Here is a 288358-nt window from a genome sequence, read left to right on the forward strand (position 1 = left end):
AGCTGCTCGATGCTCAAGAGCAAGTTTCAGAGTCTTCTCTGACATCTGTCTTGGTCTTTTCTTTCTTTCCTATCTTTTCAGTGACCTCTTGCTTTCATCATGGATGATATCCTTGATGTCATTCCACAACTCGTCTGGTCTTCGGTCACTAGTGTTCAATGCATCAAATCTATTCTTCAGATGGTCTCTAAATTCAGGTGGGATATACTCAAGGGCATATTTTGGCTCTCGTGGACTTGCTCTGATTTTCTTCAGTTTGAGCTTGAACTTGCATATGAGCAATTGATGGTCTGTTTCACAGTTGGCCCCTGGCCTTGTTCTGACTGATGATATTGAGCTTTTCCATCATCTCTTTCCACAGATGTAGTCAACTTGATTTCTTCATGTTTCATCTGGCGAGGTCCATGTGTATAGCTGCGGTTTATGTTGGTGAAAGAAGGTATTTGCAATGAAGAAGTCATTAGTCTTGAAAAATTCTATCATTCGATCTCCGGCATTGTTTCTATCACCAAGGCCATATTTTCCAACTACTGATCCTTCTCCTTTGTTTCCAACTTTCGCATGCCAATCGCCAGTAATTATTAATGCATCTTGATTGCATGTTCGATCAATTTCAGACTGCAGCAGCTGATAAAAATCTTCCATTTCTTCATCTTTGGCCCTAGTGGTTGGTGTGTAAATTTGAATAATAGTTGTATTAACTGGTCTTCCTTGTAGGCGTATGGATATTATCCTATCACTGACAGGGTTGTACTTCAGGATAGATCTTGACATGTTCTTTTTGACGATAAATGCAACACCATCCCTCTTCAAGTTGTCGTTCCCAGCGTAGTAGACTATATAATTGTCCAATTCAAAATGGCCAACACCAGTCCATTTCAGCTCACTAATGCCTAGGATATCGATATTTACACGTTCCATTTCATTTTTGACGATTTCCAATTTTCCTAGATTCATACTTCATACATTCCAGGTTCCGATTGTTAAACTGTGAGAAAATAAATTTCTGTCTGTTAAAGCCACCCACTTGTGGTATTTCTGTTATAGCAGTACTAGATAACTAAGAGAATATGTAGAAACAAGGAGTTAGATTTATTCCTAGAGAAGATTGTATTAATGGTCCTATGTTAGTTTCCTAGTACTGCTTTAACAAGTTATCACAAACTTGGAGAGTTAAAAAAGCACAAATTTATCCTCTTACGGGTCTGGAGGTCAGAAGTCTAAAATTAAGGTGTTGGCAGGGCTACGTCTCTTCTGGAGGATTCAGGGGAGAATCTGTTTCCTTGCCTTTTCCAGCTTTTAGAGGCTGTCTCCATTCCTTGACATGTGGTCCTGCATCACACTGCCTTTGTCCCTCTGCTTCCATCATCTCATTTCCTTCTTCTTACTCTCCCCTGCTGCCCTCTTATAAGGACCTTTATGATTACATTGGGCCCACCCAAATAATCTAGGATAATCTACCCATCTCAAAACCCTTAGCTTAATCTCATCTGCAAAGTCCTTTTTGTCATAGAAGGTAACATTCGCAGGTTCTGGGGAATAGGACATGGATATCTTTGGGGGGTTATTTTTTAGCCTACCATTTATGTCCCAAGTCTTATCACTCCTTGGAACTGTGCCTTTTGTCATCCAATTTTACAGCACGCTTTCTTTGTGGGTGAGGTTTCTTCTCTACCGCTGGGCTCTAGGCTTGGCTCTGTGACTTGGTTTGGCTAATAGAAAGAGGCAAAAGTGATGGCCTCAAAAGGGCTGTCAAGTTTCCTCCTGGTCTCTCGAGTGATTGCCATTGCCATGGGAAGGAATGCTTCCACCAGGGCTAGCCCAGTGGTCCCAAAACATACAAGAGGCATACAGAGCAAAGCCACCTCAACCAAGCTCAGCTTAGAGTGGAATCCCCAGATACTCCACAAACACAACAGAAAGCCTGGTGTCATGAATTGAATTGTGTCAAAATACATGCTGAAGTCCTAGCCCCTCTACCTGTGGGTGTGATCCTGTTCGGAAATAGTGTTTTTCTTTTGTTATCTTCATGAGGTCATACTGGAGTAGGGTGGATTCTAAACCTAATGCCTTCTGAGTGACATCTTATAAAGGGGAGTGCAGACACAGGCATACACAGTGGGAAGACAGACGCCATGGGATGTTGGAGGCGGACACATCTACAAGCTCCAGAACACCAAACTGAAAGAGACAAAGGGGCACTTTCCTTTGCGGTTCCTGTCCTGACGCAGACTTTAGCCTCCTGAGCTGCGAGAAAATAAATTTCTGTTCTTTAAAGCCAACCACTTATGATATTTTGTTTTGGCAGCCCTAGCAAACTAAGACATCCAGCTAGGAGCAGACAGTTCCTTTTGCTAATCCACAACTCTGTGAGAAAGAAATGCTTACTGTTCAATGCCCTTGACTTTGAGGGTGGTTTGTTACGCAGCAGCACAATTCATTTTATTTGTGCAATAGCTATAAGGCCCAAGAGAAAACTGCCAATGCCCATTCAATTGTTCAGAAAGCCTGGAGTCATGGGAATTTTATCACACACACACACACACACACACCCTTCAGTTTATAGTATATCGGACTTAATTTTTTATTGCTTTGTAAAAACTGCTTCCAAATAAAATTGCATCTGGACTGAAGCAAAGAGGAACAACAGAAAAACCAGATGTGGCAGTGATTTAAAACCGAAGGACCACTGTGCTTGGAACATGACCAACAGAAGATTAAATTATGAAGTCAGGTGTTTGCCGAAACAGGCTTTGAGAAGACCTTAAAATTCCATAAAGTAAACCTTCAGGTATTGCCCATCAACTCTTTTCCCTGATTTACAAATGTTGCAATTTGCAAAGGGTTTTCAAAGTGTGCTCTCTGCAACACCAGTTCAGCAATTTCTTCATAGGTGGTGTGTGTGTGTGTGGGCACATGAGTGTGTATGTGTCGGTCCTGTGCTGACAGCCGATTTTCTGCATCTCTTCCCAGCTCCACTCTTGGTGGTTCAGTGACGTCAGATTGGTTAGTAGTGAGGAGCATTTACCTTACGAGTATTTCACTGCAGTTATGGATGTGTGCATTGAGTTATAATGGAAAGTGTATTTCTTACAATTGGGTCATGGTCAAAGGCTCGGAAAGCCGTGACTCTAGCAGTGATTAAGGAAACGTCAACTCCCCCAGCACTAACGAGTTATTTGTGTAAAACCTCCCTGCCCCTGAAAGCAAAGCTTGACACAGTGGCAAAGCAAATGGTGACACTACCCAAATCAATTTGGAAACAAGGCCGTTATTCTGGGCATGTTTCTCCATGGGTGTTTAGGTTTCTCTGTTTCTCTTTGTCCTCTAGCCAGCTAGGGAGAGAAAATATCTCATCCTAGTGTTTCAGGCTACGAATTGAAATTAATGTCAATAATAGGCCAAGAATGGGTATTTTGTTTGCACAACTTCAAAAGATGGTGCTGGTCTGGGCCGCCCAGCTCTCAGGCCACAACAGCTGCCCCAGCAGTGCCATTCTTGAGTAAGGTGGGGGCAGGAACAGCCTTGGAACCATGCCGGTAGCCCTTGTCTGCAGCCAGCAGGCACATGGCAGCTTTATCCTCCAGAATAATCCACCAGCTCAGCTGGACTGGGAACTAGAAGCAAACCAAGTTAGCATTGCTAATGAAGGGTGGAATAATCTCTATGCCAGATAACAGTCCTAAAATCAACTTCTTATGAGGAGGCTGAGATATTGCTCTTTTTTTTGAATTTCCCATATTTCGATGTAACAAGTCCCGTATTTTGACAAACTTAATCAACATTTTACCTTTGCTTTGTGATCTTCCCTGGATTTTAAGCTTCATTTCAGACAGATTTAGGCCCTCAGTGCTTCTTCCCGCCCATTGTACTTGAACTCACTGTGGCAGAAGTTCAAACAGGGGCACTGGGCAGACTCTGATTTGAAAGGAAACTTCCTCGAGCTATATAATGCAAATCATTTCAATAGCCCTTATTCAAGTCTCTACCACTGGCCCTTATTCAAGTCTCTACCACAGCCATTAAAAGAGGCATTGGCAGGAATTTAACCAAACCCCCAACCTCCAAAACCCCGTTCTTTGATTTGCTCAATTGATGGTTTAGTCATTCTTGTTTAAAAAGCTGTACAGATGCAAACTCAAGTCAAGCTGTTGCTCACCTCTCTAAGTTCCAGCCAGACTGCTGCCATTGAGCCACTCCTATACGGAAATATTGGGGGCCCCACCGGTAGCAATGGTCCACTTAGTCAAGAAAAGCATAAACATGTAATAACAATTGAAGCTGTAGTGGTAGTCGTATGTGGTCATGGTAGTAGTCATGTCAGGTGCTGTTCTGAGCATTTGACTTATATCAAATCACAAAAATCCTCTGAAATAGATGCAATTGTCATCATTTTACAACTGAAGAAACTGAAGTTAAGTAACTTGCTCAAGGCCCAAAGTTGGTGAATGGCAAAATGTGGATCCAAACCCAAAGTGTTTGGCCCCAGTGCTCAGGATCTTAGCAAGATAGCATCAAAAGCCTAACGCCAAGCCCTTTGAATCTCCCTCCAGGTTGGGTACGCTTCACCCTGGTCTTGGCAATCTCACTTTTCCTTATCCCCTTCTCACTCCACACTCCTCTCACACTGACTAACTCCCAGTGCCCTGAAGTGCAACGCTGTTTGTAGATGCTGTTGCACAATTTATTCCCTTCCTTATGACCCATCAAGCAAGAAGGAATGTCATTGAATCTGCCTGTGTTATATTTTTCAAAGAAAAATCACAAAACATAATCATTTGACTTTATAGCAAAAAATTTTCCTAAGATGCATATTACAATGGATTACAATAATCATAATGGCTTGATGCCAGAGCCAAAAGACACTGTAATTACAATCATAATCATAGCTCACATTTAGTTGCTGGGTAAGTCCTTGACATTGTTGAACTTTACCTGAGCCTTGTGTTCCAGAAAATCCACACTAGTTAAGAAACCCTCCTACCCTTTTGTTTTCCAAACCTCCCATCCTTTTGTGTTCAGAAAACAACTAACTACAAAGAACCACCTGTTTCCATATGACTTAGACCTGCCTCCATTCTTTCTCATGATCCCCATATTTACCTGCTTTATAAGGTATCCCCACCCCTACCTTTCTATGTCAGTTTTTCATACTTGTGTGTTGCTAGAATGCTAAGGCTATGCCACCATTATCTCAAATACCAGCAGGGTCACCCATGGTAGACAGATTTCAGTGGTGCTTCCAGACTGGGAAAGACTAGGAAGAAAGACCTGGCAATCTACTTCTAAAAATTAGCCAATGAAAACCCTATGGATCACAACAGAATATTTCCAACATAGTGCTAGAAGATGAGCCTCCTAGGTTGGAAGATACCATACAATGGCCACAACAAACTCAAACATGTCAGTGATTATGAAAATGGCACAGGACCCAACTTATAGGTTTGCCTGAGTTGAAACCAACTGAAGGCAACTAACAGCAACATGAAATTCCAGATTTCTTTCTTTTTTTTTTGGAGACGCCTCATTAATGGATGTTCCCCTTACTGAAATAGTCTGAATAAAATCATTTCCTTAATTGTACAGTGCGTTTTTCCTTTGGCAGTTTGGTACATGACTTGGGTTAAGACTGGTCTCAGCCTTTGTTTCCTCATACATTCCACCCAAGCAAGGAGGCCTTTTGGAGTTCTTTGTGCTCTGTTCCTGACCAGCAGTTGGGGGACCCAATGGAGAGTCCTACTCTCCTAGTCGTGTGTTCCAAATTCTTGTCCATTGGTAACACAGTAAGGATTTGATTTTTTTTTCCAATTTTTATTTTTTGAACTTTTTATTGTGGCTTAGGTGAAATTAAACAGAGCAAATTAGTTTCCCATTCAGCAATTTATGTACAGATTTTTTTTCTAACATTGATTGCAATCCCCTCAATGTATCAGCACTCTCACTACTTCCACCCTGGATTCCTCGTTTCCATTTGCCTGCCTTTCCTGCCCCGTCCTGCCTCCTGAGCTTAGTTTTTGAGGAAATGCTACCCTTTTGGTCTCATATATATTGAATGTTCTGAGGAGCATGTTCCTTACTGGTGTTACTGTTCTCTTTACAGGCCTGCATATTGTTTCGCTAAGAGGTAATCTCTGGGAGTGTGTTCAGTTCCAAGTTTGAAGGGTGTCTAAGGGCCGTAGTCTTGGGGGTTCCACCAGTCTCTATTGGACCAGTAAGCCTGGTTGTCATGGATTGAATTACGTCACCCCAAAAATACATGTATCAATTTGCCTGGGCTATGATTGCCAGTATTGTGTGGTTGTCCTCCATTTTGTGATTGTAATTTTTATGTTAAATAGGATTAGGGTGGAATGGTAACACCACACTTACCCAGGTCATAACCCTGATCCAATGTAAAGGGAGTGTCCCTGGGGTATGGCCTGTACCACCTTTTATCTCTCAAGAGATAAAAAGGAAAAAGAAGCAAGCAGAAAATGGGGACCTCGTACCTCCAAGAAAGCAGCTCAGGAAGAAGAGTGCACCCTTTGGACCTGAGGTTCTTACACTGAGATGCTCCCAGACCAAGGGAAGACTGGTGACAAGGACCTTCCTTCTGAGCCGACAAAGAGAGAAAGACTTTCCCTGGAGCTGGCACCCTGAATTCAGATTTCTAGCCTACTGGACTGTGGAGAATAAACTCCTCTTTGTTAAAGCCATTCACTTGTGGTATTTCTGTTATAGCAGCACTAGAAGACTAAGACACTGGTCTTTTATTTATTTATATATTTTCACGGATTTGAATTTTGTTCTATATTTTTTTCCTATTCTGGAACCTTCTATTTGGTCCTGGTCGGAGCAGATGGTAGTGATAGCTAGGCACCATTTAGTTCTTCACGTCTCAGACTAGAGGAGGCTGTAGTCCATGTGGCTCATTAGACCCTTGGACGAATTATTTCCTTGCGTCTTTGGTTTTCTTCGCTCTTCTATGCTATGGACATGGAGAGACCAATAGCTGTATCTTAGATGGCCACTTGCAAGCTCTTAAGACTCAAGTGACTACTCATCAGACTAGGACACAGAACATCATTTTTAGGGACTATGTCAAGCCAATTGACCTAGATGTCTCCCTGCCCCCTCCCAGCCCAAGACTATGGTCTGTAGCCTTCAAGCCCAGTAACTCAGTCCCATGAGGTGTTTGGTTATGGCTAAGTTTTCAGGACTGTGCCCCATGTGTGCACTATTTATATATGTGGATATAGTTGCAACACGTAATAATGTACATGTAGAAATATCCACTGTAAACCTATGTATACATGTGGGTGTACTCCCTTATGCCACCCCGTATCTGTTCAGCTTACATATCTACCTATGTACCTACTCATAAGTTATTGTTTGCTATTACTGTTGTTGCAGGATTGCATATGTAATGTTGTTTACCACTGTTGTCTTTTCATTTGTGTACCTTTCAGTGTCTTCCTTTGCCTTCATCATGTTGCGCTGACTTTCCCTATATTTCCCTTCACTAAAGTTAACATGTGTCTACTATCTAGCTAGTAATTTTCCCTCTCTCCCCCTCCTATTCCTGGTAACCATCAAAGAATGTTTCTTTCTGTGTATAAACCTTTTCGTGACTTTTTATAATAGCGGTCTCATACAATATTTACCCTTTTGTGATTGATTTATTTTACTCAGCATAATATCCTCCAGGTTCATCCGTGTTGTAAGATATGTCTCGGATTCATCGTTGTTCTTTAATGTTATATAGTATTCCATTGGGTGTATGTACCACAGTTTGTTAATCCATTCATCTCTTAATGGGCACTTAGGTTGTTTCCACCTTTTGCGATTATGAATAATACTGTGATGAACATAGGTGTGCATGTAAGAATTTGATCTTTATTCTTTTTTAAATTTTTATTGTGGTGAAATACATATAAAACATTTGACATTTCAACCATTTTTACATGTACAATGCAGTGACGTTAATTATGTTCATCATGTTATACAATTATCACCACTATCCGTTTCATTAAGTACTTCTTTTATTCCTAGTATCAGCTTCTTTAGGTTTTATGGTCTGACCAGTTGATGATCTCTGCAAAGGGTTGGATGGTTTATAGAGATCTTGTCTCTGTTGGGTGAGAGATGACAGACAATCTGGTAGATAATCTTTTGTTTGTGTATTTGTCTATTTTGAGTTCAATTAATTAAGAAACCAAAGCCCCAAGAAGAAAATGTGCTAAAACAAAGATATTTTTATAGAAAGTAACTCAAATGTTTTAATGATTAAGTTCACATAACTTGGGTAAATCTTTGCAAACAAAACTAGTTTAATAGTGCAGGTTTAATAAAAGCAACTGTCTTCTGAGTTATCAGTGTTAAATGTAACGCAGGCGCACATTTTTATTCTGCTTGAGTATGTTCTTAAATTCACTGATAAAAAGAGGCTAGTATTACTTCTACTATATTACTTCTACTAGATCTTTAATATTAGCAAAAATGTAAATCTGTGTTCAACCGAATTGAATCTTTATTCTGAGCGACTATTTCATCAGTTTCCAAGATCTTTAAGTAACTTGGATTTTCTTGGATTATTGGTCTACTCTTTTTTTTTTTTTTGATAACCGCGACCAAGTTTATTTAGGTTTGCAAAACAGTTACAGCATACAAATACTGCTGAGAAACAAATTTAACAGCACTTTATACTGTGTCCTCTGTGGTTGAAAATTCAGCCTTATGTGTGTTAAAATCCATTATTCTTTTTTTTATTATTATTAACTTTTATTGAGCTTCAAGTGAACGTTTACAAATAAGTCAGGCTGTCACGTATAAGTTTATATACATCTTACTCCGTGCTCCCACTTGCTCTCCCCCTAATGAGTCAGCCCTTCTAGTCTCTCCTTTCGTGACAATTTTGCCAGCTTCCCACTCTCTCTATCCTCCCATCCACCCTCCAGACAGGAGATGCCAACACAATCTCAAGTGTCCACCTGATATAATTAGCTCACTCTTCATCAGCATCTCTCACCTACCCACTGTCCAGTCCCTTTTATGTCTGATGAGTTGTCTTCGGGGATGGTTCCTGTCCTGGGCCAACAGAAGGTTTGGGGACCATGACCACCGGGATTCCTCTAGTCTCAGTCAGACCATTAAGTATGGTCTTTTTATGAGAATTTGGGGTCTGCATCCCACTGATCTCCTGCTCCCTCAGGGGTTCTCTGTTGTGCTCCCTGTCAGGGCAGTCATCGATTGTGGCCGGGCACCAACTAGTTTTTCTGGTCTCAGGATGATGTAGGTCTCTGGTTCATGTGGCCCTTTCTGTCTCTTGGGCTCTTAGTTGTCATGTGACCTTGGTGTTCTTCATTCTCCTTTGCTCCAGGTGGGTTGAGACCAACTGATGCATCTTAGATGGCTGCTTGTTAGCATTTAAGACCCCAGACGCCACATTTCAAAGAGGATGCAGAATGTTTTCATAATAGAATTATTTTGCCAATTGACTTAGAAGTCCCCTTAAACCATGTTCCCCAAACCCCCGCCCTTGCTCCGCTGACCTTTGAAGCATTCATTTTATCTCAGAAACTTCTTTGCTTTTGGTCCAGTCCAATTGAGCTGTTATTGGTCTACTCTTGATAGAGTTTTTTCTTTACCAATTATCAGGATAATTTCCTAGGCTTTATGTTGACTAATCATGTCTGATCATTTAAAGAACAAAGTCTTCTCACCTTTGAAAGAGCTAAGGTAAGTTTTGTTTCAATCATGTTACCGCCTATGTTTACTTTTAATCTGTTACTGTCCTCTGGTTAAGTAGGTAGCCAAGTATCGTTCTCAGTAAACCATGGTCCTATCTAAATCTATAGTCAAATCTCCTGCCAACTTTCCACATTTTGTCTTTCCTAAATGATACCTATTAAATCCAAAATTGTCTTTGAAATTTGTCATAGGGCCTCCTATGAAATTAAAAAGATTAGCCCTTTTACCATGTAAAAAAAGAGAGGTACTAGAAATAATTAGGTTTATTCGATAGGTTAGTATTGATGAGTTGCATAGAAAGCGTTGTCAAGTCAGAAAAGATGCTTAGCCTTCCCTATGTTAAATTCGTATGGGCAAAATGTTAACACACATATTTCAGAAATGACGTACTTCATGACATTCAGAAAGATGCGTGCTTTCCTAGAGAACCATCAGGGCCCTCACTGTCCATATGCTTCTATTTGTCAGAGTTCTGGTGCTGCTTTGCCTGATGAGACAACAACAGTACAGTCTAATCAGTCATAATTTCAGTTATTTTTTTTAAATGCTAACTTGGTCACAACTTTACTTCTTTAATTTCAATCTAGCATCTTCTAGGCCAGTAGTTTCCAGGTGAAGGTTTACCTCATTTACTCTGTTTGTTTCCTGGGGTAACAAATTACCACAAACTGGTGGATTAAAACAATAGCAGTTTAGTCTCTCACAGTTCAGGAGACTAAATGGACGAAATCAAAGAGTCAGCAGGACACTTTGCTCTGGAGGCTCTGTGGAGAAGAGCCTGTTCCATTCCTTTCTCCAAGCTTCTGGTGGTTGCCTGCAATCCTTGGCATTCTTTGGCTTGTTTTTGTAATGCTCATTCTCTGCCTTCATCCTTACATGGCCTTCTTTTCTGTGTATTTCTTCACATGGCCTTCTTATAAAGACACTAGTCATTGGATTTAGGACCAATGCTAATCAAATATGACCTCATCTTAAGTAATTACATCTGCAAAGATCCAAATTTCCAAATAAAGTGACATCTGAGGTTCTGGATGGAAGTAAATTTTGCGGGGACACTAACCCAGGACACTTAAAATGGTGTTTTTATTAATACACAGATGTTTAGGACTACTCCAGAATTACTGAATCTCTTGTCAAGGATTTCATTCTACTTGAATCAACTATCAACATCCATGGAAACAGCAGTCAGGAAATCAAACAATGCATTGCATTAGGTGAAAGTGCTGCAAAGACCTCTTTAAAGTGTTAAAAGCAAAGATGTCACTTTGATGACCAAGGTGTGCCTGACCCAAGCCATAGCCTTTTCAAAAGCCTCATATGCATGTGAAAGCTGGACAATGAAAAAGGAGGATCAGAGAAGAATTGACACATTTATATAGCCCCGTTGGCAAAGAATATTGAATATACCGTATATGGACTGCCAGAAGAATGAAAAAATCTGTCTTGAAGAAAGTAGAGCCAGAATGCTGCTTAGAAGAGAGGATGGTGAGACTTTATCTGCTTACTTTGGACAAGTCATTTGGAAAGAACAATCGCTCAGAAAGGACTTCGTGCTTAGTGAAGTAGAGGTTCAGTGAAAAGGAGGGAAGGCCTCCGACAGATGGATTGACACGGTGACTGCAATAATAGCCTTAAATATAGTAAGGATTGTAAGGATGGCACAGGACCAGCCAATATGTCATTCTGTTGTGCGTGAGGTTGATATGAGTCAGAGCCAACTCAACGGCAACTAACAGCAACAACTGTTTTCTATCGGGACCCTGGTTAATACAATTAAATTTTATTTTTACTGTCTCAAGAGACTCTTTACTCTTTGGGAACCCGCTCTCCAAACCCCCTTTGTTGTTGTTCGTTGCCGTTGAGTTGGCTCCCAACCCCTGGCGACCCCATGCACAATGAGATCAGACCATTGTGATCAATAGGGTTTTCACTGGTTGATTTCAGAAGTAGATCACTAGGCCTTTCTTCCTAGTCTGTCTTAGTCTGAATGCTCCTCTGAAACCTGTTCAGCATCATAGCAACACACAAACCTCCCCATGGCAGATGGGTGGTAGCTGCACTGGAGGTGTATTGTCCAGGAATCAAACCCAGGTTTCCTGCCTGGAAGGTGAAAATTCTACCACTGAACTACCACTGCCCTCCCAAATATCCTTAGGAAGTTCAATAGTTTAAATTATTTTTAGAGAACAAGGTCAGCCATGCCCTGATCCCTTTCCCACCTCTGCACCTCTTCTCATTCATCCCATGCCCAGGTCTACTGAAATTATTTGAAATTCCCCAAGCATGGCATATTATTTTACTCCATCATGCTTGGGCCCAGGTTGGGATACCCTTGTTCCCCTCATACACATATATCTGTCAAATCCTTTCACATTTTTCAGTACCCACATCAGGCACTCTTCCCCAGAAATCTCCCCTGATCCTTTTGAGCAGGGAAGCACACTCCTCCAAAGCTCTTGTACACAGCTCCAGCTCTGCGCCTGTCACCCTCTCCTGGAGTGGTTTGTTTCCTTATCTATCTCCCCAGTACACTCCTAGCCCCTTGAGGACAGAAATTGGGTCTAATTGAATTTATGCTAGCAGTTTACATATATGTAGACCCAAGAAACATTGGCTTTGTTAAATTAGCTTACAACTATTTGAATTAAATTGAGAGCCCAATTCATGCTGAGACAATGAAGGAGGCAGAGGGCATTTGAAGGTGAAGGTGTAGGCTATTGGATCTTGACTTTTTGCCTAGGACAGCACCCAAATAGCTTTTACAGGCATAACAAGAAAGGAGAGGAAAGAAAAAGCTTAAGAGTTAATATCTCGGCTGTAAACTGGGTCCCTACTGAAGCTGGGGGTATTTAAATTGGTCTTCTGTCTAGAGAGGTATCTTAGTTATCTAGTGCTGCTATAACAAAAATACCACAAATGAGACAGCTTTAAAAAACAGAAATTTATTTTCTCACACTTTAGGGGGCTAGAAGTCTGAATTCAGGGTGCCAACTCTAGGGAAAGACTTACTATCTTGTCAGCTCTGGGGGAAGGTCCTTGTCTCTTCAGCTTCTGTTTTCCTGATTTTTTGGAGAGCTCCATGTGGCTTGGCATCAATCTTCCCCCACCTCTGCTTTATTTTCTTGTTTAATCTCTTTTATATCTCCAAAGAGGTTGCCTCAAGACACACCCTACACTAATCTTACCTCATTAGCATAACAAAGATAACCCATTTCTAAATGTGATTATAACCATGGGCATAAAGATTAGGATTTACAACACATATTTTGGGGGGATATAATTCAATCCATAACATTACACCCATTAAAAAAAATTTTTTTTACACCCATTGGCCCCCCAAATTCATGTCCCTTCCAAAATCTAAAACACATTCACCCCATCACATCATCGCAAAAGTCTAAAATGAACACCAAGTCCAAAATGCCATCATCTGAAGCATCTAAATCAAATAAGGGTGAGACTTTAGGAATATTCCAACCTGTGGCAAAATTCCTCTTCAGCTGTGAACCTACGAAATCTAGATTACAAGTTATCTGCTTCCAAAGTACAATGGTAGAACAGGCACAAGATAGACAGTTCCACTACCCGAAATCAAAACCAAACCCACTGCAGTTGAGTCAATTCTGACTCACAGCGACACTATAGGACAGAGTGGAGCTGCCCCATAGAGTTTCCAAGGAGCACCTGATGGATTTAAGCTGCTGACCTTTTGGTTAGTAGCTGTAGCTGTTAACTGCCATGCCACCAAGGTTTCCATTTCCATTACAAATGGGAGAAATTGGAGGTAAAGAAGAGATAATGGGCACCAAGCAAGTCCAAAACCTGGCAGAACAAATTCTATTAGCTCTCAACGATTGAAAACAACTGTCTGTTCTCTGGAAACCCTGATGGTGTAGTGGTTAAGTGCTATGGCTGCTAACCAAAAGGTCAGCAGTTCAAATCCACCAGGCGCTCCTTGGAAACTCTATGGTACAGTTCTACTTTGTCCTATAGGGTCACTATGAGTTGGAATCGACTCAATGGCAGTGGTGGGTCTGTTCTCTGAGACCATGTGGGCAATGGCCCTGCCCTTCAGACTCTGGGTATTGGCCATGTCCTCTGGATTCTGGGTAGACGACCCTCAACCCTGGGATTCAGCCCAGCCTTCCAGGCTCATTGGAGTGACAACTCTTCTCCCTCTGCCTTGGGCAGCCCCATTCTCCTAGTCCACATGAGTTGTGACCCTAAACCCTTGGCCCCAGAAGGCCCCATTTTTCTGCCCCTTGAGCATGGCAGCCCTGCTCTCTCAGCTTTGGGCAATGCCCCATCCCCCTGGCACAACTTAATGGCAACTCCATACTCAAGAACTGAGTCAGAGAAGATCTGACTCTTAGGAACTAGGAGGCCATGGCCCTACCCTTTGAGATCCAGGAGACCATAGCCCTCTACTCTTTGAAACCAAGAAGGTCCTGTTTCCTGTGCTCCTTCCAACAGTTCTGCTTATTTCCTAGTTGCTTCAGGGATGGTCATTTTCTTTTCTTAGAGGACAACGGATGTAGCTCCTTTGCTGGTTCCTTGCCTGTAGAATTCCAAAGAGGCTAACAGCATTCTTTATTTGCATTTGTTCTCTGTCCCCTTTAGTCTAAGTTGAAGAATTTTCTGCTGTGGTAGTTGGTTAGATCCATCAGTCACAGACTTAATGTCTTTAAAAAAAGATTGTGCTGCCACATCCTTGGTGAACATTCTAGGACAATTCTAGGACAGGTGTCCTTAAATTGTACAACAGAATTTTCCCAATCTTTAAGTTCTGTTTTCATTTTTCACAGTTCAGTTTGAAGTCCATCTCTTTTCTCTCACATTTTACTCTGAGGCAATGAGAAACAGTGTGCCCTTTAGGATCTTGCTTAGAAATCTCCTCAACCAGATATCCAAGTTCACCACTTACAAGCTCTACCTTCCACCAAACGTTTGAACATAATTCATACAAGTTCTTTGCCATTGCATAAAAACCATCACCCTTCTTCCATTGTCCAATCACATGTTCATAATTTTCTTTTAAACCCTCACAAGAAGAACATTTAACGCCCATATTTCTAGCAAGATCTGTTGCTAGAGCTATATGTATTCTCTAAGACAATGGAGATTTTTTCTATAGCTCTCCTCACTTACTTCTGAGCTCTCACCAAAATTGCCTTTGACATCCATAATTCTACCAACATTCTCGAGGCAATCCAGGCTTTTACTATTAGGCACCTTATAACTCTAACAGCCTCCACCCATTACCCAATTCCAAAACCATTTCCACATTTTAGGTATTTGTTAGAGCAGCCATCCTCGCTTCTAAAGAGCATTCTGGCTGCACTTCTTCTAAGGCAGATCTGTTTGTTCTTCTGGCAGTTCATGTATATTCAATATTCTTCACCAACGCCGTAATTCGAAGGCATCGATTCTTCTTTGGTCTTTCTTCCTTATTCATTGTCCAACTCTGATGACTGAAAATACCATGGCTTGGGTCAGGCACACCTTAGTCCTCAAAGTGACATCTTTGCTTTTTAACACTTGAAGGAGACCTTTTGCAGCAGATTTGCCCAAAGGAATACGTTGTTTGATTTCTTGGCTGCTGTTTCCATGGGCAACGATTGTGGATCCCAAATGGGATTATAACCAGAGGCGTAGAGATTAAGATTTACAACACATATTTTGTGTCTAAAATGAAATCCTTGACAAATTTCAATCTTTTCTCTGTTTATTATGATGTTGTTTACTGATCTAGCTGTGAAAATTTTTGTTTTCTTTATGTTAAAGCACAATCCATACTGATGGCTGTAGTCTTTGATCTTCATCAGTAAGCACTTCAAGTTCTCTTTGCTTTCAGCCAGCAAGGTTGTGTTACCTGCATATCACAGGTTGTTAATGAGTCTTCCTCCAGTCTTCATGCTGTGTTCTTCTTCATACGGTCCAGCATCTCAGATTATTTATTTGCTCAGTATACAGAAGGAATAAATACAATGAAAGGATACAACCTGATGCACAACTTTCCTGACTTTAAACCCTGCAGTATCCCCTTGTTCTGTTAGAATGGCTGCCTCTTGGTCTATGTACAGCTTCCTCCTGAGCACAGTTAAGTGTTCTGGAATTCCCATTCTTCTCAAAGTTATCCGTACTTTGTTTAGACCCACACAGTCAAATGCTTTTGCATAGCCAATAAAACACAGATAAGCATCTTTCTGGTATTCCCTGCTTTCAGCCAAGATCCATCTGACATCAGCAGTGATATACCTCATTCCATGTCCTCTTCTGAATCCAGCTTGAATTTCTGGTAGTTCCCGGTCAACGTACTGCTACAGCCATTTTTGAACTATCTTCAGCAAAATTTTACTTGTGTGTGATATTAATGATATCGTTTGATAATTTCCTCATTCTCTTGGACCACCTTTCTTTGAAATGGGCACATATATGAATCTCTTCCAGTTGGCTGGTCAGGTAACTGTCTTCCAAATCTCTTGGCAGAGACGAATGAGCATTCCAGCATTGCATCCATTTGTTGAAATATCTCAATTGGTATTGTGTCAATTCCTGGAGTCTTGCTTTTTCACAATGCCTTTTCAATGCAGATTGGACTTCTTGGACCACAGGCACAAAGGTTCGGATTTATAACACATGTTTTGGGGGGACATAATTCGATCTATCTATAACAAGAGGCAAACTACATAAACTAATACACTGAACCGTGGTCTGAGGAGCCCAGAGGCTTTAATAAAGAGCTTCACAGGGCAGAACAAGAACATCTAAAAAAAAAAAACCAAACTCATTGCCGTCGAGTGGATTCCGACTCATAGCGACCTGAACAAGAACATAGCACTGCCAAATGCCTTGCAGTCTCAGTTACAATAACACTGTTTCCTGGGCCAGGGCCAGAAAGCAGCTCAGAGGATATTAAAGAACTTTTGTGCTCTCTAAAAATCCCCTTTGATTGAAGAGACAACTTTGGCATCTCCCAAAAGCAAAGTGGACTTCTCTAGTTTGCTCAAGGCTTGTACTTGACTCTGGCTTGAAATGAAAGGCTTTTCCTGGATCCTTTCTCTCTGCGCCGTTCTTGCCTTTGTGGCTTCTTTATTTATTTAGGACAAAATGCCAGCTGGTGTTAAAGGGATAATTCTGCTGATCAAGGGGCATGCTTTTATTAATAAGATCTATTTCATAAAGAAAGAGGGATAATTCCTGGGAAGAATACCTATACCCCACCACAGATTATAAGAATATTTGAATTAGGAGAGACCTTAGAAATTAAAATATCTAAGCTCTTATTTTACATATGAAAAAACAAAGACCAAGAAAGATGATCAAACTTGCTAAAGGTCAGAGAATAGGAGTAAAATTGGTTTAGGATTTCAATCTAGTGCTTTATTCATTCAACACTCTTTGTTCTTTGAAATAGCTCTAATTTTCAGTGTGTTCATCAATCTAAAGTTATGTTTAAGTATCTATCAAGTGCACAATGCCCTTTATTACACTATTATAAATAAAGCTTGATTTTTACAAACCCGCGGTGTGATAGAGACTTCCATGGCTCACCCATATCTGGTTTTCCTTTCTTTCTGGTCACATGGGATGATTAGACTTCTCTACTCCCTTGCAGTTGGGAAGGACCATGTAGCTAGTTCTCATCCATGGCCTGTGAGTGGAAGTGGCTTGTGTCACTTCCGAGCTAAGGCATGAGACACCCAGTGTTAGACGTCCAGCATTCCTTTCTCTGGTTGCAGTGACTAAGCAGGTGACTTGTTGAGTCTCCATCAGCCTGAGTCCTGAGTGGCAACGTGGAGCATAGTCCTCTGCTGACCCATGTGAGATATGTAGTGTGTGTCAGAAGCTTTTATTGGGTTAAATCACAGAGATTTGGGGCTTGTTTGTTACTGCCGCATAAACCTACTCCGTCTGGGATAATATGGCCTCAGAAATAACATACGCTAATTAGTGTGCTTAAAAGGCTGGAGGTTCGAGTCAACTCAGAGGTGCCTAAGGAGAAAGACCTGATGAACCACTTTGGAATCAGCTAGCGAAAACCCTACAGTTCTCCTCGGACACACGTGGCATTGCCGTGAGCCAGGGTTGACTTGCCAGAAACCAGTTACTGGTTAATTCACAATAAGGCTGAAATTATTATAGTAGCTCTTTCTCTGGTCCTAAGTTTTGTTATCAATTTATAGGAATGAATTAGACATAGATCCTTTCTTCCAGAATTTTATAATCTAGTGCTGGAAAGAGAATGTATATAAACAATTATCAGGCAGACTATGAAACTGCCCCTGAATAGTGCAGACAGTGTGTTATGGGAACATGGGGGAGAGAGATGTTCTCCCACTAATGGGGGAACTTACAGAAGATTCAACATTTAATGAACGTCATTTTTGCCCCTTCTATATGCTGGACATTGAAAGAGGGGTCCTTGAAGACCCTGGTGGTGTAGTGGTTAAGAGCTGGGCTGCTCACTGAAAGGTTAGCAGTTCAAATCTACCAGCTGCTCCTTGGAAACCCTATGGTGCAGCTCTACTCTATCCGATAGGGTCACTGTGAGTTGGAATTGACAGCAATGAATTTGGTTTTTTTGAAGGCTATGTTGGATTTAGAACTTCAGAAAAGGGTCAGGAGGTCATTCAGTACCTGAATGGAAAGGAGACAAAATCCATTCTCACCTGTTTTCTTCACAGTCTTTCCCCTGAATTTGTTTGAGATCCAGGAATTTGAACTGGAAACCAATTTGGAATCAAGTCAGAAGCCTCAGGCCTCTACTTTCTTAGAGTTTGGAAGAGGGTGGCATTAGTGTGAGTGTTTGCAAAGAGTCCCCGTCCAGTAGTTGGGCTCTTCAACTCACTGTGTCATTTTGGGCAAGTCATTTAATTTCTCTGACCTCACTTTTAGTGTCTGCAAATAAGAGAGGTGGCACAGATCAATGTTTTCCTAAATATGTACCACAGAATACTAGTTTTCCAAGATACTTATTAGAAAAATGTTTGAAGTTAAATGCCTTTGGGAAATCCTGCATCCTAGATGCATCTTAGATAGTCCCTCTTGGAAGTTCATGGTACATATCAGCTTATTAAAGACTCTGAAAAGTCCTACTACAAAGAAATTTTTTAAGATTAGTTTAACTTAGTGTTTTCCAAATTTATTTGCTTATAAGAATGCTACCCCCTAAAAAACAAAAAACAAAAACAACACAAAAACTTTTTACCATCACCCAGAGAAAATGTTGTTTGAAACTCCTAAAATCTTGGAAAAGGTTTTATGATCTGATCACTAACTTGTATGGTTCTGGGATACAAAGACGTTCCCTTAGTTTTCTAGCTTCTCAGCCTCAGCAAATTTCTCTCTCTCTTAACATTTTCTCCAGCTGTCTTCTGTGAAAGACAATTATAGGTCAAACAATCATAGACTGGTGGCCCCCATTGAAGGCTCATTAAAAACAAATAAGAGCTCGGGAGCCAAGATGGCGGACTAGGCAGATGCTACCTCGGATCCCTCTTACAACAAAGACACGGAAAAACAAGTGAATCGATCACATACATAACAATCTACGAACCCTGAACAACAAACACAGATTTAGAGACGGAGAACGAACTAATACGGGAAAGCAGCGATTGTTTCCAGAGCCTGGAGCCAGCGTACCAGTCAGGTACGGCACAAGCACATAGACCTGCTCCACCCCCCTGAACTAACCCCGGGAGGGGGACCAGCCGGTTCCACAGGCGGCGTGGGACGCAGCTGGTAGGAGAAGTCCCCGGGAGGCAGTGACTGATCTTGGAGCAGAAAGAGTAGCATCTGAGCCGGGGAACCGTCCCGCAGGGATTTGGACTGGACGCAGGTACGCCATAAACACGGAGAGTTGCTCCACCCCCCTGAACTAACCCCGGGAAGGGGACCAGCCGGGTCGCGCGGGCGGCGTGGGACGCAGCCGGTAGAAGTCCCCGGGAGGCAGCAACTGGTATTGGAGCGGGGAGAACAGCGTCCCAGCCGGGACACTCGGTCACGGCACAAGCACGGGGACCTGCTCCACCCATCTGAACTAACCCCGGGAGGAGGCCCAATTGGTTCTCGGAGGCGGCACGGCCACGTGGCTGGAGGGACGAGAAGTCTCCGGGAGGCAGCGACTGATTTTGGAGTCGAGAGTGCACCATCCCAGTAGGGGAGCCTTGACGCTGGGCGTGGGGCTGGAAGCGGAGGATCTGACCGTGACTCCAGCGGGCCAGACCCCCCGGGGGCAATCTCCACACAGCCAGCACACATAGGCGCCTGCGGGAATCTCAGATATAATAGTCATTCCAAGCAAGACAAGCAACTCTGGCTATATTCTGAGGTGCTACTCTCCTATCTCTCTGTTCCCTCCCCCACCCTCCCCAGGCGGCTCATTAACATCTGAATAGCCTGAGCCAGAGGGAGAACTCTGATAGGGATCTGACTGCAGTTTTTTTTTAGCGGATTTTCTGGAAAAACTAGTTTCCCAGTGATGGCTCCGAGACAACAATCCCTATCAAACCACTTAAAGAAGCAGACCGTGACAGCTTCTCCAACCGCCCAAACAAAAGAATCAAAATCTTTCCCAGATGAAGATACAATCTTGGAATTATCAGATACAGAATATAAAAAACTAATTTCCAGAATGCTTAATGATATCACAAATGAAATTAGGATATCTGCAGAAAAAGCCAAGGAACACACTGATAAAACTGTTGAAGAACTCAAAAAGATTATTCAAGAACATAGTGGAAAAATTAACAAGTTGCAAGAATCCATAGAGAGACAACATGTAAAAATCCAAAAGATTAACAATAAAATAACAGAATTAGACAACACACTAGGAAGTCAGAGGAGCAGACTCGAGCAATTAGAATGCAGACTGGGACATCTGGAGGACCAGGGAATCAACACCAACATAGCTGAAAAAAAATCAGATAAAAGAATTAAAAAAAATGAAGAAACCCTAAGAATTATGTGGGACTCTATCAAGAAGGATAACCTGCGGGTGATTGGAGTCCCAGAACAGGGAGGGGGGACAGAAAACACAGAGAAAATAGTTGAAGATCTGCTGACAGAAAACTTCCCTGACATCATGAAAGACGAAAGGATAGCTATCCAAGATGCTCATCGAACCCCATTTAAGATTGATACAAAAAGAAAAACACCAAGACATATTATCATCAAACTCACCAAAACCAAAGATAAACAGAAAATTTTAAAAGCAGCCAGGGAGAAAAGAAAGGTTTCCTTCAAGGGAGAATCAATAAGAATATGTTCTGACTACTCAGCAGAAACCATGCAGGCAAGAAGGGAATGGGACGACATATACAGAACACTGAAGGAGAAAAACTGCCAACCAAGGATCATATATCCAGCAAAACTGTCTCTGAAATATGAAGGCGAAATTAAGATATTTACAGACAAACACAAGTTTAGAGAATTTGCAAAAACCAAACCAAAGCTACAAGAAATACTAAAGGATATTGTTTGGACAGAAAACCAATAATATCAGATATCAGCACAACACAAGGTCACAAAACAGATCGTCCTGATATCAACTCAAATAGGGAAATCACAAAAACAAACAAATTAAGATTAATTAAAAAAAAATATATATACATAACAGGGAATCATGGAAGTCAATAGGTAAAAGATCACAATAATCAAAAAGAGGGACTAAATACAGGAGGCATTGAACTGCCATATGGAGAGTGCTACAAGGCGATATAGAACAATACAAGTTAGGTTTTTACTTAGAAAAATAGGGGTAAATAATAAGGTAACCACAAAAAGGTATAACAACTCTATAACTCAAGATAAAAACCAAGAAAAATGTAACGACTCAACTAACATAAAGTCAAGCACTATGAAAATGAGGATCTCACAATTTACTAAGAAAAACGCCTCAGCACAAAAAAGTATGTGGAAAAATGAAATTGTCAACAACACACATAAAAAGGCATCAAAATGACAGCACTAAAAACTTATTTATCTATAATTACGCTGAATGTAAATGGACTAAATGCACCAATAAAGAGACAGAGAGTCACGGACTGGATAAAGAAACACGATCCATCTATATGCTGCCTACAAGAGACACACCTTAGACGTAGAGACACAAACAAACTAAAACTCAAAGGATGGAAAAAAATATATCAAGCAAACAATAAGCAAAAAAGAAGAGGGGTAACAATATTAATTTCTGACAAAATAGACTTTAGACTTAAATCCGCCACAAAGGATAAAGAAGGACACTATATAATGATAAAAGGGACAATTGATCAGGAAGACATAACCATATTAAATATTTACGCACCTAATGACAGGGCTGCAAGATACATAAATCAAATTTTAACAGAATTGAAAAGTGAGATAGACACCTCCACATTTATAGTAGGAGACTTCAACACACCACTTTCGGAGAAGGACAGGACATCCAGTAAGAAGCTCAATAGAGACACGGAAGACCTACTTACAACAATTAACCAACTTGACCTCATTGACTTATACAGAACTCTCCACCCAACTGCTGCAAAATATACTTTTTTTTCTAGTGCACATGGAACATTCTCTAGAATAGACCACATATTAGGTCATAAAACAAATCTTTGCAGAATCCAAAACATCAAAATATTACAAAGCATCTTCTCAGACCACAAGACAATGAAGCTAGAAATCAATAACAGAAAAACGAGGGAAAAGAAATCAAATACTTGGAAAATGAACAATACCCTCCTGAAAAAAGACTGGGTTATAGAAGACATCAAGGAGGGAATAAGGAAATTCATAGAAAGCAACGAGAATGAAAATACTTCCTATCAAAACCTCTGGGACACAGCAAAAGCAGTGCTCAGAGGCCAATTTATATTGATAAATGCACACATACAAAAAGAAGAAAGAGACAAAATCAGAGAACTGTCCCTACAACTTGAACAAATAGAAAGCGAGCAACAAAAGAATCCATCAGGCACCAGAAGAAAACAAATAATAAAAATTAGAGCTGAACTAAATGAATTAGAGAACAGAAAAACAATCGAAAGAATTAACAAAGCCAAAAGCTGGTTCTTTGAAAAAATTAACAAAATTGATAAACCATTGGCTAGACTGACTAAAGAAATACAGAAAAGGAAACAAATAACCTGAATAAGAAACGAGAAGGACCTCATCAGAACAGAACCAAATGAAATTAAAAGAATCATTTCAGATTATTATGAAAAATTGTACTCTAATAAATTTGAAAACCTAGAAGAAATGGATGAATTCCTGGAAAAACACTACCTACCTAAACTAACACATTCAGAAGTAGAACAATTAAATAGACCCATAACAAAAAAAGAGATTGAAACGGTAATCAAAAAACTCCCAAAAAAAAAAAGCCCTGGCCCGGACGGCTTCACTGCAGAGTTCTACCAAACTTTCAGAGAAGAGTTAACACCACTACTACTAAAGGTATTCCAAAGCATAGAAAATGACAGAATACTACCCAACTCATTCTATGAAGCCACCATCTCCCTGATACCAAAACCAGGTAAAGACATTACAAAAAAAGAAAATTATAGACCTATAACCCTCATGAACATTGATGCAAAAATCCTCAACAAAATTCTAGCCAATAGAATCCAACAACACATCAAAAAAATAATTCACCCTGATCAAGTGGGATTTATACCAGGTATGCAAGGCTGGTTTAATATCAGAAAAACCATTAATGTAATCCATCACATAAATAAAACAAAAGACAAAAACCACATGATCTTATCAATTGATGCAGAAAAGGCATTTGACAAAGTCCAACACCCATTCATGATAAAAACTCTTACCAAAATAGGAATTGAAGGAGAATTCCTCAACATAATAAAGGGCATCTATGCAAAGCCAACAGCCAATATCACTCTAAATGGAGAGAACCTGAAAGCATTTCCCTTGAGAACGGGAAACAGACAAGGATGCCCTTTATCACCGCTCTTATTCAACACCGTGTTGGAAGTCTTAGCCAGGGCAATTAGGCTAGACAAAGAAATAAAAGGTATCTGGATTGGCAAGGAAGAAGTAAAGTTATCACTATTTGCAGATGACATGATTATATACACAGAAAACCCTAAGGAATCCTCCAGAAAACTACTGAAACTAATAGAAGAGTTTGGCAGAGTCTCAGGTTATAAAATAAACATACAAAAATCACTTGGATTCCTCTACATCAACAAAAAGAACACCGAAGAGGAAATAACCAAATCAATACCATTCACAGTAGCCCCCAAGAAGATAAGATACTTAGGAATAAATCTTACCAAGGATGTAAAAGACCTATACAAAGAAAACTACAAAGCTCTACTACAAGAAATTCAAAAGGACATACTTAAGTGGAAAAACATACCTTGCTCATGGATAGGAAGACTTAACATAGTAAAAATGTCTATTCTACCAAAAGCCATCTATACATTTAACGCACTTCCGATCCAAATTCCAATGTCATATTTTAAGGGGATAGAGAAACAAATCACCAATTTCATATGGAAGGGAAAGAAGCCCCGGATAAGCAAAGCACTACTGAAAAAGAAGAAGAAAGTGGGAGGCCTCACCTTACCTGACTTTAGAACCTATTATACAGCCACAGTAGTCAAAACAGCCTGGTATTGGTACAACAACAGACACATAGACCAATGGAACAGAATTGAGAACCCAGACATAGATCCATTCACGTATGAGCAGCTGATATTTGACAAAGGACCAGTGTCAATTAACTGGGGAAAAGATAGCCTTTTTAACAAATGGTGCTGGCATAACTGGTTATCCATTTGCAAAAAAATGAAACAGGACCCATACCTCACACCATGCACAAAAACTAACTCCAAGTGGATCAAAGACCTAAACATAAAGACTAAAACGATAAAGATCATGGAAGAAAAAATTGGGACAACCCTAGGAGCCCTAATAGAAGGTATAAACAGAATACAAAACATTACCAAAAATGATGAAGAGAAACCCGATAACTGGGAGCTCCTAAAAATCAAACACGTATGCTCATCTAAAGACTTCACCAAAAGAGTAAAAAGACCACCTACAGATTGGGAAAGAATTTTCAGCTATGACATCTCCGACCAGCGCCTGATCTCTAAAATCTACATGATTCTGTCAAAACTCAACCACAAAAAGACAAACAACCCAATCAAGAAGTGGGCAAAGGATATGAACACACATTTCTCTAAAGAAGATATTCAGGCAGCCAACAGATACATGAGAAAATGCTCTCGATCAGTAGCCATTAGAGAAATGCAAATTAAAACTACGATGAGATTCCATCTCACACCAGCAAGGCTGGCATTAATCCAAAAAACACAAAATAATAAATGTTGGAGAGGCTGCGGAGAGATTGGAACTCTCATACACTGCTGGTGGGAATGTAAAATGGTACAACCACTTTGGAAATCTATCTGGCGTTATCTTAAACAGTTAGAAATAGAACTACCATACAACCCAGAAATCCCACTCCTAGGAATATACCCTAGAGATACAAGAGCCTTCATACAAACAGATATATGCACACCCATGTTTATTGCAGCTCTGTTTACAATAGCAAAAAGTTGGAAGCAACCAAGGTGTCCATCAACGGATGAATGGGTAAATAAATTGTGGTATATTCACACAATGGAATACTACGCATCGATAAAGAACAGTGACGAATCTCTGAAACATTTCATAACATGGAGGAACCTGGAAGGCATTATGCTGAGCGAAATGAGTCAGAGGCAAAAGGACAAATATTGTATAAGACCACTATTATAAGATCTTGAGAAATAGTAAACCTGAGAAGAACACATACTTTTGTGGTTACGAGGGGGGGAGGGAGGGAGGCGGGGAGAGGGTTTTTTATTGGTTAATCAGTAGATAAGAACTGCTTTAGGTGAAGGGAAAGACAACACTCAATACATGGAAGGTCAGCTCAATTGGACTGGACCAAAGCAAAGAAGTTTCCGGGATAAAATGAATGCTTCAAAGGTCAGCGGAGCAAGCGCGGGGGTCTGGGGAACATGGTTTGCGGGGACTTCTAAGTCAATTGGCAAAATAATTCTATTATGAAATCATTCTGCATCCCACTTTGAAATGTGGCGTCTGGGGTCTTAAATGCTAACAAGCGGCCATCTAAGATGCAGCAATTGGTCTTAACCCACCTGGAGCAAAGGAAAATGAAGAACACCAAGCCCACACGGCAACTAAGAGCCCAAGAGACAGAAAGGGCCACATGAACCAGAGACCTACATCATCCTGAGACCAGAAGAACTAGTTGGTGCCCGGCCACAATCGATGACTGCCCTGACAGGGAGCAAAGCAGAGGACCCCTGAGGGAGCAGGAGATCAGTGGGATGCAGACCCCAAATTCTCATAAAAAGACCAAACTTAATGGTCTGACTGAGACTGGAGGAATCCCGGCGGCCATGCTCTCCAGACCTTCTGTTGACACAGGACAGGAACCATCCCCGAAGACAACTCATCAGAAATGAAAGGGACTGGTCAGCAGGTGGGAGAGAGACGCTGATGAAGAGTGAGCTAATTATATCAGGTGGACACTTGAGATTGTGTTGGCAACTCTTGTCTGGAGGGGGGATGGGAGGACAGAGAGAGAGGGAAGCCGGCAAAATTGTCAAGAAAGGAGAGACTGAAAGGGCTGACTCAAGAGGGGGAGAGTAAGTGGGAGTAGGGAGTGAGATGTATGTAAACTTATATGTGACAGACTGATTGGATTTGTAAACGTTCACTTGAAGCTTAATAAAAGTTATTAAAAAAAAAATAAGAATGGGTTGGAAAGATAAATCTTTTCTCTTAGATGATGGATCTATACTTGCCATAAATTTATTCTCCTGCGATGACTTCCCAACATTTAGGTGACAGAGGAGGGTGATAGATAGTACTGTCCTTGTTTGCTGTGCAAAGCCTCAAAGAGATTGGCCGGAATTCAGGTTCTTCCAACTGTTAATTCTGTGCTCCATGCACTGTATCGTGCTACCAGAGATCAAGGGTGTGGACAATAATGAGGCACATAAAGCGCTTGATAAACATTTATTGAATGAATAAATGGAGCCAGGAACACAGAAAGGAAGAAAGGGAGGGAGGAAGTGAGGGAGGAAAGGAGAAAGGGAGGTGGAAAGAAAAGAAGAAAGGAAATAGGTCAGTCTGTCATGGCTTCTGCCCTCAGGGAGTCCACTAGTCTAGTTTACACTTGTCCAGTGGCTATTGTGCACTAAGGGGGCATAGAAATCGTTGACATCACTATCCTTAAGGAGATCACTATCTTATTTACTTGTGAAGCAAATAGACAAATAAATAGTAATAACAGTAATAATAACAGTCAACACTATTAAACTGCATATTAATTTCCAAGCCTGTATATAGACTCCTCTAATCCTTACAACAACCTAATGAGGTAGATGCCCTATCAATCCCATTTTATAGATAAGGAAACTGAGGTGCATACAAGTTAATTATATTATCCAGTGTCACACAGTTAGTAAACATCAAAGCTGGGATTCGAATCCTGGAATTTAAGCTCCAGAGTCTTTAGCACTACACCATCTTGCCCCTCCAGTATGCTAAGTTAAATGTTAGGATAGATGATTGCAGATGTAAGCACAGGGCATTATGGGACCGAAATTTGAAGCACCTAACTCAGCAGGTGAGGCGGGTTGGAGAATGGTCCTTGAAGGAGGTGGCGCTTGAACTGAATCTTAAAGGATGAAAAACAATTAGCCAGGCAGAGACGAAGAAAGGGCTTTCTAGATTGAGCAAACAGATTATATGATTGGAGATGAGAAAGAAGCCAACATCTTTGAGAAATTGTCAGGAGCTTTGCAGGGGAGAAGCATGGAGTGTGGGGAGGGTTTGTGGGGCAGATGAGACTGGTGAGGCCAAGTAGGAGTCAGTTCATAGAGGCCTCGTGTGTTCCGAGGATCTGGGGTCTTCTCATAGAGGCACTGGTGAGATGGAGGGGAACTGATGGCTTTTAACAACGGCAGTTGCATATTCAAAGAAACCATATTGATTTGGGAGAGATGACCTTGTTGTCAGGAAGTCCATTTAAGAAGCTCTTGCAGTAAGTAATCCATATGGGAGGTGATGAAGTCTGAAATAAGGGGCAATGAAGAGATGAAGAGAGATGAGACATATATAGGAGATGGAAGTGTAGGGTCAAGGGGATGTACTGGATAAGAGTGGAGAGAGGAATAATTAGAGACCAGCCAACCAAGGAGAGTTTTTAGAGCACGGTTTATCAATCCATTACATTTTTGGCCTGAAAAGTCTTTGTTGTGAGGGGGGTTGTCCCATGCATTTAGGATATTTAGCAGCATCATTAGATTCTAACAGCATCCCTCTTCCAAATTGTGACAACTAAAAATGTCTCCAGACATTGCCAAATGTTCTAGTGGGAGGGGAGGCAGAAATGGGCAAAATCACCCCTGCCCTTCTCAATGTGTGGTCCCTAACTAGAAGCACCAGCATCAGCGGGAACTTGTTAGGATGCCAATTCTAGAGCCTTCCTCCAGGCCTACTAAGTCCAAAACTTAGAGATGGAGTCCAACAATCTGTTCTTTCATGCTCACTAAAGTTTGAAAGAGGGCACTGACAGTTCACCTTCTTGCCTTCCATGCAGGATACCAGGTTCAGTTCCCAGCCAAGGCACCTCACGTGCATCCACTACTGGTCTGTCAGTGGAGGCTTGCGTGTTGCTATGATGCTGGACAGGTGTCACTGGAGCTTCCAGACTAAGATAAACTAGGAAGAAAAAATCTGCTTTTGAAAATCAGCCAATGATAGCGTTATGGATCACAACATTTTGAACCTCCAGTGAGTGCTGCATGACCGGGTAGCATTTTGTTTCATTGTGGATGGGGTCACCATGAGTTGGGGGCCAACTCAGTGGCACCTAACAACCACAACAAAGGTTGAGAACCATTGGTTCCCCAGAAGAAGACAGAATCATTGAAGTCAGATGCTATGAACAAGGTCAGGCAGGTCAGGACTAAAGTAAGCATGTTATAAATAGATATTAGGAGATTCCTGATAGCCCTGGTAAAAGCATGATTGAGGATGCGCTGGGGGCAGAAGCTGTTTCGTCTCAGGTTGAAGAGTGAAGATGGGGAGGTTGAATAAATGCAACTCCATACAGACCACTGCTTCCTGAAGCTTGGTGTAAAGGATGGAGAGACAACTAGATGAGCAGGCAGCATCCAAGGAAAGTGATTTATTTTTTGGACAAGGCTTGAATACGTGTGTCAGTTTAGGCAAAAGAGCCAGTTGGGACAGGGTTCAACAGCTGCAAAACAGAAGAAGTTCCAAGAGAGAGTAGTAGTTCAGACAAAAATGAAATTCATGAATAAAAAATCTAAAATATCAAAGAACCCAGTGGCAGAGACCATCACGTGGTTGTGAAGTATGGAAAAATTCATTCTTCAGGTTTGAAATCAGCCATGATGGCCTGGCTCCCAGGAAGGTCTCATTGAAGATTCAGGCCTGGCCTATACACATGGAAAATACTTGCCGATGTGGACCAAGGACAAAGCACTTAGTCCTCAATTATTTGGACATACCAATTAAAAGAGTTTTCCTTTGTTTAATGAGTTTCATTGCTCACATTAAGAAGTTCTCTTTTTCCACCTTATTGATTCATTTATCTTGCACAGAGAGAGGCTGCTTCAGTGGCCTGGAAACTTTAAATTCATAAATCACTGTGGAATCCTAGATTCTTGGTATGAAAATGTATCTTAGATATGAATTGGTCCAAGCCCCTTTCTTTAGACAAGTAAGGCAGAGAGATATCAGCCTATCTTCCCAGGCAATTCAGCTGAGCACCTGAGAGGGAAAGCAACTTATTCAAGGAAACAGAGAGAGGTGCCTTGTTGTTTTATGTTAATGATGAGCTTGATACAATGGCTACAAGACTGATGTCTGAGGATTATCAGACCATAAAACATAACAGACAACTTCAGGAAGATAAATTAAGAATCCTGCAATAAAGCAATCACTGTTGTGTTGAGAAAATGGCTCACTAATGCTACACAACTGTAGAGGCCCTGTGGGCTACAGAAGCAAATTCTCAGGGTGTTTGCTACAGTCACGTCCCCCTTATGAGGACTTCCTTCCAGGGCACCATCAGCTTGTGCCATCTGAGCCTCTTCTCCTCTAACCACCGCTGATTGAACCAGAAGCAGACCCCTGACCAAGCGTAGCCAGGCTACATCCCTACTTCAAAATCTCTGCCCAAACAAGGACTTCGCTAATTAGCTGGACCTATCAAATTCCCTCTTTGGACTTTAAATGGGATCTAAGAGGAGAAAGATTATTGATAACGGGAGCACAGTAGAGAGGGGCTTGGAAAGAGGAGGAAGAAACCCTATCATACTAACAATAGAGTCCTGGGGTGAGGTTCACTATGACCTGGTGAACTAGAAAAAAAAAAAAAAAGAACTAGCTGCTTTGAATTTGAAGCAAGCTATGAGCTCCTGAGTGGAGTTCTGGGCTTTGGGAAGCCCAGCTGCGCCAGGATTCTGTTCCTCTGGGGAAGCCTGGTGCTGATGCTATTCCCAGACTAGCCTAAGACCTGGCTGTGATTTCTCATATTTTATTTCAAAGCAACAAAGCCCAAATAAACCAAAACAAAAAATCAGTCTTTCCTTCCTTTGGAAATCTCTGTTGCTTGCAACCAGATGCTCATGGCACCCACTCTTGACCCCCATCCCTGGTGCAACCCCAGCATATTTACTTCCTGAAATGAGGACAGAGAATCCCAAGCAATAGCCAAGACCTAGTCTATAAATAGCCTTCTGTCAAAAGGATACTTTCACAGGGTGAAGGCCACTGGCTCCATGGCTGGTCTCTGTACTTTCCTTACAGATAATGCAGCTGAGGTGAGGGTAAGAGGCAGCACAGGGCTAACAGAATCCTAGAAAAAGCTTCCAGTAGCACACTTATCCCTTTTCCTTCAATAGACCAATGCCGGGTGCAAAGAGATGGGCAAGACCCATTACCTGCCCTCAGGAAGCTCACAGTCTAGTGGAGAACATAAACGTGCAAACAAATAAAGCAATATATTGTGGTAAGTGCTATTATAGGTACAAATATGGGCAGTATGGGAACATACATTGAGTAGGAGACAGATAGGAGAAGGCCATTCCCAACAGAAGAGGCTGCGTGACGTCCTCGAGGGGAGAAAGCCGGCAAGTTTGCAAACAGCCCCCACTACACTATGGAAAGGCATAGAATGAGGAGGTGGTGGGGTGTTAGAGTTGGATGCGTGAAAGAAAACTAATAATTTCTATTGGTAACAATCACAATTACTTACTAATAGGATGCGTGTACCTGTTGAGTATCGCACAACTTATCAAAACCTTGGAATTAGATTAGACATGACCATCCTAATTTTCTGTTTCACACAGATTTGGGGATGATATTCCTTTTTATCACAACAACCATTGAAAGCCCAGCTCTACAATGATACAATGCCATCAAAAGGAAAGTTATGGGGTTTAATGCTGACCTGTGAACCCCTCGAGCTAGCACTTTCTGCAGTAGCACACTGATGCCTTTTCCTCCAATTAGCCAATGCTGGGTACACACAGGTGTGCAAGACCTGTTCCCTGCCCTCAGGAAATGCACATTCTAGTGGATAAAACAAATGGGCAAGCAAATAATGTATGTGTCTGTCGAGTATTGTTGTGTTTCCCTCAAAATTTTAAAACACCTCAGGCCCCGTGTGTTTGCTATAGTGCTCTGAGCATCACAGTGCAGGTGGGAGCCCCGGGACCACAATGTAGTTCATGGTCTCTAAAAGGGATACAGCCATGCAACCACAAAACTCAAACTCAGAGTTAATAACTGGGGATACAAAACAATTATTTTCAGTTTTAGCGAAAGGCAGGGAAAATCCTTAAAGCAGATTAAAAAAAAAAAAGGAAACACTCAAAAGTAAAGATAACAAATGAGATATTGTGTGTTTAAGGGATTAGTTATTATTTACCCTTTGGTTACCTACTAAATAACCCTCAATGTGAATGTGAGGAGTCATCTCTGGGGTGAGGAAGGATATAGAGTTGACTCCCTGATCTCTGCTCCCAAGCCTGTCAATGTTGAGGCTGACTGTGGCGTCTCAGTTTCCTCAGGCTGCCATAACAAAATACCACGACGTGGGTGGCTTAAAGAACAGAAATTTATTCTCTCACGGTTCCAGAGGGTAAAAGTCCAAATTCAGGGTATCAGGAGGGCCACGCTCTCTGTCTACTCTAGGGAAAGATGCTTCTTTGTCTCCTCCAGGTTCTGGTAGCCTTGGCTGATTCTTGGCTTATAGATGAATCCTCACATGGTATCTTCTCCCTATGTATGTGATTTTCTCTCCAGGTCTGTTCTCTCCTTTTATAAGACACCGCTCAGAAGGGTGGTGCAATTGGTAATTAAGCTCGGCTGCTAACCAAAAGGTTGAAGGTTTGAGTCCACCCAAAAGCACCTTGGAAAAAAGCCCTGGCGATCTACTTCTGAGAAAGCAACCATTGAAAACTCTATGGAGAACAGTTCTACTCTGACACACATGGGGCCACTATGATTTGGAACGGACTCAACTGGTAACTGAAGAAGGGATTAGTATTCATCCCTGCCCCAGTATGACTTATCTGACAAATATCTTCAGAGAAAGACCCTATTTCCCTAAACAAGGTCACATTCACAGGCACAGGGATTAGGACTTCAACATGATTTTGGAGGGGACACAATTCAACCCATAAAACTTGGTTAGCCATTCTGCTCACCCTTTTTGTTGTTTTGCTAGTGGTGTGCTGGCTCTTTGTGTGTGCTTCTCCCAATTACTCTGAGATAATTGCTGTGGACTCTAGCACTCTTACACTCCAATCCCCAGCTTTTAGTAAATTGTGAGTGAAATTCCAGGATTTCCAAAGGACTGTAGCAGCAACAAATATCAAAGAAGACAGAGGAAATTAAACAAAAAGAGAAAAAGTCAGCAGGCAGCAAAAGCATAACTTGCCCGGAATGGAAAGCCCACCTCAGTGGAGGAGATAAAGGAGAGAGTGACTGACCTTTATTCATGGGTGATGAGATATAGTAAAAGGAACTGATGCCATGAAAAGAAAGGGTAACAAGAGCCCAGGAGAGAGTGGAGCATTTTCCTGTCACTTAGACGGTAGTGACACTATTGATTCCCAGCCCGTGTTGCCTCTGACAGGAATTGTCTCTCTGGGTTGCCTGATGACTGGATAGAGACATTCACACGAAGAACAGCCAGGTGACTGCATGGCATGATTAGAAAGTCACATCAACACCTCAGCCCTGAACCAAAAATAACCTCCCTACAGGCCTGCCAGCAGGCTTGAAGTGCTCACCATTGTCACAGGGCTTTTGAATCGGGCAGAGTCTCCAGGGTTCTTCTGTTAAAATATAAAGGCGGTATTTTGGAAGGATAAAGCATTAACCCATCAGTGTTTGTCCAAATGTTGGCTCATGTTGGCTTATTGTTAGCCAATAAAATCTAGTGTATTGTTATCTAATAATGTATTCTACTTTATCTAATGTTATTGATTGCTGCTAACACATTACTTCAAAGCTTGGTGGCTTAAAATAATAAACATTTATTATCTCACAGTCTCTGTTGGTCAGAAATTTGGGAGCAGCATAGCTGGTAATGATACTGAGTATCTCCATTGTCTCTTTCCATGGTTGTAATTGCTTTGATTCCTGTGTATCCATCTGGTGAGGTCTACGTGAAAAGTTGCCACTTATGTTGTTTGAAAACGTATTTGCAATGAAGAAGTCTTTGGTCTTGCAAAATTCTATCATGCAATCTCTGGCATTGTTTCTATCACCAAGACCATATTTTCCAACTTTTTCTTGGTTTCCAACTTTCACATTCCAATCACCAGTAATTATCAATGCATCTTGATTGCATGTTTGATCAATTTCAGACTGCAGAAGTTGGTAAAAACTTCAATTTCTTCATCTTTGGCCTTAGTGGTTGGTGCATAAATTTGAGTAATGGTTGTATTAACTGGTCTTCCTTGTAAGCGTATGGACAGTATCCTATCACTGACAGTGCTGTACTTCAGGAGAGATCTTGAAATGTTCTTTTTGACAATGAATGTGATGCCATTCCTCTTCAACTTGTCATTCCTGGCACAGTAGACCATATGATCGTCTGATTCAAAATGGCCAATACCAATCCATTTCAGCTCACAAATGCCTAGGATATCGATCTTAATATGTTACATTTCATTTTTTATCGCTTCCAGTTTTCCTAGATTCATACTTTGTACATTCCAGGTTCTGATTATTAATGGATGCTTGCAGCTGTTTCTTCTCCTTTTGAGTCAAATCACATCAGCAAATGAAAATCCCAAAAGCTTTACTCCATCCACGACTATAAGATTGACTCTACTTTGAGGAAGCAGCTCTTTTCCCGTCATATTCTGAGAGCCTTGCAACCAGAGGGGCTCATCTTTGGGCAATGAGACAATGTTCCACTACTATTCATAAGGTTTTCACTGGCCAATTTTTTTCAGAAGTTGACTGTCAGGTCCTTCTTCCTAGTCTTGGTCTGGAAGCTCTGCTGAAACCTGTCCATCAAGGGTGACTCTGCTGGTATTTGAAATACCAGTGGCAAATCTTCCAGTATGACAGCAACATGTAAGCCACCACAGTATGAAAAACTGACAGATGCTTGGTGTCAAATCAACTACGTCTGTGGAAAAAGACAACGGAGAAGATCAATATCATCAGTCAGAACAAGGCCAGGGGCTGACTGTGGAATTGACCATCAGTTACTCATATGCAAATTGAAGTTGAAGCTAAAGAAAATTAAAGCAAGTCTGCGAGAGCCCAAATGTGACCTTGAGTATATCCCACGTGAATTTAGAGAATATCTCAGGAATAGATCTGATGCGTTGAACACTAATGACCAAAGACCAGATGAGTTGTGGAATATCAAGAACATCATACTTGAAGAAAGCAAGAGGTCATTAAAAAGTCAGGAAAGAAAGAAAAGACCAAAATGGATGTCAGAAGAGACTCCGAAACTTGCTGTTGAACATCGAGTAGCTAAAGCAAAAGAAAGAAATGATGAAGTAAAAAAGCTGAATGAAAAATTTCAAAGGGCAGCCTGAGAAGCCAAAGTAAAGTATTATAACTAAATGTGCGAAGACCTGGAAATAGAAAACCAAAAAGGAAGAACATACTCAACATTTCTCAAGCAGAAAGAATTGAAGAAAAATCTAAGTCTCGAGTTGCAACACTGAAGGATTCTATGGGGAATATATTAATTGATGCAGGGGGCATCAAAAGAAGATGGAAAGAATACACAGAGTCACTATACCAAAAAGAATTAGTTGACAGTCAATCATTTCAGGAGGTAGCATATGACCAGGAACCTGTAGTACTGAAGGAAGAAGTCCAAGCTGCACTGAAGGCGTTGGTGAAAAACAAGGCTCTGGGAATTGATGGAGTATCAACTGAGATGTTTCAGTGAACGGATGGAGCATTGAAAGTGCTCACTCGTCTATGCCAAGAAATTTGGAGGACAGCTCTCTGGCCAACCGCCTGGAAAAGATACATATTTGTGCCCGTTCCAAAAAAAAGGTATACAACAGAATGGGAAATCATTGAACAATATCATTAAAATCATATGCCAGTAAAATTTTGCTGAAGATCATTCAAAAGTGGCTGCAGCAGTACCTCAACAGGGAACTGCCAGAAATCCAAGCCAGATTCAGAAGAGGACATGGAAGGAGAGATATCATTGCTGATGTCAAATGGATTCTGGCTGGAAGCAAACAATACCAGAAAGATGTTTACCTGTGTTTTACTGACTATGCAAAGGCCTTTGACTGTGTGGATCATAACAAATTATGGATAACACCAAGAAGAATGGAAATTCTAGAACACTTAATTGTGCTTATGGGGAACCTGTACCTAGATCAAGAGGCAGTCATTCAAACAGAACAAGGGGATACTGCACAGTTTAACATCAGGAAAGGTGTGCATCAGGGTTGTATCTATCACCATACTTATTCAATCTTTATGCTCTGCAAATAATCCGAGAAGCTGGACTATATGAAGAAGAACAGGGCATCAGGGTTGGAAGAAGACTCATTAACAACCTGTGATATGCAGATGACACAACCTTGCTTGCTGAAAGTGAAGAGGACTTGAAGCACTTCCTAATGAAGATCAAAGACCACAGCCTTCAGTATGGATTACACCTCAACAAAAAGAAAACGAAAATCCTCACAACTGGACCAATAAGCAACACCACGATAAATGGAGAAAAGATTGAAGTTGTCAAGGATTCCATTTTACTTGCATCCATAATCAACACCCATGAAAACAGCAGTCAAGAAATCAAAAGAGACATTGCATTGGACGAATCTGCTGTAAAAGACCTCTTTAAAGTGTTGAAAAGCAAAGATGTCACCTTGAAGACTGAGGTGTGCCTGAACCAAGCCACTGTGTTTTCAATCACCTCGTATACATGCAAAAACTGGACAATAAATAAGGAAGACCAAAGAAAAATTGATGCCTTTGGATTGTGGTGTTGGAGAAGAATATTGAATATACCGGGGAACGCCAAAAGAATGAACAAATCTGTCTTAGAAAAAGTACAATCAGAATGCTCATTAGAAACAAGGATGGTGAGACTACATCTCACATTCTTTGGACGTATTATCAGCAGGGACCAGTCCCTAGAGAAGGATGTCAAGTATGTAGACAGTCAGCAAAAAAGAGGAAGACCCTCAACAAGATGGATTGATACTGTGGCTGAAACAATGGGCTCAAGCAAGACAATGACTGTGGGGATGGCACAGGACCGGGCAGTGTTTTGTTCTGTTGTATATAGGGTCACTACGAATTGGAACCGACTTGACAGCACCTAAAACAACACCAATATAGCTGGTGGTTCTGGCTAAGGGTCTCTCATGAGGTTGTGGTTAAGATGTAGGCTGGGGCTGCAGTCTTCCGAAGGCTTGAATGCGGTTGGAAGGTTTGCTTCCAAGATGGCTAATTTACAAGGCTCTTGGCAGAAGGCCTCAGTTCCTCACCACATATGCCTCTCCATGGAACTATCTGAGTATCCTCCCAACATGGCTGCTGCCTTCCTGCAAGAGTGAGTGACTCAACAGAGAGAGGCAAGGGAGAATCTGCAATGCCATTTATGAGCTGGTCTTGGAAGTTATATTCCATCTCTTCTGCCATATGCCACTTGTTGGGAGCAAGTCACTAAGTTCAGCCCACACTCAATGGGAGGGAAATTAAACTTCATTTCCTGAGGGGAGCAGAGGACAATCAAATAATTTGTAGGCATATTTAAAACCCAACACAGCCAGTTACCCCACCACCATGAAGAGATGAGAAATGGGACAGGCAAGTTTTTTTTTTTTTTTCCTTAACAACTTTACTGAGTTATAATTGACATACTGTACAATTCACCAATTTAAAGTATATAATTCCATGGTTTTTAGTACATTCACAGAATTTTTCGACCATTACCACTATCTAATTCCAGAACACTTTCACCACCCCAAAAAGAAACCCTGTATCCATTAATAGTTACTCCCATCCCCCTTGCTCCACTATCTCCAGTCAACCACTAATCTACTTTCAAGATAAGTAGGTTTTAATAGAAGATTAGTGAGGAGGAATAGGTTTCTACCCTGGTCTTCTATCTTGCTAAGACTGACCAATGGAGGGTGGGCAGAAGGCAGGAACCCAAGTGAGACAGCAATAGAGATGCCACAAAGTGGCAGCCTAAGGTTAATCAGGACTGTCTTCCCATCAGTCACTAGAACACAGGCAGTGCTTACGAAACCAGGTCTGTCTGCTGTCTTTAGTGAGGTCCCTGCGAACCAGATCGGAAGCCTGAGGATTCTGGTGCTTTGTGGGGGAAAGCAGGGGCCCAATGGAGTGCTAGCGGTTCAGGGATGCTGGATTTGGAGTCAGACCTCTTTTGGAATTCCAGCCCTGCTACTGGCTAGCTGGTGTCTTTGGTCAAGATATATCACTTTATTTAAATCCAGGCTCCCTCAGAGGATGATAGAGATTTTCCTTTGGACTTTTACTCTCTTCCCACCAGTACCTAAGACCCTCCTTGAGCAGACCAACTTCGAAGTGTTATTGTGAGAATACACTTAGCCTGACAGCTTTGTAGATAGTATGTTTTCAACAGAAAATGGTTATTACTACTGTTGTTCCCTGAGTGGTACAAAAGGTTAACATGCTCAGCTGCTAACTAAAAGTTTGGAGGTTAGAGTCCACCTCAGAAGAAACGCCTGGTGACCTACTTCTGAAAAAGCAGGCATTGAAAACCCTGTAGAACACAGTTTTTCTCGAACACACATAGGATCACCATTAGCCTGGGTTGCCGTGAGTCTGGGTCTCCATGAGTTGGAATTGACTTGATGACAACTGGTTATTGCTATTATTCACAAGGTTGCTTGGGAATAACTTCGATTTAGGCAGAGGGCTTCTGAGTAACCTCGGGCATTTTGTGATAAGAGACCTGTGAGCCTCCCCTGGATTCACACCAGGCCCTCTCCTGCCTCCCCAGGGGCTGCTTGGCTTCCTTCTGAATGAAAGATGGTTCTGAGAAGCCGTTTTGCTCTCACTGAATTCAGGAGTACAGTGAAAACTGAAAAGTATTACTATACACATTTGTACATTTCATATGAAAGCTGATTTCCTCCATTTGAAATGCAGACACTCTTTCACACACACATATACAAATCTGTTGCTGAGCAGTGTTAGCAGGAAAAAAACGTACTTTACCAACACAGCAAACAAACACTTGGCCCACCTAAGACAGGGAGCAAAGGCCCTGAGATCGGAGGGCGCCTGTTTGAGAAATAGCGAAGAGACTGGTGTGGTTACAGGAGAGGCAAGTAAAAGAAAAATAGGCTATACTATAAAGAAAAAAGGGAGGTAAATAGGGGGTTGAGTGTGGAACCTAGAGACAGCAAGACAGAGAACAGAGAGGCCCCCAAATCTGCAAACAAAGCAACAAGAAATGGGCCAGGGCACAGAAACAAAGCCATTCCCCAGAACAATGGGGTGGGGTATCTAAAAATAGCCTGCAAACTTCTTTAAAGTTGCCTTCCAGAAACAGCTGGGGAAAACCAGGCCCAGGGACATGCACAGAACATCCACCTGTGACCACCGTGTGACCTTCCGCCAGGGGCTTTGAGGGGCTGCAGCCCCAGCTGGGGAATTGAACCTGGGAGCAAGAGACTGCGCAGGCGCGACACCCCATAATAAGTCCTGCTACGAATCCCAGAGGCCTCCCGGACAGGAGCCATCTTGGAAAGCTGCTGCGCGTGCACCTTAGTTAACATATCCCCACCTGTGTCTATGAATAAACATGAATCTTTTCCTGCCCAAGAACTTTTAAAAACTCAGGCCAGTGTTTTGTTCTGAGATGAGTGTAAGCGTTGCTCTAGACCCTCCTGTCTCTGCTTGCAAGCCTCTTCAATAAAGCTTTGCTTGTGTGGAAAACTACATGCCTTACCTGCTATTCTTGACCAGTGAGAGGCAAGAACCTTATTCCAGTAACATGCCCGCAGAGGCAGTGTGGAAGGAAGGGCTGCCCGGCTGTCTCCAGGCCCTCTGCCCTCCTTCAGGCTACTATTCCAGGTCAGTTTACAGAAGAGAGTAGCATTTCAGGGGCCACAGCCTCCGCTGTTCTGCTTGCTGCCACCAAACCCAGAGAGGCCTCACAGCAATTAAAGACCAGGGAGGAGGAGCTTCAGTTTGAAAAAGGAGAAAATGACCCGTCCTTCTCCCAGTCTTCTTCCCCAAGGTTGGCATTCCCTCGGCACTAGGTGGACATGAAGGATTTAAACACAGCTTCAGCAGCTCCTTCACTGCTGTGTCTAAGTTCCCTAGTGCTGCTGTAATAGAAATACAAGTGGGTGGCTGTCAAAAAGGACAGACATTTGTTTTCTCAAAGTTCTGGAGGCTACTTGTCCAAATCTGGGTCTCGATCATGTCGAGTCCTTCCTTGTGGGCAGTCCCTGCTGTTCCTTGATGCTTCGGCTTGTAGGCAACCCTCACATGGCATCTGTCCCCTTATTCCACCCCCCTCCAAGGGTGAATAGCTCTGTGTCTAATCTGCTCTTTTAATAACTCAGAAGTGATTAGATTTAGATTAGATATCCTACTCAAGTTATAATCTAATTAACAGAAAGATGAAAACCCTATTTATGAACAGGATTATATCCACAGGTATAGGGTTAGGATTCCAACACATTTTGTGTGTGGGGTGGGGGAGGAGGGGCACAATTTAATCCATCACATGTTCTTTTAAAAATCTGAACCATGTGACTATGTCATCTATTCAAAAATAAAATAGCTCACTGATAGAAACCATGACCATGGCACCTGTATTGGCTAACTTCTAACGATGTCAGTGAATTTGCGACAGCCAGCTTGGATCTCACCTGTCTTTCCACTAAAAAGGACAGGGCAGCAGCATCCACGCAGGGGACTAAGGGTCAGCTCCTGGGTCAGCATTTATGCTCAGACACACTCAGACAAGATGTCAGTCGCTGCAGGAAGTGTGGCTCCTGACACAGGAAGAGGCTTTGCCTTTTGGAGACCCCCCAGGCCATGTGTTCCAGACCCCGGAAGTAGAAGTGCCCCCAGGGCAGGCTTTGGGGGAGAAGTTGCTTCCCCAAGCGTGTTCTCTAAAAGTGAAGCCTTTTCAATTTCCCCCCCAGGTAATTTGTTGATAAGGTGGTTGTTAAGATGAAAAAAAGTCTTAACGAGACCACGTGATACCAGACAAGGTTGACAAAAGGAGTTGCTGGGTTTTTAAATTTTTTTTTTTTAGCGTGTTTATTCTCCCACCAACAGTGAAGGAAACGCCCTGGCTGCAACCCCTCTATCCCCACCCCTTTCTGTCCCTCATGTTAGAACCTGCGCATTCCTCTGCCGGGCTCCCATCACCAGCATTTCTTTTTTTCTCTTTGAAGGAAAACTGGTGAGAACTGTCCACACTCAATTTGTTATTGCTGTTGTTAGTTGCCATGGAGTTAATGCTGACTCATGGTGACCCCATGGTTTACCATGTAGAAATGCTCTGTATGGTTTTCTTGGCAATAAGCTTAATGGAAGCAGATCACCAGACCTTTTATTTTTCGGTACCACTGGGCAGGATGGAACCTCTGACATTAACATTAGTGATCAAGTGCAAACTATTGACACTACCTAGGGAGTCACATTCTCAATTTAAGAACCCCTTTTCCCCTCCTAGCCTCTACTTTTTTCTCTAGACAACTAGCAAACCGGACCAGATCACGGACTGAGTTTTTAGGTGTAGATCACCAAGCCTTTCTTCAGAGGTGCCTCTGGGTGGACTTGAACCCCCAACCTTTTCATTAGCAGCCAAAAACTTTAACTGTCTGCACCACCCAGGGGCTCCATACAACTAGCAATTCTTTCGTGTTGTCTTGGATTATAAAACCCAAGCAGCTTGCACAAGGCTTACTGAATTTACGGTAAGACAATTTCCTGTAACTCTTCCTGGTGTTGAAGTAAAAGCATACTCATGACCTCACTACCACTCAAGGACCCCGAACATCCCCCTGAAATTAACCAGTCAACACCATATCCGCTTGAGTGGCCACTAAGTGCAGCATCCTTTCTCAGGCACTGGTGCGGCAGGGAATAAAAATCAAAAGGAAAAAATATGTACCATTCTCTGGGGAAGTCTTGATTCAAACAAGGGAGGCATGCATCATACTTTAAAAAAAAAAAAAAACATAATAACATAGTGCAATAGCAAGAGAAGTGCAAGTGTGCCACTAATTACACATAGGGAAGCAGGTGGCCTCATCCTTGTGGAATATATGAGGAAAGCCCTCACAGAGCAAAGTTAAGTGATGGCTCTGATAGGCCTGTGGCAGATGGGAGAGAGGCAGGCTTTATCTCCTGTCTCATCTGTCCTCCCCACTCTTTCAAGGCTGGTGAAGTCCTCTCTCATTAGCATGTCAGAGCCACAGCCATAAACAAAGGGGAAGTCCCCCACCGTTTTGGCAACTTGAAATACTGGGAGGATAAAAGACGTTGAGTTGGGGAAACGAAATGCTTCTTTACGGTGTTTCCTCTTCTCTTTCTGTTTGGAAGCATTCCACCAGTGGCTCTCTCTGGCTGTGTCTGTAGTAATGAACAAGCTTGAAAATGTTCGTTTTGCATATCTCCTTCACGTTGATTCTGTGGTGGGCAGAATAATGGCCACCCCGAAGATATCCAGAACCTGTGAATATGTTATGTTACATGGCAAAGGGGAATTAAGATCACAGATGGAAATAAGTTTACCGCTCGGCTGACATTAACACAGGCAGACTATCCTGGCTTATCTACGTGTGCCCAATGTCATCACAAAAAACAGTTGCCATCTAGTTGACCCTCGACTCATGGTGACCCCATGTGTCAGAGTAGAACTGTGCTCCGTCTGGTTTTCAGTGGCTGATTTTTGGGAAGTAGACTGCCAGGCCTTTTTTCCAAGGCACTGCTGGGTGGACTTGAACTTCCAACCTTTTGGTTAACAGCTGAGCGTGTTAACTATAATCATGAGGGTCCTTTAAATGTAGAAGAGAGAGGCACAAGAGTTAGTGTCAGAGTGATGTGATGTGAAAAAGAGTCAGTCTCTACTGGCTTTGAAGATGGAAGTGGGCACAAGCCAAGGAATGCAGGCAGTCTCCAGAAGCTGGAAAAGGCGAGAAGAGGAATTCTCCCCTACAGTCTACAGAAAGCCTTAATGAAACTTGATTTTAGCCAAATGAGACCTATTTTGAACTTCTGACCTCCAGCACTGTAAGCTAATAAATGTGTGCTTTGTTTAGTCACTAAGTTTCTGGTAATTTGTTACAGGTACAATCAGAAACGAATGGAATAGAAAATTGGGTCCTGCCCGCCTATAAAACCTTCCTGGTGGGGGTCAGCTCCATCAGCATTATTATAAACAAATGAAGATGGAATCCCACCCAGAGGCTCTGAGCTAGGGTAGCAGAGAGCTCTGATGTGGAATCTGACCTTTGACTTTCAATATTTTGGGGAGAGATGAATTGGCGACCTACAGGCCTAAGAGGGGATAAGAAAAGGATCTGCTTGTAGGTCCAGGCAGGAAGTGCTCCACCTGGTCTGGGTGAGAAAGAACTCCGTGCACCGAGGTGGCGGAAGCAGCGCAGGCTGCAGCCTGAAGGTGGGAAGGATGTGGGGAGCTGGGCTCCCAAGGGGCCTGCTGCACCGCAAGTGGTCACCGGAGGCTGGAGAGCTCTAGAGGGTAGGTGCTGAGTAAACTCTGCCGGCTCATTGAAAGGACAGCCTCCATCCTCCACCCAAGGGACTCTCTGTCTAACTCACAGAAAAAAAAGTCACTCTCAAAACTCTGAGTTTCTTGCAAATTACAAAACTAAACCCTGTGGATTCAAGAAGGGTGACCACGAAATGGTGTATGACAAGTATAACTTTTAAAAATTCAGCAGAAACTCATTACGAATTCATTCCTAGAATCAGCTTTTTAATGCAGTGGTTAAGAGCTCGGCTGCTAACCAAAAGGTTGGCACTTGGAATTCACCAGCCCGCTCTTCGGAAACCCTATGGGGCCGTTCTATTCTGTCCTACAGGGTCGCTGTGAGTCCGAATCAACTTGATGGCAGTGGTTTTTATCCCATTTTTTATTATTAGTTTTTATCTTCAGTGCTCATGAGGTACAATATTGGGCTTCGCAAGCTGCCCTCCCCCCCCCCCCCCCCCCCGCCACCTTTTCCTCCAAAGAGAAGGCAACACACATTGAGTCCAAGTTTCCCTTCTTGGGCCTCCTCAGGCTGACTCCATCTTCATTCCCAGGAAAACAGTGGGGAGTATGGGGAGGAGTGAAAAAGCCAGCACTGACTGAAGCCTAGAAAAGCATTTCTTGTCCATTACACTCAGTGGAGGTCACCCATGCTTACCCATCTGTGAAGCCTAAGCCCCAAAGAGGGAGCGGGGAAAGGGGGCACATGTCACAACTCCAGCAATTCTACAGAATCCAGTCCTTAGGTTTGGAACTTCTAGAAGCAGAGATCACACCTCTTACATTTTTTTACCCCCCCCAACCACCCATCCCAAATGCCAAGTAGAGTGCTGGCACCCCTTCCCCCACCCCCACCAGAAAGACATTCCATAAAACCCTTGCTGAATTGCATGGGATTAAAAGTACAGCCAAAGCTCTCTCTCCCTCCCAGCAGCTGTGACTAAAGATCCCTCTTTCAGCAAATTTCCAGACCTTTGTGTGTACCGGGTCACAGGAGTTTCAATGAGACCATGTAGCATTTATACCCGTTGCCGTCGAGTCAATTCTGACTCTTGGTGACCCTATAGGACAGAGTAGAACTGCTCCATATGGTTTCCAAGGAGCACCTTTTGGTTAGCAGCCACAGCTCTTAACCACTGCATCCCCAGGGCTCTTTGTAGCATTAGTAGAGATTGGAAAATATACCCTTAAATGACTGATTCCAATTTAAAGGCTATTGGACAGCTATTACTAGCCTTCTGGGTATAATCCAGCTCCTTAGAAAAGCATACTTATGATGATTAACGCTTCCGCTGTCCCCAACCACCACCCACCAGTTTGGTCCCCCCTCCTCCCCACCTACTCAGCAGATTCCCAGGTGGTTCTTTCCTGCTATTCTCCTGCCCAGAGTGCCCTTCCTGCACCCCCATTCCCACCTACCTGGCAAACTCCCGTTTGTTTTCTCAGACTGCTCATGTGTCATCTCCACCAGAAGGACTTTCCTGATGCTCCAGGCTGAGCTAGGTACATTGTCCCCATGCAACCCGGTGACCTTTACCTGTTTCAAGCCTAGTTAGTACCGGTCACCTCCAGGGACTGTGCCATTTAGCTTTGTGTCATGTTTGTATCTAGGAACTGTGCCATTTATCTTTGTATATTTGTAACAAAATGCATAATAAAATAAAATTTAAAAAATCTATCTGTCTTTGTATATTTGTAACGAAATGCGTAGTATGTAACAAATTCTTGAAAGGTTTGTTGAAGGAATGACCCAATAAGAATAGCTACTGTTTTTTGAGCACATTTCACTATGCGCAAGGAACTGTGTAACTTCTAAACATATACTGCCTCACTTAGTCATACCAATGGTCCTATAGATTCTTTCCTTCCATTTTATGGACGCATTTTTTTTTTGAATGTGTTTTTGCAGTGAAGTATGTTTTTCTGTCCCATTGAAGGTGGACTTGGCTAAGTGATTTGGTTTGGCCTATGGAATGTTAATGGATGTGAAGCAAGCGTTGACTTTAAATGTGTCAGTAGGATTAGGCTTGTTCTTTTGTGTTTTTGCTTTTCTCCTTGAGAAGAACATGACTCAGGAAGCTACTGGTCTGGGGAGAGCGAGAGACAAGTGGAGTACACCTAGTCCCAGCCCAGAGCTTAACGCCAGCCTAGTTGAGCTCAACCTAGATTAGTCGAGTCCCAACTGGCCCACAAATCTCTGAACAAAAAATGAATACTTTTTGTTATGCCGCTGAATTTTGGGTTCATTTCTCATGCAGCATATTTTTGGCAATAGCTGACTAATACAGTTACGACAGTAACTTTAGAGACATAAGATACAATCACGCTAAGAACAAAATCTCCTTCCCAATGGAGTCTCTGAGTGGTGCGAACAGTCAATGAGCTAGGCTGCTAACCCAAAGGGTGTAAATTCAAGCCCATCCAGAAGCACCGCAGAAGAAAGACCTGGTGATCTGCTTCCAAAAAGTCAGCCACTGAAAACCCTGTGGAGCACAGTTCTACTCTTGATACACACGGGGTTGCCGTTAGTTGAAATTAGCTGGTAATGAGAACTGAGGAAGACCTCTAACTTATAGTTACACAAGAAGAAAAATTTATTGATGGTAATTGTGCTGCCTGAGATTGGTTAATTGGGGAACACTGGAAAATCTTTTTTCCTGGATAGCTTGATGAGGAGTCATATTTCTGGGATAATTTCCTGCAGAGACTCAGATGTGGTAAGAGAATAAGCTAGGGGATCTTTAGAAATCCCTTAAAACTCTGCAGATTTTGCTGGCATGTGTTGGTTTAGAAAAGGAATTTAAAACTCGTTGAAGTCACAAATACTTAATTTTTAAAATTTAAATTGGCAAAATTTTGACCAAGTGGCAAAATTGTACTATTTACTCTCTGGCACGGCCGCTCTTAGGAACAACTGTACCCCTCCATGGTTAAGGTAGGCTTATACGTTAGAGCCAAAGGAAAGAGAAGGATTTGGATTCAGGATCAATATGCACACACAGGCTTAGAACATGAAAGCTTTCTTTAAACTCACACCACTTACACACACCTTCATCAAATTCTCTGCCTTCTAGCAAGTTTCTGCTGAATCTTCAGTTTGAAAAACTCTTCCCTGGGCTTTCTGGGGAAGTCGTGGGGTGGCACAAACGGTTAACCGCTCAATGACCAACTGTAAAGGTTGATGATTCCAACCCACCCAGAGGCACCTCAGGAGAAAGGCCTGGCTATTTGCTTCCAAAAAGACAGAGCCTTGAAAACTCAATGGAGGGCAGTTCTATTCTGTAACACACGAGGTTGCTCTGAGCTGGAATCGACTCAAGGGCAACTGGTTTGCTTTGGGGTCTTTTGGGGCTTTCTGGGGAGGGATGGCAGGCACAGAGTGGCAGAGGTTCATGCCAGGTTCCTCTTGGAGCTTGGTCTTGGCCGCTCTTCAGAGCTGTGTCAGCCGCCTCCTCAAACACCAGGAGGGAGCATGAATGTTTGTGGTCAACCATGGCAGGCTACTGAAGAATCCATTGTTTAGTAATTGTCTCACCACCAGTAACTCTTTTCATAATAATATTAATGTTGAGGAACTCATTTGGGATGGAAATGGAGATTGTCTCCACTTCAGGAGATTTTCTTTTTCTACTGCAATTTTTTCTTTAATTAATTGGACCAGTTTCCTTCCCTCTAAGCCCCTAAGCACAGCCATTGAGAGAATTAAAGAGAATTGTTGAGATTTATAGCAAGAGTATTTGACCTACTTTGGAGCAAGCACTTTCTGGGGAGAAAAAGAGCCCAGATTTCAACGATCTGTTTTCTTTGTGTCTAAGTCCTTCCTTCTTTTCCTTAAGAAGGGCCAAAGACAGACATTGTTTCCTTGAGACTTACAGAGTTTCCTTTTCTGTGTGGATGGTTGATTAATAAGCTTGATTCCTGCGTGGGTGAGGGCCGTTACATAAAGGAAGATCCTTTGTAGTTGGGTCAGAAAAGTAGTGTTAATTGAAGCTTCATCAAAAAATCAAAACACAGGGCAAAAACCTTAGTACTTGCTGAAACAGACCAAATTGGAAGGATAAATGTTTAAGTTCTTCTGAAAGTCTTAAAAACAGAAAGGAAGGGTACAGAACTTCACATGAATAAATATTACTTGACAGTGTTACTTGAGGTCTTCAAGAACCTTCTCTTAAAAAAATAACTATTCAAATAAAATTCAGACACAGTGATTAAAAAAAAGAAAAAAAAGTCCCAGACCCAGGTGATTAGTCAAGTATCTGTGAAGAACTTTACCCACATCCAGGATATTTTAAATGATCAAAATCATTTAATGATCAAAGAGACCAAAAAAAAAAAAAAAAAAAAGACCCAGACTTAATAATCCCTTTCCAATCAGTAGGAGTTCCTGGGTGGTGTAGACGGTTAAGTGCTTGACTACTAACTGAATGGTTGTTGGTTCGAACTCACCCGGATGTGCATCAGAGGAAAGGCCTGGTGATCTGCTTCCAGAAGGTCAGAACCTCGAAAACCCTTGGAGCATAGTTTTACTCTGAAACACATGGGGTCACCCTGAGTTGGAATGGACTTAAGGGCAGTTGGTATATACTCAGACACTCAATAAGTGTGAGTGTATAAGTCCACCTCCTCCACAGGCTTCACACCTTCCTTGGGAGAGGAGTTTGGGAACTGATCATGGGGTAAAGGTGGGGGCACAGTTTCCCCTAGAGTTCCTTTCCCTGTTCCCCCTTTTAGCCAGGGCTTTTTTTTCCTACATGTATCTTCTCCTGCCACATTTGTTCTGGGTCGGCCACATCCATTCCTCTTCCTCGCTCTTTCCTTTCTACCCTCTCCATGATGCTGTGATACAAATTTAGTTACAATGGGACTGTACAGAGTGGTATATGAGTGGAATGCATGCATATTTGGGTAGCTAATTATCACAGGCCAGTTTAGTGGACAAAGCACCGAAACTCTCAGGAGACCTGCTTGACAATATTCATTGCTGCACTGCTGTAATCATGACAAAAGTCCTGCATGTCCATGATTTTGAGATTAGATATATTATGAGATATTCATAATATGGGGTCCTATAGGTACATAAAAATATACATATTATAGAGAGAGAGAGCCAAAAGAAAATTGCAGATGGGTCCTACAGTATGACAGCATCTATACAAAGTTTAAAACATGTAAAACAATACTATCTAATATATACATATATAGTTGATGTTGTGTGCCATCGAGTCATTCCGACTCCTAGCGACCCTAGATGACAGAGTAGAAGTGCCCCATAGGGTTTCCAAGGCTGTAATCATTATGGGAGCAGATCACCACGTCCTTTTTCCTGTGGAGCCGCTGGTAGTTTCAAACCGCCAACCTTTCTGTTAGCAGCCAAGGGTCTAACCATTTCGCCACCAGGACTTCTCACATATGTAGCAAAGATAAAAAAAATCTGTATGGTTATGAAGAACAACAAATTCCAGGCAATGATCACCACTTGGGGATGAGGTGGGAAGGAAGGACAGGAAATGGGGAGAGAACACAGGACGCTCAATTTTATTTTTATTGTTTCATTGTACTTTAGATGAAGATTTACAGGGCAAACTAGTTTCTCATTAAAAAGTTAATACATATATTGTTTTGTGACATTGGTTGCCAACCCCACTACAATGACATGTCACCACTCTCCCCTTCTCCCCCTTGGGTTCCCCGTTACCAACTTTCCTGTCTTCTTCTTCCTTCTTGTCCTTGCCCCTGGGCTGCTGTGCCCATTTAATCTTGTTTTGTTTTATGGGCCTGTCTAATCTTTGGCTGAAGGGCGGACCTTAGGAGTGATTTCCTTACTGAGCTGTAAGTGTGTGCAGGAGCCATACTTGGGGTGTCTACAGTCTATATTTTTATTTTTTAGAGTAGCAATGTCTTTTTTTTTTTTTAATTTTATTGTGTTTTAGGTGAAAGCTTACAGCACAGATTAGTTTTTCATTAAAAAATTTATACACAAATTGTTTTGTGACATTGGTGGCAATCCCCACAATTTGTCAGCACTTTCCCCCTTTCCCTTTCCATCCTGGGTTCTCCACGTCCATTCATCCAGTTTTCCTGTTCTCTTCCTGCCTTCGTGTATTTGCTTTTGGGCAGGAGTTGCCCATTTGGTCTCATATATTTGATTGAACTGAGAAGCACATTCCTTATGTGTGTTATTGTTTGTTTTATAGGAATGTCTAAATCTTTGTCTGAAAGGTGGGCTTTGGGAGTGCCTTCAGTTCTGAGTTAGCAGAGTGTCCGGCGGCCATAGTCTCAGGGGTTCCTCCAGTCTCTGTTAGAACAGTAAGTCTAGTCTTTTTTGTGAATTTGAATTTTGTTTTACGATTTGTCTCCTACTCTGTCCATGACCCTTTTTGTGATCCCTGTCAGAGGGGTCAGTGGTGTCAGCTGGGCACCATCTAGATCTTCTGGGCTCAGGCTGGTGGAGGTTGTGGTTCATGTGATCCATTAGTCCTTTAGACCAATATTTTGCTTGTGTCTTTGTTTTTTTTTCATTTTCCTTTGCTCAGGATGGGATGGGACCAATAGATGTATCTTAGATGGCTGCTTACAAACTTTTAAGACCCCAGACGCTACTCACCAAGGTGGGATGTAGAACTTCTTCTTTATGAACTATATTATGCCAGTTGATCTAGCTGTCTCCCGAGTCCGTTTATATTTTTAATTCTTAAATGGGTTGTGAGCACATGGTAATTGTTTTTGTTCACTATACTTTTTTTCTCATATAATTTTTAATTGAAATATGACTCACATACCATAATATTCACCTAGTTAACGTGCATAATTCATTGGTTTTTAGTATATTCACAAAGTTATGCAACTAGAACATTTTTATCTCCCCAAAAGAAACTTTGTACTAGCAATCACACCCCCAGCTTGTGCACCAGCCCCTAACAACTACTAATGTGTCTTCTCTTTCTATATATTAACAAAAAAACCATTGCCATAGAGACAATTCCAACTCATAGTAACCCTATAGGACAGAATAGAACTGCCCCATAGGGTTTCCAAAGAGCAGCTGGCAGATTTAAACTGCTAACCTTTTGGTTAGCTGCTGTGCTCTTAACCGCTGAGCCACCAGGGCTCCTACAGGTTTGCCTACTGTGAACATTTCGTATGAATAGAATTGCTGTATTTTTATATGCCTGAAAAATATCAATTATAGTAAAAAATCAGCTACAGTAAAAAATAGTAAGCATCAGGGGGCAGGGCCTGAGTTCTCACGTCATCATTGAGCCTCAGGAGTTCACTTATCCTCAGCTGTCTAGGCCTCTGTTTCCGCTACTTTGAGGTGAAAGAGTTGAACCCAACAGTTTAGGATTTTAGACGTCAACTTCAGGAAAGTGACAAGTGTACCTGGCTGCTTATCAGCATCCTTCCAAGGCTGTGTCTGGACAATAGGATGAGGAAAAGAGTGACAAAGTAAATTGAATAACACTGCAAATGACATATTGCATTGGGCAAATCTGCAGCAGAAGACCTCTTTCAAGTATTTAAAAGCAAAGATGTCACTTTGAGGACTAAGGTGCACCTACCTGACCCAAGCCATGCTATTTTCAGCCACCTCATATGCATGCCAAAGTTGCACAGTAAATAAGGAAGCCTGAAGAAGAATTGATGCCTTTGAATTATGGTGAAGAATATTGAATATGCCATGGACTACCAGAAAAATGCTATGTGTCAGAATCAACTCAATGGCAGTGGGTTTGGGTTTGGTTTTACCAGAAGAATGAACAAGCCTGTCTTGAAAGAAGTACAGACAGAGTGACCCTTGGAAGTGAGGATGGCAAGACTTTGTCTCATGTACTTTGGACGTGTTATCAGGAGGGGCCAGTCCCTGGAGAAGGACATCATGCTTGGTAAGGCAGAAGGTCAGAAAAAAAGAGGAAGACCCTTGATGAGATGGATTGACACAGTGGCTGCACCAGTGAGCTCAAAGGTAGCAATGATTGTGAGGATGGTGCAGGACCAAGCAGTGTTTCATAATGTTGTGTACTGGGTCACTATGAGTCAGAACTGACTTCTGGGCACCTAGTAATAACAACAACATACAAATGATTGGTGTGCCTGGTTTTTTAAAATTGCGATGACCCACTATTTTTCAACACTAGTGGGAACCACCCCAGCTGGATGCAATGCTTTTGTTCTCAAATTCTAGAGAATAAAGATTCTACAGTTTGTATCAGTAGCACATCTAAGTATCTGGCTGCTACTCTTTTTTTTTTTTAAACAATATTTTATCCTGTTTTTGGTTAAAGTTTACACAGCAGATTAGGTTCCCATTTACCAATTTCTATGCATATTGTTCAGTGATATTGGCTACATTTTTTACAGTGTATCACCATTCTCATTATTTCCATTCTGGTTGTTCTGTTTCCATAAACCTAGCTTTCTGCCCCCACCCCTTTACCTTTTCATCTTTGCTATAGGGTAAATGTTGACCGTTGGGTCTCATATAGTTTATTTATTTATTTTTTAAAATTTTTATTATGCTTTAAGTGAAAGTTTACAAATCAAGTTGTTCTCTCATACAAACATTTGTATACTCCTAGTTGCTCTCCCTCTAATGAGACAGCACACTCCTCTCCACCCTCTATTTCTGTGTCCATTCAGCCAGCTTACATCCCCCTCTGCCTTCTCATCTCCCCTCCAGACAGAAGCTGCCCACATAGTCTTATGTGCCTACTTGAGCCAAGAAGTTCACTCCTCACTAGTATCATTTTCTATCCCATAGCCCAGTCTAATCCCTGTCTGAAGAGTTGGCTTTGGGAATGGTTCCTGTCTTGGGCTAACAGAAGGTCTGGGGAACATGACCTTCGGGGTCCCTCTAGTCTCAGTCAGACCATTAAGTCTGGTCTTTTTACGAGAATTTGAGGTCTGCATTCCACTGCTCTCCTGCTCCCTCAGGGGTTCTCTGTTGTGTTCCCTGTCAGGGCAGTTATCGGTTGTAGCCAGGTACCACCTAGTTCTTCTGGTCTCAGGCTGATGTAGTCTCTTTTTTATGTGGCCCTTTCTGTCTCTTGGACTCATAATTACCTTGTATATTTGGTGTTCTTCATTCTCTTTTGCTGCAGGTGGGTTGAGACCAATTGATGCATCTTACGTGGCCACTTGCTAGTGTTTAAAACCCCAGACGTCACTCTCCGAAATGGGATGCAGAATGGTTTCTGATTTTTTTTTTTTTAAGAGCACATTACTCAAGGGTGATGTTGTTTATTTTATGAGCTAATGTGTTAATTAACTGAAGGGTGACCTTTGGGAATGGTTTCAGTTCTAGGTTTAAAGGGTGCCTCAGAGTAACATAACAGTCTCAGGGGTTCATCTAGTCTCTATTGACCCAGTATGTCTGGCCTTTTTTAAGAAATTTGAGTTCTACATTTTTCTCTCTTTCTGTCTGGGACCTTTTATTGTGTTGCTGGTCCAGAATTGTCAGTGGTAGTAGCTGGGCACCATCTAGTTCTGGTCTTAGGGTAAATGAGGCCATTGGTCTTGTGGGCTATTAGTCCTATAGTGTAGTTTCTTTTATGAGTCTTTGGTATTACATTTGCCATCACCAAAAATAACAAGTGTCTACTATCTAGAAAGTGACTCTCCCTCCTTTCTTTTCCCATTCCTGCTAACCGCCAAAGAAAATTCTTTTCTGTATGTTTACCTATTATTTTCTTTTTATAAAAGTGAGTTCATACAATATTTATCCTTTTGTGATTGACTTATTTCACTCAGCATAATATACTCCAGATTCATCCATGTTATGCTTCGAGGACTCATCGTTATTCTTTATAACTGCATAATATTCCGGTGGATATATGTACTACAATTCACTTATCCGGTCATCTGTTAATAGGTACTTAGATTGTTTCCGTCTTTTTGCTATTGTGAATAATGCTGCAATGAATATAGGTGTGCATATGTCACTACTATTAGATGTCTAGGGTATATACCTAGGAGTGGAATTGGTAGAACACAAGGTATTTCTAGTTCTAGCTTTTTGAGGAAGCACTTTGCCGTTTTCCATAGTGGTTGTACCATTTGCAATCCCACCAGCAGCGTATTAAGTTTCCAATCTCGCCACAGCCTCACCAGCATTTGTTGTTTTGTGTTTTTTTCATCAGTGCCATTTTTGCAGGGGTGAGATGGTATCTCATTGTAGTTTTGATTTGCATCTCTCTAATTCAGAGCATACATTCACATGTTTGTTAACCCCTTGAATGTCCTCATAGGTGCAGGGTCTGTTCATGTCCTTTGCCCATTTTTTAATTGGATCGTTTATATTGAAATTTTCTATATATTTAGAGATTAGACAATGCTACTCTTGAAAAAGGAAATCCCATTTATTTGGCAGAGGCTGGATGGTACAGTGGCTATGGAATGAGCCTGGAATTGGGATTGGTCCCTGACAGATACCTACTGTTGTGTTAAGTCCAGCACTGAGTTGTGACTGTAACTGGGCAATGGAGATAGCTTACTATCCTAGTGTTAGAATCATGGCAGGCTTCAAACGACAACTTAACCCGCAGCAGTCCAGTGCCTGAGCACATAGCAGGCTCTCAGAACAATATTTCTTGAATACATGAATGAATGAAATGGCCAGATATGATTTCAATCATGGCAGTGTTTTCATCATCATCATTGTCAATAATAATAATAACAATAATATTGTTGTTGTTGGTTGACATCAAGTCAATTCCAATTCATAGTGACCCCATGTGACAGAGTAGAACTGTCCCATAGGGTTTCCAAGGCTGTAATCTTTACGGAAGCAGATCACCAGGTCTTTCTCCTATGGAGCAGCCGGGTGGATTTGATCTGCCAGCCTTTTTGTTAGTAGCCTAGCACTTAACTGCTGCGCCACAGGGCTCTTTAATAATGATGATAGCAGATTTTAATTGAGCATTTACTATGTGGCCAGATTTTTTTAAAGTACTTTTGCAAAGGAAAATCATCCCTGAAATAACTTTTGAAATGAAATGAAACTAAATCTCCATAGAGGTCATTGATCCCACCGAGGAGCCTTGGGCTTTGACCTGAGGTATCTCAGAGGGTTTGGGCCAGGTAGCTAGGAGGGAGATGAAGGCCCCAAAGCAGGGGATTGGTTCCTGCTTCAATCCCCAGAGGTATCTCAGAGGGTTTGGGCACAGGTAGCTAGGAGGGAGATGAAGGCCCCAAAGCAGGGGATTGGTTCCTGCTTCAATTAAAGGAGCATTATTTTTTCTTTTATATAGCTAGTGCCAAAAAAGTTATCAGAAAGAGGTTTCCATTACTAAAATGTGAATATCACTGCTTCATCAGGTGCTCTTGCTGAGAGAATTGAGTTAACGGAGTAAGGAAGGGGCTTAGCAAACGTCACACGGGTGGTAAGTGGTAGAACTGAGCTAGAAACTAAGTGTTCAAAATAGTGCTCTTTAGGAAGCTGTTCAGTTTTCCAGGAGAGAGATGCCAGTGGTCTGTCCAAGCAAGGACAGAGGCGCCCAGACAATATTTGTAGCCAATCTACATACCCTGAACACTGGGCATTTTCAGTAATGAAAAATAATTTCTAGTAACCCTTAAGGTTGTTGTTGTTATCCCTTAAGCTCTCAAGAAACTCTGTAGTGTTGACTGGGTATAAAGATAGTCGAAGGCTTGTGGTGTGTGCATGCCTGATTAAAGATCTCAAGCTAACTAATTCCTGTTCCTGGGGATGATGGAGGGCAAAAATAAACATACATACTTACCACTTTGTCGATGCTGAAGAATTTGAAACTAAATTGTGCTGCTGATAGCAAATTGAGTTGGAAGAAATCATTATCCCCCAGGATCCTCAGTCTACACGAGGAAACAAGATGAACAAAAACATGCTACACTTTTTGTGGTCAGATGAGGTAGTGTATAGTGTATGATGAAGGATATAAGTGTATGATATGATGAAGTATATGCTGTATGATGTAAGGCTATAAGAGTCAGGGAATGGTAAAATCGGCTGAAGAAGTCTTGGTGGTGCAGTGCTTAAAGCACTCACCTGTTAACCCAAAGGTCAGTGGTTCAAACCCACCAGCCACTTTGTGGGAGAAAGATGTGGCAGTCTGCTTTCATAGTGATTTATAACCTTGGAAAAGCCTACGGGGCAGTTTTACTCTGTTCTGTAGGGTCACTCTGAGTCTGAATCAACTCGATGGCAACAGGTATTGGTAAAATGGGCTGGGTCAGAAATAGACTTAGCCTTTCATTTATGCAGAAAATATTTGTTTAGCAGCTACTGTATGCCAGGCTCACCCCCGTCTGTGAGTTTGTTATACTGTGGTGGGTTGTTGCTGGAAGCTATGTCACCAGTATTTCAAATATCAGCAGAGTCATCCATGGTGAACAAGTTTCAGCAGAGCTTCCAGATTAAGGAAGACTAGGAAGAAAGGTCTGGTGATCTATTTCTGAAAATTAGCCAGTGAAAACCCTCTGGGTTACAACAGAATATTGTCTGATATAGTGCTAGAAGATGAACCCTCTAGGTTTTAAGGCACTGAAAATACACAGTGGCTGCAACAATGGATACAAGCACACCAACAATTGTGAAGATGGTGCAGGACCAGGCAATGTTGGAGCCAACCTGATGGTGACTAACAACAAGAACAACAGGTATCAGGCATTGTGGGGGTACATCAGTGAACAAAAGAGACAAAAACATCTCTGCCCGTGGGCAGGAAGCTTACGTTCTTGAAGATAATTCTTGAAGAAGGTGGAGCTTGAGCTGGATCCTGAAGAAGGAGACACTTGATTGGCAGAGAGAAAACAACATCGGAGGAGGAACAAGTATGAAATACAGACACAGGAAATGCTTGCGGTGGGAAATAATGAGAGGAGACTTGGGGAGTCCTTACTCGGGGGCAACAGGAAATCAAATTAGAAGGAAAGTTGGGGCTGGGTTTGAAACCCTGGCAGGGGAGACTGACTTTTAACCTGTGTACATCACAGAGTGCTGGAGGGGTGGGGGGGCGGAGGATGCAAGCTTCGAGTTGAAAGAAGGAGGCAGCAAAGACAGCAGAGCGGATGATGGGCCAGGGAAACCTGTGGGCGCTTCAGAAATTATTTCTCTCTTGCTCTATGCCTTGCCTGTTTCTCTACCCTCTGAGTCCTTAAAGATATCTAAAATGTTATAATTATGTCTGAATGCATACAAAGAGTAGAATCTGGTGGAAACAGCATTCAGGTCGACTGAAATTATCACGTAAATGACTTAGCAGTCCAGATCTGGTTTCTAAAGTGAACGCCTAACCGTTCTTCTATCAGCTGTTTAAGTGTATCGTGAACTTAAGGATAAATCCAGGAGATTGATGATGTGCTTGTGTGGAGCGGGTCCCTGGGCAGGGTCTTCTGGACTTAGTTCCTCCACTAGACGCCCCTCGTGGCCATTGTAATTTTAAATAGATTGTATAATAAAGCAGAGAATTAAATTTAAATGGGAGGATGGATAAAAAAAATCTCAAAATTCTTTTTTTTTTCTCTCTTCTTCATTCCACACACTTCTTCAAGTAATCTTTTAGTGTCTGACACTTGCCATTTATATTCCTAGTGTCCTCTCCTGCCAGATATTATTTTACTGTTGAGGGGAAATAAAGTTGCTTATGTAGTTCGCTAGCTTGCTCTGAAAATGTAGAACCCCTGTGATGATTTCAATAGTTCAAAGGCTCTTTAATCCCTCTGAGCAAAGATGTGCATCATCTTTACCTTGAGAAGGAACGCGAGAGCCTTCCCTGTTTAACCCAGAAGTCCCCAAGCTGCAACAGTCGGATGGGACAAAATTGTGGGGCAGTCGTGGGAACGAAATGCTATGCAAAGTCTCCCCCAGTGCTTTTGGGGAGACTCCAGAGATGCCTCATCTGGACTCAGGGACAGACCTGCTCACGCCCTGCCTCTGCTTCTGGTGCCTTCTGTGAGAATGTGCTCTGCTTGGCATGACATTCCTGAACCCCCGGGGTGCCTGGGTCCTCGGATGACAAGGCTGCAGTGTCATCTATGGTGAGCTGTTGCATCGTATCATCTAGACCCTGACGCATCCCTACTTGTATCCAGTCTCACACTCAGTGGACCCTTGGATGGTGATGCTGACAGCCAGAGAAGGAATTTCATGTTTCGAGTAGGTATCAATTCTTAAAAGAACAAATTGATGCCCCCCACCAAGATGAAGACATCTGAAGAAATCAACTTGCCACCACGTGGCTGCCAGGTCATCTTGAGTGATGCTACCAGACTGAGAGCTTGGCTGTGGTTTTTTCCTGCTGGAAGTGTGTGCATTCATCAGTGGCGGTGGGTAGATCACTCCTGATAAGAAGAAGCTGGTGCTTTTGGGCCCTTGTACATAGTCTTGATCCCTGCCACTGTGACATTCAGGGACCCATTGCACAAGCCCTGGGGTGAACAAGGAGAGATTGACCTTATGATTTTCAGCCTCTAACTTCTCTCTCCATAGAGCTCAACACTTGGCCATCAGGAATATGCATAAGGATGCATGTTGCAGAATTGTTTTGGTTTTTAAGAATTGGAAATAGATTTCCCATCAAAAGAATTGTCTGAATTAATTGTAATACAGCTGTCCCATGGGATAACGTGTAGACATTAGAAAGAATGAACTAGAACTATTTCATGTGACTTGGAGGGATTTGAGTTACAAATGAAAGATGTAGAAATCGAATCCCTTGTACGTTTTAGTATATGTCTATATGTAAAGGTAGAGTTTAATATGTTCTTTATAAGATGATTTGAGTAAAAAGAAACAAAATGGAAGAACACAGTTTAAGTTGCTAAAAAGTTATCAGATACCTCTTTTAATTCGTCTCACATCCTTTCAGCCCACCTTTTATGCCTACCTTTGCCCTGGAGACTCAGTGGTTAAGAGCTCAGCTGCTAACCAAAAGGTCAGCAGTTTGAATCCACTAGCTGCTCCTTGGAAATCCTATGGGGCATTTCTACTCTGCCTTACAGAGTGGCTATGAGCCAGAATCGACTTGATGGCAATGGGTTGCCGCAGTTCCTGGCTTCAGGCAGGTGTCACCTGACAGCCCCTCCCACCAGCTGCAGCACTTACTCTCACCTGTGGCTTCTGATGTCACTGTGTGCAATACCTGCAGAACCCCAGCTCACATGCACCCATGCAGACACAATGTGGAAGTTCAAGGTAGCTAATAGAGCTAATAGTCATATGGCAGCCCTTGACCAATGGGGTTCAGGAGCTGGTGGTTGAATGCTCTCTCTTCTATCCTTTAGGTGAGCAATTCTGAGGTGCCTTCCACACAACTCTTCAGGCTGTTCCTGGTGCAATCTAGGCACAATTGCCAGTGGGAGTGGCCAGCTCCGTAACTGAAGGACTGGCTTTTCTTCATTCCCTATTTCACTCTTCTCAGCCCTCCACTCCTGTTCCCTGGAATCGTTTCCCAAGCCCCAGTCTCAGGATCTGCGTTCTGGGGAAAACTTTGGCTAAGACAGTTGGTTTTAGAAGTGACCTTGTAAAGCAGAACTTTGAAAGAAATGGTAGATTTTGGGTTGCACGTGAACAGGTCTCCCTGAATCCTGTGCTGCCTGCCTCTGCTGTACCGTTGCAGGATCTGCGTTCTGGGGAAAACTTAGGCTAAGACAGTTGGTTTTAGAAGTGACCTTGTAAAGCAGAACTTTGAAAGAAATGGTAGATTTTGGGTTGCACGTGAACAGGTCTCCCTGAATCCTGTGCTGCCTGCCTCTGCTGTACCGTTGCCTTTCCCTCAGCTTACACCTGTGGTCTCAAGGGGACTTTCTTAGGACCAACTGACATAGGAGGAAGGAACTTGGTACGTTGCTCACAGATGGGTAGGCTCAATATGTTGGGCTGAATGAAAATGGACCCCTTTACACTGTAGCCCTGGAGGACAGTGAGGAAGGAACTCCTCTTTGTGGACAGAGGTGTAACTAGTGCACTTAATGGGTATGGAGGCAGAGGTGACCTGAGATGTGGATATACATAGACTCCTGGCAGCGGTAAGTGGATTATCTGAGTGGTCAGGGGTGTGGAACAAGTTTGAAAGGGAAAAGTCAAGGACATTAGGGGATGAGGCAGTGGGTAGGCCTATGGGAGTGGGCATAATGTGTAGGGATGGTTGGGTCTCATGTTAATGTTCACCAGAGAGCATCTACCACAGAGGAGGTCCCGTGAGTGGACTTTGGCCAGCCTCTCTCCTTGTCCACCCCAGGGCTGTGCAATGGGCCTTTGAACGTCACAGTGGCAGGGATCAAGGCTATGTACCTGGGCCCAAAGCACAAACTTCTTCTTACCAAGGCTGATCTATTCACTGCAACTAATGAATGCTCACACTTCCAGCAGAAAAAGTATGGCCAAGCTCTCAATATGGGAACAACACTCAAGAAGACCTGACAGTCACTTGGTGGCAGGTTGATTTCTTCAGATGCCTTTATCCTGGTGGGGACATCAATTTGTTCTTATAAGAATTGATACCTTCTGAAGATGTGAAATTTCCTTCTCTGGCTGTCAGCATCACCATCCAAGGGCCTACTGGATGTGTGACTTACCAATATAGATCTTACATAACATAGTCTCAGACAAAAGGAGCCATTTTATAATGAGAGGTGTGCCATTGAATGCCTGAATATAGGAATCACCAGTTCACCATCTAGCACATTACTTGGAAGTTGACAACCTAATAGAAACATGGAAAGACCTCTTAAAGCTCCCTTTAAGATGTGATCTTGATGACAATCCTGTGTGTTATATGCATGGAACTAATAGCCAATATATGGTCTATGTTCCCAATAGCTAGAATGCATGAATTCTGGAATCAAGGGGTGAAAGTAGGATTAGCTACTCTTGCTATTACTCCCAGTGACCTACTTGAGGAATTTATACTTCCATCTCCTGGATTAGAGGCTCTGGTTACCAAATGGGAGCATGCTTGTACTAGAAGATACAGCAAGGGCTCAGCTGAACTTGATAACTACTTCCTAGTTATTTTAGGGTCCTTATGGCAATGGAGAAAACCCTGGTGGCATAGTGATTAAATGCTATGACTGCTAACCAAAAGGTTAGCAGTTTAAATCTTCCAGCTGCTCTTTGGAAACCCTATGGGGCAGTTCTACTCTGTCCTATAGGGTTGCTATGAGTTGGAATCGACTCAATGGCAATGGATTTTTTTGTTGGTTTGCTTTTTATGGTAATGGAACATAGAGGCTTATATTGGTGGGGCTATTTGACTTTGATTATTATAAGCAGCTAGGGTCGTTGCTCTCCAACAGGGTAAGGAAAGAGCTTATCTGGAAGTCAGGGGACACCGTTGTCTTGTGCCAACTGAGAACTGCAAATGGACCTTCACAGCAATCATAACCCAACAGGGGTAAGAGAGTGAAGGCTCCAATTCTGCAGGGATAGAGAATGAAGATTTGGTTGAAGGTGAGAGAATTCTGGAATGGGTGCAGTGGAAAGAGATAACAACAGTATTGGGACCATGAGCAGTGGGGAGGACTGTATCTCGGTTCACTAACTCTCCATTAAGTCTTTTGTAGAGATTGACACTGGCTGCTATATTAAAGACTCCTGTGACTGATTGGACTCTAGGGAGGGCATAAGCAGACCTGAGTGGCATAAGGAGCAGACTATTGGATATCTGTCATGGCACATGTCTTACATCCTTTCACCTCCCCTTTTACTGAGGCTACTGTTGCTGCTGCCGGCAGAACGAGTCAGCCCCTTCTGTCAGCTGCACCTTAATTGTCACTTCTGCTCTGGGCCTCTCTGACTCCAAAAGTGTGAGATGACTGCTAAACCAGTCTGGCACTGGCTCACTCATGCACAATCTAGAAACCAGAGGGAATGAACACCCTGTATGGAAGTCTTTGACCAATGGGAGATAGGAGCCGGTAATTAAAGTGCTTCCTTTTTCCTTCCCACAGGTGGAAAATTCTGAGGTGCATTCCACACAGCTCCCTAGAGGGCTCCAGGGAGATTGGGCCCCAGTTGCCCACAGCAATGACCCATTGAATAAAGCACCTTTGTATTGGCTTTTCTTCCTGCACAATTTTGCTCTTTCCATTCCCTCACTGCTATTCCTTGGTCATTTCCCTAAATAAACTACCTGCTGGCAAACTCTTTTTTCAGGTTCTGCTTTCTGGCTCAGACACATAGCTTGTCTGTGGAAAATAGAGATGGGTGTGGAGCGCTGACATGGGAGAGAACAGGAAGATAGGAAGGATGTCCACAGGAAAAAATATGTTTATATTAGGTCCTACTTTCATAAAATTACACAGATGTGAGCATGTAAGCGGAGCCCTGGTGGCACAGTGGTTAAGAGCTATGGCTGCTAACCAAAAGGTTGGCAGTTCAAATCCACCAGCTGTTCTTTGGAAACTTTATGGGGCTGTTCTACTCTGTCCTATAGGGTCGCTGTGAGTCGGAATTGACTCAATGGCAATGGTTTTTTTTTTTTTTTTAATGGGTGCGTGTAGGCATAAAGAGATACATGCAAAAATGGTCACCACAATATGAATGATGATTACCTTATGATGGTGAGATATTTTTTATTATATTTTCAAAAGTATTTACTGTATTTTTTATAAGTTATTTGAATTATTTGCAGGGAACACATGATATTTATATATAATGAAACCTGTGAGAGCCAGAACTTGATGGGACTGTCTTGTTTTTCTGGGCCTCCCAAGATTTCCACCTTTGACAGGATGCAGTCCTACCACTTTTCTATTGCTTGTTTTAGTGGAAAATATTTGCGTTTTCCTTCTCTGACAGGTTTCCACCTTACACAGGTTCTGGCTTTCACGGCTTTCACTGTATTATAGTCAGAAAAACACTATGAGGAGGTATTTATAAATGATGGGAAGAAAAGTGGACTTTCAGGCCAAGGTAGAATTATTTTCCCAGGCACCTGGACATGAAATGCTTCCTTCTTCCTGAAGCCAGAAAACAAATCCTCGTCTGTATATTGGCTCGTGTAGATAGAAATTCCAAGAGTCAACTCAGCTAGTTCCACTGCAGGAACCAGACTTCAATGTGGACTCAACTGGGATCCCTTGCTATACACACACAATACAAAGTCTTCCAACCTGTTGACATCAGATGAATCAAATGCCACCTTGTAGTAAAGAAAAAGAATGCCGTGTTCATGGGATTTAGTATTTCCTCAAAATGTTCACTTAGGACAGACAGTAAGGGAAGATAAATAAACTCACAGATTACAAAGAAAAACACCTTCTATTCATTATCATCTTTCCCCCACTGGGCAAGGGTCACTACATGGGGTATTGTTGTTAGGTGTTTGTTGTCATTCAGTTGACTCCAGCTCATGGCAACCCCATATGCAACAGAGCAAAACATTTCCTGGTTCTGCACCATTTTCACAATCGCTGGTGTGTTGGAGTCCATTGTTGCAGCTGCTGTGTATTTTGAGTGACTTCCAAATTAGCAGGCTCATCTTCCAGCAGTGTATTGGGCAATAGTCTGTTATGATCCATAGGGCTTTCACTGGCTAATTTTCAGAAGTAGATCACCAGGCCTTTCTTCCTAATCTGTCTTAATCCGGAAGCTCCACTGAAACCTGCCCCACCATGGGTGATCATGCTGGCATTTTACATAATTGTGGAATAGCTTCTAACATCATAGCAACACATAAGTCACCACAGTATGACAAACTGAGAGATGGGTGGTAGACATGGGTATTAACCCCATTCTATTTCAGGGAGCAAGGGGCCCCGATGGCACAGTGGTTGGGCACTTGATTGCTAACCGAAAGGTTGGCAGTTCAAACCCACCAGCAACTCCTTGGGAGAAAGATGTGGCAGTCTGCTTCCATAAAGATTTCTGCCATGGAAACCCTATGGGGCAGTTCTACTCTGCTATGTGGTCACTATGAGTCAGAATTGACTTGATGGCAATGGGTTTTACTTCAGGTGGTGCATGACTTTCTACATCCCATATGATTCTAAAGGCCTCAATCCAGTTACAGTTTCAGGTGTCTTATTTAAAATTGTCCTTTATGCAGCTTGGCCCAGTTCATCTACTTACCAACCCTCAGGTGAAGTAGTGGGAAGGACCTGAGACTGTGCTCTTGGGGGTGGAGGGAAGCTATCAGACTCCTTCTTGACCTAGGATTTGAATTTTGGAAAATATAGGTAAATTTCTAATCTGGAGAGTATGGAGTCATGCCCCTTCTAGAGGTCACCTTCCAGGTAGAAGATAGTAAGTATAAAGGATTTTAAAATGTGTTCTAGGACCACAAAGTTACGTGCAGCCAGATCCAAAATTCTGGGTTGACATCAGCTTCAAGTGTTATTAAATCCTGACTTTGGATTTACGACAATGACCAAACAACAAAACAAAACAAAACAAAACAAAACAAAACAAAACAAAACAAAACAAAAAAGAGTAGCTGCAGAGCTGGCTGCAGGTACAACCAAATACCTTATGGGATTTGGTTCCTTGGTTTAGAGGTTTAGGGTCATGGTTTCATGGGACATCCCAGTTAACTGGCCTCATAACATGTTTAGTGCTTTTGTTCTACCTCCTAGTTTATTGCATAGTTCCTGGGGTCTTGAAAACTTACAAATGGCCATCTAAGGCACAACAATTGGTCTCTGTTGACCTGGAGCAACTGAGGAAGGAGAGTCAGGAGTAGAAGGAGGGTATGTAATGTGAGGCTAATTGCCTCCATGAGCAACTGCCTCCTTTCCCATGAGACCAGAAGAACTGGATGGTGCCTTGCTGCCACTACTGAACATTTTGATCAAAGACTACATAGAAGAACCCTGATCAAAAGGGGGAAAATGCAGAACAGAATTCCAATTTCTTATGGACCCTAGACTTTCTGGAGCTATGGATGGTAGATGAACCCCTGAAACTATTGCCCTGAGATAATCTTTAAGCCTTAAACCAAGAATGTCCTGTGAATTCATCTTAAAACTGAACAATAGTTTAGCTTATCTATAAAATAGAAAATAAGGTCTACCTTGAGCATTATGCTCTCTTAAGAACTGTCTATATGGGATCAAATTGACAACAGCAACTCAAAACATAGATAGGAACTTTAGGAGGCAGTAGGTTGATGTTAATGAGGGAGGAACAACTCAGAAAAAGATGGTGAGAACAGTTGTACAACTTGAAGAATGTGATCAATGTCATTAAATTGTACATGTAGAAACTGTTGAATCAATGTGTGTTTTGCTGTGTACACTCTCAATAACAAAATAAATAAAATTCAGTAGGGGAAAAAAAAAAACTACTTTGGAGTTGAAAAAAATTTCCCACTGGAAAAAGCTTGAATGAAAGCTGATACTTGGTGCTTTGCTAGACAACCAAGAAGAGAGAAAAGGCAGCTGTCTGCAAATATCATTTAGGGATTTAAAAGCTCTAGGAGTAAAAATTTTTTTTTTAGGAGTATCTCTTTTCAGTTTTAAGATCAATGTTACCACTACTCAGTGGCTATTAAATAAGCTTATAAACATTATTTTTTATTGAAAACAGTAATTTACAAGTCAAACCGGTTACCTTTCCCCTGCTGCCCCTCCGGGTTTTCCTTAAACCTTACTTTCATTGCCATCCTCACCCAACCCTTTTTCTTTGCTTTAAGTCTTCTATTACCTTGTCAAGAAAAGGTTCTCAAGGGCATGAGCCTGCTTTGAGAAGATAGGGTCTAAGTTAGGGAGATCTGGAAAAGTGTGCCTGAATAGCTCCCACCGGCCTTCAGGATAAGTTTTCCTCCCTTCTCAACTGGCTACCTAGCAGGCTGTCCCAGGTTTGGGATGAGCTGACCTTTCAGGCTGGGGAGGTTGGATGTTGCAATTTGCATAATATTTCAATATTATTTAAATATTTCTGCCCTCAGTGAACTTTCTACCAGAGCCTTGGTGGTGCAGTGGTTAAGAGATCTGTTGCTAACCAAAAGATGGGCAGTTCAAATCCACCAGCCTTTCTTTAGAAACCCTGTGGGGCAGTTCTACTCTGTCCTCTAGGGTCACTATGAGTTGGAACCGGCTCCACAGCACCTAACAACAACAACAACAACATGAACCTTCAGGGACCTGGGTGGTGGTAGTGGTTGTTAGCTACCAAGTCAGCTCTGACTCATGGTGACCTTATATATAACAGAACAGAATGCTGCCCAGTCCTGAGCCATCTTCGTGATCCTTGGTGTGTTTTAGTTCATTGTTGTGTCTGTGTCTATTGTGTCAATCCATCTCAGTGAGGGTTTCGGTGACCTTCCACTTTACCAGCCATCATGTCCTTCCCTAGCAATCGGTCTTTCCTGAGGACATGTCCAAAGTAAGCAAGTTGAAGTTTCGCCATCCTCATTTCTATGGAGCATTCTGGTTGTATTTCTTTTAAGGCTGCTTGTTCATTCTCCTGGCTGTCCATGGTGTAGTCAATGCTCTTCTCCAAGAGTGTATATAATATAAAAAAATTTATCAGTTTTGCATACTTGGTTGTTACAAGGTATACTACAATAAAAAGTGATTAAACATATATATGCTTTCAAAATGTCCAAGTGCCATGGATATAAACCCCAAACCGTCTTCTTTGTGACTTTGGAGTAGGAAATGTAAAATAGAGGCTATTGCTATCTTACTGCACGTTAAACACCACTAAGATAACATACATTTTGAATCAACAGCAGTTTTGGTTGGCACTCACATCTTGTAACCGCAAAAATGTTCACTTTTCCTCAGAGAAGGTTAGAACATAAGTGGATGTTTTATTGCGAGATGTGATAGGAGGCAGCTGTCTTGATATAGTTGATGAGTTTCTTTTGCTTTCTTTTTAAGGTGACATTTGACTTACAGTCAGCAGTGCCCTGGAACGCAGTTTAGTTTCAAAACTGATAATGCTCAGTTCTCGAGTGGTTTGTGGAGGGCTCTTGATGGCAGGGTCCTGTCTGAATGTGTTACTTTCTAGGAGACCACCCTGGACCGGAGGACTGTGGTGGGTGTGTTCTCTTTGGAAGACAGCAGGCTAGAGGGGAGCCGTCATTCCAGCTGACTGGAGTTCTGGGGAACTCCAGGGCAGGCTTCCTGGCGGCTAGGAGCTTCTGCTGCCTTCCCCACAGGGCTCCTGAAATAGGGCGCTCAGCAGACCCTTGGCCACGTGGAACTGTCACTTGGAATTGTCTGTTTTTATTCCATCAGCCACTCTCTCGTCAACCCGGACAAGTCTCTTCACCTCTCGGGGCTTCAATTTTTTGAGCCTGTAAAATGAGGGGATTGGTGAAACCCAATGGATTAAAGCCCTGACTCAGGTGAGACTCACCTGGGGAGATTTAACTTGAGCAGGGAAGTAGGTGCCACAGCAGTCAGTTTTCAGAGCTTTGGCTGAAAGAATGTCAGTCCTTAGGTTTTTTTAGTCACAGAGGACATAGTTTTTTTTTGTGTTCCCTTTTAACCATTTTGAAATGTACATACAATCCAGTGACATTAATTACTTTCATCATGTTGGTTGCCATCACCGCTATTCATTGCCAAATGTGCTACATCACCCCAAAGAGAAAATCAATACCCCTTCAGCAATAACTTGCTTCCTCCCAGCCCCCCAGGCCGTGGTAACCACTAGGAAACTTCTGTGTCTATGAATTTGCCTATTCTAGGGAGGGTGTGTTTGTAAAACAGAGCATCTGGTGCAACGCACTTCTTCACCCTTCGTCTCACTGAAGGAAATGTGGAGTACGCTAGCCTTCCAATTGTTGTTGTTGTTGTTAGGTGTCGTCAAGTCAGTTCTGACTCATAGCGACCCTATGCACAACAGAACGAAACACTGCCCGGTCCTGAGCCATCCTTAAAATTGTTGTTATGCTTGAGCTCATTGTTGCAGCCACTGTGTCAATCCATCTCGTTGAGGGTCTTCCTCTTTTCTGCTGACCTTGTACTCTGCCAAGCATGATGTCCTTATCCAGAGACTGATCCCTCCTGACAACATGTCCAAAGTATGTAAGATGCAGTCTCGCCATCCTTGCTTCTAAGGGGCATTCTGGTTGTACTTCCTCCAAGACAGATTTGTTCATTCTTCCTGCAGTTCTTGGTATATTCTTCACCAACACTATAATTCAAAGGCATCAATTCATCTTCGGTCTTTCTTAATTATTGTCCAGCTTTCACATGCATATGATGCGACTGAAAATACCATGGCTTGAGTCAGGCGCACCTTAGTCTTCAAGGTGACATCTTTGCTCTTCAACACTTTGAAGAGGTCCTTTGCAGCAGATTTACCCAATGCAATGCGTCTTTTGATTTCTTGACTGCTGCTTCCATGGCTGTTGATTGTGGATCCAAGTAAAATGAAATCCTGGACAACTTCAATCTTTTCTCTGTTTATCATGATGTTGCTCATTGGTCCAGTTGTGAGGATTTTTGTTTTCTTTATGTAGAGGTGCAATCCATACTGAAGGCTGTGGTCTTTGGTCTTCATTAGTAAGTGCTTCAAGTCCTCTTCACTTTCAGAAAGCAAGGTTGTGTCATCTGCATAGTGCAGATTGTTCATGAGTCTTCCTCCAATCCTGATGCCCTGTTCTTCTTCATATGACCCCAGTGACCCAGTGCCATCGAGTCGATTCTGATATAGTGCCTTGCAATTAGGTACTTAAATATGTCCTGTAACCTGCCCATTCCTTTTTCTTCACCCCATTTAAGGTCATCCATTCCCTTTAGAATAAATGAAATCATCACTCGCTATTATTATTTTAAAACTTTTTCTATTAATATCATTTTAGATCAAGAAATGACAAAAACAATAGAATTGCCAAGAGTACCCTTCACACAAGCTTCCCCCGATGATAACATTGTACATGACCATCTTTGGTTATTATTTAACAACATGATTAACCTCCTCTCCATTCTCAACTGAAGCCCCTAAGCATCAGTCTTGGACTCTGAAAGAGCCCAATATCAAAAAGCAGCGTATTTGCAATGTGAGAGTGAGGAACTGAGACTGAAACTTAAGCTTCCTGTCTCCTAATTCAGAGCTGGATGTGCCCTTATATGAGGTGGTCTCACTGGGAGGTTAAAAAAATCCCCAAGTGAAAACCAATGGTTTGTTTATTTAAAGCAGAGGCAGAGAATAATCCACGAATGTATGTGTTTGCTTATTGCTCTTCCTTGTGGTGGAGATAGGTAGATGAGTCAATTCCTCTTTCTGCCTACACTTCTTTCTCTACCATGCAAGAAAAATGAGATAAGTGGGGAACGCAGTGAGGTATGGTGGAAAGAGGCCATGACAAAGACTTGGGAAACTGAAGACTTCGTACTAGTTGTCAACTGAGTGAACTTTGCCTTCATTTCCTCATTTGTAAAATGGAGTTTGGAGGATAGAGGGGCAGTAAAACAAACAAACAAACAAACAAACAAACAAACAAACAAACAAACAAACAAGCAAACGAACAAACCCCAGTTATTGTTGAGTTGATTCCGACTCATGGTGTCCCCCATGTGTATCAGAGTAGAACTGTGCTGTGCTCCATAGGGTTTTCAATGCCTGATTTTCAGATGTAGATTGCCAGGTCTTTTTTTCAAGGTGCCTCTGGGTGGATTCCAACCTATAACCTTTTGATTAGCAGCCCAATGAGTTTAATTATTTGCCCCAAGGCGGGGGTGGGGGGGGCGCAGTTTGAAGCTCAAAATCGTATCCAACCGTGGAAATAGGCATGGCAGGGTAGGCTCCCTAGGAAGTTGTTTGTGAAAAGGGGTTAACATGCAAAAAAACATGCAGGGTGCTTTTTAATGAGTGACTTTGGGAGCATCATGGTGGAAGGAAGTGGCTGAAGCAGGATTGGGCAGAGGGAGAAGTTGAGGTCTAGCAAGAGCCTCGACCAGTCCTATGGAGAGCGCTAGTGCTCTAGCCCTTCACAGTAGTGCTAAGTAGGGGTGAAAGGGCCAGGCATTTACACCCCACATCATCAGTGTGGGTTGTCCTGGGCCAGGCCGGGACCCTGGCGAAGCAGCTTGCTGCAGCTGAGGCAATTTCTCCTAACAGCATTCTCAACTGCTGAACAACAAGGTTTTCATGGAAGGGGCATCTGGGTGGCCCATCTCTGTGTCCACCACAATGTGAAGCATAAGGTTGCTGTTAAATAATTAAAAGTATAATAGGATACTAGCACTCAGAGGGATATTGAAAATGTAGTTCAAGCTCTTCATTGAACAGAGGAGGAAGGTAAGACCAAGGGGTCCAGTGACTTGCCCAAGGCCACACAGCAAAGTAATGGTAGACCCAGTCCTTGTCCTTGTCTCTATTCTTTCCACAACAGGACAGCTCACATGCGATGCCCCTGCTGGACATACTCCTCTTGACAGCAGCATAGAGAGAGTAGGCAGGCCACAGGTTGTCCTGAGAGTACCTGTGATGGTTCATTTTATGTGTCAACTTGGCTAGCTGGAATGCTCAGCTGTTTGGACAAACACTAGTCAAGATGCAATTATGAAATAGTTACATGTGATCAAATTAGTTGGCCTTAAGTAAAGCAGATACCTTCCATAATGTGTGGGCCTTAACCGTTTAGTTGAAGGCCTTAAGAAGAAAAGGGAGTTTCCCTATGGATAGACATTTTGGTGGAACTCCTAGACTCTTCATTCTTCTCCTTGCCTGGTCTTTGGATGTTGTGACAGAAGATTTCAGGAATCTTCAGCCTGTTGGCTGTTGTTGTTGTGCACCATTGAGTTGATTCTGACTCGTAGCAATTGTGTAGGAGAGAGTAGTACTGCCCCATAGGGTTTCCAATGAACAGCTGGTGCATTTGAACTCCCAACCTTTTGGTTAGCAGCCTGAGCTCTTGACAGCTTCAGCACCAGGGCTCCACCTGTTGCCTGATCTTAGACTTGCCAGCCCCAACAATTGCGTGAGCCGATTCCTTAAAATCAGTCTTTCCCTAATTCATGTATGTATGCGAGCTATACATAAAAGATCTATGTATTATCTATCTTACTGATTCTATTTCACCAGAGACCCCTAAGACAGTGCCTCAACGTGGCCTTAGCCACAGGGGCTCGGAGCCCAAGTTGGAAGCTTCTAACAATTCTATTCCCAGTGCCTTCAGCCTTTGAAGTTAAGTGGCACTCATCCTTCTGGTTTCCTGTGAGCCTATCCATGGAGTTTTTTCAACGCGCCAATCTTTTCTCCTTGGCTCCTGGTTAAAAGCGGAGGGGGGGAGTAAAAAATTCATTAGGATTATACCTAGTGGTGCCTCAGGGCCTCTGGCCTCATGGGAAATTCATTGATTTGTCATCCAAAGCTGGATTGACAGAGCACAGAGCCAAGCCTGGGAGGATCTGGAAGTGGCGTTTTCCCTTGGTTTGCACAATTTATCGGCAAGGGTCCCTGGGGCCTGGGTTTGAGATCCTCACGGGCTGAGTAATGAATCTTGGGTGTTGCACTGTAGCTGGCCTCTGTACCTAGCAGCACTTTTGGGGGAAAGGAATCAAGAAGAAAGTGTGCCAGAAAGAGTTACATTTTGTAAGAAATGAGGCTTATCTTGTTCCATTCATAGACGGAAAGAAAATACCAGCTCGGGAGCCAAACCTGTTTCTCCGGGTAATCCATCTTTGTATAGCTGTTCCTTGCAAATCTCTCTGGCATTATATTTCCCAGGCTTCAGGCGAGCACGCTACGTGCCTCTTATATTTCATGCTTCCGTGTCTTTTATAATTCATGTTTCTGCGTCTTATCTCAACATAATGCATTAATGTGGAAATTAATTTAGTGCTCATCAGATAGCAGAGTAAATTGTCAAGGTATGGGTTTCTTTTAGCATTGTTGCAAAGTCTTCCCACCCCCCTCTCTGGCAGCTGAATATTTAATATTATTCAAACAGGGAAAAATTAACTTGCTGCCCATATACGGGAGCTGATTTAGAGGGGATTCCTCAGCTTTTCCAGCAGGTATCTGACCTGGCCCTACCTGCTCTGTCTCTTTTCCCATGACTCCCACCTGTGCCCCACCTGTGCCCCACCTGTGTATTCTAACTGACCCCTAGAAGTTTACTTGAGTGCTTCACACTTTCCCAAGCCTCTGCCCTTTTGTATATGTTGGTCCCTTTGCCTGGACCCCTCTTTTTTTCCTTCTTCACGTGAGAAATACCTACTTCACTTCTTGAGAGTTGCTAAAACATCACTTCCTGGAAGGCTTGGGGTTGCGGCTCTCTTTGGGTGCTCCATGTAGGACGACATGCTAGGTGCTTACACTGGCTGGGGGTGGGCAGACTCCTGCAGGTGGGAATGTCAGAAACCCCTCAGGAGCTTTTCCCAACTGCACAAGCGAGATTCTGACTCACTACTTCTTCCTTAGCTTAGCAGATTGCTTCTGGGGGGAATGGCTATGCTTATGAGGGGCTGCCCTCTGCCAAGGCTGTGTTCAGAATGTTGGCTTTTATTCTGCTCCTACTTCATAGATTGTCTGCTCTTCCCAAGCAGAGTCCAGGTCTGTTGGTTTGTGGTTGGTTTCTAACAGTTGGTATAGGCCTCGCATAGGGGCAACTAGAAAGAGTCTTCCTCAGTGAATACAGGAATGAGTGAACAAATGAAGTGTGAACTGAAAGTACATTTATGACAAAATGTGTTGACAAATAATTTTGTCTTCTTAATTAAGAGAGTATAGATTCTTTTTTTTTTTTTTAATGTTTTTCTCTTTAAAAGAGAAAAAAGTAAAAGATTTTCCCAGTCAGAAGCAGACAGAATTTTTCATAGCTTTGAAAATGCGAAAACAGTAAGTTCACTCCCCTTGTCTCCAAAAGGCATGTACAACCTAAGTGTTTGCCTCTCCTTTTAAGGGTCTTTTCGTCTAGACGATTTGGGAAGGAAGAAGCTTGTCTCAAATTTGGTACCTTAAGGTGTGCCTGTGTGAAGTAAAATCCCTCCTCTTTTCTCCTCCCAGCACCACTGAGGGCTTCTTCCCTAACAGCGTGTCAGCTCTGGTAACACCTCAACTTCTGTCCCCTGCTGCCATTTCCTCTACCATAAAGGCATGAACATGGGGAAGGCACCCTTCTTGGTATTACCTCATCTCTCCGTTTCTCTCAACAACCTCTTCTAAGGCTGTCTGGGAGAGTCTCACTTCACTGAAGGGTGAGGAAGGGCAACAAAAGGGAATGACAACATAAACCAAACCATTTGCTGTTAAACTCATTCTAGCTCATGGTGACCCCATGTGTGACAGGGTAGGACTGTGCTCCACAGGGTTCTCAATAGCTGATTTTTCAGAAGTAGATCTCCAAGCCTTTTTTCCAAGGCATCTCTAAGTGGACTTGAACTGCCAACCTTTTGGTTAACAGTCAAGAAGTGCCCTGCACATAGGAAACATGCAATGCTAACTCATTACTATTACACATGACGGCAATGGGTATACATGCCTTACTTATATTGGCCATTTATCCAGATACACCACCTATTCACAGTAGAGAAAAAAAACAAAACCACCAAGCAACTCCCAAAGGCTATAGAGTTACTGACACAGATGGAATAGGCCATAGTCTATTGAATAATAAATAGTAAAATCATAAGAGCAGAGATAATAATAACAACTAACATTTATAGGGTATCCAAGGGTGCTACTGAACACTTTATATACACAATTTCATCTAATGTATAGTTTTAATCAGAACATAATTATAGCAAGAACGTTAGGGCATAGTCATTCAAACCAATGACCTGGGAACATGTAGATTTTTGTGAAGGAGACCCCTGCCTCCAACCGAAGCACATTGATGAGTAAGAAGAGAGTTAGTCAGGTAGAGAGAAGGCTCTTTAAATCCAGGCAGGCTAGGGTTCCTGTGGAGCAACAACTGAGGTGAACCTCTGCTACCATGGCTGTCCAAGGCTGCAGAAAGCCCTTCAGAGTCAACATCGGACCCCTCACTCTGACAGCTGACCCAACATGTTCCTGCCTCTGAGTCTGATTCTACCATTTGTAGAAACCCTGGGCTATAAATGTTGAGCTGCCTGTTTCCCAACCTAGGAAGCTCTACCAGCTCCATCACTGATGGTAGTAACCTCCTGACTAAGTTTGAGGATTGCTAAGTTTGCCATCTTTGTCCTGCACATTCATCTAAATGAGGGCAAACTGAAGACCTTTCACAAAAGCTTTCACCCTTTACTCAAACAACTGCCTCTCAGGCACTAAATCAGAGCCTGATTTTTTATCAGCCCAAATAGTTAACTCTCTAGCAGATTAGATAGATAGATAGGTAGGTAGATAAATGGGTAGATGGATGAATAGGTAGACAGATGGATAGATAGATTGGTAGATGGATAGATAGATTTGTAGATAGATAGAAAGGTGCTGTTGAGTCAGCTCTGACTCATGATGACCTTACGTACAACGGAACAAAGCATTGCCCAGTCCTGTGCCATCTTCACAATCGCCAGTATGTTCAAGCCCATTGTTGCAGCTCTTTGCCAATCCTTCTCATCAAGGGCTTCCCTCCACCCTCATTGCCCTCTACTTCACCAAATACAATATTCTCCTCTAGTGATCAATCTCCCCTGATAAGGTATCCAAGAAAACTAGTGGAACAGTGTTCTGCTGTAATCCATAAGGTTTTTATTGGCTAATTTTTGGAAGTAGATCACCAGGCTTTTCTTCCTAGTTTGTCTTGGACTAGAAGCTCTGCTGAAATCTGTCCACCATGGGTGACCCTGCTGGTGTTTGAAATGGCAATGGCATAGCTTCCAGCATCATAGCAACGTACAAGCCACCGGAGTACAACAAACTGATGGGTATTGGTGTTTGTGTGGGGTGGGATGAGGCTGCTAAAGATGAGCATGTTGACTGCAAGGCTGTGAGGGAAGAAGAAACTGACACATGAAACATAATAGATGCATCCATAATAGATGCATCAGGGTTGCTTTCTCTCACCATACCTATTCAATCTGTACGCTGAGCAAATAATACAAGAAGCTGGACTATGTGAAGAAGAAGGGGGCATCAGGATTGGAGGAAGACTCACTGACAACCTGCGTTATGCAGATGACACAACCTTGCTTGCTGAAATTGAAGAGGACTTGAAGCACTTACTGATGAAAATCAAAGACCACAGCCTTCAGTATGGATTGCACCTCAACATAAAGAAAACAAAAATCTTCACAACCGCACCAATGAGCAACATCATGATAAATGGAGAAAAGATTGAAGTTGTTAAGGATTTCATTTTACTTGGATCCACAATCAACAGCCATGGAAGCAGCAGTCAAGAAATCAAAAGACGCATTGCATTGGGTAAATCTGCTGCAAAGGACCTCTTCAAAGTGTTGAAGAGCAAAGATGTCACCTTGAAGACTAAGGTGCGCCTGACCCAAGCCATGGTATTTTCAATTGCATCATATGCATGTGAAAGCTGGACAATGAAAAAGGAAGGCAGAAGAATTGACGCCTTTGAATTGTTGTGTTGACGAAGAATACTGAATATACCATGGACTGCCAAAAGAACGAACAAATCTGTCTTAGAAGAAGTACAGCCAGAATGTTCCTTAGAGGCAAGGATGGCGAAACTGCATCTTACATACTTTGGACATGTTGTCAGGAGGGATCAGTCCCTGGAGAAGGACATCATGCTTGGCAGAGTACAGGGTCAGTGGAAAAGAGGAAGACCCTCAATGAGGTGGATTGACGCAATGGCTGCAACAATGAGCTCAAGCATAGCAACAATTGTAAGGATGGCTCAGGACCGGGCAGTGTTTCGTTCTGTTCTGCATAGGGTCGCTATGAGTCGGAACCGACTCGACAGCACCTAACAACAACGACAACTTAGAAGACATGGCCCAGGCACCGTTTGGGGGCATAACTGCCCTCCATGGCTTTGTAGCCCACTGTACCCTGCATACGGTAGCTGGACAGAAAACGAGAGGATGACTCAGAGGACCTGGGGGTCAGCCCCGATTTCACCATTTACCAGCTGTGTGACCTTTAGCAAGTCACCTTGCCTCTCAGAGTTCCAGTTTCACATTTGTCAGTTGGGGGTGAGGTGAGCCATAATAATAGAACACCGCTGCCGAGTTCCTGTGAAGACAAGAATATAGATAGAAAGTCCTCTGGGAGTTTAAAAGCACTAAACAAATGTTTGAGTTTAATTATTCATCTCAGTGTTTAAGGAGAAAGGAATGTGTGCAGTAAGGCTTAAAAATAGTTCTCTCCAAAATCGGAGAAAAAGAGTTTTGGAATGGGAAGGGACACCGTTCAGTTCTTTAATAATTCACTTACGTGAAGTTATGTTTTATAGATAGATAGACAGAGAGATACACGAACAGGGAGAGAATGAGAGGTGCAATGACAGCATGAGTTTCTAGAGTCAAGTATGTTTGTATACATTTATTCATTCATTCGTTTGCTGAGTATCTACCATGGAGTGGGCACCAGGCTAGGAGCTGGGGATACGGTGGTAAGGAGAGACCAATATGGTCTATGTCCCTTTTGGTGTTTTTTCAAATCTAATGGGGGAATTATGAGTCAGAACTGACTCGACAGCACTGGGTTTGGTTTTTTTTTTTTTTTGGTTTAATAGGGGAATTAGTGAAATAACCTCCCTGATGAACACATAGTTACACACTGCAAAAGTATGCTTAGCAGAGCTAGTTTGTCAGGGTTCAAATCCAGTTTGCTGACTGGGTGACATCAGGTGTGTTACTTAACTCCTCCAAGACTCAGTTTCCTCATCTGTTAGATGGAGAATAAAAATGATACTCACTTGTAGGCTTGTTGTGAGGATTTAATGAGATAATAAATATATCTAGAGCTGGGATTTAGAACTTTAGCACGATTTTTTTTTTCCTTCTTTTTTTTTTTTTGTGAGATGCTGTCCTGTGCATGTAGAATGTTTAATTGCATTCCTGGCCTCTACCCACTAGTTGCCAGTAACACTCCCTTCCTCATATGTGACAACCAAAAATGTCTCCAGACATTCCCAAATGTCCGCTGAGGGGCAAAATCATGAGAACCACTGGTTTCTAGCACTTAGAGCAGTGCATGGCACTTGTTGAATACTCAGGAAAACATAGTAAAACCTGAACCCATTGCTGTTGAGTAGATTCTGACTCATAGTGACCCTCTAGACAGAGTAGAACTGCCCCATAGAGTTTCCAAGGAGCACCTGGTGGATTTAAACTGCTGACCTTTCGGTTAGCAGCTGTAGCTCTTAACCACTACATCACCAGGGGTTCTAGATAACAAAGTAAGCACTTAACAAATGTTAGTTCTCCTTCTTCCATTCTGTTCTTCAGTGTATGGGCATCACGGAGGGGCATAGAGAGACAGATACCTTCTCCTTTCTTCATCAGCAAGAGGGACTGAACTGAAAACAATAGAGTGTGGTCATGAAGAATGGTAGAAGAACAGAGTGGCTTTGCCCACTATTTGCCTGTCATGGATTTTCTAACAAGGAATCCACCCTAGCTGAAATCATGGAAGCATGGACTTGGATCTGAGTCCTGGGTGCTCTCTCATAGGACTGGTTAGTAGTCCTGGGTCTTCTGTTAACTCATTGTTAATAGGCCCACATTTTTGAGGCTTATAATTAAAAAAAACTATGTCAGGGAAATAACCCAGTTCACTTTAATTAAGTGCTGCTGGAGACCAAAGGAGAGCTACCTAGAGAAGAGAGGAAACATAAGCATGACCTTGGAGGAGAACCTGGTTCTAAAAAAGGCAAGAAATGTGGTCCCAGTGTAGTCAGGGACAAAAAAACAGAAAACACTATAGTTCCTGGTTAAAGGCTGGTGAAGACAATGCCAGAAGCTGAGCCTTACAGAGTAGGCTTACAGAGCAGGCAGCTGGGTGTCTTTGGCACTGGATTTTCTGGAAGGCTCTGGGGTGGGAGGTGAGGCATGTGGTGAGAGAGAATGGTACAAACCTGATGAGAAAGTTGAGTCCTAAGAAAGAAGAACTTCATGTCATGTAGACCACGATGAAGACTTCACTTAGCCCTTCCCTGCCAGATGTGGCTTCGAGGTCCCCCTCCCATGATCCCCATCCCTCTCTCTCCCTCTGTCCTGTGTCACCAAGCCCCTGACCACAGAGAAAACGTTTCCTGGAAAAAGACTTCTGACAGAATGGTCAAGTTATTAATCTAGTTCCACGTAAGTGTATCTAAAATAACTTTTAAGGGATTGGCAAACAGTGGCTCATGGGCCAATTCTAGCTCACTAACCCTTTTTGTATGGCACACAAGTTAAAAAATAACTTTTACATTTTAAAATGGCTGAAAAAAATCAAAAGTGGAATATTTCATGACATGTGAAAGTTGTCTGAATTCTAATTGTAGCGTGCATAAATAAAGTTTTATTGGAACACAGCCTGCTCATTCCATGGCAGCTGTCCTACTATGACAGCCGAGTTGGGTAGTTGTGGTAGTGACTATGTGGCTTATAGAGTCTGAAATATTTACCACTTGACCTTTTAGAGAGAAAGGTTACAGACTCCTGCTTTAAGTATTAATGAGCCTGGGAAGATGAGCTACTCTTTTCTGGGTAGTATGTGCTTTCTTCTTCTTTTGCATGCTTGCTGATTTTAGTGAATGGCAGAATTTAAAATGTAAGTCACTGGTTTTTTCTCCATCAGTTTGACATAGTCAGCAGGATTTGTAGCCACATGGACCCTGAGGACAGTGACAAGGACTGCAGAATGAGGATCAATGGTCACAGTGAGGCCTCCTATTTTCTAACTTTCAATTCCCTTTTTTGGGGGTGTTCCCTTGGTGTCTGGGGTCAGCACAGCCGTCTTTGGACCTGAACAGTTTCAGAAGACTTTGTCGTTTCAAATTGAGGTCATAAACTGAATCTGTCCTTGTCTCTCTACTCTCTGTGTGCCTCTTTCCACTTATGATATCTTTTCTAATAAGACCCTAAAAAATCTCGAGTGTCCTGTTTCCACCCCTAGTAGAAATCATTGACAATGGGATACTTCCCAGACCAAGGGCTAAAAACGATTCTCACCACTGCTTAGTTCTTGCAAAACCATTAGACTGCCTGGTCTGTAAAGTTTATTAGAATGTGGAACATGAATAAGAGAAGGATTGGAAATTATACTTCCCTTGTGATGGGCTATATGTAGGGACAACCTGAGGCATACGGAGTGACAGTGTAAGAGGGAAGATGAAGCTCATATGAGGTCCTGTGTCCTTGAGTGCCCCCCACACAAACACCCTAGAAAGTGTGAAGTTTCAGTCACAACTCAAGAGGAAGCCTTCTCCGGTACTGAAAAAACCCTCCAGAATGTTCACTCCTCATAGCCCCACCAGAGCATGGCCCCAGGACTGTTTCCTGGACTCTGTGTCTTGACGAGGGTTAGAGAACTTTTGAGTATTACCCCCAGGATTCCTAAGGGGATAATACATAGATAAAGTCCAAAATACCTGGGCTTTCCCCACTAGGCAGCCCTATATTCCCCTACTGGAAAAATGGGTAGAAGATTCCTCCCTGTGTGAATAGTACACAGATGTAGAGGCCTCTACTGAACAAACTTTGTTTAGTGATAATTCTGTAGATTAAATTATACACCAAGCCTTCTTTGTCAAAACTCATCTATCAACCCAGTAGGTCCTGTCCTTCAGGATCCTGTTTCTCCTGGGCTAGGTCTGAAGTAGTAGTTGCCATGGTTCAAATGCTCCCGAAACTTAGAGGAACTGGGAAGATTCACAACAAAGCTTGAAAGCATTTTTGATGTAGCAAATCTTTTTTTGTTTTAATTAATTAATTAATTTTTTATTGTACCTTAGATGAAGGTTATGTAAAACCCCAGTTATGTAGCAAATCTTAATTATGAAGATGTTAAAGAGCTTCTGGGAGTAGCTTTGAGCCTCAACAAGAGTGAGCTTTGATTCTTTTTGAGGCTGACCAGCCATACCATTGCCCCCAAACTGAAGATCTTTTAAATCCTTAAAAACCCCTCAGCTCTGTGGTAGGTCAGCTTGGAATAGAAAAGAATTAATATATGACATAAAGCCCATTAGTTTCATATTAGAACTGATTATCCACAGTTAATGGATTATAAACAGGAATCAGATGAATGCTTTCAAGACTCAGATAATCACTTCTGGGAATTCCATAGGCAATTTTCTGTGGTAGAGAATCTTGAAGGCTGTCAGTGGGGAGTGGAATTCTACAAATTTTTTTCTTTGGACAGGTGTTGAGGTTTTTGAAGGAATCCAAAATGCAGCCCTCGAATGAGAAGCCAAGGTTGAATAATGAGTTCATCCAAGCAGCCACCCATGGGCACAATAAGATTCAAAACCTAAGAAAGGATAGGAAGCCATTCTTATTTCCCTCCAAGATAAATATTTACAAGAGTGACAGAATCTCACCCTTTACAGTTTGTGGATGTAGTCAGGGATAAAAGAGCTCTGTTGCTCCTGGTTAGAGACCAGAAAATTGCCATGATTATAAAACCCATTGGAAAAACCAATGGTCTAGAAAACCTCAGCCATATACTGCTCTTGAGTTAAATGATATAGGATGTCCCGACAGCCTTCTTCAACCACTCCAAGCAACACTTTCCCCGCCAGTCCTACATTCTGTAACAGACATGCACACAGTTTTTTAACACTTGGGCTACCTATTCAATGTCGTTGTTTATTTACTCTGTCTGTTACCTGATTGGTTGATTATTGCTGCAAGAACTGAGGAAAAATAATCAGTCATCATCTTACTAAATGACTTCAAGCCATCCCTGAGCCCTTCAGAAAGGAATATACCTCCCACTTTGGCCCATGTGTGTCTTGAATTAAAATTTACTTGCAAATTAAATACAGTGATGTATTACAGGTTGAACATGGTATATATGGACCAGACCACGTTGTCTGGACTGTCTTATGTAGAGAACTAACAATGACTAGCCTACAAAAACCAACCAGTTTAGATTTGACCCTTGCAGAAGTGTTATCTCTCTGTGGGCAGCTACCCCAATGAGACAGAGTATCAGTTTGGAGCATTTCCTACTAAACCCAGTCAAATTGGATAAGTGGCCACTTTGATGCCCTAATACCTGTGTTGAAAATAAGCAGAATAGGGTATCAGATCTTCATTAACAAGCTCCTTAAACAGGGCATCTTAGTTTTAGCCCAGAGTCCATGTACCTCCAAGTCCCTAGTAAACAGGTTGGGAAATGTTAACTCTGATGGCAGACAAGTCTACTGCTTTGCTGAGAACTTATGCCGCGTGGACGCATATGTCAACCCTGTTCATCCAATAGTTCCTAATTTTAATACCTTCCTCTCAAGAATACCAACTGGAGTCTTTGTTGTTTACCTGGGGAATGGATTATTGTTCCTCTACAGTATGTCCCAATTCCTAGTTACTTTTGTTTTTTTCTACCTTGACCAATAGCCCCATCAATTGTACAGATGAGGTTAGTCAGGGAATTGCTTGAGCTGATAGCAGCCACTAAAGCTGCTTCTCTCAATGACCATCTTTCCTCTTGCCACTCACCAACCATAAAACAGCTATCTGGTTTAAAGAATGATGGCCCCTGATTAAAAAGAGGCCATCAGGACAGCAGCAGTTTGCCTCTACCACCTAGTTTACAACCTGTTTATACCCATACAGGCATCCCATGACCCCTGATTCCCTTCTACCAGGCAATATATCAGCTGAAGGCCATAGCTGGGAAACTGAGGGGACAGAACAAACCAGAACTGCCTTGTGTGTGTCTGGATTATCCAATACAGCAGCTTGTTATTGTGTGTTCTCTCTTACTTGCAGTGTTTATAATGCAAGGAAGCTGGTCTGGGAACCTAAAAGACAGGACCCCCTGGCAAAATAAATTTACTGACCTTCTGTCAAGGAGTACCCCATGTCCTAGTTAGAATATGCTTATTTTCTGGAGCACCCAAAGCATTTCCCTAGATCTGCTGTTTTCAAACTTTAGTATGAATCTATTGGGATCACTTGGAGGACTTGTTACAACATAGATTTCTGGGCCTCACTCTCAGTTTCTCATTCAGTTAGGTCTGGGGTGAGGCCTTAGAATCTACATTTCTAACAAGTTCCCAGGTGATGCTGATGCTGACCTCTCAGGATCACACTTTGAGAACCATTGCCCTAGGGGAAAGCAGACATGATTGCTTTGCCAAAAACATTGCTCCAAAAATACATTCCTCAAGATAGACTCAGATTAAGTTTCTAATTTTATGAGACAACTTTTCCAACTTTTATGTAAAGGCTTAAACATTGAATTCTAACCACAGAACACATAAGCCCCCAAAGCTTTGGCAAGATAGAAGGCAAAATTTTAATATTAAGCAAGAATTAAGTAGACTTTTCAATGAAGATCTCATATGGCCTGAGGTCTCCCCAGTTACAATGATCATAGGCTTTTCCAGCCAGAGAGCACAGCCGATATGAAATTGTATGGGGATGGCCCAGGAGGGCTCTAGCTAATGTTCTGGCTGTTTTCTTACAACACCTAGGGCAGGAGTTGGCTAGTCTGATCTGCAGAATGTTTTTTTTTCCCACATTAAATTTTTTTTTTTTACATTTTTAGATCATTGAGGAAAAAAATGGTTCATGACATAGGAAAATAATATGAAATTCAAATTTCATTATCCATAAGTAATGCTTTACTGCAACACAGCCATGTCAATCATTTTTATATTGTCTGGGGCAGAGTTGGAAACCCTGGTAATGTAGTGGTTAAGAGCTACAGCTGCTAAGCAGAAGGTCGACAGTTCAAATCCACCAGGCACTCCTTGGAAACTCTATGGGGCAGTTCTACTCTGTCCTTTAGGGTCGCTATGAGTCAGAATTGACTCCACGGCAATGAGTAATGGGTGAGTGACAGAGCTGAGTAGTTGCAACAGAGATCATATGACCCATAGGCGTAAAATATTTCCTATCTGGCCCTTTATAGAAAATGTTTCACAACCCCTGGTCTAGAGGCAAAAGGGATGACACCCACTGGACTGAGTGAAGACCATGTGAAACCTTCAAAGAAGTCTCCAAGAACTTCTTGGAGATGCAGGCCAAATGGCCTTAGGACTTGTGGCATGGACTGGAAAATGCTGGGTTTCAGTATTCCTACAGGATTGTTAACATCTTGACTTTACTTACCGCTGGAGTTGGGTATGTCTATCAGCAAGACCTTTGTTCCTGGCCTCTTGCCATGTCTCTTGTTCCCCAGCGTCTGAGATCTCACTCACTTGTACCATCCTTGCCCAACACCCCAGTAAATGGTTTGATAACCAGTTCCCTGAACATTGGTTTCTCTATATTTATCTGCTCTTGTTTTCTTATAAAAGTATGTGTCTTAGTCATCTAGTGCTTCCATAACAGAAATACCACAAGTGGATGGCATTAACAAAGAGAAATTTATTTTTTCACAGTCAGTAGGTTACAAGTCCAAATCCAGAGTGTTGGCTTCCAGAGGAAGTCTTTCTCTCTCTGTCGGCTCTGGAGGAAGGTCTTTGTCCTCAATCTTCCCCTGGTCAAGGAGCTTCTCAGGTGCAGAGACCCTGTGTCCAAAGGATGCACTCTGCTCCTGGTGCTGCTTTCTTGGTGGTATGAGGCCCCCAGCTCTCTGCTTGCTTCCCTTTCCTTTTATCTCTTGAGGGATGAAAGGTGGTACAGGCCACACCGCAGGGAAACTCCCTTTTTCTGGGATCAGGGAGGTGACCTGAGTAAGGGTGGTATTACAATCCCACCCTAATCCTTTTTAACATAAAATTATAATCACAAAATGGAGGACAAACACAGAATACTGGGAATCATGGCCCAGCCAAATTGATACATATTTTGGGGGGACACAATTCAATCCACTACAATTGTCATCAACTAGGTAAGTGGAAAATGGTATCTCAGTATTTATTTGCATTTCTCATATTATGAATGAGGCTGATGGTCTTCTCAGATGGTTAATAGCCATTTACATTTCTTTTCTTCCATGAGTGCTTCTCTCATGTCCTTTGCCCATTTTTCTAATGAGAGTGTTTGTGACAGTTCTAGAAGTTCTTTATTCATTAGGGCTATTAGTCCTCTGTGATGAGTTACAAATATTTTTTTCTCAGTTTGTCACCTGTTTTTGCAAAATGCTTGTGATTTTTGCTTTTCCATGCAGAACATTTTTATGTGGCTGAATTGATCAACTTTTTCTTTTATATCGCAGGGCTTTGACTTTATAACTCCAAGTTCATGAACTAATATCTCATGTTTTCTTCTAGTACCTTTATGGTTTTGTTTTTTACATTTACATTTTTGATGTATTTGGAGTTTATCATGGTGAACGATGTGAGACATGGTTCCAATTCTATTTTTTTCCCCAAATGGCTGTGTAATATTTATTTCGCCCTCCCTCTCCTAATGTCAGATGTTGTCTTTATAATTTACTCAATTTCAGAATGTATTTGTGTCCATTTCTGGACTATCTATTCCTTTATTTGGTTTATCTTCTTATTCATGTGCTGATAAGACATTATTTTAATTACTAATGTGTTAATATGTGGTAGGACTCTTCCCCCTTTAATTGCCCTTATTACTTTTACTGTTTATTTAGTTTACCATACAAACTTTCCATTCGGCTTGTCCAGCCTCCCCACCTACCCTACCTAGCTCTCGTAGAAAGCTGTTTCTATTTTATTGAGATCACATTAACTTAGGAAGAATGATTTCTTTATGATGTTAAATCTTTCTAGTCAAAAACCTGGTATCTCTTTCTATTTGTTTAAGTCATGCCCTTCAGGAATGACATATAGTCTTCCTCTATAGGGTTTGTTTTTTTTTTAAATAATATTTTATTGTGCTTAAGGTGAAAGTTTACACAGCAAATCAGGTTCCCATTTAACAATTTCTATACAAATTATTCAGAAACATTGGTTACATTTTTCACAACATGTAATCACTTTCATTCATTTCTTTCTAGTTGTACCATTTCCAGTGCTCTAGTTTCCCTGCCCCCTTACCTTCTCATCTTTAGTTTAGAGTAGTTTTTGACCATTTGGTCTCCTATAAATGGTTTTTTAAAGAAGCTCATTACTCATGGGTGATGTCATGAGTTGATTGTGTTCCCCCAAAATGTGTGTCAACTTGGCTACGCCATGATTCCCAGTATTTGTGTGGCTGTCCACCATTTTGTGTTCTGATGTGATTACCCTATGTGTTGTAAATCCAGCCTCTATGAAGTTAATGAGGAAAGATTGGAGGCAGTTATATTAATGAGGCAGGGCTCAATCTACAGGATTAGATTGTATTTTGAGTCAATCTTTTTTGAGATATGAAAGAGAGAGCTGAGCAGAGAAGAAAGGGACCTCCTATCACCAACAAAGAAGCACCAGGAGCAGAATGCATCCTTTGGACCTGGGGTTCCTGCACTGAGTAGCTCCTAGGCAAGGGGAAGATTGAGGACAAGGACCTTCCTGCAGAGCTGACAGTGAGAGAAAGCCTTCCCCTGGAGCTGGCATCCTGAATTTGGACTTCTAGCCTCCTAGACTGTGAGAGAATAAATCTGTTTGTCAAAACCATACACTTGTGGTATTTCTGTTACAGTAACACTAGATAACTAAGACAGGTGATATTCTTTATTTTATGAGACAATTTGTTATTTAGCTAAAAAAAGGTAACCTCAAGGGATAATTTTGGTTTAAGGTTTAAAGAGTATCTCAGAGAGGTAGTCTCTGGGAGTCCTCTAGACTCAACTGGGCCAGTAAGTTTGGACTTTTTAAGAATTTGAATTCTGTACCACATCTTTTGTCCTGTTTTATCAGGATCTATTTATTATGGCCCTGACCAGAAGGGTCAATAGTGGTAGCCAGGCTCCATTTAGTTCTTCTGGTCTCGGGGTAGATGAGGCTGTGGTTCATGTAGACTATTAGTCCTGTGAACTACTTTCTTCTCTGAGTCTTTTGTTTCCTCCATTCTCTTTTGTTCTAGGTGAGTAGAAACCCATAGTTGTATCTTAGATGGCCACTCACAAACTTTTAAGACCTCAGACACTACTCATTGTATTGGGATGTAGAACCTACACTTTATGAACTGTATTATACCAATTAACTGAGTTGTCCCACAAGACGATGGTCCTAAGCTTCCAAACCCAGAAAACCAATCTCATGAGGTGTTTGGGTATGTCTAAGAAGTATCTGTAACTGTGTTTCCTATATGGTTTATTATATACATATAGATATACCTGCATGCACACACAGACTTGTATTTATATATGCCTACAGATACTTATATCTGTGCACACATGTGTACCCACATATTCATACTAATATACATATATGCCTGTATACATATTTGTGTAACCACACACATATATTTTGATTGTTATTGGTGCTGTTGCAAAATTATATTTGTCATATCCTTTACCAAAAACATCTTTTTCTTCAGTATATTTCTTAGTGCCCACATTTATCTTGGCCAACCTATGTACCTCACCCACATTAAATATCAAGTGTCTAATATCTCCAGAGTGCTTCCCCCTTTCCACCTCCCACCCATCTCTGGAAACCACTAATGAGCGTTGGTCTCGGCATGTATATCTATTTTGTATTCTTACAAAAATACAATCATATAATATTTGTCCTTTTGTGATGGACTTATTTAATTCAGCATAATGTCCTGTAGATTTGTGCATGCTACGTTTCTAGGACTCATCATTATTCTTTTTAGCTGCATAGTATTCCACTATACGTACCTGCCACATTTTATCTATTCATCTGTGATGAACTCCTAGGTTGTTTCCATCTTTTTGCTATTGTAAATAATGCTGCAATGAACATAGGTATGCAAATATCTGTTCATGTCACTGATATTATATCTCTAGAGTCTGTACCTAGGAGTGAGATTGCTGGATCATGGGATTTTTCTATCCCTATAACAATGAATAAGGAAGACCAAAGAAGAGTTGGTGCCTTTGAATTGTGGTGTTGGTGAGGAATATTGAATATACCATGGACTGCCAAAAGAACAAACCAATCTGTCTTAGAAGAAGTACAACCAGAATGCTTCTTAGAAGCAAGGATGGCGAGACTGCATCTTACGTACTTTGGACATGTTGTCAGGAGGGATCAGTCCCTGGAGAAGGACATCATGCTTGGCAGAGTACAGGGTCAGCGGAAAAGAGGAAGACCCTCAATGAGGTGGATTGACACAGTGGCTGCAACAATGAGCTCAAGCATAGCAACGGTTGTAAGGATGGCTCAGGACTGGACACTGTTTCGTTCTGTTGTGCATAGGTCGCTATGAGTCGGAACCGAATCGACGGCACCTGACAACAACAACAACATAACATAGGGTATTTCTATTCTATTATTTCTATTCCATAGTGGTTGTACCATTTTATATCCCCACCAACAGTGGATAAGGGTTCTAATCTCCCCACATCCTTACCAGCATTTGTTGTTTTCTATTTTTATCACCAGTGTCATTTTTGCCAGGGTGAGATGATAACTCATTATAGCTTTTGATTTGCCGTCTCTCTAATGGCTAATGAGCTCTAGCATCTTTTCATGTATTTGTAGGCTGCTTGAATGTTCTCTTTGGTGAAGTGTCTACTTACATCCTTTTCCCATTTTTTAAATGGATTATTTGTCTTTTTGTTCTTGAATTGTTGAGGTTTTATATATATTTTAGAGATTGCACTCTTACGAGTTATGTCATTCGCAAAGACTTTTTCCCAGTCTGTAGGCTGTCTTTTTATTCATTTGACAAAGTCTTTTGATGAGCATAAATATTTAATTTTTAGGAGGCCCCAGTTATCTAATTTGTCTATGCATTTGTAGTTGTATTTGATAATCTATTTCTGAAAAAAATTAGGTCCCATATTTTTGTCCCTATGTTGTCTTCTAGGAACTTTATAGTTTTAGTTTTAACATTTAGGTCTTTGACCCATTTAGAGTTACTTTTTGTGTATAGGTGTGAAGTATGGATCCTGTTTCATTTTTCTGCAAATGGATATCCAGTTTTGCCAACACCATTTGTTAAAGACGCTGTTTCTTCCCAACTAAATGGACATTGACCTCTTGTTGAAAATCAGATGCCCTTAGACGGATGGGTTTGTTTCTGGATTCTCAATTCTGTTCTGTTGGTCTATATGTCTGTCACTGAACCGGTACTAGGCCATTTTGATTACTGTGGCTATATAGTATGATTTGAGATCAAGAAGTGTGAGGCCTCCTACTTTGTTCTTTTTCTTCAATATTGCTTTGGCTATTTTGGGCCTCTTTTTCTTCCTTTTAAAGTTGGTGATAAGTTTCTATGTTTCAGCAAAGAATGTTGTTGGAATTTGGATTGTGATTGCATTATATCTACAGGTCCCTTGTGGAGTATTGACATTTTCACAATGTTAAGTCTTCAAATCCATGAGCATGGAATGTTCTTCAATTTGTGTAGGCCTCTTTTAGCTTCTTGCAGTAGTGTTTTATAGTTTTCATTTTGTAGTTCTTTCACATCCCTGGTTAGATTTATTCCTAGGTATTTTGTCATTTTGGGGGCTATTGTAAATGGTATTGTTTTCTTGATTTCCTTTTCAGAGTTCTCCTTCTTAGCGTAAAGGAACCCGACTGATTTCTATGTGTTAATCTTGTACCCTGCCACTTTGATGAAATCTTTTATTAGATTCAGTAGCTTTCTGGTGGAATCTCTGGGATTTTCTACGGATAGGATCATGTCATCTGTGAATAGAGATAGTTTTACTCCTTCCTTTCCAGTTTAAATACCTTTATTTGCCTTTTTTGCCTTATTGCTCTGGCTGGGACTCCAGTACAATATTGAATAAGAGTGGTGATAGTGGGCATCCTTGTCTCATTACCCTTCTCAAGGGGAAGGCGCTTAGACTTTCTCCACTGAGAATAATGTTGGCTGTTGGTTTTGCATTAAAAAAAAAAAATCAGTACCGTCGAGTCGATTCCAACTCATAGTGATTCTAAAGGACAGAGTAGAACTGCCCCATAGGGTTTCCAAGGCTGCAAATCTTTACAGAAGCAGACTGTCGTATCTTTCTAATGAGGAGCAGCTGGCGGATTTAAACCACTGATCTTTTGGTTAGTACCTGAGTGCTTCTATTCCTATTTTGTGCAAAATATGGTGTTGAATTTTATCAAATGGTTGTTGGATTTTATCAAATGCTTTTCTGTATCAATAGAGATGATCATGTGGTTCTTTACCTTGGTTTTATTTACGTGGTAAATTATATTGCCTGATTTTTTAAAGTTGAAACACCTTTGCATTGCTGGTATGAATTCCACTTGATCCTATAATATTCTCAATATGTTGTTGAATTCTGTTTGCTAGAATTTTGTTGAGAATTTTTCTGTCAATATTCGTAAGAGATATTTGTCTGTAATTTTCTTTTTGTTAACTTTTTTTTTTCGTTTTTGATGTCTTTACCCGGCTTTTGTATCAGGGTGATGCTGGCTTCATAGAACGAGGTAGGGAGTATTTCTTCCTTTTTTATGGTGTGGATGAGTTTGAGTAGAACTGGTGTGTCAGCTCTTCTCTGAATGTTTGATAAAATTCCCCAGTGAAGTCATCTGGGCTGGGGCTTTTTTTTGTTGTTGTTGTTGGGAGTTTTTTGATGACATCTTCAATCTTTTCTTTTGTTATGAGCCTATTTAGATTGTCTACCTCTATCTGTGTTAGCTTATGTAGGTAGTATGTTTCTAGGAATTTGTCCATTTCTTTAGGTTTTCAAATTTGTTGGAGTACTTTTTCATAGTATTCTGTTATGATCCTCTTTATCTCAGTTAAATATATTGCAATGTTTCTAATTTCACTTCTTATTTTGGTTGTTTGCCTCTTCTTTTGTCAGCCTAGCCAGTGATTTGTTTATTTTATTGATTCTTTCAAAGAACCAACTTCTGGTCTTGCTGATTCTTTCTATTGTTTTTTGTTTTCTATTTCATTTATTTTTGCTCTGATCTTTATCATTTCCTTTCTTCTAGTAGCTTTGCTCTTCTTTTGCTATTCCTTTTCTATTTGTTCAAGTTGTTGGGTTAGGTTATTGATTTTAGATCTTCTTTTTTAATGTATGCATTTATTGCTATGATTTTTCCACTGAGCACTGCTTTTGCTGTGACCCAAAGGTTTTGGTATATTGTGTTTTCATTCTCATTTGATTCTAAGTATTTTTTAATTTCACATTTGATTTCTTCTGTGACTTAGTAGTTTTTTAGTAATGTGTTATTTTGTTTTCATGTATTTATTTTCCTTATTCTTCCTGTTATTGATTTCCTGTTTCATACTGTTATGGTCAGAGAAAATGCTTTGTATAATTTCAACCTTTTTAAATTTATTCAGGCTTGTTTTATGGCCTAAAATATGGCCTATTCAGGAGAGTATCCCAAGTGCTTCGGAGAATAATGTGTTTTGTGTTGCTGTTGGATGCTGTCTTCCATATATGTTTGTGAGGTACAGTTGGTTAGTAGTGTTATTCATATCTTCTGTATATTTATTGATTTTGCTTTCTAGTTGTTCTGTCTATCTTTGAAAGTGGTGTGTTAAATCTCCTACTATTATTGTAGATCTCTTTATTTCTCTCTTCGATTCTACTAAAGTTTGTTTTATAAATTTTGTGGCTTTAGCATTGGGTGCATAGTATTTATACATATATTTTTTTCTTGGTGAATTGACACTTTAATCATTATAGAATGTCCTTCTTTGTCTCTTATAATGTCGTTTGACTTAGAGTCTATTTTGTTAGATATTAATATTGCCACACCTGCTCTATTTTGGTTACTGTTTTTTTCCATCCTTTGATTTTTAACCTATTTATGTCTTAATGTCTAAGGTGTGTCTCTTGTAGACAACATATTGGTGGGTCATGTTTTTTAATCCATTCTCCCACTCTCTGCCCCTTGACTGGTACATTTAATCCATTCACATTCAGGGTGATTATTTATAGGTAAGACTTTATTGCTGCCATGTTGTTATTCTTTTTTGTGTTGTTAATGGTTTCTTTGTTCTTTACTTCTTGTGCTGAGTTTTCTTTTTTTTTTGTTTTGGTTTAATTTTATTGTGCTTAGGTGAAAGTTTACAGCACAAATTAGTTTCTCATTCAAAAATTTATACACAAATTGTTTTGTGACATTGGTTGCAATCCCTGAAATGTGACAACACTCTCCCCCTTTCTACCCCGGGTTCCCCATGTCCCTTCATCCAGTTTTCCTGTCCCTTCTTGCCTTCTAGTCTTGTTTTTGGGCAGGAGTTGCCCATTTGGTATTGTATATTTGATTGAACTAAGAAGCACATTCTTCATGCATGGTATTGTTTGTTTTATATAAAAAAAAAATTGTTTTATAGGCCTGTCTAATCTTTCTCTGGAAAGTGGACTTCAGGAGTGACTTCAGTTTTGAGTTAGCAGGGTGTCCAGGAGCTATAGTCTCAGGGATTCTTCCAGTCTTTGTCAGACTGTGATTTTTTTTGTTGTTTTGTGCATTTGTATTTTGTTCTACATTTTTCTCCCATTCTGTCTGGGACTGTTTATTGTGATCCCTGTCAGAGCGAATGGCAGTAGTAGCTGGGCACCATGTAGTTCTTCTCGGCTCAGGATGGTGGAAGCTGTGGTTTATGTGGTCCATTAGTCTTTTGGACTAATATTTTCCTTGTGTCTTTGGTTTTCTTCATTTTCATTTGCTCAGGATGGGATGGGACCAGTAGATGTATCTTAGATGGCTGCTTGCAAGCTTTTAAGCCCCCAGGTGCTACTCACCAAAGTAGAATGTAGAACATTTTCTTTATGAACTATGTTATGCCAATTGACCTAAATGTTCCTTGAGTCCATGATCCCCAGCCCTCAGCCCCAGTAACTTAGTCCTTCAAGGTGTTTGGATGTGTCTAGGTAGCTTCTATGACTTTGTCTTGGTCAAGTTGTGCTGACTTCCCCTATATTGTGGGTTGTCTTTCCATTCACCAAAATTAACACTTACCTGCTATCTAGTTAGCGATTTCTCTTTCCCATCCCTCTCCTCCCTTGTAACCATTAAAGATTTTTGTGTGTGTAAACTTTTTCTTGAATTTTTATAATAGTGGTATCATGCAATATTTGTCCTTTTGTGATTGACTTATTTCACTCAGCATATTGCCCTCCAGATTCATCCATGCTGTGAGATGCTTCATGGATTCCTAATTGTTCTTTATCATTATATAGTATTCCATTGTGTGTATGTGCCATAATTTGTTTATCCATTCACCTGTTTATGGGCACTTAGGTTGTTTCTATCTTTTTGCTATTGCAAATAATGCTGCAATGAACATTGGTGTGTGCTAAGTTCTTTTTGTATATTAATTTTCTCCTTTAATTTGTTATTGTTTTTGTGTTTACTAAGTCTTTGATTTTCTTTATTTTGGTGAGTAGATTTGTTAATTTTCTTTGTGATTCCCCTGAAGTTTACATTTATCATTCTACATTTTAAACAGCCTGTTATATCTTATAATTGCCTTGACTTCCTCTCCATGACAGTTCTATAACTATGCCATTCATTCTCTCTTTTGTTTTGAAGTTATTATTGATTACAACTTTATATCTCTGGTTCCCTGTTATCAATTCTGTAGATTTATTTTACTTTTGTGTAATCAACCATCCGTTTGCTGTTCAGGGATCCAGGATCATTGTTTGTATCCATTTCACTCAGTTTCTCAAATCTTTGTTGTAGGGGGACATTAACTTGTGTTTATCTAAGCCGCCGTCTTAGCCAGAAGCCTCCTTTATAGGTTTTGTACATTTCCTGTTAAGAAACTGGTTTTTGTTTATGTATATTGCTATTTGTCTTGTTCTGAGTAAAATTTGAAGGTATAATATCTTTCTAATTTTTCTAATACCATTTGTTGAATACTGTATTTTATCTGGATATACTGTGGCTATATTTCATAATATTCTTTATTTGCCTTTAGAAGTTTGAATTCATATGACATTAGGATAATTAACATTGTATTTATATGAAGGCCTCTCAAAAGTTACATATGAGGATGTTCTTTAACTAAAAGTAAGATTTCTAATAGCATATGCACTATATGAAGTAATGCTTTTAGGCATAATCATAATAACTTATGTTTGCATGTATCCTTCAGTGGTAATCACACGGAATTCGAAGATACTAGGGATTCTCTTCAAAATGCCCTGAAGGAAAATTAAAGACTTTAACTGGTGCTGGCCCAAAATAACACTAATTGTGAGAATGATTTGGATTTATGTAATGTAAACTTGGAATAACAATGCATGACCTTTTTTTTTTTTTAATTTAAGGGACTATTTACTGATCATTATGAGAGGAAGAAAAAAACGTCAAAAAAATTATAAAGATAACATAAAAAGCTCCAACATCAGATCAGAATTTTGAAAAGTAAAAACTTAATTGAATATATAATATATAGGTATGAAAATTATGAGAAATTGAACGAGAAGGCATTAACTGATTTGCCTATCTAGAGCTTATATTTACAAATTTTTCATGCATTGAAATTATTGAAGATGACCCAGAGATGCTAAAAACAAACAAAAAATCCAGACCCACTGCTGTGGAGTCGATTCCGGCTAATAGCAACCCCATAGGATTTCAAAGGCTTTAAATCTTTATGGAAGCAGACTGCCAATTCTTCCTTCTGTGGAGCTGCTGGTGGTTTTGAACCGTAGACCTTTTGGTTAGCAGTCAAGTACTCTAAGAGGCAGTAAATAAATCTCTTATACAGGACTCTCCACACGTCTTAACATGATGTGAGAGAGCTAACTTCTACTCTACTCCACAAGCTGAATGTTGCCACCACAAAATGCTAGTAGCCAAAGCAGTATCTCCCTTTTTAAGAACTTACTACTATTATCTGTTAGAATCTCAACACCTTCTAACTGAAAAATAAACCTAAAGAATGAAGCTCAACCAAAACAGCAGATAAGCATTTACAAAAACACTCAGAATGAAGAGTGATGTGTGACTTTAAAATTCATTCATTCAAAAACACTTATTGAGTGAGGCCTCTGTATTAGGCACTAATACATACAGTGCTGGTGATGCATCAATAATAATAATAATAAAATCCCTGTCCTTTAGAGTGTATATTGCAATTAATTAGAACAAATTAATTAGACTGCTTATTTTTAGTGAGGTGCACCCTAAAGGTAAAAAACCCAGTGCCAAGGTAAAAAGAACAGAAAATACTGCCTTGAACTTCATTGAGCAGAATTACTGTTGGTATTAATATTGGTATTGGAATTCATTTATTGCAAAAAGTTTAATACAAACTGTTAATAAAGAAGAGAAAGTGTAGGATGTAGTAAATGCTAAATGTATATGTTAGAAGGCATTACTTTACTTTCCACGGGTAGAATGACATCATATATTGTAACTTTAAGTCAGACAAAGCTGTGTGAAATGTCCACAATTCAATTGGATATAATTTTAAGGATCAGTAAGAATTGTAAGATCCTGGGATATGAAAGAATACAAGATTCCATCAAGTTTAAAAGTCTTTAGCACTATATAGAAAAGATATTTACATTTTGTAGGATACGTTTTCTAACAAGCAAGTAAAGCCTTAATCATTAAATTCCAACCACGGACATCAGTTTCTGGGGATAGGGTGGACTAAGAGTACAGAACAACCATATAAATGAAAACTACTGGAAATTGTGGGTAAAATATATTTTAAAAGTCTTTTTAAAAGCATTAGAGAGCTGATAAGAGAATAAGTAATTTTCAGGCCAAAATCTAAGTAAAAGGAAAATATGAACGCAGATGGGAAGACAGGGAGGTATAAATATAAAAAAGCAATGAAGAGATATGGTGGGTGGAGTAAGAAGGTCTAAGATACATGTAACTGAAGTTCCAGAAGTAGAGAGATAGATAATGGGATAGAGGTGATATTACAAGGGATAACTCCTGGGAATATTGCAGCACTGATGAAAGACCCCTGTCCACAGACTCAACAAGTACAATGAATCCCAAGGAAAATTAAAAAGAAAAGAAATAAATCTGTATCTATTGAGAACTAATCGTGATAATGTTAAAGAGAATATTTTAAAAGCAAACCAAGAACTTACCACCAAAAGAGTTGACTTCCCTATGGCAAACATGGAAGCCAGAAAACAATACCATCAATGTTTTGGAAGAAAACAGCTGCCAAATTAGCATTCTATACCCAGTGAAAATATCTTTCAAACAAAAGGGCAAAATCAAGAGGTATTGCTTTCTGGGGAGTCTCGGAGATATGTAGAGAGATAAAGTCCAAATATTTCATGTTATGGACCGAATGGCCACTGAGTTTCAATATGGCCCATATTATTCTCAACAATCTTTGCTTGCTTTTGTAGCTTGGTATTGTTTTTTAAGTGCCGTTGAGTCGGCTCTGATTTACAGTGACCCATCTATAACAAATCATTGCCTAGTCCTGGACCATCTTCAAAATACCATGTTTGATTGTATTCTTGCAGCCACCGGTCAATCCATCTCTTTGAAGGTCTTCCTCTTTATCGCTGACCCTCTGCTTTTCCAAGCATAACATCTTTCTCCAGGGATTGGTCCCTTGTAGTAATGTGTCCAAAATAAGTGAGATGAAGCCTTGCCATACACACTTCTAATACTTCCTCCAAGACAGATTTGTTGGTTCTTCTGGAAGTCCTTGGTATATTCACTATTCTTCATCAACATCATCAGTCAAATGCATCAATTCTTCTTTGGTCTTCCTTTTTCATTGCCCACATTTTGCAGCATATAAGGTGACTGAAAATACATTGGCTTTTTTAGTTCAGGTGCAACTTATTCATCAAAGTGACATCTTTGCTTTTTAAGATTTGAAAGAGGTCTCTTACAGCAGATTTGCCCAATGCAATGCGTCTTTTTACTTCTTGGCTGCTGCTTCCATGGTTGTTGATTGTGGATCCAAGTAAAATGAAATCCTTGACAACTTCAATATTTTCTCTATTTATCATGATGTTGCTTACTGGTCAAGTTGTGAGAATTTTTATTTTCTTTAAGTTGAGGTGTAATCCATACTGAAGGCTGTAGTCTTTGATCTTCATCAGTAAGTGCTTCAAGCCCTCTTCACTTTCAACAAGCAATGTTGTGTCATCTGCACATCAGAGATTGTTAATGAGTCTTCCTCCAGTCCTGATGCCACGTTCTTCATACAGCCCATGTTCTTGGGTTATTTACCCAGCAAACAGATTGAATAAGTATGATGAAAGAATATAGCCCTGACACGCACCTTTTCCAATTTTAGACCAATTTTGAACAACTGCCTCTTGATCTATGTATAGGTTTCACATAAGCACAATTAAGAGTTCTGGAATTCCCATTCTTGGCAATGTTGTTTCTTGCCAGGAAAAACTGTTACCTCACTACCCTGTAATTTCCTGACCTGATAAATAATTGCCATGTAACATTTCCCTTGTGTCATTCATAGAGACCACCATATACTTGGTATTGTAAGATGGAGAGACATTTTGCAGAAGAAATCTGCCTCCCCTCATTTACTGAAAATAGAGCTGTATGTCTGCTATAGATTGAATTATGTCTCCCAAAAACATGTACTGTAAACCCTAACCTCGATGCCTGTGGTTATAATTCCATTTGGGAATGGTTATCTTTGTTATATTAATGAGGGAAGATTAGTGTAGAGTGTATCTTGAGTCAATCTCTTTCAAGTTATAAAATAGATTAAAGTTAAGCTAGCAAGCAGAGAAGAGGGAAGAGAGATACCAAGTCACATGAAGATTACCGAGGAGCAGAAGCTCAGAAGAGAAAAGGACCTTCCTCCAGAGCCAACAGAGAGAGAAAGCCTTCCCCTAGAGCTGATATCCTGAATTCAGACTTCTGGCCTCCTAAACTGTGAGAATAAATTTCTGTTTGTTAAAGCCACCCACTTGTGGTATTTCTGTTATAACAGCACTAGATAACTAAGACAGAATTTGGTTCCAGGAGTGGAGTGCTGCTCTAACAGATACCTAAAATGTGGAAGTGGTTTTGGAATTGGGTAATGGGTAGCGGCTGGAAGAGTTTTAAGGTGCCCAATAGTAAAAGGCTAGATGTACCTGAGGAGGCTGTTGGTAGAATTATGGACGGCAAAGGCAATTCTGGGGAGGGCTTGGAAGGAAGTAAGGAGCCCTACAGAGAAAGTCTTTATCATCTTGGAGAATACATATGGTGCCAAGAACACAGTGGTGCTGGAAATGTGGACATTAAATGTTCTCCTGGTGAGGCTTTAAAAGAAAATGATGTACATGTGATTGGACAATAGAGGAAGGGTGATACTTTTTATTCAGTGGCAAAGAACTTGCCTGAATAATGTTCAAAAATTTGGTGGACGGTAGAAGTTGTAAGTGATGAACTTGGATATGTGGCTGATGAGATTTCTAAGCAAGATCTTAAAGGGGCTATATGGGTTCTCTTTCTCTCATAGTAAAACGTGTGAGGAAAGAGATGGACATAAAAATGAACTGTGCAAATGAAAACATAACTTAAAGATTAGGAAAATTCTGTTGTATAAACTAAGGACACATATCCTAGAATGTTCACCAATGACGTGGCTACACAATCTTTTGTTAAAGGCATTAAGCCTCTACTGGTAGCTCTAACCAACTGTTACAGTAGAAAACCCGTCAGCTTAGACTGAAGGGGACAGAGATAGAATGAAAAATACTCTTTGCCTCTTGAAACTCTATAGGCAGGAAACAGACCAAAGAAGGTACATCTATCTGTTGTCCTCCAAGAAAAGAAAAAGAAGAAAAAGCCGATCCCTGGAGCGGTTCAAAGATCATCAGAACTGTTGGAAGGAGCACAGGAAGCAGGGCCTTCTTGAGTTCAAAGGGTGGGGCCACAGTCTCCTAGATCTCAAAGAGTGGGCCCACAACCTCCTAGGTTTCAAAAATTTGTATCTTCACCAACTTGTTTCCGGAGTGTGGGGCTGCCAGGAGATGTGACCGCTGCCTAAAGCTGAGGGGGCAGGGCTGCCATGCTCAAGAGGCAGAAGAATGGGGCCTACTGGGGCTGAGGGTGTTGTGTTGTAACTCAGATGGACTAGGAAAATGGGGTTCCCCAAAGCAGAGGAAGAAGAGTTGCCAACCCAGGGGCCCTGGAAGGTGGAGCTGAAGCCCAGAGCCAAGGGGCCTCCATCCAGAATCCAGAGAGCATGACCAACACACAGAGTCTGGAGGGCAGACCCTTGACCAGATGATCTCAGAGAACTGAGAATCATTTTCAAGCCTTGATAGCTCATGTAAATTGTGCTGGGTTTTGGGTTTGCTTTGTGCCCACTATCCCTTCTTTCCCTCCAGTTTCCCCCATTTGTAATGGAAGTGTCTACCTCTTGCCTGTCCCATCATTGTACTTCAGAAATAGATAACTTGTAATCTAGACTTCACAGGTTCACAGATGAAGAGGAATTTTGCCCCAGAATGGAATACACCTCAAGTCTCACTCATGTTTGTTTGAGATGATTTAGAAGATGAGATTTTGGACTTGGAGTTGATAAGATTCGGGATGATGTGATGGGGTGAATGTGTTTTGCATGTGGCAAGGACATGAATTTTGGGGGGCCAAAGGGTGGAATACAATGGATTGACTTGTGTCCTTCAAAAATATGCATTGTAAATCCTAACCTCTATGGCTATGGTTATAATCCCATTTGGGAATGGGTTGTCTTTGCTATGTTAATGAGACAGGATTAGTGTAGGGTGTGCTGGGTTGATCTCTTTTGAGATATATGAGATTAGAGATTCAAGAAGCATGTAAAAAGCAGAGATGGGGTAGAGAGATACTGAGCCACATGAAGACTTCCCAGGAGCGGAAGCTCAGGAGAGATAAGGATCTTCCTTCAGAGCAGAGAAAGCCTTCCGCTAGTGCTAGCACCCCTGAGTTCTGACTTCTAGCCTCTTAAATTGTGAGAAATAAATTTCTGTTTGTTAATGCTACCCACCTGTGGTGTTTCTGTTATAGCAGCACTAGATAACTAAAGACAAGTTGCAGAGATTTCTTATGAAGACTTTGGAAAACAAATAAGAACCTTATGTTTTACTTTTGAACAAATATTGTGATTCCTTTTGAAAATCTGTTATACGTACACTCTACAAATGGCTCTTACAAATTGCTACAGTAGGCTCCATTTTAAAGAAACTCACAGAATATTTTGCCATGTTGGAATATTTTGCTAACATCAGCTTTCTTCTTAATTTACTGTACCTAAAATAAGACACTGTTTCTTTTGTAGATTTAAACTGTTTGCCTAGGAAGGCCAGTCAAAGAACTGGGTGTGAAAGTTGTAGAATCTTTGTGTTGTGTATGCTTACCTCACTCCTTCCTGTGAGAGGCTTTTTCGTAAACAACAAAGTCTTCCTCTGAGTCTGAGGTCTTATTTTCCACAGGAATTCATCAAAATTCCCTTCGAGCAGAACAGTTTAATAAACCTGTGATGTAGCAGTAAGCTCCAAGGTCTTGCTCAAGGGAAAAAACATCATCTGTAAACTGCCTTTAAAAGGAGAGTGAGTTCAGTAAATGGAGAGACCTGAGCACCCTGACAGGATTGCTGAGATGAATTGCTCTGTGTAGTTGAGTGATGTGAGGAATTTAAAGTTGGGGTGAGTGCGTATGAGAATCTGGGAGTGAGGAGAGAAGAACTAGGGAGGGTGAAGAGAATCAGAAACAAAAATAAAAACAAATTCGCCTTTTGAGAAGATGCCTGTTACTCTAGGGTGAGGGTTCTTAACTTTTTATGTGCCATATACCCTGTTGACAGCCTGCGGAAGCCTATACCCACTCCCACTGTTGTTGAGTCAATTCTGGCTCATAGCGACCCCATAGGGTTTCTAAGGCTGTAAATCCCTATGGAAGCAGGCTGCCACATCTTTCTTCCGGGGAGCTGCTTGTGGTTCCGAATCACCGATCTTTTGGTTAGCAGTTGATCGCTTTAACCATTGCACCACTAGGGCTCCTTGGAGAAGCCTATTAAAAAAAAAAAATCCATTGCTCTCGAGTCGATTCTGACTCATGGAGACCATATAGGACAGAGTAGAACTGCCCCATAGAGTTTCCAAGGAGTGTCTGGTGGGCTTGAACTGCTGACCTTTTGGTTAGCAGCTGTAGCACTTAACCACTATGCCACCACGGTTTCTAGTGAAGCCTATAGAGTCCTTCAAATGTATATATAAAAAAAATACATCAGATTACAAAGGAAACTGTTGAAATATAGTATCAAGAATATGTAAAAAATCTGAGATATAGCAATATACATTATTATGAATTAAATTGTGGTGCCAAGAAGATATGTCCTAACCCCTAAACGACAACAACAACAAAACCAAACCCATTGCCACAGAGTCAATTCTGACTCATAGCTACCCTATAGGGTAGAGTAGAACTGTCCTATAGGGTTTCCAAGGCTGTGAATCTTTATGGAAGCAGACTGTCACATCTTTCTCCTGCTAAGTGGCTGGTGGGTTTAAACTGTGGACCCTTTGGTTATCAGCTGAGCACTTTAACCACTGTGCCACCAGGACTCCCTTCCTAACCCCCAGTACCTGTGAATGTGAACTTGTTTTGAAATAGGGTCTTTGAAGATGTTATCAGTTAACACATGGTCCTATTGGGTAGAAAAACCAAAAAAAACAAACCTGTTGCCGTTGAGTTGATTCTGACTCATAGTGACCCTATAGGACAGAGTAGAACTGTCCCACAGGGTTTTCAAGGAGTAGCTGGTAGATTCGAACTGCTGAACTTTATGGTTAGCAGCCGGGGTAGGGTGGGTCCTAAATCAATATGGAAGGTATCCTTATAAAAAGAGGAAAGGATACACAGAAGCAGAGAGGCAAAGAGGGAAGACAATCGTGTGAAGACGGATGCAGAGTTTGGAATGATTCATTTCGAAGTCAAAGAATGCCACGTATTGCCTGCCCTCGCCAGAAGCTAGGGCAGAGGCGTGGAATATATTTTCCCCCAGGCCCCTCAGTAGGAATCAATATGGCCAACACCCTGATTTTGGACTTTCACCCTTCAGAAGTGTGAGAGAACAAATTTTTGTTGTTTTAAGCCACCTAAATTGTGGTACTTTGTTATAGCAGCTCTGGGAAATCTATACATAGGTGCTTTGTGATTAACACATTAAATAAAATCTAACAGTGGGTTTGATAACCATAAATTTTGAAGCAATGATGAGCATAAATTATTTATTTTCCACTATAGTGATATGATACTATCGCGTGGTATGAAAGTATCTGTGATTTTTGTTAAAGAGACAGTCACAGGTCCTGCTAACAACTGTTGCCTATGTTTATAATGGATGCAAATGCTTAACTTCAGTATTTTTCTCCAGAACCTCTGCTCTTGGCTGTAATGTAAATTTTCACCTGCCCTAGGTTGCTGTTGTTAGCTGACATCTAGTCAGCCCTCTGACTCATGGTGACCGATGTACAATGAAAGAAAACACTGCCCAGTGTTACAGATAGGGTTGTTGTGATCTACAGGGTTTTCGTTGGCTGATTTTTGCCAGGCCTTTCTTTCTAGTCTGTCTTAGTCTGGGAGACTAAGATGTTCAGCATCACAGCAGCCTGCAAACCTCCACTGACAGGTGAGTGATGTCTGTTCATTAGGTGCATTGGCTGAGAATTGGACCCAGGTCTCCTGCATGGAAGGTGAGAATTCTACCAACGAGCTACGACTGTGGTTTCTAGTAGTTTCTAGTAAAGATTAGTTTCTTTACTAGGTAGATCCTAGTAAAGTTTACCAGGTAGTTTCTAGTAAAGATTACCTCGTAATTCAATGCTTTTATCGAGTGGATTCTCTTGAGAGATGTGATGGTTAAGATTGTGTGTCAACTTGGCTGGGCCGTGATTCTCAGTGGTTTGGCAGTTATGATGTAGTCCGGCAGTCTTACAATGCTGCGATCACTTCCATGTTGAGATTTGATGTAGTGTGATCACCCCATGATGGGATCTGCTATGAGTAGTCAATCAAATGAAAGTGAGTTTCCTTGGGCATGTGGCCTGCATAGAGTATAAGTGGGCATCCTGGCAAGGCTTTTGCTCACTCCGGATCCTGCACCTGGCTCCTGTTCATCTGACCTCCAGTTCTTGGGACTTAAGCTAGCAGCTTACCTGCAGTCTTGCCTGGTGATCTTGGGATTCATCGATCTTCACAGCCTGCGAGCAACAGCCCTGCTCTCTGACCTGCTGATCTTGGGTTTGTCAGCCCCTGTGGCTACATGAATCAAGAGAAGCCTCCAGGCTGACCCATGGACTTGGGACGTTTCAGTCTTTACAACTGCATGAGCCATTTCCTTTATATAAATCTCTCTGGTGGCACAGCGGTTAAAGTGATTGACTGCTAACTGATGAACGTTTCAAAACCACCAGCAGCTCCACAGGAGAAAGCTGTGGCAGTGTGCTTCCATAGAGATTTACAGCCTTGGAAACCCTATGGGGTCGCTGTGAGTCAGTAGTGACTTGATGGCAGTGGGTTTATATATATTCATACACTTTACTGGTCTAGCTTCTCAGGAGAACCCAGCCTAAGATAGGAGGCTTCAAGACAAGGAAGAAGGGGGCTCAGTCTCCAGTCAACTCTGAAGCCTAAGGCACTTATCAAGGTCTCAGTGACACATGAGACCGGCCCGCATGAGTGTTTGCACATAATGCAGGTGGCTAGAAAGAACACACAGTGAATGTCTACTTCTAAGAGAAATGCACTTACAATCCAGGAAACAAGTAGATGAAATATTTCCCTAAGGTACATTAACAACCTTTATTAGGAAGGCTGGGAGGTTTTGTGTTTCCTTCCACTTCCTCGTATCTGCGCAGCACTTTTAACTTCTCAAGGCATTTTCCATCCATTATCTAATTTGTTTTTCACAACCACCCTGGGGTTGGCAGTACAGCTATTATTCCTTTGCTGCTTCTTCTAAAAATATATATTTAAAACACAGAATTACCAGGATTGGAGCAAAAATTCAAGTTGAAATAAGCAGTGATATTTCTGAGAAGAACACAACTATGCCATACTCAGAGGGAAAATTTAAATGAAATATTTAACATATAAATAATCTTACTTTGCTACTGAAGAAGAATAAAAGTGCTGCTAAGGGCTTATTAAGGTGAACACGATTTTACGTCAAATTTCCCCCCAAAATATGTGCTTGTAAAAAATTCAAACAATATTGTTTGAAGAAAAAAAAAAAACTATTGTTTGAAGAGAGTACTTAAATTTTTTTCGTCCACCTAACAAAAAAAAAAAAATTTTTTTTTTAACATGAAAGCATCAGTGAATTTGTATTAGTTAGAATCTTTTTTTTTTTTTTTTTAGAATCCAGTTAGTAGACAGAAATTATAACAGTTATTTGAAAAGAAAATATACAGAATTTTTAACTAGGTATGAAGTCGTTAACTAGGGAAATGAAAGGGCAAAAGGAGAACACTAGGGCAGGAGTTTGCAACCTACAACCTTTAGGCCAAATCTGGCCTGCTGCCTGTTTTTGTCAATAAAGTTTTATTGGAATACAGGCAGGCCAATTTATTTTTATACTGTTTATGGCTGCTTTCATGCTGTAACAGCAGAGTTAAGTAGTCTCAACAGAGTCCATATGGCCCACAAAACCTAGAATATTTACGATCTGGTCCTTTGCAGAAAAATTTTCTGGCCTCTGCTCAGTATCAAGGTGTCAAGGAGGATTGTAGTAAGCAGCTTCTACTTCTGGAACTGGGAGAACAAAGAGAAGAGGTGGGAATTATTAAAACTTAGAGGAGCCAAAACTCAAACCTTTGAGAAGGGATGCTGTCTGGCTGATGCTGGTGTCTCTCAGGGAAGGGGCACCATGAGGCTGGTTCTACATGTGTTAGAAAAATTATAACCTCCATCCTTTTGAAGGAGCCCTGGTGGTACAATGGTTAAGTGCTAGGCTGCTAACCGACAGGTTGGCAGTTCGAGCCCATCACTGATTCTGCAGGGGAAAAGGCTTGGCAATCTGCTGCCATAAAGCTTATAGCCTAGGAAACTGTATGGGGCAATTCCACTGTTATATAGGGTTCCTATGAGTCAGAATTGACTCAATGGCATACAACTCCCACTTGAGAGAAGAAATGAGGCTCAAAAGGGTTAAGAGACTTGATTAACACCTCACAACCTAAACAGCAGAACTAGAAGTTCCTTGAATAAATGTGGTTTCAGAACTGGCTTAAAAAGAAGGGATGGAAAGAGCCTGGCAGGGTGAGGCCAAAGAAAGGACATTCTTGCTTAGGAAACAGTTCATGCAGGAAAACACAGGTATAATAATTGGAAGAGAAGAAGAAAAGACCACTAGATCCCCATGTCCAAGTCATGCCCCAGACAGGTTAAATCAGGATCTCTGGGGATGACCCTTAGACACCATTTTTTTTTTTAAGTGCGTAACAAATAGTTTGCCTTTTCAACATTCTTTACATGTACAATTTGGTGACATTAAACCAAAAATAAAAAACATTAAACCCACTGCCATCGAGTCAATTCTGACTCATAACGACCCTATAGGACACAGAGTAGAACTGCCCCATAGAGTTTCCAAGGAGCGCCTGGAGGATTTGAACTGCCAACCTTTTGGTTAGCAGCCATAGCTATTAACCACTATGCCACCAGGGTTTCATCATCACGTTTATCTTGTTCAACCAAATTTTCCCAGAACCCTTAACAGAAGCTCAGTGTTCCCTTTTTCCTTCCCTCCCACCCACCCTTGGTAACCACTAATGAACTTTGGTCTCTATACGCTTGCCTATTGTAAATATTTCCCATAAGTGAAATCATACAACATTTGTCCCTTTGTGACTGACTTTTTTCACTTAACAGAATACATGTTACAGCCATGTTGTAGCATGTATCAGAACTTTATTTCTCCTTATGGCTGAATAATAATCTATTGTATGTATGTAGCACATTTTGTTTATCCATACATCTGTCAGTGGCCATTTAGGCTGTTTGCACCTTTTGGCTATTGTGAATAGTGCTGCAATGAACATCAGTGTACAGGTTTCTCTTTGCCTTCCTGCTTTCAATTCTTTTGGGTATATACCTAGGATTGGGATTGCTGGGTCATATGGTAGTTCTATATTTAACGTTTTGAGGAAACACCAAACTGATTTCCGCAATGGCTGTACCATTTCGCACTTCCTCCGGCATCTCATTGTGGTTTTGATTTGCATTTCTTTAGGGATGAATGACATTGCGCATCTTTTCATTTGCTTGTCAGCCATTTGTATTTCTTCTTTGGTGAAATGTCTGTTAAAGCCCTTCATCCATTTTTTGATTGCGTTGTCTTTTTTTAAGTTGTGTTTTAGTATATTTTGGATATTAAACCCTTATCAGGTATGTGGTTCCAAGTAGTTTTGAAAGCCCGCCCAGTGATTTCAATGTGCAACCAAGGTTGAAAACCAGGGCTCAAAGCCTGACATACCTACACTCCCATTCACAGATGCTCTCTCTTCCTGTCCCACTCATGGAATCTTTCTACTTTGGAAGAAGTCCATTGTTTTTTGGGTGGAAGGGGCTACTCTCACGCTGGGTGGGGAGATGGCAACCGGGGGCAGAGAAACAGCGACCTTTGTCCCTTCAGAAACCTGCAGTTAAGACCACAGTGGTGAGCAGCTTTTCCCCAGACTATTTGCTAAGAGCAGCTTGGCTCTATCTGCTGTGTTTCCTGGTGCAGCCAAACCCCTGATAAGGCTCCTTTCACTGAGCGAGGTCATTTCAGAGCAGCCCCAGCAGTGCGTAATGAAGGTAAAACAAACTCTCCTGAGGGAAGAAAACTCCCACAGATGAGGAGGCTGGGACAGGAATGTCACAACCCTCCAGAAAGCTCTGACATGGGGCCTCCTGTGGAATGGGGCACCTGAGGGAACCCAGAGAGATGGATTTGCTGAGAAGCACAGCCTGTGGCTTGCTCAGCAGCAGCTGCAGAGCAGGGCCGCTGTCAGGCTTACTGATGCTTTTCCCATGGGAGGATATACTGAAAAATGAACTGAAAAAGCAAGCCTGGTTATTCTTTAAAAATTTTTTTCAACCACAAAATTAGCACATGTTCATTGTGAAATAAAATTTGAAAAATACTGAGAAGCACGAAGTAGAAAATGGTAATTCCTGTCACTCCACTACCCAGATGTGACTATAGGTAGAATTTTAGGGGGAATCAGGCTGTGCATTCAATATGTGCATAAAATATAATATTTACCAGTTCTTATCGAGTCAACTCCGACTTGTGGCAACCCCATGTGTGTCTGAGTAGAACCGTGCTCCATAGGGATTTTGATGGCTGATTTTTTGGAAATAGATCACCAGGCTTTCTTTCTACATGCCTCTGGGTAGACTCAAACCTCCAATCCAAGCTTTCAGTTAGCAGCTGAGCACGTTAACCATTTACATCATTCAGGGACTCAAAAATATGTTATAAACTCCAAACTAAACCCATTGTCATCAAGATGATTCCAACTCATAGCAACCAAATATGGGCCATATTGATTATATGCCGTTACATTTTTAAAAAACTTAACAATATACCTTGAACATTTTCATCTACAGCATTGTTTTAATGGCTTGTTGGATTCCATCGCATAGATAACATGTTGTTGTGTGTTATTGAGTCAATTCCGACTCATATCAAGCCTATATGACAGAGTAGAACTGCTCCATAGGGTTTCCTAGGCTGTAATCTTTTTTTTAAAATTGTACTTTAGATGAAGGTTTACAGAACAAACTAGTTTCTCATTTAATAGTACACATATTGTTTTATGACATAGGTTAACATTCCCACAATATGTCAGCACTCTCCCTTCTCAACCTTGGGTTCCCTATTACTGGCTGTCCTGTTCCCTTCTGCCTTTGTGTCCTAGTCCCTGGGTTGGTGTGTCCCTTTAGTCTCTTTTTGTTTTATAGACCTATCCAGGCTTTGGCTGAAGGGTGAATCTCAGGAGTGACTTCATTACTGAGCTGATAGGGTGCCCAGGGCCATATTCTCAGGGTTTCTCCAGTCTCTGTCAGGCCAGCAAGTCTGGTCTTTATTTTTGAGTTAGAATTTTGTTCTACATTTTTCTTCAGCTCTATCCGGGACCCTCTACTGTGACCCCTGTCAGAGCAGTCAGTGGTGGTAGCTGGGCACCATCTAGTTGTACTGGACTCAGTCCAGTTGAGGCTGTGGTAGATATGGTCCATTAGTCCTTTGGCCTAATCTTTTTCCTGTGTCTTTAGTTTTCTTCATTCTTCCTTGCTCCCGAAGGGGTGAGACCAGTGGAGTATCCTAGATGGTCACTCACAGGCTTTTAAGATCCCCAGATGGTACTCACCAAAGTAGAGCGTAGAACATTTTCTTTATAAATTATGTTATGCCAATTTAGCTAGATGTTCCCTGAAACCATGGTCCCCACAGCCCTCAAAGCTATAATCTTTCGAGAAACAAATTGCCAGATCTTTTCTATAATGGAGCGGCTGGTAGGTTCTAACTGCTGACCTTTCAGTTAGTAGCCAAGCACTTAACCATTGCATCACGAGGGCTACTTATGGATAGCATAGCTTATTTAATAAATCCCTGTTATCAGATGCTTCATCCTTATAAATTGTACCACAATGACCATCCTTTTAAATGAGTCTTGATCCATATAGTTGACTATTTTTCATTTACTCTTAAGTTCCAAGCTCCAGGTTTTTATACCATCTGCTTGGAACACTTATCTCTCTTCTTACTCTTTACTTAGTTAACTATATTATAACAAAATAGGTATAGGCATGGTTAACTACTACTTAGTCTTTAAGATCTGAGCTTAAAAAAAATCCGTTCTTCCAGGGAGCCTTCCCAAACCCAGGGCTAGGTTAGATCTTCCCGCACCTTTCTTTTACAGTAGTAGCACATTCACTTCTGTTCTATTCTCTACATGGGCCGTGTAAGCAGTAATGTTTTGTGTCAACTTGGCTGAGCCATTATTCTCAGTGGTTTGGCAGTTATGATATAATTTGGCAGTTGCATGATGATGTGATCACCTCCATGATGAGATTTGATATAATGTAATGATCTCCAAGATGGGATCTACTATTGGTAGCCAGTCAGTTGAAGGGGAAGTTCTTTGGGGATATGGACTGTCTTCAACATAGGTGGACTTTTTAGCAAGTCTCGTGGGCTTTTGCTCGGTCTGGATCCTGCAGCTGGCTCCTATTCATCTGACCTCTTGTTCTTGGGACTTGAGCTAGCAGCTTACCTGTGGTCTTGCCTGCTGATCTTGGGATGCGATGGTCTTCATGGCCTGTGAACCAGAGCTCTGTTCTTTGATCTGCCCATCTTGAGTTTAACAGCCCTGCAGCTACGTGAATCAGGAGAAACCTCCACCCTAATCCACGAACTTGGGATGTTCCAGCCTTTAAAACCATGTGAGCTATTTCCTGGGTATAAATCTCTCTCTCTATACATATATTTATATGTTTTACTGGTTTTGGTTCTCTAGAGAACCCAGCCTAAGACAGGACCCAAAACTTTGACTAATGTGTGGCCCACAGTAGGTATGCAAAGATCTGATGTGTGAATTCATGCATACATCAATCCATCTAAGCTCTGTGGTCAAGAACCTTTTCATTCTCAAAATGAATCAAAGACCTAAATATAAAATCCAAAACAATAAAGATCATGGAAGAAAAAATAGGGACAATGTTAGGAGCCTGAATACATGGCATAAACAGTATACAAAACATTACTAACAATGCAGAAGAAAAAGTAGATAACTGGGAGCTCCTAAAAGTCAAACGCCTATGCTCATCCAAAAAAAAAACTAAAGACTTCACCAAAACAGTAAAAAGATTACCTACAGACTGGGAAAAAATTTTTAGGTATGACATTTCCAATCAGTGCCTGATCTCTAAAATCTACATGATACTGCAAAAACTCAAGTACAAAAAGACAAATAACCAGTTAAAAAATGGGCAGAAGATATGAACAGACACATCACTAAAGAAGACATTCAGGTAGCTAACAGATACATGAGGAAATGCTCACGATCATTAGCCCTTAGAGAAATACAAATCAAAACTACAAGATTCCATCTCACTCCAACTAGGCTGGCATTAATCCAAAAAACACAAAAGAATAAATGTTGGAGAGGCTGTGGAGAGATTGGAACACTTATACACACTGCTGGTGGGAATGTCAAATGGTACAACCACTTTGGAAATTGATTTGGTGCTTCCTTAAAAAGCTAGAAATAGAACTACCAACTATTCAGCAATTCCACTCCTTGGAATGTACCCTAGAGAAATAAGTGCCTTTACATGAATAGTTATATGCACACCCATGTTCATTGCAGCACTGTTTACAATAAAAAAAAGAAGGAAGCAACCAAGGTGCCCATCAATGGATGAATGGATAAATAAATTATGGTATATTCACACAATGATTAAGAGCAATGATGAATCCGTGAAACATTTCATAACATGGAGGAATCTAGAAGGCACTATGCTGAGTGAAATTAGTCAGTTGCAAAAGGACCAATATTATATAAGACCACTATTGTAAGAATTGGAGAAATAGTTTAAACAGAGAAGAAAATATTCTTTGATGGTTACGAGAGGGGGGAGGGAGGGAGGGTGGGAGGGGGTATTCATTAATTAGATAGTAGATAAGAACTACTTTAGGTGAAGGGAAAGACAACACAATACAGGAGAGGTCAGCACAACTGGACAAAACCAAAAGCAAAGAAGTTTCCTGAATAAACTGAATGCTTCGAAGGCCAGCAGAGCAGGGGCAGGGGTTTGGGGACCATGGTTTCAGAGAACATCTAAGTCAATTGGCATAATAAAATCTATTAAGAAAACATTCTACACCCCACTCTGGAGAGTGTCGACTGGGGTCTTAAACACTAGCAAGCAGACATCTAAGATCCATCAATTGGTCTCAACCCACTTGGATCAAAGGAGAATGAAGAACACCAAGGACACAAGGCACTTAGGAGCACAAGAGACAGAAAGAGCCACATAAACAAGAGACTACATCAGCCTGAGACCAGAAGAACTAGATGGTGCCTGGCTACAACCGATGACTGCCCTGACAGGGAACACAACAGAACCCCTGAGGGAGCAGGAGAACAGTGGGATGCAGACACCAAATTCTCAGAAAAAGACCAGACTTAATGGTCTGACTGAGACTAGAAGGACCCCAGTGGTCATGGTCCCCAGACCTTCTGTTGGCCCAGGACAGAAACCATTCCCAAAGCCTGCCAACTCTTCAGACAGGGATTGGACTGGACAATGGGATGGAGAGGGATGCTGGTGAGGAGTGAGCTTCTTGGATCAAGTGGACGCTTGAGACTACGTTGGCATCTCCTATCTGGAGGGGAGATGAGAGGGTAGAGGGGGTTAGAAGCTGGTGGAATGGAGACAAAAAGAGAGAGTGGAGGGAGGGAGTGCGCTGTCTCGTTAGGGGGAGAGCAATTGGGAGTATGTAGTGAGGTGTATATAAGTTTTTGTGTGAGAAACTGACTTGATTTGTAAACTTTCACTTAAAGCACAATAAAAATTAAAAAAAAAAAACTTTTTCTTCTTTCTGAGCGGGAAAGTTGTAGAACACTGATTTAGTCTGCAGTTTACTCACAGTCCTAAGCTTTGAATGTACATGTTACAGGTAATGAAGACAAGTTAGGGCCTGATCATCCCAAGTGCTAATTAACTGTTTTTACTGATATCCCCGGAGCACAAGTTTATGTTTACTAGCAGAAAACCTACATTGCATATCCATCTGTCCATCCATCCATCCACCTATCCATCCAGTGTGTAGACTGGGCATATATACTATTCCTTAACAAATATTTGTTGAGTGTCTACCATGTGCCAGGCATTGTTCAAGGTAGAAAACAACACATTAAATCTCTTTCCTCTTGGAGTTTATAGTCCACCTGTTATGTGGGTAGCACTGTGTTATCAACAACATCATGAAAACAGAAAATATTTAAGTTGTAAAGGATTTCATTTTACTTGGGTCTACAATCAACGCCCATGGAAGCAACAATGAAGAAATCAAACATGCATTGCCTTGAGCAAATCTGCAGCAAAAGACCTCTTTAAAAGTGCCAAAAAGCAAAGATGTCACTTTAAGGACAAAGGTGTATCTGACCCAAGCCGTGGTGTTTTCAATCGCCTCATGTGCATGTAAAAGCTGGACAGTGGATAAAGAAGACCAAAGAAGAGTGCCTTTGAATTACGGTGTTGGAGAAGAGTATTGAATTCACCATGGGCTGCCAGAAGAAGGAACAAATCTGTCTTGGAAGAAGTACAGCCAGAATGCTCCTTAGAAGCAAGGATGACGAGACTTTGTCTCACATACTTTGGACTTGTTATCAGTAGGTTCCAGTCCCTGAAGAAGGACATCATGCGTGGTAAAGTAGAGGATCAGCAAAAAAGAGGAAGATCCTCAACTGGATGGATTGACCCAGTAGCTGCAACAATATCCTCAAACACAGCAACGATTGTGAGGATGGCACAGGACCAGGCAGTGTTTCATTCTGTTGTACATACGGTCCCTATGAATCGGAACCAGCTCGATGGCACCTAGCAACAACAACTGTGTTATTAATTTAGAGAATATTCATAGAGAAAAGGATTCTGTTCCTGCCTCCAAAGAATTTACAGTCTACCGAGGAACTATTGTAAGCGCACAAGTAATGATAATACTAGTAGAAGATAATATGAGAGCTAGAAACCAATAATTATGGAAGAGTATAACATTGCCTTCTTCCATGGTTCCTGAAGGAGCCGCATGTCCTTACACAACTTCAGCTCTTGGTCTAATGGTGGAAATATCTCTCATGCTAATTCATACGTCCTGGCCATAGTTAGTTGGTCTAGGGAAAGAACTTGACCAAGCTTGGCCCATCTGCTTCCTTCCCTTAGATAACCTCCCTAAAATATTTTCCAGATAATATTTAAAAGTATGAAAATTTCAAACAGTACGGAAAAATTTAAAGTTTATCCTTTACCTTCACATAATCCCACCCTCCAGAAATTTGTTAAGCTGGGATTATCATCCAACGTACAGTATAAGCCTGTTGCCATCGAGTTGATTCTGACTCCTATCGACCCTATAGTACAGAAGAGGTATAATCTGTTCTTTGCTCATGGGCATCTTTTAAAGTGTTTTTATTAAAAGAAAACTTTTTTACTTGAAATAATTTCAAATTTACAAAAATTTGTAAAGTTAAAAATAGTGCCAAATAAACCCTACACCTGGATTTCCTTATTTCCTTTATCATTCTCTTCCTCTTTCCCTTCAAATCATTTGAAGACAAACTATATATATCATGACCTTTTACCTCTAAATACTTCTAAGTATCTTTTTTAAGAACAGGAATATTCTCCTATGTAGCTATAATGAAGTTGTCATCTTCATAAATTTATACTGATACAATATTTTTATCTAATCTGTTGTCTATATTCCAGGTTTTTTAGTTGACCTAATGATGTCTTTTATGGCACTCTTTCCTTCTAGTATAGGATTCATTCTAGGGTCAGATGTTGCGTTTAGTTGTCGTGTATGCATAGCCTTCCTTAATCTGGAATTATTCCGCAGACTCTCTTTGTATTTTATGACATTGAGTTTTTAAAATTGTAATTTAAATAGAAAATTCCTTGTTTTATGTTCATCTGGTATTTCCTTGTTATTAGATTGAGGTTATGTGTTCTCTGCCAGAAAACTGCATAGGCGATGCTGTATTCTTTTCAGGGTTTCATATCTGGAAGAAATGCGTGGAAAATGTATGAATCATAAGTGTAAAACTTGATGACTTTTTGCATATGTATCTATCCATATGCAAGGAGATCAAGATCTAAATATTTCTATCAGCTCAAAATTGTCATGTGCCTCTTCTGAGGCAATGCCCACTACAACTCCCCACCCTGAAGTAACTGCTGTATATTAATGCCTGCTTACTATCACCGTATATTCATGTTTCATGTTCATGCATTTCATATAAATGGAATCATAAAGTTGGTGCTCTTTTATGTCTGATCCCTTTCACTTAACTGAATGATTTTGAGATTCTATGTTGTTTGTCTTAGTAGTTATTTTTCATTGTTGTATGAACATGTTAGATGAATGCACCACAATTTGTCTATCATTCTCCTGTTGAATGTTTTCAGTTTTTGGCTATTATGAATACAATTTTTATGAATATTCTTATATAAATCTTTTATGGACATCTATTTTTACATATATATTTTTATATATTTTGAGTAATTAGCTTGGTGTAGAATTGCTAGGCCGTACAGGAAACTCACGTTTACATTTATTAGAAACTGCCAAATAGGTTTCCAAAGTGTTATCACAATTTTACACTCATACCAGCTATTTATGAGAATTCCAACTGTTCCATGTCCTCAGCAATGCTTGCAGCTGTCAGTCTTTTTTTTAATTTTGGTCCATTCTGGTGACTGTGTACTAGTGTCTATTTATGGCCTTCAGTTGAATTTCTCTGATGACTATTTCAAGCACATTTTCATTTGGATATCTTTTGTGAAATGCTTTTCCCACATCTTTTGCCCATTTTTTAATTGGGTGGTGCCTTAGTCATCTACTGCTGCTGTAACAGAAATACCATAAGTGGATGGCTTTAACAAAGAAAAGTTTATTCTCTCACAGTTTAGTAGTCCAAATTCAGGGTGACAGCTCCAGTGGAAGGCTTTCTCTCTCTGTTGGCTCTGGAGCAAGGACTTCTGGTCAATCTTCCCCTGGAGTAGGAGCTTCTTTGTGCAGGAACCTCAGGTCGAAAGGATGAGCTCTGCTCCTGGTGCTTCTTTCTTGGTGTTATGAGGTTCCCACTCTCTGCTCGCTTCCATTTCCTCTTATCTCTTGTAAGATAAAAGGTGGTGCAGGCCACATGCCAGGGAAACTCCCTTTATATTGGATTAGGGATGTGACCTTAGTAAGGGTGTTACAATCCCACCCTGTCTTAGTCATCTAGTGCTGTTATAACAGAAATACCAAAAGTGGATGGCTTTAACAAAGAAAAACTTATTCTCTCACTGTCTAGTAGGCTACAAGTCCAAATTCAGGGCGTCAGCTCAGGGGAAGGCTTTCTCTGTTTGTCAGCTCTGGAGGAAGGTCCTTGTCATCAATCTTCCCTTGGTCTGGGAGCATCTGAGCATAGGAACCTCAGGTCCAAAGGATGTGCTCTGCTCCCAGTGCTGCTTGCTTGGTGGTATGAGGTTCCTAACTCTCTGCTTGTTTCCCTCTCCTTTTAATGCTTAAGAGATAAAAGGTCATGCAGGCCACATCCCAGAGAACTCCCTTTACATTGGATCAGAAGTGTGACCTGGTAAGGGTGTTACAATCCCACCCTAGTCCTCTCTAACATAAAGTTGTAATCACAAAATGGAAGACAACCACAGAATACTGGGAATCATGGCCTAACCAAGTTGATACACTTTTGCTTTTGGTAGAATAGACATTTTTACAACATTGAGTCTTCCTATCCATGAGCAAGGTATTTTTTTCCACTTATGTAGGTCTCGTTTGGTTTCTTGCAATAGTAGTTTTCTTTGTATAGGTCTTTTACATCTCTGGTTAGATTTATTCGTAAATATTTTATCTTCTTGGGGGCTACTGTAAATGGTTTTGGTTAGGCGATTTCCTCTTTGATGTTCTCGTTGTTGGTATAGAGTAATCCAATTGATTTTTGTATGTTTGTCTTGTATCCTGATACTCTGCTGAACTCTTCTATTAGTTTCAGTAGTTTTCTTGAGGATTCTTTAGGTTTTTCTGTGTATAAGATCATGTCATCTGCAAATAGAGATGCTTTTACCTCTTCCTTACCAATCTGGATGCCCTTTATTTCTTTTTCTAGCCTAATTGCTCTGGCTAGGACCTTCAGTGCAATGTTGAATAAAAGTGGTGATAAATGGCATCCTTGTCTGGTTCCTGTTCTCAAGGGGAATGCTTTTAGACTCTTTCCATTTAGGATGATATTGGCTGTTGTTTTTGTGTAAAAAAAAAACCAACCAAACCTGTTTCCATCGAGTCGATTCTGACTCACAGTGACCCTATAGGACAGAGTAGAACTGCCCCATAGAGTTTCCAAGGAGCGCCTGGTGGATTTGAACCACCAACCTTTCGGTTAGCAGCCATAGTTCTTAACCACTACACCACCAGTGTTTCCTGTTTTTGTATAGATGCCCTTTATTATGTAGAGGAATTTTCCTTCTATTACTATTTTGCTGAGAGTTTTTATTATGAATGGGTGTGGAAGTTTGTCAAATGCCTTTTCTGCATCAATTAATAAGATCACGTGGTTCCACCCTAGTCTTCTTTAACCACAGATGGAGATTATGATTTATAACACAGAAGAAAATCACAAAATAGAGGACAACCACACATGGCCTAATCAAGTTGACACATATTTTGGGGGGACACAATTCAATCCATTACACACTCTAATCCTCTTTAGCATAAAATTACAATCACAAAATGGAGGACTACCACACAATATTAGGAATCACGGCCTAACCAAGTTGACACATATTTTTGGGGGACACAATTCAGTCCATGACAGGTGTTTTGTCTTTTCATATTAATTTTTAGAAATTCATTACATATTCTGGATACAAGTTATGTCAGGGATATATATATAGAGAGAGAGAGGAATGATATAGATAATTTTTTAGCTTTTCCTAGTTGCTACAGTGGGATTGATGACCCATTGCAATTTATATATTTATATAAAGAATATTTTCTTTCAGTCTGTGGCTTATCTTCCAATGCTCTTTAATGGTGTACTTCCGTGAATAAAAATCTTTCATTTTGACAAGGTCCAATTTATCAATTTTTAAAAATTCTTTCAGCTTTCATATTTCACATAATTGTCTCAAATTGGAGTCCCTGGATGTTGAAATGATTAATGTGCTCAACTGCTAACCAGAAAGTTGGAGATTTGAGTCCACTCAGAGCCACCTTGAAAGAAAGGTCTAGTGATCTACTTCTGAAAAATTCAGCCATTGAACACCGTATGGATGACAGTTCTACCCTGATGCACATGGGTTTTCCACGAGCCAGAATTGACTGGTCGGCAACTGTTTTTTTTCTCAAACTAATTTTTTCATATGGCAAGTAATAAGGGTCAAGGTGCTGTCCTCTGTATGCATTTACTGGTCTTAGCCTCTAGCAGGGCTTTGGAATCTGAGCACCACATGATTATGGAGGTCTCTGTCTCTTGTAGCTCTCTCTCCCTGCTATGATTGCACACCCAGGAAGAGTTACGTGGGGACAATTGTAGGACACAGAGAAATAGTTCTGTGTTTAAAGGTCTTACAAATTACAATATTTCTTGCCAGCCCACAAGGCTGATCAAAGCTCCAAAGGTTTCTCCTTAACCCTACAAAGTCCTTTTAACTCTGGCAGGCTAGATTCTCCACGTACTTTTGTCCCAAGACCCAGCAGACACCTCCAGGGAAGAAAGACACCATCAGCCCCTCACCCCCTCTCACAAGGGAAGTGTTATCTTTCATGGGACTTTGCTCTTTTAGGCTTCTTTCCTTCCACAATGCTCTGGTGTCTTTTGAAAATACACATTTTTTTTTTTTTTTCTTTTTCTAGTTGCCATGGTGGGAGTGATGACCCATCACGATTGTCTACATTATAACTAAAAGCTAGAAATCTAGTTCTATGACTTTCAACTACTCTCTATATGTTATAACTCTCAAATCTTTATTTTGCGTCAAGCCTTCACTAATGAATCCCAGACTTTTATCTTGAGTTATCCTGATGTTCCACAATCCTCCTAAATTTATATATCCTAAATGGAACTCATCGTCTTTGCCCATAAACCAGCTCCCACCTGGATTTTCTTCTCTTGGGGAACACTATTCCCACCCACTCTGTTGCCCAATTCCTGGACTTACTGTTGACTTCTCATCTCACCACTCACATCAATGGGTTCATCACACATCCCCTTCCCTGGACTCCCTCTGCTCTGCTCAAGGCCTTTCTAATCCTTGACCAAAACTATTGCTTCCTAGCTGAATTCCAGTCTCTCTCTTTGGCCCCAAATTATCTTTCTGGCTACTTAAGAACTATCTTTTAAAATAAGTGTCTTTTTGAATATTCAAATATGATAGAGTCACTCCAGACTTAAAAGTTCCCGATAGCTCTCTTATTTTCCACAGAATAAAGTACACATTCTTTAGAATTCAAAGCCCCTTATCACCTAGCCCAAGCTCACCTTTCTAACCGTATGTCTAGCCATTCACACTTAGGTACTTTGGGGCCACCATTCAAGGGGTACGGCAAGTAGTATTTTTGTATAGATGGTATTACTTGGCATGTGTCTTAGTTATCTAATGCTGCTATAACAGAAATACCACAAGCGGATGACTTTAACAAACAGAAGTTTATTCTCTCACAATATAGTAGGGTACAAGTCCAAATTCAGGGCGTCAGCTCCAGGCGAAGGCTTTCTCTCTCTGTCAGCTCTGGAGGGAGGTCCTTATCATCTATCTTCCCCCGGTCGAGGAGCTTCTCAGGAGCAGGGACCCCAGGTCCAAAGGATGTGCTCTGCTCCCAGGCTACTTTCTTGGTGGTATGAGGTCCCCTCTTCTCTGCTTGCTTCTCTCTTTAATGTCTCAAAAAAGATTGGCTTAAGAAACGATCTAATGTTGTACTTCTCATCAACACAACTGCTGCTAATCCATCTCATTAACATCGTAGTGATAGGATTTATAATATATAGGAAAATTGCATCAGATGACAAAACGGTGGACAATCACACAATACTGGGAATCACGGCCTATCCAACTTGATACACATGTTTGCGGGGGATACAATTCAATTCATGACAGCATGCAATGCCAATAAATGCCAGTGGAGTTTTGCAGTAAAGCGGTCCTGTTATTCTCTGGCAACTCTGGAGCACCCTCTGTTCCCTGAAAGAAATGCTCATTCACACCTTTGAACACTTTCCTCATTCTAGCTAGAACACCTTTCCAGTTAAACTGGCCAACTTCCTATTTATACTCCATGACTCCGCTCAGATGACTCCTAGTCATCTTGGGTTTTTCTAACTGTACCTTCACCTAAAAAAAAATTATTCCATCATTTGGGTTCCCATTGTAATTGCCACTCCACATTGTGTTATCGGAATTTGCTTATCTATCTTTAGATAGGAAACCCTGGTGGCATAGGGGTTAAGTGCTATGGCTGCTAATCAAAAGGTTGGCAGTTCGAATCCACCAGGAGCTCCTTGGGAATTCTATGGGGCAGTTCTACTCTCTTCTATAGGGTCTCTGTGAGTCGGAATCGACTCTACGGCAATGGGTTTGGGTTTTTTTTTTTTTTTAATCTGCAGGTAGGTATACCTATCTCCTCTACTATGCAGTCAGATTTTAGGGGGAAGTTATGCATTTTAGTATCCATATGTATTTAACTGAGTAAGTCTTTGCTAATTAGAGTTGGTAACAATTTAGGCGGTTGGGGTGTGATCTGATTATTGAAAGCTTTGAATACCAGCTTGAGGAATTTGTAGTTTACCCTGTAGGCAGTGGGGAAGCATTAGAATTGGGGCTGTGTGGGCAGTAGGTGATGAAATGAACTCTGCCATGCTTAACAAAAATGTGGCAGCATTAAACAAAAGAACAGTCTAGGTACTTGTGGAGAAGGGAAGGACAGCTGGGTTGCTTGTCCAACCCACATCCCTAGATAATAATCTACCTCCAACATCAAGAATAATCATGTGAAAGTGTTCTTCCTGCAAATAGAAACAAGTAGCCCATTTCTGAATTGTCCCCACGTTAGCTTTTCAATTTTAATGTCACATTTCAATGTGGCAAATGTTGGTTTCTTTATATCATCCAGTTAGCACATTCTTAGATGTTTCTTGATGGCATTAGCTGGCTGGATTTGGGTGTAATTATGACACGGTTTCTTTATTTATGACATGGCTGCATGTTCTATGTGGGGGAAATAGGCACTTAGCTCAAAGGCAGGCATAGGTCTGGTCTCTGCTCTATTCCCTTGTTGTTGTTTTGTTAGCTGCTGTCCTGTTGGCTGTGGACTCATGGCGAAAGCAAGCACAATGGAACAAAACGCTGCCTGGTCTTGTGTCATCCCCATGATTAAAGAATGAATCTCGTGCAGCCGCCACCTGTCTATCATGGGATGCTGAACAGGTTTCAGTGGCGCTGCCAGATTAAGACAGACTTTTAGGAAGGCCTGCAGATCTACTTCCAAAATCAGCCGATTAAAACTACCCCCTTGTAGGGCTACTGTTTCCCCAGGTGGAACCTTTTGACCTTCCCACCAGGTCCCAGGGCCCATCCTGTTTGGACATGGCCGGGATATAAAACAAGTCCAGCAACTCATTTCATGACAGAGAACCAGTATATCCTTGCAACTCATGTACCCTTCCCCACTTCCTTATTGGCTGTCTTTGTTTTCTCTTGGTCTTGATTTTCTGTTTCATTAACCTCATTGTATGTTTCTGTTGTTAAAAGTCACCTCAAATACATTTTGGAGAAAGGTAGGCCATAAATAAAATCAAGGAAAAAAAAAAATCAATCAATACCATGCCCTTCTTTCTTTTTTTTAAAGCAGTGCATGTTTATTATAGAAATTTTGTGCAACTTAGACAGGTTTAAAGAAGAAAGTGAGAGTGTTCAGTGGATGTCTATGAGAGCATCTCTTGACTATATCTTTAGGATATCCTAGTATATTCTTTTTTTTTTTTTTTTAGTATATTCTTAGTAACGAATGGGTTGAGCCTGGTGGTGCAGTGCTTAAAGCATTCTGCTGCTAACCAAAAGGTCAGTGGTTCGAACCCATCAGCCACTCCTCAGGAGAAAAGATGTGGCCGTCTGCTTCTATAAAGATTTACAACCTTGGTAGCTATGAGTCAGAATCGACTTGAAGGCAGTGGGTTTGGTTTTTTTTTCAATGTAATGACTTGGGTCATAGGATATACGCATTTTCAACTGTACAGGAGAATGCCAAAATGTTTTCCAAAGTGGTTGTTCCTGTCCCATTGTCAGAGGGAGTGTACCTGCCCATTAATAATAGAAGGGGAATCCTGTTGACCCGCATCCTTACCAAAGCTTAATACTGACTGGTTTTTGCAGTTTTCCCAATCCGGAGATTGTGAGAAGTTATCTCGTTGTGGTTTTAATTCTCATTTCTTTCTTTGCTAATGATGTTGAGTATCTTATATGTTTATGGGGCATTTATATCTTTGTTTCTGTTTGTAACTTATGGATTTTGCCCATTTTCCTACTAGGTTGTTTTTCTTTTCCATATTGCTTTGTACAATATCTGGATTTCAATTCTTTGTTGAAAATATGTATTGCAAGTATCTTTTCCCAGTCTGTGGCTTGAATTTGAACTCTGTTTTCTATCTCTCTCTTTTTTTTTTTTAAAGTTATTGTGCTTTAGGTGAAAGTTTACAGTGTAAATTAGTTTCTCATTCAAAAAGTTATACACAAATTGTGATATTGGTTGCAGTCCCCGCAATGTATCAGCATTCTCTGCCTTTCAACCCCAGGTTCCCCATGTCCATTTGTCCAGTTTTCCTGTCCATTCCTGCATTCTTGTCTTTGCTTTTGGGCCAGTGTTGCTCATTTGGTCTATTATACTTGATTGAACTAAGAAGCATGTTCTTTACTTGCATCATTGTTTGTTTTATAGGCCTGTCTAATCTGTGGCTGTGAAAGGTGGGTTTTGGGAGTGGCTTCAGTTCATAGTTAGCAGAGTGTCCTGGGGCTATAACCTCGGTGTTTCTCCAGTCTCTGTCAGTCCAGTAAGTCTGGTCTTTTGTTCTACATTTTTCTCCCATGCTGTCCGGGACCCTGTATTGTGGTTTGATCCCTGTCAGATCCCTCTTGGTGGTGGTAGCTGGGCACCATCTAGTTCTACTGGGCTCAGGCCGGTGGAAGCTGTGGTTCATTCATGTGGTCCATTAGTCCTTTGGGCTAATATTTTCCTTGTGTCTTTGGTATTCTTCATTCTCCTTTGCGCTGGTTGGAATGAAACCAGTAAATAGATGTATCTTAGACAGCCTCTTGAAAGCCTTCAAGATCTCAGATGCTACTCACAAAGTAGGATGTAAAACATTTTCTTTATGATAAACTATGTTTTGCCAATTGACCTAGATGTCCCCTGAGACCATGATCCCCCCATCCTCAGCCCCAGTAACTCGGTCCCTCAAAGTGTTTGGTTGTGTCTAGGAAGCTCCTTTGACTTTGCCTTGGTCAAATTGTGCTGACTTCTCCTATATTGTGTGCTGTCTTTCCCTTCACCAAAGTTAACACTTGTCTACTGTCTAGTTTGTGATTTCCCATCTCCACCTCTCCCCTCCCAAGTAACCATCAAAGATAGTTTTTTTTCTGTGCATAAACCTTTTCTTGGGTTTTTATGGTGGTGGTCTCATACAATATTTGTCCTTTTGTGATTGACTTATTTTACTCAGCATATTGCCTCCAGATTCAGCCATATTGTGAGATGTTTCATGGATTCATCATTGTTTTTGTCATTGCGTAGTATTCCATTTTGTGTATATACTATAATTTGCTTATCCATTCATTTATTGATGGACACTTAGGTTATTTCTGTCTTTTTGCTATTGTGAATAATGCTGCAATAAACATGGGTGTGCATATGTCTATTTGGGTGATGGCTCTTATTTTTCTAGGATATATTCCTAGGAGCAGGATTGCTGGATAGTATGGTATTTCTATTTCTAGCTTTTTAAGGAGGTGCCATGTCATTTTCCACAGTGGTTATGCCATTTTATATTCCCACCAGCAGTGCATAAGAGTTCCAATTCTCCCACAACCTCTCCTATATTTGTTATTTTTGTTTTTTCTTTTTCATTAGTGGCAGTAATGTTGGGGTGAGATGGTAGCTCATTATAGTTTTGATTTGCATTTCTGTGATGGCTAATGATGGTGAGCTTTTCCTCATGTGTCTGTTAGCCTTCTGAATGTCTTCTTTGGTGAAGTGTCCATACTCTTTGCCCATTTTTAATTGGATTATTTGTCTTTTTGTTGTTGAGGAGTTGAAGCATTCTACGGATTTTAGAGATTAGACCCTTGTAGGATATGTTGTAGCCACAGAATTTTTTCCCAGTCTTTTTTTACTTTCCCAGTTCTTTTTTTACTGTTTAGGTGAAGTCTTTTGGTGAGCATAAGTGTTTAATTTTTAGGAGCTCCCAGTTATCTACTTTATCTTCTGGTGTTTGTACATTGTTAGTTATGATTTCTATTGTAATTATGCCATGTATTAGAGCCCATAGCGTTGTCCCTGTTTTTTTTTTCCATGATCTTTATCCTTTTAGATTTTCTCTTTAGGTCTCTGATTCATTTCTAGTCAGTTTTTGTGTAAGGTGTGAGGTATGAGTCTTATTTCATTTTTTTATAGATAGACAACCAGTTTTGCCAGCACCATTTGTTAAAAAGACTCTATGTTTTCTTGATAAACAGGTGTATCCAATTTCAGTGTAGTTGAATTTATTAATTCCTGTCTGTAAAATTCACACTTTTTGCTCCTTCCTTGAGAAATCCTTCCCAGTCTGAGGTTATAAAGATATATTTCAGATAGAATTTTAGAATTTTTGCTTTTACCTTTGGGTCTTTATTCAACATGAAATTGATTTTTGTGCATACATGTGGTAAAGGTTCATTGTCATTTTTTCCTATAGAGGTAATTCATGACCCTACAGCATTTATTGAAAAGGGCATTATTTCCTACCAATTTTCAAAGACAGCTCTTCCATAAATCAAGTTTCCATAATTACGTGGTCTGTTTCTGAGTGTTTGTTCTCTTACATCTGTTTGTATCAATACTGCACAGTCTTAATTAAAATAGTTTTATGATCATTTTTGATGAGCAAATTCCTCTCTCTTCTTCTTCAAGAGTGTTTTTGCTATATTTGGCTCTTTTCCATATTAACTTTACAATTGTATCTTTCTCATACACACACACACACACACACACACCTCTCATTGGAATTTTGATTGGAAATATGCTGAATCCCAAGATCAAACTGAAGGGATTGACATCTTAACTGTAATGAGTTTTTCAATCCATAAAGTCGGCTATATCTCTTTGTTTACACAGGCCTTCTTTAAAGGGTTTTAAAAAGTTTTATAATTTTCTCTATAAAAGTTGATACATATTTTCTGGATGTATTTGTAAATAGTTCACTTTTATGCTATTTTAAATGGTATCTCTTTTAAAATACATTTTTGATCTTTTTGTTCCTGTTGTATAGAAATGCAGTTAATTTCACACTTACTATTTGACCTACAGCAAAGCTGCTATACTGTCTTAATAATTCTAATTAAAAAAAAATTCTAATACTTGTGTATTATTTGGGTTTTTATGTTAGACAATTTTATCGTCTGCAAATAATGACAGTTTTGTTTTTTATTCAATTATTAAAAAGGATGTTGTCAAACTTTACATTAAATTGATGTTTGTTGTAGGAGTTTGGTAGATACTCTTTATTAGCTTTAGAAATTCCCTTTCAATGCTGAGTTTTCTAAGAGTAGTTATCTACAAATGGATGTTAAATTTTATTGAATATTTTTTTCTGCATGGATTGTGATAATTATATAAATTTTCTTCTTTATTCAGCTTGGAGAAATATTTTAAGTGATTTTCAAATGTTCCATCTAGCTTTCAGGAATAACTCTAATAGATCATGATGTACTATCTTTTCTATATATTGATAGATTTCTTTTTTTTTTTTTTTTTAAATATTTAGTTTAGGACTTCTGCATTTATGTTCAAGAGTGAGGTTGGACTGAAATGTTTCTTTCTCATACTAACATGGGTTGGAGATTATCCTTTATTTCACAATCCCCCAATAGTTTACATAAGATTGAATTAATTGAATTAATTTTCCTTAAATATTTGGAGCTCTGGTGGTGCAGTGGTTAAGGGCTTGGCTGCTAAACAAAAGGTCCAAAGTTCAAATCTGCCCTACAGCAGTTCTACTCTGTCCTATAGGGTTGCTATGAGTCAGAATTGACTCGACGACAATGGGAAGGGGAAATATTTGGTAGAAATTGCCTGAATAAATGTCTAAGGGAAGAGTCTTCTTTCTGTGAAGAATGTTACAACTATTACAATTTCCCTGGTGGTTACAGGACTCTTCAAGTTCTCTCTTTCTTTCTCCCTTTTTAACTTAATTTTGTTATTTTATTTTTCTAGAAATTTTTCCATTTGTTCTAAATTTTCAAATTTATCAACACAAACTTGTTCACTATCCTTTTATTATGTTTTTAATGTCCATGGCATCTTTAGTTATGGGTCTGTCTTAGTCATCTAGTGCTGCTATAACAGAAATATCACAAGTGCCTGGCTTAACAAAGAGAAACTTATTTTCTCACAGTCTAGTAGGTTACAAGCCCAAATTCAGGGTGTCAGCTCCAGGGGATTGCTTTTTTTCTCTGTCGGCTCTGGAGGAAGATTCCTTGTCATCAGTCTTCTCCTGGTTGAGGAGCTTCCCAGGTGTAGGGACCCTGGGTCCAGAGGGCACGCTCTGCTCCTGGTGCTGCTTTCTTGGTGGTATGAGATCCCCAACTCTCTGCTTGCTTCCCTTTCCTTTTTATCTCTTGAGAGATAAAAGGTGGTACAGGCCAAACCCCAGGAAAACTGCCTCTACATTGGCCCAGAAATGTGACCTGGGTAAGGGTATTACAATCCTGCCCTAACCCCCTTTAACATAAAATTACAATCACAAAATGGAGGACAACTACAGAATACTGGGAATCATGGCCTAACCAAGTTAATACACACATTTTTGGGGGGACATAATTCAATCCATGACAGGGCCCATTTTTACTTTTCCTACCAGTTAATTTGCTTTCTGTAATTTCACGTGCACCTGTGTGTGTGTGTGTATGTATGTATGTGATACATGGTCAGTCTTGCCAAAGAACCAACTTTAGCCTTGTCAATCTTCTCCATTCCATGCATGCTTTGTATGTCATTAATTTCTATTCTTATCTTTATTATTTTATTCCTTCTACTTTCTTTGGGCTTAATTTGCTGTTCCTTTTCTAATTTTCTGGAACTGATATTTGGCTCATTCATTGTCAGCCTCTCTTATTTTTAATATAGGTACTTAAGGCTGTAATTTTCATTTAAGTACTATTTTATATGTATCTCACAAATTTTGAAATGAAGTGCTTTTAATATCATTTAATTGTAAATATTTTATAATTTCGATTATGATTTCTTTTTTGACTTTTGAATTATTTGGAAATTTCTTAGCTGAGATAATTTCTTGCTTCCATATTTTATATGACAAATTATTACAATTAATCTTCTAATGTTAATTCAAATTTACATTCTACAACTTGGCCATGGTGTATTATCTATTACATATATTGCTGGGTTCGGAAAGTTAATATTTAGTTTAGGTTCTTTGCATTTATGCTAATAAGTGAGATTGAGATGAATTGTTAATTTCTCATAACGTACTTGCCATGTTTTTGGATCAAGGTCAAGTTCGTCTCATAATATGAGCTGGACAGTATTTTATTATTGTTATTATTTTATAAACTTTCAGTAGTTTGATTAGGATTGGAATGAATTTTCTTTAAATGTTAAATATGTAACACACATTTTTAGCTGTCAATTTCTATATTACTAACCGAATAGTAAGAAAAATTGTGTGTGATATTAATGATATTGTTCGATAATTTCTGCATTCTGTTGAATCTCCTTTCTTTGGAATGGGCACAAATATGGATCTCTTTCAGTTGGTTGGCCAAGTAGCTGTCTTCCAAATTTCTTGGCATAGATGAGTGATCACCTCCAGTGCAGCATTCATTTGTTGAAACATCTCAGTTGGTATTCCATGAATTCCTGGTGCCTTGTTTATTGCTAATACCTTCAGTGCAGCTTGGACTTTTCCCTTCAAGATCACATACAAGTAAAATTTTGCTGAAGATAATCCAGAAGCGGTTGCATCCCTGCATCTACAGGGAACTGTCAGGAATATAAGCCAGATTCAGAAGAGGATGTGAAACTAGGGGTAACATTGCTGATGTCATTTGGATCTTGGCTGAAAGCAGAGAATGCTAGAAAGATATTTACCTGTGTTTTATTGACTATGCAAAGACATTTGACTGTGTGGATCATAACACAACATTGTGAAGAATGGAAATTTCGGAAAATTTAATTGTACTCATAAGAAACCCGTACCTAGACCAAGAGGTAGTCATTTGGGCAGAACAAGGGGTACTGCGTGGTTTAAAATTAGGAAATGTGTGTTTCAAGGTTATATCCTTTCACCATACTTATTCAATCTGTATGCTGAGCAGATAATCTGAGAAACTGGACTATACAAAGGAGAACTTAGCAGCAGGATTAGAAGAAGACTCATTCATTATCAACCTGCGTTCTGCAGATGACACGACCTTGCTTGCTGAAAGTGAAGAGGACTTGAAGCATTTACTGACGAAGATCTAAGACTGTAGCCTTCAGTATGGATTACACCTCAATGTAAAGAAAACAAAAATCCTCACAACTGGACCAATAAGCAACATCATGATAAATGGAGCAAAGATTGACATTGTCAAGGATTTCGTTTTACTTGGACCCACAATCAATGCGCATGGAAGCAGCAATCAAGAAATCAAGCAATGCATTGCATTGGGCAAATCTGCTGCAAAAGTCTGCTTAAAATGTTTAAAAGCAAAGATGTTACTTTGAAGACTAAGTTGCACCTGACCTAAGCCGTGGTATTTTTAATTGTCTCATATGCATGTGAAAGCTGAACAGTGAATAAGGAAGACTGAAGAATTGATGACTTTGAATTATGGTGTTGGTGAAGAACACTGAATATACCATGGGCTGCCAGAAGAATGAACAAATCTGTCTTAAAAGTACAGCCAGAATGTTCCTTAGAAGTGAGGATGATAAGCCTTCATCTCGCATACCTTGGACATGTTGTCAGGAGGGACCAGTCCCTGGAGAAGTACATCATGTTTGGTAAAGTAGAGGGTCAGCTAAAAAGAGGAAGACTCTGAATGAGATGGATTGACACAGTGGCTGCAACAATGGGCTCAAGCATAACAATGATTATGAAGATGGCACAGGACCGGTCAGTGTTTTGTTCTGTTGCATATAGGGTCACAGTGAGTCGGAAGGGAATTGATGGCACCTAACAACAATGACAACAAGTAAGAAAACATAGGCTGATGTTATCATTCCTTTAAAATTTATCGAGACTTATTTTATTGTCTAATACAAAATCAATTTTTGTAAATGTTTTGTGTGTGCTTCATCCATTTTCTATTATTGGCTCCAGAGTTCTCTATATGGCCTTTTGGTCAAGATTCTTTTTTATGTTGTTCAAATCTTGTATGTCCTTATTTATTTATTTTCTCCTTGAAACCACCGATTTTTGAGAGATAAGTTAAAATCTCTCACTATAGTTGTGAGGTATGTCTCCTGGTAGTTCTGCCAAAGTTTACATTATATACTTTGAGATTATGTTAGTCCATGAATTATTATTTAAGCTATATTTTAAACTTTAAAACTTTATTTCAAGAAAACCTTTATGCTTTAACATTAATTTTGTTTGGTATTATATAGCTTCACTAGCTTTACTTTGGAAACCCTGGTGGCATAGTAGTTAAGAGCTATGTCTGCTAACCAAAGGGTTGGCAATTTGAATTCACCAGGCACTCCTTGGAAACTCTATGGGGCCATTGTACTCTGTCCTGTAGGGTCGCTATGAGTTTGAATTGACTTGATGGCAATGAGTTTGGGTTTGGTTTTGTTTGGTTTAGCTTTATTTTGCTTAATATTTGCCATATAGCTTTTTCCATTTTTTTTTTTCAAACTTTCTGTATCCTGGTTTTATTTACATGCTCTTGTAAAAAGCATATAACCAGATATTTAAAAAATTCTAATAATCTTTGTTTAGTAATGAACATTCAAACCATTTATATTTGCTATTTTTACTGGTATATTTTTTATTTTATTTCCACCATTTTTTTTTTAAATAATTTTTATTGTGCTTAAAGTGAAAGTTTACAAATCAAGTCAGTATGTCACATATAAGCTTATATATACCTTACTACATACTCCCATTTACTCTCCCCCTAATGAGTCAGCCTGCTCCCTTCTTCCAGTCTCTCCTTTCATGACCGTTTTGCCAGTTTCTAACCCTCTCTACCCTCCCATGACAATACAGTCTCAAGTGTCCACCTGATACAAGTAGCTCACTCTTCATCAGCATCTCTCTCCAACCTACTGTCCAGTCCCTTCCATGTCTGATGAGTAGTCTTCAGGAATGGTTCCTGTCCTGGGCCAACAGAAGGTTTCGGGACCATGACCACCAGGATTCTTCTAGTCTCAGTCAGACCATTAAGTCTGGTCTTTTTATGAGAATTTGGAGTCTGCATCCCACTGTTCTCCTGCTCCCTCAGGAGTTCTCTGTTGTGCTCCCTGTGAGGGCAGTCATCGGTTGTAGCCAGGCACCATCTAGTTCTTCTGGTCTCAGGATGATGTAAGTCTCTAGTTCACGTGGCCCTTTCTGTATCAGGCTCATAGTTATCGTGTGACCTTGGTGTTCTTCATTCTCCTTTGATCCAGGTGGGTTGAGACCAATTGATGCATCTTAGATGGCCGCTTGCTAGCATTTAAGACCCCAGATGCCACAGTTCAAAGTGGGATGCAGAATGTTTTCATAATAGAGTTTATTATGTCAATTGACTTGGAAGTCCCCTTAAGCCATAGTCCCCAAACCCCCGCCCTTGCTCCGCTGACCTTCGAAGCATTCAGTTTATCCCAGAAACTTCTTTGCTTTTGGTCCAGTACAGTTGAGCTGACCTTCCCTGTATTGAGTATTGTCCTTCCCTTCACCTAAAGTAGTTCTTATCTACTAACTAATCAGTAAGTAACCCTCTCCTACCCTCCCTCCCTCCCCCTTCTTGTAACCACAAAAGAATGTGTTCTTCTCAGTTTATACTATTTCTCAAGAACCTATAATAGTGGTCTTATACAGTATTTGTCCTTGTGCATCTGATTAATTTCACTCAGCATAATGCCTTCCAGGTTCCTCCATGTTATGAAATGTTTCACAGATTCATCACTGTTCTTTATTGGTGCGTGGTATTCCATTGTGTGAATATACCATAATTTAACCATTCGTCTGTTGATGGACACCTTGGTTCCTTCCAGCTTTTTGCTATTGTAAACAGTGCTGCAATAAACATGGGTGTGCATATATCTGTTCGTGTAAAAGCTCTTATTTCTCTAGGGTATATTCCGAGGAGTGGGATTTCTGGGTTGTATGGTAGTTCTATTTCTAACTTTTTAAGAAAACGCCAGATAGATTTCCAAAGTGGTTGTACCACTTTACATTCCCACCAGCAGTGTATAAAAGTTCTAATCTCTCTGCAGCCCCTCCAACATTTATTATTTTGTGTTTTTTGGATTAATGCCAGCCTTGTTGGAGTGAGATGAAATCTCATCGTGGTTTTAATTTGATTTCTCTAATGGCTAATGATCGAGAGCATTTTCTCATGTATCTGTTAGCTGCCTGAATATCTTCTTTAGTGAAGTGTGTGTTCATATCCTTTGCCCACTTCTTGATTGGATTGTTTGTCTTTGTGGTTGAGTTTTAACAGAATCATATAGATTTTAGAGATCAGGCGCTGGTCAGAGATGTCATAGCTGAAATTTTTTTCCCAATCTGTAGGTGGTCTTTTTACTCTTTTGGTGAAGTCTTTAGATGAGCATAGGTGTTTGATTTTTAGGAGCTCCCAGTTATCTGGTTTCTCTTAGTCATTCTTAGTAATGTTTTGTATTCTGTTTATGCCTTGTATTAGGGCTCCTAACATTGTCCCTATTTTTTCTTCCATGATCTTTATTGTTTTAGTCTTTATGTTTAGGTCTTTGATCCACTTGGAGTTAGTTTTTGTGCATGGTGTGAGGTATGGGTCCTGTTTCATTTTTTTTGCAAATGGATATCCAGTTATGCCAGCACCATTTATTAAAAAGACTATCTTTTCCCCAGTTAACTGACACTGGGCCTTTGTCAAATATCAGCTGCTCATATGTGGATGGATTTATACCTGGGTTCTCAATTCTGTTCCATTGGTCTATGTGGCTGTTGTTGTACCAATACCAGGCTGTTTTGACTACTGTGGCTGTATAATATGTTCTAAAATCAGGCAGAGTGAGGCCTCCCACTTTCTTCTTCTTTTTCAGTAATGCTTTACTTACCCGGGGCTTCTTTCCCTTCCATATGAAGTTGGTGATTTGTTTCTCCATTACTTTAAAACATGTCATTGGAATTTGGATCGGAAGTGCATTGTATGTATAGATGGCTTTTGGTAGCATAGACATTTTTACTATGTTAAGTCTTCCTATCCATGAGCAAGGTATGTTTTTCCACTTATGTAGGTTCCACCATTTTTTGTTGTGCTTTCTATTTGTTGTACCTTTACCATCCCTACCCCCCACCCCATTCGCTCTTTCCTTGTACTCTTTTGGACAGATTAAGTATTTTTTGTTACTTCACATTTTTTCCTCTATGGATTCAGAAGTTACCCAACCATATCTATTCTTTTAGTGATTAGCCTAGGAATTATAACATGAATTTTTTTTAACTTATTCGATTCCAAAATTAACCAATATCTTTACTCACCATCCCCAAAAGATAAAAGACCTTGAAACTACTTAATGCCCATCACCCACTTCTTTTTGTATAAGCTATTATTTTCAGGTATTTTTATCCCAATCTTGTTTTGCTTTCTCCCCATGTGGCATTATTATTGTTTGATGTTTATTTATTTGTTTTTTTAATAACATAGTCCCATAGCTCAACAATATAAAAGGAAAAATTTCAATAAAAAATTCTTTCTCCCACCACTGACTACAATGCACTTGCCAGAAAACAGTTCACCATTTTGATTAGATTATTGTAATCTTCTGGTGTTTCTTAATATTCACACAAATTAATATGAATATAAACTCTTATTTTTCTACCTTCTTATACAATAGTCAGCATACTGTTGTATGCTTTGATTTTTTAATTTAGCAATATATCCTAGAGATCTTTTCATATCAATACAGAATCTCACCATTCTTTTTTATATAGCTGCACAATATTCTATTGTATGATGTACCATAATTTATTTAATGAGCCCTTTATTGCTGGAAACTTGGGTTGTCTCCAATCATTTGCTAATACAGGCAAAGTTGCAGTGACTACTCTCTATCATAATGAGCACTTGTCATTTTATATGAGGTCAGTTAAATCTGTAGAATAAATTCCCAGAAGTGTGATTGCTAGGTCAATGGGTAAATGCATTTCTAATTGAACAAATTTTGCCAAAATAGTGGATTTTCTTTGTTAATATTTTAATTAAGAGTTTTGCATCTATGTTCATGAGTGAGATTGAATCATAATTTTCCCTTCTTGTAATGTTTTTGCCAGGTCATGGTGTTAGGATTATGTTTGCCTCAAAAAATTAAGCATTTGTATGAGACTGGCTTAAGTTTTTCTTTAAATAGTTGGTAGAATTTTCTAGCGAAGACATCTGGGCCTGGAGTTTTCTTTGTGGGAAGGTTTTTAGTTACAGATTAAAATTTTGAATCAAATTATGTAGCCTTCCGTTACCAGAAGGAGACTATCTGTGACCTCATTATAGAAAGGCAGTCTCACTGGCTAAAAATTCCAGGTTTGCAGTCATTTCTCTTAATACAGGGATGCAATAGAATGTAGTAGTCAAGAATATAGTCTCTGATATCAGGATGACTTGATTTAAATTCTGACACTTCTATTTACTACTTGTGTGATTGTGGCCAAAGTATTTAAGCTCCCTGTTTTAGTTTTCTTACGTGTAAAATAAGCATATTAACAGTGCCTACCTCACTATGACCTTGAAGATTAAATGGGTTAATACAAATAATACCCTCAGAACATTTTCAGTTGTATTATAGACACTATGTAATTTCTATTGTTGACCATATCATCCCAGTATATTCTTGTTTCTATTGAGAAGGCACTTATAATTGAATTTTTGTCCCTTTGAAATTAAAATTTTTTTTTCTGGCTGCTTTTATGATTGGCTCTTTGTTTTCGGTATTTTTCAGTTTGATTATGTGTCTCAGGATATGTTTTTCTTTATCTATCCTCTTTATTCTTTTTAAATCTTTGAATAAGAGTAATTTATCAATTCTGGAATATGCTTAGCTCTTATTTCTTCAGTGAGCCTCTACTTCATTCTCCTCCTTTCCTTCTGGAATTCTAATGATACATATATTGGACCTTCCTATTCAATCTTTTATGCCTTTTAGTTTTATATTTATTATCTCTGTGTTTCATTTTGGATAATTACTTCAGTTCCTTCTTTCAGTTCACTATGTCTCTCAAATTAATCTCTGTGATTAATTTTTTTGACAAAAAATTGTATTTACTTAAAAACATTCAGAATATCAACAAAACAGCTGCAACTTTTTTTGTAATTACAGAATGGTATTCAGTTAACAGAACAATTATTTCATATAAGCTGTGTCAGAGACAAGTGAGGATAAAAAACCTACCATCTCCACATGTAACTAATTTGTTCTGTGCACCAACAAGAATCTGCTTTAAATTTCCATGCCAATTTACAATCCTCATACTGTACCAGGCAAGGTTAGTGGCTATTGAAAATGCCACCAGGATAGGGCTATCTAAGGATACATTCAGTAGTGTGTTAACTATACAAAAAAAGACAACCCTACGTGGCAGTTCTACCCTGTCCTGTAGGGTGGATATGAGTCGGAACTGATTCAATGGCACCTAACAACAACACAACTGCAGTTTAAAAACAAATCTTAAACAGCCTTACATTTCAATTGTTTTTTTCTTAAAAGGTCTATTAGTCATCTAGTGTTGCTTTAACAGAAATAACCACAAGTGGATGGCTTTAACAAAGAGAGATTTATTTCCCCACAGTAAAGTAGGCTAAAAGTCCAAATTCAGGATGTCAGCTCTAGGGGAAGGCTTTCTCTGTCTGTCAGCTCTGGGGGAAGGTCCTTGTCCTCAATCTTTTCCTGGTTGGGGAGCTTCTCAGGTGCAGGGACGATGGGTCCAGAGGGCACGCTCTGCTCCTGGGGCTGCTTTCTTGATGGTATGAGGTCCCCAACTGTCTGCTTCCCTTTCCTTTTATCTCTTGAGAGATAGAAGGTGGTACAGGCCACATCCCAGGGAAACTCCCCTTACATTGGATCAGAAATGTGACCTGGTAAGGGTGTTACAATCCCACTCTAGTCCTCTCTAACATAAAGTTATAATCACAAAATGGAGGACAACCACAGAATACTGGGAATCATGGCCTAACCAAGTTGATACACATATTTTGGGGGGGACATAATTCAATCCACGACAAAAGGAGTGAGTTGTGTACCCACACTAGGGTTAAATGCTTTATAGACAAGAAAAAAAAAAAAACAAACTACACTAGAACCAATGTATTCATCATCATCATCTTCTTCATCTTCCTTTTTCTTGCTTTCTTCAGCCTTGACCACCCCCCTTTTGGCTGCATCAGGCTTTCTTTACCCTGGTATGCAGCAATATCCTTTTAATATTTCTCCTTCACCTTAGTGACCTTCCTCTCGTAAGACTGCTTGTCACTGGCAGCAGTATTATTCCACATCTCTCCAAGTTTCTTTGCAATGTCACCAATGGATAGGCCTAAATGCTCGCCTTTGATTTTTGAGTGATACTCAGAACAAAACATGAAAAAGGCCAAAGGAATCCTCTTGGGTGCATTGAGATCCTTGAATTTCTTTTTGTTTCCACTTTAGGAGGGATATAGGCATTCATTTCTCTTACGTAATGGGCCTTGTCCACCTTTGCCATGTCTTCAAAACTTTCCTTTTCTCTTTAGCAGACATGGACTTTTAGTTCTCTGAGCACTTCTTAGAAAACTCTGAGTTGACAAGCATCTGGGTGCTTCTTCTTGTGCTCCTCCTCGCAAGTTTGCACAAAAAAAATGCATATGATCACATTTTGCCTCTTGGCTTCTTAGGAGCTTCTTTGCCATGTTTAGTTATTTTTGGTCCGCAAAGCAGAGTTGTCCAGTGCCATCCGGCTCTACGTGGCCCGACCCTGTCTCTATGGAGCTCAATGTACTGCACTGGCTGTGAGAGTGGGAGCCAAAGGCAGCCTCCTCACTCTCTTAGCTCTGTAACATTTCTCTGTGATTAATTTGCTGTTAGCCAGTCATTGAGGTTTTAATTTCAATTATTAGTTTTTTTTTTTTTTTTTCCATTTCTGAATATTCTGCTTGGTTCTTCAAATCTGGTCACTCTTCATAGTTTCTAGTTACCTGCTCATTTTCAAGTATTCCTTCTATTTCCTTCACTTTATTAAACGTAATTTCACATTATGTATCTGGTAATTCTAATATCTGAAATATTTTGTGGTGTTTCAGCCGTCTTTTGTTTTGGCTTATTCTCAAACATGGCACCTTGTTTTCTTGTGTGTTTTGTGATACTAAACTCCAAGCAGCTCATTTATCTTGGAACTTGAGCTGTAGGAATCCTTGGAGGCCTAGGATGAAGGTGGTAGCCTCCAGAGAGGAAAGGCATTTATTTCTGTTCTGTGGTTTAAGGCAATATCACAGTCCGGGATGATGTGAAACCATATTTTTGGCTGGAGGTTTTTTCAGACCACCGGGAAATATAAATTTGTGCTCTAAACATGTGGGAGGTTTAGCTTGTGGTTATGGATTCTTGAGAGATTTTTAAATTTTCTTCCATTCAGCAGTAAGTTTTAAGACAATTTTTTTCTGTCTTCAAACGGTCAGGAAAAGAGACAGAAATTAGTGCCGCCACGTTCTTAGGAAATTGCGAACACATTGCTTCTCAGAAAAATAAAATACGTTAAAATAAAAGTAGAAAGGAATAAATATAAATAAATTATTTTAAAAAGTAAAAATAGTGTTGTGAAAGAATACTCGATTAATATTAGAAATAATTTCTGGAAAGATGACAAAAATCAGGCATGTACCATGCAGCAAATGAGTAGCAGTATCCTAAGCCCAAAGTAAGGTATACCTTGAGAGTGGAATTTGCATAGGTAACAAATAGCAATAGATCAGAATGAATTATAATTTTAATTTACATCATTTAACATTATTTATTTTTTTCTCCGAAAAAATGACAAGTTTATTCTATCATGAAACCTGAGGGGAAGATTTAATAATAAATGCTAAACTCAGAAGTTTGGTACCTGAAATACTGCATTTTACGACATTTTATTGCTCCTTGCATAATAAGAGATGAAAACCTAAAATTAACTCTTCAGTTAAGGTTCTATTCTTATTTTAACTTTAAAACTTTAAAATAATAATTCCTTAACCAAAATCTTTTATTTTTTTAAATTGTTGTACTTTAGATGAAGGTTTACAGAACAAACTAGTTTCTCATTAAAAAATACACATATTGTTTTATGACATTGGTTAACAACCCCACAACATGTGAACACTCACCCTTCTCAAACTTGAGTTCCCTATTATCAGTTTTCCTGTTCCCTCTTCCTTTCTAGTCCGTGCTCCTGGGCTGGTGTGCCCCTTTAGTCTCGTTTTGTTTTATGGGCCTGTTCAATCTTTGGCTGAAGGGTGAACCTCAGGAGTGACTTCATTACTGAGCTGAAAATGTGTCCTGGGGCTGTACTCTCAGGGTTTCTCCAGTCTCTGTCAGGCCAGCAAGTCTGGTCTTTCTTTCTGAGTTAGAATTTTGTTCTACATTTTTCTCGAGTTCTGCCTTAACCAAAATCTTAACCAAATCCTGCCCACTGCTTTAGGGAAAGAATTAACATGACAAATGAGTCTCAATTTCTTCCTTTGTCACATTAATATTAATGAAGAGAACATTTTGTGAAAAATATCGATTTTGAGATTTTATTTTAAAATACCAGAATTTAGTTTTGTGGAACACTCCAACTCCCTGATGGCATAAGTATTATATGACCACACACACACACACACACACACACAAAATTGTAACAGATCTTCTCAGGCCTGCAAGAGCTGAAGGAATATAGTCACAACAGCCTTTGTTAGGGGTGGGAGAGCAAAACTTACTAGTAAACTCAGCAAATGAAGGAAGATGGATCAAAATCAAGACCCCTGGATAGAGAAGCTTTGATACAAGGGCTGGTCATAAGCACTGAGTCCATTTAAAATTAGAAAGAAGACAACCATGAGAACTTGCTTACAGAATAGAATACAGATGTTTAAAACACATCAACATAAAAAGAACCACATGGCTACAAGAATGAAGCTACAATTGGAAGTGGGAGAAATGGCACTGGTGCTAATTTTCTCATCTTTCATAGCAAGGAGTTGATTGGTGCTTTCTAGAATGAAGACCATTGCCTAAAAAACCACAGTTCAACCCTCTCAATATTTTTTATAATCTTTTTTTTTTTTCCCATAAGCTTAGAGGATTCTTTGGGAATTAGTCTCTTGTGGTGGATCCCTTATCTGGAGTTCAGCAATTCCTTCAACATGTCTTCAGATTTTTTCCCTGTCAAATTCAAAATTAATTTAATATTTTAAAATAACATTCATAATGTGATTCCATTTTAGTAAATTACCTGCCTGTCTGTTTGAGTTTCCTTCTGTGAGTCCCTCCGTCTACTTATCTGTGTTTCACTCTGTATATGAGCTTAGAGGATTGTTTGAAATAAAGTTTATTTGACAGTAACAAGACTTATTCCTAGGTAATGCAATTTAAGGAGCTTTATTCTTTGTCCTTTGTTCTATTTTGTATTGCTTAAATTTATTTTTGAATGACCATGTATTTTTTTTCCAAAGTAATGAAGTCTTTACTTTTAAAACAAAACAAACGTACAAACACTTTGCTGTAATATGACAATAAATACCTTCCCTGGTCCTCCCCTTGATCTGTAGTTCTATAACCGGATCCCCGCCTTGTGCCTAAGGCCTTGTTAGTAACCGGGGATTGGTGTCCAGTCACTGGTTTTAATCCAGTGTTGCCTGCTTCACTACTTGCTGACAGGTTTCTACCAGGCCCAGCTCAGTTTTCAAATCTGGCCCACATGAAGAGTCCTTTTGCCAGGGCCTGTTGTCCAGCAGGTCACTCTTGTCAGGTCCTTGGTGCCAACAGCTGTCTTGGAGTTGCGCCAGGTCCCTTTCAACTCCTCCAGATGGTGTGTTCTGCTGGCTCGACTTCAGTCCTCCCAGCACCTTCCACTGGATGGGGCTCCCCTTTGGTCAAGGCTACTTGCAGGGGTCAGCCAGTCTCTCCCTTCTTCTTTTCATCCCCCCCTTCCCCCATTTCAGCTCTCCTCACCCCTCCCTCCCCATCCTAAACTTCTCTGTATTCTGTCCTATTCCTCTCTCCCTCCCCTCCCTTCTTTTCTCTCCTCTCCCTTTGCTCCCTCCCCTTCCCTCCTTTCATCTTTCTTCCGTCTTTTCCTTTTCCTTCCCCATTCACCCCCATTCATGTCTTATCTGTAAAACAATTTCCTAGGAGGATTAAATGGAATCACAAATGGAAATCACCTAGCATATTGTTGGATACATAGCAAATGCTCTTTCTATGGGAGACACTACAATTATTGTTAAGTGTTTATTGAACTATTTATTCATTTGTTAATTCATTCAACAAACATTAAGTAACGTACAATGCACCAAGCACGGTGCTAGGCATTTGTAATTACCGTGATGATCCACATATGACTCCTGTCCTAAAGGAGCTCACAGCCAAGTAGGGAGAATGACAAGGGAAGAGATCATTGTCCTACAGTTGGCTGGGCCACCTGTGCCGTGGGCACAATGGTATGTGTCGCCTTGTATACACAGGCCATCATGGTCAGTCCTGGATGGAATTCAAGAGAACTACTCAGCAGCTTGTTAATGCTGACCACTGAAGGAATTTATTCCTGAGCTGGGAGTGGAATAACATCAACAGAGTGTTACAGCCAAAAGAGATGGATTTCAATGCCTCTGAATAAATGGATCATCTTGGCTTCGAGGTGTAAATCTGCCTGCTTAGTCTCTAAGGCTGTGACACCCCTGAAGCAGAGTTTAAGAAATCTACATGTAAGTCATTTGTATAAATGAGGCAGATAGGAAACAAAGGGGGTGGCAGTGCTTGCAGGAGACAAGCTGGGTCTCTGTAAGAACTAAGGCTGCCTTTTAAAGAGAATTGCCTCCTGTGATTTTAATTATGAGCCAGATTTGGACCTCTCGCACCACTTCTTGTCCAGAAAATTTTGCTTTTGGAAAAATAAGATGTCCTGAGACATTCAAAGCACAATTTTCCACAAGGAGTTGAATTGCTTTTAAAACTTAATTGTGTGTGAAATGTACTATTTCCACCTGTATTGGCCATTTGGCCTTCCCAGCTAGCTCCCTGCCAAGGCCCTATGCAGATTAGCTGCTGTGCTGAGGTGGCAGGGCTGGCACCAGCTGGGAGCTGCAGTACATCCCAGGCACCCTGGCGTCTCAGGCTTAATGTGAGTTATACAGCCTGCTTTAGCTCCCTCTCTGCAGGACTCCTTTCCAGGACTGATCCCTGGGTACCCGCAGCTGTCCACTGCTTCCTCCAGGCTGGGAGGTGTGCCCTGGAACTTTTGGTACTGAACCTTACATTAAAACCTATTATCTGAGATACAACTATTGGTCTCTACTCGTTAGGAGCAAAAGAGAAAGGAGGAAACCAAAGTCTCAGAGAAGAGACTAGTCTACAGGGCTAATAGCCTACATGAGCCACAGCCTCACCTACCCTCAAACCAGAAGAACTAGATGGTGCCCAACTACCACTACTGACTGTTCTAATCAAGGCCTTAATAGATGAACCCTGATAGAATGGGACAAAAACTTGGAACAGTAGTCAAATTCTTAAAAAGTCCAGGCTTACTGGACCATTAGAGGCTAGAGGACTCCCTGAGACTATCCTCCTGAGATATTCTTTAAGCCTTGAACTGAAGCTATCCCCTGAGGTCAAATTTTAGTGAAATGACAAATTGGGACACAAAATAAAGAATATTATCCATAAGTGTGATGCTCCATTAAAAACCCGTCAATACAAGGCCAAAAGGTCAACAATTACCCTAAAGCGAAGATGAGAAAATAAGGGGGCAGGGAAATTAGAGTACTGGAAACAGAACAACCAGAACACAGTTAAAGAAAATGGTGACACATCATGAAAAATACAACCAATGACACCAAACAATTTGTGTAGAAACTGTCAGATGGGAACCTAATTTGCCGTGCAAACTTTCACTGAAAATACAATAAAATATTATTAAAAAAAAAAAATCTGTTGTTTGTCCTAACCTCTTAAACTGTTGTCTCCTAAGAAGTGGTATCCCTAGGTCAATCCAGGTGTTGTACTACATTGTAGCCTCTGGTTGGATGGGTAACTGTGATTCCTACCAGGTAACACTGAGGCCGAAATCAGTGATGATGTACATCTTTAGAAGGTCTTTAAGGGGTTAGTCTATTGAACAATTTCTGATATAGTAGGTGGGTGAAGGAGATATTTAAAGGCCTGTGGGATTTTCTTTATCCCTTATATCACACCTATTTGGTGTCTGGGTTCTTTGCTATAAAAAGGACTGGACTTCCTTGTAAAGAATCTACTCCAAGAAGTTCCAGGAAAGGCAGGATCAGCCCAGTCCTTGAAGAAAGAGTATGTGTGTGTGTATGTGTATATATATATATATACACACACACAGAGAGATAATACATATATGTATGTATACACATATATATGTATATATATATTCATACATATATTCAGATTTCAGAAGTGCTATGTGCACATTTTAGGTAATTAGAAAAGTTTAGAATGCACACAGTAAAGAATACAAATCATCCATAATCCTACGACGTAATTAGAATCATGACTGCCACTGGTATATGCGTTCTATTTCTGGTGATAGATAGATAGATAGACAGACGGGTAGGTGGGTGTGGGTGGGTGGCTGGGTGGTGGGTGGATGGATGGATAGATGGATGGATGGATGGTTGGATGGATGGATGGATGGATGGATGGATGGATGGATGGATGGATGGATGGATGGATGGATGGTTGGATGGATGGATGGATGGATGGATGGATGGATGGATGGATGGATGGATGGATGGATGGATGGATGGATGGATGGATGGATAGGTGGATATCTAGATAGGTAGATAGATAGATGGGGAAGCCTCAACATTACTGCATTTAGATGTACCGAGAAAATGGAGTTCCTTAATTCTCCAGAACAGGGGCTCTCAGTGTGTCATCCCTGGACTGGCAACATAGAAATCCTTTGGGAACTTGTTAGAAATGCAAATTTTTCACAGTGATGTCTGACCAGGGCCCCTGGCCTCTGCTATGGAGGTGACGGCCAGTCCCGGTGTCTGAGTGATTCTCAGGGCTCAGCAAAAGGGACCAAGCTACCAGAGAACCTGAAGACAAGAGGAAACACTCTCAAATATGAACTAATTTTCTACTTCATCTTTATTGGCCGAATAGCTGCCAAGAACAAAGGCTGTATCTCTAGATACCTGGCAAACAAATGCAGTATTGCCTCAAGAATTGATTGTCTCTCTGAGGTGCCCAGCAGTGTATATGGGTAAAAGCTTCAAGAGCAAGTCGAAGAGTGGCTGTCCTTCTATGAGACTGGAGAGATTCCATGGAAGAATCTAGATGTCATGAGGAAGGCTATGGTTCAGAAAGAGAAAGTGGCTGTCAAGATTGTTAAGAAGCTGGAGAAACAGGAGAAGAAACGCTTGAAGAAGGAAAAGCAACGACTGGCTGCGATTGTGCTCATGGCTTCAGAAAATAGCAGTAGTACTCCTGAGGAGTGTGAGGAGAAGGCTGAAAGACTGAAAAAAAAACAAGAAAAAGCAAAGGCCCCAAGGAGGCTGCACAGGAAAATGGAATGGAAGACCCATCTAGCTCTGTTCTCCCCAAACCCAAGAAAAACAAATCTTTTTCCAAGGAGGAGTTGGTTAGTAGTGATCTTGAAGAGATGGCTGTCAGCACATGTTTCCCCAAGAGGAAGGAATCTTTCCCCAAAGAAGAACCAGCTAGTGACCCTGAAGAGCCAGGCGACAGCAGGAGTGTCCCAAAGGAAAAGAAGAAAGTGTCTTCCAAGGGGGAGCCAGTCAGCAGTGGACCTGAAGAGGCTGCTAGCAGCAAGAGCAACAGCTCCAAGAAAAAGAAAAAATTAAAAAAAGAAAATCCCAGGAAGATTAGAATGGACAGTTAGAATACCCATCGTGACTTCCCTACCCATCTCCCAATAAACACAAAAATTTACCAAAAAAAGAAAAGAAATACAAATTTCCTGGACCTACCCCAAACCTCCTAGAAGTCAGAGGCTCTGAGGGTGGGGCCCTGTGATCTGTGATTTAACATGCCACTCGTCTGTCAGTTTTTTGTACTGTGGTAGCTTGTGTGTTGCCGTGATGTTGGAAGCTATGCCACCAGTGTTTCAAATTCCAACAGAGTCACACATAGTGGACAGGTTTCAGTGGAGCTTTCAGACTAAGGCAAACTAGGAAGAAAGGCCTGGAGATCTACTTCCAAAAATTAGCCAATGAAAACCCTGTGGACCATAACACAATATTGTACGATATAGTACTAGAAAATGAGCCCCCTTGGACTCAGAATACACAGTGGCCAGAACAATAGACTTGAGCTTACCAATGATCTTGAAGATGGCGCAGAGCCAGGCAACATTTTGTTCTGATGTAAATATGTATTGTATTTTTGGTGACAGATAGATAGATAGATAGGTGGGTGTGGGAGGGTGGGTAGATGGATGGATGGATTGGTGGATAGGTGGGGTTACGATGAGATGGAGCTGACTGTACGGCAACTAGCAACAACAACAACCAGGTACTTCTGATGCATACCAAAGACAGAACTCCTGATCTATAATTAACCTGATCCTCTGCACCAGCTCTGTACCCCATCTCCTACTCTGGGTTGCTGGAAAAGACTCTAAATTTGGCTTGAGTTTAAACTTAGTCCAAGCCAATAAAGTAGAGAGTCTCTTTAGGTTTAACTTAGTCTTCTTAGAAGAATTGCTCAGGCTTTAAGATTATTTTCCTGCCCACCCTCCCCACGATGCTCTTAGAATGGCATTTGGGAATATGGAGGATGATCTTGCCTGTTCACATGGCCGGAGAGACCCCAGCCTCCTGCTGGTCTTTTCTCGTGTGCTAGATCTCGGCGCTGAGATGTGGCTAGCCTGGTCTTGTCTTGGACATTCTGCTGGGATTTGCAGTGAATGCTGATAGGTGTCCTAGTCTTGCTCGGTATTGTTCAGGGTCCGGAGCCTTCCTCTGCAAATGAGGTCATTTGTAGCTCCTGCTGGTGCTATAAACCCCTTGAATTTCTGCCTTATCTTCGATTTACCCTTAACCCCCTTTGGTCTACTCATGCTCTTCAGTTGTCTACTTCTTAACTCAGAGTTCATGCCCCGTGAGGACACGCATGCTCTCAGCCACGTCTCTCTGCCATGCTGGGGTCAAGCTATGTGTCTTAGTGTCCTAGTGCTGCTGTAACACAAATACCACAAGTGCGTGGCTTTAGAGTCCAGGAATTTTCTCATAGTTCCGGAGGCTAAAAGTCCGAATGCGTGGTATGGCTCTGGAGGGAGGACCTTCTCTGTCTATTTCAGCTTCTTGTAGCTATCGACCTTTGGACTTCCTGGCCTTGTAGATTCATCTGCTTTTGTCGTCATCAGATAGTCTGGCTTCCCCCTGTGTCTGCGTGTATCTATAAAAAATTAGTTGCTGTTCAAGTGGGTTCCAATTCATGGTGGCCCCATGCGTGCAGAGTAGAGCTACACTCCATAGAGTTTTCCAGGCTGAGTGCCAGGCCTTCCTTCTGATGAGCCGCGGGGTGGATTTGAACCTCCAACCTTTTGGCTGACAGCCAAGGGCTTAACCTTTTATGCTACCTAGTGACTCTGTATCTCTATACTGCTCTTTCTATAACTCAGAAGTGATTAGGTTTGGGATCTACCTTACAATGGTATGACCTCAACCAATTGATTGATTGCATTAGATTACATTGTGGGAGACGATTGCATTGCATTAGATTAGATTATATCCACAGGCATAGGGGTTAGAATTTCAACACATATTTTGGGGGGAAACAATTGAACCCCTAACACTGTGTTTCATGGGCTTCTTTGCACAGGGGTCTTCTTCTAAGGCCAAGTAGAAACTAGGGAGAGGTAGGTAGGGTCTGCCCTCTGTGTTCTCCAGAGCTCATGGGACACATCTTCTTCTCCCTCAATACCTACCCCACTCTGTCTCCATTTCTCTTCCCTCTAATCCCTCAGGCATAGTCACTGATACGGCGAATGGCCTTCCTTTAACACTGCCTAGCTTTCAAGCCCACCTCATGTGTAAAACCTTATTTTGAATGTCAAACACTAAACAGCAACTCTTTCTATTGGCATCTGTAATAAAGCCTTGCCCTGAGGCAGATGGATGTAGGAAGGCAAAATAGAAAAATGCAACAATATGTTTCAAAAATTTACCCTTTTTTCCCCTCTGTTCATAATCAAATATATACACAATTTTCATATAATTTGGATTCTACTGCACGTACTTTTTGATAGTTGTTTTTGTCACTTAACCATATGCCATGAACACTGTTTCCATGTCATTAAATACTTTTCTACAACATGACTTTTAATGGTGCTGAAGAATTCAATTAAATGTGCGGCGGGAGGGAAAATAAATTGCTATTTTAAAAGCGATTGGCAGTTTGTGTTGGATTCTCTCGGGTGTGGTAGCAAAATTCATTTGAGAAAGAAATTGCCTTTTATTGGGATATAGGAAAAACTTCAGTGGGCTTTTGGTTATGCAAAGGCGAGAGCCAATGCCTTCCCTGGACTGAAGTTGGAAATGAAACCAGTTGCTGTCGCGTCGACTCTAACTCCTGGGCCCCTGTATGTGTCAGAGTAGAACTGTGCTCCATAGGGTTTTCAATGACTGATTTTTTTTGGAAGTAGATCATAAGGTCTTTCTTTCAAGGCACTTCTAGGTAGACTTGAACCCCCAACCTTTCTGATAACAGCTGATTTGTTAACCTTTTGTAGCACCCAGGGGCTCTGAAGTTTGAGACGAGGAGGAGAAGAGGGAGGTAATGGCAGTGAAAAAAGTCACCTCATTGACTTGTTCTGATGATTGCAGATTTTCGTTTTCCCTTGGGGGCCTGGAGTTAAGGGCTGCAGGCCAGGGACAAAGGAAAATGAGAAGAACTTGGACAGAAGTAAGAGTGACCTCTAGCAGGGGAAGGCAGGCCAGGCAAAGAGGTAAGATGGTCAGCGGACAGTGTTCTTGCACTGAAACATGAAGGATGGATTTAGGAATGTTGATGTCTGATTTTGAGATTTAAGTTTTATTTTCTGATGATGTATTCTTCTTATGATCTCCTTGGTAAAGACTCTTACATAAACAGTTATAGATTCCAGAGATGACTTAAGAAATCAAGGAAGGGGGCTGTTTCCATATCTGGGGTTGAGTGGACTAGACAGAGGATAAAAATATGGCCCAAAGATATTAGAAGCCAAGAACAGCATGAGCCAAGAGGTGACAGCTACCATCAGGCGATCACTTCCCATGAATTGTCAGAAACATTCAGGAATCCTCAAGGTGATAGAGAACGGGAAGTCCAGTTATTCTACATGGGTGTTAATCCACAGGGTAACTACATAAGGAGGAAAACTTGGGGACATTAAACTATAAGTCTTCTTCCCTTCGCCTTATTCTATTTCTTTCTATTATTGTGGTTATATGTGTGTGTGTGTACACACACATATACATACCAAAGTATTTGCCATTTCAACCTTTTTTATGTGCACAATTCAGTGACATTCATTATGTTCATTGTGTTGTGTGACCGTCACCTCTATCCATTTCCATTTTTTTTTAATCACCCTTAACAGTGTCTCAGTGCCCTGTGAGCAATAACTCCCTACCTCCCAGCCCCTGGTAACCACTAAAAACTTTGATCTCTATGTATTTGTCTGTTTTAGATATTTCATAGAAGTGGGATCCTAAAACAATCATCCTTTTGTGTCTGACTTATTTCACTCGGCATCATGTTTTCAAGGTTCATCCGTGTCATGGCAGGTATCAGAACTTCATTTCTCTTCATGGCTGAAAACTATCCCATTGTATGAATATACTACATTTTGTTATCATAATTTAACTATCCCCTATTTGGGGCATTTCATTTTTTTTTCTTTCATTTCCCACTATTATTCATTACACTGCTATGAACAGCCTTATACATTTTCAGTTAATTTATTGATTGCTTTCTTGGGTCAAATTCCTATAAGCGGAATTGCTTGGCTGATGAAGGGTCCGTTTTAAAGGCTTGTGATATAGAGCAATCTTGTTTTAAGCCTTTGAATTCCCCAGGAGAAACATTAACCTGTGAGGTTATGGATCTCTTAGAACTGGTAATTTCCACATAATCTGTGAGCCAGGTGGAGAATCACAACGTTTGATGGAAAGACTATGTCCTGGGTTCAAATGCTGGTACCGTATTTGGCAGGTCAGATATGTCTCAAAGAGTTTTCTAGTTTCTAAAACCAGGGTAATTCACTCTCTACGTTGTCAGTTTGATTTCATGGAAGTTACATTCAGAAAGAGCATGGAATAGAGTATGTAAAAAAAAATCCATAGATAATAATACTGAATTCTCTGCTATTTACTTTTTCAGGGCGAGAGGGTCTTGAAGATTCCAGTGCCTTAGCTTCCAAAACTCCAGAAAGGAACAAAAAATAACCACGTAGAACCTGCTCACTACAGTCTCTGCTGCCAGCCTTAGCCACAATAATTTGATTCAAGGATATTTATGACCTACTTTCTGAATCTCCATAGCCCAGGCTATGCTATTTCTTATGTTCTCTTGCTGAGAAACAAACATACAAGCAGAGACTTTTTTTTTCTGTGTTGGGGTAGGGAAAAAAAAAAGAAGGGGGTAGGTAGGCTCCTCTAAAAATTCTGGAAACCTTTCCAAGATTGTGGCACAAATTATGCCTGTGGTAGGGAAGGGCTGATTTGTGATCTTAGGACTGTTTTGCGAGGATTCCACACAGGGCTGGAGCCTTGGGAGTATTCTTCTTGTCTTCATTGGTGTTTATGCTGCCTCGGAGGCTCACTGGCAGTAATTAGATCTCATCTGGCACGGAGCTTGGGCGCCACCTCACCCCTCAAGACTTTCATTCATTAAGAACGGAATCATCTTGGTGTGGACAGCTGATGCAAGAGGAGAAGGAAGTAGTTTTAACAGTGCTTGTTTACAAGTCCTTTGTGATCAAATTGATGCAGAGTGGACCACAAAGATCTACACCCTGACTCCTGGGAGGTTAAACCCCAGGAACAAACTGATGGTTCCTCATGAATCATGGGTCCCTGGATGGCGCAAACAGTTTGTCCTTGTCTATTAATCAAAAGGTTGGAGGTTTGATCCCACCCAGCAGCGCCAGGAAAGAAAGTCCTAGTGATCTGCTTCCACGAAGATTGCAGCCAAGAAAACCTCACGGAACACAGTTCTATTCTGTAACACATCGGGTTGCCAGGAGTTGGAATCAACTTGACAGCAATAGGTTTGGTGTGGTTTCTAGGAAAGCACGGACAGAGCAAAGTGATAGAAGAAACCTATTAACCCCATAAAGATATGGATGGGAAAGGGAAAGCAAGGAATGTTTATCCTCTCTTTCTAGCTACCAGATGCTTTTTTAGAGGTTGCTTTTACCTCACCAGGCTGGGGCTAGGGTGAAGCAAGGGAGGTGTGTTGGAGCCTGTCTATATTAAAAATTTTGTGCAGCATGGACTTTTTGCATTAATTTTGATTAAAAAAAAAAACTATTGCATTAACATATTATTTATGTTGATTATTGAGTTTTTGGTGTTACCTTGAAATTTTGTGCCCAGGGCAAGTACCTTGCTCTCCTCATTTGAGTCTTGGCTTTGTACTGTCATTTCTCTACTGTAAAAACTCAGTAGGAGTCTCTGAGCAGTGCAAACAGTTAAGTGCTTGGCTGCTAATGAAAGGTTGACAGTTTGAATTTACCCAGATGTGCCTAGGACAAAAGGCCTGGCAATTTGCTTGTGAAAGATCACAGCCATTGAAAACCTTACAGAGCACAGTTCTGCTCTGACACACATGGGGTTGCCAGGAGTCAGATTTGACTCAACGGCCAGTGTTTTTTCTTTCTTTATTTTACCAACCCAAAGAGGGGACATTATTTCCTTTTACAGATTTGAAAACTAACACTTAAAGAAGTTAACTCATCTTTCCATGCTCATGAATATGTATTTTTCAAAATCTAGTCAATGAGAGAAAAACTATCAGAAGTCTTTTTTTCTGTTTTTATTTTTAAATTTTATTTATTTTCTTTTTGTTGTTGAGACTGTACACAGCAAAACATACACCAATCCAATAGTTTCTCCATGTACAATCCAGTGACATTGATTACACTCTTCAGGTTATGTGAGCATTCTCATCACCCTTTTCTGAGTCGTTCCTCCCCCATTAACATAAACTCACTGCCCCCTGAGGTTCCTATCTAATCTTTCAAGTTGCTGTTGTCAATTTGATCCCACAGAGTTCTTAAAAGAGCATAATGCTCAAGGCAGATGTTTTTTACTAATTAAGCTAAACCATTGTTTGCTTTTAAGAAGAATTCAGGGATATTTTTGGTTTAAGGTTTAAAGATAATCTCAAGGCAATTTTGTCAGGGGTTCATTCACCCTCCATGGCTCCAGAAAGTTTAGATTCTATAAGAAATTGGAATTCTGTTCTGCATTTTCTCCTTTTTGATTAGGGTTCTTCTATAGAGTCTTTGATCAAAATATTTAGTAATGGTAGCTTGGTACCATCCAGTTCTTCTGGTCTCATGGCAAAGGAGGCAGTTGTTCATGGAGGCAATTAGCCACACATTCCATTTCCTCCTCCTATTTCTGACTCTCTTTCTTCCTCTGTTGCTCCAGAAGAAGAGAGCGATTGTTGTGCTTTGGATGGCTGCCTGGAACCCTTTAAGACTCCTGGAGCTATGCAACAAACTAGGACGTAGAACAGAAGCACTAAACGTGTTATTAGGCCAATTAACTGGGATGTCCCATGAAACCATGCCCCTAAACCTTCAAACCAAGGAACCAAATCCCAAGAGGTATTTGTGCCTCAGCAGACACTTTTTTTTGGTCATTGTTGTAAATATACCTATCACACAACTTTTGCCGATTCAACTTTTTACAGGTATACAACTTATTGACAACACTTATAATAATTGGTTGAGCAACTCTACCTTTAATTAATACATTTTTTTCCGTTGCTATAAACTGAAACCCATTACTTCATAGCAATGACCCTCCTATAAACAATGGCATGGCAGAGGTGTCTGACCTCCTCGTCTAACTTCACAAGGCGGGGAGGAGAATCATTACCAGCATCATCAGCTCAAGGCTGATTGTTATGATGTGGAGGTCAGTCATACCTCTTCTCCCCAATCTTTCTACCACTTCTGACACCAGCTGTCCCTCCCACAGCACTGTCTACTTTCTCTGCTGCATTTGATACTTCATCTCGGTGGCCACACAGAACTCAAAAACTGTACTCTTAGTTCTAAGGTATGTTAGGGAAGTAACGGGTTACAATTCAGGATGCAGTTCTTCGATCAGGAAGGCCTCTTCTCACAGCTGTGCTGCAGGCAAGTCTTTTGGGTAGAATTTCTGGGTCATATGGTTTTTGAGGACCCGCTATATTCCACAACGGTTGTATCATTTTGCATTCCCACCAGCAATGGATAAGGGTTCCAATTTCCCCACATCCTTGCCAACATTTGTTATTTTATGTGTTTTTTTCTTTAAATCTTAGCCATCCTTGTGGGAGTGAAATGGTATCTCACTGCAACAGAAGCCTTTTGAAAGTATTTTGTCACTGTGTATCAAGGGTCTTCAAGTGCTCATATCTTTTGTTCCAATAATTCCATCTCTGGTTCTCTATTTATTTGGATAGCGTGGTTGACTCTTGCTTTGCACATCAGAGAGGAATACATTCAGCTTCAAGTAACAGTGAACAAATTATAGTAGCTTAAGCAAATTGGGGTTTAATTTCTTCACCTAATCAGAAGTCTGGAGGTAGGCAGTGAGGGTATTGGTTCAGTGGCCCTCAGGATTGGAGCCCTTAGCGTCTCTGCAATTGGCCTTTCCCTTAGGGTAGCAAAATGTTTACTGCTGCTCCAAGTCTAGCTTTCATACCTGCTTCCAAGATAATGAAGAAAGGAAAGAATCAACAGGAAAAAGGCTTACTTTTCATGAGGTTTTGTCTTTTAATTTATTCAGGAACTGGAGACCTGATCTCTGAACAAATCATGTTCCCATAGGTGAGAGGAACAGGAAATGGCTCTTGGATAGGCAACAGACATGTCTCTCACACACTGTATTTTTGCAACTGAACCATGCTGGTTTAGGTGCTCCCTCGCTGGTATGCTACAATGTTGACTGTGGGAGCTCCAGGTGTGACAGAACAGAGAACTGCGCAATGTTAGGTGGACCACTGGCCAGTGCTCAGAAACTGAATCCCATTATATTGGGCTATATATAGATGAAGGAGGACAAGATGCAGCTGAGTTCTGAGATAAATTTTTAGAAGTGTGTGGTTGTTATTCAGGTCTATTTGTGGGGAAAGGGCACTCCTTTTATCTTACTACTGGGACTGGGAATAGGAGTAAGTTGACTTTTAACAAGTGGCCACTGAGGGGACTCTATGGGCATTCATACAAAGTGCACAAGGAAGCCTTTTGGACTCTTGGTGTACACTTTGGGATGGGTACATACCACTGCTGAGATGTCATCTGGGGTTAACTTCGAATGGCCATGAGTGAAAAGAACACAAGAGATATAGCATATAAGAAACCATTTAGCTATATAGTGTAAAACTGTAATTAGAGGGACCAGTGAAGTGGGGAAATAGCAGGAAGTGCTAGAACAGTGAGTCAAAGATGTAGGTCAGTGCTACCTAGGGGCTCACAAGAGACTGTTTCCTACTGTAGCATAAGGGCCTGGTGAAGAGAACAACACTCTTTAAAAAAGGGATTGGAAGAGTTGATGTTTTCATACCTTCCTATGGGATACTGAATAACCAAGTCATAGGAGGGAAGAAAGAAAATCAGCTAGACAGAGGCACAGAAGGAAATTGTCAGTTGACTCCCTCTTAAAATGTTATAAAAAATTTAGAAAATATGTCATTGCTGTTTTTGTTAGGTGTCATCATGTCAGTTTCGGCTCTTAGTGAGCATATGTACGACAGAATGAAACACTGCCGGGTCCTTTGCCATCCTCACCATCGTTATGCTTGAGCCCATTGTTACAACTACTGTGTCAGTCCATCTCATTGAGGGTCTTCCTCTTTTTTGCTGACCCTCTACATTACCAAGCACGATGTCCTTCTCCAGAGACTGATCCCTCCTGATGTTCAAAGTATGTGAGACAGTCCCCTCATCCTTGCTCCTAGGGAGCATTCTGGTTATACTTCCTCCAAGACAGAGGCACAGAGGAAAATTGTCAATGGATTCCTTTTTATAATGTTATTAAAAATTTAGAAAATATGTCATAGAGGAAAATTAAGGAGGTAGTATGAATCAAAGGGGTAGTAGGCCTGGGAGTTAACCTAAAAGACAACTTCTCGCACAGAGGTGTTAACTGCAGCATTATTTAGAAGAGTAAAACCTGGGAACAACTAAGTGTCCAACCATAAAAGAAGGCTAAGTAAATTATGATAGATGTAATCGATGGACTATTATGCAGCCATTAAAGATAGAGTTTATAAAAATATGTGAGAGTTTACAAAGTGTTTTAGATATTGAGCTAATTAAAACTAATATAGAAAAGTTTTATACTGTAATTACAACTATGCTGAAAGATAAAACAGAACTAAAAAAAAAAAAAAAGTTAAATTTCCTGCATCTAGCAGTGGTTGTTGGTGATGGTGATATAGGTGAATTCTTTACTTATCCCTAAATTCTTATTTCTTAATTTTTAAGTGAACACATATATTATTTTTCTATTGCTCTGTAACAGATTATCATAAACTTAGTGCCTTAGAACAACACCCATTCATTTTCTCACATCTCTATGGGGCAGAAGTGGCACGGCTGGGTTCTCTGCTCAGGGTCTCCCCACTCTGAAATCAAGGTGTCTGCTAGGTTGCCATCTCATCTGGAGCTCAGGTCCTCTTCCAGTCTGATTGAGGTTGTTGCAGAATTCAGTTCTTTGCAGTTGTAGGAAGATGCTTCTGTTTTCTTACAGGTTGTAGACCAGGGATCCTTCTCAGCTCCTAGAGGCGGCCTGCAGGTTCTGGCCTCATGGCCCTCTCACAATGTGGCAGCTTTCTTCTTCAGGAGAGTCTTATGTAATGTAATGTAATCAAGGGAGCGATGATCCCATCTTATTCACAGGTCCTAGCTACACTCAGGGCAAGGGATCATACAGGACATATACACCAGGGGTGTGAATCCCGGAGCCACCTTACCACATTACCACAGCATGGATTGTTTTTAGAATAAAGAAGCAACGGGGGCCTCAGAGCCCACAGCGCTGAGGCCATGGCTGCAGCATGTGCTTGGCCAGGTGGCTGCCTCATTCGCTCTGGTAGGTTCCATGGGAAGAGCATGAGGCAGTGCTCCAAGGACGTGATACAATTTTCTCTTCAAACCAATCCTGTCTTAAGCTGTTTTCCTTGCCTCCCTGCATAGTTATCCTTCCCTTTTGTGCCCAAGACAGAATCCATACGTTCATTCTATTCACTCTAGCCATGGCAAGCATTCATTGAAGTAACAAAAAGGAAACCTAAATTCTGCATATCCTGATGGGTGGCAGGTGCTACAATGACTGCCTTAGATAAATTGTCTTTTTTTCAGTCTTCGCAATAGCCCCCAGATGGGAAAGGAAAGACTCAGAGAGATTGAGTAACTCTCCCTGCTACTATGCAGCCACTAAGCTGTGAAGGCAAGTGCTCGAGTCCAGGGTTTTTGCATCTACAGCCCATGTTCCTTTCACTGCTCCAACGTTCATTCATTCTACAGAATCTGTGGAATCACTCCGTACATGTACAAGTGCAAATGCAACGCTAGGGCTGTGGCAGTGAAGGAAAAGTCCTGGCCTCTCTCATGAAGGAGCCTACAGTCTAGCAAGGAGAACAGACATTAGACAGATGGCTTCAAAAACATTTCAGGTTGACCTGGGGGCCTCTGGAGCAGCTGGGGCACTGTGGGAGGTGGAATAATCACCCTTGACCTGGTCAGCAGCAAGATCAGAATGGCTTCCAGGAGGCATAACGGGGAACTAGAAGTTGGCTGTGCAGAGATGGCAAGGCAGAGAGCACGCTGGGCCAAGGAACAGGGTGTGTAAGGCCTACTGGGAGGAAGCACCTTGGAACATTCCCAGAACTCACAGAAGGCCTGGGGCCTGAGTCAGCTTGAGGGAAGAGTGGTGTGAGACGCGCTGGGGATGCCGAAAAAGGGGCTGAAAACAGGCTTTTTAGCTTTCTCCAAAGAGTGACAGGAGGACTACGCAGCTCACCCAGAGGTTAGACCAGGCGCATAAGAGGGTTTGTTTCTGCACTATGTACTTTTAGTCATCTGTTTAAAGCAATTGATTGTGACCAAAAGCGCACATTAGGATCATTTTGGGAGTTAGGAAAACAAAACCAATATCCGTTCCTAAAAAACCCAGTTGCCGTTGAGTCAGCTGGGACTCACGGCAACCTCACGTGTGTCAGAGCAGAACTGCGTTCCACAGGGCTTTCAGTGAGGAATTTTTTTGAAAGTAGATCATCAGGCCTTTCTTCCAAAGCACTTCTGAGTGGACTCAAACCTCAAAGCTTTGGGTCAGCAGCTGAGTGCATTAACCGGTTGCACGGTTCAGAGAACCCCTTGTTTTTGTTGTTGTTAGTTGACGCCGAGTTGATTCTGACCCCATGTGTGCAGGGTAGAACTTTGCTCCATAGCATTTTCAAGGTTGTGAACTTTCAGAAGCAAATTGCCACACCTATCCTCCAAGGTGCCTCTGGGTGAGTTTGAATCACCAACCTTTTGGCTTTTTTTTTTTTTTTTTTTTAACCATTTATGCTACCCAGGGACTCCCTCGACCACTTAGTTCAGAATTTGGAGGTATAGCGCTGGAATTAGCATTGATTTGAAGCTCCCCAGAGGCCTCTCATGTTCAGGCAGAACCACTGATTTGGCAGTTATAAATTGACGCTCACTCTGGGTCCCTATGGGCCGGCTGCTGGCACGATGTTGGAGAACATCTACACCACCCTTGCCCTTTGGCTTTACTTTCTTGGGCGTGTCACAGCACGAGCTCGTTTGGTCCTGGGTTCATTTGTCCACTAATTCAACATCTGCTGTGTTCCTGGAAGGTCCCTGCCTGGCTCTTGGTGATAGATCTAGTCAAAGAGTTTCCACAGGCACTGTTCAGCCTGAGCCTGTGCTCAATAATAAGTAACAGTCAGAGGCGGAGAAAGAGGAGGCCAGCACACAGACACGAAGTCAGTCAGACCTCGGGCACCATGCCTCAGTTTCCTATTGCTGCTGTGACAGAAATACCACACACATGTGGTAGCTTTAAAAAATAGAAACCTATTTTCTCACAGTTCCAGAGGCTAGAAGTTCAAATCAGGGTCTTGGCTGTGTCAACTCCTTCCGTGGGCCTCTCTGCTAGCTTCTTGTGTCTAGCAGAGGTCCTTGGCTTTCCTTTCCTTTTAGATGATCCTCACACATCCGCTGTCTTCCCCTGTGTGTGTCTCAGTCTCTATTCTGTACTTTTTATAAGACAGCACTCAGAAGAGATTAGGTTTAGGACCCACCCTACTCTGGTATGATCTTATTAATATAATGAAAGAAAACCCCCAAGGCTAAGTTTGTTGTAATTGGTTACTTAGCAGTAGAAAAATCAATACACGCCCCTGAGAGAGAATTAATCCTAAAGGAAGAAAGATTTAGGTGCATTTTGTAACCGAAGAGAGAGGATAGTGTGTTGAATCTGCTGTCCTGCCCTGCCACTGGATTCTTCTTGATTCATTAAAAGCTATAATGTTTCGGGAGTCCCAGCAATGCTGCTGTGGAAACCCCTGACCCCAAACTGAATGAATCGCAGAGCGAGAGTCACAAGAGATTTCTTGGCTGTCATCGTGCAATATAAGGGGATGGTACTGCCAGCAAGGGAGAAAGAATGAGCAGCATCTAACCTCAGAGTCTGGCGCACGTATCCTTGTCTAGAAGCTCTGGTAATGCCAGCAATGCATCTTCAGCTCAAACAGCTACACGGTGATGACGTCTCCATGTGAGAGCCAAGGGTAGGCCGAGCCTCATGGCAGAGAGGTGGTGGCAAAATTAGCAACAATCCAATCACAGCTGAGCCAATGCGCAATGACTTGGGCTGGTATGTGGGGCATTGAAGACAATCTTTGACAGATCCCCAGGAATTCTTCTGATGACAGGGAAGCCTTCTGCAAAAAAAAAAAAAAAAAAAAAAAATATAATAACTGCGACTAAAACCAAAATATCAAACTCCTTGCCATCAAGTTGATTCCAACTCATAGCGCCCCTAAAGGACAGGGTAGAGCTGCCTCATAGAGTTCCCAAGGAGCAGGTGGTGGATTTGAACTGCTGACGTTTTGGGTTAGCAGCCAAGCTATTAACCACTGTGCCACCAGGGCTACAACTGTGATTAGGAAGAGGGTATTTGAACCCTTTATTTGAACCCCACCTTGGTGAGGTCTGAACATATCCAGGCTATAGAAGTACCTAGTGCTATTTGTTCGTTGAACAAGTACTTACTAGGCATCTGCAATGGCAGACACCGTGCTTTGTGACAACAGTAAAATATCCTGCCCCTGCCTTTAAGGAATTCACAATACAGAAAGGAAGAAAAGAGATATACACAAGGACCAGAGAAGAAGGCAGTACATGAGTAGGGGTCATACTCCCAGAGGTTTTGGTCTTCTCTTGAATAATTACAAGCCTGTTATGGATTAAATTGTGTCCCCCAAAATATGTGTTGGAAGGCTAAACCGTATAGCCACGAATGTAATCCTGTTCAGAAATAAGGTTTTCTTTGTTATGTTAACTAGATCTTACCCAAGTAGAGTGGTGTCATTGATTGAATCGTGTCCCCCAAAAATGTATGTCAACTTGGCTAGGCCATGATTCCCAGCATTGTGTGATCGTCTACCATTTTGTCATCTGATGTGATTTTCCTGTGTCTTGTAATTCCTATCTCTGTGATGTCAATGAGATGGGATAGCGGCAGTTATGTTAATGATGCTGGAGGCTATGCCACTGGTATTCAAATACCAGGAGGGTAACCCATGGCAGACAGGTTTCAGCTGAGCTTCCAGACTAAGACAGACTAGGAAGAAGAACCTGGCTGTCTACTCCTGAAAAGAATTAGCCAGTGAAAACGTTATGAATAGCAGTGGAACATTGTCTGATATAGTGCCAGAAGGTGAGCTCCTCAGGTTGGAAGGCACTCAAATGACAACTGAGGAAGAACTGCCTCTTCAAAGTAGAGCTGACCTTAATGATGTGGATGGAGTCAAGCTTTTGGGACCTTCATTTGCTGAAGTGGCATGACTCAAAATGAGAGGAAACAGCTGCAAACATCCATTAATAATCGGAACTTGGAATGTAAGAACTATGAATCTAGGAAAATTGGAAATCAGCAAAAATGAAATGGAACACATAAACATCAATATTCTAGGGATTAGTGAGCTGAAACGAACTGGTATAGGCCATTTTGAATTGGACATATGGTCTACTACGCCAGGAATGACAACTTGAAGAGGAATGATGTTTCATTCATGACAAGAATACGTCTCACATACTTTGGACAAGTTATCAGGAGGGATTAGTCCCTGGAGAAGGACAGCATGCTTGGTAAAGAAGAGGGTAAGCAAAAAAGAGGAAGACCCTCAATGAAATGGATTGATAAAGTGGCTGCAACAATGGGCTCAAGCATAACAATGATTGTGAGGATGGTGTGGGCCTGGGCAGTGTCGCTATGAGTCCGAAACAACTGGAAGGCACCCAACAACGATAACAACCTAATCTTGCAGGACTCAATCTACAAGATTAGGTTGTGTCTTAAGCCAATCTCTTTTAAGATATAAAAGAGAGAAGCAAGCAGAAAGACAGGGGGACCTCATAAGCCAGCAGAGAGACTGGGGGACCTTATCCCACCAAGAAAGTAGTGCCAGGAGAAAAGCGTGCCTTTTGGACCTGGGGCCCCTCTGCTGAGAAGCTCCTCTACTGGAGAAGATTGATGACAAGGACCTTCCCCCAGAGCTGGCAGAGAGAGGAAGCCTTCCCCTGAAGTTGGCACCCTGAATTCGGACTTCTAGCCTCCTAGACTGTGAGAGAACAAATTCCTCTTCATTAAAGTCATCCACTTATTGTGTTTCTATTACAGCAACACTAGATAACTAAGACAGGTGGGTTCCAAATCTAATCACTTCTGAGTTATAAAAAGAGCAGATCAGACACAGGGGAAGACAGATACCATGTGAGGATCACCAAAGAGCCAAGCAACACTTGGGGCTACAGGCAAGGAAGCAATCTACATGGCTGAGAATGATTTGGACTTTCAGCCCCTGTAACTGTGAGAAAATAAATTTCTTTAACGTCATCACTTGTTATATTTCTATTATAGCAGTACTGGGTAACAAAGACAAAGCCATTTGTAAGAAATCCTCTAGACCCCGTCCTCCTGGCTTCTCAGTAGGTGTGGTCCTTCTGAGTGTCCTGGCAACACCACCTCCCTTGGCAAAGGTTGTGAGCGAAGAGGTCAGGCCTGTGATGATATCATATGGAGTCCGGAGCCAGAAGGCCCACACCAGGGTTTAGAAGGAGCGTTGTCAAAATAAAACCAGGAAAACACATTTTCTTTGGGAACGGTGCGGTAAGGATAGGGACTCTGGGTGTGGCTCAGGGTTATCATTTATTATGGTAACAGTAAATCAGATCTCAGCCGGTTGGGAGAAACAGCTGGAGGGAAAAAGAAGAAGGACGAAACAGGAGGATGGTCCCATTAGCCTGGGGCTTGTAGGTGATGCCATCTTGGAGGAAGACATGGGAGAGACTAGAGATGGGCGGTGCTTCCGGTATGTGCTTTTCCCAGCTGGCGACAACGCCGCTCTCTCAGAACAAGCTGTGCATAGAATCATTTGCCTTCGCGATGCAGGTTAAAAATAGTGGTAATTGCCAGCTCCCTGAGTGTGACCAATTATTACCATTATTACAATTGGACTGGAAATTAACCCGTTGTGTATAGAATCCACAACGTATCCAAACTTGTTTCAGGCCAGCTGGTTTGTGCAACGCTGGCGCGCAAGTGGTTGGTGTGTTCTGGGGAAGAACTAAAAGCAGAGTGGCGGGTGGTACCAGCAGCAGCCCTTTCTTTTCCCAGGCCAGCTATGGAGGCTCTGAAATCCAAACTGATGAGATCTTGAAGCCAACCTCTTGCCAGGGGGCTGATTTGCTTTGCCCTTCCCGTTGAAGTGGCTTCCAGCCTGACTATCTGGATATGGCAGCCTGCTCTCTGGGTGACATGAGGACATGGCAGAGAGGGTGTGGTCTGTGTGTCTATGGGGTCTGAAGGCAAAGGTGTAGCAAGGGGGGAGTAGGGAGGGGCACTTGCCCTCAGGTGCAAGTCCAGAGGGGCACCAGAGGAGGTATGGAATGACATTCTGAGGCACCACAAATAAGAAAGGTGCCTGACTGAGGCAGCTGGACAAGGGTGGGGGGGGGAGGTATTTCTGCTGATGTATTACTGCTATGAACATCTATTTATCTTGAATTGGGGGGGTACAACTTGGAGATTGCCTTGGGCACTTGTTACCCTTGCTGTGCCCCTGTCTGAAGGCCCCAAAGCAGAAGCTCGAGGGCCTGAAGACCCCTAAATGGATCTAAACCCTGTGGCCACTGTTATGGATTGAATTGTGTCTGCCCGAAAGTGATGCTGAAGTCCTAACCCCTGTATCTATGAATGTGACCTTGTTTGGGAATAGGAGGTTTCTTTTATTTTGCTAATGAGTCCCTGGATGGTGAAACCCGTTAAGTGATTGACTGCTCCCTGAAAGGCTGATAGTTCTAACCCCACCCAGAAGCACCTGAGAAGTTAGGCCTGACGATCTGCTTCTGACAGGTCACAGCCTTGAAAACTCTGTGGAGCAGTTCTACTCTACACACATAGGTGACTCGATGGGCCTGAATCTACTCGACAGAAACTAACAACAACAACAATGAAGTCATACCAGAGTAGGGTGGGTCCCAAACCTAATCATTTCTCAATGGTGTCTTATAGAAAAGTAGGACAGATGAAGAGACAGACACACAAGGGGAAGACAGGTGCATCTACAAGCCCAAGAACTCCAAAGACCACCGGCACCTACTAGAAGCTTAAAGAGACAAAGAAGGAGGGACCCAACAAGGCAGAGGCCTGAGGGCCTGGAGATGCCTGAGTGGATCTGAACACTGCAGTCACTCTTATTGATGGAATTGTGTCCCCCCTGCACCCTGGCATGGTTGTGAAACTAAGCTCTCTATCTTGAAATGGAAGTAGAAATACATGTTTTAAAGTGTATGCTTAGTTCGTTGTAGCACTTTTCCCAATAGCCAAAAAGTGGAAGCGACTGAAATGTCCATCAACAGATGAATGAATAAACAAGTTGTGGCCCATACACACAATGGAATACTACTTAGCCATAAAGAGACATGAAGTCCTGATGCATGGCAGCCACTACATGGATGGAGCTTGAAAATATCACGCCAAGCAAAATGTGTAAGTTGCAGGATGAATACTACATGATCTCATATACATGAAATAAGCAAGTATATAGGAACCAAGGAACCCTGGTGGCACAGTGGTTAAGAGCTCAGACTGCTAACCGAAGTTCGGCAGTTCAAATCCATCAACTGTTCCTTGGAAATCCTATGGGGCAGCTCTACTTTGTCCTACACACTTGCTATGAGTCGGAGTCAACTCAATGGCAATCAGATTGGTTTGGTATGGGAACCAAAGATTATTAGTGATTACCAGAGGCGGAAGGGGTGGGGGAAGGGAGAGCTTTTGCTTAGGGTACACTGAGTTTATGCTGATGGTGATGGAATGATTTAGAAAAAGGATGGTGAGAATGGTTGCTCAACATGAAGGATATAATCAATGTCACTGAATTATACATGTAGGAATTGTTGAGATGATGTATGTTGTGTGTATTTTCATCACACACACACACACACACAAATGTTGCTTACAAGGAGCTAATTAAACTGGGAGACCAAAAAATCTAAACCGCTGCCTTTGAGTCAATTCCTGCTCATAGTGATCCTATAGGACAGAATAGAACTGGCACATAGGGTTTCCAAGGCTATATAATCATTACAGAAGCAAACTGCCACATCTTTCTCCCATTGAGAGGCTGGTGGGTTTGAAGCACCTACCTTTCAGTTAGCTGCCAAGAGCTTAACCACTATAGGCCTCCTTTTTCGCCATTTGGCTTTTCTCCACTTTCCAGCCTGCAGTTTGAAAGTGATGCCTGGGGCCCCAGGCCACATCTTGGATCAGTAGGTGACCTTGAGGATGGAAGCCATGTGCTAGGAAGAGGGAGCAACAAGATCAAAATCGAGGTCTCTGAGGACACTGGGGAGCTGCTGATGTTGCTGTCATTAGATCTCATAACAGCATGTGAGACAGGCCTTCCTTTATAGATAAAGAGTCTTAACTCAGAGATGCAGTAACCAGCTTATCATCCTCTTCCTGAGAAGGGCAGAGCAGGACCTGAGACTCAAGACTGTCCGATTTCATACCTGTGCTCTTAGCTGTTGTCCTGAACTGCCGTGAATCAAGGCTGCTTAATGAAGGTTCACCTCTGGGAAACAAGCTAGCCAGGTGCCATGTTGGGAAGAGAGCTGAAAAACTCAGCTCCTTCTCTGATTCTGCTGAAAGAGTTTCTGTCAAAGCCCCTGAACAGCTTGTGCTCTCTCAACCTGAAGCCTGATCAATAGCTCTGCTGTCTCGTCCAACCTCTGCACCTGGGCCTAGGAACATCAGCCTCTTTCCTGGGCCTTCAAGCTGTCAGCTTCCAGTTCACCACCTGCATTGTGCTGGTCCTTCCTGCCTTCCCAGCCAGGCAGGAAACATCTTCCGGGTCTTTCTTTTCAAACCTTCACATGCTCAGCTAGATTCAGTTTCCATGAAATATTTACACTTCTTCCTAAGGCCTTGGAAGGCCTGTGTCTGTCCAGATCAACTAGGCTGACTGACAAAGGGCATGGCCTTCCTGGAATAATCTGAGGCCCCCAGTTGTATCCCACTGTTCCTAATTTCCCTGCTTCTTTGTTCCTAGATACTCAGGACACTGCTGACAATCAGGGATTCATTCCTCTTGTCCTGGAATCTTAGGGATTTTCAGCAGATGACCCAGCCTGGGTTTAAATTTTGAACTGTGTTTATCTGAGGATTCAGGCTTCTCTGATTAAGTGGAGGACTGCTAGGGAGCTGGGGGAGAGGGAAGCAGGGGCCTACCAGAGGATCTATTTATATGAAAAATAAAGGAGTTTGGGGAGAAAGAAGGGGCCCTGGTGGCACAGTGGTTAAGTGCTCATCTGCTTACCGAAAGGTCAGTGATTCAAACCAGCCAGGCTCTCCCCTGGAAAAAGACGTGGCAGCCTGCTTCCATAAAGATTACAGCCTCAGAAATCTCTGGGGCAGCTCTGTTTTATAGGGTTGCTATGAACTGCAATTGACTTGACAACAATAGTTTATTCTTTCTTTCTTTTTTTGGTTTTGGGGAGAAAGAGCTCATGTTAAGGGAAGAGAATGTTAAAGTACATAAGTTTGGTTCAAAGGGTGGGCCCAAGGTGGGGAAGGGGTTGAGGGTGAGGTGGGGAAATGTTGCATGCCATCAGTCAGGAAGAGGCATCTGCAATGAATTATTTGGTGAAAAATACACTACCCATTTCTCCGTTTGTCATACTGTGGTGACTTACATATTGCTGATACTGGAAGCTATGCCACTGATATTTCAAATACCAGCAGGGTCATCTATGGTAGACAGGTCTCAACGGAGCTTCTAGACTAAGACAGACTAGGAAGAAAGGCCTGGCAATCTACTTCTGAAAATACACCAACTAAAACCTTATGGATAACAACAGAATATCGTCCAGTGTAGTGCTGGAAGATGAGCCCCCTAGGTTGGAAGACCTTCAAAATACACAGTGGCTGCAACAGTGGACTCAAGCATACCAATGACCTTGAAAATGGCGTAGAACCAGGCAACGTTTTGTTCTGTTGTACATGGGGTCGCCATGAGTCAGAGCTGACTTGGTGGCAGCTAACAACAGCAACATGAGTTATGTTCTTATCTTCTTTGTGGACTCCTCAGGCTGCACTGCGCCAGCCCTACAGGTTCCAGCAGCTCTGTGTGAATGTACGGCGATGGATGACGGTACTGGTGGGCTCTGTGTACCCTCAGTGCAGACCATAGGGGAACCAGCGATGGCGACAGTGCTTGGTGACACCTGCTCCAGCAGAGCTCAGCTGGATACCAGCACCACCTCTGCCCCTGGCACCGTCCAGAGACATCACACAGTGACCCAAGTTAAAGGGGACAGGGCAACTGTCATGGGGTAGCCAAGGGCTGTCTGAGGAACATCTTATAGATTAAGTCACTGTTTTTAGGAGGGTTTTCTCATATGGCAGAAAAAGCATCCTAACTGACTTAAGTCTTGGCTGGATCTCCTCAGGCCACCTCAAAATGTTATACATAAGGACCACAGAGGCTTGGCCTATTTTGGAGATACTTAAGGTTTTGCAATGTACTCCCCTTCCACGTAAGGTAGGCCCATCCACAGATGGTAGGGAACGGTGTAGCACCTCTCTCTCTGCATTAGGATTCTGTTGGATTTGAGCACAGTGTTAACACAAGGCGGTTTGGTTATCTGATTTTAATGCTTTGATGTACAGTGAAGGTGACCTGAGAAAATTTTACCTGTAGGCAACAGTGGGAGAGAGTGCAGGTGAGCAAACAGTCAACAATTAGGGGTGTAATTATGGCTTTGCTGGGGAGTGGGGCCAAGGTCCTGTTTTCCTGATCCCCACCCATCTTGTAGTTTTTCTGCATTTGGCTTGGCTCCCCAAATAATCTGATTTTCACATTCTGTCTCTGTGTTTTCTTTAACTATTTTTAGATCCTTTGATTCAGCTCTGTTGGCAGCTGCTCTCCCCCGAAATACTTGAAGAACTTCCAATTCCGCACAGTCACAGACACTGGCGGCTGAGAGGAGCTCTCTTTCCCACCGTGGCCTCCCTGCCTTGCCTGGGGATCGAGTGGCCTTAGACTCAACACGGCATCCACGTACCCGAGCACCAGGGGAACCATCCAGGTTAGGCTTCCTCACATGGACACTGGGGCTCAAGTAGCTGTCTGTGAATACAATGCACGGCAATGTTGGAGGGTCTTTCCTTCAAAGAGGAGTCCCTGGGTGGTGCAAACAGTTAATGTGCTCAGCGGCTAACAGAAAGGTTGGAGGTCCGGAGATCACCCAGAGGTGCCTTGGAAGAAAGGCCTCTCGAACTCCTTATGACAAATCGGCCCCTGAAAGCCCTGTGGAATACAGCTCTACTCTGACACACGTGGGACCACTGTGAGTTGAAGTTGACTTGATGGCAACTGGTTTGGTTCCTTCAAAGAACATATTTCTTCTAAGTCCTGGGTATAAAAACAGGACTTCTAATTGACTCCACAGCAAATATATGATTTTTAAACTTAGCGGAGCTTTCAGTGCTGCCTTATGATCTTCCAGTCACTCCTGGTGTGTTCCTCCGCTAAATCCCATCGTTGGTTGGTGACTGCCTGGGTTCAAATCCTGGCTTTGCCACTTACAGTCTGTGTGACCATGACCTCTTTGTGCCTCAGTTTCCTTTTCTGTAAAATGGGTATGATCACGATAGCATGTGCCCCCAGTGGTGTTGTGAGGATTAAATGAGTCAATATATGTAAAACACTTGGAACAGTCCCTGACACGTAGTATATTCTGCTGGGGTGTTAATGGTTGTCCCAAGATTTTGTGCCTCTCCTCAAACTCCTGTGTCTGGGGAGAACATAATGTTGCTGTCTTCGTTACTGAGAAAATAGGTGCCTCTAAGTATAAATGATCTCAAGTCCTGTCCACTTCAAAAATTTATATTTTGTGAATTTTAATCTCCCTTTTCCCATCTTAAAGAAAAAATGGCCTCTCTTTGCCAATGCAACCTTTCTGCTTGTGTGCTTGATCCCTGCTCTTCTGGTCTGTTACAAAAAATCCACCATAGTCTGAGTCTCCAGGGGTGTTCCCATCCGGTGTTGCCTCTTCCTTTAACGGCCGGACTTCCTAACTGCAAAGGAATTGGTGAGTGCAATACATTCATGGGGGAAAAATACAAATAAATGAAAATTAAAAAGTCCCCCAGAATCTTACCTAACTAGCCTCCTGTCCAATCCATTCTTTCCACCAATGACAGAAATGCACTTTCTATTTGTCAGTTTCATCATACCCTTCCTCTGATTCCGAGGGTCTCCACCTTCTACAGGGTAAAGTTTACCTTCCTCAGTCTGGCATTCGGGCTTCTTCAAAATCCACCCCCTCTGCATCCCAACAGCCCTTCGTGCCCCGGGCCTTGGCTCCTATGCTTTTCTCTACCTGCAAAAGTCTACTCATTATTCAAGCTGTAGATTCAATACTATCTGTTCAGTAAAGCCTTCTTTTAACTATCTCCAGCCAGCAGTGATTGCTTCTTATATGCTCTGTGGCATTTTGTTCAAATCTCTCATATAGCACTTATCACACCCTAGCACCTGTGCGGGCTCCTGTTTACAGGTTTCTTTGTAATCAGGGAATTTGGCAGCTGCTGGACGGTTTCCTCTTGCTCAGCACTCCTGGGAATGGTAGAAATACAGATAAACGAGTTTGGCCACAGAGTTGTTTGAATAGGCATTTAACTAGCATATCACAAACAGCTCCACACTCCAATGTGTAACGGGTACAAGGCATTTCCCTGGCTTATCTTGTAAGAGCCTCCATCAGGGGCACCATTTCTGGTCTTTCCAGGAGACACAGGTGACTCATCTTTGCCAGGCATCCTGCTGTGTTTTTACCTTCCTGAGTTATTTAGAATCTGCCACTTACTGACCTCTAGGCCTTCTATCTTCTGGAGGCATCAGAGGTATGAGGGGGTGGGGAGGAGGACAGGGTGATGGAGAGGAGAAAGAGGACAGCTTGCTTAAAAGCACTGTATGGATTGGATTGTTCCCCCACTCCCGCCTCCCAATTTATGTTTGAATTCCTGGCCCTCATACCTGGGGATGTGATCCTGTTTGGAAATAGGATTTTCTTTTGTTGTTTAATGAGGTCATACCAGTGTAGGATGGATTCTAAACCTTCTGAGTTATAAAAAGACCAGCATAAGCACAAAGACACATTTAAGAGGGAAGACAGACACCCCGTATCATCCATAAGCCAAGGAATGCCAAGAAACCAAGGAATGCCTGGGGCTACTGACAAAGAAGGAATCAGCATGACCAAGACCCTGATTTGGAGTTTTAGCTTCTAGAACTTTGTGAGAAGATAATTTTTTTTTGTTGTTGTTCCTTAAAGCCACACACGTGTGGCATTTGTGTTATGGCAGCACTAGGGAACAAAGACAAACAGATTGCTGCTCCCTACCTCCAGTTTCTGATGCCCAGTAGGTCTGGGTTGGGGCCCAAGAATGTGCATTTCTAACAGGGTCCTAGGAGATGCTGATGGTGCTGGTTTGGGACCACATTTTGAAAACTACTGCTTAGGACAAGCTTAGGCCCCATTTTCCTGTATTGCCACTATCTTACATCTTTTCCACCCCTCATCCATGTTCTCTCTATCTCTATGGAGACTGTGATGGCCTTTCCTTTGCCCATTAGGATCACTTCTGGTGAGTCCCATTAGTTCTAAACCCATTTATTTTTCCTCCCTGGCCCCCTGTTCCTTCCCCAACCTGGCTATTATGAGGACCCAAAGGACATGGGAGCCCCTGGGTTGTGTAAATTTAATACACATGGCTGCCAACTGAAAGGATGGTGGTTCGAGTCCACCCAGACGCACTTTGGAAGTAAGACCTGGTGAACTACTTTCAAAAAAAGCAGCCAGTGAATAAACAATTGAACAGTTCTACTCTGACACTCATGGAGTCATCATGAATGGGAATCAACTTTACAGCATCGGGTTTAAAGGACAAGGATCACGTCAGTGTGGTTTTTACATCCTTAGTGGCAACACAGCACACACTACGAATTTGAATAAATGTGAGAGTAATTTTGTTGAATGGCTAGTTCAGGCCCTGCCATTGCATTGGTTTTTTTGGCAGTGAATTAAATACTCTCTACTCAATTTTAATTGTTGGTAAAATGAAGTGTATGGTGTTTGACAGCAGATATGAATTATAGAGCTGGGTAGGAAGAAAGCCAAACTAGGAAGGAAAAAAAAAAACCAAACCCAGTGCTGTCGAGTCGATTGCGACTCATAGCGACCCCATAGGCCATAGTATAAATGCCCCATAGAGTTTCCAAGGAGTGCCTGGTGGATTTGAACTGCCTACCCGTTGGTTAGCAGCCATAGCAAAAGAGGGTTCGTTAATTGCCAGTCCTAATCAGCGGGAGGCAGTGGCTGACACTGATGCTGGCAGCAGCTGATCCTGCTCCACACCAGGGCCCCAGGGAGCTTACAGAGCTGGATTCCAGGGCGGGAGCATTCCAAGCTCTGTTTCTTAACTTTCGCCACAGGAACCCAGCCATTGCAGCATCTGTGAGAAAATTCACTCAAAAGAATCTTCAATTGGGGAAAAAATATAAGGGAAATATGAGCTCTACACAGCTGCCCTAGTCTGGCCCTTCACAGGATGTTAATAGAAAGGCTGACTATACAAAACCATCACGTTTATTCTTCTGATTTAACATTTTAATTTACATTTTAGACACTCTGAGAATACAAAATATTCTGAAGGACGTAAGTTACCTATAATCTTTACACCCAGAAAATACCAGCATTTGCATGCTGAGTATTTTTTTCTATTCCAGTCTCTTTCTCTCCCTCTTTTTTGTAACGTTTTATGGGGTTTTAACCTTTGTATATGAGGATAAGTCAAAAAGTCTTGCTACTAAGTTTCCAGTTCTTACAGGCACGAGTTTATTCCAAACAAAAAGTGTGTAAACATGTCTCTGAGGTCTGTGGATGGCTGCAGGCAAGTTCTCTCAGTAGTACACTTGTCTTATTCTCCTTAGGGTGTCTTCGAAAAAAAAAAAAAAGATAATTTTTGTGCCACGGAAAAATATGACTTTGAGGTCAGGGCTAATATCAAATTGTTAACAAAACTCAAGTGAACATCTTCCCAAATCACTGAAGCTTTGCAACTGGTTTATGGGAATGCTGCCCCATATCAAACAACAGTTTTAGATGGATCGAGCATTTTAAGGAAGGTTGGGAAGACATCAAAAATGAGCCAAGAGAGGGAAGACCACTCAGAAGGTTATGGCAACTGTTTTTTGGAATTCCAAAACGGGCAATCTTGACAGATTTTCTCGTAAGACACAGGACAATCACAGGCGCTTATTATAAAGAAGCTTTAAGAAAATTGAAAACTGCACTGGTGAAAAAAAGTTGTACTGAGGAATTTTTTTTTCCATCACTGCAATGCACCTGCTCATTCTATGAGGGTAGGAAAGGGTGTCCTATGAGAAGTTTGTTGGGAAACCTTACCCCATCCACACTACAGCCCTGATCTTGCCTCTTCAGACTTCTTTTTGTTCCCAAAACTCAAAGACCATTTAAAAGGAACAAGATTTGAGTCCCTCAAGGATGCTAAAAGTGCCGTTTCCATGTGGTGTCAACCAAAGAGCGGGGAAGTCTTCGAGGAAGGGTTAGAGAGATGGAAACACTACCTTCAGAAGTGTACAGACCTAGACAGAGGATATGTTGAGAAACGATTGCTTCACATTTTGATATTTTTGTTTAATAAATGTTTCTATGATTCTCTTGCAAGACTTTTTGACTTTTCCTCATATTCTGTTTTTAAAAGAATTAACCTTGTGAACATTTTCCTGTCACTTGCTAGTATTCAAACCATGATTTTTAATTATGAGAAGAATACTTAATTATGGTAAATAAACTTAACGATTCAGAAGTGTGTAAAGTAGAAAGAGAAGTTTTCCCCAAATTCACTCCCCTGAAGAAATCTGCCAATAATTTGAAGTTTTTTTTTTTTTTTTTCCTGGGCAGGGTAAAGCATTTCAATTTTTATATCAAATAAATGAATGGGCTCACACTGTTCTGCCACCCACGACTAAAAATGATTTAACATTTTGTGTGCATTTTGTCACTTTTACTAAAAATAGTCAAAACACGATTTTTAAGAGCTACTAATTATTCTACTGTTCATAAGGTTTTCATTGGCTAATTCTTTTCAGAAGTAGACTGCTGGGTCCTTCTTTCTAGTCTTAGTCTGGAAGCTCAGCTGAAACCTGTCTGCCATGGATGACCCTGCTGGTATTTGAATACTGGCATAGCGTCCAGCATCACAGCAATGCATAAGCTCCTACAGTTCGACAATCCGACAGACAAGTGGGGGGAACTTCTGAAGATGGAAGGAATACAGAGTCACTATACCAAAAAGAATCGGTTGACGTTCAACAATTTCAGAAAGTAACGCACTCTCAGGAACCTCTGGTACTAAAGGAAGAAGTCCAAGCTGCACTGAGGGCACTGTCGAAAAACAAGGCTCCGGGAATTGACGGAATACCAACTGAGATATTTGAACAATTGGATGCAGAGCTGGAAATGCTTATTCGTCTATGCCAAGAAATTTGGAAGACAGCTACCTGGTCAACCCACTGGAAGAGATCCGTATTTATGCCTATTCCCAAGAAAGGTGATCCAACCGAATGCAGAAATTACTGAACAGTATTGTTAATATCACATGCAAGAGTAGAATTGTTCCATAGGATTTTGTTGGCTGTAATCTTTAGGGAGTTCTACTCTGTCCTATAGGGTCGCTATGAGTCGGAATTGACTCGACGGCAGTGGGTTTGGTTTTTTGGTTTTTTGATCTTTAGGGAAGCAGACCACCAGACTTTTCGTGCGTGGTGCTACTAGGTGGGTTTGAACTGCCAACCTTTCGGTGAGTAGCAGACAGCAAACTTTGCACCACCCAGGAACCAGGGTTGCGGAAATGACCTGGAGAGAGTTTCTACCATTCTCCACTGTGAAGACCCAGTGGAACAAATGTGTCCTGCTTCCCCCTGCTCTGCTCCTGCCACACTAGAACAAAAGACTTGGGGATAGGAGCATGTTAAGTTATCCAGATGATTAAAGATGGGCAACCACATTATCGGTTCAAACCGCTCAGGTTCCAAGAGAATGGCAGTGAAAACAATAGGTCTACATTTAAGCATTCAGGACCGGAGATCACAGAACTTTCTTGGATGTGAGGAGGGACATGTGCAATTTCACATGACAGCAAAAACTGCTTCTTTGTGAAAGGCTAGAGGAGGTCCATGGTTCACTGAGAATGAGCAGGAAATCACATTCTCCCAAGATGCTCAGAGATAAGGGTGGAATCATGGAATCATGTGCTTGGGGAGCACAGCTGATGTGAGATGACTTAAGGCCTGGGACACAGGTCAAGGGTCTCCACGGCCATTTTTCTTTTCCTCTAGCAATTCTTGCTCTGGGATCATCCGTACCATAAACCCTTCTCTGAGACAGTGCAATGGGGAAAAGGATCAGTTTAGAAGGAAAAGAAGAAATCGTGAAAGCGTGAAGGCTTTTCCTTCAGACGTGGAGCTGGGAGTTTTGCAACAGCAGTGCCCGGGACGTGGGCACAAATCTCTAACCCTCTGGCCTAGACCTGTGTGTAAGTCAGAATTCAATCAGAGAAGGAGGCCCCCAGGAAATACACACACACACACACACATTTGTTGTTGCTGTTAAATTTTAAAATCTGAATTTAACTTTGAACTTACCACTTGTGGGAACCAGTTAAAGCAGTCTCTGTAAGGCTGTTGTCTTTGCCAGAGCTTACAGTTCCTGGGTGGTACAAATGGTTAGTGCATTTGGCTGCTAAACTGAAAGAGTGTGTCTCAGGCTGGGTTCTCTGGAGAAGCAAAACCGGTACAGTGTGTAAATACACATACAGAGGGAGGAATTTATATAAAAGAAATGGCTCACACAGTTGTGGAGGCTGGAAAGTCCCAAGTTTATGGGTCAGGCTGGAGGCTTCTCCTGACTCATGTGGCCCACAGGTGCTGGCAAGTCCAAGATCAGAAGGTCAGATAGCAAGCCTCTGACTCACAGGCTGTGGAGGCTGACGGATCCCAAGAATGGCAAGTAAGGTGGCAGGTAAGCTGCTAGCTCAAGTCCCAAGAACCAGAGGTCAGCTGAACAGGAGCCAGCTGCAGGATCCAGAGCGAGCAAAAGTCCGTGAGCTTTGCCAAAAAGTCCACCTGTATTAGATGCAGGCCACACCCCACAGGAAACTCTGTTTCAACTGATTGGCTGCTCACAACGGATCCCATCATGGAAGTGATCACATTATATCAGATCTCATTATGGCGGTGATTACATCATTAGAAAGCTCCCAAACTACATCATAACTGCCAAACCACTGAGGATCATGGCCCAGCCAAATTGACACACAACCTTAACCGTCATGGATTGGAAGCCTGAGTTCACCCAGAGGTGCGTTGCAAGAAAGGCCTAGCGTTCTACTTCCCTTTGAAAACCCTATAGAGCACAGTTTTAATTTGACACACCTGGTTTTTGGGGTCATCATGCATCGGTGTTAACTGCAAGTGGTATAAGGAAGTAGGCAGTTCAGGCAGTAGGGAAGGTGTCATGGATTGAATTATGTCCCCCCAAAAATGTGTGTATCAATTTGGCTGCGCCATGATTCCCAGTATCGTGTGATTTTCCTATATGTTGTAAATTCTGCCTCTGTGATTTTAATGAGGGAGGATGGGCAGCAGTTGTGTTAGTGAGGCAGGACTCAATCTACAAGATCGGATTGTGTCTTGAGGCAATCTCTTGAGATATAAAAGAAAGAAACAAGCAGAGAATGGGGACCTCATACCACCAAGAAAGAAGCACCGGGCCAGAATGTATCCTTTAGCCCCAGTGTTTCTGCCCAGAGAAGCTTCTAGTCCAGGGGAAGATTAACAAGAAAGACCTTCATCCAGAGCCAACAGAGACAGAAAGGCATCCCCTGGAGCTGAAGCCCTGAATTTGGACTTCTCGCCTACTAGACTGTGAGAAAATAAACTTCTCTTTGATAAAGGCATCCACTTGTGGTATTTCTGTTAAAGCGGCACTAGGTGACTAAGACAGAAGGAAAGATGGATGTAAAGTATAAGAGGGCAAGAACAAGCTGGAACCCATAGCATGAGCTGGAGCCCACAAGGATGAACTGAAATCTATGTCAAGTCTCATTGCGTCTGGCCTTGGTCACGTGAGCATCCTGCAGACGAGGAGGCCCTGCATCAAAGATCTGGACACACACCTGGCCCAGGAATCATAGAAGCTGAAGGGGGACCCGGAGGAAGGTGGAGCAGTTTTCACTTGTGACCATTCCCTCCCACTGTTGAGGAGAGCCAGCAGGGAAGTGACCAGGTGTGAGCTACCAAAGCCTACTGCTTCACTCCTGCCTTCCAAATCTCCCATAAGAACGTCTTTATGGTCCACTTTCGCTGGAAACATACAGGAAAGGGAATTCTAGGAAACGTAGTTTAACCAAACCAAGTTGATGCATCACCAAGCCACTACAGTCCACTTCTTGGCTACCTGGCACCCATCCGCATCTTTTTAAACCATATCCAATCTCTAAATAGAGATAATAACATATCTTTTTTTAATAGCAAAGTCATGCTACATGATAGAACTATTCAATGTACGACTATAAACATGATAATTCTTTCCCCAGAAGGGGATATAAAGTCCCTGTGGTGTGATTGATTGCTTTTGTGTGTGTGACCATGCTTTTCTAGCCATGGTCTTGTAACTCCCACCCAAGTGATTGTGTGATAGGATAATCGTGGCCTACCAAGCAGATTGGTCAGTTTTGCCTTAAAAGAGAGCCAGTTTCAGAGCAGAGGGGAGGAGTCTACTACTACCGAGGAAGGAGAGACCAGCAGGAGATACCGCAGTGGGCTTCCCAGCCCATGGAGAGAGGAAGCTGAGTGCCTTCGGGCAGAGACTGAGGGCTAGGGAGAGGTGTGCCTGTGAGCATGGCTGGGAAGAGGCTGTCCCGATGAAAGAACTGTATCCTGAGTGTTCCTGAGCGTGAAATGTAACTGTTATTTCCCTTGTAATAAACCCCATAGTCATGAGTATGGTCTTTGAGTTCTGTGTGGCCATTACAATGAATTATCAAATCCAGTAGAGAGTGCTGTGGGAAGGACGGTTGGTGTCAGAAATGGTAAAGATGGTGGAGAGAGGAGGCTTGTCTGGCCTCCACCTCATGGCAATAAGCCTTGTGCTGTTGACCTTTGCTCTCCTTTGCCCTTGTGGGGTTGGAGGAGGTCAGACATTGCCCCCAAGCCGTTTTTACAGTCCCTATTGTCTTTGGGTAATGTTCATTCTTCTCCTAGGAGTTTCATACTCCCCCTTTTATAATCTGGAGCTTGAATACTGAGATACGAAGTTAAGGTCTATTAACACATCCTATGTTAGTGGTGCAAATGGTTAATGAACTCAAGTCCATCTAGAGACACGTAGGAAGAAAGTCCTGGTGATCTTCTTCTGCAAAATCAGCAATTGCAAACTGTGGGGCTCAGTTCTACTCTGACACACCTGGGGCCGCCATGAGTTGGAGTCAACTTGACGACTGCTGGTTTTATGTTAGATAAGAGAGAGAGGAAAAAACCAAAAATATTTGGTTGCTACATACGTAAATATTAGTGTCAAAATGAGAAAAAATTTATAACGATTACAGCCCTCAGTTAGGCACCTGATCACAGAGTCATAGCTGACATTTCTAACCACCCAATTCCACTACCCATTCTGTAATCCCTTTGCTCCAGCAAGCACCTCAGCTGGATATGGTTGCTTGCTGAGTGGGTGACCCAATCCTTTACTACTTTTCTAGGTGGAGACATTTCTAGTGGCTTCCACTTGGCTTTTCCTACCATAACAGCCCTCATTCTACAGATTAAGGAGCCAATGTGGGAATTCTGCTGAGTATGTTTATTCCAACTCTGCATTCTGGAACTGGGGGAATAAACACATGATGGATTCAAGGACCCACTGGGCCCACTGTGAGATGGAAATGAACCAGATCTTCATTGATCGTAAGTCTCTACTCTGACTGGCAGACCATACTAATATTTTAGGTTTTCAGGAATTAGTGCCAATTCAGACCCAGTGTCCAGTAATCTCCCCAAAGTCTGATTATTTACTCTTCCTTAATGCACAGAACTGCAAAAGACTTCTTTAAAGTTTTAAAAAGCAAAGATGTCACTTTGATGATTAATGTGTGTTTGACCCAAGCCGTGGTCTTTTTAATCACCTCATATGCATATGAAGGTGGATGAAGATAGAAGAATTTATGCATTCAAAATGTGGTGTTGGCAAAGAATATTGAATATACAGTGAACTGTCAGAAGAATGAAGAAATCAGTCTTAGAAGAAATACAACCAGAATGCTCCTTAGAAGTAAAGATAGAGAGACTTTGATTTGCTTGCTTTGGGCACATCACCAAGAAAGACCAATCACTAGAAAAGAACATCATGTTTGGTAAAGTAGAGGGACAGCGAAAATGAGAGAAATACTCGATTAAATTAATTGACTCAATAGCCACAACAATGGACTCAAACATACCAACAATCATGAAGATGGCGCAGGACTCGGCAGCTTTTTATTCTTTTGTATGTAAGGTTGCCATGGGTTGGAGCTACCTCAGTGACAGCTGACAACAACAGTGTGCAGTAACCTTAAAAAGTGGCCGCATGTCCTTTTGGGGAAGGCTGAAAGGAGGATTAAAAGTATAAATATTTTAACAAATTGCAGGGTCCTTCCTCAAGGACCCACTGACTCTGGGTCAATGGAGTGGTTCAAGTCTGGGAACTGATTGAGAAGCTGTGACTCCCTCTTTTAGTAATTCAAGTCAGACTTACAGCTTTTCTGTATATATAAATAAAGTATGACATTAATAGACAACATATCTATTTTCAGTTCTAGGCAGAGTATGATCAACTAGCCAATGCCAAAGATCTCTGTGAGTCAGACTATTCAGTTACTGCTTTGGCTTTGCTGTCACCACCACTTGGCCAGGATCTTGTCATCCCCATTACATTTAAGAATCACAGCTTGATCTTAGTTCATACTGTAATTTCTGACCTACCAAGAAGAGCCACTACAGAGCTCTTCAAAGATGATGTGTGCGTGCACAGGCGTGCAATGGGGTGGGGGGGAATTATTCCCCCAATGAATTTATTTATCACAGCCTTGGTGAAGGGTATGTCCTCTGGACTCTTCCAGAATGGATAAGCAGGTCTTACCTGATAAGCCCACTCTAGCATTCCCACCTCCTTAGGCCTTCAAATACCTTCGCTTTACAGTATACCAAGAAAGTCATGGCATTCCAACTTCATTTACTATAGAGCACCTTTGGAAACATATTTCAGTTAACCAGCCAAGTCAAATGTTGGAGCTATTCTTATCCCCTTGAACTAAATCACTGAATATGGAATCTTTGCTCAATGAGCCCATATTAATAAATTTGGCCTGATCCAAATTTCTCTTTCTTTCGCTTGAACTGAGGCAGAAGCAAGAGGATCTGAAGTGGAAGGGAGTAGAGAAGAAAGTTAGGATAGAGAATCAACAAGATTTATTGACCTCATTGATGACCATTTACATCATGATATACATTCTGCAGGGGTCCCAAGAGACATGCCTCCTACTAGCAAGGCAGCTCATTTTCCTTTAGTTAGCTGATCCTCACACTGTCAGCTCATTCTTGATTTTCTGTGTTGAGGTGCACAGAGAACAGAATTGGGAAAGGATGCCATCTTCACTTGGATTCCCTTTCTGCTCCGACCTCTTTGTAGGACAAGTACTTTGATCTCCAGCTTTCTCTTCTTTGAATGGGGTACTGCCCTATGAAAGTCGTGAGGATTAGAGAGATTCTTTTCATTCAACCTAACTATGGGAGTAAAACCCATTCTTACCCTTTTTTGCCTGGAATATGTTTGAGAGATTTTTTTGCTTTCGTTGCATCATTAGTTGCTGTTGAGTTGGCTCCAACTCATGGCAACCCCAAGTAAAACAGAATGAAATGTTGCCTGGCCCTGTGCCTGTGCTTGAGTTCCTTGTAACGGCCGGTGTGTATCTTGAGTGCCTTTCAACTTAGAGGGCTCACCTGCTAGCATACTGGACAATATTCTGTTGTGATCCATAGAGTTTTCATTGGCTACTATTCAGAAATAGATTGCCAGACCTTTTTTCCTAGTTTGTCTTAGCCTGGATGTTCCACTAAAACCTGTCCATTATAAGTGACCGTGATGGTATTTGAAATGTCAGTGGCATAGATTCCAGCATCATAGCAACATGCAAGTCACTACAGTATGACAAACTGACAGATGGCTGGTGGTTTTCCCTTGACTTAGTTAATCTCCCGCCCACACATCCTGAATTTGATGTAGTCAGCAAATTATACCTTTCAGGTCAATATGCAATTCCTTCCCATAACAGCCTAAAAGCTCTGAAATCATAGAGAAAATCAGAATGTGCTGTTCCCTGAGTATCAGAGCTTATCCAGGACCAGTTACTTCCTGCGCAAACATTTGTACAAGTGCTGTCTGACCAGTGAGTGATTTGCATATATGCTGACTTTGCTGTTGGTCTTTACAATTTGTTCCCTATGTTTGGAAAAACAGTTTTCAAAAGTCATCCAATGAAATAAGAAGTGTGGGTGCGGGGAAGGAGGGTAACTACAAGTAACTGAGAGCTGGGCTCTGCACATGCTACTTTCTTGTCTAATGAAAAAAAATTTTTTTTAAACAGTATAGTGCCTAAAAGCATGGGTTTTAGAGCCAGACTGTCTGGGTTTGAATCCTGGCTCTTTTACTCATTAGCTTTGTGATCTTGGACAATTTATCTAATCTCTCTCTGCCTTGGCAGTTCGAATCCGCCAGGCGCTCCTTGGAAACTATGGGGCAGTTCTACTTTGTCCTACAGGGTCTCTATGAGTCGGAATCGACTTGACGGCAGTGGATTTGGTTTTGGTTTTGGGTTCTCTCTGCCTTGGTTTCCCCAGCTGTAAAATGGGGCTACAGTGCCTAGCCCCAAAGGTTGGCTATGAAGGAAGATTAAAAGAGCTAATGCATGTAAAGCACCTAGAACAGGTACACTTGTACGTGACTACCCTGTCCAGGCTCTCCCATGGTGTCTTCAATAATCCCATTTTTACAGAATGGGACCCTCGCTACTCATCTGTGTTTCAGGTGGGATTGCTTCTATCTGGTCCAACCCACCAGCTGCTCTGCAGGAGAAAGTTGTGGCAGTCTGCCTCTGTAAAGATTTACAGCCTAGGAAAACCTGTGGGGCAGTTTTACTCTGTCCTATAGGGTCGCTATGAGTCAGAATGGGCTCGACCGGCAATGGGTTTGGGGTTGGGGGTGGGTTAAGAACATCAGTCTTGGTGACTAATGGTCAGCTTTGCCAGCAGATGGACCAGTTCCTAAAGCTCACATGCTTGCTGAACACCCAGCTCAGCGTTGAATCCTCACATCTTCTCTCAGTGAGCTCAGCCTTGCGTTGACTTTTAGCTGACTTTTGTGAAAGTGCATTTAGGGCTACTAGCATTTGAATTCCAACTTCGTTTTTCCCTTTTGGCGTTTTTCCTATTTTTTAATTCTCTCTCTCTCTCTCTTTTTTTTTTTTAATATTTCGTGTGTCATCGTAAGCCATCTGCCATCCTTTCTGGAATGAAATGGCATATAAATGCATGTGTGTGTATATATATATATACTGATATTTGAGAAATGTGTATCAAACACAAATGCATCCCTCTAAGTCACTGGTATTCAAGAAGGTGAGGGGAGAGAAAGGGGAAGAGAGACGTATTAGAGACTTTTCAAAATATATGAGCCAGTATTCTTTCTAACCCACCCTGCTCAGGGACCCAGCTGATATTAAATTGTGAGAGTGGGGGATTTTCTGTTTTGAAAATTCCTGCAGATGCTTCTGCTCCAACTCCACCCCCTGCCCATGGCTCTGAGCCACATCTCCAGTTTTCTCAGCTCTATTTCTGGGTTTGGTCAGAAAGCAGCCCACTCTGCCAGATTAGCTCATCTCTCCATGGAAATGCCATCCCGGAGTTACGATGTAGTGTTACGCCCTTGGCTTTTAGAGAAGGATAATGTAAGAAGCAGACAGTTGAAGGGTATTACTGAATCTTTTGGAAAGCCTGAGATGAGGCTATTGTCCATTATGTGACCAAATGTCAACCAAATAAAGATCTTTCTTTACAATGTCTCCCAATATTCAGTGCTAGAGAAAAATTCAGCTCTCCAGGAGAGCCTGGATTCTTCTTTTTTATAGATGAGGAGAGTTGCAATGCCCATCAGGCTGTCATTTTTTATATTTTTTCCCTTGTCACCCAGGAGATTCAGTTCAATCCAGTATATACTGAGTTCCAGGGACCATGTTACATACTGGGTTGTAAAGATCAGTAGGGCTAATACTGGGCTCTGAGTACTTAGGATCTAGAGGAGGCAGAGTGATGAAAAAGGTGTTCCATTACAGCCATGCTTTCCTTAGATTTTCCTTATAATTCTCTCTCCCTTCTTTCTCTGCAGTTTCTGGAAAGCTTTGTTCTTTGAATTTTTGAATGCCCCGTTGTTTATATGTTAATATGTTTTATGTGTTGTTGATGTGTTTTTTTCCAGGGGAAGATAAACTTTTCGAAGGGATTTCTATTTTGTTTTTTTGGCTGGTTTTTGTGTGATATTTTCTTCCCCTTTTCTAAGCACCGTCTCCTTCTGATTCTTATGCACTATCTAATCTGTTTCACTGGCCACAACTGATTGGCATGGGAGTGAACGGCTCATCCAAGCTGGGTCATTGTGGTTTTTCATTCTAGGAATTTGGGATGGGAACCTTGGTAAAATGTCAGGTGGTTTTGAGGGCCGAGGCTACCATTTTAGGGTGACTATGATTTTTTTTATGATAGACTTCATGGTAGGGGGAAAGTGAGATGGAAATGATGATCTTCAGAGGGAAAAGACTGAATTAAACACCAGAGAAAAGATGACATAAAAGACTATGTAGAGCGGAGGAGAAAGTGAGTAAGAGCATGAAAGAGTGAGAAAAGCAGGGAGCACCTCCCTGAAATGATCTGTATCTGGACTCTGGTGGTGTCTACATGAACGTATACCCAAACCAAAACCAGACCCAGTGCCGTCAAGTTGATCCCGACTCATAGTGACCCTATAGGACAGAGTAGAATTGCCCCATAGAGTTTCCACGGAGCATCTGGCGGATTCGAATTGCCGACCCTTTGGTTAGCAGCTGTAACACTTAACCACTACGCCGCCAGGGTTTCCTGAACCTATATAGACATGATAAAATTGCATAGAATAAAACACACACACATACAAACATACACATGAGTACAATTAAAACTGGGGAAATCTGAATAGATAGGTAGACTTTATCAGTGTCAATATCAGAGTTGCCATATTGTGTTATCGTTTTATGTGATGTTACCATTGGGAGAAGCAGGTAAAAGGTACACAGGGTGTCTCTGTATTATTTCTTACAGCTACATGGAGCCAACAACCATTTCAAAATAAAAATGTAAGTAAAAAAATGTATTCCCAGTTAACAGAACGATTCAGAACTTAGTGACCAGCATAATCAGGGATTTTGCATGGTGGCAATTTGTTGGCAGTAGCCATGTTATTGTTGTATATTTGGATGTGGCAAGGCTAGGCCTGTTTTAGTTCAGTAAAAAGGCTGGGACCTAAGCAGGAGGGTGGGTGGAAAGGGAGTAGGATGGAAGTGACCTAGGAGCAGAGGCCAAGGATGAGCAATGCAAATATGTGCCAGGAGTGGTTACAGGGGAAGGAACAGTAAGTCCAAAAGTCAAGGGGGAGGGCATTCTTTTTTTCAATTTTTTTTATTTTTTTAAGTGAAAGCTTACAAATCAAGTCAGTCTCTCATACAAAAACTTATACACACATTGCTATGTACTCCTAGCTCTTCTCCCCCTAATGAGACAGCACACTCCTCTCCATCCTATATTCCCCATGTCCATTCAACCAGCTCCTGTCCGCCTCTGCCTTCTCATCTCCCCTCCAGACAGGAGCTGCCCACATAGTCTCATGTGTCTACTTGAGCCAAGAAGCTGGCTCCTCACCAGTATCATTTTCTGTATTATAGTCCAGTGTAATCCCTGTCTGAAGAATTGGCTTCGGGACTAGTTCCAGTCTTGGGCTAACAGAGGGTCTGGGGACCATGACCTCCAGGATCCCTCTAGTCTCAGTCAGACCATTAAGTCTGGTCTTTTTATGAGAATATGAGATCTGCATCAGGGATTGTTGTGTTCCCTGTCAGAGCAGTCATTGGTGGTAGCCAGGCACCATCTAGTTCTTCCAGTCTCGGGTTGATATAGTTTCTGGTTTCTGTGGCCCTTTCTGTCTCTTGGGCTCAACTGTACCTCATGTCTTTGGTGTTCTTCATTCTCCTTTGCTCCAGGTGGGTTGATACCAAGTGATGCATCTTAGATGGCCGCTTGCTAACATTGAAGACCCCAGACACCACTCACCCAAGTTGGATGCAGAACGTTTTCTTAATACATTTTGTTATTCCAATTGACCTAGGTGTCATCTGAAACCATGGTCCCCAGGCCCCCGTCCCTGCTACTCTGGCCTTTGAAATGTTAGAGCGTATTTAGGAAACTGCTTTTGCTTTAGTCCAGTTGTGCTGACCTCTCTTGTATTGTGTGTTGTCTTTCCCTTCACCGAAAATAGTTCTTGTCTACTATCTAATTAGTGAATACCCTTCTCCCTCCCTCCCCACCCTTGTAACCATCAAAGAATATTTTCTTCTGTGTTTAAACTTTTTCTTGAGTTTTTGCAATAGTGGTCTCATAGAATATTTGTCCTTTTGCAACTGACTAATTTGACTTAGCATAATGCCTTCCAGATTCCTCCATGTTATAAAATGTTTCACAGATTCATCATTGTTCTTAAGCATTGTGTAGTAGTCCATTATGTGAATATACCATAATTTATCCATTCATCTATTGATGGGCACCTTGGTTGATTCTATCTTTTTGCTATCATAAATAGTGATGCAATGAACATGGATGTGCATATATCTGTTCTTGTGAAGGCTCTTCTCTGGGATATATTACAATGAGCGGGATTGCTGGATCTTATGGTAGTTCTATTTCTAGCTTTCTAAGGAAGTGCCAAATTGGTTTCCAAAGTGGTTGTACCATTTTACATTCTCACCAGCAATGTATAAGTGTTCTAGTCTCTCTATAACCTCTTCAACATTTATTATTTTGTGTTTTTTGGATTAATGCCAGCCTTGTTCGGGTGAGATGATATCACATTGTAGTCTTGATTTGCATTTCTCTAATGGTTAATGAATGTGAGCATTTCCTCATGTATCTGTGAGCCACCTGAATGTCTTCTTTGGTGAAGTGTCTGTTCATATCCTTTGCCCATTTTTTAACTGGGTTATTTGTCTTTTTGTTGTTGAGTTTTTTCAGTATCATATAGATTTTAGAGATCAGACACTAATCGGAATTTTCATAGCCAAAGACTTTTTCCCAGTCTGTAGGTAATCTTTTTACTATTTTGGTGAAGTCTTTGGATAAACTTAAGTGTTTGATTTTTAAGAGCTCCCAGTTATCTAGTTTCTCTTCTAGTGTTTGTGCATTGTTAGTAACGTTCTGTATACTGTTTGTGCCATGTATTAAGGCTCCTAGCATTGTCTCTAGTTTTTTTTCCATGATCTTTATCATTTTTGTTTTTATATTTAGGTCTTTGATCCATTTTGAGGTTAGTTTTTGTGCATGGTGTGAGGTATGGGTCTTGTTTCATTTTTTTTGCAGATGGATATCCAGTTATGCCAGCACCATTTGTTAAAGAGACTGTCTTTTCTGGGGGGCATTCTCAATGTGTTCAAAGAACAACAAGGATACCACTGTGGCTTGAGTAGAGTGAGAAAGTAACAAGGGAGTAAGTAATAGCCTTATATAATCATTGCCTCACCACATTTCTCACTGACAATTGCCCATTGGATTTGGCTGTGGCAGTCACTGGTGGCCTTGAGAAGAGCTGTTTCAGTGGAGAGGTAACGTTAAGTCCAACTGGAGGGGGTTCAAAGGCGAATGGGAGGAGGGAAATGGAGATCTCAAGTATCACGCTTGGAAGAGTTTTGCTCAGAGATCTTAAGAAATGGGATGGTAGCTGGAGGGGGATGTGGAATCAAGGGAGCCTTTTTTTTTGAATGAGGCATATGACAGCATATCTCTATGCTGATGAGGATGTTCCAGTAGAAAGAAAAAAAAAAAAAAAAAGCTGATACAGGAGGGAGACAGTACAATTGCAGAATTAAAGACCTTGAGGAAAAGCAGGAGATACAATCTAGGGTACAAATAGACGGGTTGGCCTTCTTCCATGGCCGAGGAAGGCAGAGTCATGAATACAGATGTGGTAATGGGTAGATTTAGTGATGCGAGTATATGAAAGTTCTCTTCTGATTGTTTCTATTATCTTAGTGAAATAAAAGGCAAGGTCTTCAGCTGGGAGTAGGAATGGGAAGAGGGTGGGCAACTCAAGAAGAGTGAAGAAAGTGTGAATTACTCATCGCGGAGTGGGAGAGTGAGCTAAGAAAAGGCCGTAGGAATGACAAACATGCTACGGGCCCACAGTTGAACTGAGACAAATCAGCCCAATTACATACTTTTCTCTAGACACTTTCGGATGTACGGATGTGGAACAGGCAGAAAGTTGGATTTAACTGGGGTTAGGTTTTCTGCCAGGTGTATGATGGGGGAAAAGAAGAGTAAAGGAGTTGATTGTGTCTGTGAAGGAATGGTTATAATTATGAACCATGGAATCTAATGACGGAGATTAGGATATGAGTGCTGGACAGAGAAATGATGTCAGAGTTCAGGTCCTGATGAGGTCTAAGAATCACTGATATTTCAGTACAGAGGTAGTGAGCTAGAGAGATAGAAGATGGTGGTTGGAGAATAGGGTATTTGAAGCATCCATTCAACTGGAGGTAAGCAGTAAATGGCAGTGACAAAGAATAAGGTTTAACTAAGAAGATGAATGGGACATCAGGATTAGAGGGAGACTCATTAACAACCTGCGTTATGCAGATGATACAACCTTGCTTGCTGAAAGTGAAGAGGACTTGAAGCACTTACTAATGAAGATCAAAGACCACAGCCTTCAGTATGGATTGTACCTCAACATAAAGAAAACAAAAATCCTCACAACTGGACCAATGAGCAACATCATGATAAATGGAGAAAAGATTGAAGTTGTCAAGGATTTCATTTTACTTGGATCTACAATCAACAGCCATGGAAGCAGCAGCCAAGAAATCAAAAGATGCATTGCATTGGGCAAATCTGCTGCAAAGGACCTCTTCAAAGTGTTGAAGAGCAAAGATGTCACCCTGAAGACTAAGGTGTGTCTGACCCAAGCCATGGTATTTTCAATCACATCATATGCATGTGAAAGCTGGACAATGAATAAAGAAGACTGAAGAAGAATTGACACCTTTCAATTGTGGTGTTGGCAAAGAATATTGAATATACCATGGACTGCCAAAAGAAAGAACAAATCTGTCTTAGAAGAGGTACAGCCAGAATGCTCCTTAGAGGAAAGGATGGCGAGACTGCGTCTTACATACTTTGGACATGTTGTCAGGAGGGATCAGTCCCTGGAGAAGGACATCATGCTTGGCAAAGCAGAGGGTCAGCAGAAAAGAGGAAGACCCTCAACGAGGTGGATTGACACAGTGGCTGCAACGATGAGTCAAATATAACAACGATTGTAAGGATGGCTCAGGACCAGGCAGTGTTTCGTTCTGTCGCGCATGGGGTCGCTATGAGTCGGAACCGACTCGATGGCACCTAACAACTAACAACAACATAGGTGTAGGAGAACAGAAGTAGGGTGGGGAAGATAAGAAAAACAAGAAACTGAGAGGTAAATGTCCTTCAAGTGTCTTCTATGTGAATACTGAACTCGTCAACTGTTATAAAAATAATAGTATTAGAGGAAGAGAGAGGGAAATGAGGAAGAGTAACCCAAAGACCTAAAAATGACTTCAACAAGGAGCAGCAATGTATAGTATATGTTTCAAAGGAGCTGTGTGTGTGTGTATGTGTGCGTGTGTGTGTGTGAGCTCATGTGTGTGTTTTAAAATGGAGAGATGAAGATCTAAAAGTGGGGAGTAAGGAGGACACCTTTCCTACTTACAGGCTCAGGGGTATGAGAGGGGTGAGATAAAATAAATACATGACTTGAAAGGGCTTCAGGGGGCCAAGTGTCCTTGGGAGAGGGCCTGGCTTTAGTCAGAGCAAGAAGAAGGAAACATTCGGAGAAGAGTTGAAGTCAGAGAGAATTATTGATGATGGGCCATGGAGCACAGTGAAAACGTTTGAAGAGGTGGGAAATTGGGTTAGATCAAGGGACATTCAGAGCTTTATGGTGTGGAGAGTCCAGGTGAAGAGGAAAAACCTGGAGGTTGTGGACATCTTGTGGTGACAGGGAATGTAGGACCAGATGGGAGTGGCACTGATGGCCTCCTACCAGAGGCGGATAATCAATTGTAAGTGTAGCCCCTGTTTTGGAACTAGATTCTTAGGCAGGAAATATTGGGGGAGGATGCTCCTGATGATGAAGGCAAGGCTGGGGAGTGGGAGCAGGACTAGGCAGAGACACATGACACATGCTGCAGTCAGAGATGGTCCCTATCACTGGGAACCAGTGGTCCAGGCTTCTAGGTATTGCTCTCTATACCTCTACTACAAGTCCATAATGCTTTATCCATCATTCTGAAACCCCCAATCCCTGAAAAACAAAATATTTTTCATTATGCATTTCGCAGCAAAACCTGACCTGATCTGAGCTAGTGAGTGGTCTCTATAAACCTCATTTATCCTAAAAAGTGTGAAGATTCATACATTTTACCACAAAAATAAATAAATAAATTACTGTGTTTGACCATAAGGCATTATCCCAGATCCCACTAGGAGTGATACATGCTGTTGTTATTAGCTGCCCTTGAGTCGACCCCCAACTTATGTCGACCCCATGTGCTACAGAGTAGAATTACTCCATTGGGTTTCCTTGGCTATAAACTTTACAGAAGCAGTTCGCCAGGCCTTTCTTCCATGAAGCCAGTGGGTGGGTTTGAACTGCCAGCTTTTAGGTTAGCAGCTGATCTGAAACCACTTACACTGCCTAGACTCCAGGAGCAATTATATATCAACAGTATATACTCTATATTATGTTTCTAAAATCTGAAAAGTTCTAAAACACATCTGACTTCAAAGGTTTTTTTTTTTTTTTATGATTCCATTTATATGAAATGTCCATAATGGGCATATCCATAGAGGTAGAAAGTAAATTAGTTCCTTCTCTCAGCCCCTGAGAGAAGGGACAGATGGGGAGTGACTGCTAAAGAGTATATAATTTCCTTTCGAGGTATTGAAAATATTTTGGAATTAAATATTGGTGATAGCACAATTTTGTGAATCTACTAAAAACCAATGAATTGTACATTTTCAGAGGGTGAGTTTTATGTGTTTGAATTGTATCTCAAGTACAATTTATTTTATAAAATAATAAAAATAAATTATAAATTATAAAAATTTAAAATAAAATTTAAAAATAGAAGGAAATTTGAAAAAACAAAGGGTGTTATTCTTAATATGTACACAAATCAAGATGACAATGCAAAGACACAAGCAATTCACGACTATTTTAAAGGAATTCAGAGCAAGTTTCTGGTTTTGAAAACTGGGTGCGATTTAATGAGATACTAGGCCCTAGTTTTTTTTTTTAGAGGAGGGGAAGGATTCCGCAGGGGATTGAGTTTGAGGTACCGGTGGGCCAGCCAGGCGGAGCGAGCAGAAGTTAAGCCTAGGGCTCTGGGAGTGAGGTGTTGGGCTGGAGGAAACACATCTTTCTCAATCAGCTGATACAAAAAAGGCATTTTAACTCCAATTTCACATGCACAGACCTAGCCGATTCCCCTGTATTGCCACTAGGAAACTGCACAACTAGATTGTTACCCTAATCTTTTTATTTTAATTATTTACTATCATGACTATTATCAGAGAGAATTCCCTATTATTTTGACAACCCAATATTTAAAAATCTGTTCTCTTTGCAAATGCTCTTTTAGAAAATTCAAGTCTCACCCTGAGAACTGATTATCAAAATAGGTTTTCATAATATTTTAAAAAATTTCTTTATTGCCTAATTAAGTCAAAGTTTACAGAGCAAATTAGTTTTCCATTCAATAGTTTGCACATGAAGTATTCCATAACACTGATTTCGTTCCCCACAATGTGTCAGCTCTCTCCCCATTTCTGTCCTAGCTTCCCTGTTGCCTTTCATCCTAATTTTCTGTCTCTTCCTGCCTTCTAATCTTTGCTTTTGGGCAAATGTCGCCCTTTTGATCTCCTATAATTTGTCATTGTAAGGAGCATGTTCCTCTCCAGTATTATTGCTTATTTTATGAGCCTGTCTATGGTTTGGCAGAAAGGTGATCTCAGGGAATGGCTCCAGTTCCAGTTCAGAAGTGTGTCTTAGGGCCATAGTCTTGGGGGTTCCTCTAGTCTCTGTCAGACCAGTAAAGTCTGGTCTTTTTTTTATGAATTTGATTTTTTTGTTCTATAATTTTTCTCCTGCCCTGTTGGGGACCCTCCTGTTGTGATCCCAGTCAGAGCAGTCAGTAGTAGTAGCTGGGCACCATGTAGTTCTTCTGATCTTGGGGACGTCTAGGCTGTGGATCATGTAGTCTGTTAGTCCTTTGGACTAATTGCTCCCTTTAGTCGTTGGTTTTCTTCACTCTCCTTTGCTCTGGATTTTTAGATACCAATAGATATATCTTACGTGGCCGCTTGCAAGCTTTTAAGACTCCGGATGCTACTTATCAAAGCAGGCTGCAGAACTTTATGAACTATGTTGTGCCAATTGATATAAATCATCCCCAGGTCTATGGTCCTTCACCTTCGAGCCTAGAAACTTGGTCCTGCAAGGTGTTTGGCTATGTCTAAAAAGTTGTTCAGACCGTGGCCCTCTTGTGCCCTATTGTCTATATTAGTATACGAGCACCTACAGCTATGTATGTAGAAATATCCACCACCAAACCTATATCTGCAGGTGGATGTGTTCCCTTACACCCTTCCACACCTCTTGGTGTACCTATCTGCCTAAGTGTCCATTCATAAATTAGTGTTTGTTAATACTGTTGTTGCAGAATTGTCCGTGCTATAGTAATTACTCTTGTTGCCCTTTGTTCTTGGATTCCTCTTAGGGTCCTCCCATACCTTAGGCCTGTTTTGCTGACTTCCCCCTATATAGTCTACTGCCTTTCCTTTCATCATCATTAACATGTGTCTTCTATCTATTTGGTAATTTTCCCTCCCTCTGCCTCTCATCCCTGGTAACCATCAAAGAATTTTTCCTGTGTGTAAACCTTTTCTTGTTTCTTTATACTAGTGGTCTCATACAATATTTGTCCTGTTGTGATTGACTTATTTACTCAGCATAATGTCTTCCAAATTCATCCATGTCATGAGATGTTTCGAGGATTCATTATTATTCTTTATCATTGCATATTGTTCCATTGCGTATATGTACTACAGTTTGTTAATCCATTCAACTGCTGATGGGCATTTAGGTTGTTTCCATCTTTTTGCTATTGTGAATAATGCTGCAACGAACATGAGTGTACATAGGTCTTTTCATATCACAGCTCTTATTTCTTTAGTGTATATTATACAGAGGAGTGGGATTGCTAGATCATATGGTATTTCTCTTTCTAATTTTTTCTTTTTTATTGTACTTTAGATGAACGTTTATAGAACAAACTAATTTCTCATTAAACAGTTATTACACATACTGTTTTATGACATTGGTTGACAACCCCACGACATGTCAACACTCCCCCTTCTCAACCTTGGGTTCTGTATTACCAGATTTGCTGTTCCCTCCTGCCTTCTAGTCCTTGCACTTGGGCTAGTGTGCCCCTTTAGTCTCGTTTTGTTTTCTGGGCCTATCCAATCTTTAGCTGAAGGGTGAACCTCAGGAGTGACTTCATAACTGAGCTGAAATGGTGTCCGGGGGTCATACTCTCAGGATTTCTCCAGTCTCTGTCAGGCCAGCAAGTCTGGCCTTTCTTTTTGAGTTAGAATTTTGTTCTACATTTTTCTTCAGCTCTGTCCGGGACCTCTTTCTAACTTTTTAAGGAAGCATCAATAATTTTCCGTAGTGGTTGTACCATTTTACATTTCCTACCAGCAGCGTATAAGAGTTTCAATCTCCCCACAAACTCTCCAACATTTGTTATTTTCTGTTTTTTTTTTTTTTTGAATAGTGCCAGTAATGTTGGGGTGAGATGGTATCTCATTGCAGTTTTAATTTGCATCTCTCTAATGGCTAGTGGGAGCCCTGGTGCACAGTGGTTAAGAGCTTGGCTGCTAACCAAAAGGTCAGCAGTTCAAATCCACCAGCAGCTCCTTGGAAACCCTATAGGACAGTTTTACTCTGTCCTATAGGGTTGCTAGGAGTTGGAATAGACTCGATAACAACAGGTTAATGGCTAATGATCTCGAGCATTTCTTCATGTGTTTGTTAGCCATCCAGAAGTCCTCTTTGGTGAAGTGTCTGTTCTTATCTTTTGTACATTGTTTATATTGGATTGTTTGTCTTTTTGTTGTTGAGGTGTTAAAGTTTTCTATAAATTTTAGAGATTAGACCCTAGTTGGATATGTCATAGCCAATTTTTTTTTTCCCAGTCTGGGTTCTCTTTTTACACTTTTGGAGAAGTCTTTTGATAAGCATAAGCATTTAGTTTTTAGGACGTCCCATTTATCTAGTTCATCATTTGCTGTTTGCACATTTTTAGTTATGTTTGGCATTCTATTTATGCCATTTATTAGGGCCCCTAGCAATGTCCCTATTTTTTCTTCTGTGATCTTTATACTTTAGGTTTTATATTTAGGTCTTTGATCCATTGTGAGTCAGGTTTTGTGTATGAAGTGAGGTACGGGTCCTGTTCCATTTTTTTACAAATGGACATCCAGTTTTGCCAGCACCACTTATTAAAGAGACTGTCTTTTCTCCATTTAATGAAGCTTGGTCCTGCATCAAAGATTGGCTGTCCATAGGTAGGTGGATTTATATCTGGGTTCTCAATTTTGTTCCATTGGTCTATGTGTCTGTTGTTGTACTAGTACCAGGCTGTTTTGATTACCATGGCTGTAGAGTAGGTTCTGAGATCAGGTAGTGTGAGGCCTCCTACTTTGTTCTCCTTCAATAATGTTTTGCTTATCTGGGGCACCTTTCCTTTTCATATAAATTTGGTGATTAGTTTTTCCATCCGGTTAAAGAATGTTGTTGGTATTTGGATTGGGATTGCCTTATATCTGTAGATCGCTTTGAGTAGTATTCACATTTTCACAATGTTGTGTCTCCCTATTGGTGAGCATAGTATCTTTTTCTATTTATGTAGGTCTCTTGATTTCCTGCAGTAGTGTTTTGTAGTTTTCTTTGTATAGGTCTTTCATGTTCTGGTTAGGTTTATTCCTAATTATTTTATCTTTTGGGGGGCTTTTGTAAATGGTATTGTATACCGGATTTCCTTTTCAAAGTTCTTGTTGTTGGTGTAGAGCAATCCAACTGATTTTTGTGTTTTGATCTTGTATCTTTGCCGAATGCTTCTATTTGTTTCAGTAGCTTTCTAGTAGAATTTTCTGGGTTTTCCATGTGTGGTATGACATCATCTGTGAATAGGGATAGTTTTACTTCTTCCTTACCAATTTGGATGCCCTTTATTTCCTTTTCTTGCCTTATTGCTCTAGCTAGGACTTCTAGTACAATGTTGAATAAGAGTGGTTATAAAAGGAATCCTTGTCTGGTTCCTGTTCTCCAGGGAGAATGCTTTCAGTCTCTCTCTGTTGAGAATAATGTTGGCTGTCGGTTTTGTATGAATGCCTTTTTTTATGTAAAGGAATTTCCTTTTTATTCCTATTTTGCTGAGAGTTTTATCAGGAATGGGTGTTGGGCTTTGTCAAATGTCCTTTCTATGTCAATTGAGATGATCATGTGATTCTTGTCTCTTGTTTTCCTTATGTGGTGTATTACATTGATTGATTTTCTAATGCTGAACCATCCTTGCATACCTGGTATGAATTTCACTCGGTTATGATGCATTATTTTTTTGATATGCTGTTGAATTCTATTGGCTAGAATTTTGTTGAGCATTTTTGCATCTATATTCATGAGGGATGTTGGTCTGTAATTTTCTTTTTTGGTGGTGTCTCTGCCTGGCTTTGGTATCAGGGAAATGGTGGCTTCATAGAAGGAATTTGGGAGTATTCCTTCTTTTTTCTATACTTGGAAATAGTTTCAGTAGTATTGGTATGAGCTCTCCTCCAAAAGTTTGGTATAATTTTCCAGTGAAGCCATTTGGGCCAGGCTTTTTTTTGGGTGGAGGGAGGATTTTTTTTTTTTTTCACCTCTTCAATCTGTTTTTTTGTTATGGGGTCTATTCAGTTTTTCTACCTCAGTTTGTGTCAGTCTAGGTAGGTAATGTGTTTCTGGAAATTTGCACATTTCCTCTAGGTTTTCAAATCTGCTTGAGTATAATTTTTATAGTATTCTGGTATGATTCTTTTAATTTCAGTTGGTTCTCTTGTATTGTCACCCATCTCATTGCTTATTTGGATTATTCAGTCCCTCTCCTGCTTTTCTTTTGCCAAGTAGGCCAATGGTTTGTCAATTTTGTTGATCCTTTCAGAGAACCAACTTCTGGTCTTGCTGAGTCTGTCTAGTTTTTGTCTATTCTCTATTTCATTTATTTCTGCTCTAATATTTATTATTTTCTTTCTTCTGGTGATTTTGGGCTTCTTTTGCTGCTCTCTCCCTATTTGTTTGAATTGTAGCATTAATATTTTAATGTTGGCCCATTGTTTTTTGATGTGTGCATTTGTTGCTATAAATTGACCTCTGAGTACTGCTTTTGCTGTGTCCCAAATGTTTTGGTCTGATGTGTTTTCACTTTCATTTGATTCTAGGATTTTTTTTTTTTTAATTCAATCTTTGCTTTCTTCTATTGCTCAGTGATTTTTAAGCAAGGTGTTACTCAGTTTCCATGTATTTGATTTTTTTTTTCCCCCTTCCTATTCCTGTTATTGATTTCTACTTTTATGGTGTAGTGTTCAGAGAAAATGCTTTGTATTATTTTGATGTTTTGGATTTTGTTAAAGCTTGCTTTGTGGTCTATTCTGAAGAATGTTCCAAGTGTGTTGGAAAAGAATGTATACTTTGCTGCTCTTGGGTGGAATGTTCTGTATATGTCTGTGAGGTTGAGTTGGTTGTTTGTGGCATTTAGGTCTTCTGTATCTTTGTTGAGTTTCTTTCCAGATGCTCATCCTTCACCGAAAGTGATGTGTTGAAGTCTCCTGCTATTATTGTGGAACTCTCTATTTCTCTTCTTAATGGTGTTAGAGTTTGTTTCATGTATTTTGTAGCCCTGTCATTGGGTGCATATATATTTCTTATGGCTATGTCCTCCTGGTGGATTGACTCTTTAATCATTGTATAATGTCCTTCCTTATCTTTTATGGAGGATTTTTGTCTTAAAATCTGTTTTATTAGATATTAATATTGCCACTCCTGTTCTTTTTTGGTTATTGTTTGCTTTATATATATATATTTTCATCCTTTGAGTTTTAGTTTATTTATATCTTTGTGTCTAAGGTGTGTCTCTTGTAGATACCATATTGATGGGTTTTTTTTTTTTTTTTTAAATCCATTCTGCCATTTTCTGTCTTTTTGCTGGTTCATTTAAGCCATTTACATTCAGTGTAATTATTGATAGGTATGAGCTCATTACTGTCATTTTGTTGTACTTTTTTTGGTTGTGTTGATGGTTCTTTTGTTTCATGTAATTTTCTGTGTTGCGTTCTTTCTCTTTTTGGATTTTCTTTTCATTTCTTTTGTTGTTGATTTTGTGTTTACTGAGTCTATGTTTTTCTTCTTTTTTATTTTGATGAGTAGGCTTGTTAATTTTCTTTGTGGTTACCTTGAAATTTACCTTATCTTCCTAAATTTAAACCAGTCTTTTATTTCTTGATATCATCTTGACTTACTCTCCATATGAAACTTCTATAACTATACTCTTTATTCCCTTTTTTTTTTGTTTTCATGTTGGTGTCATTTATAGATTGATGTCTCTAATTCCATATTTTTAGTCTTTTGGCTTTACTTTATTTTTGAGAATTCTTTATTTGGATTGGTATCTGGCTGACTCTGTTCTGTTTCCTAATCTCAGGTTGTTGTTTGATGTTGTTGCTTTTCTATCTGAAGAGCTCCCCTTAGTATTTCTTGTTTGGTCTAATTTTTACAAATTCTCTTATTTATGTTTATCTGGAAATGTCCTATTTTCACCATCATATTAGAGACAAATTTGCTGGATATATAATTGTTGGTTGGCAATTTTTTTCTTTCAGGTTTTATATATGTTATCGCATTGCCTTCTTGCCTGCATGGTTTCTGCTGGGGAACCAGAACTTAGCCTTATTGGTTTCCCTTTGTACGTGATTTTTGTTTTTTCTGAGCTGCTCTCAGGATTCTTTCTTTTTCTTTGGTTTTGGCAAGTTTGATTATGACATGTCTTGGTGGCTGTCTTTTGGGGGTCTACCCTGTAAGGAGTTTGTTTTGCTTCTTGGAAGGATATCTTCTCATCTTTCATGATGTTAGGCAAGTTTTCTGCCCATCAAATCTTCGACAATTCTTTGTGTTTTCCATTGCTTCCCTCTGTTCTGGAATTTGATCGCACAAATTTTTCATCTTGATAGCTTCCCACATAATTCTTAGGCTTTCTTCATTTTTTTTCCTGATTTTTCCTCAAACAAATTGGTGTCAAGGAATTTGTCTTCAATTTTTCTGATTCTGCCTTCCATTTTTTCAATTCTGCTCCTATATCCTTCCACTGAATTGTCTATTTATGAAATTTTATTGTTAATCTTTTGGATTTCTAGTTGCTGTTTTTGTATAGTTTCTAATTGGCTATTTACTTTGTTGTTTTGTTCTTGTATTATTTTCCTGAATTTTTCTATTTCTTTGTCCATATTTTCCTTGATTTTGTCTGTTTTCCTTGGTTATATCTGAGTTTTCCTTGATCTTGTGGAGTCCTGTGTTATTAGTCTTTTGTATTCCCTATCAGGTAGTTTCATTGCCATTTCTTCCTCTGGAAGGTTTTCTGGTTCTTTATTTTGGTCACTTGTTGGAGCTATCTTGTCCTGCTTCTTTATGTGATTTGATATTGTCTGTTGTTTCTGAGGCATCAAAAAGTTATTGTATTTATTTATTAATTGTATGTTTGTTTGTTGCTTCCTGAATTTTTGTTTTGTTTTGATATATCCAAACAGGCTGGGTGTGTGTGTGCTACCCTGGCTACCTTGAAGTTCTCACCAGCTTTCTCCAGTTGGGTGGGGCAGTGGCTGGGTGTGTGAATGCAGGTCTCTGTTCACTGGCCTTGCAGGGCTGCTGAAGATGTAGCTAGTGTTTCTGGTAAGATGATGTACCTGTCCAGTTGGTCACCTGCCTGTGGGTTCTCCTAGGTTGCTGAGTTGGGTGTTGCCGATTGCTGGGTGGTTGGGGCGGGGATGCCTGGGTTATTGGTCACTACCTTCCCAGGTGGGTAGGGTGGGTAGGGATGTTCAGAGTGAGCACAAGCCTCCAGTTGTGGGGGTAACGCAGGAGGTGGTGCAGGGGTTATGTCACCTGTCCACGGGTACCTGGTTGGAGGATATGCCCTTGTCTGCTAGAGTGCATAGTGGGGAGGTTGTGCAGCTGGTCCTTGGACCCTTCATGTGAGTAGCTTGAGGGAGTGGGAGGTACTCTAGCACTGTAGGAGACACTGCAGACTGTGGGCCCTGGCGCAAGTGGCTGGAGGAAGTGAGAGGCTCCACAGGTGTTGAAGGAGGCACTGCAGGACTTTGTGCCCCCAGTTCAGGATGATGGGCCCCTAGCACAAGTGTCTAGAGGGGGTGAGAGGCTCTGCCAGTACTGTAGGAAGTACTGTAGGACTGTGGGCCTCCAGTGCAAGTGGTTGAGTGAAGGGGTAGGCACCTGCAGCAGGGAGGCTCTTGGCCTAGGAGGCGGGGCATTTGTAGCTACCACCAGGCTACGATTGTATGATTGGAAGGGCAAGGAGGGTGGGGAGGGCCCCAGGTCCGAGGACCTCTGGAATGGGGGACTGGGGTGGGCATGGTGGATGGGCTGTGTGCACTTAACTTTTGCAGGGCAAGAAGCAATCCTGCCTGGCTCTGAACATGAATGCATAGTCACTCCTGCTTGTTTGCACCAGGTGATGGAGGTTTCGGCTGGGAAATCTCCTTGCTTTGTCTCAATATGGCTGTGCTGTGGATGTTCAGCTAGTAGGATGATGGTGATCCGTAATTCTTCATGTCTGCTATTTTTATACTGTCTCTCCTTCCACTTGGCACTTGGTCCAATTCTTCAGCCTTGCCTTTGATGCTCAGAGTTCCAAAGTTGTCATCTATATCCAGTTCACGTGTTTTCTTGGGTCTTTATTGTAAAAGGGAAGTTATGAAGCATCTGACTACTCTGCCATCTTGGACTGCCTCCTGACTTCAGGGGTCTTGTGTTAGGGGTTTTGGATTTATACATCCAACCAAGTGTCTAACAGCCTTTCCCAGGTGGGACATCTTCAAGGGACTTGTGTCCACCTGGGAACTCTGTGAAGAACACCCTGGGGCTCCATGGACTTGTTTGCCGAGGACTCTGGAGCCCAGTAAACTTGGCCTTCTTATTCTTCTCCCCTGTGCTTTCAGTCTCCCTTCTTCTCTACAAGTCAAAACAGCGTAGGAAAAGAAAGCAAAAATAAATGCTTTGCAAGAAGCTACAAACATGTCTTTATTCTCTTTTTTTTGCTAAATAGCTTTGGCATAAAATCATCTGCTTTGGTAGAAAGTTAAGAAATTTTAATTTGGGTATTAAAATTCTACTGAAAATTTTCCCCAATGGCAGAAGCCATGGCCATCAGCAGCCCTGGAATCTCTTTTTTTTTTTCTTAAAAAAAAAAAAAGAGATTCCAGGGCTGCTGATGGCCATGGCTTCTGCCATTGGGGAAAATTTTCAGTAGAATGAAAAGGCGAAGCCAACATGTAAAGATAGCAGAGGTGGACACAGGCATGGAAAACAGGTCCTGACTATGTTCTGGTCTCTTCATTCATTATTTCTGAGGCCAGTTCTACCTTACCGTGGTTAGATTATGTGAACCCATAAATTCCTATTTTCTGTTTAGACTGGTTAGAAGAGTGCTATTCATACATGAAGCAACGAGGGTGTTCCTTCCAGGCAGACAGCAAAGTGACCGGAATTCCAAGAACTGAAGATATTAAGCATCTTAGAAGACAGGTTGCTGTTAGTATTGGGGAAGTTTATCAGCCAATAGTAAAGTTTCCACTTTTGGTCTCGGCTTCAGGATAGGAATCAAGTCTTTCAGAGGGAGGAAGAGTAGCTGACAGTCCTAGAGGAGCTGCTGTCCTAAATGAGTTACAAGTCAAAGACTCAGAGCCATGAGCCAAATGTAGATATCTGAGAGCTACCCTCAGCCAAGCAGGATCTAATGTGCTGGACCCAGAAGACCAGATGGAGTAGGAGTAGGTATCACTTACAGGTAATCTCTGAAGCATGGAACTAAAATATAGCATTTGGGTAAAAGCCAGACAGGTTGTCCTGAGTAATAATTGCCATTTGGAAGAAGCTGGGCGGAGAGGGTGAATATAGTAACATGCATAGATGGAAAGGAAGATAAGCAGATCAAAGAGAAGAGCTTCAAAGAGAAGTGAAGGAAGTAGAGCCTGGATAAATTCCTGAGTAGAAGAGAAGATAGATACAGTTGCTTTTTATAGGTTGTCTAATTATGGTCTATGTTGTGAGTAGAAAGTTGCTAAGGTAGTAGTTTACTGGAAACAGCAGAAGTACAACGATCAAAACAGGGGCACAAAATCAGGGCCAGAAAAGCATCAAGGAGGAGCCAGGTCATTGGTGCAGTAGATGGTTACATTTAAGGCCCCAGTGAGCCAAGTCTGTTGGTATTCACACCCTGTGTAGTCCCTCCCATAATGACTCTGGTCTTGGCTGTGTATCTTGCTTTGACCAATGAGATACCACTAAATGTGATAGTAGAGATTTGATAGGCACTTGCACATTGGGCCTGTGCTCTTGGAATGCTCCCTCTTTGAACGCTGAGATCATTGTGTTATGAGGAAGCCTCAGTTAACTACATCGACCTTAGCATGGAGGATATTCAAAGGAACTCAGCCAACAACCAAAACCTAGGCCCCAGACATATGGCTTCAATTAGGCAGTCCCAGCTAGCACCCAGTTGAGGCCCCAGTTATTATGGAGCAGAGCCTTCTAAGTTGAGTCCACTCAAATTCCTGACTCTCAGCAGTGTAAGCAAATGAAATGATCATTGCTTTTTTTTTTTTTTAGGTCATTAAGTTTTGAGGTGGCTTGTGCAGCACAGGGCTTTGATCCAATTCATTCTGGTTCAAACACCTGCTGAGAATTTGCATTTCTAAAAACTTCCCAGGTGATGCTAATGCTGCTGGTTAGGGACCAGTTCTGAGAACCACTAGTAGAGCAGTGGGTCTCAAAATTTATTATACATAAGAATCACCTGGGGATCTTGTTAAACTGTAGATTCTGATTCGATATATCTGGGGTGGAAATGCAAGTTCTTGGTAGGGGTTTGAACCAGAACGAACTTGTTCAAAGCCTCTGTGCAGCAATAGAAAAGTGAAATAGGTAGACTTCTACATACAGAGTTCCTGCTTCAGGTCAGAACTGGTCCAAGAGCTGGTGGGAGGGCAATGGTGGGGAACAGTTGAGACTGTAGGTGGATCAAATAGCTCCGGCTATGGGAGTACAGAAGCTGGAGTGAGTCAGGCCTGACAAAACGATCTCTGGGTCTGTAGTGGGTGGTGTTGATGTCTGTTATTTTTTCTTCCTCTTCCTTCCTAAGAGATTTCTATTCAGGTATTTTAGAAGTATCATTAGGTGATTTGTAGAAAGACAACCCTAGCCCCCAGGGATAGATTCTGATCATTTTAAACTAGTTACCTGACCTAGAAAGGGGCATGAAATTCAGTTCTGGCCTACGAAACATGAGGGTGATCCCACATGAGGGCGTCTATAGTCTCTTGATCCTAAAAGGATCAAAGAAAGATAGTCCTTCCTTTTGGCACTGTCACTCCTGGACACGATGTCTTGAACAGCTATAATCATCTTCTCATAAGCCTGTGGATGAAGCCAGCACAGAAAGGGTGGAAGGAACTAGAGAATTGCAGAGATATGGAGCTGGAATTCTAACACAACATGTCTGGTCCCCTCCCAACCCCTGGTTTCCTTGTTATGTGATCTAATAAATTTACTTATTGTTTAAGCTCCTTAGCATCAGAGTATTGAGTTAGTTGCAACTAAAAATGTCCTAATGACACAGTTTTTGTTTTGGTAACCTATAGATTCTATACGTAAAGATATTTGCAAACCACTTCAAATCTTCAACGTGGATATTATCCATGTGTCCATACTTTCTTCCTGCCTAATCCTCCAATACCAACTTTTTAAATGCCTGTCATTGGGATGGGGCAAGGGGACAGGCTGGTAATTTTAGAGCACTACAACCATGCAAAATTGTTGGGTTAGGTGTGTGCTTACCTTGGACTAGGATAGACTTTTTGATTTCAATGATCAGCTTGTCAACCAAGTGGACAATATCCATTTACCCTTGCTGCCAAGTGGATTTTAGCAGGGTACAAATCTAGATACAGATACTTCACATGTCCCTTCCTGCTTAACACCTAACAATCCTGCTGACTTTTCTCTCTGGTGCATGAGATTTAAAAAAGATAATAAAAGACAATATATTGAATAACTATATTCTCCAAATCTCATGCTCTTCTTTTTTCTAGACATAATAAACATGTAAATTAGCTTTATACAAAAAATAGAAGCACATCTTATAACACCATTTCTACCTGACATATTCTGTTATGTAGCTATAGATGACTCTATAATACATTTCCTACATTATGCCTTCCCAGTGTATTCTCCACTTGAGTATCAAACAAGTGTAATATGATGATATGGAAATGAGAATGGTAGCTCTTTGTCTGTATTTGTCTTCAGCTTCAATTGTGTCTACAATAAGGTACTATACTTACGTCATGGAGCTCTAAATAGGTCAGAGAATGTGAAGGACTCTCACCCGTCCCCACTGTTGGAAGACAGCTCAAAACTAGCGCTTATTGCTCACTCTGCGAAGCCTTCCCAAAGAAAGAACAGCGAGGCGGTGCTATCTGGGGAGAGCCCAGACCTGTGAATGCAGAGGAAAAGAAATGATCAATGGAGCTTCCCCATCATTCATCACTGGGAAAACCTAGAGAGGGAAAACACGCCCTATTTTCTCTCACTGCCCTTAGTGGAGCTCAAATCTCATCGTTCCGTCTCGTCTTATACTGTGTTGGAGCAAATTGTTTTGGGACATGTATGATTTGAAGCAACCTCATTAAACTCAGGATGGCAAATGTTGTAATGCTATTTGTCTCCCCAGTTTGGAGAATTTGGATAAACATTTCAGGTGGGGTTCTTAGGGAAAGACTGTAATAGAGTCTTAACTAGGTTTAGAACAATACATCAAGGTCTGTTCTCAGAAGAGAACTGCAGACTGTTTCCACTTGATGCGATAGTTACTTTAGATATTGCTGGGTCTGCACTTAGGTTGTAGCTCTAGGCAGGGTAGTTCTCGGCATATCTAGGTCAGAGCTCTTTCCTCTGACCACTGCTGCCACTCCAGGAACACTCTAGCTGAGGCAACTTAAGTTCCAGGTTTTAAACTTCGCTCTATCCTGTATCCATCCACACCTTTTCAATCAGAAGTCCAGCTGTCTGCAGATTGCAGGATTTCTTCCATAGCCAACCGGAGAGAAGTTGGTCACTACAGTCCCAGGGATGAGAAATGCTAGCACCTCCCTTCTCCCATGGGCAGAGATGGTACAAAGGCATTCCTGTACAGTTCCAGTAAACATATATTGAGCATCCCCTATTGGCTAGGCCCTAGGAGATATAGAGAGGGATAAAAGCATGGCTTCTGACTCACAGAGCTCACTGTGTAGAGGTTGGTAAACTACATTCGTGGGCTGAAACCCACTGCCTGATTTTATAATTAATGTTTTATTGGAATACGTCCACACCAGTTCATTTACATATCATCTGTGGCTGCTTTTGTGCTACAATGGTAGAACTGAGTAATTGCAGCAGAGTCTGTATGACCCATAAAGCCTAAAATGTTTATTATCTGTCTCTATGGAAAAAGTTTACCAACTCCTGGTCTGTGGGCTGTCTTTGCTCTTTCTTGAAGGTATCCTTTGAGGCAAAAAGTTTTTTTGTTTTAATTTTGATAAAGTCCTTTTTATCTATTTTTTACTATAGTTTCTTGTGTTTCTGGTGTCATATCTAAGAAACTATTACTTAACCCATGACCATGAAGATTTATTCCTAAGTTTTCTTCTAACAGTTTTAGAGTTTTAGCTCTTAAATTTAGGCTGATGATCCATTTTTTAGCTAATTTTTACATATGGTGTGAAGTACGGGTCCATCTTCATTCTTTTGCTTGTGGTTATCAGTTGTCCCAGTACCACTTGTTGAAAAGACATTTCTTTCCTTCACTAAATTGTTTTTGCACTCTTGTGGAAAATCAATTAACTGTAAACTGACTGCAAGGGTTTATTTCTTGATTCTCTCAATTCTATTTCATTGATCTATGTATCTATCCTTATTCTAATACCGCCCTGTAGGCTTGTAGTAGATTTTGTAATCAGGAAATTTGACTATTCCTACTTTTTGTTGTCATTGTTTTGTTGTTTTTTAAAGATTGTTGCTTTGGCTATTCTGGATCCATTACGTTTTCATTTAAATTTTAAGATCATCTTGTCAATTACTGCAAAAAACCAGCTAGGATTTTGATAGAGATTGTGTTGAACCTGTAGATCAGATTGTGAAGCTTCCAGGATCCATTTTAAACCTTTTGCTTCTACTTTACTTGTGAGCTTGGGTCATTTGGATAACTTGTATTAATGATTCTCAATATTTTTGTGCATCAAGATCCTTTAATGATGTAAAACATTATTGTTGACATCTCGCAGGATAAAAATTTTACTTTTCTGTTAATAGTATCCTTTTATTGCCTTAGTTGTTGTTGTGTGCCATTGAGTTGATTCTGACTCATCAAGAATGATTTTAAGTGAATTTTTATTTTATTAATTCATAATAATAAAAAAAAAAAAAACAGAAAAACAAGCCTGTTGCCTTTGACTCGATTCTGACTCACAGCGACCTTATAGGACAGAGTAGATATGATCCATAGGGTTTCCAAGGAGCAGTTGGTTAGCAGTTGTAGCTCGCTGTAGCTCTTAACCACTGCGTCGCCAGGGCTCCAATTCATAATGGCATCTATATATAACTGAGAAATCATACAGCATGATATTTGGAAATGTTTAATACTCCAATTTCAGCCAATGCAATTGTAATTAGAGTCATGTACTCTCTGCAAAAAATGTCATTGACTCCCACTTTGAAAACCTCGGGTCAGCATAAAACAAATTTTTATGTAGCATCTTTCTGCATATTTTATCTTTCTGTATACAATGCTTGAGCCACGGAAGAGAACAGGACAAGTCCCAGTGAATGACAATGTCAATTAGCCCACATTCAACACAGTACTTGTCACAAGTTGATTTTCTTGTAGGAGAAGGAAATCACATGCTGAGCACTTCCCTTTTGTCTAAAGCTGATGGAGCTGATTACCTCACCTGGTATTGGAAATCTTGGTCTCAGGATGCTCCAACAATTCAGCTAATTGGCAGTATGTTCAGCTGAACAAATTCAGTCACAAAAATACCTTTAAAATTTTTTATTTGGCACTTCCAATTAAAGATCTTTTATAAAAAAGAAAACAAGCAAATGAGCCCCATGGCAACATTTTAATCTTCCCTGCCGCTACCACCTTTCTTTATATTTGGAACAATGCATAGAAATGAAAAATTGTTTTTTCAGCCAAGAAGCTCAATTGAAGAAAAGAATGAAGTAGATTGTTAAAAAAAAAAAAAAATTTTTTTTTTTACACCAGTCCAAAATGTCATCCAGCTCTTTATTTCCTTTCACTTGAAGAGATCCATTTTGAGTTTTTTTTAATGAAAAAAAATCTTAGCATCAGAGTAACTGCACTCATGTCACAAATTCCTGTCTTGCTGGTAGCAGTTTCTTTATCAGTTAAACATCGTTGTTGTTAGTCGCTGAGGAGTCGATTCTGACTCATGCCGACCCCAACTGCTCCACAGGGTTTTCAAGGCTGTGACCTTTCGGAAGCAGATTGCCAGGCCTGTCTTCTGAAGTACCTTTGGATGTGTTCGGACGGCCAACCTTTTGGCAAGTAGTTGAGTGCTTAATCTTTTTCTACCAGTAATAACTAACTTGTGGGTGAAATCCCTGGGCGGTATAAACAGTTAACACACTCAGCTACTAACCAAAGGGGTGACGGTTTGAGTCCACCCCAGAGGGATCTTGGAAGACAGGCCTTGTGATATACTGCCAAAAAATCAGCCATTGAAAACCCTTGGAGCACCATTCTACTCTGACACGCATAGGGTCACCACAAGCCAGAGTCGATGCGTTTTTAACTTAAGGGTGCAAAAACTAAGGAGAAACTTGAAAACAGTACGTTAGTTTAATAATTTAAATATTGTTTTTATTAGTGCTCCATTCCAGTGTTGAAGATAACGTTCTCTGCTATCTCATGAGATTATCAGCCTCCTTGTAGATTTTGATCACATCAGCCAGATGATCGCCCTTTGCTAGAGAGGTCAGGGGTCCCAGGTGGGCTTCCCTTTGTACTGGAACAGGGAGCTGTGCCCCTGACTTGTGGACACCTGTGCTCAGGAACCCTCAGACCCCAGTAGCTACTTTCTGATGGCAGGAGTTGGCCAAAGCAGCAGGCCAGAGGCCAATGTAAAGTGGGTCCAAGAAAGCTGAGAGAGAGAAGGGAGAAGACACGCCATCTGACAGTAAAACTGATATCGCATTCATCTTCAAGTGTGTGCCCTTTGATCCCCATGTCTTCTACTTTCCTTTTCAGAGTGTCAACTAACATTTTCTAGGTGTTTGACTCGGTGCGAAGTATTTGCCTTTGTGGGAAATACTATTTTTGGAAGCTTCACCATTAAAAAAAAGAAAACAAAAACAAAACAAAAAACCTCATTCTAATTCCCCCTTTCCCTCCTCTCTTCCCCTCCTCCCTGTTCAAGCAGTACTCCCATTCTGGGTTCATTGCTTTGGGTAGGGGTTTGACAAGGCAGAATAGTCTGTCAATCATAGCTTTGTGATTCTGAAACCTGACCCATTAGGGAGGCTGGTGAGAGGCTGTGGGGTGGGTGTGGAGGGAATGATAAAAAAGCAAGAAGATAGATGAAGTACAAGTGCCTGAGGGAAAATGCTCAAAGTCAACACAGGAGGGATTGTGTTCTTTCCCCTCCTGCCCCCAGACTAAAGTTCCTCTGGTCTAAGGGTCAGGTTCAGAGTGAAGAGAAAAAGAGATGGAGAGACACCCCTGAGAACAGAAACGTGTGCAGGTCTGAGAGGGCCCTTGTGCACTCGTCTTCAGAGGTAGAGCCCTGGAAGGACACAGAACTACTGAGAGTTCACAGCAGGGTGGAGAGGAGAGGGGTTCTGCTATCTTTCTCTTAGGCCAGAGTCCTAAGAGGCTACAGGAGCCTGAATAGGTTATGCCTAATCAGATTATCTTGCAAAATGGCCACAGAGAGCCTGGCTGAGTCTCTTGTCCCATTGTGGTCCAGTGACCTTACAACGGATCCCGTACCCTCAAATAAGGCTCTGAAGTAGCAAAGAGGTGTGGTCTGAAGGGCCACGTGGACAATACCACCTCAGTACATAGATAGGTGACTGGGGAGCAGATGGCCTGAGGTATGTCTCTGCCAATGCCCAGTACTCAATGACCAGGCAATGCCCAACCCCCGTTGTCTCAGTACTAATCTTTCTGGAATTGAAAAACTCCCCTGGACAAAGGGGAGATGGATTCACATTGACTGAGATTATGTCTTTGCCATTCTGACAGGATGAGGGCTTAGATTAAAATTAGGTTAATGGAAAATTTTTATTTCTTGCACACTTGAGTTGGTAGAATGAAATTTATACCCACCACACCATTCTTGGTTGGTTTCTTGTATGTGTTCGCCTCTACTTGGTGTGAACTGCAGTACATAATGCCTTTGGACTGGATTAAATGTAAAAAAAAAGAGCAACAAGAATTTGTTGAGCCTACCATTTACCTGGCACTGTACAAGGTGCTGGGCACACTCACATGATTGAGTTGTGGGCTGTGGTAGGTAACCTCAGTAAGCCCCACCTCCTAGTATTTGTGGCCTTGTGTGATCCGCCCTCTTGAGCATAGGCTGGACCTGGTGACTTACTTTTAGCAAATAGAATATGGCAAGCGTGATGGATTGCCACTTCAACATCAGGTTACACTAACACCGACTTCCATCCTGCTCACTCTCTCTTACCCTCTGTTCTGGCTCATTCTGAGGGAAGCCAGCTGCAATGTTGTGAGTTTCTGGATAAATACGCTCATGCAGCAAAGAAGAGAGGTCTTTGACCAACAGCCAGCAAGGATCTGAGTCCCACCAATAGCCATGTAGGTGAACTTGGCGTCTTCCCCGGTCAAACTTTGAGATGACTTCATCTCCGTCAACGCCTTGATTGTAGTATTGGGAGAGACCCTGAGCCAGAGACACCCAGCTGAGCCTCCTGGTCTTGACCCTCAGAAACTACAGATAATAAATGTTTGCTGCTTAAGCTGCTGCGTTTGGGGTTTTTAGTTATGCAGCAATAGATCACTAACACATGATGCTTGCTCTCAAGGAACTCTCACTCTAGGATGAGAACTTCTTTAGAAAGAGGATCTGTGATAATGATTAGAGAAGTTGGGCACGACAACATGGGTTCTGTTCATCAAGCTTCACGTGGTAAGCAGAGAAGAAAAGGAGACTCGAAATGCTGAACAGGAAATAATAGCTTTTGAGGCCTGTGATGGGCTTCCGCTAGCCAAAACATTCTCTTTAATTACAAAGTTCATTTTCTTGAATTGACAATGTTTGCATTTTCACATTGCCGGTTGGCAGAAGTAGGAGAAACAGCTGCATGTGGTAAAGATGAGAGAGAAGAGATGTCCTGCTATTGTATTCAGCACAAATCAACAAATCTTTGGTGGGTGCCTGCTCTGTCCTCATACGTGCCCTTCCACATGTCCTGCCCCAGCCTCTACTGAATGACTTTTTATTGAGGACATCTTTGTTTGAAGGAGTGGTGCCTCAGGGTGACTTCATTAGTACTCATTCTTTCTGTGAGGTGGGGGTTCTAGAAGACAGTCATTCTCATCTGTTGCCATTGTTACAGTCATAACAAATTTATAGATAGATAGACTGATAGCTGCTGTTGAGTTGACTCTGACTCATGGTGACCCTATGTACAACAGAATGAAATGTTACCCCGTTCTGCATCATCCTTGTGGTCATTGGCATGTTTAAGTCCATCATTACAGTTACTGTGCCAGTCCATCTCATTGAGGGACTTCCTCAGCCTAGTTTGCCCTCTACTTTTCCAAACGTGATGTCCTCTTCCAGCAATTGATCCCTTCTGATGACATGTCCAGAGCAAGAGTCAGTGTTCTGTTGTGACCCATAAGCTTTTCATTGGCTAATTTTTTTCCTTCTTCCTAGCCTGCCTTAGTCTAGAAGCTCTACTGAAACCTGTCTACCTTGGGTGACCCCGCTAGTATTTGAAATGCCAGTGGCATAGCTTCCAGTAGTATAGCAATATGCAAGCCACCACAGTATGACAAACTGTCAGATGGGTGGTGGGTAACAAATTTAGGGGCAACTTTATTGAAAATGGAAAGGGGTGGTGACGGCAACTGTGAGGAAGGAAAGGGACAACTTTCATTTCTCCTGAAAAAATCTCTGCCTTAGCCCAGACATTGGGAGTGATGGAGTTTTTTTGGGTGTACCACCTCTAGCCCAGAATCTACAAGCTACTGTAAGAGTAAGCTCCCTTCTCTTCCAAAATATAGTGTTCTAACAATAACAACACTGGGCTCCTTTGTAATTTCCCTGTGAATTGATTTCTCCCTTGGGTGTGATTATATTGGAACATTACTCCTGGTTCTTGACTGTAGGAGAGTTCAGAAAAAAAGATGCATCAGACTGAAGGAGGACACTGAAATCAATTACAAACCAATTAACTTGGAACAGTTTCCTTGTTCTTTTTCCTTTTCTTCCTTTCTGTATTGGAAAATCCCCATGCACACTGCAATTGGGTGCAGTCAAGCTGCTACAGCCTTCTGATGACTGACTCAACTGTCACAGTCTCAGGGAGCCCCAGCAGTCTGCCACCTTTTCTGTGGAAATGCCGCTGAGATTTGTGGAATTTTGTGAATCTTATTGGAACAGCTCACGTTTCATCTTGTCAGACCAGCTGGCTTACTGCGATGGTTATACGTGCTGCGTTAGAGAAAATCTGCCCCTAGCACACTGTTTATTTTGTCTGCTGAGCATCCACTGTCCTTTCTTCTGTTAATAAAACTAAAAAAAACCAAACTCATGGCCGTTGAGTCGATTTCGACTCATAGCCACCATATAGTACAGAGTTTCCAAGGAGCACCTAGGGGATTTGAACTGCCAACCTTTTGGTTAGCACCCGTAACTCTTAATCACTATGCCATCAGGGTTTCCTCTTCTGTTAATAGCAGTCTGATTTTCTTGGAGGGGAAAATCTCACTCTCAGTGTACATGATTTGGGTGGGACTGATCCCATCCCATCCTAAGGTGTCTGGGTATTACAAACCGTTTGTTCTCAACTAGAAACCTAATGGTTGACAGGTTGAGCCCATCTAGCCAAGCCATGAGAGAAAGCCTGACATTCCAAACCCAGTGCTGTCTAGTTGATTCCGACTCATAGTGACCCTAGAGGACAGAATAGAACTGCCCCATAGGGTTTCCAAGGAGCGGCTGGTAGATTCCAACTGCCAACACTTTGGTAGCAGCCAGGCTCTTAGCCACTGTGCCACCAGGGATCCACATAAAGATTACAGCTAAGAAAACCCTACGGAGCAGTTCTACTCTGTAACACACGGTGTTGCCATGAGTTGGAATCCATGGCAATGGTTTTTTGGGTTGTGTTTTTTTTTGGTCGTTGATCTCAGTCATGGCTCCAGAAGGGGGCATGTGACTCAGGTTTGGGCAACCAGAGCACTGTATCCCCTTGTCTCAGTGATTGGTTTAGAATGGACATATGACCCAGTCCAGGCCAAACTTAGCCAGAGACTTGATTCCAGGACTTCCATTGGAAGGATTGGAAAAAGGCATGCTCTGTTCCTCTGGGGTTGGTGGTACAGGCACCCCTTTTGGGATCATAAGGGGAGTGCTGGCCAGTGAATGGAGACAACATAGAGGAAAGCAGATAAGAGAGGAAGGAGAAGGAGGAGAGGGAGAGGGCGAGGGAGAGAGAGGTGTCCTGTTAGCCAATAAATCCTTCTCTATTTTATCCCTTCTATTTTGTTTTGCTTAAATAAGTGTAAGCTGGATTTCTGTAATTTGTAGCTGAGAGTTTTGACTATATGTTGGAAGAACAATCTGCCATAACATTCTTGCTGGCTATGCCAAGAATACAAGGCCCTGACTATTCTTTTCTTGAGACATTTCTCGGGGTTGTGTTTGCACCAAGCAACCAAAAAGGATGAGGTCACCTCTCTCACCAGATGAAGAGCAGGCTTGCTTCCATTTGCTGTAAAAGTGGTGAAACTCCCAAGCTCCATGTTTCCTTCCTGCAGTGCAGCCATCTGTGTGCAGGCATTCATCTAGGCCTACCTGCGTGGCCTTGTGGGACTTGGGGGGCCTGAGGGACAGACGCAGACCAATCACGTGCTCATGCTTGTTGCAGGGCCAGGGCTATTAAAGGCCTTTGTCTCTGACCCAGGGGTCTCACATCTTTTGCCGACATCCATGAAACAGTAACTGGATAGTTTATAAACTTAAAAAGTAAGTAAAATCCCAGACCCTTAACACTCCTTGATGCTATATAGCTCCTTTGGGCTTTCCTAGGCTTTTGAATGTTGTGTATCAGCTTGGTTAAGAGCACATGCTTGATAGGAAGACAGATTGGTGTTGAACCCTGGCTCTGCAACTGACTATCCATATGACTTGGAGCAATTTACTTAACCTCTCTGACCCTCTGGTTCTTCCTCTGTGGAGGAGGGATAAGCCTGCCAATTACATAGACTTTTCACGAGGATTGAATAAGAAAATGTTTCTAAAGCACTTGGCATAGAATCTGGCAAAGAATACCTCAGTAATATTTAGCAATTATTAACTACTTGGTAGTAACATTTAGCACATTATGCTACCAATAAAATTTTAAAATATTTTTCTCATTTCAAAAGTAAAAAAATAATTCATCGTTAAAACATGGAAAATGATATCAGAGAAACAAAGAAAGTTTTTTTAAAAAATTGTAATTCTACAACATATCATAACCATTATTATCATTTTGTTCTATATTTATCCAGAATTTTATTTTATTGACGTCTGTGAGTGAGTTCACACATGCTCTTAAGCAGTGTACATGTGTGAGGAAAGGGATGTATATGTGTATGTTTTAAAGTAATGCAGGATCATACTGTACATCCTATTTGGTAACTCATTTTTTTCTTACTTAATATGTCATGACTTTCTTTCTATTTTTTTTTCCTGTAGCTTTCCTTGAGAAATTATTATGAAATAGTTAACATGTGGTGCATTGGTTAGGAGCTACAGTGAGAACAGCTGCTAACCAAAAGGACAGCAGTTAGAATCCACCAGCTGCTCCTTTGAAACTCTATGGGGCATTTCTACCCTGTCCTCTAGGGTCGCTATGGGTAGGAATTGACTTGATGGCAGTGGGTCTTTTTTTTTAGTTAACATGTATGTCATGGATTGAATTGTGTCCCCCAAAATATCAGTCAACTTGGCTAGGCCATGATTCCCAGTATTGTGTGTTTGTCTACCATTTTGTCATCTGATGTGATTTTCCTATGTGTAATAAATCCTATCTTTAGGATGTCGACGAGGTGGGCTTAGTGGTAGTTATGTTCATGAGGCAGGGCTCAATCTACAAGATTAGGTTGTGTCATAAGTCAACCTCTTTTGAGATATGAAAGAGAGAAGTGAGCAGAGAGGCATGGGGATCTGATAGTACCAAGAAAGCAGTGCCAGCAGCAGATTGTGTCCTTTGGACCTAGGATCCCTGTGCTGAGAAGCTCCTAGTCCAGAGGAAGATTGAAGACATGGACCTTCCTCCAGAGCTGACAGAGAAAGCCTATCCCTGGAGCTGATGCCCTGAATTTGGACTTCTAGCTTACTAGACCGTGAGAATAAATATTTTGATAAAGCCATCCATTTGTGGTATTTCTGTTATAGCAGCACTAGATAACTAAGACAGTATACAAAAGGATATGAGTAGTAGAAAATGAACACCCAGGAAGCCACCAAACAACTGAAGCAGCAGGACACTGCCTATCCATTGAGGCTCCTTTGAGCCCCTCCCTGCAGTGGCATCACTAGGGGGGTGTGGACTGCGCCAGGTAATACTGTCAGAGGAGGTGACACCAAAATAACTGTCTATAAAATTTTTGTACAGTGTTTCAGCAGAAATTTATTATTTTTTACAAAAATATCCCTATAGTTAGCTATAACAACAAAATTTTTTTCATAAGCCCAGCTTACATTTATCAATATACCTACAAGGGTAAAACTCTATGCTGATTTACTTTTTGAACCTAATGCAGTCTGGTCCGGTCAGAGCTGTGACATTTCGAAGCATGTGGTTTCATCTGTGTGTGCTACAAGCACACACTATTGTTTTCATTGCTGCTAGTGTTTTTATAGTCACTAATTTTGTCTAATTTTCTGATGTTTTAGCTACAATATTGTGGTAATTAGCATGGGGGCTGACACCATGAGTAACCACACTGGGTGACGCCAACCCTAATGATGCCACTACCTCCCTGCTAGATTGCCCTGCCTCCACTCCCTGCACCCAGGATACCATGATGCTGCATTTTACGTTCTTCATCTCTGTACTGTTTGAGTAGCTTTGTCATGCATGTATATATTCAAAAACACTAAATCATTTGGTTTGCTCATTTTAAAGCTTGATAGATATGGTATCATGCTACATGTATTTTCCATGTTGATGCATGCGTGCAGCTGTAGTTCATTCTTCATTGCTGTAGCGTATCTCCTCATGTGAACATGCCATGACTTAGACAGTAGCATCTGGCTAAATTTCCAGGGAAAATTAGTTGATGAAGGATGTTATTCTGCCCTTGGCAGGTGCCTCAGTCTCTGGGTGGGGGTTGGGAGTCCCACTCTGACCTAAGCCTTTTGCTCTGAGGCCAGTTAGTGGCTTCCCAGCCTCAAGCAGGCTGACCCAGACAATGCCATCCCAGGGGGTATGGCAGAGGAGATCCTCACAAGCCCCGAAAAGGAAAAAAGGGGACTGGGGATTGGGATTCTGGGATAGAACAAAACCTGGTGCCACAGGTAGATGCAGCCTTCTTAGCAAAGATTGCAAAGATTTCACTGGGGGAAATTGTAGCAGAGACAAAAATATTCTTTCATCAGGATATATGGTTGGAGATTCGAAATTGAAGAAACTGAGATAACTCTGCCAAGAAAGAGCACGGAAAAGACCAGAAAGTTCAAAAAACCTGTGTGGACCCAGTATGGGAAAACTGACACTCTCTTATATTACCGGTGGGAATATAAATTGGCACAACCTACACGGAGGGCAATTTGGAAAAAACTACAATAATTAAAGCTACACCTATGCTTTGATCCAATGATTACATTTATTTTATTTTACAGATATGTAAAATCACATACTCAAAGTAAAGGATTATAATGAAATGTGCAGAGATCTGGAGTTAGAAAACCAAAAGGGAAGAACATGTTTGGCACTTCTCAAACTGAAAGAAATAAAAATTTGAAGCCTCAAGTTGCAATACTGAAGGATTCTATGGGCAAAAAAAAAACAAAAAACAATTGAATGACGCAGGAAGCATAAAAAGAAGATGGAGGGAATACACAGAGTCACTGTACAAAAAGGAATTGGTCAATGTTCAACAATTTCAAGAGATAGCATATGATCAGGAACCAATGGTACTGAAGGAAAAAATTCAAGGTGCACTAAAGGCATTGGTGAAAAACAAGGCTCTAGGAATTGATGGAATACCAATTGAAATGTTCCAAAAAACAAGGCAATGTTGGAAGTGCTCACTGGTCTACACCAAGAAACTTTAAAGTCAGCTACCTGGGTAAGTGACTGGAAGAGATCCATACGTGTTCATTCCAAAGAAAGGTTATTGACAGTATGTGGAAATTATCGCACAATATCGTTAATATAATACGCAAGTAAAATTTTGCTGAAGATAATTAAAAAAATGGTTGCGGCAAGTCATCGACAGGAAACTGCCAGTTTCGGAAGAGGGCTTGGAACCAGGGATATCATTGCTGATGTAGGATGGATCCTGGCTGAAAGCAGAGAATACCAGAAGGGTGTTTACCTGTGTTTTATTGACTATGCTAAGGCATTTGACTGTGTGGATCATAACAAATTATGGATAACATTGGGAAGAATGGGAATTCTAGAACACTTAACTGTGCTCATGAGGAACCCGTACATAGACCAATAGGTAGTTGTTCAAACAGAACACAGGGATACTGCATGGCTTAAAATCAAAAAAGGTGTGCATAGAGGTTGTATCCTTTCATCATACTTATTCAATCTGTATGCTGAGCAAATAATCCAAGAAACTGGACTACATGAAGAAGAATGTGGCATCAGGATTGGAGGAAGACTCATTAACAACTTGTGATATGCAGATAAAACAACCTTATTTTCTATAAGTGAAGAGGACTTGAAGCACTCACTGATGAAGATAAACAGACTACAGTTTTCATTATGGATTACAACTCGACATAAAGAAAACAAAAATTCTCATAACTAGATCAATAAGGAACATCATGAAAAACAGGGAAAAGATTGAAGTTGTCAAGGATTTCATTTTACAATCAACGTTCATGGGAGCTGCAGTCAAGAAATCAAAAGATGTATTGCATTGGGCAAATCTGCTGCAAAAGACCTCTTTAAAGTGTTAAAAAGCAAAGATGTCACTTTATGGACTAAGGTACACCTGCCCCAACCCATGGTATTTCCAATCACTTCGTATCCATGTGAAAGCTGGGCAATGAATAAGGAAGACCAAAGAAGAATTGATGCCTTTGAATTACAGTGTTGGTAAAGAATATTGAATATACCATGGACTTCCAGAAGAATGAAGAAATCTGTCTTGGAAGAAGTACAGCCAGAATGCTCCTTAGAAACGAGGATGGCAAGACTTTGTCTTGCATACTTTGGACATATTATCAGGAGGGACCAGTCCCTGGAGAAGGACGTCATGCTTGGTAAAGCAGAGGATCAGTGAAAGAGATGAGGACCCTCAATGAGATGGATTGATATAGGGGCTTCAGCAATGGGCTCAAACATAGCAATGATTGTAAGGGTGGTCCAGGACTGGGCTGCATTTAGTTCTGTTGTACATAGGGTTGCTATGAGTCAGAACCAACTCAATAACACCTGACAGCAACAACACACATACAGTATACATACAGGGTAAGAAACCCCACTGCTGTCAAGTCAATTCCAACTCATAGTGACCCTATATGGTTTCCAAGGCTGTAAATCTTTGTGGAAGAAGGCTCCCACATCTTTATCCTTCGGAGTCACTGCTGGTTTTGAACCACCAACCTTTTGGTTATCAGTCAATTCCTTTAACCGCTGCACCAGCAGGGCTCCATATATTATAAAAGTAAGTCACATGAAAATAGAAGAGAGGTAGAGGCAGGAGCCCAAGAGCAGGAAGAAGAGGAATCTTGCTGGTACGTGCTGGTACGTGAGGAGAGGCAGAGGGATTTGTCCTGATTGGGGGATTATGGGGAGACATACTGGTGAAGAGGATTTTTGAAAAGTTTTACAGACTATTGGAGTGGTATATGGCCCTTTACCGGAATCTCCTTTCTCCAAGGACACATTTATTCTTCAATGCCATTTTTGGAATTGTATCCTTTTTCTTTTGTTGTGTGGGTCACACTGCTAAGAGAGGACTAGGGACCCTGGAAGGTAAGCCTTTTTCAAGTAATAGTAATAATAACAGTAATAATAATTATTATTAGTAGTAATAGTAATAATGATAATTATAGCAAAATAATGATAAAAATAATGATAAAATAATGAAGAATGGCTATTTTTTGGGTACTTATGACGTGCCAGAAATTGACTATGCACATTCCAAACATTATCTCATTTAATTTCCACATCAGCTGCATGCGGTTGATGACATTATTATTCCCACTTTACAGGTGAGAAAACAGAGAAAAGATTGAAGTTGTCAAGGATTTCATTTTACTTGGATCCACAATCAACAGCCATGGAAGCAGCAGTCAAGAAATCAAAAGACGCATTGCACTGGGCAAATCTGCTGCAAAGTGTTGAAGAGCAAAGATGTCACCCTGAAGACTAAGGTGCGCCTGACCCAAGCCATGGTATTTTCAATCACATCACATGCGTGTGAAAGCTGGACAATAAATAAGGAAGGCCGAAGAAGAATTGACGCCTTTGAATTGTGGTGTTGGCAAAGAATATTGAATACACCATGGACTGCCAAAAGAACGAACTAATCCGTCTTGGAAGAAGTGTGGCCAGAATGCTCCTTAGAGGCAAGGATGGCGAGACTGTGTCTTACATACTTTGGACAGGTTGTCAGGAGGGATCAGTCCCTGGAGAAGGACATCACGCTTGGCAGAGTACAGCATCAGTGGAAAAGAGGAAGACCCTCAATGAGGTGGATTGACACAGTGGCTGCAACGATGAGCTCAAGCATAACAATGATTGTAAGGATGGTGCAGGACCAGGCAGTGTTTCGTTCTGTTGTGCTTAGGGTCACTATGAGTTGGAACCGACTCGACGGCACCTAACAACAACAACAACAACAAGATGAGAAAACTGAGGTACAAAGAGATTAAGTTACACATGTTTAAGTTTACATAGTTAGTGACAGCATTGAAATTTGAACTCAGTATGTTTTGCTTTCAGAGGCTGTGCTTTTAATCGCTTCTCTAAATTTCTTTTCTAATAAATGAGGAAATTTTTAGAAAAGTTTAGTAGCATGAACACACACACACACACATCACACCTAACCTTGGGTGTTAGCTGTGTACAAGAATCTATGGGCCATTTGTCAGGTGGAGCTGAGATAAGAATGTGGAATAGGTGTTATAATATTGTTCATCCGAGAAAAATCTCAAGACATTAAGACAATAGGCAGAATAACCATTGGGGGAATATTAAGAAGAAAGATGCCGACAAACCGACAGCCAAGCAGGTGTTTTTGCCATTCCTATTAGACCTGTGGGAATTCCCAGAATGTGAAGCTGAGGAGGAAATCAAATAAATAGTTTGCTGACTCCTCTAACTTGCAAAAGTATTTCCAAAACTCCAAGCAGATTATTCACTCCGCAGCCACTCTTGGACTCTGTGTGATATTTCAGAGATAATGTGTTAACCCAAAAGCCCTTACAAATTACCCCAGAGCTAAAATGAGCCAAGCTGCTTCAGCTCACACTGGGCAGGAAGGAGTCAGTATTTCCAATGGAAGACTATTTCTTTCTTCTTTTCCCTTATGTTCCAACAAAGCTGAGTCCAGTGAGTTTGTGAGAACAACTCAAAGCTTATTTTCTCAGCCTTATTTTCCAGAGGGAGTTGAAGTAACGTCAGTGCCTGCATTACCACAGAGGGAGAAAGATTATTTCTATATTGTTCCTATCAAACTTTGATTTGCACAGTTCCTTGTATCTCCACTAACATCAACATTTTTCAACTATGATTTAAAAAGAAATGATACTCTAGGCCTTTGCTGTGAAATACCGCAGTCATTGGTCCGTGTGGCTATCGAGCACTTGAAAGGTGGCTAGTCTGAATCGAGATGTCCCAGAAGTGAGATATACACATTATATTTTGAAGAGTTAGTATGAAAAAAGAATATAACATATCTCATAAAATTTATATTGGTTGTATGTTGAAATGACAAGACAAGCAACACTTGCTTCGCGTAGTATACAGGATCATAAAAATTACCGTGCAAACCGAAACTGTGCAAAGTGATCTTAAGAATCAGTGGGGGAAAATTACAATTGTTCTGTGTGACCTTTAAAAATTTTTGTCAAAACACTAAAAACTCTTTTACTGTCACTTACACATGTATAAACCAAAACCCATTGCCATCAAGTCCATTCTATGAGTATACATGTATAAATATAGTAAAACTAATACTGAGTATACTATAATTTAAGATGTTAGAAACCTTGAGAATTAAAGTGTTCTATTTCTTTGTAATAACTTATCAAGAGTTGTTTGAACAGCGCTTACCTTCTTCTCATCCTATAACTTACGACACAGAGCAAATTGCCTTGACAAATTGTCATACCCTGTTCTAAGGTCAGCTCTCAGCATTTTAGCCTTTGTACTTCCAATGTTGTGAAGTGTCTTCAAGAGTTTCTTTAGTCTGAAGTTCTTTGCCAGTGTCACTCATCTGGCACATCTTCATCCCTTTTGTCACAAACACTTTCCACATTTATATCCATAAATTCACCTTTACTGAATTCCTCTGTCTGCATAACCAGAGTCTCTTGGACTGAGGTAATGTCAACATCCCCAAGGTCGTCCATCTTTAATCACAACTTTTTTCACTTCCAGCAATATTAATTTTTATTTCCTTGCTACACTTTCATCTTTGTTGACCAATTCCCTGTTTTGACTATCCATTTTTTAAAAATGTTACATGGGTTTGTCACTGGGAGATAAGGAGGCAACGTAACAACACACGTTGCTGTCTGCGTATAAACTGAATAACACATTTGTAGGGACCAATCACTGACAGACTTTGAAAGAAATGACACGATGGCTCACTGATCATGATGCACATTTATAGAGTGATTTGTGGACTGAAATGCCAGCAGCAAAGTTTGTACTTTATGTGATTACTCACACTTGCCAAGGACTGCCTGGTAGATTTGAACTGTTGACTTTTGGTTAGTAGCCTATCTCTTAACCACTGCGTCACCAGGGCTCCAAAATACTATGGTAACTGAAATTTTAAGCATGTTCCTGGAGAACTAATGCTAGTTAACTAAACTGAAATTCATACATATAGGAACTATGCATCACAAAGGGGGCCTCTGCATTTTGGATTTTGGATTAAAGTATATTATTAAAATTAATTGTACTGTTATTCATTACTGGGAAAGGTAAAAAATTGCACAGCTACTTTGGAAGACAGTCTGACAATTTCTGACAAAGCTAAATATAGTCTTACCATATGGATCAAGTAATTGCACTCCATGATATTTACACAAATAAGTTGAAACCTGTGTCCACACAAAAACCTGCATGTGAGTGTTTGTTGCAGTTTTGTTCATAACTGGCAAAATTTGGAAGCAACCAAGATATCTTTTAGTAGGTGAATGGATAAACAAACTGTGGTACATCCATACAATGTAATATTATTCAGTGACAAAAAGAGATGAGCTATGAAGCCACAAAAAAGACATGGAAAAACCTTGAATACATATTGTTGAATTAAAAAAGACAGTCTGAAAAAGCTACATACTATATAATTCCAATCATGTGAAACCCTGGAAAAGGTAAGCTATGGGAACAGTAAAAAATCAGTGGGTGCCAGGTATTTCAGGCGATGTGAGGGAGGGATGAATAGACGGAGCACAGAGTATTTTGGGGGCAGTGAAACTATTCTGTATGTTACCGTAATGGTGAACACTTGACATTGCCAAAAGCCATAGGCCTGTACAACACAAACAGTGAACTCTAACGTAAACTAGGGACTTTAGTTAATAATAACATATCGATATTGGTTCATCAATTGTAACACATGTACCACACTAATGCAAGATGCTATTAATAGGGGAAACTGTGCATGGGGGATGGGAGTAGGAAGAGGGGGTATATAGGAACTACCTGTATTTTCTGCACAATTTTTCTGTAAACCAACTATTCTAAAAAAGAAAGTTTATTAATTGAAAAACTGATTACACTTGTGTATATATACTTTTTTAATGTGGCTATTAGAAAACTTTAAATTACACATGTGGCTCATGGTATATTCCTATTGGACAATGCTGCTCTATACCATAAAACCCATCGCCATCAAGTGGGTTCCAACCCATAGCGACCCTATAGGACAGAGCAGAACTGCCCCATAGGGTTTCTAAGGTAAGCCTTTACAGAAGCAGACTGTCATATCTTTCTCGCGTGGAGCAACTGGTGGGTTCGAACCACCGACCTTTTGGTTAGTAACTGAGCACTTAACCACTGTGTCACCAGGGCTCCTGTCTATACCATACAATAAGAAAAGCTTTAGGAGGAAAAATATAGAGAGAGAGAGTTGGGAAAGATTCAATTATTGTCATATATTCAAACACTGAAATAACAGGAGTAGTCACAAACAAAGGAATAGATTGAAATCTACAACAAATTGAACATGACTGTGTGATGAAAAACAGCAAAACTAAAACTAAAAAGATAATAAGTTGAGAAAATATTTGTATCAATATGTAAGCCAAGGACTAACCGCTGATATTATAAAATTACTCATTCAAATTTATTCTGAAAGTATCAAAATCACAGTAGTTTGTAAAACACATGAATAGGCAAATTATATGAGAGAAAATTGAAATAGGAAATGAACACCTAGGAAAATATTCATCTTGTCTAGTTATCAAAAACATGAAAATCACTGTCAACTTTGAATTACAATTTAGTATCCATTTTATTAACAGAACAATTACAATACTCAACACTGTGGGGAATTTGGTGATTTCATCTACCATAACTGATACAAATAGATGCAACGTTTTTAGTAAGCTTTATTATGTAAATAGTAAGAGCCAATAATACCTTTCCTGAGTATTTGCTCTAAGGAATTATTCAACAGAAACAAAAAAGTTATATATACAGTAAGATGTACATTGCATCATGACTTAACAACAGCAAAAATGTGGAGAAATCCTAAATGTCTAATATAGAACACCACATGGAACAATGACAGAATACACACTCCTTTTCAAATACACATAGAACATTTACTAGGATTTACTGTGTGCTGTGTCATTAAGTAAGCTACAATAAATTTCAAAGTGTTGAAATAATTTGGAGTTCTCTAAGCATAGTGGAATTACTATAGAAATCCATACAAAAGCTAAGGGGAAAATCACCAACTGCTTTAAAACTAAGTAACAAAATTTCAAGTAACTCATGAATCAGAGAAGAAAGCACAATGGAAGTTAGAAAATATTTTTACTAAATAATAGTAAAGATATGGCATATCGGAATTTGTGAAAAGCATCCAAATAGTACTCAGGGAAATAACTGACAACTTAGAATTCTATAATCATCAAAAATGTCCTTCATATGTAAAGGTGAAATAAATATATCTTCAGATTAAGGAAAACTGAGGGAATTCATGTAGTGCCTGGAGGAAAATTTATATCCTTAAATGTATATATTAGAAAAAAGAAAAAAGGCTTTACATCAATGATTTACGTTTCCATCTCAAGAAAAACAAATTAGTCAAAAGAAAGCAGAAGGAAATAGTAAAAGTAAAAAAGAAACAAAAGAAATAGAAAACAAAATACAATAAATCAACAAAATTAAAAGGTGATTTTTTTAAAAAAAAGATGGATCAAATTGATAAAACCCTGGCAAGACTAACAGAATAAATAGAGAAAACAAATTACCAATGTCAGTAATGAAAAAAAGAGACATTAGTATAGATCTTACAGACATTTCAAAGGAAAGAAGACATTATAAATAACTTTACACCAATTTAGATGAAATAAATTTCTGAAAAATATAACTTACCAAAGTTGACACAATAAGAAATAGAAATCAGACTATCTATTAAAGAAATTAAGTATTTTATTTAAAACACCCCATAAAGTATACTCCTGGCCAAGATGTGTTTTTTTTTTTTTTTTTTTTGGTGAATTCTAGCAAATATTAAAGGCATTAATAACTCTAGCTTTATATGCCCTCTTCCAGAAAATAAAAAAAGAAGGTACACTTCTGAGTCTTTCTACAGGGTCAGTATAACCTTGATAGCCATCCTATTTTTCTATTTTCTGGAAGAGGGTCTATAAAACCTGAGTAGTTAAAGAAACTATAAGAAAGGAAAACTACAGATCAATACGTAGCATGGACATAGATGTAAAAATTCTAAATAAAATATGAGCAAGTAGAATTCAGTGATACATAAAATGAATAATACATCACAACCAAGTGAAGTTTATTCCAACAATGCTAATGATAGTTTACCATTAGTAATCAATATAATTCACCACATTTATAGAAAAATGGAGATAAATAAAACTATCTTAATAACTAAAGAAAAAACTTTTGCGAAAGCACAATACTGAGTTATGATGAAAATTCTTAGCAAATCAGGGAAAGAAATCAATTTAATGATGAATTGTTGAAAACTTTTTTTTCTGAGATGGATACCTGTTATCACCACTTTTATTGAAAGAATCTAACCAGTGTAAAAAGGGAATATCAAGAAAAAGGCATAAGGCTTGGAAAGGATGAAATAAAACTTATTATTCACAGATAGCATGATTGTGTTCATAGAAAAAAAAAATAGAGACAAACTATAATTAACAAGTGAATTTATCCAGTTGCTGGATCCAAGGTTATTATATAAAATCAATCACCTTTTTATATACCAGCAACAAAAAATTTGCAAATGAAATTAAAATTAAAAAAATATGATTTACATTAGCATAAAAGTTCAAAACTAGGGTTATATCAAATGATAGATGTTCAAGACCTCTGCATTAAAAACTATAAAATTTTGCAAAGAGAAGATTAAAAATCCTAAATAAATAGAGATGCTTTTTCATTTTCATGTTCACGGATTGGAAGAATTAAAATTGTTGAGGTTTAAATCTCCCCAAATTAATCTTTAGATGAAACACAATCCCAATCAAAATTCCAACAGGTTTATATCAAGACATATCATGAAGCTATTAAAGTTAAGACAGATTGAAATTTGCTTAGGGATAGACCAATGGAATAGAACAGACAGCTCCACATCTATACAGTTACCTGACATTTGACAAAGATGACACTACCATATAGTATAGAACGGATGACCTTTTTAATAAATGGTGTGGGGTCGTCTGGATATCCATGTGGGAAAAAATGAACCTTTGTCTCTACTTAAAAAAAAAAAAATTGCCATCAAGTCGATTCTGACTCATAGTGACCCTATAGCGACCCTGTAGGACAGAGTAGAACTGCCCCACAGGGTTTCCAAAGAGTAGCTGGTGGATTTGAACTGCCAACCTTTTGGTTAGCAGCTGCAGCTCTTAACAACCATGCCACCAGGGCTCCACTTTACACAAATGAATTCCAGGTAGATTTTAGATCTTTACGTAAACATTAAACAAACACAAAAGCTTTTAGAAAAAAATCAGAGCATATATTGATTATTCCAAGTAGGCAAAGTTTTAATAAATGGGACACAAAATGTACTGATCGTAAAATGTTAAATTGGACTACATTAAAATTAGGAAGTCCCTACGCCTCAAAAGTCACCATTAAGAGAATGAAAACACAAGCCACACAACAGGGAAGATATTAACAATGCATACAAAAGGAATATAGAAAGAACTCCTAAAAATTGATAAGAAATGTAAAACTAGGCAAATGACTTAGTCACTTCATCAAGGAGGATATTCAAATGGCTAAAAAAAACAAAACAAAACAAATCCACTGCCATAGAGTCGATTCCGACTGATAGTGGGGCAGAGTAGAATTGCCCATAGGCTTTCCAAGGGACAGCTGGTGGATTCGAACTGCTGGCCTGTTGGTTAGCAGCAGAGTGCTTAGCCACTGTGCCACCAGGGCTCCCAGATAGCCAGTAAACATATGAAATAAGCACATGTTTAAAGACATCAATCATCAGTGAGTGCACATGAAAATCACAATGTGACATTAATGCACATTCACTGGAATAAATGAAATGAAGAAAACAGACAGTAACAACTGTTGGCAACAATGTGGCTCAACTAGAACTCTCATGCACTGCTGTCAAGGTGTAAATGGTACAATCGTATTGGAAAAATATTTGTCTATCTACTAAAGTTGAACTTGTGCATAGCCTGTTGTTGTTTTTGTTAGGTGCCATTGAGTCGGTTCCAACTCCTAGGGACCCTACGCACAACAGAATGAAACACTGCCCGATCCTGCGCCATCCTTACAATCATTGTTATGCTTGAGCTCATTGTTGCAGCCACTGTGTCAATCACCTCGTTGAGGGTCTTCCACTTTTCCCCTGACCCTGTACTCTGCCAAGCGTGATGTCTTTGTCCAGGGACTGATCCCTCCTGATAACATGTCCAAAGTATGTAAGACGCAGTCTCGCCATCCTTGCTTCTAAGGAGCATTCTGGCTGTACTTCTAAGGACAGTTTTGTTCGTTCTTTTGGCAGTCCATGGTATATTCAATATTCTTCACCAACAACACCATTCAAAGGGGTCAACTCTTCTTCGGTCTTCCTTATTCATTGTCCAGCTTTCACATGCATATGATGTGATTGAAAATACCATGGCTTGGATCAGGCGCACCTTAGTCTTCAAGGTGACATCTTTGCTCTTCAACATTTTGAAGAGGTCCTTTGCAGCAGACTTACCCAATGCAACGCGTCTTTTGATTTCTTGACTGCTGCTTCCATGGCTGTTGATTGTGGATCCAAGCAAAATGAAATCCTTGACAGCTTCAGTCTTTTCTCCATTTATCACGATGTTGCTCATTGGTCCATTTGTGAGGATTCTTGTTTTCTTTATGTTGAAGTTCAATCCATACTGAAGGCTGTGCTCTTTGATCTTCATTAGTAAGTGCTTCAAGTCCTCTTCACTTTCAGCAAGCAAGGTTGTGTCATCTGCATAACGCAGGTTGTTAATGAGTCTTCCTCCAATCCTGATGCCCTGTTCTTCTTCATATAGTCCAGCTTTTCGGATTATTTGCTCAGCATACAAATTGAATACATATGGTGAAAGAATACAACCCTGATGCACACCTTTCCTGACTTTAAACCAATCAGTATCCCCTTGTTCTGTCCGAACAACATAGATCTTTATGTTGATGTTCAATCCATACTGAAGGCTGTAGTCTTTGCTTCAAGTCCTCTTCACTTCCAGCAAGCAAGGTTGTATCTATGCAAAGGTTCCTCATGAGCACAATCATGTGTTCTGGAATTCCCATTCTTCACAATGTTATCCATAATTTGTTATGATCCACACAGTTGAATGCCTTTGCATAATCAATAAAACACAGGCAAACATCCTTCTGGTAGTCTCTGCTTTCAGCCAGGATCCATCTGACATCAGTAATGATATCCCTGGTTCCACGTCCTCTTCTGAAACCGGCCTGAATTTCTGGCAGTTCCCTGTCGATATACTGCTGCAGCCACTTTTGAATGATCTTCAGCAAAATTTTGCTTGGGTGTGATATTAATGATATTGTTCTATAATTTCCACATTCTGTTGGATCACCTTTCTTGAGAATAGGCATAAATATGGATCTCTTCCAGTCAGTTGGCCAGGAAGCTCTCTTCCATATTACTTGGCATAGACAAGTGAGCACCTCCAGCGTGCCATCTGTTTGTTGAAATATCTCAATTGATATTCCATCAATTCCTGGAGCCTTGTTTTTCGCCAATGCCTTCAGAGCAGCTTGGACTTCTTCCTTCAGTACCATCAGTTCCTAATCATATGCCACCTCTTGAAATAGTTGAATATCGACTAATTCTTTTTGCTATAATGACTCTGTGTATTCCTTCCATCTTCTTTTGATGCTTCCTGCGTCATTTAGTATTTTCCCATGGAATCCTTCACTATTGCAACTCGAGGTTTGAATTTTTTCTTCAGTTCTTTCAGCTTGAGAAATGCAGAGTGTGTTCGTCCCTTTTGATTTTCCATCTCCAGCTCTTTGCACTAGTCATTATAATACTTTATTTTGTCTTCTCTAGCTGCCCTTTGAAATCATCTGTTCGGTTCTTTCACTTCATCAATTCTTCCTTTTGTTTTAGCTGCTTGACGCTCAAGAGCAAGTTTCAGAGTCTCCTCTGACATCCATTTTGGTCTTTTCTTTCTTTCTTGTCTTTTCAGTGACCTCTTGCTTTCTTCATGGATGATGTCTTTGATGTCATTCCACAACTCATCTGGTCTTCAGCCACTAGTGTTCAATGCGTCAAATCTATTCTTCAGATGGTCTCTAAATTCAGGTGGGATATGCTCAATGTCATATTTTGGCTCTCGTGGACTTGTTCTGATTTTCTTCAGTTTCAGCTTGAACTTGCATATGAGCAATTGATGGTCTGTTCCACCGTCGGCCATCTGCCTTGTTCTAACTGATGATATTGAGCTTTTCTATCGTCTCTTTCCACAGATGTAGCCAATTTGATTTCTGTGTGTTCCATCTGGCGAGGTCCACGTGTATAGTCACCGTTTATGTTGGTGAAAGAAGGTATTTGCAATGAAGAAGTCGTTGCTCTTGCAAAATTCTGTCATTTGATCTCTGGCATTGTTTCTATCACCAAGGCTGTATTTTCCAACTGCTGATCATTCTTCTGTATTTCCAACTTTCGAATTCCAATTGCCAGTAATTATCAATGCATCTTGATTGCATGTTCGATCAATTTCAGACTGCAGCAGCTGATAAAAATCTTCTATTTCTTCATCTTTGGCCCTAGTGGTTGCTGTGTAAATTTGAGTAACAGTCGTATTAACTGGTCTTCCTTGTAGGCATATCGATATTATCCTATCACTGACAGCGAAGTACTTCAGGATAGATCTTGAAACATTCTTTTTGAAGATAAATGCAACACCATTCCTCTTCGAGTTGTCATTCCCAGCATAGTAGACTATATAATTGTCCCATTCAAAATGGCCAATACCAGTCCATTTCAGCTCACTAATGCCTAGGATATCGATGTGTTTGCATTCCATTTCATTTTTGACCATTTCCAATTTTTTTAGATTCATACTTTGTACATTCCAGGTTCTGATTATTAATGGATATTTGCAGCTGTTTCTTCTCATTTTGAGTCGTGCCACATCAGCAAATGAAGGTGCCGAAAGCTTTACTCCATCCACGTCATGGTCCACTCTACTTTGAGGAGGCAGCTCTTCCCCCAGTCATCTTTTGTGTGCCTTCCAACTTGGGGGGCTTGTCTTCCAGCTCTATATCAGACAATGTTCTGCTGCTATTCATAAGGTTTTCACTGGCTAATGCTTTTCAGAAGTAGACTGCTGGGTCCTTCTTCCTAGTCTGTGTTAGTCTGTAAGCTCAGCTGAAACCTGTCCTCCATGGGTGACCCTGCTGGTATCTGAATACTGGTGGCATAGCTTCCAGCATCACAGCAACACACAAGCCCCCATAGTACGACAAACTGACAGACACATGGAGGTGGATTGAATTATGTCCCCCAAAAATGTCTGTATCAATTTGGCTACTCCATAATCTCCAGCATTGTGTGGTTGTCTTCCATTATGTGATTGTAATTTTATGTTAAAAAGCATAGGGTGGGATTTTAACACCACCGTTACCCAGGTCACATCCCTAATTCAATGTAAAGGGAGTATCTCTGGGGTGTGGCCTGCACCACCTTTCACCTCTCAAGAGATAAAAAGGAAAGAGAGGCAACTAGAGTGTTGGGGACCTCATACCACCAAGAAAGCAGAGCACGTCTTTTGGACCTGAGGTTCCTGTGCTGAGATGCTCCCAGACCATGAGAAAACTGATGGCAAGGACCTTCCTCCAGAGCTGACAGAGAGAGAAAGCCTTCCCCTGGAGCTGGCACCCTGAATTCAGACTTCTATCCTACTGGACTGTAAGAGAAAAAATTCCACTTGTGGTATTTCTGTTATAGCAGCACTAGATGACTAAGACACACACCTTAGTCTTCAAGGTGACATCTTTGCTTTTTAACACATTAAAGAGCTCTTTCGCAGCAGATTTGCTCAGTGCAATGTGTCATTTGACTTCTTGACTGCTGCTTCCATCAGCATTGACTGTGGACCTAAGTAGAATGACATCTTTGACAACTTCAATATTTTTCCCTTTTGTCATGATGTTGCTTACAGGTCCAGTTGTCAGGATTTTTGTTTTCTTTATGTTGAGAAGGACATGACAGCGTACTTCTGAAAACCTTACGGATAGCAGTGGAACATTGTCCAATATAGTGCCGGAAGATGAGCCTCTCAGGTTGGAAGACACTCAAAATGGGTTAGGGGAAGAGCTGCCTCTTCAAGGTAGGAAAACAAAAACAAAAACCCAGTGCCATCAAGTTGATTCCAACTCAAGGTAGAGTCAACCTTAACGATGTGGTTGGAGTCAAGCTTTTGAGACCTTCATTTGCTGATGTGGCACGACTCAAAATGAGACTAAACAGTAAATGCTATAGAGCAATGAAAATAATAAACCGGAGCTTTATATGCAGCAAGGGTGACTCTCCAGACATAATGTTAAGTGAAATAAGCCTGACTCATAAGAGTCTATACTGTACAATTTCATTTAGGTAAAGCAAAAAAACAGGCAAAACAAATCTTTGGCTAAATTTGAGTGGTTATGTGCAGTACTGTGATCAAGCACAAAGGAGGCTTCTGAGTTGCTAGTAATGTTTTGCAAATGGATCTGGGTGGCTGTTTATAAACTCTTAAAAAAATTCATCCAGGCATGTCCTTAAAATGAATCTTATATTTTGTAACGAAACCTTTAAAGCAAAATGTAAACAATGTGTGTATGTGTGTAGTAGCAAGGATTGCTGACTGCCTCTATGTGCTCACTATAAGAAAAGATGAGGTACAGGAGGAAAATAAATTTGAGTCAGGGTTCACTTACCCCAAAGGAGATGACAATCTAGTTAAGGTTAGGAAACCCACACAATTATGATCAAGACAATCTGCCATGTGGTCTGTGCTGCCTAGTTCATAAAGGGCTTCTCTATACGTTAACTTGATTCTTCTTCAAGCAGCCTTTTTTAATTTTATGTGGTAAATAAATATGTAACAACAACAAAAAAAACCTGCCATTTAAACAATTTTTACATGTACAGTTCAGTGGCATTAATTATGTTCACCAGTTTCAACCATTTCTCTAATCATTTCCAAATTTTTCTATCACTCAAGCAGCCTTTTGAAGTAAGAATTATTATCCCATTTTGGCCCTCAGGAAACTGAAGCATAATGATATTGCCTTAGTTATCTGGTGCTGCTATAACAGAAATGCCGCAAGTGTAAGTATGGCTTTAACAAAGAGAAATTTATTCTCTCACAGTTTAGGAGCCTAGAAGTTCAAATTCAGGATGTCAGCTTCAGGGAAAGGTTTTCTCTCTCCATCTGTTCTGGGGGAAGGTTCTTGTCATTAATCTTCACCTGGTCTAGGAGTTTCTCAGGGCAGGAACCGTGGGTCCAAAGGAAGCACTATTCTCCTGGCTCTTGTTTCTTGGTGGTATGAAGCCTCCCTGTCTCTCTGCTTGCTTCTCTCTTTTGTATCTCAAAAGAGATTGACTTAAGACACAACCTAAACTTGTAGACTGGGCCCTGCCTCATTAACATAAATGCCGCTAATCTTACCTCATTAACATTTACAACCCATAGGAAAATCATAGCAGATGACAAAATGGTGGACGATCACACAGTACTGGGAATCATGGCCTAGCCGAGTTGACACATATTTTTTGGGGGGGACAATTCAATTAAATTACTTGTTTTCACAACATCTGTATGACACTAATGTTATCATTCTTACTTTGCAAATGGGACTCAGAAATACTAAATGACCTATGAATCTACAATCCAGTAAGTTGCTGAGGTAGATTCTGAACATGGATCTGTACCACTTTAGAGCTCATTTCATTTAACCAAATTGAGCTGCTAGTTGCCCATGAGTGGTACATGCAATTCAGTTGTAAGAATTCAGACAGCAGAAAGATCACTGTAGGCTGGGTTGATTAGGGAGCCATAGTGGTGGAGGAGACATACTTTGAGATGTATTTAAATAGGAGATTGTGGAGCAGAGAGAACTCTGGGTCCAGGGAGGGAGGTCAGAAAAGCATTAGAAGGCTGAGCAGAAATTGAGCAAACTTATTTGGCCAAAGCAGAAGGTTTGCTGGGGCAAATTAAGTTCCATTAGGTCAGGGACAGTGTCTGTTTTGTGAAGTGAGTTATCCCCAGTGTCTGTTGTTAGCTGTAGTCACCCCATGTACAATGGAATGGAAAGAAAGGCTGCCTGATCCTGTGCCATCTCCATGATTGGTTGCAAATTGGTCAATATCCCATTGTGATCCAGAGAGTTTTCATTGGCTTATTTTTAGAAGTAGATCTCCAGGCCTTTCTTCCTAGTCCATCTTAGTTTGGAAGTTCTGCTGAAACCTGTACCACTTAGCCCCCAGTGCCCTCTTTCCCCAATGCCTGATACATACTAAATACTTGATAAATACCTGCTGAGTGACTGAAAGGACAAAGGAATAAATTGAATTTTTAGCATTAAAATTGAGTTGAAGAAAACAGTGGGTATGAATCACTCACTCCACTTATAATGCAATGAAGCACCCATCAAAAAGTGAGAAGAACCTAAAAAATAAGATAGTATCAGCCAAGTTTATCAAGAAAACATTCACAGAAATCAGCACTTTCCCAGCATTACTTTGCTTTGGAGTGCTGAGTTCTTGAATCAGTGTCTGTTCTGGGGCTGGCACCTAGATAGCATAAGGAGGGCACCTGTCTCGACTCCTTCCATTTGGGATTTTAGTCTTCATCCTTCCTGTTAGGACTTGTATTTCTAGGAAACTTCTTTCTGAGCTCCCTTTCATGAGCAAGTAATTTTTTGAGATAGTGATGTGTACAATGCTACCAGGTATTTCACGTACCACCTCCTGTTTGAGGAGGGAAATTAATACTTCAGGTTACTGTCTAGGAATTTCTCCTCTTTGATGTTGCAGCAACACTGTTCCTCAAATAGGTTCCACCCATGAGATGTGGAGATGACTAGTCTTCTAACATCATTGCCTCTGACATTTAGATCCATATGTTTCTGGAAAGACTCATTTCTAAGCAATTATACCCTAGAGATGTCAATGGATAGATCTATGTCAACCCAGAAAGAAGCTTCTAACGGAATGCAACAAGGTTCTGTCTGTGACCTTATTCATTTTATCATCCACTCATGAAGATATGAAGGGCAAACTTCAGACAGACAATTGGCAGATGCTAGAAATAAATGTTGAATGAAAAATCAGAATGCATAATTTTATTAGGCTACAAAGATATGCTGAAATTCAGTAAGTATAAATGATGCCATAGGTTCAGGTAGCCAATATCACAAGAATGAAACACATGAGACTGTACTACCATTTACATATAAATAGAGTGGGGGTTTAAACACAAAATTAAAAAAATGAAACAATGTATTGTATAATGGACATCTTTTCTAGAAATCGACCCTTCTCCTCATCCAAATGGTTGCAATAAAAGCACTCAAGTCACAACATGACCTAGTCTACTGGCCACAGTTGATAGGTCCAGGAGTGAAAATTTGACCCCATATATCCGAATCCTTCTCTGAGACTTTTAAAATCAGAGCTGAGTAAAATACTTAGGAATAAATCTTACCAAGGATGTAAAAGACCTATACAAAGAAAACTATAAAACTCTGCTACAAGAAATTCAAAAGGACATACTTAAGTGGAAAAACATACCTTGCTCATGGATAGGAAGACTTAACATAGTAAAAATGTCTGTTCTACCAAAAGCCATCTATACATACAATGCACTTCCAATCCAAATACCAATGTCATATTTTAAGGGGATAGAGAAACAAATCACTAATTTCATATGGAAGGGAAAGAACCCCCGGATAAGCAAAGCATTACTGAAAAAGAAGAAGAAAGTGGGAGGCCTCACTCTACCTGATTTCAGAACCTATTATACAGCTACAGTAGTCAAAACAGCCTGGTACTGGTACAACAACAGGCACATAGACCAATGGAACAGAATTGAGAACCCAGATATAAATCCATCCACGTATGAGCAGCTGATATTTGACAAAGGACCAGTGTCAGTCAATTGGGGAAATGATAGTCTTTTTAACAAATGGTGCTGGTATAACTGGATATCCATTTGCAAAAGAATGGAACAGGACCCCTACCTCACACCATGCACAAAAACTAACTCCAAGTGGATCAAAGACCTAAACATAAAGACTAAAATGATAAAGATCATGGAAGAAAAAATAGGGACAACCCTAGGAGCCCTAATACAGGGCATAAACAGAATACAAAACATTACCAAAAATGATGAAGAGAAACCAGATAACTGGGAGCTCCTAAAAATCAAACACCTATGCTCATCTAAAGACTTCACCAAAAGAGTAAAAAGACCACCTACAGACTGGGAAAGAATATTCAGCTATGACATCTCAGACCAGCGCCTGATCTCTAAAATCTACATGATTCTGTCAAAACTCAACCACAAAAAGACAAACAACCCAATCAAGAAGTGGGCAAAGGATATGAACACACATTTCACTAAAGAAGATATTCAGGCAGCCAACAGATACATGAGAAAATGCTCTCGATCATTAGCCATTAGAGAAATGCAAATTAAAACTACAATGAGATTTCATCTCACACCAACTAGACTGGCATTAATCCAAAAAACACAAAATAATAAATGTTGGAGAGGCTGCGGAGAGATTGGAACTCTCATACACTGCTGGTGGGATTGTAAAATGGTACAACCACTTTGGAAATCCATCTGGCGTTATCTTAAACAGTTAGAAATAGAACTACCATACAACCCAGAAATCCCACTCCTCGGAATATACCCTAGAGATACAAGAGCCTTCACACAAACATATATATGCACATCCATGTTTATTGCAGCTCTGTTTACAATAGCAAAAAGTTGGAAGCAACCAAGATGTCCGTCAACGGATGAATGGGTAAATAAATTGTGGTATATTCACACAATGGAATACTACGCATCGATAAAAAACAGTGACGAATCTCTGAAACATTTCATAACATGGAGGAATCTGGAAGGCATTATGCTGAGCGAAATGAGTCAGAGGCAAAAGGACAAATATTGTATAAGACCACTGTTATAAGATCTTGAGAAACAGAAAAAACGGAGAAGAACACATACTTTTGTGGTTACAAAGGGGGGAGGGAGGGAGGGAGGGAGAGGGCTTTTTATTGATCAATCAGTAGATAAGAACTGCTTTGGGTGAAGGGAAAGACAACACTCAATACAAGGAAGGTCAGCCTAATTGGACTGGACTAAAAGCAAAGAGGTTTCCGGGATAAAATGAAAGCTTCAAAGGTCAGCGGAGCAGGGGCTGGGGTCTGGGGAACTTGGTTTGAGGGGACTTCTAAGTCAATGGGCAAAATAATTCTATTATGAAAACACTCTGCATCCCACTTTGAATTGTGGCGCCTGGGGTCCTAAATGCCAACAAGCGGCCATCTAAGACACATCAATTGGTCTCAACCCACCTGGAGCAAAGGCAAAGGAAGAACACCAAGGTCACAAGACAACTAAGAACTCAAGAGACAGAAAGGGCCACATGAACCAGAGACCTACATTATCCTGAGACCAGAAGAACTAGTTGGTACCCGGCCACAATCGATGTCTGCCCTATCAGGGAGCACAACAGACAACTCCTGAGGGAGCAGGAGACCAATGGGATACAGACCCCAAATTCTCATAAAAAGACCATACCTAATGGTATGACTGCGACTAGAGGAATCCCAGAGACAATGCTCCCCAGAACTTCTGATGGCACAGGACAGGAACCATCCCCGAAGACAACTCATCAGGCATGAAAAGGACTGGTTAGTGGGGGGGAGAGAGATGCTGATAAAGAGTGAGCTAATTAAATCAGGTGGACACTGGAGAGTGTGTAGGCAACTCTTGACTGGAGGGGGGATGGGAAGATAGAGAGAGAGGGAAGATGGCAAAATTGGCACGAAACGAGAGACTGAAAGGGCTGACTCAATAGGGGGAGAGCAAGTGGGAGAAGGGAGTAAGATGTATGTAAACCTACATGTGACAGACTGATTGGAATGGTAAATGTTCACTTGAAGCTTAATAAAAATTAATTAAAAAAAAAAAATCAGAGCTGAGAATGGTGAGCCAGTCTCTCTTTGGAAGCCTGGACTATAAGATGCAAAGCTATGGATTTGTAGGCAGCCATGTCTCCCACCATGGGGCAGCAGAGCAATCTGGTCTGTGGAAAGAGGAACAGATATGAGAGCTGGAAAGAGACTCTTGTCTAAAGTTGGGTTTTTTGGGCCAGTTATTTCTGTAGCTCTGCTGCATTTCTCCCCCTAGTTTTATTATGTCATTATGATATATAATTACGTAATCGTTAAAATTATGAGATTCTAATAATCTAATAGGACCTAATAAACTTCCTTTTAACTTAACCTAATTGAGTTTCTCCATTTGCAGTGCAAAACTCCAACTATAGTGCTCTGAACAAGGGTAGGATTATCATAATACTAAGTCTCTAGATAGTTCTAATGTAAGCACTACCCAGCCACACTCAAGTGGAATATTGTGATCAATTTCTAAAGATTACAGTCAAGAAAGAGAAGAAGACTTGGAGGAGGAGGATGTACCTGTTTAGAACTGTTTAAAGTGTTGCCAAGGGCAGATCTTATACCAATGGTTGGAAGTTATAATGCAAATTTCAATTCAATACAAAGAATGCCCTTCTATGTATTAGAGTCATGAAAAAATGGAATGAATGACTTAGTGAGGGATCAAGGCCTCCATCAACATCCATTTATTGGAGAGTTTGTCAAATAGGTAACTTCTAATAGCTATCATTTATTGAAGACTTTCTATGTGTATTTGTAATTTTACTATTTCATGGCGTATCTTAAGTAAATAACTAGCTCTCAATTTTGACCTAATTCTACAGCAAATAATAACCTTTCAGAATTTCAAATAAGCTATAGTATTTTTGGAAACCCTGGTGGTGTAGTGGTTAAGTGCTATGGCTGCTAACCAAAAGGTCGGCAGTTTGAATCCACCAGGCAGTCCTTGGAAACCATATAGGACGGTTTTACATAGGATCGCTATGACTTGGAATCGACTTGACTGCAATGGGTTTGGGTTTTTTTTTTTTTTGGTTTTGGTATAGTATTTTTAGGAATCCATGGTAGGTGCAAACAGTTGACGTGTTCAGCTGCTAACTGAAAGGCTGGAAGTTGGAGTCTACCCAGAGGTACCTTGGAAGAAAGTCCTAGTGATCTGCTTCTGAAAAACCAGCCATGTGGAGCACAGTTCTATTCTGACATACTTGGGTCGCCATGACTTGGAGTTGATTCGTCAGCAACTGGGTTTTATTGTGTTTTTGTTTCTACTCTGATTAGTTCAGGTATATGTGCCCAGTTAGCTCCCTGTAGTTTTTCAGGACACAGTGGATTATATCCTTTTATTCATTATGTAGTTGGAAAATAGACTTCTGCTATCTTAATATCATCAGGTTCTGAGGTTCAATTATTTTTCATAGAGGAACAAGACAAGCAGTTATACTTCCTGTTTCACTGTTGCTAATCATACCAAAATCTTTAATATTTTCTGCCTTATAAAGATTTCAAAAACAGCCACATAACAGTTTGCTTAACACTGAAATTAAATGTATTAGTATGCATCCTTTCTTTTGGAAGATAACTCACAAGTATAATAACTAACGGAACCTATGACATTCTCATAAAATAAATATGTCTAATACATCATGCTAAATCCTAAAACGGACATTTTTTAATATATCATGCTAAATCCTAAAAGACATCACTGAATGTTAAAATACTTTCCATAACCGTCTAATTTAGTTCTGTATTCATTTTTATTGTATACTAAAAAAATTCTGTTGTATCATCATTGTTGCTTTACTTTTTACTCATCCTATTTTCCTAGTTTGTCCTACAATCTTTTTCCTTATGAAATGTCAGTGAAAAGACTAAACATAAATATACAAAGATCACAGCTAAGCCAGATGCAGAGAGATTGCCAGTTAATGCCAGATGCTAGAGATTTGCTTCAAATTAAATATTCAACACCAGGTGGTAGAGTTGGCCGAACAAAGAAACACGTGCTTATGGGGAGAATAAAGATGGAGTGGGAACCACCAGCTCTCATTTGGATAAAGATGAGTTATTTAATGAAAGAATGTGAGGAGGGTTTGAAATCAAAGGAAAAATGAAATTAAGTTAAATCGTTCATTCACATCTATACAGAAGGGAAATGTTATTACAATTTGTAAAATTTCTTTTCAAAATTAATACTTAGTACAAATGCTAGTATTTATAATATGAGCTAAAGGAAATTATGCTTTATGTTTATGTTTCCTACTCCCTACAGAGTGGTAATGATTAAGGTAATCACCTTTTCTTCATATGGGTTAAAATAGAAATATTTTCTTATAAAAAATATCATGTATCTTGTACTGAAAGATCTCACAGCTCAAATCCAGGTCAGTGTCTTTTTAACTGGCTGTAATAAATGAACTGACCACATAGTATGACCTCAGGAAGAAACTAATGACCTCAGTTTTAAGATGTTTTCTTAACACACGTGAAGCGAGTTATCGTAGATATGCTGTATGTCTGCGTGAAGTTGAATTTTGCTGTTGCCAAAGGAGCTGCTGTCTTAGAAAGCAATCAGACGGAGTTGTTCGTTGCCCTAGAGTTGATTCCGACTCAGGGGAACCTCAAGTGTGCAGAGCAGTACTGTGCTCCATAGGGTTTTCAAGGCTCTGATCTTTCAGAAGCAGATCACCAGAACTCTCTCTCCAGGCACCTCTGGGTGGGTTCAGACCAGCAACTTTTCAGCTAGTAGTTGATCTGAGCATGTAACTGTTACCACCACCCAAAGACTCTTAATCAGATGACCAAAAACCCATTGCTGTAGAGTCGATTCCAACTCGTAGGGACCCTATAGGTCAGAGTGGAACTGCCCCGTAGAGTTTCCACTTAATCTTTTTTTTTTTTTTAGTATAGCAGCCCATTTTCTATTGCTTCTGGTGGTTCTTTGGTTCAATGTCTTCTCTAGTCTTCTGCTATTATGGAAGAAGGTAACAGTCTGACTACATGAGGCTGGGAAGGGGATCCACAGTTTATCCACTTCTTGTATAAAATTTTAACCAACCTGTTCTGCTCTCCCTCTAATTCCTGAGCCTCTCTGGCATTCTGTATTGTGAATTGGCTGATTTCCAGTCTTGGCCCCTAAAAGAAGTTAGCTTCTTTCTGCTTACAAACATTTATATTTTTGTCCAATATATTTTCCTCTCGAATTCTCCTGTTCCTGCTTAAAACAAACAAATAACTCTTTGCTGTAATTTTAGAAGGGTTTCGAGAAAGAGTGAAGACAAATATACGTATGTTCCATTGGCCATGTCTAACCAGAAGTCTGAATGTACATTGGATGTAGAATGTTGAATGTACATTCATTCTACAGAAGAGGACAAAGTCCTAAGGATATCAGTTTACCTAAGATTACAAAGTGGTTAAGAGCTACAGCTGCTAACCAAAAGGTTGGCAGTTCAAATCCACCCACTGCTCTCTCTATGGAAACCTTATTGAGTCACTGTGAGTTGGAATTGACTGGATGGCAACAGTGTTTTTTTTTTTTTTTTTGGTATTGGGAGGAAGTTTAGATGAACTTCAAGGTCTAAGATTTTATGAATGCAATTAAACCACAATGATTCTCATGATTTAGTGTCTCTCTCACCTGGTAGGCAATTTGTATTTAGTCACTTGTCTAGCAGCTCTTGAGAACTTCATATGTCTTTATAGCCCACGTTGTACCATACACATAATGGTCACTTGATACATATTAGGATTAAAGAATAATGCATGCTTTTTTGCCAAATGAACTTGATCTTCAGAATCTCCTAACCTGTCATTCTAGGAAAAGTCACTGCCAGAGATAGGGCTCAGATAAAAACCAATCAATTCTGACTCATGTTGGCCCCATGTGTGTCAGTAAGATTTTCAATGGCTGACTTTTTTAAAAGTACATTGCCAGGCCTTGCTTTCAAGGTGCATCTAAAGTAGACTGGAACCGCCAACCTTTTGGCTAGCAGGCAAACACATTAACTGTTTTCACTACCCAGGGACTCTGGGGCTGAGATAAAGCCCCTGATATAATGTAGCCTGAAATAAGGTAGCGATGAGTCAGAGTCGATTTGACGGCAATGAGTTTGGTTTTTTGTTTGTTTTTTAAATCTAGAGCAAGATTCTTCACTTTGTGTTCCCTGTCAGGGAAGTCATCGGTTATAGCCGGGCACCATCTAGCTCTTCTGGTCTCAGGCTGATGTAGTCTCTGTTTTATGTGCCACTTTCTGTGTCTTGGGCTCATATTTACCTTGTGTCTTTGGTGTTCTTCCTTCTCCTTTGATCCAGGTGGGTTGAAACCAATTGATGCATCTTAGATGGCCGCTTGCTAGTGTTTAAGACCCCGGAAGCCACTTTCCAAAGTGGGATGCAAAATGTTTTCTTAATATATTTTGTTATGCCAATTGAACCAGATGTCCCCTGAAACCATGGTCCCCAGAACCCCAGCCCTGCTACACTGGCCATTGAAAGATTCGGCTGTGTTTAGGAAACGTCTTTGCTTTTGGTTCAGTCCAGTTGTGCTGACCTCTACTGTATTGTGTGTTGTCTTTCCTTCACCTAAAATAGTTCTTGTCTACTATCTAATTAGTGAATACCCCACTCCCACCGTCCCCACCCTCATAACCCTCAAAGAATATTTTCTTCTGTGTTTAAACTATTTCTTGAGTTCTTATAATAGTGCCCTCATACAATATTTGTCATTTTGCAACTGACTAACTTCACTCAGCATAATGCCTTCCAGATTCCTTCATGTTATGTTTTGTGGATCCATCGTTGTTCTTATTGTTGTGTAGTATTCCATTGTGCTAGTATACTATAATTTATTTATCCACTAGTCTGTTGATGGGCACCTTGGTTGCTTCCATCTTTTTGCTATCGTAACAGTGCTGCAATGAACATGGGTATTCATATATCTGTTCGTGTAAAGGCTCTTATTTCTCTAGGATATATTCCAAGGAGTAGGATTGCTAGATCATACGGGAGTTCTATTTCTGGCTTTTTAAGGAAGCACCAAATCAATTTCCAAAGCGGTTGTACCATTTTACATTCCCACCAGCAGTGTATAAGTGTTCCGGTCTCTCCACAACCCCTGGAGCGTTTATTATTTTGTGTTTTTTGGATTAATGCCAGCCTTGTTGGAGGAGATAGAATTTCATTGGCGTTTTGATTTGCATTTCTCTAATGGCTAATGCACTGTGTTTGATTCTGGTTTTAATGGCTAATAATTGTGAGCATTTCCTCATGTATCCATTAGCGGCCTGAATGTCTTCTTTGGTATTTGCCTGTTCATATCCTTTGCCCATTTTTTAATTGGGTTATTTGTCTTCTCGTTGTTGAGTTTTTGCAGTATCATGTAGATTTAGGGATCAGATGCTGATCGGATTTGTCGAAGCCAATTTTTTTTTTCCCAGTCTGTAGGTAATCTTTTTACTCTTTTGGTGAAGTCTTTGGATGAGCATAAGTGTCTGTTTTTTAGGAGCTCCCAGTTATCTAGTTTCTCTTCTGGTGTTTGTGCATTGTTAGTAATGTTTTGTATACTGTTTATGCCATGTATTAGGGTTCCTAGTGTTGTCTCTATTGTTTCTTCCATGATCTTTTTAGATTTTATATTTAGGTCTTTGATCCATTTTGAGGTTAGTTTTTGTGCGTGATGTGAGGTACAAGTCTTGTTTCATTTTTTTGCAGATGAATACCCAGTTATGCCAGCACCATTTGTCAAAGAGGCTGTCTTTTCCTCATTTAACAGACTTTGGGCCTTTGTCAAATATCAGCTTCTCATATGTGGATGGATTTATGTCTGGATTCTCAATTTTGTTCCATGTATTTCTGTTGTACCAGTACCAGGCTGTTTTGACTACTATGATATGTTCTAAAATCAGGTAGTGTGAGGCGTCCCACTTTGTTCTTCTTTTTCAGTAGTGCTTTGCTTATCTGGGGCCTCTTTCCCTTCCATATGAAGTTGGTGATTTGTTTCTCCATCTCATTAAAAAATGTCATTGGAATTCGGATCGGGATTGCATTGTATCTTTGAATCGCTTTGGGTAGAGTGGACGTTTTTACAATTTTGAGTCTTCCTACCCATGAGCAAGGTGTGTTTTTCCACTTATGTAGGTCTCTTTTGGTTTCTTGCAGTAGTGTCTTGTAGTTTTCTTTGTACAGGTCTTATCCATCTCTGGTAAGGTTTATTCCTAAGTATTTTATCTTCTTGGGGGCTATTGTAAATGGTATTGATTTGGTGATTTCCTTTTTGACGTTCTCTTTGTTGGTGTAGAGGAATTCAACTGATTTTTGTACGTTTATCTTGTATCCTGATACTCTGCTGAACTCCTCTATTAGTTTCAGTAGTTTTCTTGAGAATTCCTTAAGTTTTCTGTGTATAAGATCATGTCATCTGCAAATAGAGATACTTTTACTTCTTCCTTACCAATTTGGATGCCCTTTGTTTCTTTATCTAGCCTAATTGCTCTGGCTAGGACCTCTAGAACAATGTTGAATAAACCGGTGATAAAGGGGAACCCTGTCTGGTTCCTGTTCTCAAGGGAATGCTTTCAAACTCTCTCCATTTGGGACGATGTTGGCTGTTGGTTTTGTATAAATGCTCTTTATTATGCTGAGGAATTTCCCTTCTTTTCCTAGTTTACTGACAGTATTTATCATGAAAGGGTGTTGGGCTTTGTCAAATGCTTTTTCTCCATCAATTGATAAGATCATGTGGTTCTTTTTTTTTTTTTTTTTTTATGTGTATGATGGATTATATTGATTGTTTTTCTAATGTTGTACCATCCCTGCATACCTGGTATGAATCCCACTTGGTCATAGTGAATTATTCTTTTGATATGTTGTTGAATTTTATTGGCTAGAATTTTGTTGAGGATTTTTGCATCTAAGTTCATGAGGGATATAGGCCTGTAATTTTCTTTTTTTTTTGTGAGGTCTCTATCTGGCTTTGGAATCAGTGATATGCTGGCTTCATAGAATGAGTTTGGAAGTATTCCATCCTTTTCTATGCTCTGAAATACCTTTAGTAGTAGTGGTATTAACTCTTCTCTGAAAGTTTGGTAGAATCTCCAGTGAAGCCATCAGGGCCAAAGCTTTTTTGTTGTTGTTGGGAGTTTTTAAATTACCTTTTCAATCTCTTCTTATGTTATGGGTTTATTTAGTTGTTTTACCTCTGTTTGTGTTAGTTTAGGTAGATAGCATGTTTCTAGAAATTCACTCATTTCTTCTAGGTTTTCAAATTTGTTAGACTACAATTTTTCCTAGTAATCTGATATGATTCTTTTAATTTCAGCTGGATCTGTTGTGATATTGCCCATCTCATTTCTTATTCAGGGTATTTGCTTCCTCTCGAGTTTTTCTTTTGTCAGTTTAGCCAATGGTTTATTGATTTTGTTAATTTTTTTCAAAGAACAAGGTTTTGGTCTTGCTAACTCCTTCAGTTGTTTTTCTTATTCAATTTCACTTAATTCTGCTCTAATTTTTATTATTTGCTTTCTGCCAGTGCCTGAGGGTTTCTTTTGTTGCTCTCTATTTGTTCAAGTTGTAGGGATAATTCTTTGATTTTGGCCCTTCTTTTTTGGATGCGTACATTCATTGCTATAAATTGACCTCTGAGTACTGTTTTAGCTGTGTCCCAAAGGTTCTGATAGGAAGCGTTTTCATTCTTATTGGATTCTATGAATTTCTTTATTCATCCTTAACTTCTTCTATAACCCAGTAATTTTTGAGCAAGGTGTTGTTCAGTTTCCAAGTGTTATGATTTCTTTTCCCTGCTTTTACTGTTATTGATTTCTACTTTTATGGCTTTATGGTCAGAAAAGATGCTTTGTGATATTTTGATGTTTTGGATTCTGTTAAGGCTTGCTTTATGACCTAACATGTGGTTTATTCTAGAGAATGTTCCACGTGCATTGGAAAAGAAAGTATACTTGGCTCCTATTGGGTGGAGCATTCCACATATGTCTATGAGGTCAAGTTGATTGATTGTGACATTTAGATCTCCCGTATCTTTATCGAGCTTTTTTCTGGATGTTCTGTCCCTCAACAAAAGGGGTGTGTTGAAGTCTTCTATTATTATAGAGCTGTCTATCTCACTTTTCAATGCTGTTAGAGTATGCTTTATGTATCTTGAAGCCTTGTTGTTGGGTGTGTAAGAATTTAATGTGGTTGTATCCTGATATATTATCCTTTTAATCATTATATAGTGTCCTTCTTTATCCTTTGTGGTGGATTTAACTTTAAAGTCTGCTTTGTTAGAAATTAATATTGCCACTCCTTTTTTTTCATTGTTATTTACTTGATGTATTTTTTTTCCATCCTTTGAGTTTTAGTTTGCTTGTGTCTTTAGGTGTCTTAAGTTTTTGTGTCTGTTGCAGGTAGCATATAGATGGATCTTTTTTTTTTTTCTTTAATCCATTCTGTCACTCTCTGTCTCTTTATTGGTGCATTTAGTCCATTTACATTCGGTGTAATTAGGGATAGGTATGGTTTTAGTGCTGTCAGTTTGATGTATTTTTTTGTGTTGTTGACAATTTCTTTTTTCCATTTAATTTTTTTGTGCTGAAGAGTTTTTCTTTTCCTCCCATTCATTGTTGATTTTGTTTTTGCTGAGTCTTTGTATTTTTCTTGTTATTTTATTTTGATGTGTAGGATTGTTAGTCTCCTTTGTGGCTACCTTAACATTTACCCCTATTTTTCTAAGCTTAAACCAAACTTTTATTTCTTTATACTGCCTTGCCTTCCACTCCATACGAAAGATATATTACTACATTATTTAGTCCCTCTTTATTGATTTAATGCTGTCGTCTTTTATATAATGACATTGCTGTTTCCCTGTTTTTAGCATTTTTTTAAATCTTGATTTCTTTTTGTGATTTCCGTATCTGGGTTGATACCTGGTTGCTCTGTCCTGTGTTCTAGTCTTGGGTTGCTATATGATGTTATTGATTTTCTAACCAGAGAATTCCCTTTAGTATTTCTTGTAGTTTTGGTTTGGTTTTTGCAAATTCCCTAAACTTCTGTTTATCTGGAAATGTCCAATTTCACCTTCATATTTGAGAGACAGTTTTGCTGGATATAAGATTCTTGGCTGGTAATTTTTTTTCCTTCAATGCCTTATATATGTCATCCCATTTCCTTCTTGCCTGCATGGTTTCTGCTGAATAGTCCAAGCTTATTCTTACTGGCTCTCATTTGTAGGTTACTTTTCCTTTATCCCTAGCCACTCTTAAAATTTTCTCTTTATCTTTGGTTTCGGCAAATTTGATTATAATATGTCTCTGCGACTTTCTTTTGGGACCTACCTTGTGTGGGGTTCGATGAGCATCTTGGGTAGATATCTTCTCATCTTTCATGATATCAGGGAAGTTTTCCACCAACAAATCTTCAACAATTCTCTGTATTTTCTGTTCTCCCTTCCTGTTCTGGTACTCCAAGCACTCATAAGTTATTTCTCTTGAGACAGTCCACATGATTCTTAGGGTTCCTTCATTTTTTAAAATTCTTTTATCTGATTTTTTTTCAAATATATTGGTACCAAGTGTTTTATCTTCAGTCTCACTAATTCTGACTTTCATTTCCTCAATTCTGCTCCTCGGACATTCTATTGAATTGTCTAATTCTGAAATTTTATTGTTAATCTTCTGAATTTCTGATTGCTGTCTGTCTATGGATTTTTGCAGCCTATTAAATTTTTCATTATGGCCTTGAAAAACCTTGTTAATTTCCTCAGCTGCTTTATCTGTGTTTTCCTTGGCTTGTTCTGTGTTTTGCCTGATCTCCTTCCTGATCTTTTGAACAGTTCTTTATATTAACCTTTTGTATTCTACCTTGGTAATTTCAGAAGACATCTTTGTCTGGAAGATTCCTTGATTCTTTGTTTTGAGAGCTTGGTGAATTGCTCATGGTCTGCTGCTTTATGTGATTTGATATTGACTGTTGTCTCTGAGCCATATATGTTATTGTATTAATTTATTTTATGTTTGCTTACTGTATCCTGGCTTCTTTCTTTGATTTGTTTTGATATGCCCAAATCGACCGCTTGAGTGAGCTACCTTGATTATTTGCACCTCTGAAGCTCTAACGTCCTGTCACCAGATGGCTAGAGCTATTACCAGGTATATGAGCCTAGGAGTCCACTCACTTTTCTTGTATGGATTCAGGTAGTTGGTTACCAAGTGTGTGGTACAGGCTCTGTTCTACAGTCTTAGAGGGGCAGGGGTGATTGGTGTAGGCATAGGTATCTGGTTGCAGCATAAGGCCACTCTAAGAGCAAGGCAGGGGGCTGAAAACCATCCCCTGAGTGTCTGTGAGGAAAGCGTGTCTCTGTTCCCTAGAGTGCACAGGTGAGTGGGTTCTGCAGCCGGACCCTGGGCACCAATGCTTTTTGTCGTAAGGACTGGGAGGCACCACTTATCCTTGGACTCCTGTCTCTGGTGACTAGGTGACATGGGTGGAGCCACCAGTCCTCAGGCCCCTGATGTGGGTAGATGATGACCCTTTTCAATAGACAAAGTGGTATCAAATGTCAAAAACCCACCTCTTCAGAACAGAGCTGAAACAGTTGAAGTCAGATCTCAGGTACTTACACCCTTGCAGGCTGCCAACAAGGGCCTAAGCTCCTGGAATGGGCCCACACAGATCCATGCATTAGTGAAAGGCATTCAAAGTCTGTGGACCACTTGTGCCTGGACAGGATCTGCTTCTGCCCTGAGTTCCCAGCTTAGGGGAGCTGGCAGATTATTTATTCCCCCCAACTGTTAATTTATCCCTTCTCCAAGGCCCAGAGAATGGCTCGGCCTGTGCGGTAGGGCCTACCTTAGGCTCAGGGAAATCGACAGCCACTGAAGCTGGCTTGGGGGCTGGGGGTATGGTAAATTAGACGCAAGTACTTGTTTTTTGCTAAGAAAGCTGTTTTTTGTTGATTGTGTGCAGCTCGCCATCTCTCCCTGAGGGAACTGTCCCAATCACTGCCATCCACCCTGCCACGGTCACGCCAGGGGATTGTGCCTGAGGGGTGCCTGTTCCTGCCCAGCCAGGTCCTGCAACTCCTCACCACATCTGAACTGTTTCTCCCTCCCCCTGCTGCTCAGTCCAATTTTCTAACCTTGCCTTTGATGTTCAGGGCTCCCAGCTTGTCATATACATAATCGCTTCACTTGTTTTTTCGGGTCCTTTTTTTCGGTTGTAAGAGGGATCACAGAAGTATCTGACTACTCCATGTTGGCCCCACCTCCACCATCTTTGCTTCTAAGGAGCATTCTGGTTGTATTTATTCCAAGACAGAATTGTTCGTTCTTTTGGCAGTCCATGGTATATTCAATATCCCTTGTCAACACCATAATTCAAAAGTATCAATTCTTCTTCTGTTTTCCTTACTCATTGTCCAGCTTTCACATGCATATGAGGTGATTGAAAACAGGCCCATATTAGCCTTCAAAGGGACATCTTTGCTTTTCAACACTTTAAAGGGGTCATTTGCAGCAGATTGGCTCAATGCAATGCATCTTTTGATTTCTTAACTGCTACTTCCATGGGTGTTGATTGTGGATCCAAGTAAAATGAAATCCTTGACAACTTCAATCTTTTCTCCATTTGTGATGATGTTGCTTATTGATCCAGTTACAAAGATTTTTTGCTTTCTTTATGTTCAGGTATAATTCATACTGAAGGTTGTGGTCTTTGATCTTCACCAGTAATTGTGTCAAGTCTTCCTAATCTTCAGAAAGCAAGGTTGTGTCATCTGCATAAAACAGGTTGTTAGTGAGTCTTCCTCCAACACTGATGCCCTGTTCTCCATATAGTCCAGCTTCTCGGATTATTTGCTCAGCATATAGATTGATAGGTATAGGGAAAGGATACACCCCTGACATACATCTTTCCGGACTTTAAATCACACAATATCCCCTTGTTCTATTTGAACAACTGCTTCTTGATCATGTACAGGTTCCTCATGGGCACAATTATAAGTGTTCTGGAATTCCCATTCTTCTCAATGTTGTCCATAATTTTTTAGGATCTGCACAGCTGAATGCCTTTGCATAGTCAATAAAACACAGGTAAACATCCTTCTTGTAGTCTCTACTTTCAGCCAGGATCCATCTGACATCAGCAATGATGTCCCTGGTTCTGAGTCCTCTTCTGAATCCCACTTGAATTTCTGGCAGTTCCCTATTGATATGCTGCTGCAGATGCTTTTGAATGATCTTCAGGAAAATTTTACTCAGGTGTTATACTAATGATACTGTCCAGTAATTTCCGCATTTGGTTGGATCACCTTTCTTGGAAATAGGCATAAATATGGATCCCTTCCAGTCAGTTGGCCAGGTAGGTGTCTTCCAAATTTCTTGGCATAGATGAGTGAGCACTTCCAGTGCTCCATCCAATTGTTGAAACATCTCAATTGGTATTCTGTCAATTCCCAGAGCCTTGCTTTTCGCCAATGCCTTCAGTGCAGCTTGGACCTCTTCCTTCAGTATCATCGGTTCCTGATTATATGCTACCTCTTGAAATGGTTGAACATTGACTGATTCTTTTTTGTACAGTGACTCTGTGTGTTCCTTCCATCTTCTTTTGATCCTTCCTGAGTCTTTTAATATTTTCCCTGTAGAATCCTTCAATATTGCAACTCAAGGCTTGAATTTTTTTCTTCAGTTCTTTCAGCTTGAGAAATACCAAGCATGTTCTTCCCTTTTGGTTTTCTATCTCCAGGTCTTTGCACATGTCATAATAATTTATTTTGTCTTCTAGAGCTGCCCTTTGAAATCTTCTATTCAGTCCTTTTACTTCATCATTTCTTCTGTTCATTTTAGCTATTTAACATTCAAAAGCAAGTTTCAGAGTTTCTTCTGACATCCATTTTGGTCTTTTCTTTCTTTCCCGTCTTTTTAATGACCTCTTGCTTTCTTCATGTATGACGTCCTTCGTGTCATTTCGTAACTCTTTGGATCCTTGGTCATTAGTGTTCAACTCATCAAATCTATTCTTGAGATGGTCTCTGAATTCAGGTGTGATATATTCAAGGTCATACTTTGACTCTCGTGGACTTGTTTTAATTTACTTCAGTTTCAATTTGAATTTGTGTATGAGCAGTTGATGGTCTGTTCCACAGTTGGCCCCTGGGCTTGTTCCAATTGATGATATTGAGCTTTTCTATCGTTTCTTTCCAAAGATGTGTTCTATTTGATTCCTGTGTATTTCGTCTGGTGAGGTCCACAGGTATAGTTGCTATTTATGTTAGTGAAAATAAGTATTTGCAATGAAGAAGTTGTTGGTCTTGCAAAATTCTATTATGTGATCTCTGGCATCATTTCTATCACCAAGGCCATATTTTCTAACTACTGATCCTTCTTCTTTGTTTCCAGCTTTTGCATTCCAGTCACCAGTAATTATCAATGCATTCTGATTGCATGTCCGATCATTTCAGACTGCAGAAGTTGGTAAAATCTTCAATTTCTTCATCTTTGGCCTTAGTGGTTGGTGTGTAAATTTGAATAATAGTCATATTAACTGGTCTTCTTTGTAGGTGTATGGATATTATCCCATCATTGACAGTACTGTACTTCAGGAGAGATCTTGAAATACTTTTTTTGACAATGAATGCAACACTATCCCTCTTCAAGTTGTCATTCCTGGTGTAGTAGACCATATAATTGTCTGATTCAAAGAGACCAATACCAGTCCATTTCAGCTCACTAATGTCAAGAATACCAATGTTTATGCATTCTATATCATTTTTGATGATTTCTGATTTTTCTAGTTTCATACTTCGTACATTCCAGGTTCCAATTATTAATGGATGTTTGCAGCTGTTTCTTCTCATTATGAGTCATGTCACCTTAGCAAATGAAGGTCTTCAAAGCTTGACTCCATCTATGTATTAAGGTCAATCTACTCAAAGGAGGAAGCTCTTCCCCAGTCATATTTTGAGTGCCTTCCGACCTGAGGGGTTCATCTTCCAGAACTACGTCAGTAAATTTTTTTTTTTTTTCAGGCAATACTCTCCTGCTATTCATAATGTTTTCACTGGCTAATTCTTTTCAGAAGTAGGTCACCAGGTACTTATTCCTAGTCTGTCTTAGTCTGGAAGCTCAGCTGAAATCTGCCAACCATGGGTGACCCTGCTCATATTTCAATACTGGTGGCATAGCTTCTAGCATCACAAAAACATGCAAGCCCCTACAGTATGATATACCAAAGATGTGTACGTCTTATTTAGAGTCTTATAATTTTCCAGCATTTTCTCATCTAATTCCTACAATAATCTTGTGTTATTTTTCTATTTAAGTATTATGGAACAGAAGCTCAGAGAGATTGAGTATCAGGTACAAAATCAACCCAGGTCAATAAAAGCCAGAGTAGGAATGTCAACGTGGGTCTAGTAAACTCCAAGCTTATGTCCCCAACACTATAGGGCCTTGTCCCAATGTGGTTATTACAGGACAGGATGGACTGAATGGTTGAAACATTGAAACCATCTGTGTGAGCGATTCCCTGAGATTAGTATTTATTGCTATGAATCACAGTGGTGGAAAATGTATGCGCTTTGGCGTTAGATGGATGTGGGCTGGACTCTGAACTCCAGAGAACGTGGCTTGTCGAATAGAGTGATTGAGCATGGGCTTTGGTGTCAGTATGACCTGTGTCCAAGTCCCAGCTTTGTGACTTACCAATTATGTGACCTTGGGCAAGTTACTTATCCTCTTAAACCTCTCTTTCTCATCTGCAAAATGTGGATAATAAGAGTATCAATTTATTTGGGTTGCAATAGTTTATAAAGTGCCTTGTATAGTACTTGGTACATACCTTGAGTGCTTACTAAATGTTAACTCTCATTATTTTTGTTTTCTTTATTAGTTAATCTCTGGAATCTTAGTTTCCTTATCTGTAAAATGCAAAAATAATATCTGTATTACCATGTTAGTGTAATAATTAGAGAAAACATATGTAAAGTGACTGGCACTCAATAAGCGGTTACTCAAAAGTGAAGGCTCAGCTCTCAAGCCACAGAAAAGGCATAGATCAACCTTAACTGCACATTGTTAAGTGAAAGAAGCCAGTCTGAAAAGGGTTCATGCTGCATGATTTCAACTGTATGACATTCTGAAAAAAACAAAACTACAGATCATGATTGCCAGGGCCTCAGGTGGATGGTAAGAGGGATGACCAGGTGAACCTCAGGGCATTTTTAGGATGGTGAAACTATTCTATATGATACTGTAATGGTGGATATGTGACATATTCATTTGTGAAAATCCGTAAAAGTGTAGAACACAGTGAACCCTAAAGTAAATTAGAGACTCTAGTTAATGATAATGTGTCAATATTGGTTAATTAGTTGTAATAAATGTACCGCATTAATGCAAAATGTTAATAACAGGGGAAACTGTGAGGAGGGAGAGAGGGAATATATGGAAACTCTCTGTACCATCTGCTCAATTTTCTGTAAACCTTGTTTTTAGTTGCTCCAGAGTTGAGTCTGACTAATGGTGACCCATGTGAACCTAAAAACTGCTGTAAAAAACAAAGCATATTAATTTTAAAAAAGGTAATGGTCTCAGGTCAGTGTGCCCTAAAAGACTTCCACATCTTATTGCTGTTGTTAGGTGCTGTTGAGTTGGTTCCAACTCATAGCGACCTTACAGGGCAGAGTAGAACTGCCGCATCGATTTTCAAGGAGCGGCTGGTGGATTTGAACTGCTAACCTTTTGGTTAGCAGCTGAGCTCTTAACCACCAGGCTCCCTTCCATAACTTAGTCATAGATAATTGCATATAAATATTTACCTGTTGGAAAATTATAGATAAATAGTCTTAATGCCAATAATGTTCTATGTGGGAAGTTCCTTCTGAACCTCATTTTCCATTCTGCAATACCAACATCAGGGTTAAATGGAAAGTTACAGGTTGAGTTTTGCCTGAGTCTAGATGGCTGGATGGCTGAAGTGTCCTCCTCTCTAAGGTTAAAAAGCAAAAACTGTATTTGTCTCTTTTGCTCTGCTGCTCACCTGCCTCAGGAGCCATATTAACCAAGTTCACTAGTTCCTGAATTGGACAAGGCATTAGACTTAGCTTATAATAAAAATGGTTTATAAACAATAATTTAGGTTAATTAGTAAAGAATGTCTGCCTTGAGCATTGTGCTCTTTTAAAGAGCTATCTATATGCAATCACATTGACAACAGCAACTCAAAAGTTTAGATAGGAAGCTTAGGGGGCAATAAGTTTATGTTAACAGTGGAGGAATAATTAAGAAAAAAAAAAGGAGGGTGAAAATGTTGCACAACTTGAAGAATGTAATCAGTGTCACTGAATTGTACATGTAGAAATTGTTAACTTTTGTGTTTTACTGTATAGATTTTCAACAATAAAATAAAATAAATTATTAAAAACGACAATGGTTTTAAAATATTTAAAGTAGAAATAGTTACAGGAGGCTTTTAAGAAGGGAATAAAATGGTGGGTATTCCATGGCTTTGTAATACGCTGTTGAGTATAATGTCTTTTCTTAAGCGTGTCTTTTGTGCCACTTAGCTCATGCTGGAATGGTAGGTACTGTTTATGTTTACATCAATTGGTCATTTCTCTTCCCTACACTCCTTGGCAGGCACAGGAACATGTGGTATTTGAAGCTAGAATCTCTGTTTGGGGAAGTGGCGGTGCTGGCAGCAGGGTAGGGTGTGAGGAGCGGGGCTACAAGACCAAAAGTTCTTTTAAGGGCACACAAGTAGGAAAAAAAAAAAATCAATAAAACCCCTTTCTGGGGGTAGACAGAGAGACCACCCAGGAGAGCCCTGATGGCAGTGTGGACCAACTGGGCACCCCTACCTTCAGCCATGTCACCTCTTAGGCCTGCTTGGTGTGGGGCTCACCAAAGAGGTCGAGGATTCCTGACATTATGATGGCCTTTCTTCTTCTTTCTTTCTTCATGGAATATAAGGTACAGAGGGGCAGGGTGAGATAGAAGAAGGTGTGGGGAAGCAGAGAAGGCACTAGACTCAAGTCCCAGCTCAGTTTTCTATCAGGTGTGGACCTTGGGTAAATAAATTAAGCACCCTAAGTTGCCCCCTGTAAAGAGTGGATAAGGAATGTTGTGAAAATTCAATGGAAGAATGTGTTTGACATGACGAATTGTGTGTGTTCCATAAATGTTTCTAAAAATCAAAAAATAATTTGAAAGCTAAATCTTGGAGAAATATAGAATACATTACAGCCAAAAGAAACCCAGCTCTCCAGTCTTCCTGTTCAGGAATTGCTTTGATAATTGCCCCAAGTCTAAAATAGCAGTACCATTTAAAAAATAACCCTTTATTTAGATTTTACTGCTTAAAAATATCTCGAAGGACATTTTTATCAGTGGCCTATTCTTAAATTGTTTTGAGAGATGAAGTCATAAGGACTGTTTGAAGAACTCCCCCCCCCCTTTTTTTTTAATCTTCTTGAACACTTGCTATCTCAAAAAATAAATGAATTTCTATCTTTGGTATTTGGTTATTGTCTAGAAGAAAGGCCTTTTATATTTCTGAAAAACTCCCATTGCCATCTTAATTAAGACACAGTATTTTGTTTTGTGGGACTACTGTCCTTTTCACGATTCACGTGATTGCTTAAAGATCAATTAATAAATTCTGAATTCCTTATCTGTATACAGTTTAAAACCATAACTGTGAAGAATCAGAATTCTTTTTTCATAAATAAGTTCACTTTTGAAGAGCAGCCAGAATTGAATCCCTTGACTATTTCAATCTTTTTTTTTATCGGAAATAAAGGTATGGAAAGAACAACATTTCCCCAAATACAACCTGTGGACTTCCATACTGAGAAACAAAATCCACGCCCTGGCAAGATAATAGTGCTCTAGCCCTGGTGGCACAGTGGTTAAGAGCTCAGCTGTTAATCAGAAGTTTGGCAGTTCGAAGCCACCAGGTGCTTCTTGGAAACCCTATGAGGCAGTTCTCTTCTGTCCTATAGAGTTGCTATGAGTGGGAATTGACTCTACTGCAACGAGGTTTAATGGGAACAGGAAATGATATTTATTGAGCGCCTGCTATGAACAGGCACTGTGCCAAGAGCATTAGATGCACGGTCTCATTTCACTTTCACAGACTCCATCTCATTTTAATCCTTACACTGACCTTATGACACAGACATCATTTCTCATTTTGTGCATCCTGTCCCCCACCTTGTCTCTGTCTCCCATTCCTCCTCCCCCACTTCAACATGAGGTAATTTCACAGTGTGGCACATCTAGAAAAGTGTAACATCTTCATGGCACACTGAAACAAACAGCAGTATTCCTGAGTATTTACACAAGGCTTGGTGAAAAAAATTTTTTTTTTATCTATTGTGTCTTTATAAAAATTATATACATATATTATGGGAGATATTGAATATCGACTTTATATTTTTAAATTTTTTTAATGAGAAATTTAAGCTGGCTTTTGTTAACATGACTTCAGTAGTTAAAAATGTTTATTGAGGTATAATTTACAGTCAGTGAAATACAAACGATAAGGGTACATTTAGATCATGTTTGACAAGTAAATACAGCCCTCAATCAAAATATAGAACATTCTTTTTCTTCTTGTATCATGGAAAGTTTCTTTAATGATGCCTGGCCCCTAGCAGCAGCCACTGAGCTGATATCTATTACTGTAGAAAGCTTTGCCTATTTTTGAACTTCATGTAAATGGGATCATACACTATACACTCTCTTATGTCTGGCTCCTTTTCGTTAAGCCTAATGTTTTTAAGAATCATTCAGGTCGTTGCATGTCACTTCTTTCGTTGCTGATATTGCTAATTTGTGTTTTCTCTTTTTTTCTTGATGCTAGAAGCTTACCAGTCTAACTGATCTTTTCAAAGTCTCTATTTCTGGATTGGTTGATTTTATCGATAGTTTTATATTTCCTTCGTTTTGATCTCCTTTTAATTTTCTTCTACTTACTTTGGGCTTATTTGCTCTACCTTTTCTAGCTTTTTAAAGTGGAAGCTTGCATGGTTGGTTTTGTATTCTTCTTTTCTCTACGGGCATTTTGAAACTACGCGGTTTCCTCTCAGCACGGCTTTAGCTGCAGCCACGAGTTTTGAAATGGTGTGTTTCATTCTCATTCTGTTCAAAATATTTTCTAATTTGCCTTATAATTTCTTCCTTTCTCCCTCCCTTCCCCCCTTTCTTTCCCATTAGATACTAGAAATGTGTTAATTTCCAAATATTTGGAGATTTTCTAGATTCGTGCTGTCTCATACAGTAAGTAGCCACTGGCCATATGCAGAAGTTTACATTAAGTGTAATTAAAAAATTAAAATTAAAAATTCAGGTGCTAAGTCTGTCTAGCCAAATTTCAAGAGCTCAATATATCATAACATGTGGTTATGGCTACTATATTGGACAACACAGATATAGAACATTCCTGTCATTGCTGAAAATTCTACTGGAATTTTTTATTGTTCTTGATTTCTAACAATGTTTTTGTAGTCAGAGAACATACTCTATGATTTCTTACCTTTGAAATTTGTTGAGGTTTGTTTTAGTGCCCAGCGAGTAGTCTGTCTTGATGAATATTCCATTTTCACTAGAGAAGATTATGCAGTCTTTTTCTGTATTGAGTGTAGTGTCCTGTAACGATCAGTTAAATTGAGTTATTTCTTCCATATCTTTGTTAATTTTTTTTTCTGTTTAGTTGTCCTATCAATTACTAAGAGAGAGATGATAACTTGGATTTATCTATATTTTTCTTTAGTGCTGTCACATTTAAAATTATGTCTTTTTGATCACTTAAACCTCTTATTATTATGAAATGCATCTCATTATCCCTGTTAAAACCCTTTGTCTTGAAGTTCACACTTTACGATATTAATGTAGCCATGTTTGATTTCTTATAATTACTGTTGCATGATATCTTTTTCCATTCTTTTTCTTTCAACTTGTCTTTGTCTTTATGTTTAAAGTATGTTTCTTGTAAATAACATATACTTTGGATTTTTTTTTTTTAATTCAGGATGACAATCTGTCTTTTAATTCAGTTATCTAGCCCATAAAAATATATTTGGCTTTTAACCTACCATATTGGTTTTTGATTTATATTGTTCCATCAACCCTTTGTTTCAACTTCCCTGTTTTTTTTGTGCGTGCCGTGAATTAAATACAGGTATTCATTTTTCATGTTTATTTCTTGTATTAGTTACTATTATTAGTTCCTTTTAGGTATGCCTCTTTGTATTATTTTCGTGGTTGATCTAGAGATTACAATATACGTCTTAACTTACATCTACAAGAAAAATTATTCTACTATTTCACAATGTAAGAACCCTACAATAGCATATTTTAATTTCCATCCTCCTACCCTTTTTTTTTTGTGCTCTTGTTGTAATATATTTAACTTCTAAATATGCCATAATTTCATATGACATGGCTACTATTTTTACTTTAAGCAGTCAATAATCTTTAAAGTGTGTGTGTGTGTGTTTATGGGGGTCTTTTTGGTATTGTTTCCTTTCAACTTAAATAATTTATTTCAGTATTCCTTGTAATAAAGAACAATTAAATTTTACTTTTTGAAAATATCTTTTTTTTTTTCCTTTCACTGCTTTAAAGATGTCATTTTACTGTCTGCCTGCTCATCACCATTGTTTCTGATGAGAAGTTGTAATTTCTTTTGTTATTTTCTCTCATGTAATGTGTGTTATTTTCTCAGCCTGCTTTTAAGGTTTTTTTTTTTTTTTTCCCGTAATGTCTGATTTTAAGCAGTATTATGATGTGTCTAAGAATGTTTTTATCGTTGTTGTTTTTTGGTATTTATCCTTTTGGGGTTTGTTGAGTGTCTCGAATCTTAGGTTGATGTCTTTGGCACATTTTGGAAAATTCTAGGCCATCATCTCTTCAAATATTTCCCCTAGGACTCAAATTAAGGGTTTATTCAACCATTTTATGCAATAGTAGACATCCTGAATGGCTTTTTCTGTTTTATTTTTCTTTGTGTATTTCCGCTTGCATTCTTTTTATTGGTTGTCTTTGATTTCACTGATTCTTTCCTCTGCTGTGTCTAGCCTGCTAATTAACTCATTGAAAGTATTCTTATCCCTGATATCTTATTTTTCATTTATAGCATCTTCATTTGGTTCTGAAATTGTCCATCCCTTCACACATGTCGTTTTTCCATTTAATCGTTTAATATATTTATTATTACTATTTTAAAGTCCCTGTTTTATAATTCTAAGTTGATGGGATTTTGATGCGGATTCCCTGAGTGGTGCAAAAAATTAACATGCTTGTCTGCTAAATATAAATAAATATATTATATATATGCATTGGAGGTTTGAGTCCACCCAGAGGTGCCTTGGAACAAAAGCCTGATGATCTATTTCCAAAAAAATCAGTCATTGAAAACCCTACGGAGCACAGTTCTGCTATGACACACAAGGTTACCATGAATTAGAATTGAGTAGATGGCAACTGTTTTTTTCTCTTGAGCAAGAGTTACTTTTTCTTATTTTTTAATGTGTTTTGTACTTTTTGATGGGATTCAGACATTGCTTTTAAAAGAATAGTAGAGTCTGAAGAAAATAATAAATACATCCAGAAAAGGATGGGCTTTTTTTTTCTGGTAGGTTAGTAGTATGATGCCTTGCAGCAATCTAGTCTATAGTTGGCCTGGGTCTGACATTTTTGTTGTTTTAGTTAGATTCAGTTTACCACAGACTTCACGTTATTGAATGGAGGAATCATAACCTTCCTTTTGGCAGTACTTGGAGTCTGAGTGCTTAAAAGGTTTTCTTCTTTCCCGCCCTCAGATCTTAGCAGGCCTTTGCTGCATGCCTTCTCAGCTCTACTGCTCTCTCCCAACTGAGCTGTCTCTGCCTTGTATTCAGTGCATGACCTAGAGTGCCTGGAATTTTCTCTCAATAACCCCAGTCTTCCTTTGAACTTCAGCAGGCTCTGTGCATTTGAGTCTGGGGTGAAGTATCTTTGCCAGTTCTCCTGCAGCTCCCCGTAAAGGGAATGGCCCTTATTTAGGATATAGTTCACGACCCATAGTGTCTGTGGGTTTCCTCTCAATTATTTTTAGACTTCACTTATCCTTAGATTCTGCGCATCTGCACCTAAAAGAGAGGAGAAGATGTCTTCCTCAGCTCTCCAGCCCTTCACCCAATGGTAGTTGACCATTGCTGAGTATTTGTTGTGATGTCCACAGTGCCTGTGGAGTTCCTTTCAGTTCTCCCCTCTGCCTTCAGATTTCACCTGTGGCTCATGGGGCCTCTCCCAGATCTCCTGCCCCTTCTCCAGTAGTAGGCGATTGTTGCCTTGTAATAAGCTCCAGTCCTGAGTACCTGTGGGATTTCTCTCAGTTCTTTTGTTCCGACTTCACCAGGTTCCAAGCACCTGTGTCTTGGGAGTCTCTCAGGTCGCCTGTCCTAGCCCCTGCTCCTCATGAGCACTCAGTGAAGATCAATGGGAAAGGTAGGCACAGACTGCCGTTGTGTCTGGAACTCCCAGGGATTCTAAATGATCACACCAGCCCACACTCTTCTTTTCAAATTGCATTAAAAATTCAGCTGTTTTTTTCTTATCTGCGTCTGTGGCAGCTTCTCCCTCTTTCACCGCATTGCCAAGGATAAACGCAGCTTTGGGTCTCTTTTCTCTTAGCAGGTCATTGCCACTTTTTGCATTTTGGTTCATTAGGTTTCTTTACAACCTCAACTCTCTAACAGGCTTTTAACAACTATGATTTTTTTTAGATTATCTGCCTTGTTCTTGTTTTAGAATGGGAACAATGTTCTCTTGATACTTTCTACATCACAAGCGGAAGTGAAAGCCAACATAACTTTTTATATCTTGTTTTATGTTGAAATGGTTATAAGCAAATCCTGATTGATTTTTTAATGACTTTCTCTTCAAATTATCCATCTTCACCATTGAAAACAAAGCTTCACACAGAGGTGATAAAAAATTTAAAGCAGTTTTTTACAGCCCTTTAAACATTTGCAAGAGTTGAAGTTATATTTAAAGACTCTGCACTTCCTTTTTTTATTCACAAATGCCGTGTTAAATTTTATTTTTTTAACAATGCAAACAGAGTTCAGATAGAGACTATCTTTTGCATATGACGTATGTGAAAATAACAATGAGGCCCTAATTTACAGAACGTGCATTGTAAAGAAATCACTGGGAAGCCAGCTGGGCTGGTACTATAAAAGCATATCGGCCACAAAGGAACAATTACCTGATATATGTAAAATAGATCTTTGGGCTACACCACCTGGAGCTGTGCCTGCCAGAAGCCTCTAACCACTTGCACACCAACAGTTGCAGTATCGGCTGTGGGCCCTGCTCACTTGGCTTCTGGAATGTGAACTCTAGCAGGTCTAAGAGCCCCTTGTCTAGGAAGGGTAGCTAAGAGTTTTGCAGCTGGCTGATGATGCAGAGGTCCAGGTAGAGGACTATTCTGGATGCCACCCAAGAGAACCAGGGGCCTGCTTTTAGACCTCAGCCTACTGCATCACATTTCAAGGAGCCTAGAAGAGACTGCTTATGGTTGGAGGTGCTTGACCTTATGTTCCTGCCACCTGAGGCCTTCCCGGGTTGCCTCGAGGTCTGAGAGAATCAGTCTCTCACGGTCCACGTTAACCCATTGGGAGAACACCATTGGGAAGCTCAGAGGTAGAGTGTGCCTTCATATTGCTGTCAGATCCCCAGCCTCCTTGGCTCTTGTGTTCTGAGTCCTGGTCTCACTTGTGAAGTTGCCAGGTAACCTGCAGGTGCCTAGTGTATTAATTTCCTAGGGTTTCTCCCCAACAAACTTGGGGGCTTAAAACAACACAAATTTATTCTCTCACAGTTCTGGAGGCTAGAAGGCTGAAATCAAGGTGCCAGTAGGGAAATTCTCCCACTGATGGCTCTAGGGAAGAATCTTTCCTTGTCTGGTGGCCCCAGGTGTTCGTTGGCTTGTGGCAGAGACTCCAATCTCTGCTGACCTCCATCTTCACGTGTCCTTCTCTATCTGTATCTCTGTGTGTTATCCTTTTCTTGTAAAGACACCAGTTATTGAATTTAGGACCCACCCTAATTCAGTATGATCTAAGCTTAACTTAATTACATTTGCAAAAACCCTTTTTCCAATTAAGATCATATTCTGTGGGTGGACATGGATTTTGTGGGATCACTATTCAACCCACTATACTCAGTTATGTTTGAATTTCAGATAAACTGTAAGTAATGTTTATCTAAAATATTTGAGACTTGCTTATACTAAAACATTATTCATTGTTTATCTGAAATTCTAATTTAACTGGGTGTACTATATTTTTATTTGCTAAATGTGGCAACCCTACTTATTGGGATATAACCAATAATAAAGCAAACTCCTGATTATTTTAGTCCTTGATTAGCTATATTGACTTGACCAGCACACTCAACCTCTGTATCCTCTGTATCCAACAGGGCTGGGTGAGACTCAACTCAGTATGCTGTAAATGAATGTAATGCTGTTGGTGTGTTATAAATTATTATAGAGAGATGAGACAGCATAATGATTACAGAAATGCCTGAACCTAGTTAAAAGGCCTAGCCATTTAAAAAAGTCCTTTTGCGGTGCTTGTTTCAGGCTGTGGCAGCATGGGGGAGGTGCTATAGTGAAGTGTGGGAGTGTTAAAGCTGGGGCCTCAGCTGAAACCCTGACTCTACCTATAAACTAGCTTTGGGAACTTGGACAAATTATTTGCAGTTTTTTTTTATATCTTAGTGGAGACCTGGTGGTGCAGTGGTTAAGGGCTTGGCTGTTAACCAAAAGATTGGTAGCTCAAATCCATCAGCTGCTCCTTGGAAACCAAATGGGGCGGTTCTACTCTGTCCTATAGGATTGCTATGAGTTGAAATTGACTCCGCTGCAAAGACTTTTTATACTTCAATAGTCCTCTTTGTAAAATACAGATACTATTAGTACATACCATGGACTGCCAGAATAAAACAAATCTATCTTGGAAGAAGTACAGCCAGAGTGCTCCTTAGAAGTGAGGATGGTGAGACTTTGTCTCACTTACTTTGGATATGTTATCAGGAGGGACCAGTACCTGGAGAAGGACACCATATTTGGTAGAGCGTCGGTGAAAAAGAGAAAGGCCCCCAATGAGCTGGATTGACATAGTGGCTGCAAGAACGGGCTCAAATATAACAATGATTCTAAGGATGGCTCAGGACTGAGCAGCATTTTGTTCCATTGTGGACGGAGTCCCTATGAGTTAGAACTGACTAATAGCTCCTAGGAAACCCTGGTGGCATAGTGGTTAAGCACTACAGCTTCTAACCAAAAGGTCAGCAGTTCAAATCTAGCAGGCACTCTTTGGAAACTCTATGGGGCAGTTCTACTCTGTCCTGTAGGGTTGCTATGAGTCAGAATTGACTCGACAGCAATTTTTTTTTTTTAATGGCACCTAACAACATTAGTACGTAGGAGTCTGTTGGTGGTATAAATGGTTAACACATTTAGTTGCTAACCAAAAGGTTGGAGGTTTAATTCCACCCAGAGGTACCTTGGAAGAAAGGCCTGGCGATCTACTTCTGAAAAATCAGCAATTGAAACCCTTATGGGGCTCAGCTCTGTTGGACACGCATGGGGTTGCCATGAGTTGGGGTTGGCTGGACAGCAACTGGTTAGTGGTATGAATGCATAGTTCACAGGGTGCTATGTGCTAGGCAATTAGTATAGAACTGGCAGGTAGCAAGTGTTCAATGAATAGGCAGTTGTTCTTATTTTGTTAAAAGCAGACTTTTGGTGCCCCTTACATCACATCAAACAAGAGTCTGCGTTTTCTCCCCTTCTACCTAAGAAGTTGATAGATGTTCTGTGAAAAAAAAAAAAGTTCCTGGGATACTACAAGTCCCTTTGAAGCTTCACAGCACACATTTGCACATCAAAGCTTCGGAGATGCTTCCTTATAGAGTAACTTGTTCTATTTTATTTACCCAGGATTTCTTTAATTTTTTTTTATACATGAAACACTTTCTTACCCAGTGCCATTGTGTCAATTCTGACTCGTAGAGACTTTCTTATGGCCCAGTTATTAACATCTTGTATACTATTTTCACTTATTGGCAGCTCTGCTTAAAAATCTCTCCGATGCGAGGGAGAAGTCAAGAGGTGCTACTGTTTACAGATGATGGAACAAGACATAAAGGTTATAGCATGTCATTTAAAGTTACAAAAATAGTAAAGTACAAACAGTGACACAGCTCCACCGGGTTTGTTGTGATGGTATGTTGTTGTTAGCTGCCATCGAGTTGGCCCCCAAGTTATGGTGACCCCTTGTGCAATGGAACAAAATTCTACCCAGTCCTGCACCATCCCCATGGCTCATTCGTAGGGTTTTCATTAGATGATTTCCGGAAGTAGATTGCCAGGCCATTATTCCTAGTCCATCTTAGTATGGAAGTTCTGCTGAAACCTGTTCAACATCATAGCCACATAAAAGCCTCCACTGACAGACAGGCATGAGATTCATTGGCTGAGAATCAAACCAAGGTATCCCACAGGGAAGGCAAGAATTTTACCACTGAACCACCACTGCCCCCTGTGATGGCATACCCAAAACAAACACTCCTGTCAAGTGGATTCTGACTCATAGTGACCCCATAATTTTTCCAAGGCTGTAAATCTCTACGGAAGCAGACTGCCACATCTTTCTCCCACAGAGCCGTTGGTGGTTTGGAACCACCAACCTTTGGCTTAGCAGTCAATTACTTTAACCATTGCACCACCAGGGCTTGTGACGGCATAGATGTGCTAAATTCTCACCACAAGGAATCCAAGAGACATTATCTCAAATTAGTACAGAAAAGAAGAGTGACAAATTCAGTATTTGTAGATAGGACAAGAACATCCCAAACAGCTGAAAAAAGGAGTTGGTGGAGCATGGGGTAAGGGATTGTTTTCTTTATTACGAGTCCCTCTGTGAAACCTGGTTTCAAAACATGTTGTGTATGCAAAGGAATACCACACAACCGTAAAGAAAGATGACAAGTCTGTGAAACATATTCTAATGTGGATGGACCTGGAGGGATTAATGCTAAGTGAAATAAGTCAAGCATAAAAAGACAAATATTGTAGGATTCCTCTTTTATAAGAAGACAAGAGCAGATAAATATAGAGAAACCAATGTTCATTGGTGGTTACCAGGGAGAAGAGGGGGAAGGGGAAAGTATGTTTTAGAACTTAGAGACTTGTTACTTTTGGTGATGGGAAATGTGGCTCCGAGTGTGGAAGTAGTGAACATAGTACAACCATAGTAAAGAAGAATGTTTGAGCCCAAATAGAAGGGTAGAGACACAAAAAGAATGCTGACAAATTGTGGTAAATGCAACTAATGTCAATGAACAATTTATGTGGAAGTTTGTTTAAAAAAAAGATTCATTGGAGGAAGTATAATTTTGCAACAACAGTAAGAAAAACTAAAAAATATGTGTTTGGTTACATAGGTAAATATGTATGCATAAATATGTGCAGGAAGGCACATATGAATCTATGGGTATGCATGTATGGGTTTAACTGTAGGCTTATGCATATACATGTTTGTGTGTGATGCATATATCTTCAAAAAAAAAACGAAACACTTCGGTGGCACAATTATGGATACTTCCTCCAAGCCCAAACCAAACCTACTGCCACTGAGTTGATTCCAACTCATAGCAACTCCATAGGTTTCCTGAGGCTGTAAATTTCTACAGAAGCAGCCTGCCACATCTTTCTCTTGCAGAGCCACTGGTGGTTTCAAACCACTGGCCTTTTGGTTAGTGGTCAAACGCTTTAACAACTGCTCCACCGGTGCTCCTTATGGATATTTCCTATATACAACCAAATACCTCACAGGATTGGCCTAGTAGGTTTGAGGGCTCAGAACCATAGTCTTGTGGGGCAACTCAGTCAATTGGCACAATATAGTCCATAAAGACAAACTTTGCATTCTAGTTTGGTGAGTAGCATCTGGGGTCTTGAAAGCTTGTGAGTGGCTATCTGAAATAAAACTATTGATCTCCATTCATTTGGAGCAAAAGAAAAAAAGGAAACCAAAGACTCAAAGAAGAAACTAGTCTACAGAACCAATAGTCTACACAAACAATGACATCACCTACCTTGAGACTGGAAGAACCACATGGTGCCCAGCTACCATTACTAGATTGTTCCAACCAGGGACTCAGTAGATGGTCCCACACAGAATGGGAGAAAAATATAGAACAAAACTCAAATTCCTAAAAAAAGGCCAGACTTACTGGACTGGTAGAGACTAAATGAACCTCCAAGACCATCACCCTGAGCTATTCTTGGAACTTCAAACTCAAACCCCTCCCAGACGTCACCTTAAAGCCAAATGACAGATTGGCCCATAAAATAGATAATATCACCCATGAGTATTGTGCTCCTCAAAATGATTGTCTAAATAAAATCAAATAGTTAACATTTATCCTAGACCAAACATGAGAGAGCTAGGGGGAACAGGGAAGCTAGGTTAATGAAAACAGAACAACCAGAATGGAAATAGCGTGAATGCTGATACATTGTGAAAAGTGTAACAAATGTCACTTAACAATATGTATTGTTGTTGTTGTTAGGTGCCTTTGAATTGGTTCTGACTCATAGCGACCCTGTGTCCAGCTGAATGAAACACTGCCTGGTCCTGTGCCTTTCCTGTAATCACTGAGCCCACTGTTGTAGCTACTATGTCAATACATCTCATTGAGGGTTTTCCTTTTTTTCAATGGCCCTCTATTTTACCAAGCATGATGTCCTTCTCCAGGGACTGGTCCCTCTTGATAACATGTTCAAAGGACGTGAGAATTCTCACCATCCTTGCTTCCAAGGAGCACTCTGGCTGTATATGTATAAAACCCACCCAGTGCCCTCGAGTCGATTCCGCCTCATAGCGACCCAATAAGACGGAGTAGAACTGGCCCATAGAGTTTCCAAGGAGCGCCTGATATATGTATATAAATATCGAATATGTATAACCCATTTAAAAAACAAAACACACAAAAAAACTGTTGCTGTCGAGTCAATCCCAGCTCAATATGTATAGAAATTGTTAAATAAGAACCTAATTTCCTGTGAAAACTTTCACCAGAGACACAATAAAATATAAATTAAAAAAAAAAAAAACACGCATGTGTACTATTTAGATAAGAAACTACAAATTAAAAAAAAAAAAAAAAAAAAACTTCTTTGAATACTGTAAATTTCCAGGCTGTTTGTTCTAGGCTGAGTCAACACTATACCTGGTGAAAAGCAATGTCTTGGGAATAAGAACCCACACACCGAACACCACCCTCTCCTCAACTCCAATGCCAACAGAGCTGTGCTCACTGTTAGCCAGCTGCAACTTCATGAACTGCTCTCCACTTGCTCTTTATATTTCATGCTTGCTCTAATAATCCTCCCTCCCTTCCTTCATTTTCTTTTCACATTTCACGCCATCGTGCAGTTCTACATTGCAGTGTAAGATTACAAATAAACTAATAAGCCCAGGGCAATGAAGTCAACAACCATACTATCTAGATGATATTATGACTATTTTTCCTCCTAGCAACACTTTCTTTGCTCTATGCCTCTTCCTTTATGGAATTTTTTAGCAAACAGATTCTGAAAATTCATGACTAATCTGGAGAGAAGAATTTCAAGATGCAGCAAGCTTTGGAAATGGGATCGAGATGAATTGCCTAATCCGTTTTAATTCACCAAAGCAGGTCAAGGTGCCCTGACTGGCTGATTAAATGATTAATTCTGCCTGGATTTAATTTTGGGGCTTTGTGAAATTTAGCTGTGTTCTAGATTAAAGCATTAGTCTTTCACCTAGAAACCTGAATATGGTTTAAATGTCCAGTTCCCACTGGAACCAATCCTCTTCCTTCAAAACTCAGCTCAGACTTCACCTTCTTTCTGAACACCTCCCTCCCCCTTCCCCAGGGTCCCATTTTCCTCCCTTCCTTCTCTAGACCCCTTCAATCATTGTTACCCCTGTGGTCCCATGACATCCTATACACCTCCATTGCTGTACTGTAATCTGTTTACCTGCCTGTCCTCGCCTCACTAAAAGGTGCATTTTAGACACAGATATGGTGCATATAATCCCCTCCCCTTGAATATGATGGGACCTGTGAATATGAGGGGGTAATCACTCCATTGATTGGGTTACTTCATACAGCAAAGGTGATGAGATTGTCACCAGGTGATGATCTTATGTCATGTAAGACTCAGTCAGAGCAGACCAGAGAGAGAGTCTCCTGCTGGCTCTGAAGAAGGAACCCATCACGTTGTTGAGAGGGCCATGAGGCCAGAACCTGCAGGCCACCTCTAGGAGCTCAGAAGGACCCCTCGTGTACAGATAGTAAGAAAATAGGGACCTCAGTCCTACCACTGCAAAGAACTGGATTCTACAACAACCTCAATGAGACTGGAAGAGGACCTGGGCTCCAGATGAGATGGCAACCTGGAAGACACCTTGATTTCAGAGTGGGGAGACCCTGAGCTGAGAATCCGGCCACAACACTTCTGCCTGACAGAAATGTGAGAGAATAAATGCGTGTTATTTTAAGCTACGAAATGTATGGTAGTTTATTATTCAGCAATAGAAAATCAGTCCAAATAGGCCTTCCTCACCTTTGACGCCTAGGGCCTAGTACAATGCAAATGCAGATGCTCAGATGAATAATCTCTGCTGCAGGAAGGAAAGAAAAGTTTGTGAAGGAGACACAAAGAGAGCTTGGAACCTGACTCCTCTGATTACTGCTGTGTGATATTAGGGAATCACCCAACCTCTCTGAGCCTCAGTGTTTTCATCTGTAAGATAGGCGATAATCCTTTTAGGAACTAAATTGAGGACTTAGCATAGGAACTGTACTTAGCAAATGTTACTTGCTGTAATTTATACCAGTGGATGATTGAGGGGTGCCTTGACTAAAATAGTCACTCTACAAATAGGAGCTACTATTCATAAGTAAAAGATACTTTATACATACAAATTCAATGAGGCCCAAGAGCCAGAGATGGAAAAAAATTAAACCGTGACTAAAATATGGTGGGCTAGTGGTAAAATAACAAATTTTGAGGAATATGGCTCACAGCACTGCACCAGCATTTCTCCCATCTATGGATGTCTGTATTGAATGTGTGCTGTGACGATACTGCTAAGCCTGATCCAGGCTCAATAAAATCAAACCAAACCAAACCCGTTGCTGTCGAGTCTATGGTGACTCATAGAGACCCTATAGGACAGAGTAGAACTGCCCCATAGGGTTTCCAAGGCTGTGAATCTTTACAGAAGCAGACTGCCACATATTTCTCCCAAGGAACAGCTGGTGGGTTTGAACCGTGAGCTTTTGGTTAGCAGCCAAGAGCTTAACCACTGTGCCACCAGGCTCCTTAGGCTAAATAATAGTCACTGAATAGTAGCATGCATGCATGGAAAAGATTTGTTAAATAAGATACAAAAGTACAAGCCATTGATGTAGCTGATTTTATAAAAATTTAAAACTTTTGCTTGATCAATAAAACCACCATCGAAACTAAAAGACTATTGTGTGCATTTGAGTAGATTCCGATTCATAAAGAATCAATGTGACAGAGTAGAACCGCCCCATAGTGTTTCCTAGAACTTCCCAGGGATGGATCACCCAATAAGCAAGGTATGCACATGCTTAGGGCGTCAACCAAACCAGGACACCAGTTGGCCAAAGTAAAGACTAAGTTCACTGAGCCATTTTCTTTTTTTGTTGTAGAATATGTGAAATATTCTTTTCATAGAAAATGTTGTATTGTAAAAGTAGCATGGGAGCAGCGTCTGACCCCCTCTAACTTCACTAGGGGGAAGGGGAATCAAGATCAACAGCCCAAGGCTGATTTCTATAAAGTGGAGGTTAGTCACGCCTCCTCTCTCACTTATCTTTACCAATTCTGACACCAACTGTCCCTCCCACAACACTCTCTACTTCTCTGCTGAATTCAGTAATTCATCGCAATGCCCACACCGAACTCAAAGACCATGCTTACAGTTATGCAGTTTATTAGGGAAGTAACAGGTTACAATTCAGGTGCAGGAACACTCAGGATACAATTCTTCCATCAGGACAGCCTCTTCTCAGGCATGCCTGCAGGTATACCTCTCTCTGGCCCCTTAGCCTCTGCTCTGCTCAGGCAAGTGTTACAAAGCTCTTTTAGCCCTACTGATAAGTTCCCCAAAGCACTCCATTCCACCAGTAAGGCTTAGCCTGAAGTGCTCAGCTCTAGCTCCATGGGTCAGCAAGCCTAGCTCCACTGAGTGCCTGGAGGCAGCCACCCTACTCCACCAGCAAGCCTCCTGCCTGAAGGCACTCAGTTTTCTTGCTCCATGGGCAGCGAAGCCCATTGCACCGTCTCCTGCTGATCTCTCCTGCTGCTAATTCTCTGCTGCTGTTTCTTGCCATCTTCTGTGTTACAGCTCTCTCTCTTTCAGTCTTCTGGTTCCAGGAGCTTCTTAGCACAGGGATTCTGGACCCAAAGGACATGCTCCGATTCTGGCTCTTCTTCCCTGGAGGTGGTGAGATCCTCACCTCCTGCCTCTGGGGTGGCTCATTTACCAGCGGGATGGTAAAATTAACCAATCCCCTAGTTAGGAATCCATAGGCCTTATGTGCATGGTCCCACCCCCAAACAGGTGCTGTGAACTGTATTTGCATTATTAGCAAGCTCTCCAATCCCCTTGGATGTGGCACAATTACCTTATGTATATACTCCCACCAACAAGACCACGGTGAGAAAGGCCATACAAAAGCAATCTATCGTGCCGCACGTATATAGTAAAAATCTTAGTAGCCCGCATTTGCTAAAAATTTTTAATCCAGTTCCTCTCATTCTCCTAAAATGGCATACAGCACTTTTGGGTTCAATTGCTAATATTATAAAAAACAAACCCATTGCCGTTGAATCAATTCTGACTCATAGCTACCCTATAGTATTAGTCTCATTTAAAGAGGAGTTATATCATGGATACATGGACACGCACTCATACATATACCTGTGTATTTATAACTCTCATATCCTGTTCAAAAGCTTGTATAAGCATAGGCGGGGGTACCACAGATGCTTAGTGCCTTCACATGCCTTAATTTGGCCCTAGAACTGCCCCATAGGTTTTCCTAGGCTATAATCTTTACAGGAAGGAGCCCTGGTGGTGCAGAGGTTAAAAGTGCTTGGCCGTTAACTGAAAGGTGGGCAGTTCAAACCCACCAGCTACTCCTCGGGAGAAAAATGGGCAGTCTACTTCAGTAAAGATTACAGCCTTGGAAACCCTGCGGGGCAGTTGTACTCTGTCCTATAGGGTCACTATGAGTCTGAATCAACTCGATGGCAATGTATTTTTTTTTTTTTTAAATAATCTTTAAAGGGGTAGATCACTAGGTCTTTTCTCCCACGGAGTCGCTGTTGGGTTTAAACCACCCACCTTTTGCTTAGCAGCAGAGTGCTTTAACCATTGACCCACTAGGGACTAGGAAAAGCTCACACAGTTTTAAAAACTTATAAAGAATCATCATCCTACACATACATATAAAGAAGGCCTTCAAATCAACAAGACAAAAACAACGAACCATAAAGAAAAATGGGCAATGGGAAGATAATTTACAGAAAAGTAAACTATCCTTAAAGCATCCATTTTTTTGCACCACGTTTTGTAACGTTTTATTTTGATATGATGTCACACTTCCAGAAGAGTTGCAAAAATAGTGCAAAGAGTTCATGTAGGCCCCTTACCCATATTCACCAATAGTTTACATTTTGTCCCATTTGTTTGATGGTTCTATCTATATAAAATATGTGTATGATTATTATCTTTTCTAAACCATTAGTGAATTGAGGGAATTGTGGCCCTTTATCCCGGAAGAGTTTAGCATGTAACTTTTAAGAACAATTGCTTACATTATTGTTGTACATTTGTCAAAATCCAGAAATCTAATAATGATATCATTATCTAATCCAATCTTTCATCTCACTGAAAAACAGAAAAAGTGCAGAATAAAACAAATCCACTAATTTTCACCCAACAGGTTGGTAAAAATTAATGAATCAGTTAATAGCAGTGTTGATGGACATATGGGAAACTACAACTTTTCTGAACTACTGGTGGGAGCATAACTTGGAGTAGCCACTTTGAAAAGCAGTACAGCCCGGTCTTGCATGTATGCCCAAGAAGACCTATGGAGACAAGTAATAGATTAAAATAAAAACAATAACATGCCTGTTAGTGGGTATCTAAGTGTAATAGTATAAGTATAATAGAAATGCCACAAGTGAGTGGCTTTAAAGAACGGAAATTTATTTTCTCACAGTTCAGGAGCCTAGAAGTCTGAATTCAGGGCACCAACTCTAGGGGAAGGCTTTCTTTCTGCAGGCCTTGGGGATGATCCTTGTCACAGCTTCTGTAACCCCAGTGGTCCTATGTTCCTCACATGTGCTCTGCCTTCCCCAGTTTGTGCTTCCTTCTGTGTCTAATCTGCTCTTTTTATATCTCAAAAATGGTCAGGTTTAAGCCACACGCTACCCTGATATGGCCTCATTAACATAAACATAACAAAGAAAACTCCATTCGCAAATGGGATTACACGCACAGGTATAGGGGTTAGGATCCCAATACATATTTTGAGGGGACACAATTCAGTTCATAACAGTGGGAAAATGGATTGAGAAAGACAGAAGAGGCATTTCTCACAAAGGGAACAGTAGAAGCTAAAACAAAGGGGCATGGAGCAAGATAAAGTTAGTTGTTGTAGATATAGAAGCTAAGGGAGGAGAACATTTTCAGGCTGGAGGAAAATTCCATGCTAGATGAATTTATCAGTCAGCCAGTGTTGGCTGTTCCTCCCAGTATTGTGTTCTGTGATGTGATGTTTGGACAACATATTAAGCAAAAAGAATTATGAGAAACAAAAGACAGGGTTCCTGTTCCCATGGGTCTTGGTAATTTAGTTCTGATGATAAGACCAACAGTAGCAAAGGAAATGGCCTTTGGGATGATAATAGGACATAATGCAAGGAAATCTCTTAGCATGGTGTTTGGCGAATAATAAGGCTACACCTTTAACTCCAGGATCAACCAACCCCACTGCTGAGGGTGAGATTCTTCGTTTAAATAGGTTAGTGCCTCCGCTTGAGATTGCTCCAGCTTGTACCCCTGATGCAAGGTCAGTTGACCTGTCGACCTGTTTGAGAGCAATATTATTTTCCAGTTCCTTTGGGATGCCATATATCACCACCAATGCCTGTAGGGCAGTGAGGCAGGATGGGATTTTTTCCTCTCCATCCCATCACCTCCCTTCCCAAACTGGGTAACCAGAATACTATCTTTGGTGAGAAGGAGAAAACTTGGCAAAATGATACATCAGTGCCATATATATGTATATTAGCAATAATAATTAGAGAAAAGTTGGTTGTCTTAGGTGATTCCTTCTGAGACTGGATTATTTCAACTCAGTATTGGGTTGAGTCTCTGGATGGTACAAACGGTTAATGAGCTTGGCTGCTGACCAAAATGTTAGAGGTTTGAGTCTACCTAGAAGCACCTTAAAAGAAAGCCTTGATGATCTACTTCTGAAAAATCAGCCATTGAAAACCCTATGGAGCGCGGTTCTACTCTGGCACACATGGGGTTGCCATGAGTCAGAGTCAAGTTGGCAACGGGTTTTATCCTCCAGAAGGAATGGAAGCACCTAAAACTTTCCACTCCAACTATCTAGTAGAAGCTGTTACAGCCAGAATCAGGAGCCCTAGAGGAAGAAGTGGGGCCTGGGGGAGGGGCAAAGAGATAAAAAGACTTATAGAGTCAAAGGGGAGAAGAAGTGAAAACAGACCAGAGAGGACGTAGACTTAGAAACAACTTGATGGGGGCAAAGAAATTCATACATTAGTTCTGTGAACATTTATGGACATCTACTGGTTTTTTTTTTTTTTTACTGGTGGGGTGGTGGTTAAGAGTTTGGCTGCTAACCAAAAGGTTGGCAGTTTGAATCCACCAAGGGCTCTTGGAAACCCTATGGGCAGTTCTATTCTAATCTACAGGATGGCTATGAGTCGGTATCTACTTGACGGCAGTGGGTTTGGTTTGGTTTGGTACTACGTTTTAGGTCCCTGGGTAGTGCAAATGGTTTGCACTCAACAATATAACCTAAAGGTTGGGGGTTTGAACTCACCCAGCAACAGCACGAAATAAAGGCCTGGGGATCTACTTCTGCTAAGATTACAGCCAAGACAACCCTAAAGAGCAGCTCTGCTCTGTAACATATACGTTATCATGAGTCAGGATCCACTCCATGACAACAAGTTTGATTTGGTCTTCTTTTTTTTAACTATGTTTTAGGCACTGTGCCCATTGGAAAACAAAGTGCCTGCCCTCAAGGAACTCACACTTTATTAAAGACATGAGCAATAAGCCAGTGGAAAAATGGACAAATTAGATGATTTCAGAGAGTGACAAGTATGAAGATGAAAATAAAAGAGGATGATGTAACAGAGTGATTAGGGAGTGGGGTGGGCTGAGAGCAATATTAGATAAGAAAGTCTGGGAAGGGCTCTCTGAAGAGGGGTTATTTAAACCGAGACCTGAAAGATGAGAAGGCAGCATGTAGAAATGAAAAGAAAAATGTCCCCAAAATATATGCTGGCATGATAAAGCATTTTTTCATTTTGCATTTTATCATGCTATAATCATTGTTAATTTTATCTTCCATTGTTAACAAGTCTAACTCTGCCAGGTTTTCACTGCTCTATGGCTTTGTGAAGGATTAGAAGAGTCCTCCAATGTCCCCTTTGGTTGACTTCATTAAAACCCACCAGTTTCACAAGGCAAAAAAAAAAAGTTCCAGGCAAAGAAAGAAACAAAAATCAGCAAGTTCAACCGGAACCAGGTATAAAGAACAGGATGTTCAACAGTCTTTGCAATAAGGAACTTCGCACGGTCAGACAACAGGAAGTAGACTGTGGCTGGAACGTAGCAGTTGAACAGCGTGTATTCCATCCTGTCTCCACAAGATTGTCCACAGGAAGATTTTTCTCTCAGACTGTGGACTCTACTAGTACACCCTTCCAAATGTCAAGGGCCTAGCAAAGAGAGAGGACAAAGATAATTATGCACATTTTACAGGTGAGGAAGCCTATGACCAGAGAAGTGAGATGGTTGTTTCAGATAAAGAACATATGAGTGGCAGAGCCAGGGCTCAAACCCAAGTTATCTCAATCACAGCCACGTGCTTCTTTTAAGCTGCAGAAACACTCTCTGGGCTCAGCTCTGGGGCTGCCTACTTTGAAAGAATTTTCTCGCTTTTCTTCACTCTTTCCACGATGTCTTAAAGAAACCTGGAAGAGAAACAGCATTCTTAGTTAATATCAACTGTTGTTATTTGGCAATCCTTTCATTTTCCTCTTGTTTCCTTTCTACCCTTCTTTTCCTTACGAAGTCATGCTTGCCTCAGTCCACTTGGCTTACTTAGCTGCTGACCCACGTCAGGGCTGGGTCTTCTTGGTGAAAGAAGAACACAACCACTGAAGTATGTAATAGTAAGGGAAGTAGGCTTTTAATCACACACCCTAGAGCTTGGGAGTGGTAGGTACATAGCTCTTCCCCTCTTCATCTGGTTAGTCTAACATTCCCATTCACCTTTAGACAGACACTGCAGGGATTCTCAGACTTCACAGAAGATACCAGCAGTCACTAGAGTTGGCGTCCCCCAGGGTGATAACTCATGGTGTCACCCCCATTCCCCATGGACTTCCTGCCTCTATCACACCATACAGAATCTTTAGTAATGTTTTTGCACTAATGTGACTCATAAACTGTAATTCCCATATATCACTCCTTCTTTTCCTTTAATTAATACTTCCTTCTCAAAAAAGTTATTGATGTAGGTTCACAAATACTAATTATCACAATATTGTAGCTAAAACATCAGAAAATTTAACAAAATCAGTGACTGTAAAAACACCAGCAGCAATGAAAACAATAGCATGTGCTTGTAGTTGAAAACACGTGATTCAAAGCATCACTGTAATTGGGTGATAATGACAGCTCTGAACTGAGCACATCAGAAGGTTCAAAAAGTAAATTTGCATAGAGTTTTAGCCTTGTAAGTATATAGATACAGGCAGACCTTGTTTTATTGCACTTCTCTTCATTGTACTTTGAAGATATTTTGTTTTTTGCAAATTGAAGGTTTGTGGCAACCCTGCTGGTGGCATAATGGTTAAGAGCTATGGCTCCTAACCAAAAGGTTGGCAGTTCGAATCCACCGGGTGCTCCTTAGAAACACTGTGGGGCAGTTCCACTCTGTCCTGTAGGGTCGCTATGAGTCGGATAGACCCGACGGCAGTGGGTTTGGTTTTGCATCGAGCAAGTCTGTTGGCACCATTATTCGAACAGCATTGCTCACTTTGTGTCTCTGTGTCACATTTTGGTCATTCTCACAATATTTAAAACCTTTTCATTATTATTAATATCTGTTATGGTGATCTGTGATCAGTGATCATTGACGTCACTGTTGTAATTGTTTTGGGGTGCCACGAACTATGCCCATATAAGATGGCGAACTTAATAAATGTCGTGTGTGTTCTGACTGTTCCACCAATGGGCCATTCCCCGATCTCTCTCCCTCTCCTCAGGCCTCCCTATTCCTAAGACACAACAACGTTGCAATTAGGTCAATTAAAAACCATACAATGGCCTCTAAGTGTTCAAGCGAAAGGATGAGCCACATACCTCTTACTTTAAATCAAGAGCTAGAAATGACTAAGCTTAGTGAGGAAGCTAATATGGGCCTAAAGCTAGACCTCTTATGCCAAACAGTTAGCCAAGTTGTGAATGCAAAGGAAAAGTTCTTGAAGGAAATAAAAAGTGCTACTCCAGTGAACACACGAATGATAAGAAAGTGAACCTTATTGCTGATAGGGAGAAAGTTTTAGTGGTTTGGTTAGAAGATAAAGCCAGCTACAACATTCCCTTAAGCCAAAGCCTAATCCAGAGTAAGGCCCTAAGTCTCTTCAATTCTATGAAGGCTGAGAAAGGTGAGGAAGCTGCAGAAGAAAAGTATGAAGGTAGCAGAGGCTGGTTCGTGAGGCTTAAAGAAAGAAGCTGTCTCCATAGCATAAAAGTGCAAGGTGAAACAGCAAGTGCTGATGGAGAAGCTGCAGCAAGTATCTTAGCTGAAGATCCAGCTGACATAACTGATGAAGGGGCCTACCTAAATACCTTAAACAACGGATTCTCAATATACGCTAAACAGCCTTATATTGGAAGAAGATGCCATCTAGGACTTCCATAGCTAGAGAGAAGTCAATGCCTGGCTTCAAAGCCTCAAAGGACAGGCTGACTCCCTTGGTAGCAGCTAATGCACCTGGTGACTGTAAGTTGCAGCCAATGCTTATTTCCCATTCTGAAAATCCTAGCGCCCTTAAGGATTAATCTAAATTCACTCTGCCTGTGCTCTATAAATGGAACAACAAAGCTTGGATGGCAGTACATCTGTCTACAACATGGTTTAGTGAATACTTTAAGCTCACTGTTGAGACTACTGCTCAGAAAAAAAGATTCCTTTCAAAATATTACTGTTAATAGACAATGTACCTGGTCACCCAAGAGCTCTGATGGAGATGTACAAGGAGATTAATGCTGTTTTCATGCCTGCTAACACAACATCCATTCTGCAGCCCATGGATCAAGGAGTAATTTTGACTTTCAAGTCTTATTATTTAAGAAATACATTTCATAAGGCTGTAGCTGCCATAGGTAGTGATTCCTCTGACGTATCTGGGCAAAGTAAATTGAGAACCTTCTGGAAGGGATTCACTGTTGTAGCTGCCATTAAGAACATTCACGATTCATGGAAGGAGGTCAAAATATCAACATTAACAGGAGTTTGGAAGAAATTGATTCCAACCTTCTTGGATGACTTTGAGAGGTTCAAGACTTCAGTGGAGGGAGTAACTACAGATGTGGTGGAATAGCAAGAGAGCTAGAATTAGCAGTGGAGCCTGAAGATGTGACTGAATTGTTGCAATCTCATGACAAGCTTTAACAGATGAGGAGTTGCTTCTTATGGACCAGCAAAGAAAGTGGTTTCTTGAGATGGAATCAACTCCGGATGAAGATGCTGTGAACATTGTTGAGATGACAACAAAGAATTTAGAATATTACATAAACTTAGTTGATAAGGCAGTGGCAGGGTCTGAGAGGATGGACTCCAATTTTGAAAGAAGCTCTACTATGGGTAAAATGCTGTCAAATGGCATCGCATTCTATAGAGAAATCTTTCATGAAAGGAAGAGTCAATCGAAGTGGCAAACTTCATTGTTGTCTTATTTTAAGAAATTGTCACAGCCACCCTAACCTTCAGCAACCTTTACCCTGATCAGTCAGCAGCCATCAATACTGAGGCAAGACCCTCCACCAGCAAAAAGATTACAACTCCCTGAAGGCTCAAATGATGGTTAACATTTTTTTTTTCAGCAATGAAGTATTTTTTAGTTAAGGTATGTACTTTTTTTTTTTAGACGTAATGCTATTGCACACTTAATAGATTAAAATATAGTGTAAAAATAACTTTTATATGACTGGGAAACCAAAAAATTTGCGTGACTTGCTTTATCGGGGTATTTGTTTATTGCAGCAGTCTGGAACCAAACCCATATCTCTGAGGTATGCCTGTACATGTAAACTGGGCTTATGAAAATTATTTTTGGTGCTAAACTAACTACAGGGATATTTTTATAAAAAATAATAAATTTCTGTTGAAATACTGCACAAAAATTTTATAGGCAGTCATTCTGGTGTCACCCCCTCTGACAATGTTACCCGGTGCAGTCCATACCCCTTGCACCCCCTGAGTGATGGTTCCTGGATACCAAAACTCTATGTGGAGGCTGGCAAGAATGCAAATTCCAGCATCCCACCACCAGACATACTGATTTAGTAGACCTGGAATGGACCCAGGAATCTACGTTTTTAAAGAAACCTCCATGAAATTTTTTTCTCTAAATCAAATTAAATCTGATTCTGATGACAGAAATTGTCTGACTTCAACTTTTAATTCAAATAAGTGTGTTAATATGAGTTTCATAAGAGTTATTAAATATCCCTTGACTATAATTTGAATTTAATATTGAATAAATATTAGCTATTATTAAAACCACTAAGAAATAAATTAGACTACAGATTGTAAAAAGATTAAAATGATGTAGATAAAATTAATTTAACCATTTCATACTAAGTTATAAAAAAAATCAAGTAGCTGATTCTTGTTTATTTATTAAAAAGTAATCTGAATCTAAACTTCAATCTCGGTCAGTATTGGGGACCCCTCCCTTCTCAGGGGTCACAGAATCAAGGAGGCCTAAACACTGTCTGCAAAGTAGGGAGGGTCCTCTAATATCCTGTCTCCTATGATTGCCCATGATAGCCACATTTTCTAAGTTCACATGTATTCCTTGAAGTCTTAACAGCTCTGTTGCTTCCTGTCTGGGCTTGGGGCCTGGAAGCCTTTGGGAAACTTGGGGTAGGGGCTGTGGAAGGCCAGGGAACCTAGTGTAAGTGTTCGGCATCCCTGGATGGCCAAGCAGTCATTTCCTCCACCCTTGCCACCTCTTCTGGGGCCTCTACAGAGCTGCTTGTGGGTCAATGCTCTTGAGGAAACTCACAGACCTCCTTCCCTTCAAAGCCCAGGAAACCCCTCATGAATTCCGTTTATAATAAGTTCCCCAAGAAATTTTGATGTAGATGATCCTTGAACAACTTCCAGTAATACTGCCTTATGGAGTATATTCTGGATTGATCAATTCATCCATTCATTCAGTAAGCATTTATTGCTCCCTAGTCTGTATCAAGAAACCCTGGTGGCATAGTGATTAAGTGCTATGGCTGCTAACCAAGAGGTCGGCAATTTGAATCTGCCAGGCACTCCTTGGAGACTCTATGGGGCAGTTCTATTCTGTCCTATAGGGTTGCTATGAGCTGGAATTGACTGGACGGCAGTCAGTTTGGTTTTTTTTTTTTTTTGGTTTAATCTGTATCAAGGAGCCGTGGTGGTACACTGGATAGAAGCGCGGCTGCTGGTGATCTTCCATAAAGATTGTTGTGTGCCGTCAAGTCAGTTCTGACCCACCATGACTACATACAACAGGGCAGAACTGTCCCATAGGGTTCTATAGACTGTAATCTTTACTGGAGCAGATTGGGTCAGGCGCACGTTAGTCCTCAAAGTGACATCTTTGCTTTTTAACACTTGAAAGAGATCTTTTGCAGCAGATTTATCCAATGCAAGATGTTGTTTGATTTCTTGACTGCTGCTTCCATGGGTGTTGATTGTGGACCCAAGTAAAATGAAATCCTTGTCAACTTAAATCTTTTCTCCATTTATCATGTTGTTGCTTATTGGTCCAGTTGTGAGGATTTTTGTTTTCTTTATGTTGAGTTGCAATTCAAATGGAAGGCTGTGGTCTTTGATCTTCATCAGTACGTCCTTCAAGTCCTCTTCACTTTCAGCAAGCATGGTTGTGTCATCTCTATATCACAGGTTGTTAATGAATCTTCTTCCATTTCTGATGCCCTGTTATTCATCATATAGTCCACATTCTGGGATTATGTGCTCAGCATACAGATTGAATAAGTATCGTGAAAGGATGCAACCCTGACACACACCTTTCCTGACTTTAAACCACTCAATACCCCCTTGTTCTGTTTGAAAGACTGTCTATGTACAGGTTCCTCATGAACACAATTAAATGTTCTGGAATTCCCATTCTTCACAATTTTATCTACAATTTGTTACGATCCACACTGTTGAATGCCTTTTCATAGTCGGTAAAACATAGGTGAGCATCATTCTGGTATTCTCTGCATTCAGCCAAGAACCAGCTGACATCAGCAATGATATCCTTGTTCTATGTCCTCTTCTGAATCTGGCTGGAATTTCTGGCAATTCCATGTCGATGTACCGCTGCAACTGCTTTTGAATGATCATCAACAAAATTTTACTTGTATGTTATTAATGATATTGTTTGATAATTTCTGAGTTTGGTTAGATCACCTTTCTGTAGAATAGGCACAAATATGGATCTCCCCAGTCAGTTGGTCAGGTAGCTGTCTTCCAGATTTTTTGGCATAGAGGAGTGAGCACTTTCTGTGTTGCATCTGTTTGTTGAAACATCTCAATTGGTATTTGTTAATTCCTGGAGCCGTGTTTTTTGCCAATGCCTTCAGTACAGCTTGGACTTCTTCTCTCAGTACCACTGGTTCTCGATCATATTCTGCCTCCTCAAATGATTGAACATTGGCTAGTTCCTTTTGTTACAGTGACCGTATATTCCTTCCATCTTCTTTTGATGCTTCCTGGATCGTTCAATATTTTCCCCATAGAATACTTCAAAACTACAACTCGAGGCTTGAATTTTTTCTTCAGTTCTTTCAGCTTGAGAAATGCCAAGCATGTTCTTCCCTTTTGGTTTTCTAACTCCAGGTCTTTGTGCATGTCATTATAATACTTTACTTTGTCTTCTAGAGTTGCCCTTTGAAATCTTCTGTTCAGCTCTATTACTTCATCATTTCTTCCATTTGCTTTAGCTATTCTGTGGTCGAGAGCAAGTTTCAGAGTCTCTTCTGAAAACCACTTTGGTCTTTTCTTTCTTTCTTGTCTTGTTAATGACCTCTTGCTTTCTTCATGTGTGATATCCTTGATGTCATTCCACAACTTGCCTGGTCTTCAATCATTAGTATTCAATGCATCAAATGTATTCTTGAGATGGTCTCTAAATTCAGGTGGAATATACTCAAGGTTGTATTTTGGCCCTCGTGGACTTTGTCTAATTTTCTTCAACTTCAACTTGCATATGAGCAATTGATGGTCTGTTCTGCAATTGGCCCCTGGCCTTATTCTGACAGATGATATTGAGCTTCTCCATCGTCTCTTTCCACAGATGTAGTTGATTTGATTCCTGTACATTCCATATGGTGGGATCCATGTGTATAGTCACCATTTATGTTGCTGAAAAAAGGTATTTGCAATGAAGAAGTCGTTAGTTTTGCAAAATTCTATCACGTGATCTTGCACATTGTTTCTGTCACCAGAAACTACTGATCCCTCTTCTTTGTTTCCAACGTTTGCATTCCAATCACCAGTAATTATCAATGCATATTGAATGCATGTTTTATCAACTTCAGACTGCAGATGCTGGCAAAAATCTTCAACTTCTTTATCTTCGGCCTTAGTGCTTGATGTGTAAATTTGAATAATAGTTGTATTAACTGGTCTTCTTTGTAGGTGTATGAATATTATCCTATCATTGACAGTGTCTTACTTCAGGACAGATCCTGAAATGTTCTTTCTGAGGATGAATACAATGCCATTCATTTTCAATTTGTCATTTCCAACGTAGTAGACCATATGATTGTCTGATTCAAAATGGCTAATACTAGTTCATTTCAGCTCACTAATGCCTAGGATATGGATGTTTATGCGTTCCATTTCATGTTTTTTGACTTCCAATTTTCATAGATTTGTACTCTGTACATTTCTTATTCTGATTATTAATGGATATTTGTAGCTGCTTCTTCTCATTTTCAGTTGTACCATATCAGCAAATGAAGGTCCCAAAAGCTTGACTCCATCCGTGTCAATAAGGTTGACTCTACTTTGAGGAGGCAGCTCTTCCCCAGTCATCTTTTGAGTGCCTTCCAACCTGGGGGTCTCATCTTCCAGCACTATATCAGACAATGTTCTGCTGCTATTCATAAGGTTTTCACTGGCCAATTTTTTCAGAAGTAGACTGCTGGATCCTTCTTCCTAGTCTGTCTTAGTCTGGAAGCTCTGCTGAAACCTATCCACCATGGGTGACCCTGCTAATATTTGAAATACCACTAGCATAGCTTCTAGCACCACAGCAACACACAAGCCACCACAGTGTTTCAAACTGACAGAGGGGTGGTGGACTATATAGTCTATTAATATAATAGTTTATAATGTAGTAATTTTTCTTCTATAGTATAATATAGTATATCATACTATAGTCAAGGAGCCCTGGTGGCCCAGTGGTTAAGTGCTCAGCTGCTAACCAAAAGGTTGGCTGTTCAAACCCACCAGCCACTCCACAGGAGAAAGATGAGGGAGTCTTATTCTGTAAAGATTACAGAATAGGAAACAGTGTGAGACCATTCTACTCTGTCCTATAAGGTCACTATGAGTCAGAATCAACTCAACGCCTACAGCTTATACTATAACTGGGGAGTGATGAGGAAAACGGAAGCAGGGTAAAGGAATGAGGGGCAAAGGTGCTACTTTAAAAGGGTGGTCCACGTCTCTTGAAGAAGAAGCTATTTGGGGCGTGGCCTATATGGAGTGAGCAGAGTCTCTAGGGAAGAGGATTCCAAGCAGAGAGACTAGCAGTTGCATTGGGTCTGAGGCTAGAGTGTGGTTGTTCTTTTCCAAGGACAGTGGGGAAGCCAATGTGGGTGGTGCAAAGTGAGGGAGGCCAGGTGGGACAACTGAGTTATAGAGGTGGGCAGCGGTCAGCCAGGAGGCCATTTGGACCAGGGAAAAGACTTGGGCTTTCCTGGATTTCAAAGGATGACATCTGCATTCTGGCAATGACTACTGCAGTGGTCACTGAGGTGACCTGCCCAGAAATACTTGTATGCCTCTTACCAGCAGTGTATGCTGGTTCCTCAGAGCACTGCCCCAGGGCACTGAATCCTCACCCTAAGGGATCCTAAAGAGTCTATAGTATTCATGGCCTGTCTGAGAGTTATGGCCCCAAGCTGACTAGTATGGGTTGATAAAAGCCTGCTTCTTCCCCTTCCTTATCTTGCTGCTGTACTCTCTTACTAGTACCTCATTATGGCTCCAAATCTTTGGTTCTAGTTCTGCTTTTGGTAGAATCCACCCCATGACAACTGCTGAGTGACTAATACCCAGTCGTTCTTGTTATTGTCGGCTGCCATAGAGTTGGCCTTCCACTCATGGTGACCCCACACATACTGGGATAGGACTACTGTGATCCATTGGTTGATTTTTGGAAGTAGGCCACCAGGCCTTTCTTCCTAGCCCATCTTAGTCTGGAAGGTCCGCTGGAATCTGTTCAGCATCATAGCAACATGCAAGCCTCTACTGACAGATGAGTGTTGGCTGCCTATGAATTGCCTTGGTTGGGAATCGAACCCACAGCTCCCACAGAGAAGGTGAGAATTCTATCACTGAGCTACCAAAAACGCTAAAACCAAACCCATTGCCATCGAGTTGATTCAGACTCATAGCAACCCTACAGGGCAGAGTGGAACTTCCCCATAGGGTTTCCAAGGAATGGCTGGTAGATTTGAGTCACTGACCTTTTGATTAGCAATCATAACTCTCTACCGCTGTGCCACAAGGGCTTATACTGAGCCACCACTGCCCTTTATACCCAGTTAGCCCCCTCTTTGTCATACCATATACCCTAGACCCCAGCAGGGAGCTGGCTGGCAACCTCCAGCAGTGATTTTGTGCCTTGTACTTTCCATCTGCCTCCCACTCTTGTGGTTTTTGATCGTCCTCCTACTTTTGAGTGTTAATCTCTCACTAACACTAAAAAAAAAAAAAAAAAAAAACACTAGGAGCTCGAAATACAGTTCTGGGGAGGTGGCTAGATCACAGACATCCCCGTCCAGGCGACCTGAGTTTCACTCTTGGCTCTGGCACCTTCTGGCTGGTAAGGGAGAAATTTCTGGTAAATCTTTGACCAGAGTAAATTGTAAAAAACTAAAATCCATGTTCCTACTGCTTTTAGCAGAATTAAAAACAAATTAGCAATGCCTGTTTTTAGGCTCTGTATCTGGCACAGCAACCTCAGGTAGCTGGAGAGGTACCTTCTCTGTGGACAAGTCAGGATGTGGAAGGAATACACCCCAAAAGGGAGGTTTTCGCATAGCTGCATTTTTGTAAAATGACCTTAAGAAATATTCTTTTCAAGACTGCAAAGAAAAAAAATGTAAAAGAAGAAATATTCTTTTCATGATAGGGCTGTGGAAACAATATTTCAGAAAAGACCTTGGGCGCCAACCTGCTAGGGAAGCTGCCCAGGCAACCTGAAAGGTTTAACAACCTGAAAGATTTAGCTCGAGCAAGCGGGGGCCTAGGTGAAAATTTTTTATTTCCAGCCTAGGGCACCTGACACTTCAAAGATATGTTTTACATCAAAACTAGACACTTTTACAAGACATGCTTTGTGAGCATCTCATGACGATGATTGTAAAGCTCTCCGCCCGAATGTACTTTGTAGTTGACCCCTGTAACCAATCTGTGTGGCCTACCTAAGCATACGTATGCAATGGAAGCCTCCTCTCGATTTGCTTGGCTCTCCCTCTTCTGACCTCAATGAATGTTTAACCGATCCATGATTTTTGTTGCAATTTCCCTTTTCAGCCTTATAACCATTTCCCGAGTCTCTCTCTGAAATCACCACGTTTCCACTTATGTGAACTGGGGGTTTCCTCTGTTTGAATAGCTCTTTTGAAACCGAATAAACCCTCTGAATTCTCATTAAAGGCCTAAGTGGTTTTTCACTACGACAGTCTGTGTGGCTTTGGACGAGGACGTTGTGCCACTTGAGCTTTAGCTTCCTCACATGTGAATCAGTGATAAACCGACCTGGTCAGCTGGCTGTGCCAGTTAAGTGCCACAAAGCACATGAAATGCCTGGTACATGGTAGTTGCTCAACAAATGCCACAATATTCCTTTCCTACGCTACCCTTACTACACTATCCTTAGACATTAAAACTCTCCTCCTTTTCTTCAAGGAGTTGGACGGAAGGCTTTAAAAATAATTATAACGATAATAATAAAAAACAAAACAAACCCAGTTGACACTGAGTTGATTCTGATTCATGGTGACCCCACGCGTGTCAAAGAGTAGAACTGTGCTCTTTAGTGTTTCCAATGAATGACTGTGATCTTTTGGAAGTGAATCAACAGGCCTTTCCTCCCGTAACCTCTGGGTAGATTTGAACTGCCAACCTTTCAGTTGGTAGCATTTAACAATTTATTCTACCCAGGGACCTTTAGCCTGCGTTTACTAATGTGCCAGAGCTCGTGCTAAGTACTCTGTACACGTGATTTCACTGAGTGTTTTTAATAGCTTTATTATGTTGTCTCTGATATATTTTAAACCCTTGAACCAGACAACATGATATGGTGAGTGTGTGTGTGTGTGCTATTTAAGTTAAGCAACAACCCAGGTGCAGCTGGATACTAATGTGGGAAGAAAATCCAGGGGCATTCTAATCAGGAAGCCCTCCCCAGAAGGGTAGAGCAGGCTTCTGAAATCCACGTCTCCATCAATATCAGATGCTTTGCTTAGAGAATGTAAAAAATGTTTCTTCATGGGTGAAATCACTGGCTTGTTAAACTGCATGGTAAATGTTAAAAATGGATTTTCATTGGTGAAATAGAGGTCTTCAAGATATTTGGACTAATTAAACTATTTTGGAGATGCTCCCTACCCTTGTATAGAGTTGCAGAGGGGACAATGGGCTGAATCCTTAGGAATAGCTCAGGAGGCTAAATCCCTAGTCTGATGTCCAGTCATGAGTCTTGCCTCTGCGGTCACTGTGTGACTCTTCCATGGAAGATAGTGGTTGGAGCTCTCCAGGGACACAGAGCTGGGACTTTGTGGAGCTTACAGAACAAGTACTATGATCACTTTTGGGTCAGCTTGCTCATAGATGTCTATATGTGTGGCAGAGTTTTGAAATTTTCTTCCTTTTTAACCTGGTAGCTAGCCTGTGCGGAAGGGTTGGCCAGCTCTCACCCACCTTAACTCAAACTTCTTAGATTACCCATCTGACCCAAAAGGACCTAAAAAGTGTACCTGATGAAATTGGCTTAGGTCAGTTCACAGTAAATCCTACCAAGGAGGAACCAGAGTTAAAGGAGTTAAGTAACTTACCTGCGGTCACCAGGAAGTAGCAGAGCCAGAGCCCCAGTCATGCTATAAACCCAGAGTCCGTTCTTTTAATCATACTGCATTTCTGCCACCAGACGTCCCTCTGTTAGCCACTTTCTCTTCCATTTTTCTCCATCAATGGGCAACATAGGCATGATTGACATTTTGGGCCGGAAAATTCTTTTGGGGGTGGAACTGTCTTTTACATGATACGATGTTTAGCAGCATTCCTGGCCTTTACCCACTAGATGCTAGTAATACTACCCTTCCTTGCCATTTTGACAGCCAAAATATTTCCAGACATTGACAAATGGCCCTTGGGGAGCAAAATTGCACTCCTTTGAGAAGCACTGGGCTAGACGCCCTGGCATGTGTCATACCTGCCGTACCTTATATATGACTGACTTGTTCTGTAAGCTGTGGGCGCACAGCCCTCAGGCCCTGGGGGGCTTTCACAATACCTTGCAGGAAAGCTTCCACGGGGACAGATGACATAACATTCTGGACAAGGGAGGCAAGACAGCTAAGCTATCCAGTTGGAATCCCTTCTTAGTATCTGCCCACAGGACCACAGCGGAGTCCTAGGTCTAATGTCCCACTCCTAAAGGTTTTAGGTAGTTGGCTTTTACTAAATTTGTATATTCCTGTTCATCTCTGTGCACATCTGCCTGTATAATATTTCCACCTTTCCACCTACATTGGAACCAATGAAAAATTAGTTTTAATATCCATCCCTGATGCTAATTTATAAACCCTCTAGTGCTGATCAAGATAGTTAGATTGGAGGGGCTGCTACAAGCCTTCTAGGGTGTGGATGTCTGATTGGGGTGTTTCATATGCTGGCTAGCAGTTCCTGAAGGGTAGATTCCTGATTAGGGCACTTCAAACTTTGACTAACAGCAGGCCCCAGAGCAGGAGCTCTTAATGCTTTTCGCGCCTTGAACCCCTTTGGCAGGCTAGTAAAATCTATAACTCCTGCTCAGAATAATGTTTACAAATGCATAAAAAATCCATAGGAGGAAGTAAATTCTATTGAAATACAGATATCAAAATATTGAAAATAAGTATATGTGGTATAGTAACATATGTGCCTTTTTATTAATGCATTAAATATTAAGGTCTGGTGGCAGGCTTAAGAGCTACCATAATTGAGTAGCAATGAGCATAAACTATATTTTGAGATATCTGTAACAGTTGCAATGTGATATGCAAATACCTGTAATTTCTATTGGTTACGAAGTCACAGGAACTGCTATATTTATCCACATATGTTTAATGGAAATGCTAAATTTGAGTTAGAAGTTAGTGGAAAGATGTAATTTCTTCACCTATCCAAGTTTATGAACATCCCTGAATTCTAACCGTAAGCCAGCTGATTCTCAGAAGTAGATTGCCAGGCCTTTGTAGTCCGTCTTAGTCTGGAAGATCTGCTGAAACCGTATTCAGAATCATACCAACACACAAGTCTCCAATGACAGAGAGGTGGTGGCTGTGCATGAGGGAATCGAACCGGGGTCTCCTGCGTGGAAGGTGTCTACCACTGAACCACTACTGCCTCCTTTGAGAGGTATTGTTGTCAGGTGCTATGGGGTCCATTTTTGACTCATAGTGATCCCATGTGACAGAGTACAACTGGTAATGCCCCATAGCACTTTCTAGGCTGTAATCTTTACAGAAGCAGATCTCAAGATCTTTCTCCCACGGAGCCTCAGAGGGTAGTAATTAAGGGTGTGGGCTTTGGAGTTAGGGAGAACTGGATTCAGTCTCCTCTATTAATTACCAGCTATGTGGCCGTGGGCAAGCAAGCTACTTAGCCCTGAGGATCTTCAGTTTCTTCAGTACTAAAATGGGGCTAATAATATTCACTTTATAGACTGGTTGTGAGAATTACATGAAAAAAACATAGGTGTGGTGAAAAGGTGAACACTCAGATGGTTTTCATATTCTCGCTTTCTCAATGCAAGCAATACCTCTCATCTCTTGACAATTTAAAAAAAAATTCTTCCTGTCCTATCAACACTATCTTTGGGGTTGAGACTGAGGCTCTGGATTTAATCAATCATCAAGGTTTTTTGTGAGGGAGGAGAGAATTTAGAGGTTAATAGCCAGTGGAGAGAAAAGAGAAGGCCTGTGGGTGGGGAGTGGAGAAAAAGAAAAGGAAGCATTTGTTTTGGGCAAGAGGAAGTCTAGAGACCTAGCTGCAGAGGAAGTGAAGGGCAGGGAAGCCTAGGAGACAAAACTGGATGAAGATCTGGGGAAAGTTTCCCAGCAGAGACAGGGCTGACTGCCCCAGAAGAGCACCTGGTCTAGAACTTCGGTGAGCAGCCTGGTGGGGTGCTGACAGCTTGCCCAAGGCTGTGCCAATATCCCCTTCCTTCTGTTCCCACGGAGGCCATGACTTTGTCAGTGTCCAGCACCTCATCCAGTGACCACCCAAAGTCGGGGAGGTCCATCCAGGGGGGAGCGCCTTACTGTTCCCATCTTCTTCATCCTGTCATTCACCTGTAATGCCTGATCACCCAGTATGTGGCAGACACTGCTCTAGCACTAAAGATTCCTGTGTCCTGGGGCTTGCCTTCTGGAGGTGGGAAAAAGGGACTGTAAGAAAATACTAAATAAATCACAATTATCCTGACATGGCCATGAGGCATTGGTGGTTCAGCGGTAGAATTCTTGCCTTTCTTGGGGGAGATGTGTGTTAGTGTGCTGGCCAATGTACCTCAAGTGTGGTTACCTGCTATCTGTTGGCAGTGGCTTGAGTGTTGCTATGATGCTTAAACAGGTTTCAACAGAGATTCCAGACTAAGACAGACCAAGAAGAAAGACTTGGTGATCTTCTCCCAAAATTAGCCAATGAAAATCCTACAGAGCAGAGTTCTACTCCGACACACATGAGGTCACCATGAGTTGGAGTCAATTCAATGACGACTGGTATGCTTCTCAAAGCTGAGGAACTGGAGAGGGCTGGAGAGGCTTGGAGAAATCTGCCTTGGGTTCGTAGGACAATATTTCTCAAACTTACTATGTTGCAGGACCAGTGTGTTTTAATATCCAACCTGTTCCAGATTGATAAGTGTCCTACTGTGCATGACTAGTTATAACTCTTGCACAAATGACTGACCAGCAAGTTTGCAACATCTAGTTGTCCAACTCTGCTTGACTGATCACTTCCTTGGATGTCATGGCAATTCCAAATTGCTAGGAAAGATTCTAACGCTCACTTTCACTTTTCTGTTCTTACCTCCTGGTGGAAAAACAGCTCACAATCCATGGACCACACTCCAAGTAGTACTGGTACAGGACATGACAGCTTGCTCAATAGCCAGGCCTCCAGCTGGACTTTGAGATTAGGGGTGTGGGGTTGCTCAATGAGCTAGTTCCTCACACTAAATATAGAGCAACCTCTAGATAGTCTACAGCTTGGAAAATTCACAGCTGGTTCTAGATAAATACTTTAACACTGTCCTCATTCATGGGGAAGAATATCTGTGATTTCTTTGAGATGTTAAACGAAATATTTTCAGTGTTTCCCCTGCTCTGTGTGTGATGTTAATGATAACGTATTTATTGCTGTTGCTATGGGTTTTGGCTAAGAGGCAGTTGAATCATTTAAGATCTGCCATTTCAACAAGGTCTTGTTAAGGCATTTGGACCTCCTTGCTGTTGGCCATTATTCCTGTGATTTCTCTTTAACTGGAGCACCTGTGGGGATTTCTCTGCGTTCCTGGTAAACAGATGTATTTAAACAGTCTGCATTTCTCAGGATTATGATTTTTGACTGAAGTACGAATGCATGGATTTGCTTTTTCTATCAGCACCTGAGGAAATATGTTTTTCCCTTTGGACTTTGGCTTATTTTTCTCTGGATGGCTTTGCTCTCACAGTTGGTTCGCAGCTTGCCTCTAGGAATGCCTCAGAGCTAGAAAACGTCCTGTTTTCTTTGGTGTCTCAGACACACTTTTTTGGTGCCACCCAGTGGCCAATTAGGTTGATCTCAGGTCTTCAAATTGTGACCCTCAGATGTCTGGCTGGTAAGCCTAGACTGACATTGTTGAAGGAAGACCCAAATGTTTGGAAAACTGAAGTATCTTAAGGCAGTGGCTGATGAAATGGCCACCTAGAAGAGTTTGATTTTTTTTTTTCCTCCAAAGAATCCTGCTTAGAGCATAGTTTTGAAAACCTGTCAGATCCAGACTTGAGCCCTGGCTCTGAGGCTTGCTAGCTGGGTGACCTTGGGCAAATTACCTAACCTTTTAGTCCAGTTACTTTTCTGTAAAAAGGAGATAATCAGAACGTGGTGATGAGAATTAAAATAATACATTTCCAGCGCATAACATAGTATACCCCTTACCAGTTGCCACTGAGTCCGTTTCAACTCATGGCTACCCAATGTGTTACAGAGTAGAACTGCCCCATAGGGTATTGATCCTTGGCTCTAATCTTTATGGAAGCAGATTGACAGACCTTTCCTTCACAGCACCATTGAGTGGGTTTGACTATCAACCTCTAGTTTAGTAGATGAGCACAAACAGTTTGTACCACCCAGAGACCTGGCACATTGGGCACATGATAATGGCTCATTAGTAATACTAGCCATTGCTATTATTCTTATTATTTGGCGTGCCTGGCACATAATAGGCACTTAATAAATGGTTGTTATAGTGGTAATGGAGTCCCTGGGTGATGTAAATTGTTAATGCACTTGGCTGGCAGCTGAAAGGTTGGAGGTTCAATTCCATCCAGAGGATTCATGAAAGAAAGGTATGTGATCCCTACCTTTACAGCCATTGAAAATACCATGGAGAACAGTTCTACGCTGACACACGTAGGGTCACCATGAGTCAGAGTCAATTTGATGGCAACTTTTTTTTTTTAATAGTAACAATAACTCATTCCAAATTGTCAATCAGTTAAAAATATTTATCAATTACCTTTTATGTATTCGAATTCATGTATTGATCCTGGCATTGAGCAAATTGGGGTTTGTTATAGTTTCCCTGCTTTCCAGCAGCTTAGACTCTTCTACATGAGCAGAAAAACACAGCCAACAATACCACAGTTCCATCTGGCACAGAGGCTCAGAGGAGGAGGGCACCCAGGGGAGAGGTGGCTGGGGAGAGGTTTAAGGTGAGAGTGAAGGCAGGGTGGGGTAGGGTGATGTGAGCAAACACTCCATGTAGGAAAGGGCAAGGAATACTTGGCTCAACTAAGGAGGCTGGGAGAGCGAAGCAGAAGTTTATGTTAGGGAAGAGTTGAGTGACTACCAAACAGAATGATGAATCATTCTGCCATCTTGTTTCTTATTTTCTTCTCTAGTCTGAATTTGCTGGGCTCCCTGTTTTATTTCAGTTCTTTTAAATCCACTTTTCTGTTTTTCTTATTCTCTTCCCCTATAAGTTTTCTGTCTCTCTCACTTTCTTTTCTCTAGTGGGAATTGGAGTAGTACCAAAGTTCACCAGGAAAGGAGTTTTTAGGCACACCAGGCCCCCGCTGACAACTCCACCTGCTCTTTCTCCCTCCATCATTTTGTCTCTTCCTTTCTCTCTCCATGTTGTACCTCTGGGCCTTTGCACATGCTGTTGCCTCTGCCTGGAATGCTGCCTTCCCTGCTCCATGCCACCCACCCCGTTGCCTTGTTACCATCTACTCATCCTCTACTCCTACACAGCACCAGCAACAGTGCCAACCTCTTATAGGAAGTCTTCCCTGACCAGATTCCACTTTTGGTTTGATGCCTCTCCTGAGTAATTTCGTGTCAACCTGGACTTCTTTGATACACATCCACAAGAGGCCAACAGGGGACTCTTTTCTTCGTGATCTCTTAGGCTGACACAGGGTTCATGTCAACACTTGCTTCTGCCATCAAACTGGCTCCTAGAACTTCCACCTAAAAATGATACATGTCACTTCTGCTCCAAAGGAAGTTACGTGGCCATATCTAACTTTAAAGAGACTGGGGAAGGGTTACCTGTTTGCAGGAGAAGAAACTGGAAATATTTAGTAGATCATATGGATGATCAGCCCAAAAGATGACTCTGTCGTAGAGTTTAAGTTCAAGCCAAGGGGGCAGCATCTCTGTCCAGGTAGTAACACCCTGGGCTCAGTCCATTTTGGTATACAGGGATTTGTACAGATTTCTTCATATAGTAAGGACAGATATGGAAAGATGGAAGGCATAGATGTAGCTGTCTGTGCTTGCCTTCAAGTTCACCTACTTGATTTCTTGGAAGTGGATGGGGAAAGTGATGGAGAAGCCTTCCCACAGATGTGACAAGTTAAGGTAATGGGCAGAAGTGTTGGAGTTTCACAGAGACAGCCCAGAGATGTGCCCCGTTTCCCCCTTAGCCTGTCTTTGCTGAGAGGTTCGTGCAACCGGGAGAAGGAGCAACTCTGTGCTGACTTAGGCTTGATGCCTACCCCAGAAGTTCCAGGAATGTGTAGGAGCAAAAGTCTGTTATGATTGGACAGAGTGGGCTCGTGAGGAGGGATTGCGAATCTCACTGGCTCCGTAAAGAGAAGTGCACTTTGAGGGTCTGAGCCTGGAACACTGGGGTCTCCTTCCGAGGGCTGCTCTGATGGTTCCCGAGCTCTGCCTCTCTTTACTCTCATCAAAAACGAAAAAGACTTTGGATTTGGTGCTCCTTCAGGGTGTGCAGTTTCTTGAGTGGCAGAAGTGAGCTTGACTTTAAGGAAACTGGACACACAAAACAAGAGGTAATTCAGGGAACAGCTCTTTGCTCTCTGAAAGGGCTCTTTGATGTAGAAAGAGGATTTGCCATGAAATTTAAGATACTTCAAATACAGTCTGAGCTACAAGAACTCAGTTTGTATACATTACAGGGGTACATGTCTTTCTTATAAATCGCTCACCTGCACTTTGGAATCTGAGGAACAGCAGTTAATTAAAAAATTAAGAGAGACTGACTCTTTTTTTCATATAGGGAGAAGTCCTGAATTTTGGAATCATACAGACGTGGTATAAAGGCCTGTCTCTGCCACGGGCTATTAGTCAAGTGGTTTTGGGGAAGAAGCAAATCTGAGTTTCTTCAATGGGGACCAAACCGTCTACCTCGTGGGCTTCTTAACTAGCTAATGGCCATTAGCTCTAACCTGGCTTCTGGCACTGAGTTAGTGCTCAGTTAATGTTAGTTTAGGAGCCTTGGTGGTGCAGTGGTTAAAGTGCTTGACTGCTTATTGAAAGGTCACTGGTTCAAACCCACCAGCCACTCCATGGGAGAAAGATGTGGCAGTCTGTTTTGGTAAAGATTTATAGCCTTGGAAATCCTATGGGGCAGTTCTACTCTGTCCTATAGGGTCGCTTCTCCCTCCTCTTCCTCCTTGTCTTCCTGTTTGTTCTCCTCCTCCCTGTTCTTCATCTTCTTTTTCATCACCTTTATGCCTTCCTCCTCATTGCCCTTGTCTTAGGCTGGATTATCTAGAGAAAACAAGCCAGTAAAGCGTATATATATAGAGAGAGAGAGATTTATATCAAGGAAACAACTCGCATGGTTGTAGAAGCTGGAAAGTCCCAAGCCTGTGGGTCAGATTAAAGGCTTCTCCTGATTCACATAGCTGCAGGGGCTGGCAAACCCAGGATCAGCAGGTCAGAGAGCAGGGCTCTTGCTCATAGGCTGTGAAGATAGATGAATCCCAAGATCAGCAGGCCAGACCACAGGTAAGCTGCTAGCTCAAGTCCCAGGAACCAGGGGTCAGACAAACAAGAGACAACTGCAGGATCCAGCATGAGCAAAAAGCCCCCCAGTCTTGCCAGAATGTCTGCTTATAGTCTATGCAGGCCGCACGCCCAAGGCTACTCACAGCACATCCCGTCATGGAGGCGATCACATATCAAATCTCAACAGGGAAGTGATCACAACATTATATGACTGCCAAACACTGAGAATCATGGCCTAGCCAAGTTGACACAATCTTAACCATCACACCCCTCCACGTTCTCTTCTTCCTTCTACTTTTTCTTTTCTTTTCTTCCTTCCTTCTTTCCTTCCTTTCTTCCTCTCTTCCCCCCCCCCCCTTTTTTTAGAGTTGATTATTCCTTATCTACAAACTTTTTCATCCTCTGGATTTGGATGCACCATTTTTTCTTGTATCGCTCCTACACTCTGACTGTCACCCCTTGGTCTTCTTGATGCACTGACCCACTCATTGCCAAATTGTGGAGACCCGTCTATTTTCTGTTCACACTCTCTCTTCACTCCGTAGGCAATTTGACCTCCTTTTTGTAGCTTTAGGAGATGTCACCTCAAGAATCTAAAATCCATATTGCTGGATGAAACCTACATCTAGCTGCCAAATGTTATCTTCCCTGGGTTGTCCCGCTGACACCTTGAGTTCAAGGTGCCTCAGACTGAACTCACCTCTGGCACACATTCACCCAGTTGCTTAAGCCAGAATCCTGCATGCCCTATTTTACTTCTTTGTCTCCATCAAACCTCATAGACACTCAATGACTATTTGCTTACTTCTGTCACCTAGGAAGGGTGACTAGGGTCACTTCTCTTGTTCAGACTCCAATGTCTATTATCTGCATCTGTATCCTAACGAGTCTTTGAACTTCCGTCTTGACCTGCCCCAATATGTTTTCCATAGAACACCAAAGTCTCTTTAAAAATTAAATTCAGGACATTTTATTTAACAGCATTCTGTGGCTCCCATCATCTGCAGAATAACCATCATTCTCCCTAGTAAGGCAAGTAAGGCACTGTGAGGTTTAGTCCCTGTCTCCTCCTCCAGCTTCATTTCCCTTCCCTGCCATACTACATCAGTATTGGTTGAATGTCTGGTCCCCCAAGCAGGCCATGCTACTTGAAACCTGCTCTTTTCAGGGTGTAATTCTCATTTTCTGGAAAGTCCTTTTCTCTCCTTGGTTAGCTCAAAAGCAGCCTTTAATTTTTATTTTTTTCTCTATAGAGTAGCCTCTGACTTTCCAAAATGAATTAATCACTCCCCTCCCTGGGCAATTGCTGTAGCTCATACCATTGCATCTCTATTGTTGGGCTGGAAATTGCCTTTTATGAGTTCATCTTCCCATTAGACTGTGAGTGCTTGAGGGCAGGTGCTGAGCTGCATTCATTTTTGTATCATCGACTTCTGGCCCATGGCCACATTGTCAATATTAAATAGATACTGTGGCTCAGACCTCGAATGTTCCACAGGCGCCTTTCTGTGCATTTGATAGAGGAGGCATAAGAAGGTCATTTGCTCTGCCTTAGTCTGCCCCTCCCCATGGCTTCTAGTAAGGCCTTGGTCAAAACCTCTCCCCTCCCACAACACTCCTTCTAGTGCTATGAACTCCACTTTCTTCCCAAACTGTGCTGTTTTCTATCTAATACATCAGATAAATTAATCTAAGCTAATCTAGACGAAGATATTAATAGCTGATAGTCATACAAATAATTAAAAGAAGTTAATGTTTATTCAATGTAGTTGCTCCTCAATTTATTTATGTTTTGTAATAATAGCTACCATTTACAAGTTGCTTTTTAAATTTTTGATTATACTATGTATACCTTTCAAATTAAAAATTACTGTTATTGATATGAATAAAGAAAAAAAAAACTCTCATAACTACTGAACTTTAACTAAATGATTTTCCAGACTAAACATTATTAGCTCCTAAAAGACTTTGTAAATTCATAAGGAAGATCATGAGAAATTGTAAGAAATTAGAGTCATTTCACTTCTTAACCACCTGTTTCAACCTCAAGCAGTATCTATTGACTTCTTTCTTGCTAGGATTTCGTTCAGGTATTCGAACTCCACTATGTGCTAGAGACAGGGACCTTCACCCTAGCTCTTAATTAATTTATGTCTGTTGTGATAGCTGCATTCACCTTGCTAAAGACAGGATTAAGAGTGAGCATGATTTTTTAAATTTTTTTATGGGACTTAGTTCTAAAGTCAGTAAGACGTGAACAGAGGTCTGCAGGAGAGGCTTCTGAAAAAGATTTTTTTTTCTCGTTTTCCACTGGACACTGTCACATCTACAGGGATATGTGCACCTGTGGCAGACATCGAGGGGGGAGTTGTGGGGAGGAGCAAGGCAACATCACAAAGGTGGCAGGGCAGACATATAAAAGTGGCCTAGGTCCTCAGTGATAGCATAGTTGCTGAATTAGCTTACTCGGAGGCTCTCTACATCAGGACTTCTTGTGAGTGAATACACCTCCTATTGTTTGGTTGGGGGTATCTGTGTCAAAGCCAACGGCATTCCAACTTACATGTCTTGCTAAGAAAATTGACAAAATTAGCATTACAGGTTCTCCAATCTCTCCTATTCTAACATTTTTATTAACGATATTTATATTTATAGGCAGTTAAGGTTTAGAGTTAAGGTTTATGGTATCTAATTTTGAAACCATAATTTTTACAGGTTAGTCTTAGTTCTAAATGTAGACGGTTTCAGTCTTAACACAAACACCTTTAAGCTCATTTCCTTTCTTTCTAAACTCTTATTTCTTGCCATATTGATGCCTGTATATTGCTTAAACATTCGACTAGGAATGGGTTAAAAACTCATTTTTATACTTTCAGAACTTTCTTCTTGTTCTTGTTCTTTTTTTTTGTTTTTTTTTTTTAGGGTCTGAAATGTCCCTAGTTCCCACCGTTAAAAAAAAAAAAAAAAAAAAAAAAAATCTACAGAGCTGGAGAAAAGTGTAGAACAAAATTCAAATTCACACAAAAAGATCAGACGTACCGGTCTGACAGAGACTGGAGGAACCCCGTAGACTATAGCCCCCAGACACCCTCCTAACTCAGAACTGAAGGCACTCCCAAAGTCCACCTGTCAGTCAAAGATTAGGCGGGCCTGTAAAACAAACGGTAACACACATGAGGAACGTGGTCCTTAGTTCGATCAAATATACGAGACCAAATGGGCAACGCCTGTCCCAAAACAAAGGCGAGAAGGCAGGAAGGGACAGGAAACCCGAAAGAATGGATGTGGGAGGCTTGGGGTGTAAAGGGCCAGGGGGTGAGTGCTGACACATTGCGGGGATTGCAACTGATGTCACAAGACAATTTGTGTATAAATTTTTGAATGAGAAGCTAATTTGGACTGTAAAGTTTTACCTAAAACACAATATAACTAAAAAAAATCTTTATTGAGATGTAATTCACATGTCATATAATTCATCCACATAAACTGTACTTTCACTGGTTTTTAGTATATTCACAGATATGTGCAACCGTCACCACAGTCAATTTTAGAACATTTTCGTCACCTGGAAAAGAAACCCCATACTCCAGCTATCTCTGCAACTCCCACTCAGCTCTAAGCAACCACTAATCTAATACTTTCTGCCCTATGGATTTATCTCTGCTGGATACTTCATACAAATGGAATCATGCCATACGTGCGCTGACCTTTTCGGTCTGGCTTCTTTCACTTAGCATAATATTTTTGAGGTTCATTGAATTGTAGCATGTATCCGTGCTTCCTCACTGCTTACGGCAGAATGATACATCATTGTTTGTATATACCACATTTTGTTTATCCATTTATTTGTTGATGTGCGTTTGGGTTGTTTCCACCTTTTGGCTATTGTGAATGATGCTGCTATAAACATTCATGTACAAGTTTTTATGTGGACAGTTGTT

At 40.8% G+C, this 288358-nt stretch overlaps 1 non-coding gene and 2 pseudogenes across 1 annotated transcript; 2 read left to right on the forward strand and 1 right to left on the reverse strand.

Moving 5' to 3' along the window:
- Positions 1–3464: 3464 nt before the first annotated feature.
- LOC100676010 (high mobility group protein B1-like) lies at positions 3465–136763 on the reverse strand (annotated as a pseudogene).
- A 2483-nt stretch (positions 136764–139246) lies between these two features.
- On the forward strand, positions 139247–139321 carry LOC111749520 (small nucleolar RNA SNORD86). Its single transcript, XR_002784648.1, has one exon. It is a non-coding gene; the product is annotated as a small nucleolar RNA SNORD86 (small nucleolar RNA).
- A 216-nt stretch (positions 139322–139537) lies between these two features.
- On the forward strand, positions 139538–140524 carry LOC104845499 (nucleolar protein 56-like; annotated as a pseudogene).
- Positions 140525–288358: the final 147834 nt, after the last annotated feature.

Source organism: Loxodonta africana, chromosome 6 (genome assembly GCF_030014295.1).
Source record: "Loxodonta africana isolate mLoxAfr1 chromosome 6, mLoxAfr1.hap2, whole genome shotgun sequence".
Lineage (NCBI taxonomy): Eukaryota > Metazoa > Chordata > Mammalia > Proboscidea > Elephantidae > Loxodonta > Loxodonta africana.